Raw genomic sequence first — 272,706 nt, forward strand, 5'->3', positions numbered from 1 at the left:
TTAATATATTAAAATAATCTAACTCTAAATTAAAATGTTTAAAAAAAAAAACATAAAATCATCATTCTTTTTATTTTCCCTCAATAACCTTTTATTTTTTTTAGTGAAGAACTTGTAGTTCTTGAGACTTCTTGAATCACAAAATGAATTGTGGTTAATTAGTTTAATATGTCAACACTCCTCAAATATTGTGTTGAGAACCACTGGTCTATATACACTGAACCGAATCCGAAATGCATGTTAATGCCAGTCTCAAAGGGGGTCCGAGAGAGATAGAGAGGCAGATTTTTCCTTGAGTAGAATGTAGTCTCTTGTAAAACGGCCACAATAGGATTGAAATGCTGGAGTTTTAGCTGGTCTCATCGCTGCTCAAGAACAGCTTGTGACACTAATTTCTTTTTCTCTTTTGTTTTGTTTGGGCTGTATTGTTTACCATAGCATTACGTTGATTTGTGTCCTGTCTTTGTTTTATCTCAGTTCCCATATCTCTCCATCTGACTCCTCCCCTTTCTGGCCTCCCTCCTTTCACTTCATTTCTCATTGCTTTCTTTTCCCATAACCCCCTGCTTATCAAAAGACCCGAGACCCCCTTTCTTTCTACTTTTATTTGCTGCCTTTTTTCGCTCTTGGTTTTTTTGGTAGAGATTTAGAAGCCGACCACTTCCTGAGAACTTTCACTTTGAAGTAGTGTTCTTTTAGAAGCAGATTCCTCATTTTGGTTTGATTCCGTTATTCCACTTTCATCTAGACAAGACTTCCTCTTTCTGTTGTTTAAATCTGTCTGATTTAAACTTAGAACCACAAAATGCCCTTACTCATCCTTTTTCATTTTTTTTCTCTTCTAGTTTTCTACTTATTTTACATTGTTGTTTTATATGCGATTTATGATTTAGCCCCATCTTTAATTGATTGTCCTCCTAACGCGCTGGTTTTTGATTGGACTGGGTTCCTCGAACGCGTTCTAATGCATCGCAGGTCAGAAAGACGTGTACAGGTATATCCGAACGTCGACATCAGGGAGCTGTGATTAGGTAGAAAGAGGGTCATGTGCCTTATACAATGACTCTGAATCTCAGAGCCCACTCTCACTCTTTACCTCTCTAACCAACCCTCCAAACTCGCCCATTCACACCCCTCCCCCCTCCCCTCTGTGCTTATCCCCTCATTATCCACTCTGCTGTCTGATTGGCCTGTAAAAGCTAAGCAGACCTGAGGCCACACCCAGACACAAATTGGAAAGTCTGGAAGGCACAGCAAGGGTGAGACTTTCTGCTGGATTTCCCTCTATTTCTATTTGATGAATGTTTTTGATTGCCAGTTTTCGAACCTAAAGTAAAGAAACCCTCCGCCAGTCTCAGGTGTCGAGCATCAAGCTATTGTCAACCTGAATTTTTTTTTTTTTTTTTTTTTTTTTAAGACCCCATGAAATGCAGCAGGTTTCTTTCCTCTGTTGACACATTTCCTATTTTGGTCTGTTTGGCTGCAAGACTAGGACTGTACATTTTAAATGCGTATATATCTTCTAAAAGTGTATTTTTGTCAATGCATATAGAGCTATCACACATCACATGGAATAAAAGCCATTTTGATTATATGGGGCCTTTTTTATGAATAAAATTGAAATCAAAATATCTCTATTATTTTCGACTTTTCAAAACTGATAAACTGCACCAGAGACTGTTTGAGAGTGCAGATTTTGTACGTTTACAATGGTGTGATGCCAGACACATAATAATAATGTTATTACCATTAGTTACTGATGCATTCAACATAATGCAGTGAAGCTATTTTAACTGCTGTAATAAAATCAAAATTGCATTAAATGTCTTTGAGGGCAAAGACAATAAACTAGTGCCTAAATCCATGCCTGAATGAATCCTGATTACAGTTTAGCTCCATATGGCTCATATTTCCTTTGTGTCATTTAGTTTGTCTTTTTTCCCTCTTTCACTGTCTTTATCTCTGCAGACTTCTTCCCGTCTCTCCGTCCGACCCTCCAGTTCTGAGACTCCCAGCGCTGCAGAGCTAGTCAGTGCCATTGAGGAGCTGGTCAAAAGCAAGATGGTAAGAAGTGCACAGATGTATATGAAATGAGGCCCTATCTTACACCCGGCGCAATGCAGCGACGTGCGCGATGCGAGTGTTTTTTGCTAGTTTCAGCCTGACGCAGTCATCATTTTCACGTCCTGCGCCACGTTGTTTAAATAGCAAATGCATTTGCGCCCATTTGTGCACCCATGGGCGTGCTGGTCTCAAAACGAGGTGTGTTCTGGCGCATTGTTGGTGCGTTGCTATTTTGAGGCAACAGAAATAGACTGTGCCATTGACCAACTGAAACCTGGTCTAAAGTCAATAGCGCAATATTTTTTTTGTTATTTAAAGAGCGCGTTAGTAATGTGTGCCTATAGGCGGGTCCACAACGCGCGTACTCTCTGCTTATTAAACACACAGGGACGCACGTACAGCAGCACACAAACATGCCAGATATTAAAAATAAAAGGATTACAATGGAAAAGATTATTATTGTGTACATAAAGATATGGTGGAATCCGACTTGTCCCGTAGATGTTCTGCTTGCGCACTTTTACCTCGCGCACGAGCAGATCCGTTTTCGCTCTGGAGACGCGTTCGGTCTTTCCACTATCAATTTCCTTCATGTAAATAGCGAATCTGCCATGGCACGAGCGCAACTGGCATTTAAAGGGAATGGGAGATGAGACTCTGATTGGTTTAACGCACGTAAATCCCAAAACACACCCATTACTCATTAAGAGAATAGGGACAACCCTTTTAGACCATGCGCCTGGCGCGCCGACCATTTTTCCCGTCGTTAAACTAGCAAAAGTGGATTCGGACACGCACTAAGTGAACTTGCGCCGTGCGCTTAAAGGAGAACTCCGGTCAATTTTAACATTGAGCTCATTTTTTTGTACATTTGGAGTGCTGTCAATACAGAGAACAACGACAAAAATCGGTGTTGCTTACACCGAGTTATTCTATTTTTAAAATTTGCACCCTGTTGACTTCAATGGGGCAAGTACTAAACCTGCTTTTAGCCTCTTAACATCCTTGATGTGTAATTACAAGTGCACAGAAAATGTGAGTGATTCCTTCTGAGTGAACACGAGTGAGTCTGACTGCAGTAGATGTGAAAGAAATGTATAAAAATGATGTTATTTAAGCCAGCGCAAATACCTTTGTTTACATCCTGTTTTTCGGTTGAAGTCCAAAGTAGTCGATTGCCGAGTTCACGCGCGTGATCATAGGTATTAAACCTATGCGTGTGAACTCTGCAATCGACTACTTTGGACTTCAACCGAAAAACAGGATGTAAACAAAGGTATTTGCCCTGGCTTAAATAACATCATTTTTATACATTTCTTTCACATCTACTGCAGTCAGACTCACTCGTGTTCACTCAGAAGGAATCACTCACATGACCTGTGCACTTGTAATGACACATCAAGGATGTTAAGAGGCTAAAAGCAGGTTTAGTACTTGCCCCATTGAAGTCAACAGGGTGCAAATTTTAAAAATAGAATAACTCGGTGTAGGCAACACCGATTTTTGTCGTTGTTCTCTGTATTGACAGCACTCCAAATGTACAAAAAAATGAGCTCAATGTTAAAATTGACCGGAGTTCTCCTTTAAGACCATGCGCTTAGATCCTTAAAATAGGGCCCATGATATGATATGATATATGATATGATATAATAAAAAAATGCCACAGTGTTGTTATTATTGTTAAATATAAAACACAAATGAATATAATATAATACCACAGTGTTATTACTATTATTGTTAAATATTAAACTTATTATTAACCAGGTATTATACAAGAATTTTACTAAAAATATATAAAATAATACCACCGTGTTTTTACTATAGTTATTTAGTAAAATAACTATAGCACACCGTGTTTTAGTTATAATATTAAACTAATAACCAGGCATTATACAAGATCTTTACTAAAAAATATAACATTTCAAGTAGCTTACCCATCGTATTATTTGTCCGGTCTCATGTCCACACAGGCTCTGGAGGACCGGCCCAGCTCTTTGTCTGTGGAACAAGGGGACAGCAGCAGCCCCTCTTTCAATCCATCTGATAACTCCCTGCTCTCCTCCTCCTCTCCGATCGATGAGATAGAGGAACGCAAGACCGGCTTCCTCAAGAGACGCCAGTACGTCATCATGCTCTCTTCCCTCTCTATGTTACTGTCCTCATAATTTTCAGCGCCTGTAACACACGTCCCTTTTCTCCTTTTAGTTACATCCTGCTGGAACTGATCGAGACGGAGAGGGACTATGTGAGAGATCTCAGTTTGATCGTGGAGGTAAGTGCATACTATTCACTGGATGCTGAGATATAGACATGTGATCATGTGACTGGATGTGATGTGACGCTGTGTTGTGTGTCCGGCAGGGCTATATGACCAGGATGAGGGAAGATGGAGTACCAGATGATATGAAAGGAAAAGACAAGATTGTTTTTGGAAATATTCAGCAGATATATGACTGGCACAAAGAGTATGTATCTACTCTGTGATGTATTGTATTATGTTTTCAAATTGTATTAAAGAGGACCTATTATGCTTTTTTTCCGTCTTCGTTTAGTGTGTAGTGTTGCTGTTTAAGAATGAAATACTGTAGGTCTGCAAAGCTACAAAACACAAATTCACTCCAAAAGAAGTTATTCTTCCTGGAACGAATGAGTCACAATATTCCTCATTTAAATAATTCTTGACCAACGTATATGCAAAATAAAGGGGCGGGGCCTCGTTAAGTTAGTTTGTAGTGTGTTGAAACTCACGGTTATGGTAAGGGGCGGGACATTTCCCAAACACGCTCGAACTGGTTGACCAATCACAACACACTGATCCAGTCGACCAATCAGAGGAGGGGCTTCATAGAGACAGAAACTAAATAGAACGTTACTGACAGCTGCAACAATGTAGGGCATAATAGGTCCTTTCTTTTTTATTATAGACACTGATTGGAAAAAAGGCCAATAAAAAAGGTTTACAGCATTGTCTGATAATTTAAGCAATTTTGTGGCTGTTAATTTCAAAACTATTTTGAAGAGAGATGAAACTAACTGCAGTCTTTAATATTTCAGTTTCTTCCTGGGAGAGCTTGAGAAGTGCCTTGAGGACCCTGACCGGCTGGGCCCTCTGTTCCTCAAACATGTACGCCGCTTTTTAAGCAATCAATCAAACTTGTTCTTTTACTGTAATTTAACATTGTTCATACTCGTGAACTTGTCATGCCTTTCAGGAGCGACGGCTGCACATGTACATTGTTTACTGCCAGAACAAACCTAAATCTGAGCACATTGTCTCAGAGTATATCGACACCTATTTTGAGGTGCGTATCTTAAATCTGGATTTATAAAGCTTGGATGTCATTACATACATTATTCATTAATATAAGTATGCCACAAAATGTAAATCACATAAGACATCATGAAACACTTCCAATGTCAAACTGAATCGCCTCTCTTGCAGGATCTGAAACAGTGTCTGGGTCACAGGCTTCAGATCCCTGATCTGCTCATTAAACCTGTTCAGAGAATCATGAAGTACCAGCTGCTGCTAAAGGTTTGTCCATCTACCGCATCTCACTGCTCTAGACCTGTTGACAAATGTTAGTCTAATCATGATTCTGATGCGTTTTGTTTGTTTGTTTTCAGGATTTCCTAAAATTTTCCAAAAAACTTGGAATTGATTCAGTGGAATTGGAGGTATTTCATTTTATATTTAAACATTATTCTTTTCAATTCTGTTCTATACTGATGATGTTCTTGTGTTGTAGAAAGCGGTTGAGGTCATGTGCATTGTACCAAAAAGATGCAACGACATGATGAATGTCGGTCGACTCCAGGGATTTGATGTAAGAACTTGTTTATGTCAGTAGATTATTATCAAGAAGGTGTTTTACGTTTGAATGGATGGATTAAACTCATGTGATCGGTCTCTGACAGGGAAAGATCATCGCTCAGGGGCGTCTCCTCCTGCAGGACACCTTCATGGTGGCTGAACCGGACGGAGGCCTGCTGAACAGGATGAAGGAGAGAAGAGTCTTCCTCTTTGAACAGATTGTAATCTTCAGTGAACCTTTAGATAAAAAGAGGGGCTTCTCAATGCCTGGCTACCTGTATAAATACAGCATCAAGGTACAGGCGTCCTCATCTGTCTGTGTCTTGGGATCTAATTTTGTCATGACAAATGTGTTGAGAAGTAAAAGACTAAGTAAAAACATGATGTTTGTGTGTGTGTGTGTGTAGGTGAGCTGTCTGGGGCTGGAGGACAGTGTGGACGGAGACCCCTGTAAATTCGCACTGACCTCCAGAACGTCTAACAGCAGCAAAGAGGCCTTTATTCTGCACTCAAGCCATCCTGGAGTACGACAAGTCTGGATGCTGCAGATCAGCCAAATCCTGGAGAGCCAGCGTCATTTCCTCAATGGTACAGCAACCAGCAACACTTACGAGTATAAAAGTAGGTCTTTAGGTCGAGTCATAAATGATGTTTAACATGCATTTAATACAAACAAAACAATCAAAAAAGATCCATCCCCCTGTGATTTTAAGGGCTGAACAATTTGAAGATTTTTTTTTTATTTAAAATAATTGCTAATTTTGCTATTTTAAAATGTGATTATTGTTGTAATTATTATTATTCATAAATTAATATTGTTATATATCAGTTTGCCTATAATAGTAATGATAATTATTATTATTATTCAATAAAAAATTAAACAAAATAAGATATATATTACTATTGTATTAATACTTTCACTGTCAAATTAAAACAAAGATTAAAAAGAATCCTTTAACAATGCCATTTTAAAATTACATTACTAATAAGCTTGTCTTAATTATTTTTTATAATTTATAAACATACTGTTATTCATTGTTAATAATTTTTCATTCATAATACATTAACTTATTAACTTAAAATGTTACAAATATATTAGTATATGTAGACACTTATTATTATTGTAGGTTAATGTTAGTGTTATACGTTTTGTTCATTTTAAGGCGATGCCTAAAGCTGTAACTAATGCTAACAATTTTGATCTTCATGATAAAAAGAATTAGCACAATCTCATCCAGCCCCTTCTTGCCTGTTACACCCTGTCAGCTGTTGTGCTCGTGTGCGAACGGTTCAGTGAAGTCTCTCTCCTCACTAGATGTCTTTCCTCCTGCAGCGCTCACATCTCCCATAGACTACCAGAGGAACCATGTGGAGGGCCCTGGTGTCTCAGGCAGCAGTGTACAGGCTGGAGGGAACGGGGGTCAGGTGATGGCCCCTGGAGGAGGCGGAGGGGCCCCGGCTGGGTCGGGTTCCCGCTCTCGTCCCTCCCGTATTCCCCAGCCCTCGCGTTTGCCTCAGCCGCTCCGTCATCACTCTCCCGCCCTGGGGCCCGGAGCCCACGAGCCCGACGGCCTCGACAAAATATCAGGTATGTCCCCGAGACCTCACTCCAGGGGTCCCTCACCCTCTTGCACCACAGAGCCAGATCCAAAGGTGAAGGTTGCTGCGAGCCCTCACCCCAAACAGACGGACCCAACGGAAAGCGCTTCCAAAGAAAGCAGGGATGGAGCCTCTCCGGCCCAGATCCCTCGAGCCACGGTGGCCCCGCTAGCTCTGGTCAAACCCAGACCCGGAACGGTCTCGCCCATGGCCTCCCCGTTAGCCACCCCGGCTTTCAAAGACTCCATCCCACCCTGCAGTCCTGGGCCGAAGACGGGCGGCAGCTCCGGCTCGTTCTGGAGCTCTGTTCCCGCCTCTCCCGCCAGCAGGCCCGGCTCCTTCACCTTCCCCGGGGAAGCGTGCGACACCCTGGGACGGCAAAATCAGAACCAAAGTCACCGGCATTCCACCCACAGTAAAGACGCAGACCGCATGAGTACCTGCTCTTCTGCCAGTGAGCAATCTGTCCAGTCCACTCAGAGCAACGGGGTAAGAGACACACTCCTGCCCCGGGCCACCGCAGCGCTTCAGCTCAACTCTGCTCCTGTCTTCCCCTCATGAATGACTCTCTAACACACCTGGATTCTGTCTGATTTCTGCCTCTCCTAACCTGGTTTCTACTCTGTGGACCTCCAACAGAGCCTTTTCTCTGCATCTCAGAAATCTAACCGTTCTGCTTCTGGCCAGATACTAACTGTTTATGGAGTTGTAAAACAAGAACTAGATTTCTCCTTTTTTTTTTAAATCAAAAAATCAAAATATTAACCTCAAGCTACTTTCTTTGTGAGGTCTTTACAAGATGTTTTTCCGTCTGAGAATCAGCTTTTCTTAAGGACTAAAGGTGCAGTCACGTTTACTGTTGTTATGCAAATTTTTGCAGGTGAAATTCAGTCATTTTGATAGGAATCACCACAGTTGGGAGATTTGGCAGTGGGTTTAAGTTGATCACACTGACCAACAAAAAACTGCTTGGTTTGAAAGTGACATCTCTGTGAGCTGTGCTTCATACATCACTACACCACTGACTTTTTTTCACGTAGTTTCGCCAAAATTTAGCTAATGTGACCGCACCTTATGTTAATCTTACGTAATGAATGCTGGAAACATCAGTGTTAGTTTTGATTCTGCCTGTCATGTGACTTAGTTCAGAGTTTTAGATCTTTTTAACAGGCTACTGTAACTAACACGAGTTCTTATCTCAGTTTCTTTTCTGTTTCTTACCTTTTCTTTGACTGTTCTGGTTTACTAATGCATGTTTTCGATGCAGTGCACTTGCAAGGTTACATGTCAATCAAAAGTTGTAAATATTACTGTTGAGCATGGGAGTTATTATGGAATGTTTTGACATTATCAAACACCAAAAACATACATTGTGTTCTGGATTTACTAGCCCTCATGTTCTGTATGTGGTCAAAGAGACCTCAAGACTTGCTAGATCAAAAAACTATGAACATTGATGCATCAGGCTGAAATGAAGACGTAATCTTATGAAAACTGATTGTAAATAAAATTTCAACTTGATAATGCTTTTAATGTCCTCCCTAACAAATAGTGCATTACATCTAGAGACCCAAAAACATTTAAACATTTATAAAACATAAAAACAAGCATTATTTTCAGTTTGTGTACTTAAAATAAATTGTATTGTATTTTTGTACGGTGTTGTTTCTATGTCAAAATTGACCATAAACAAACAACATTGTTACCAGAAATAATCACTTTTCTTTTTTAGTTAAGTACATGGCTGCTCTATGATAAAACATAGGGATACAGCTTTAATAATACCCTCTTGCTTTTGATTGGTCAGTGGAACATATTACATATTACAAGGAAAAATATACAGCGTTTTTCTAAATGACACATTTAAGTGGAACATGAGGGTTAATGTGGAAATATTGTCGTTTCACACGGGTAAACGCATGTTGTACAGTACAGGGGTTTGTATTAAAGGTATTAAGTGTCTCTGGTACTAAAACCCGTGTGTGTGTGTGTGTGTGTGTGTGTGTGTGTGTGTGTCCACAGAGTGAAAGCAGCAGCAGCAGTAATATCTCCACCATGTTGGTGACTCAGGACTATGTGGCTCTGAAAGAGGATGAGATTAATGTAGGTCAAGGGGAGGTGGTGCAGATCCTGGCCTCCAATCAGCAGAACATGTTCTTGGTGTTCCGCGCCGCTACAGACCAATGCCCCGCCGCCGAGGGCTGGATCCCCGGATACGTGCTGGGACACACCTCCGCCATCATCCCCGACGCATCAGAGGGGACCATTAAGTAAGAGCTCGCCTCTAACCGTTTACATAACACATGCTGAATCTTTCATAATGCAACAAAATCAAACACAGCAGTTAACTGTTCTTTGTGTTCTAGGGGACCTATTATGCTTTGTTACGTTGTCACCTTTCTTTAGTATGTGATGTTGCTGTTTGGGCATGAAAAAGTCTGCAAATTAACAAAGCATCACAATATTCCTCATTTAAATAATCCCTTCCTACACATAAAATAAAGGGACGGGGCTTGGTTGAGTTAGTAGTCTGATGAAACTCACGGTTATGGTAAGAGCCACGACATTTCTAAAACGTTTGAAGCAGTTGACCAATCACAACAGACTGGTTCAGCCGACCAATCAGAGCACATTGTGCTTTTCGGAAGGAGGGGCTTCATAGAAACTGGAAATCAGGGCGTTATTGACAGGAGCTGCAACAATGTCAAATATGTGAAAAATAAGGTGTTTTTTGAACATTCAAGCATGAAAGTCAAAAATCAAGGGCATAATAGGTCTCATTTCATAAGTTACATTCGATATGTTATGCGACCATTATTTTTAACATAATGTGTTGCTTTCCAGTAGGAAATCATGGCATACATCCCTCCGCATTCGTAAGAAGTCAGAGAAAAGAGAGAAGGAAAATAAAAAGGAGGTCAAGCTGGAAAACGGATACAGGAAATCCAGAGAGGGACTAACCAATAAGGTCTCTGTAAAGGTAACACTAATAAAAACAAGCACAAATCTTTCTTTCTTGTCATTTTCTGGAAATCCTTCAGAAAGATGTATACTCAAAACTTTGTTCTCTATTTTGCAGCTTCTAAATCCCAATTATATCTATGATGGTAAGCTCAAAATGTCTGTTAAGTGAAATGTTCTGTTTGCTTAGAATTATAAACAGCTAATAAAGGGATGACATTTATAATGGATTGTTTTTTCTCTCCTCCCAGTTCCCCCGGAGATCCTCGTCCCCCTGAGTGACGTGACCTGTGATAAAGGGGAGTGTGTCACTCTGAGGTGTAAAGTGTGTGGCCGCCCCAAAGCCACAGTCACATGGAAGGGACCCGATCAGTCAACACTCACGAACAACGGCCACTTCAGTATAGTCTACAGGTGCGGACAAACAGGACAAAATTGTTTCCGCAAAAAAAAAAAAATTTGTCTTGCAACATTAGAGACATGAATATATTATTTTATTATTTTGGTCATATAACGATATATATATATATTGCTTTTAGGGCTGTCAAACGATTAATCGCGATTAATCGCATCCAAAATAACAGTTTGTTTTTACATAATACATGTGTGTGTACGGAGTATAATTATTTTCTATATATAAATACACACACATGCATGTATATATTTAAGAAATATTTGCATGTATATACTGTGTATATATATTTATTATTTATATAATTTATATTATATATAAATATTTTATATATAAATAACACATTTTCTTAAATATATATATATGCATGTGTGTGTATTTATATATAGAAAATAATTATACTCCGTACACACACATGTATTATGTAAAAACAAACTTTTATTTTGGATGCGATTAATCGCGATTAATCGTTTGACAGCCCTAATTGCTTTGTTTATATATCTCACTTTAATATATCTATCACTTGTTAGATTTATGTTTTAATACCTGGAAGGGACATGGTGAGGAAAAAATATATTTCAATGCTTTGCGTTCCCCCAAGACACTTTGCATTCACTCGCAAAGAACTCAACGTTTTGTGAACGTACAAATATTTTGCGTTCCCCCAAGAAACTTTGTGTGAGCTAACGCAAAAGCATTGACATATAATTTTTCCTCCTATAATTTTTCTTCCATCTCCATGTCCATTTAGGGGCCTAATATAAAGATATTAGATGTTTCTCCTGAAGGACAAAATACTGATTTTATTCTATATGATTTCATTGCAGTGATTAAACTAATCTAATGTTTTATTTTGTTCTCTCTGCACCACAGTGAGACTGGCGAGGCCACGCTGCGTATCGTAGGTGTGACCTCAGAGGATGATGGCACGTACACCTGCATCGCTACCAATGACGTAGGCAGTGTGGCATCATCAGCCAGTCTCAGAGTGTTGGGTAAGAATATGTTCCTTTTCAAACTGGCCTTGCAGAGTGTCTATCTGGAGCAGGGTTCCTCAAACTCGGTCCTGGAGGGCCGCTGTCCTGCTGAGTTTAGCTCCAACACTGATCAAACACACCTAAGCAAGCTAATCAATGTCTTCAGGATCACTAGAAACTCACAGCTAGGTGTGTTTGATCAGGGTTGGAGCTAAACTGTGCAGGACAGTGGCCCTCCAGGACCGGGTTTAAGGAACCCTGATCTGGAATTTCAGAGGTTTAGATAAGCAAGGCTCTGAACTTAACTTGACTGTCTTTCACAGGAACTACCAGCGATGGAATCCGGGTCATGTGGAAAGACAACTTTGAGTCCTTCTACACTGAGGTAGCAGAGCTGGGCAGGTGAGACGCGTGGCAATTTATACACACAATTTTGATATCAAATAGATTCATTTATAAAAACTTTGTAAGGGAATCCATTAGAAAAAACATGGTGGCACACTTTTAGAGAATATTAACACAATGCAAGTTCGTCACAAATGAAGGGTAGAGTACGGTTTTATTTTTGTCAGAAACATGCTAATATAGAGAAAGGACCGTGGCAACATCGTGATTGTGATCGTGTTGTTTCTCTCTCTTAGGGGAAGGTTCTCTGTAGTAAAACGCTGTGACCAGAGAGGGTCAAAGCGGACTGTGGCGGTCAAGTTTGTGAATAAGAAACTCATGAAGCGAGACCAGGTGACCCACGAGTTTATTGTCCTACAGAGACTCCAGCACCCTCACCTAGTCAGGCTACTGGACACCTTTGAGACCTCCAGCAGCTACGCACTGGTCCTTGAGATGTGAGAGCACACACACTTTAACATCTTTAATATTTCACACTCAGAGATGTTCCTGAGCTTCAGTGTTGTGTTCTTGCACAGGTCTGATCAGGGCCGTCTCCTGGACTATATTGTGAGCTGGGGGAACCTCACTGAGGAGAAAGTGGCCTTTTACCTCCGGGACATTTTAGAAGCTTTGCAGTACTTGCACAACTGCAGAATAGTTCATCTGGATTTAAAGGTGGGTGTCATTTTTTTGTGTGTATATATGTGTGTTTGTGTATATGTGTGTGTGTGTAGTATCATCAGTCAAAAGTTTGGAGACATTACTATTTTTTATGTTTATTACAATTTACAATTTAAAATAATGGTTTTCTATTTGAATATACTTTAACATATAATTGTGATCAAAGCTGAATTTTCAGGATCATTACTCCAGTCTTCAGTGTCACATGATCCTTCAGAAATCATTCTAATATGATGATTTATTATCACTGTTGGAAACAGTTGTGCTGCTTGATATTTTTTTGGAACCTGTGATACTTTTTTCAGGATTCATTGATGAATAAAAAAACGTTAAAAAGAACAGCAATTCAAAATAGAAATCCAACAATATAAATCTTCACTATCACTTTTTTTTTATTTAACACATCCTTGCTGAATAAAAATATTAATTTATTTCAAAATAGGAAAGAAAATAACTTAGTATCCCCCAAACTTTTGAATAGTAGTGTATATTGTTACAAAAGATTTCTATTTTAAATAATGCTTTTTTTTCTAACTTTTTATTCATCATAGAATCCTGAAAAAAAGTATCACAGGTTATTAAAAAAATATCAAGCAGCAGAACTGTTTCCAACATTGATAATAAATCATCATATTAGAATGATTTCTGAAGGATCATGTGACACTGAAGACTGGAGTAATAATGCTGAAAATTCAGCTTTGCATCGGAAATAAATTATATTTTAAAGTATATTCAAATAGAAAACCAATATTTTTAAATTGTAATAATTTTTCAAAATATATATATTTTTTTCTGTATTTTTGATCAAATAAATGCAGGCTTGATGAGCATAAGGGACTTCTTTCAAAAAACTTCAATAAAAGTCATTTTTCCAAACTTTTGACCGGTACTGTACTGTACATACGTGTGAAAATGTAGTATTTCTTATTAGCCTTTTTATGATTACTATTTTTGTATAATTTTTATGTAAAGCACTATGAATTACTACTATTAAATATGCTATATAAATAAACATGTCTTAAATAAATAATTTTATTTAACAATTAGTCATTTATATTTTATTTCTCATTTAGCATGCTAATTAAATATTAATATTAATAAAAATTGAATTTCGAAGCGATGCTAATGTCTCATTTTCTGACCAGCCTGAAAACCTGGTGGTGGAGCAGAGCGTGTCCCAGCCGATGGTGAAGCTGACAGACTTCGGCGACGCAGTGCAGCTCAACTCGACTCCTCACGTTCACCCTCTGCTGGGAAGCCCAGAGTTCGCAGCCCCCGAGCTGGTTCTCGGGGACCCCGTCTCTCTCTCCTCTGACCTGTGGGGTCTGGGGGTGGTGACGTACGTGATGCTGAGCGGGGCGTCTCCGTTCCTGGACGAGAGCGTGGAGGAGACGTGCCTCAACATCTGCCGCCTGGACTTCAGCTTCCCCGACGACTACTTCCAGGGCGTGAGCCAGGCGGCGCGGGATTTCGTGTGTCTGCTTCTCAGGACCGAACCCTCCAAGCGCCCCCCAGCTGCCGCCTGCCTGCAGGACCCCTGGCTGAGACCCGGGGGGGGCCGTCGCTCAGCCGAGTGCATCGACACCTCCAGACTCATTTCCTTCATCGATCGGCGCAAACACCAGAACGACCTGCGGCCTCTCGGAGGCATAAGAGCCTTCCTGCAAAGCAGACTTCAGCCCAGGATCTGACCCAGAATCATGATCTCATCCTCTTTCCCATGCCAATTAAGAAGACTTCAGTCCTGAGCCTATCAAAATGTGTGCTGACAACCATATCTGCCAATCAGAGCCTTCGTCAGCAGACGAGATTTAAGATTGATAGTTCTCTCCCAGTTTGCTGCTGCCTTGTTTCCAATTCAATTAAGACTTGTAAGCAGAGATTAAAACAATGGAACATAAATATAAATATATATATATATATATATATAAATATATATATAAAATATTTCTTTGATTTGCTGAGTGATCAACAAATCTACACAGGTGGACTGATATTTCGTGTAGAACAAGAGTACCTGCACAAGCGTGGTTTTTGAAGAAAGCGATGCCAATGCGATTTAGCGAGGAGAACGAGTTTTTCTCTTTGTGTTTTGAGCCAGAGAGCGAGCGGCTGTTTCTGTGCTTCTACAGTGTTCGACTCGGAACATTTCTTAACGAACCTTTAGAGAAAAACGGACACACGACACATTTTCAGGTACATCTTTCAATAAAAACCGTTACATCGACTCAGTCTGAATGAACGCAACACACAAATCGTCGAGAAGCGTTTTAAGTGGAAACTTGTTTTGGTCTCTTTGTGTAATTAGTTGCTTATTTCAACGATGATGATTGCGCCACATTTAGCTGCGGAGTTTTTACAGGCTGCGAGTTCAACCTCTTTTTTTATCTACTACGACTAGAACAAATTGTGTTGTGCAATCTGCAGATGTATGCGCCTTATTCTATACTATGTTTCTTTCTTTCTTTTTTTAAATGCAATGTCACATGGGTGGAGATACACAGCCACAGGGCGGCAGGCGTCTGAGCGGATCGGCTTCAGACACGACGACTGAATACTGTAAATGCACTCACGGTGTTTGTTTCCGGTTCTTACCACGTGCAATGTTGCAGCTTCGATGGTTTATGCAACTGTTTATGAAGACATCTGTTAAACCTTTAATAAAAACGTAGAATAGCACGTATTTGGTGCTGTTGTTTATTTAATCCGGTCTTTTTCAGTAAGTATTAAAGCCCTGTCCTCCTTACGGGGTTGTTGTCTACATGGCACTTACGCTAGTCACTTTTCTGTTGATATACATATTGGTATGCCAAAGCTCTCCATGCTTTATGAGAATTAGTTTTTCTTCTTCTTCTTCTTCTTTTCGGTCCCCTACACACATTTGACTCCTTTAAGTTATACGCTGTATAGCTGTGACTGGTTGTTTACATGAGTTTTTCATAGCTTTACAACAGTTTTTCTTCATCTATTTTCCATGTTTCACAGATTTTCCGTGCATTTTTGGAGCGTTTCTGAAATGCGCCTCCCGTTTAGACTAGGCAGTCCTTGACATTGATATGATTTCAATGCATAGCAAGATATCATGGACAAAAATGTGAAGCCTTTAAATTATGATATTTATCTCGTCATATAGATAGTTTTAATGCAGATGTAGGTCCTTTTTAGTTTTAAGGCCTCAGTTTTTGGTGACAGATTAGTCGTAAGAAGCTCTCAACAATTGAAATCGTCACTGGAATGCCGTTGGTATGCGGTCTGTAACCATTGGCCGGTTGTCCTCATTTCCAGTGATCCTCGCGTCATTCATCAGTCAACTGTTATCTTTGAGATTTTGAAGCGTATTGAAATGTTTGATTGGTGGGCAGTGACTCCTTCCCGGTAGGAAGGAGCATTGTTGATTCATCTGTATAGACCCATATAATGTCCCCTAATTTATTTGTCATTGTAAAGTTGTACAGATGCCTTTACAGCGTGGGAACTTGGACTGGATACATTTTTTTTTTAAAGTGTTTCATTGAATGTCTAATTTTAGTTCTGATCTCATTGTATTTTAATGTATGTATTATCATTTTAGACTTGTTTTATTTGGATTATTTTATACTTTTTGCATGTGTATATTTCTTTGTACAGAAACCATAAGTGTTTACGCGATATGTGCTGTAAATATTTTCAGTTTTGTCATCATTATTTTGGAATTAAACATATGGAACATTCTCATGGCTGCTGTGCTTGGTTTATTCTGTTTCGGAGTTTGTCGCACTGATTGTCAATAATGCAGATTTGTAAACACTATTTAAAGTTTTGAATGTTCAGGTTGGGAAGGGAGAACCGCTTCCATTTATATATAAATTAATTTTCTAACCACAGTGACGCGATTACTTTACCAATTGGCGATTGGCTCTTCTATTTATAAGGCGGGACTTATTCCGCCATTTTGAATATGTTTTCTCCATAGACAGTAAAAGAAATGGACACAGCGACCCCATTGGGTTCAATGGAGAAAAGTGAAGTCAATTAGAAGCACTCACTTCCTGATGGTCGAGCGTACTGCACAGACTCAAACTGAGCTTGACGACGTAGATGTGACGTGAGCAACCCGTCTGTCTTCTAGTAGCTGTGCCAAGAGAAATCTGAATTATTCCCTTCTGAAACTTGCAGAGACGGAGAGTGTGAGTAGGAGGTGTCCATGAGCTAAGAGCAGGAGCAACTTTTGCTAAGTATTCTGATGAATTATTTTGTCATTTTGCCTCCACGTCCCCCCGATTGCCCACAAGCTTCTCCTCCTGTCCATACGGTAATCTCTCTACTGTGCGACAGAGAGTCGCGTGGTTATGACGCAATCGTTAGCCTATTTTTTACAAAAACTGCTTCTATGGGGCCATAACGTAAGATACAAGGTAATGGAGCTCTTTTTTTACATTTTCGTGTTTCTTTAGAAATAAATAATGGACAAATGGAGTCTTTAAACGCCTCAGATGTAAAGTTATTCGCTGTCAAAGTGACGCCAAAATGAATGGGAGTCAATGGAATGCTAACAGCAGGTGATGGTCTGCTAATCAATGGCGGCGCCTGGGGAAGCTTCAGTTTTTTCTGAAAGAGATTACCCCCTTGGTTTTCTCCCATTCATTCGCGACGCGTGATTATATCCTCCTGGGACCCAAGAATAGACTTTTGTCCACTGTAGTGGACATTATTTTTTAGTGAATTTCTCTGACATCATACATGTCACATGACACAACCTGGGTGTCCTGTAAAGAGCACATTCAGGACTTTTCAGAGATACCAAATGTTTGGAGGTTTCATCATGAAAGCAACTACTCCTTGGTCTTTAAAAATGTCTGACATTAATTTAGTGATCAAATGTAGCATTCTTATGGAAATATGATCATATATTGTAATTATTTAAATTGGACTACTTTTCAAATTGTATTTCATAAAACAACATCTCAGGAAAATGTTAAGGGGTTTCAAATAAAAAAAAATTACTTTGTTACAGAACAGGGCGTTGATTTCAAACGGGTCCACTGTAGAGGACATCAGGACTTAAATCATGTTTATCAGGCATTTTGTGAGACACAAGTGAATATGGAAATAAATTATACATCAATATTCCTATGAAATATTAGATATTATTACTCCAATTAATACCAATTATTACACTTCTTTTTTCATTAAATGTTGCTCCAAGAACACATTAATGTGCAAATTAGATACAGTGTATAGATACATTGCATTGAATGGGAATATTAATTTATGGCCATTTTACCCACATATTGCATAAAGTAAAATGGTGTATCAATTCATTCCATTATTTCTTTCATAACATAGTTGAGAATAATCTTTATACAAATTTTGGTTGAAAAAATCCTGAAACCCCAAAATTTAATGGTGATTGAAAAAAATTCCATTGTTTTTGCCTATACATATAATTTCATGTCATTTTATTTTTTAAACAACTTAGTCCTGGCGTCCACTACAGAGGACATAGCATAACGCATGAATAAAATATTATTTTTCAAAAATGTTTTTTTACCATTTGTTTATTGTGCTCTAAACAGTGTGATGACATGGAAAAAAACTAAATTCACAAAACTTTTTTTTTCTGGGTCTCAGGAGGATATGAGTGCCGGCGTCTTTTGCTACGTCCCAATCCGTCTACTTTTTCTACGCCCTAAAAGTATATACTCTTTTTGTGAAGGAAAAAGTAGATACTTTTGAGTGTGAAGCAAAAGAGTACACAAGCTTTGGGACAAACTATCACGTCATACAATTGCGTCTTTAACGGTTGGTCTCTGTCGCATCCTATCACAGTAAACTGGCCTGTCAATCATCTTGTCACAGTTAAAATCTTCATATTTCACGTCCTACCGTATCAGAGAGAAATGCAGTAGCACGTTGATCTGCAGTCGTGGGTCTTTCATGAGGAGAACTCTAATCATATTAATGCATAATGATGCATTTAAAAGTTAATGGCCAAATCTTAATAAAACGGATCCTGAATCAACGAACAAACTGTTTTCAACTAAAAACGGATTTATGATTATGACTCCCTCACACTTTTCGATGTCTACTTACCTACAGACGCTTGTTTAAAAAAAAAAAAAGTTATGATATTACGGAGAAGAGACCATGAGGATGTAAGTGTATAGGACTTTTATTGCATCACACAGATGAACACTACAGTGGTTTGCATTGTGTACAGACAATACGAGGAACATGGTAACATTGCACAGTAGTAACCAGCGATGCATTATTTACAGACAGACTTAGATCTTAAATAACACAGTATTCATTCATAATTACAGAACTGGAAGAACGAACTGAAGAATGTGTCAAAATGAGAACGATCCAGCTTGGGCTCAAATCAGTGTTACCTATATGAACTGTAATGTAAAATCTGGCAATATTAAGACATTGAATATTCATATCCATATGATTGTCTAACCAGCTGTATATAAATGCTTTATATAAATGGGAACTTCTTGCATGACTAATAGATAACACATTTAACCGAATGCTAATGGGCAGAATTTAGCATCTGTTGCTGAATTTATACTGAGACTTCCTGAAAGTCTTCCTGTCTGTGAGAGTGTATTGCTAAATCAAATGCCTGTCATGAGGCTTTTGAATTAGTCATGTCACCATAATAATGACGTTATCATTATCAGAGTCAGCAGATGGCTTTGCTCTGGCGCATGCATGATAATATAGTCTGCTGTGTTTTATGCCCAAGCAGCAATATCTGTCTCACGCTTATTAACACACAGTAATCTCCATTTATGTGTAGGTGGATAATTGAGAAGCAAACATGCACTATGCTGTCTTGTAATATTGTAGTTTTGCCTGATTTACATACAGTAGCGAGACAGTAATTCAGCATTGTACTCAAACCCATGTTCACTTTTGCCCTCTTTTACATTTCGAAAATCTCATATTAAGATTTTTCCTTTTTTCTTTAAATACTAATGGTCATAGTAGTCAATTAAATAATTCAACAAAACAGACACAAGAACAAAAAAATAAGATTTATGTCAATGTTTGTGTACAATCTTGGTTGACAGAGTACAGTAAGACTTGAGAGAGCAGGTTCAATTTTTACACTGAATCTGTTGGTATTTTATATATATATATAATTTTTCCAGCGCAATATAGCCAACACATTGTAATCGTTTCAACCAAAGGTCTTGGTGATAAACCATTGGTTGTTTTTTCTTTTGCATATTTGACCTTGAGGTCACTATAAGCTCCAGGTTTCATGACCAAACCCACTTCCAGACAACTTAATTCTTGAGGATTAAAGGGTCATTCAAAATTGCAGTAACTGGTGGTCATTTTTTGGTCTAATAAGCATAAAAAAAACCCCATTTATTCTGGTTTGTTTTCTACGAAGCCCTGCACATGATATGCAGGAAAAATATGTATATCGTGGCCAAATTAATTAGTTTCCACAATTTACTAAAAAGAGAGAACAAATTCTTAATCCATGGCCACGGTATGTTTCCGCCACGTGATAATAAGGAAATTGTGACTTTTCTTTCATAATTTCAAGTTTATAACTCACAATTCTGACTATATTTCTCACAATTGTGAGATATAAATAAGTTATAACCCACACTTCTGTCTTCATTTCTCAAAGTTGCAATTGTGAATTAAACTGAATTGTGAGATACGGACTCGCAATTCTGAAAAAAAAGTAAAAATTGTGTGAGAAAAAAAGTCGCAATTACCTTTTTTATTTCTTTATTCCGTGGCTTCTAGTTATATTCTAAACTGAGAGTGACTAACAGTTGTTTCGAATTGTGAAGAAAGTTTTTAAGTTTAAGTTCAGCCAACTTAAAAGAATCAGATTTTGAACACATAGACTAGAGTGGTACTTCCCATCTTAAAATACTTAAAAGTAATATTTAAAAAACCTTAATGTCAATGGAATGCAGAGAACTGTCTTAAATCTAATCTAGGGAATTTTTTAGAATAAATTATTGGTCCTAAAAACCTTCTTCTTCCTCCATTCTGGTGTTCCTCCATCCCTCTATCCCTTTAGCATGATGTATGGAGTGCTGCCTTAGTGTGTGATGATTCCCAAAGGTAAGGAAAAACACAAAACATAAGACTCATCCTAATATCACTACGTTAGACATTTGAGATAGTTATATTATGATGCTGAGCGCGCGTGTGCTTGTGAAGTGTGTCTTTGGATATTGAGTCCTGAGAGCGTCTGAGACCTGTGGCTGTTTGTTATTTGAGGTCCAGCCAAGGAGTGTAACAAGCCGGTTTCCACCAATAAGACGATATTCGCCATATACACAAATTAGAGTTTTACATTCCTCCTAATAGTCACCAAAACTTTAGTGGAGATGGACAGCACTGTTTATGCATGTGGTGTGAAGAGATATTCAGAAGGCACTGGGGTTTGGTGGAAACCAGACTCTAACAAACCTGCACAAGACCTGACTGACTGGTTTACATCATACAGTGAGGCGCCAGAGAGCCCTCTGCAGATCTCCAGATCTCTACTTGCGCCGTCCGTGATGATGGTTGTGCATGTCTTCCATGGTGACTCTGCCCCACACGCCGATCACAAACGCCTCAATCTCGCACTCGTTTACACCACGAGCGATGCGGAAGTAACCGTCCTCGCCCCAGTTCTTCCCCCATGAATTTGCTCCAATCTGTGGTTAAAAACATGCAAAAAATGTGTAAAAGCTGCTGGTGAACAGAAAATAAAACATCAGCATCTCAGATGGATATCATCTCAGATGGAGATATCAGTTCTCACCCAGTATTTGTGCGTTCTGCCATTGTAGTCTCTCTCCTCTCCCCATCTGAAAAAGTGCAATAAAAATCAATGTGCTACTGTGCATTCACTGAACATTAGTATTCAAATCAACTCTCTAAGAATAGGAATCTTTTTTTGTTGTTTTTTGGAGAAAGGGAAAAGAAAATTTACACATCCAACCAAAGTTTTTTTTATTAGCCAAATTCAATCAATTTCTTAATCAGTATTTTAGTCAGTATAATATTATTACATATTTGACTGATTTTATATACAATATAATCTTTATATTAATTTATATAGTTCATTTTGTTTATTTATCTAACCGCATAAAAATTGTTTTATCTTGTTCAGCTTATGAAGAAAAATGGGATAAGAAAAATATGCTTAATTCAAGATAAATTGTCCAACTATTATATATATATATATATATTCATGTAGTATAAATCTAACAATATATGAAGAGTTCAGATGCAAAAGCCTCTAAGTGCCATCTTAAATTTTCTTCTAGAATGATCATTTTTATCAAGCTTGTATATTTAAGTTCAGTAATTTGACTTAAATGACAATTAATAGGTAATTTGCATTGCCATGTAAGTGAAATTATTGAACTTAAATATGCAAGCTTGATAAAAATGATCATTCTGGAAGAAAACTTAGAGGCTTTTGCATCTGAACTCTTCATATATATATATATATAGTGAAGTTATGTTAATTTAAGGATGCTTTCATCGGAAAACAAGTTGAGAATATTTTAGCAGCGAGGAATAATCACATCTGAGAGCTTTCAACATGAAACAAAAAAATGAATAACATTAAAAATGAAAAAAATTCTTCGAAAACCAAAATACATCCAGGAAACGGTACTGTGGACATGTTCTCCTGTTGAGATGAATTGTGTCCACTTCTCAGAGGAAGGGCGTGAGCATCAGGAAGCAGCACACACACACACCCCCACACACCCCCTTACATCTCCTCAAGTCAACAACAACCCGATGGGTTGAACCTTCACCATGCCAAGAACTTCCTCTTGCTTCTCGGTTGACCCTTCAGGATCCTTTCATCTGAGCTGAGAATATTCAGCTTTTCAATCACTACTACATGCATCAAGGGGCCTTTATTTGTATGTGGAAAGTCTGGAACAAATATAGTTTAGTCCTCATCTATTCTAAGGGAAGTTTTCCATCAGATCCGGGAACATTTCATTCTGTTCCAAAATAATCCTTATCTGCCTTCCATCCACACAGAGGGGAATCGGTATTCAGTACACTCACATAACAAACAAAATCACCTAAAAAAGCGATGTGCCCTCATATAACATGGGAGAGTTGAAGGGTCAGAACCAATGACTGTGTCTATACGCTCTTATCTCACCATGTGTTCTGTCCTTGGCTTTGGACAATAACACACATACCACTGCTTCTGACCTGTGCTGGGTTTAGGCCTCTCTGTCTGCATTGAACAATGCCATTTCCATTACACTGGACATCAATGAGCTTTCCACAAACTTTCCCAGGCCCCGGGCTTAGCCGAATGCACCGCGGTGGGATTTCCCCGTAAAAACACTGCGGCTGTCCCCCGTACGTTAACTCCACAGGCCTATACAGCGTCCTCTGAACGTCTAGAGCAGCGCGAGAACCGCAGCGTCAGCGAGTGACAGGAGGCCGGGAGAAAAGCCGGGGTTCAGACAGACTCACCGTCACCAGTGAAGCATGTCACACTCGCAGACACCAGCGGCAGGTCAGACCGGGTTACCAGACACATACCTGGAGAACATGACCTGACCCTCGGGAACTCAACTAGCACTGTCTGGGAGAGACTAAGAGCACATTCATGCACATCTAGACGCAGAGAAATGCTTCTTTTCTGTAGAGACTGCATTTAAATCCAATCAATACAAAATAAAATATTGCCCCCATGACAAAAATGTTATGTTAAAAAGTCAAATGAATGTTACTCTGAATATTTTAGATCTTTTTGATGTGAATGTTGAATGAACATGTTCTTCGTAAATCAGTAAATGATTGGTAATTGATGAGAAACCTATTCTAGTGGACTCTATTGAGGAGAGGCTAGTTGAGAATCACTGCGCAGTGCTATTAGTGTGTGTTACGTGTGACTGTGCAAAACCAGACAAAGGTTTTGAGGTGCGCGTGTCTGGAAAGGAAGGCCAGTCATCCAGGTGTTTTGTCTGCTAGCAACAAAGAAAAACATGTCTGAAAGGCCTTGATGTCTCTCTAAAAGAGTTCGTCTCAAATATTTCCCTTCAAGGCAAGTCAGTTCAGGGCCATGATGGCGAAGAATGTGGAAAGTAGAAAATAATATGGGGTTAGAAAAAACTATATATATATATGCTATTTATTTTTCTTACCCCATTGGCATATTGTTTTTAACTCTTATGCATAAATCAGCAAAATTTGGTGAGGTAAATTAAGAAAAATAAGTTGAATTCAAGATACATTTTCAAAGAAATAGGTCTTAATATTTGACTTTTTTAGCTTCTTCTGTAAATTTATCTTAATTTTAGATGTTATACTGGAATATTTACTCCTCAGAACTTTCAACTCGCACCCAAAAACAAATCATGGAAAAAATCAGTTGAGCAGCAGAAATCAGACAAAAACTTGAATATATATAATGTGTCTTAAGCTGCAATCATGCTAAAAATAGTTTTAAATTTTTTATTTTTTTATGCATTTGGCAGGCGCTTTTATCCAAAGCGACTTATATTGCATTTCAAGGTACACATTTTACATTCTTATCAGTTCCTCAGTTCTTGCTTTCCCTGGGAATTGAACCCATGACCTTGGCGTTGCAAGCGCCAACGCTCTACTGTTTAAGCTACAGGAAAGCATAATAGTTAAACTATTTCTGAATTTTTTTCCCTTTTTTTTTTTGCTACGTTGCCAAAAGCTCATTCCTCTTGCTTCCATTAGAGATGAGAAGTTCCACAATGCTGGGACTTACCCTGTTATCCTGACAGAGTGTGTTGCATGTTTGCGGTACTGTGACGGTCTGTGATAATTGACATCTGTATGTCTGTAAATTCCACTCTTGTACACAAAGAAATCCTCGTGGACCTCCATGATGGCTAGAAAGGGGAAAACAAACACAAACCCATTATGCACAGTTTTTAATTCATACAATGCAAATTACAGTAGTACAGACCTCCATAGCTCCAAGCTGATCCTTCATTCTTAACACTCAGAGTTAGGAAACACCATGGCTGCTTTCAAAGCCCAATTATGTAATATTCCTCAAGCTCACCCAAACATCTTGTTCCCTTGCAGATAAAAGTGAGATCAAAGTTGCTGCTGCTAACTGTACTGGAGTTCAAAAGAGCTCAACTTCATATGGCATAAAGGACAATTGCTTAAACTCAAGAGGGCCTGGGACAAAGCTTTTATGGGTGGGTACCTGCCGCAACCCTCTCGAGGAACGACCCTGCTGGCGTGAGAAGTAAAACCATTAAAGCTCAATCTTCTGGAAGACACTGCATTATGGGAACTACCTGCACCGCCTTACACTTTGGATTTTTCCAGACATTAGTAGGAGATCCTCAGCAGTAAACAGAGCCTAATGATAATTATGAGAACTACCTGCACCTCCTTACACTTTGGGTTTTTCCAGACATTAGTAGGAGATCATCATCAGTAAACAGCCTAATGATCACACACACTCCAGCACATTAAGATCTTTTCATCTCCTGTTTCTCAATATAAGCCAGAGGTTAGGCAGAATTTTTGGCAAGATTAGCAGTGAAATATGGCGTAAATCCAGGGTTCCCTCCTGTCTGGAACAATACAACAGAACACTGGCAAGGGATCATGGAACAGCTCTGAACAACACAAGAACACACACACACCCTCATTATATTACCCTAGGGGACTTTTCTCAAGAATTCACTGCATATATGATGAGTTTAGGCCTTTTGTCCGAACTAAGTGCTCTGTGGGCGTCTACAACGTCCATGGTGACTAATACGACATAGATTGATCGTTGCTGACTGCATTAACAGTTATTAGACATGTGCTTTTTACTATTCTTATCCTCTGGCTCACAGTATTGGACAAGCATACACACAGACACACACTTGTGGAGAAATCCATACCTTGCACGGGGCCATTATCCATAATCTCTTTCCTAATCTCATTCTCCTGTGAGTGGAAAAGCAGAATCAACATGTCAAGTGAGTTCAGTTAGTGAGAATAATGTTATGAAATTAATGTTTTAAATATGATGCTTGGGTAAAAACATCTTAATGAACACATAATAAACAGTCATCCTTCCACATATTATTACGATGAATTGTTTAATTGTTCACCGCATTCCTTGGTCACATCTGTGAACGATATACAATCGAAAACACGCCTGGAGACATGTATATATAATGAAAACTATGCATAAAGAGAGACAAATGTGTGGTAAGATACAGCTCAGGGAGAGAATACATTCAACCATGACATGACTACTAATGTAATGCCTCTCCAGACAGTTTATTCAGTTATTCTTCCCTTTGGCTTTGAGTTGAAAGTGTTTTGATTGATGAAGAAATTGAGAGCAGAAATGCACTGATGCTTTAACCATTGGTATTATGCAGGCAGAGGTTTGAGTGTTTTATTGAGAGTGTAATGTCAGAACATGTTAGATGTCATAAAACTTGTTTTCCTTTTTTTAAAGAGGACCTATTATGCTTTTTTTACATAGTCAACTTTCTTTAGTGTGTGATTTTGCAGTTTGAGCATAAAAAAAAGCTCTGCAAAGCACAAAGTCACTCAAAGAGAGTTATTCTCTATATCAGTGTCAGTGTTTCTGAACTCCCTGAAACGCCTCCATTGTAGTCTTGAGTTTTCTTCTGGGAACAAACACGTCACAATCAGTGTTAATTTCGTTGATGAATAATTTTCGTCATTATTTTCGTCAACGACATTTTTTCACAGACGAAAACGAGATGATAACTAAATAAAAACTAGTTTTGAATGACAAAAACTATGACGAAAATCTATTGACATTTTCGTCAACGAATAAAAACTAGACGAAAATGTGAGATAGTGACGATTTGGGAAGCGATCCAGTCTGATGTCCTGCATTTGTGGTAGATGCGCACAGTTGTACTGTGACGTGATCTACCCAGCGGCACACGAGTTGGCATGCGCTGCATGTCTCATAAAACGTTAAAACATGTAAACGTCTGGGAGAATGAGTAGAGCAGACATGAAGATCTGAATAAGAGTGACGACGCAAAAAAAGAGCTATATTCGGTACGGTTTTCTGTGCGCACACACCCGACCCGAAGCGTGCAGCCATTCACATAGACACCTATACAGCGCGCGAGGACTGAATTGAGCTCTCTTTCCTGTCTGAATGGACAAATACACACAAATATTATGTCTAAATGTCCGTTTTGGAGAGTATTCACGTAAATTATGTCGGTTATTTCTTAAACAGTTGTGAGTGTATCTATGTGCATGTCATTGGACATGAACCGATGTCTTAAAGTGACAGTGGGTAATAAACCTAATGTGGTCTGTGTCCTTAATATTGATCAAGCAACAAAAGAAAAAGAGAAAAGCATTCACTGCTCGTTAATAGCTTTAATAAGGATTAATTATATTTAATTCATACAAATAAATATGTCTGCTTGAAAGAATAGAGAATGATGTATGCAAGTAGTTATAAAGAATTCATATATCATTAATTGAAAAAAAAAAGACTGTTCTACTTTAGGAAAAGTGGTTTTATTTCATTTTAAGATATTTTTTAAGTTACAGTAGTTAAATCTGTATCTGTATTGCACGCTCAAACTTTAAAATCATTCATATTAGCAGGTTAATATATGTTTTCTCCGGGAGTAGGCTATATGGGTTTGGAAATTTTAGAGAAATTCTAAATAAATGCATTTAAATTGAAACCCATTATATTTTAGTCGACTAAGTCTACTGTAGATTTAGTCGACTAAAATCTTATTGTATTTCGTCGACTAAAACTAGACTAAAACTAAAACAATTCAGATGACTAAAATATGACTAAAACTAAATGGCACTTTAGTCAAAAGACTATGACTAAAACTAAATCAAAATTTGCTGTCAAAATTAACACTGGTCCCAATATTCCTCATTTAAATAATTTCTGTCCATATGCATAGTTAGTTAGCAGTGTGTTGAAACTCGCGGTTATGGTAAGGGGCGGGACAATTCCCAAACATGCTCGAAGCGGTTGACCAATCACAGCACACTAATCCATCCGACCAATCAGAGCACATTGTGCTTTTCAGAAGGAGGGGCTTCATAGAGACAGGAACTAAACAGAGTGTTACTGACAGACTGGGAAGAGAGGAGCTGCAACAATGGAGAAGATGGGAAAAAGAATGTGTTTTGAACATTCAAACATGGAAGCCTATTCTCGTAGACCCGAAAAACAAAATCAACTTTGTAAAAGGGCATAATAGGTCCTCTTTAAACCCAAAAAAAAAAAAAACACATAAAATACAAATGATTACAGTATTATGTAAGATAATAAGACTATTGTCATTTTCTGCAGTGTAGTGTCTTGATTCCAGGGGTCAGGTGACTTACATTGGAGGACAGTCTGTACGGTGGGGTCGACTGATAGACATCATTGTGGTAGCTGTGGCTGTTGGGACAGTGCGCTGTGGCCTGCCTCTTCCCCCGGCCCACCGCTCGAGTTTGCATCATACAGCGAGCCACTTCAGCGGGGGTTTGCTGGGAGAAGGGGTAACACTCCTCAGTCACTACCCTGACAGAAAAACACAGAGACAGATACTTAAACCATAAAGATTGTCTGGCATCAAATAATATAAATACTTAAGTTAGTAATAAGTTTGTGAAATGAAAATATAACATTCAATCTATTGACCTTCAAAGCCACTTTGTAATAAGGAAATGTGTTTAATTCTTCATTTAGGGGCTTTTGTCGGACAATATTTTCTGACTTATTCATCAGCATTAAGTTGATTACAATATACTATAGTCTTATGTTCACCAAGGCTATATTTATTTGATAACAAATACAGTAAAAACATGAATGTAATTTATTCCTGTGATCAAAGCTGGATTTTCAGCATCATTACTCCAGTCTTCAGTGTCACATTATCCTTCAGAAATCATTCTAATATGATGATTTGCTGCTCAAGAAACATTTCTTATTATTATCGCTGCTCCACAGCTGCTTCAATGTATAGGTAATGAGTGATTATAATCAAGATATTAATCAATATTTTTCCTTCTAAATATCAAATGAGTTGAATGACTTCTCTGGAGATTTTACTTTGTTATAGAAGTTACCAGTGTGATTACTGAAATGTTCTTTTCATGTATCCTTTAATGTCTGTATTTGATATCTGAATGCAGTGCTTGCTCATTTAGCCCGGCTTCCAGAAATGAAATAGGGACTTTTTTTGTGTTTTAGAGAAAGGTCTTCAACGTGTGATAACATATAGGGGTCACTGAAGGGGTCACCATTTCTTTGTAAAAGCCTTACTTTCCAGTCAGAATAAAGTGTTGCTCTCCTTTAGATAAAGAACGCATTATCTTGATGTTTTAACAGGACTCTCCTGTTTATAGATAGAGCCTGGCCAAATCAAACCTTGGAAAAGCTGTGTGTCGGTGTGTGTGTTAGTCTTCTTGGTTACAGGTTAAGGGACCACTGGCATTATTGGAGATTGACTGACAGTTGTCGACTGAACAGTTGTTGTTCTGGACAGGCTGGCGCTCAGCAACCCAAATCTGCGATCTGGAAGGTCACGACGTGCCTAACTTCAGGATCCGAGTGTCAGCTGCATAATCAAGATATGCTTCAGTCTATCTGTATATGTGTGGAAAATAACTATGTTTATCTATTTCTTTGCCAATCAGAAACTGCAACCTGAAGCAAAGACGTAGCTTAGACCTTGGTGAAGGGTATAACTGCTGTGTGTGTGTGTGTGTGTGTGTGTGTGTGTGTGTGTGTGTGTGTGTGTGTGTGTGTGTGTGTGTGTGTGTGTGTGTGTGTGTGTGTGTGTGTGTGTGTGTGTGTGTGTGTGTGTGTGTGTGTGTGTGTGTGTGTGTGTGTGTGTGTGTGTGTGTGTGTGTGTGTGTGTGTGTGTGTGTGTGTGTGTGTGTGTGTGAGAGAGTGTGGTGAAGGGTATAACTGCTGTGATCTTTGTAACTGTAAGCGGGGCAGCCTACGAACTCCTGTGAGAGTCTTGAAGCTGACTTCTACTGATGAAACTGCAAACTATCTTCAGTAAAACTTTTCTTCAATTTATTATAATTCTGACTCCGGGTCTTCTTTCAAACATCTGGTCCTTGGGTCCTAATCTGTTACCCCCTTACAACACCATTTGATTTGTAAGATGAACTGCTTAGATTAGATGTTGTGTGTAAAACATGCAGTGAATTACCCTCTTCTCCTCAGGTACCACCAGGCCCCGTCGATACGCCCCCCGGCGCACCCGTCCTGATGACGCTTGTCACAGGAGATCAGATTCTGAGGCGAGAGCTGAGGGGTCATGTGACCCATTGACTGAATCGAGATCCGGTCTGATGCAACAGCTAGGAGTGAATCACATATGAGCGACAGGACAGATGCCCTGCATTAGCGGTATTATATACAGCAACATACACACAACACTGTACTCTGCAGTGTTCTTCTGCTGTGGTCTGTGTCATGTTTTCTCTGACTCACCTGCAGTTGAGAAAGCCCAGGATGCATTGCAGTTCCCCTGGTCCAATGGCTCATGGATTTTCCCTGGCCATTTATGCACTGCATTGAAGTTACTTGGCAGATGATCGTTTCCATTCATATTCATCTGCAGAACATAAAGAAAGATTGAATGTTTTTTTCCCTTCACATAAAGTGTCTTTTTGTGACTTAATGGTACTATTTGGCATAGAAGACATGAATAACACAGAATTAAAGATTTCCATAAATTCATCCATGGTGTGATTATGAGTGATTTTGGTGGCATACTATAATTATTTCCATATGTGTTCTCTTTCACAGGGTCAGTGGATGGACGAGAGCCTGTCTGAGTCGCCAAAGTCCAAGGTTTACAGGAGCAAAATACTACACAGCCTTAGTGTGGTTATATAACGATGATTTGTTCATTTTGAGTGTTTTTGGAATTATCCGAAATGGAAGTTCCAGGAAATGACTTTCTTTTCTGTTCCATCAATAATAAAAAAAAGTCAAAATAAACATCCCAGTAATATACTTTATCATTACAAAGGCTCACTTCATACCTGGTTTTAATATCTGTCTCAGGAGATTCGATAACAAGTGGTCATCTGACACACATTACCATTTACATATGATATTTACAATACAGTAATATTGTGAAATATTATTAACATTTTAAATGACTTTTTTCCATTTTAAAATATAAAAAATAATAATTTAATCCTGATATCAAAGCATCATTACTCCAGGCTTAAGTGTCACATGATCCTTCAGAAATCATGCTGATACGTTGATTTGCTGCTCAAGAAACATTTCTTACTGTTATCAATGATAACAAAAATGAAAAATAATTTTTATGGAAACTATGGAAACTTTTATATGAAAAAATAAATCTTTTGTGACATTATAAATGTCTTTACTGTCACTTTTGGTAAATTGAATGCATGCTTGCTGAATATTAAGTGTAGCGTCAGTTCTAGCAGGTCACGTTAGTCAAGCTCGCATCAGCTGACTCTCAGCGGATCCACCTCTACCTATAGGAATACGACGCCTATCACTGTATACATATATAAGCTCCTTCAGTATTATCAGGAGCTATCGCGTTTCTCAGGAGCGAATTACCCTCCTCCCTCCCCAGCTCCTCCTCTCGCCAGCCAGGATTTGGCATTCTGATTCCCCCCGAATCAGACTAAAATTCTCTAATTATGTTGTAAAAAAAAAAAAAATTTATAATATCTGCAATGCATTCATGTTGGTTCTGTTCTGTTTACCCTAAGGGAGGTTATCGCTGCTCTCCCTGATCTTATCCATGCTAGGCTGTGTGGATGTGCAGGGAGTTCTATCCCAGAACCCAACCACTTTTGATCATACTTCATCGAAGCGAGGGTCTCTGAATTTATGACTTTATGCATTCATTACATCTAGTGTATTGATATAGATCAAGTACAAAAAAAAAAAGCTGAGAAAAGTCACTGTTCCTCCCAAATGTATTGGACCCTGATTACACCTCTGATTATCAATCCACTTATGATCGAACTGACCAAAACTGATGTTAATACCAGGAGGGAACAAAAACTTGCTTTACTTAAAACTTATCCCTAAACTTAAAGGGATATTTCCCCGCTGGAAAGATGAATGTGTATTTAAATTGGGTCATTTATGTAGTAGAAGTGTGAAATTATTTTAGAAGTTGGTGCCAATGTGGATGAAAGACTACAACTCCCAGAATGCACTTGGTTCGCTGCCCTGCGAGGCAACTCCCAAGCCACGCCTACCGGTTACAGAGGGCAGTATCGGAAGAAATGATACAACTAGGCTACTAGTCGACTCGAAACTGAAAAGACGGCGTTTTATCGTGAGATCCCCCTATGGGCGGGTTGAAGACATGCGGGACGAGCTCCTCCTACTGGCTGGAGTCTCTCGCCTCTGGACAAAGAGCCTCTGATGACACAAAATGACAGTTTTTGCATCATCTGAGGTTTTTCTCCAGACACACAATCCAGAAATCTCTCGTCTCAGGGGGACATGAGGGAGGGAAGCACAGTCACTCGAAAATACTACCGGGTTTCTACTGATACAAAGCTCAATGCTAATCGGTGAAGTATCCCTTTAACTTTAACTCTGTAATGCAGAGTCTTACATCTCTCAAATCTATAAGACCCCAGAATTCTTGTGTCATATTTTGCATCCCAAGGATTCACAAGTCCTGGATGAGGAATGCATTAGCACTTTGTGTGCCTCTCCCTCTTTGGTAATGCACAGCAGCTTGTTGCCGTCCTCCTACATTCCAGCCTGTGATATCGTCATGATTCTCCCTGACAACTAGCAGATATGATCCCTGGAATGCAGGTGCTTGTCAAGTGACCGCCGCTGCAGTGGTAAATCGTGGTGGTTAAAGGGCCCCTGAAGGGCCACGTCACGCAGCAACACTTGACCCGATGGGGAACGTAAGCAATCGCACTGAGCAAAGACAATACACCAACGAGAAAGTAAAGTGTGTGAGGCACTCAGTCCACTCATTAGTGTGCATGTCGAGTGGGTTTTAGGCAGATAGAGGCTTTATAAACGGCCCAGGCTCGACAGGTGGAGACGTGTTGGAGAATGTGGGATGGAGAGTAAAGAGAAAAGGGGAAGTGGAGGAGGGCTTCGGCACCACAGCGGTTTCTTCTTAAGTTGAGACGCTTTAGTTGATATCATACGGAATATCCGCTATATATATGTTACTAGTATCTGATTTTGTATATAGTTCGCTTTTGAATATAAAAATGTCTACACAATGTAGAGTACTTGCTCTGGCCCTTGTTTTGGATGATTGTTTTAAATACTCAAAAAATTTACTTGTAAAAAAAATACTTGTACAAATTGGACATGAATGCCCTCTCAAGTCGTATTTACCACTGAGAGGCTCTGGGATAATCTTGATACTATAAAAATATATAAAATATAATACAAAACAATAACCTTTTTTTCAGGCTTCTGATTGGCCAACATGACTTTACGGTTAGGGTTATATCGCCACCTGTTGGTTTGGCATGCTCTTGACAGCGCTTCCTAGCGTGTTTTGGGGTTTTCATGTGGACGGACATTTTTTTAACCCCTTAACTGTCACCGTCCCGTATACGGGACGCCTAACTTTACTTCCCTATATTACCATTTAATCCTAATCTAATTATGACAAACTATATATCGTTGGAAAGTTCTAAGACTTCTAAATAGATATTTAGGACTGTTTTTTTGTTATAAATTATGTAGGAACAGAAATAGATGAATTTATGACAAGAGTGCACCTCAAAAAATCTACATAATAACAGGAGTTCTGACCTTCGTCACAAAAAGTTGACGCACACACTTTTAATAATTGATATGTTGGTTTTTATGCTAAAATTTCATTAGAAAATATATAATCTAGTATTTGTCAATAAAAAATGATAAAATAATATTATCTTCTAAGTATAATATATATATATTATCCTCTAAAATATTGTATTATATTTTTTTATCGCTTTTTTTTATTATATTACATATTTTATTAGTTATCATAAATTAGGTATCATTTGAAAGCTTATGATCTCAGAATTCATCCTGTGAAAACTGTTTTGAAATTGGACATTGTGTTACCATAGAAACGGTACTCTAAATTATTTTATCAGGCTCCTCCCCTTTTGGGCATCCTTATGTTTCATAATTTATGATCAAAATATTTTCTAATCTTGACAAAACACATATTGTCAGAAAGGTCTGAGTCTCAAGGTTCCATATTTTGTGACAGAAGTGATATTTGGACAGAAATTTATTAATTTGTTATGGTAGAATGCATACAGTAAAATTCAATGGAATTCAATGACACCCGGTGGCTATTTTTGGTAATACGCCTAAACAAAATCTCATGGGAACTTCATTTTTTGTGATATCAACTTCAAATTTGGAACACAACTTGGTTAGATATTTGGCTTTGATTTTATAGTAATTTTTTTGTAAAACATATTTTGTAATATATATATTTTATATAAAATAAAAATATTAAATAAATTATATTTGATTTAATGTAAATTTAAACTTCCATAACTTTTTCATACTTTAATTTTTTGAAGTGCTTTCACTTCAGCAATAATCTGCTATTTTTTACCTTTAAAACAAGACCAAACTTAGGTCTATACTCCAAAGCATTCTTGAATTACAACCATTTAAGCTTGAATAGTGCATTTTAATGTCCATTCTCAAAAAGGGGGGTGACAGTTAAGGGGTTAAACCGTGCTTGTGTGGATGAGATTTTTTTTTTTTAAACGAAGGAGGAAAAACTCTGTTTATAAGAATACCCGTGTACGTGTGGACTAGGCGTTAGTCAGAGTTGTCCCACCACAGTAAAAAGGTCACAGTTATTATTGTACTATTATTGTTAAATATTAAACAGTGACCTTAGTGTTTTGTTTATTGGTACTTTGTTAACTTTGTTAAAGGGGAGATTTATTTATTTTTTGGGTCTGTTTAATTTTTGTTAAGTCTTAAGTCTTTGATTTTTGTATGGACTTTGTTTGGAAATATTTTTTTGTTCTTTTGTTGGAACAAAATAAACCTTCTTTTCATCTGTCCACTACCTGTCCAAACTGTTCTTGGTCACGACCGCCACAAGCGAGCTTTAAACTTTAAACATGGCGGAGGGGAGAACGACTGCTACTGTGTGTGACTGGTATTCTTTACATCGTCTTGTCACAAGACACAAGTAGTGCATATTTACATATGAATGTTTATTTGAAGCATATTATGCTTTATACACAACAAAAATAGCCTGTATTTGACAGAAATTCCAGAATTCTAGAAATTGAATCTAGATATTATTACAGTGAATGTTTACATGGTTGTCAATGAATGGGACACTAAATATCAGTTTGGCTTTAATAAGAATTTTCCAGAAAAATAGGCAAGAATAAAAATGGTGTCCTGTTCTTTCAGACAACAAAGCAACGAGCTCATAATCACGACTTCAGAAGTGGGAAGTACACTTCCGAATCCGATAGCACGTAAAGGCAGAATAAATACGCAGAGAGAAACTGAAAGCCTCAGTGAGCCACATCAAATAGCACACATCCAGACAGACACATCCAGGATTCATTCACTGTACCATAATGCACTGCAACCAGCTGATGCACAGTAAAGATCAAACAACAGTCTGATTTCCGAATTATTCTCTTATTCTTGCTTTGCTGATTCCTAACAGCACACTGCATTACACAGAAGACCGTTGCACAGAGCGTGAGAACGGACAATCAGAGAGCCGTCGATGGGCATAAACAGATGAATAAAGAGATTATTCTACATACTTGATTATGACTGGTCAGTCGTGGCATTCTGGGCAAGCTTCATTTCTCATTCAACTCAAATTAATGTTTATGTTCATTTATTTATTTAGTAAGTAGCCATAAAATAAATAGATATTTAACATGGCAAATCAAATACTTAATCAGCATTTTTAGCAAATTATTTTTTTTTGGCTAAAATAATAAGAGAATACATTTTGAAGTTTAATTTTCTTATCTGGCTAATCTTTTTTTTTAAGCACATACTACTGTTCAAAAGTTTCGGGTCAGTAAAAAAAAAATATTTGAAAGAAAGTATACTTTTATGCAGCAAGAACACATTAAATTGATCAAAAGCAACAGTAAGACATTTATAATATTACAAAAGATTTTTATTTTAAATAAATGCTTCATCAAACAATCCTGGAAAAAAATGTATCATGTGGTTTCCACAAAACTATGAAGCTGCTCAACTGTTTTCAACTTTGATAATAATAAGCAATCTTTCTTGAACAGAGCATATTAGAATGATTTCTGAAGGATCATGTGATACTTAAGACTGGAGTAATGATGCTGAAAATTCAGCTTTGATCACATGAAAAAATGTTAAAATGTAGTCAAATAGGAAACAGTAATAATATTTCCCAATATTACTTTTTTTACTGTATTTTTGATCAAATAAATGCAGGCATGGTGAGAAAGAGCCTTCTTTAAAAAATAAATAAAAATCTTACTGACCCAAACTTTTGATTGTGTAAACCTCACAAAATGTCTGTATATTTGTGTGTAAAACAACAATAACAAAAACCTAATTCAAGAAATAGTCTCAGAAATCAAGCAAATGTATCTTGTTTTAAGAATGTGTAGTTATTTTTAGTGGAAAATAAGACCAAGTGAACTCTTTCAGGATAACACATGACGTTTCTGCCTGACTACACATAAACCCTTTACCTAACGGTTACTTATTTACACTAATAGAAGATGTCTTGATACTGACCGGCTGCAGAAGACTCTCACCTGCATCTCATTCATGTTCATGACGGCCCGTGAGGGGCGTTGTGTGCCCAGCCGATACCGCAGACCCTCGTCCAGGGTCATACCCCAGAACTGACTGTAGTTTGCTGCCCTCCAACTGGAGAGATAACAGATAGAGAGTGAGTAGGAGAGAGGAAAATGTGTGCACTAGTTATATAAAAACACAAGTAATAACACACTAGATGGGAACCTGATGCTCACCCGCTTCTCCTGTTGATATCTTGGATCATGTCATTCTCTATCAGACAGGCGTGATCCTCACATTCCCAGCGCCCATTCTGACCACATGTACTGTGGGAGACAAATAAAAACTGTAAGTGAACAGATCTGTAAAGTTTCCATACAAATAGGCAACGTAATAAGGCCTGAAAAAAAAAAAAAAAATTTTTTTTACCAAACAGTCAGTGACTGGAAATGATCTTCATAAAATGTTTCTTGTCAATCTCAGGATGAAATAGTAAATATGATATAATTTTCTATTCATCTGATACATGGTTTACCATTTTAAGGGTCAGATTTATTAAACAGGGCTAATTAGCGTGAGACAGCAATCACATAAAAGCATTGCCGGGAGTGGAAAGTTCTGCGGCTGATCTACTGACAATGTGCAAATTAAAGAACAGCTCGTTTCTATAATGACCAACACAATTCACCAAGAGCAGCACAACTATTGAAGCACTTCAAGAGCAAAATGGGTAATACATGCTTTTTACGGCATTAAATAACGGCGCAGGTACCAGTAAATTAACTTCCACAAACAATGTTGCATGATTCATTTAAATACTCTCCTCTTGTAAATTTTCTGAAAGGGAAACTCCTATAAATGCATATTCAATAAGGTCAGCTGCAAAAATAACTCTCCACGCCTTTTCAGAGTGTCTTTAGTAAATCCTGACAGTAGTTTTTTAACAGTTTTTTAACAGTTTGTCCTGGAGCAAGTACATCTGGCCCTTAACTGATTTAAATATTACTTTTAAAATGGTTTAAAATCCTTTATTTAACAAATAAACTCTTACAACGTCATAATTTTGACATTATCTATCCAATAATCAAGAAGGTTAAGATGTCTTTGGAGGTCACAATTTTAAGTGTGGGATACAAACATGTTATGTGTTCCCTCATCCTTCCCTCGTTTATGTGGCTGTAATAAAAAAAAGTAACAAATCCTTCCCTAGTGGGTCAATTTGACCCCCTTAGGAATGAATGGAATGCGAGGAATGCTTCAGTATACATAGAAAAAAACTTCACCAAATAAAGGGTTTTATAATATCTACATGGATATCTGAATGCATCCTGCAGAGATAAACTCAAGAACTGACTTTAGGACCTCATTTGCTCCATATAGAGCTATAAAGAGGTCAGAGACACCAATGTGAGACATTTTGAGCTGGTTATGCATGTATTTGGAGAGTTATTTTGAATTTAAGTTGAAACAATGTGAAGAATGTGCTTAAATTATATAATTCATTGTATTCTAGTATTGTAATTCACAAATCTAGTCATTTAAAAGGTACAAAAAAAATTCAAAAATCTCCCAAAAAAATGCATTGAAAAATAAAAAAAAAATTTATCAACATAAACTAAATAAATACATACATTTTAGGGCTTCGGGTCATTTTGACCCGCGAGGAAGGGTTTGTTACAGGATGCAAACTGTTTAAAACATTTTATGACAAGTCATGGGACTGTATTTGTGGAAAGTGACAGTCCCTGACTTTAAAACCCCTCATTGTTCCTTCCACTGACCGTGGCGTTTCTGAGCACTGAAGTAACTTCAAGATTAACTTTTAGAATAATAAACAACATGGTGTGTTTATATAAGTGTTTTAAAACAGAGAAGGGAAATGTAGTCAGACGTCAGACCAAACCAGTGAAGTTGTTCAGACATATTCTACATTTGAGACACAAAACAAGAGGAATGAAATGAGCGAGAGTGTGTGAGAGAGAGGCCTGTGAGCCTTTTAAGGCTGCAGCTCTTGAAGAAATATCCATTTTTAGTCAGTCTGAGTGAGGAGAGGAGGTTCAATAGGCTTGACGTATGAGAGGAACATGGATTAAAAGAGGAAGAGCAGAGCTGCTGAGGCTTTACTAGAGAGTCACGAGGAGGAGAGTAGAATTAAAGTGCCCCATTATGCTGTTTTCAGATACTAACTTTCATGTAGTGTGTGAATGTAAAAGGTCTGCAAAGTTCAACAAATTTGCATAATGCCAGCCTATGGTCTTCATTGGCCTCGCCCTCAAACACTGTAGTTGTAGCATGTTGTCGACATGTCAAGAAGACGCTGTTTTCTGAGCTGCAAACCCACTATAATGCACTTCCAAAGGTTGAAGACTCGAATTGATTCGGTAAAACCGATGCCATCTTTACAGTTCGTATCACTGTGTATCAAGTGCTGAGGAAGAGCTGAAATTCAGATATGGTAATAGGCGCTTAGTTTCCAACACTGTTAGCGGTCGACCAATCACAACAGACTGGGCCATCTGACCAATCAGAGTAGAGCAGGCTCTCAGAAAGGAGGGGTTTAGAGAGACTGAATCCTTTATCGAACCGTTTCAGACACTGTGAGAAAAGAGCTGATGCTGCAATGTATATTATGAGAAAATTAAAGTGTTTTTTGACCTTGGATGCATTGTAAACCTATTGTAGGGGAAAATTAGAAGCCTTTTTAAAATAGCATAATTTTTTTTATTTGAGCATCCGTCCAACTATGCACATGAATGAAGCCTCAAATCGTGTGTGTGTCATGCAAAGGTTTGCTATTATTTTGCCTCGCAGGCAATAAAATAGTGGGAAAACATATTCCCTCAAACATATCTTTTTTTTTTATTTGAGTCAGTAGGCAATGTGCTAGCAACCACCCCGAACACCCTAGCAAAGTAGATATGGGTTTCACAATCACATTTTTTCTCAGTAAAATTCCAGTTGCACATAGCAGATTCTTTTTCTTCTTTCTGTCAGGTGACACAGATTGAAAGTCCTTGCGCTAAAGCTTCACATAGTACTTCAGATTGAGACATAAATTCACACACCAGTGCACACTTACTGGTTGAAAGTTACAAAAGGTCTTCAGAGTGCAAAGGTGTCAAGTGACCTGTTGTCAGCAGGAAGCCGAGTTTCCCATTCTGTCACGCTTCACTGTAATGCTCAAATCAGCATCTGAATCAACAAGCCTGGCGGTCTCTGACATGCCCTCCGTTACTGAGCAAACAAATTTATGTGCTTTCTCTGTGTTTACATTTCATATTAATCTCTAAAAGATGCCAGCAGGTTTAATATACGGGTTCCAGCAGGTGGCTCATATAGATACAGCATGGAAAAAAGAGTTTTAGATTGATAAAACTGTCTGCAAAAAATATATACATTTACAAGTACATCCAGTAAAAATATGTAAATCCTTAAAGCAAGATAATTTAAAGGGGTAGTTCACCCGAAAATGAAAATTCTGTCATTGGTTACTTCATCTTCGGAACACAAATTAAGATCTTTTTGATAAAATCTGAGAGATTTCTATCCCTCCATTGACAGCTACACAACTACCACTCATGCTTCAGAAAGTTCATAAATAGATCGTAAAACTAATCCATATGAATTGAGCATTTAGTCCAAATTTTCTGAAGACTCGATTGCTTTATATGATGAACAAATCAAATTTAGGCTTTTATTCACATTTAAACATAGATCAGCGAACATAAACAGAAGCTCTACCGAACCTGCTTGATGCATGAGAATGAACCTCACTGGTTCTTCCAGAAGCTCAAATGTGATGCGTAACACGAGAATGAACCTAATTGGTTCTTACAGAAGCTCAAACGTGATGCGTAACACGAGAATGAACCTCATTGGTTCTTCCAGAAGCTCAAATGTGATGCGTAACACGAGAATGAACCTCATTGGTTCTTACAGAAGCTCAAACGTGATGCGTAACACGAGAATGAACCTCATTGGTTCTTACAGAAGCTCAAACGTGATGCGTAACCCGAGAATGAACCTCATTGGTACTTACAGAAGCTCAAACGTGATGCGTAACACGAGAATGAACCTCATTGGTTCTTACAGAAGCTCAAACGTGATGCGTAACCCGAGAATGAACCTCATTGGTTCTTACAGAAGCTCAAACGTGATGCGTAACCCGAGAATGAACCTCATTGGTTCTTACAGAAGCTCAAACGTGATGCGTAACACGAGAATGAACCTCATTGGTTCTTACAGAAGCTCAAACGTGATGCGTAACCCGAGAATGAACCTCATTGGTTCTTACAGAAGCTCAAACGTGATGCGTAACCCGAGAATGAACCTCATTGGTTCTTACAGAAGCTCAAACGTGATGCGTAACACGAGAATGAACCTCATTGGTTCTTACAGAAGCTCAAACGTGATGTGTAACACGAGAATGAACCTCATTGGTTCTCACACTACAAGCGAACATGCTTGGGCTTAAGTTTACCACAACTGATGTGTGCGCTGATCAATCTTTAAATGTGAATAAAAGCCTAAATTCAATCTTAAGAATCATATAAAGCGATTGTGTCTCTTCAGAAAATTTGGACTAAACCGCTCAATTCATATGGATTTTAAGCATCAAACAAAGTGGTAGTTGCGTTGCTGTCAATGGAAGGACAGAAAACTCTCAGATTTCATCAAAAAAATCTTCATTTGTGTTCCAAAGATGAACAAAAGTCTTACAAGTTTGGAACGACATGAGGGTGAAAAATTAATGACCGAATTTTCATGTTTGAGTGAACTATCCCTCAATCATAGCATATATAGTTTTAAAACATTTCTAAAATAAACCTACAAAAGAATTGTGAGGTTGTGAGCTGCAGGTTACCTTGGATAAAAGGCTTTGGATTACTGACAAATTATAAATATTTCACGTTCCTCTCAGTAACTACAAAGATTGCAATGCTTATGGCTGTAACATTTACACTGATAGTGCCAATGGAAACTAATGGGACATTACATCCAGGTGTTTGTGAGAGAGAAAGGGCGAGAGAGATGTGGTTACGCTGCTCATCCCATCACTGACTGAAGGACAGATCCTACAGGAGCCGCTGGGTCTGCGGCCGACACACGCTAAACCTACGGCACAGTCCAGTGAGGCTTGAACTCAGGAAATCTCAGGATTACAGAGGTGAATGTGAACCAGAGGGAACAACTCAACTGGGACGGCAGCCAGTATTTCATCTATCTTTACCACCACAGGAAGCAGGAGAACGTGGAAAAGATCCTGATAAAATCAGAGCTGAAAAGAGGCGAGATAACGTGGCAATGCCAGGAGGTCTGTGGTTGGTGTGATCACAGAAAGCACCGTCACGCCAAACTACCAGAAACAAATCAACAAAAGTCTGAGTCAGATATACAAACAAAAACACATCTAGAAGCAGAACACAAAACATGAGCATTTCGGAGTACTTTTTTACATGCTGAGGCTGTGAAAAAATCCTCACATTAAAATTCCTTCATGGCAAATTTGGATTTGTTTGTCTTGTTGCCCAGAAAAACTATTAAAACATCATGGTGCAATTATTAACTAAAGATTAAATTTTAAAGTCAAAAATTATGTTTTATCAACCTGACCCTGTATGTACAGTAGTAAGTGGGAAAGCACCAGGGCATCGCAAGGATTGACGACTCCCATATTTACGTCGTAATATATACTAAAATATACAGTGTTAGGGAGTTAATGCATTACAATATTGCACTACTTTCTAAAAAAAAGTAACTAACTAATTGAAGGTAATGGGTTACGATACTTTTGCGTTACTTGTTCTCACCTGGGCTAGGCTTGCTTATTTGTGTTTCAATAACAACAAAAGCTAATTTTTTTGCAAATGTAAAGGCCCTTTCACACCAAATGTGAAATGAATAAGCCTCATGCTGAAGGAAATGCGAATTCACGTCTGTACAGTAGAGGTCAATAAATGAGAAAATAAAATAACTTGCGTTATTTATTTGAAAAAGTAACTCAGATATTTTGTTGTGAATTTAAAAGTAATGCATTATTTTGCTCGTTATACTTTTATCTGAAAAGTAATCTGATTACATAACTCAAGTTACTTGTAATGAGTTAACCCCCAACACTTATACAGAAACAGGTAAACTTCACCCCTGCCACAAACAGATATATGCAATATGTGACGACCACGTGCACACGCCACACCGAAAACAAGCAAAACTGGAGACCACATATTCCCAGAGACAATACTCATATCACTGCTGTGTGAAAAAGCTTTGGCATTGGGGTAAGGAATTCCTGCTTTTCTGTTTTGTCTAACCATCACTAGTTTCTCACAAAATATAGTGCAACAGCACTTTATGACAATGGAAGGTAAGACGCTTTTAAACCAATAAATGTTATCCATCTTAAGTCAGCTATTTTCAGTGAATGTGCAAGACTTCTGATACTTTAGCTGCTATTGGTAAATAACTAGAAAATTAAGAAAGTGCAGTAATCTTTGTATACTGTATAATTATGATAATACATTAAAATAATATGATAAGAAATGCAGTATTATGCAGCATAACAAGTTGTTTTGTCCAGATGAAATAACTGAAGCAGATGACAACATTAGCCGCGTTTCCATTACCCTTCAAATTGCGCAAATTGAAATTGCGAATTGAAAATACGTCCAATTCGAAACACGTCAATTTCGCAAAAACTCCCATTTCTCGCAAAAACGTTGTTACGCTCGCATGAGGTGGTTTTTCAGGCAATTCCAAAAAGAAATATTTCGCAAAACTGCCATGGAAACAGTTTTTGCGCATTTACAGGTCACCTGACGTAGAGGACGCGGTGTGTTTGGACAGAATACGAGACAGAGCTCTTTATTAAATTCATATAAGACAAAAGAATTACAGAAATACTGGATTCTAAACCTCAAATCAAAGACCTCGAAGCAGAAATGAGGGAGAAACACCCAGAAACACCTCATATGTGCCGCTCACAAGCATAATAAGGGTCGTTCCTTACCATTAATGCTTGGAAAACACACATACATCTCCTTCGATTAATAATAATGGCTAGTGCAGTGGCTGGGATATAGTACATAAACCTTCCAGCGTCCGTTGCCATGGTTTTTGGAATTGGAAGTTTTAGTCGCATAACATCGGTTAATGGAAACGCCGTCATTTCGCAATAGTTTTTTGTCGATATTTAGAAAAAAAAAAATCGCAAAAGTTTTGCGCAAATCTGAAACGCGCCTATTCATTACTTAAAAATAAGGTGATTTTTATTTCTTGAAAATGTGACTTCATAATTGTGATTTTACAGAAATGTTTTACTCAAAATAAAATAATTTTAATTTCACTAAGAAATTGCTAGTAAATTTCACAAATAATTACAAAAGAAATGGCAAGTGGCACATTAAATTAACCATCGAATTCTGAAGTAGAAAGACAATGATCAAATGTTGACAAATGTACTCCAATAATCTGCATTTTTCCATATTTCCAACTGTGCCTATTTTATTTTATTTTATTTTATTTTGCTTTGCATGTATGGGTAACTGACAAGCAAGTGTTTTAAATGTAAGCAGCTTGTTGACTTGTACTGGAGAGATGTGTGGAATCGTTCACCAATTATCTGTAATTTTCGCAGCAGATCTCAGCTGGAGGTTTTGTAGCACGCATGAAGAGTTCAGTCCGTCAGCGTTAGAGCGAATAACTGCCTCTTCATGCAAAACAAACATACAATCCATCCCCAATAAAAAAAACATAGTTTATTTTATTTTACAGCCAAAGCAGATTGTTTACTAATTTATATTCTGTAGCAAATAAACTTATGTTTTCCTACATATTGGTCATTAACCAAGAAGGTTTATGTGTCCACTGACTCCTCAAAGAGTGAAAGGGAATGTGCTTCGACTGTGGCTGGTGCGACGGATTAGATTCTATGAGGAGAGATAATCCTATTAGCGAGGGGTCTTATTGTAGGGAGAGAGAGACACGCGGTTAATATTATGGATGTATATGTGCTGTACATGATCCTGCGGTGTGTTTGTACTGCTCACACTGTCGGGATCACAAGGTCGCTGAAGGTGAAGCACATGTATGGATCTGCGGGAGTTTAGGAATGTGTATAATCTTTCCAGGACCCGAGGGGTCCCACTGTCCTGCCGTCCGAAGACCAGTCGAGACTGATAAACCCTGCCAACATGTGTGGTGATGCAGCCAACAATGGTCTTGGATTGAGAGATCCACAGTGCCCTTGGAAAGGCTGTGTTGTCTGTGCTATGAAAATACTAGAGAGAGAGAGAGAGAGAGAGAGAGAGAGAGAGAGAGAGAGAGAGAGAGAGAGAGAGAGAGAGAGAGAGATGCAAAGTTCAAACTCACCATAAATTACAGTTCTCTTTGTATGTTGCTCCTGAATGAAACCTTTGGCCATTCCTTTCACAAGAACCTGAAATCAACAAACAAGCATGATTATGAATCAATCTGCAGGTGATAAGAGGAAGAACAGTGGCTGACTACTACACACATACTATACATTTGGATTAAAACATTAACATTTTATGCATTTGGCAGACGCTTTTATCCAAAGTGCCTTCCATTGCATTTCAAGGTACACATTTACATTCTTATCAGTTTCTTGCTTTCCCTGGGAATCGAACCCATGACCTTGGCGTTGCAAGCGCCAACGCTCTACTGTTTGAGCTACAGGAAAGCTTTAAGAAAGATCTTTCTTTCATTTATGTCTGATGTAGACTTCAGTGCCCGGCAGAGGAATGTTTCCTTGGCTTTCCCAGAGACTCTGCTGTCGTCATGCCTTGACGAGTTTAATCAGAGGTTTCCACATTGCCTGTCTAGAAGTGGGCAGGCCATCTTTCCTCTTCTCCTAATACACCAAGTACAACTACAAACTACAGTAAGTAAGTATACACTTAAGAGGAGCGTGTGCATATGCCAGACGGCTACATCCGACTATCACCAAACAGACACGCGCATACAATCTCATTGCTAGTAAGCAAGGCCTTAACCATGTCTTGAATGTTGGCAGGGGTCTTTTATTTAAAGGAATTAACTGATTAAAGGATTGAAAGAGGTTTAAAGGAATGAAGAAAAGGGAATAAGAATTGAAAAAGAATTTCTAGGCCTAATTGTAGTTGTGAATTAGCCCTAATAAATGTAACTTTTTTTTATTTAAACACATTCATTTTTTTTTTAAGTATGCACACATTCACACTTATTTTGTGTGTCTAATATGTCGAAAACACAAAACGTTTCTTGTCTCGTCACATTAAGTTATAAATGACATGAATCAAGTAAATGATAGCATATTTTCAGTTAAAAACGGCAAGATTTGATTAAAGTTGAGTAGTTTGCATCAATGGATATTACTGTCAGTCATTTAACATTTCTATTGTGAAACTGTTTTCAGATACACTTTTAGTCAAAGCCACTTGAAGGAAAGCCTGCAAGATTAGCAACAACAAAAAAAAAAAGCGTAACGTCGCACAACTCTTAATGAAAGGCAATGACGTCAATGCTGTAATGTGATTGGTTATCAAGGCACACGTGATCCACGTTAGCCATTACACTTTCTCCAATGGTAGAGCCACAGACCCTCGTATATCCCAATAATAAGACCATCTCTGGTTTAGCTACTCACATCTTACCATACACACTTCCAGCGTTAATACGCTTTAATACACTTGTCCCTCCCAATGTCTATAGTGGTTACAACCCTGTCTTGAAGTGAAGTGTGTGATTTCTGCACCATTAGCAGCACCAAATAGAGTTACATAACAAGAAACTTTGAAAGATGGGAGGAGGGCTTGAAACTTCTGTGGAAACCGTAGACAGGGTTAATAAGTCATTCCCAAGTTTTAGGTAAATAATGGCCAAGTTGAACGAATTCGTCCCTTTGATTTAGTTAAATCATTGTCTGGGAACAAATTAATAATTCATATGAACAAATTCTTAATTTATGTCCACAATAGCTAGTTTTCCCCATAACTTTTTAATAAAACATGGTCACAATTGATCTAAAATGAGGAAACACAGGCAGATAATTCATAAATCGTGGCCGAGAATTCATAACTCATGAATCACAAATATTATATGCATGATTTACAAGAGCCAAATTTTTTAGAGGGCCCTCACAAAAGTGTAATACGTGACATTTCCTGTTTGCTTCCTTTAACAGCAAAGTTCAGGAAGACACTAGGGAAGAGTTCGGAACTGCGTGTTCTTGTTCTAATTTTACAATTCTGTGGTCCACACACAAATTGCAAACATTACTGAAAAAATCACTTGCGTTTATTTTTTGTTCATCTGTAAAATTACAGGTAGACGTTTTTTAAATGTTTAAAAGATTTAAAAGGTCACGCTTTAGCCCTAAGTTCTTCAAAGAATATAGGAAGCATGAACTATCAGATGTTATTTTAACTGTAAATGAAAGTGGCTTTTCCAGAGAAAACATTTACTGAGATTTAGCAACTCTCTCAGTCTGAGTAATGCTGAGCTGTGATCCGTGAAGTCATACCTGCCCTATAGACATGTCACATGACTGTCGCTCCTTTGGCAAACACACATACCTGTTGTGATCCCTCCCTTCCCTCCTCGTACATTACAGGCATTCTTTCTGCTGACCTCCATTCACTGCTCCCTGCCTTCCGCTCCCCGTCCTGCTCTTTTCATGGGAATGCCACTGTTCTCTTCCCATCATTAGGTTCATGACTGAATATTTAACACCTCAGTGGCACTACACTACCACAGTGAGGACCATGAAGCAAGAACAGCAGGAAAACATTAACAGGGAAGAATGTGGACTTAGTTTTCCATCATGTTTCTAGAAACTATAACTAACCTTTTCTTAACGTTGTAGACTTCAAACATTGGCTGGGGGCCAAAATTTTTCTCTTTGCATACCGATGGATTTGATTTGTGACTAATCCCCAACCACATATCCTTTCTATAGGAGAACATGATTGTATGTCTTTTGTCATGGAGGAAACTAAAACATTATTGGACTTTTAAATAAAATTTATGAAAAATATCACAAGTAGTCTGTGTGACTCACACACCATATTTCAAATCTTCAGGATACGATATGATAGCTTTGTTAGAGGAACATACTTCTAAATCTTGATATTGGCCCTAGATATGCTCATGAGAGAAGCAGCATGAACATGATGAACAAATCATTCTTTTGAGTCAAAACTCTTCAATGAATGAATTCATCTAGTTCACAGAAGTGGTGTGAATGTTTTGCTCATGAATTCGAGTTCTAGTTCTATGAAAATCGCTTTCAAAGAAAGTCAGTTCACTCAGAAGGCCATAGCCAAGAGTGACCTATGACCCGAAACTCGACTTGTGTACGGCCGTTACTGAAAGCCAGTGATTATAGTTTATAAAGTTGTAAATATGGATATTTTTCTTACAAAAATGTTTTGTTTTGCTCCAGAAGGCCTTTATTAATACCCTGGCGCCATATGGATTATTTTTATGATGCATGGATGTGCTTTTGTGGGTATAAAATCTCAGGTACCATTCACTCCTATTATAAAGTTTGGAAGAGCCAGGATATTTTTATGTATAACTTTGATTGTGTTCGGCTGAAAGAAGAAAGTCATATACACCTAGGATGGCTTGAGGGTGAGTAAATTATGGGATGATTAAAATGCCTGTGTGAACTAACCCTTTGAATTTTTTAATTAAATTAGGGGAAGTTTTTTTTTTTTACATTGATACTATATAAGTCGTGATTGACAGTTATTAGAAATATGACAAAGACTTTGCCACTATTGGCATCTTCCCAAAGCCTAAATCCGAATTAGGAAAGGCACAGAAAAGGAATTACGCATTCTACAGAGCACCTAAAGGGACACGGTTACATTACAGTAGACTACATCAGATTTCACTTATCACGTGAAGATAAGGAGTGATGACTGGGAGATAGGGAAGATAAGGAGAGATGACTCACAGGACGATGTCACTGCTCCAGGGCTCGCAAAATTTCAAAATCGCTGGTAGCCCTTCGGGCAGGCACTCTTCAGATTTTGGTAGCCCGAAATGAATTTTACTAGCCCATATAAAAAGACTACAATTTTTAATGTAGAATATTTATGAGTCAAAACAATGAATCAAAAACTTTTTCAAAACACAAATATCAACAAATATGCATCTGGTAATAACTGAACTGAAATTTGTGTGACCAGTATGGAACATGAATCAGTCTGTGTCTGTGGCTCAGCCCCCAATGAGGGTATGATAAAATAAAATAAAAGTAACTCTTTAGTTTAGGGTCTAATACTCACTATTAACTAGTTTCATTAACATGGAGATGGCAGGGCTTTTTCATCACTGAGGTCCTGAATGTGAGATATGCTAGTTAGGGGGGTTCGGGGGCTCCCCTGAGAAAATTTTGATTCCTCTGATCTACATATGTGCATTTTAAGATGTTTTGAAGGGCAAAAAAAATTGGATAACAATAGCTTTAAAACCATGTAAGTGGGCAGCTGATTATTTTTCTCTCCTTATTTTTCGCATCACACTCCAATTCTCTTTGTTTTTCTCTTGCTCTGTCTCTTCCCCTCCTAAAGCTGAGCTTTGACTGATATAGGCTTTTCATTTTTGTCTGTCAGTGAAGAAAGTTAACAAAGGGTCAACTGATAGGTTGATTTATGAATCATTTTCTCAGACACGTTAATTTACTGAAAGCTTCTAGGAAAGCTAGGTAGCCTAACTAAGTTTATTAAATTCATTCACAATATGTACACATTCATTATTGATCTTATTCTTAATACAGGGCCGTAGACAGGGCTTTATAATCAAAGAGGTCCTACATTTAAAGTTATTAGGGGGTTCAAATTTTTTATTTCTCTGATATGTCCATTTCAAGATGTTTGAAGGCCCAAAAAGGATAAGAAATAGCTTTAAAACCATGTCAGCGGGCAGTAGATGATACCTGCTCTCACTTCTTATCCACTTCCGTCTCCTCATCTTGCCCTGGTTCTTCCCCACCTAAAGCTGAACTTTTTTTAATTTACTGAAGGCTACAAATTGTATATTAATTCTCAACATGTACACATTCATTATTATTCTTGTGCCTATGATGAAAATGGCTTTGTTAATGCTAATGTCCCCTCACAATGACAGTAAACTAATTATTAGTCACATTACAGGCGTATTTTGAGTTCAAAATGGCGAAATTAGACAAAAGTATATTCATTTGCCTGATTATTTTTGTCATTTGTTTCACATTTATGACCTAAAAAAGCTGTTAAATATGAAATGTTTAGTTTAGCTACTTACATCTTATCTCGCACTTGACCGTAAACTGAAGCGAGTCGCTCTGCTCAAATTTGCGCTCACCAGCTTCTTGTGAACATAAAGCCCGCCTACTTTGATTTGATTGGTCATCTCAAATATTCTGACATTGACGAGCACCACCGACCAATGAGTGACAGACCAATGAGACTCAGATGAACACACGCACACCCTGTTCTCTCTCTTTCTGACGTGCGCGCCGCTGCGGATTGAAGATAAATAACGCGCTGAATCTGATTATAACAAGACTGAAGCGAACACTATTTCAGATAGCCCGTCGGGCAGGCCGGTTATGCATTTTGGTAGCCCGACTGGAAAACACAACGCCCCGGGACGTCGGGCAGGCGATTTTGCGAGCGCTGTGCTCCCTATACAGAGTATGCGTGATTGCAAAATGGAAAGTGAAAGTAAAAAGTGAGTGTGCATTTCAAAAGCGAATTATTGATAACGGCTCCCTGATGCCCGCAAATTATATATAATATTACCAAACTATAATTATGAGAGAACGCAAAAGCATTGAAATATATATTTTTCCTTCTATCTCTCATTTTTCATTCATCATGTCCCTTTAGGGGCTCCGTAGTATATTCGGCTTCGGGCACATCCCTAGCTCCTACCATGGGAGTAGTAACTGCTATGGGAGGATACTATACTGGAGGCTATACATAGGCGTAAGCGGTCGATAATATGCATATTTCTTTTTGAAGTTTGAAAGTCTCAGTCTCCATTCTTTGTTGCATGGAAAAGAACAAACAACACAGTCTTCTTTATGTTCTCATTCAACTTACTGGGAGGGTATGGAGGATTTGTTCCCAGGCAGTGGCTCCAGAAGTCAGGACAACAGTCGGACACGGTGCGGTTGCAGAACAGGTCACAGTAACAGATGGTGTCCAGGTACGGGACAGTGCACTGGTCGTCTCGGCCGGGGCAGCAGCCTCCTCTCCTCTGGCAGTAGGAGCCGAAGGGGTCCCGGATCCCCGTGCGGTGCAGCGGGCCGGCCAGTTCTCTCCTAGTGCGGGACTGAGTCCTCGCCGTCATTCCCTCTTCTGACAGCAGGAGGAGCGCTGCAACGGCGGCCAGCATCAAGAGCTTCAACATTGCTTATCTTCTATAAAGAAATCAATATAGCAAAACATCAGCCATTAGGGTCAACTTGCAAATCAAAATTGAATTCAAAGCAACATTACGCTCCATCATGCTGCAAAAAAACCCAACAGCAACGATATAGATATGATTAGAGCAGAAATAACATTTGAGTGAAAACAGAAATGACAGATACTGGAAACAGAGCTTTAATGGAGTGCGATTCCGAACGGCGATCATTTGTTTTCCACTTTCCTGAAACACACTGAACTCGAGGCCATGAGCCAACAATCTGCAATATAAACAACACCGATAAACAGACGTTCCTCTTGTTCTTATTTTAATAACGCACTCATCCTGCAAACACAATCACAGCACAGCGGTAGATGAGCACAGACAGAAGTTAGAAAATTATTTTCCACTTCTATTGAAACTTCTACTTGAGTTTCTGTGGGTTGATCTATATGTTGAGGTGTGCATGAGGGGTGCGGTCATGTGACTCAGGTCTCAAGTTACTGTAGACGTCCATCAGTCTTTATTTACTTGCTAAATTGTCCAGGAAAGACTCACAGCAGTGACTACTGCAATGTAAATATTGTCTTACACTAAAATTATTCTTTCCATGCAGAGCACACAGGTCATTGCCCACTAACTGCATTGTCTATATTTGATCTCACTTGAGACATTTTGTCACGTTTATAATATTTGAGCTATGCGTGAACAGATATTTGCAGCACAGTTATCATGTCAACATACTTGGCACCACCATGGATCACATACTGAGCAGTGCAGAACAAAAAAAAAATGTCTGTGGAAAATAAAAATTAACCAAAACATTACATAATCCACTTGGAGTGTTTACATTTACACAGAAATCTAGAAATGTGCTTCAAATTTGATTCAACATGTTCCAAAGCTGGATGTAATTGCTTATTTATTGTGCCAGAATAATTGATATTTTGCGTTCATGATGCTAATCCGTTAAGTTACCTGGTTCTCTTTGAAATTATTTGAGGAGAAATGAGGATTAAACTATAAAAGGCCAATGGTAGCTGCTATAACTTTACACTCTTGCTTAATCACTTTTAAGTTGTGCTTTGTATGGAAATGTCAGTTTAAGATGGATGTCACTTTAAAAACGAGTGATTTTAAAAGGAAATTGGACCAGTTTATCTTCATAAGGCAAGAAATGACACAGAAGCTGACATGGTGGAAAAATGTTACTATCAAACTAATGGAGACAAAACTTATCATTGTTACGGAAACAGCAACTTCCTGTAGTCAAAACCAAAGCAGTCGCACATACAGGGTAAGACTCTTATTAAGGCTGTCCTTTAAAAAGAAATTATATCAAATAGCACATTTTCATGTTTATTTTTACACAAAATGGGCCTCATGAGGAATATGCATATGTGTATTATACATATTATGGTAACACTTTATTTTACAGTGTCCTTGTTACACATGTTACATGTACTTACCATAGTAATAACAGTAAATTATGCATAATTACATGCAACTAACCCTCAACCAAATCCTAATCCTACCCTAACCCTATAGTAACATGTAGTTGCTTAATAGTACTCAGTACTTAAATATATGATTACACTGTAACAATGACACCTTAAATAAAGTGAAACCCATATTATTTAAGGATGGATGGATGGATGGATGGATGGATGGATGGATGGATGGATGGATGGATAGAAAACAGTAAGATCCTTCAGAAATCATTTTAATATGATAATTTGCTGCTCAATTATTATTGGTGCTTAATTATTAATAATGTCAATGCTGAAACAGTTTTTGCTTTTTTTTTTTTTGTTCAGGATTGGTTTTTTTTTCAGGATTCTTTAATAATGAAAATTTCAATGAACAGCATTTATTTGAAACAATTTGTAATACTATAAATATTACTTATTAGAATGATTTCTGAAGGATCATGTGACACTGAAGACTGGAGAAATGATGCTGAAAATTCAGTTTTTTTGATAACAGGAATAAATTAGACTTCTACATTTAATAATATAGAAAACAGTTATTTTAAATTGTAATAATATTTCACAATATTTCAGTTTTACTGTATATTTTTAATCAAATGAATGCAGCCTTGGTGAGCAAAATAGACTTCTTTAAGAAACAACTAATGGCTTTAGAGTTAAATAGCCTTTTTTTTTCTTTAAGTCATTGTTTGGGGTGTCCTTCCTCCTCTTCCTCCTCATTTAATTGATCAAAAGACTTCACTTTCACTGATCCTCCTCCCTGAGAACAATATCTTGAGATCACACATAATTGCGCTCAAGCTGCCATGTGGTCTCGGGTTAAAAAGAGGAGAGCCTTGACAAAGACGAGGAGGCGGCGAGCAAATGACAGAAAAAGCATCATTAATTACCCAATCATCCCACCGGGCACAATGTCCCCCATACAGACAAAGAACAGCCCCGGAAACAAAGTCCACTGCTGTGCAGTTTTCTGCATGACTGTGCCTTTAGCGGACCACAGCTCAGCCTCAACACTGAAACATATGGCAGCAGTGTCGCAGTGCCATTACTAAGACACTCATTGAGTGAAAGAAATGTTTGAGCCCGCTGTCATGGCGATCAGTCCAGTAAACACCAGTAATGATGCTTCGACAGTGATCTGGATATTTCAGCTTTTGAAAGCTGGCTGATGCTCGCCTGTTTCCTCACAGCGGGAGTGTAGCATGTAGAGACGTGTTGACTTCTACATCACAAACAGCCCGTAGGACGATCTGATGTGCAGCAGACAGTAAAACACAGCTACTACACTGAGAGTCTGCCGTCTGACACATCCCTTCCATCGAGACTAACATCAGTGCTTTTGATCACACCTCACATACATGTACAGGTGGTTCAACACAACAAACAGAGCAGATGAAAAATACAAATACAGGAATTATTACCTCCTCTCAGTCTCGTCTGATGGATCTTCACATTAAGTTTAACTTTAAACATCAACCTGTTAATTATTTAAATGGAGCTTAATATTTCAAAGTACACCATTATGATTGTAGAATGACACGGCATGGACTTTGAGAGCGGGTCAAGAAGCTTTCACATGCAGGATTAAATAACATTAGATAGCAGACAGAGGAGACTTTATAGAGGTTTCCATGCATATCAGAGGTGACTCAGGTTCATGAGCTGTCAAAGAGTTCAGCGCTTGAATCAGACACAACCTACTTATGATTTACACAGGGACGTCGTTAGGCCTATTTTAGGGGGGCTGAAGCTACCCCAAAATGTTCCTAAGCCCCCCTAAATTCGATTTATCAATAACCGTATCCTCATTCATATTTAGACGCAACAAATGATATATCCAGCTACAAAAAATAGCTGAAAAGTCGGAAGTTGGACAGAAGTACAAAGAGTCGCTCTCACGCATTCACCGTGAGACACACGCAATTGACACTTTTCACACGCCACACATCCATTTTCTCACGCACAGAAAAATCGCGAAGCAAAGAGGATACGGAGGCCGACAGACAGAGGTTACTTTATGATATAAAAGAATCTCAACTCTCAGATTCTGTCAATTTTATTACGAAATATAAACAATACCGTTTTGGCGTTTGTAAATGTTATGTGACAGATCCCTAGCGCACGTGAACCGATCATCTCTACAAGTTAATAGTAAAAAACACAAACACTGTTGAAAGATACAGTAGTAGGCTACAACTTACCGAAATGTATATTCCTCATACATAATATCGATCAATCAGGGGTTTTTTTATCAGCGTGAAGAGGTCAATAACATAGCTGGAGAACAATTATGTCACATTTACCTCAGGAAAGCCATTGGCAAGAAAAAAAAGAGCTATAGAGAGTATTTTGCTAAATATGTGTTCTATATTACATATTTATTATATTTTTACTTATATCATTAAATAAAGTTGTTATTATAATAAAAAAAAGCATTATATTTAATTTGAGTCATTTTTAACCTTAAATAATACTACCAGCTGATAGGGCTCTCTGTATGTTTACAGCATTAGGTGAGTTGTTTTTTTCTTGAGAAAAATTAACGCCTATCTTGAATAGGCCTACCTAATATTTATTCAAATGAGTCAATATTAAATCAAATCACATATAATTGAATTGAATCGAATCGAAATAATAAAAAAGCGCAGCTTACCAGAAATTTTACCATGCATCATAAAATTTACATATAATTTTACACTTATGCTATACTAAAGCCTGAAATAGGCACTTTTTGTGACAGCATTGTAACAGTATTCTTATGCTTGCTCTGAATATTTCTGACTAAGTTCAACAAACATTAAATTACTTATTCATAAACTTAAAAAAATAATTAATAAAATGTAGGTGTGACGGGGTTGAGACTAGGGTAACAGAGTTGAAGATGGTAACGGGGTTGAAGAGACAAATACAGCTAAACATATACATAGTTGTTTTTTACTCAAATTCACGGTAAGATTTTCTATAAACGCAAGTTACAAATACCCTGGGGGCTAAGCCCCCCCTGTCTTCCAATAGTGACGTCCCTGGATTTACATGTATTGTAATACTGGATATAGACACCAGTGTACGCTTTATTTCGATGGTCCACTTTAGACGTTCTGCTAACTATAAGTAACTTTACAACTACATATCAACTTATTCTACTAAACCTAACAGTCTACTAATACTCAGAGTTAGTTGACATGTTGTAAAGTTACTTATAGTAGAATGTCTAAGTGAACCATCGAAATAAATTGTTAGCATTATTATGCAAAAATATATGGTTTTGTACATCAAAAATTATTATTTTATGACTTTGCAATGTAAGGATCATATTAAAGTAATAAAGTATATAAACATTCAACATATATTTTTTTATAATTATAGGTTAGGCTTTCAATGCAACACTTCATTGGCTTGAAAAAGGTTCAAGACTGATGTAGAATATTCTAGATTCAATAGCAGTAGAAGTAAAATGAGTAAAAATGCTTTACATTTCATAACTTTAACTGCTTTTACTTTAAGAAACGACATCATTGGAACACGTAAAGAGAATAATGAGTGTCGTACTGTAATCGTACTGTAACTACGCACCTGTCTGACACATTAGAAAGGGAGGGAGGAGGTTACACAGAAAAGCACAGGATTTAAATAGCTGGAGAAACAAACAAAAATCCCCCACCTTGTTTAGTGAAATAAAATCCTTCTTCTGGTTGTATCCAGTGAACAAAATGTGAGCAGGTCTGTTTCAGCTACAGGTCAAAGTAGTGAACACAGTCGCACACACACTCTCTTCAGCCTCCAGTCTGGCCTCTATTCACTCTCTATATAGAGGCAGGACAAGCCCTCCGACCCAACCCTCCTGCTTTTCCCTCCTTCTTTTACTTTCTGTCCCTCTTTTTCCCTCCCACACACCCAGACACAACACACACACACACACACTGAGCTACTTCAGGTTAAACCCCTTTCCTGGAGGTTTTTGACTGCTTGTGTCACTTATCTTTCCATGCCACACTTTTCCTGTTGGTTAATACATCACAGATCATTGTGTTATTCGTCTAACACAATACAACACAATTCTTTATTTCTGTAGCTATACACAAAGCTCATTCATGTCTGAGGTACTTATTTCAATCACCACCTGCTGGTCAGTCGGACAACTACATTTACGATTCAAGCTACTAATTGATGGATTACCTCAAATAAAGTTTTCAGGAGTAAAAATAAAAAATTAAAAAGTGGAAAAAATTATTAACATAAAAAAAATATTAACATTGCTCAGAACTGAGGGAATATCTGTGTTTATAATACTCAATATCAGGAGTTGTGAGGCACATGTCCATGCTGATATATCCTGGCAACTAATCTTGGTTACACAATTTGACACTCATTTATGCAAATGTTGCAATTCACTTTACAACACGAGCTGACATGCCCTTTACAGCTTTGACAAGAGGATACATTATAGTACATGGCCTCGCTGGTCCAGATATATAATCAGCTGAAAACTTTTTTTTTCCTGTATAGTGTTCTTGCAATGTGTTTATCAGAAGTGTCTTTCCAAAATTAGACATAAAATGAATATACAGTAGCCAAAAGTGATGTCTGGAGGGGATATTTCCTTTAATGACCCTACACGTTTGATGAAACCAAAATACTGTATAAGGAAAATGTGTTATATTTTTTAAATATTTAAAAAACACTAAACTTGGTTACGGTATTTACCTGACCAAATTATTTGGCAAATAAAAGCAAAAATTAAAGCTACAGGTTTTATTATACAATGCAAAAAGTGCATAGACAAACAAAAAACTCAAAGGAAAAAGCATTGACATAATCAGTTATTAATATTTCGTTGGTTCTCTCTTGTTTTTACATGTGTTTATAATTTATCTGTATGACAGCCTGGCCAAAAATTCATTGCTTTACCACAAAAAAAAAAAAAAACACTATTATAATTAATATGTTAGATAAACTATACCATAACTTGTTTTAAACGCATCAAACATCAGTACCAACACCCCACCCCTCAAAAATGATGTCTTTGTCATGTCCTACCTCAGAGGTCGTGACCTTTCTGACTGAACTGAACAATTAAAATCATACAATGTCACAATTTCGACAATCTATTGAGCTGACGGTTACTGAATTTTGAAATATAACTCAATTTAATTTTGAAAAAAAGTTGCACATTTTGCATGCAAGATTGTTACTGCAAAATTTCTCCCCACTTTTAATTAATTTTTTTTTCTTTTCTTACATTTTTCTTAGCGTAAAGATTATTAAATTTGTGCTACCCCTAAAACAAAATATTTATTTTCAAAACTAAATATGGTTATATAAATATAGTTTTTAAATAGGTGGTCATAGGGGTGACATACATATACATACATATATAGTTTAATATGTATATGTATATTCAGTATAATGTTTAAGATGAAACTGAAAATCAAACAGCTCAAATAAAGTTTGTTTGACCTTTTGAGGATGACAAACAAAATCAGCACCCTGTTTCACTGACTATTGGCAAAAAAACATATTAATAGAAGTTTAAACACCATTTTAACAAAAGATTAAAAGAAAAACTTCCACATCACAAATTTGAATGCATGCTTCCTCTTGTGACTACTTGCATTGACCTATTGTTTGACTTGTTCATGTGAGTCATATACAGTAACCTCCTACATATTTCTGTAACATTATTACATTAAAGCTGATTGAGTTGATGAGTCAGTTTGGGAGCCCACCACATATTTACGTTTAGCCACAGATGTGAGCAACGAAGCATGTGTCCGCCCGTGCCGAGATAACCCTGAGGGTCACCACTGCTACCCTTTCATTAGCCTTATGAGCTCCATGGATGTGTGATTCAGAGACTATGCATGATGATTCACATAATACACATGACAAGTGTGTGTGGGTTTGCAAGACCTGTGTGTCGGTTTTCCATCAAGACTGAAAAATCAGTTCCCAAAAACTGCGCTGATAGTGCATGTGTCAAAGAAAGTTGGTGAAGTGTCGAACATGTGGCCCATCGTAAAGTCATTCTGGGACAATATGTCTCCTTCAGAGGAAGAAACCCACATTAGACCCTCAGAACAGATGCGATGTGTCAGCATGACAACAGGCTCTCAATGCTCCCCTTTAACAACTGCTGGTGTGTGTGTGTTTGTTGGTATGTGTAAGTGTTCGGGAGCCTGAGATCCGTAAATGAGTCAGAAATGACAGAAGCTCGTGACACGGTTTCATCTAACTCAATCTCGGATGCTTCAAAGTGTCCTGAAACTTTCTCGTGGAAATATCCAAAGGAATTTGGCTTTATTTCATGTGTCCCAATGAACACTGCACCCATCATTTTAGATCTTCATGTTCTAGATTTAAATAGAAAAGAATATGCTGTTTGTTCTCAGTGCCCGATCTTCAAAATAATACTTTCTCCAATCCCAGCTCAATGTAAGCCATCTAATAACAGGGTGAACGTGATACATGTTCCAGGATCAACATCAACAACATTCCAATCATCCGATCAGATTGAAGTTTATGTCAAGTTTAGGCTTACAACCAGGGTTAGGTGCTTCTACAACTGTGTTATTCACATTTCCCTCTGAATTTAGGGATAAGTTATGGTTGGGTTAGGTTTAGGGGTAGGGATAGGTTTAGGACTACATTTTCGGACAGGAATGTTGTTCCAGGATCAAACAAATATGTTGATATTTGACCCATAAGTACACAGTTTTTTGGTTGTTTTCCTTTGAAAGACTAAGGCTCTGGGTCGCTATCAAATCATTTCTCTCTTTGTCAGTCGATCAATCCAAAATAACAACATTGACTCAACCAATAATGTGAGTTTGGGGAGTATCCATTTGCCTGACCACTTATGGGAGTTTTTAGGGAAACCTGTTTGAAAACAGTCATTACTACCAATCCCTAATGGCACAGACTTCCCCTTTAACTATGACAAAATCACCAGAATATGCATTAGCCGAGGTTCTGCCATCACAGCTATGCTAACAACTTAATAAAAAAGCTAAACTGCAAAAAGTGCACACCTATCTCAGAGTGTCCTTTGTTCGGAGAGACATACTATTTGTGGCTTACTCATGACGTGTGGCTTTTATTACTTCAGAGTCACGACTAAGATAAGAGATTACGTATGACTCTCAGTTTCTATTTAGCTTACTACTATTCTGGGTTTTGACATTTAAAGCTGCTTCCTGAACACCCGGCCTAAAGACTTTTTGTTCCAAAATTAAACTAAACGACTGGTTTTAACATTCAGGGATTTTTTCAAACTCCTCGGAAAAAAATACCCCTTGCCAAAAAACAAACAAACAAATACTTTAGAGATGCTGCTGGAATTATATCACAATTTGGAACCAATCCTAATGGATCATACAAATGAATCCTTTTAGAATGAAATAAGATCAGACCTAAATAAATAAATAAGTGAATGAACAAAGTGTTACTGATTATAATCTTTTTTGGTTATTGTTTGATTCTTAAATGGTTCAATGTTCCTTTTGGATACTTTGTGGACAATGTGAATTTGGGTTTGAACTCCACAATTGAGAATTTCATGATTCTGGATTGACTGAGAAATCTTTTTATTAAAGAGCTGACAACGTGCTAAAGATTTACAGGAATATCTGTTCCATTTCAGCAGAAAAAAAGTGTCACATGACCTACTCTGAGTCATTTTCTCCTTAGCCCATCATTCAGCACGTCAGTCTGCAGACTTTCTTTTAATTTAACTGTCTGACTAGTTAATGTTAAGCTTTTTTACACTCTTAGCTGCACTTCTTCGTTTGTCCCTTTGTTTATAATGGTATGATTATATTTTTACACACTTTCAACAGGCCTGTACCTGCTTTCATCCCACTAGTTTGTTTTCTCAAGCTGGTTCATCGAGGGCTCTGCACTCTTGTACCCTGACTTGTCATCTTTGTCGATGGTTACTCAACATTCAAGCACACCTTCTATTGCACAACAAGAAAACAGCAAGTTGTTTTCATTTTTATGCATTGCTTCAACAAGGCTGATGATCAAAGTATTATAGTCCTGTAATTAACACATGCTGAGACATGCTGCCCTTTTCCAGCATCAGCTGTATGTGTGCAAACTCTTGCTTTATCTCGTTATTTCTGTCAGATTAACCATCCTCTCTTTCTCATTTAAAGGGATAGTTCAGTCAAAAATGTAGTTTACTCACCCATATGACATTTATGAAACTCTAAGCTGCTTTGCTGGTCGTATGACCAGTTTCACAGACAAGGCTTAAGTCTAGTCCCAGACTAAAATGCATGTTTGAGATGTTTTAACTGAAAGCAAATTGCACTGACATATCTTAAAATATGTCAGTGCCACTGTTTTGTCTCAAGATGCAAACCAGTAATGTTTTTTTCTTCTAAGGCACGTGTATAAAAGCTACTTAAATATTCTAATTTAACTAAGGCCTAATCCTGGCTTAATCTAAGCCCTGTCTGTGAAACCGGGCCTTAGTCACATAGCCTGGTCAGAATAGGCCTAGCCTACTGGCTGGTTTAAGAGGGGTTTCGGCAGTCTTCACCAGCTTGGCGTCTTAAGTAACTTTGGTTGGTTTAAAAAGGTTGTTTTCAAAAGAGCTAGTGGAAAACAGGCAAACTTCCTCATAACAGAAAATCTAATTGTGAACATTCTCCCTGCGGCTGATCCCAAAAAAAAAAAAAAAAAAAAAAAAAAAAAAATCACACAATTCGAATGCACTATAGGTGGAAACAATTCCTTTTAAGTCAACTGAAATGAGGGATGCAATCCGGAAAGCAGATCTCCCTCTGAGGGTCAAATGTCTCCCGAGGAGACCAAAGCTGAATCTCACTGACCAATAACAAATCCTCCACTTTTCAGCCAAAGCAAGCAAAGCGCAGGCCCCCGGACGACTTCTCATCTCCCTCAATGCTGCTGCTTTTACAGTCCAATCATATTAGTAATATATTTGAAGAGTTGGGGTCTCAGGTGGTCAGAGAGGTCCACAGGGACTGGCCCAACTCCTGTTGTCCATCAGCGTGTGATCAATGTCTGTCACCCCAGTCCAAACATCCCCTCCACCCTGCCCGATACACACTGTTCAGATGCTCTGACTGTGCCTGATGACTAATTCATGTGCTCAGAACTGCAAACACTAGATAAATGAGACACAAGATCAGAGAACGTACTGTATGCTGGCCTAGAGGTAATCATTAAAGGAAAATACTGGGTTTAATTCAAGTTAAGCTTAACTGCTGACTGCCACACACACACACACAAAAAACTGCAACTAGTCTGTTTTCTTATAATGAGGCACTTTTTGAAGGATGTACATTGCATTTTATATTTATATTTATTCATTTAGCAGACGTTTTTATCCAGTTGAGGAACACAAGCGATTCATCTTAAGAAGTTAATGAACACGAGAAGTGCGAGTAATACAAAGTTTCAGTCATTGTTCAAGTTTCAGATTTAAAAGCAGAAATGCAAAGCTTACAATTTTAAAAAAGCACATTTATTAAGACTTGCATTTAAAAACTGAGCTGTAAAGTAAAATTTTTATGGTCTTTTAGGCGTTCCGTTGCCATGGATCGGACATAACTTTACACAGAAAAGGTTAGTCCGTCTTGTTTACATCTTGTGTTTGAAACAGTGAGAATTTTAACATTTACTTCCATTGTAAGCGTAGCTAATATTCTTTTAAGCTGAATTAATTGTTTACGTTTTATCAAAACTTCCAGTTAAGTCATGCTTTTTAATCATATTCGTATCATATCCTTTCTCCATATTTTTTAAAACTGCTTTTGGACACTCAGTGACCTGTTTAAGTACTGAGAATCACCAAGAGGAATCAAAAGAACAAAAACAGAGAACTTTTATAAGGCCAAGATGACCCTGTGGGGGCGGATGGAAGAGTCACAGTTCTCAAATGTCAACCAATCTCATTGTAAGGGTTAATACCTATAAGGAATCATTCTATTTATATCAGGACTGCTGAAATAATAGCCGATTATAAAGAAAGAGGCAATAAATGTAACATCCCAAGCACGCTTCTGAAGAGCTCGGATGTCTCTGGCCTCATATCAGCACGTTTATCCATGTGTTCTTTTGGTTTTTCTGTTGTGTTTGTGTTTCTACACAGAGGGGAATCTTTTGATACTGGTGGATGACAGGAAGTGATGTGAAAATCTCTGTGTTCTGGACTAGTGGGTGGCTTATTGAGTTTTGTCTCAGAGCCAGAGCTGTTACAGAGAGGGAATTGTCAGTTAGGCCTATAGTTATATCTGGGACTACATTCTCCTGTGGAATAAACAGCATCAATGCTCCCTGTTTATTGTCACCATGGAGATGGAATGAAAAGTTCCAGAGAGAAAATTCTTACTTCATAGGAACAAGTTACAGAGTCATTTCAACTAAGTTAACCCCAGCCAAGTCAAAGTTCCTTTAAGGAAAGTTAGTTATTGGAGGCCATCTTGGTAACACCCATAGGCAGCTCTTTTCTGTGTATACATCATTTATCTTCTTGCACTGGGAAAGGCCAAAATCTCCCAAAACTGTTTGTATTACATTTTATTGTCTTTTTGTTTAAATCGGCAAAAAATATAACAATGGTATCATAGATTTTTTTCTTTATAGCTCAGCTAATATACAGTACCATTCAAAGTTTGGGCTCAGAAATACCTACATTAAGCAAAGATTTGAATTGATCAAAAGTGAGAGTCAAGACATTTCTAATGTCACAAACAACTTATATTTAAAGTAAATCTTCTTTACTTTTTATTCATCAAAGAATCCTAGAGAAAATGTATATTGTATATAAAAATATTAAGCAGCATAGCGATGATAAGACATGTTTATTGAGCAACAAATCAGCATATTAGAATGATTTCTGAAGGATCATGTGACACTGAAGACTGGAGTAATGATGCTGAAAATTCAGCTTTGATCACATTAGTTTAAAGTTCTTTTAAATTGTAATGATATTTCAAAATATCGTGCTTTTTTACTGTATTTTTGATTAAATAAATTCAGTCTTGGTGAGCATAAGACACTTCAATAAATATTTTTATTGGTTTAATCATTAAAAAATATCTGTTTTTAATAATGCGTAATTTAGAAACAGTAGAAGTCTTTAGTCATGATGAAATCACTGACACTATTTACTGTAAAAAGAAGGCCTATAGTTGTAAAGCAGTTTTACGACATACATGAGAGATGACAAACTGGATAAAATACCAATGAGAACTCTATACAATTTGCAGAAACACTGGTGTGGTTATGTAATTACTCTAGTCTCTTGACGTTAACTTGTTCAGAGTAAAGTACGACAGTGTGCTTTATACCACTGTCAATGCAAACACGATTAAAAATATGCTTGAAATAACTAATGAATAGACACAAAGTCAATACTGTTATAAAGCACAGGACACATCTGAAATAAGTAGGAGCACAGAAAAGAGTCTCGAATAGCAGACCATCCCAGGAAAAACGGGGCGTCTGGTCAGTCTAATCCTGACCTGCAGTTTGACAGCTGCACTGAAAGCAAGTCCAGATTTCCGCTGACAAGAAGCTCTTCATCATCAGATGATGAAGTCAAACCCATCTCAATAACCATTTCTTCCCTTGTATTTTAAAAGTGGTGGTAAAGTCACATAAGCAGTACATTCAGAAACAGTTTAATCTTAAGATGATGACAGTCCACTCTCACGCTTAGAAGAAAAGGTTCTATATAGAAACTTTTTTGGGGGGGGGTTCCCATCATGGCATCATTTTATGAATTAAACAGCTCATAAACATAATTTATCACTAGAAAAAATGGAAACAACTTGTTAAACATGAAAGTATTATGCAATAATTTAGGACATTTCTCCTTAAGGGTTCTTGGTAACACATTCGTTTAGAGTCCCATTCTCACTATTACTAGGATATTGGCTATTTAATAGTACTTATAAAGCACATATTAATGTGTTCTTCTGCATGACCACACTCTACATCCCTTAAACGTATCCAATACCTAAACTGAACAACTATGAATAAGCAGTAATAAGGAGTTTATTGAGGCCAAAGTTGTAGTTAATAGTTAGTTAATAGTGAGAATTGGACACTTATTTAAAGTGTGACCGTGTTCTTTAAAATTCTATTTAAGAACCCTAAAGTTCTATATAGAACCCTAAAGTTCTATATAGAACCCCATTGAACCTTTTTTTATAAGAGTGCATAAACCTTATGTAGCCCCGCCCCTTTTCAGCGCTGCGCTCGTTGTCTTTTGTCTTCCGGTTTGTATTTCCACAGCGATCTTACGTATTTATGAATGAACTGCCCGTTTTAAAATCTTCCCGGTCTATTTACTTTTGTTAAGACATCTGCTTTAAACATTACAATGCTCATGATAACTTTCGTTAACTCCACAATAAGTAAATCCACTTCACCAGCTAATTAGTCTTCGACAGCGATGCCATAGAAATATACAGAGCGACCGCAAAACCCGGAAGTTCAAAGACAATATTCTAAAGATGCTGTGCGCTTGTTTCTCTGGCGCATAAGGTCTATACAACTCCCATAAATCTTCACTATTGACCTTTGACCGTTTCCATGTACTTCAGTACCACTGCATGCACTTTCACTGCAACCAAGACATGTTCTTGCTGCTTTATTGCAACATCTAATTTACATACATTTACACATACATTTGGGAAATACAGCCTCAATATATTATACACTTAGTGTTGTAGATTGGTTCTCTTGGTTCTTTTGGTCTAGACCAAAAAAGAACTTACTGAACATCCAAAACAATTATGTGTGTTGGACTAAATAAGCTTGTTGTATGTGCGTACATATGATGGTATTTTAACCAGCTGAGAATTCACAAAGAGCTTATAAAATGTGTAAAGGAGTCAAAACATCACCAGGAATTCCTCCCACGCCAGTGTCGAACAGTAATGGACAACATCGTGACTATGTTGAGAAGACAGGTATGCTGGAGCATTCTGTCCTTTTTAGGGTGGCATCATGTCCTGTTTTTGGTTTTTTTAGATGTCACTGGTCCGTGTTGTCTTCGGACCGAGACCCCTTGTTTGGTGGCACCAGGGTTCAGATGGCAACGTTCACACTTATTCCAATGAATAGCACTAACAGAGCAATCACACCATCAGACTTCGTTTTAATCTAACCAAACCTGCCAAGTGTGAACACACCCTAATTCTGAATATAATACAGTGAAATTAAATGAAGGTCTACGTCAGCATGACCAATGTTGAGAACATCAACTACAAGCGCTCACCATCCACAGCCACAGACCCACCAGGACAAGTTTTCACATGACCTTCCCAGCTCAAACCTTCAGAATTCCTTAGATGTGTTATCATCAGGCTCAATGAAAAATAAAGCAACAGGGGAAAACAATAGAAAGCAGGGAGCCAAGACAAAGACACAACAATGTCAGAGTTGTGAGGTGGGAGGCAACAATTTAGTTTGATACAATCCTGGATCCCTCGTGAGAGCTTCACCACACAAGAGAGCTTATTCAGGAAAAAAATTAAAGCAGATGTTAAACAGGCATAAAGCCCATCCTAAATATAAGACTTTGGCAGCAACATTATAACAAATTTAAACGAACTACTTTTTAGATACAGTGTTAATAATAAATCAGCTTTGAGGATGACGTCTTATCAGAATGGTGTTAAAGGGGTGCTATAATGCCCCTTTTTGCAAGATGTAAAATAAGTCTCTGATGTCCGCAGAGTGTGTATGTGAACTTTTAGCTCAAAATACCCCACAGATATTTTTATATAGCATGTTAAAATTGTCCCTTTTTGAGGGTGAGCAAAAACGCGTCGTTTTGTGTGTGTCCCTTTAAATGCAAATGAGCTGCTGCTCCTGGCAAAAAGGGCGGGGCTTCAACAGCTTGTGTGTTAGCAAATCCTATCACCTCTTCTCAACATGGACACACCCCCTTTGTTGCGTGTTGCGGGGGCGGGGCTTATGTAAATTCTAGGGTTGGTGATGTCACTAACCCGATAGGAAGCTCATGTAGTCCCTTCCAGGCGTTTGTTGTAGTCCTTAAAAAATGATTTCTTTAAAAGCAAAAATCTCCCTTTGCTTTGAACTTTGAGCGTTGTAACTTTGCAGATGTTGTTTATGCTCAAACAGCAACATTACACACTAACTAAAGTTAAAAAAGTGAAATCATAATCAACCACCCCTTTAAAGGGGTGGTTCAGGATATTCGACATCGGACCTCATTTTCAAGTGAGCCTGGTTGTTATTCATCAGTGGAGACAGTTTTCAAAAAAATTCATCCAGTCCTTACTTTTGGATAGTTCGCCTATGCTAGGCTAGCGCGAGTCAACGGTGCACGTTAGCCTGCCATTAAAAACAGTTTTACCCACTCCACAGTACACCAAAAGCAAATAAATTATAACGCCAGACTATCGATGTAAATGTCTGTGTAGAGAATAATGTTAGAAATCAAAGTACTCTTGTATCTCAATTATCTGCGGCAGGTAATACACTTGCGTGATTGTTATGTGGACCGGCTCTCTCGGTTTCCTAGGTAACCAAATATAACTCCGCCGCTGCTGTAGACTGCTTATAAATACAGGGAACAAATTATAACTAATGCAATGTGATGAAAGGGTAGTTTGATTTCTAACATTATTCTCTACACAGACATTTACATCGATAGTCTGGCGTTATAATTTATTTGCTTTTGGTGTACTGTGGGGTGGGTAAAACTGTTTTTAATGGCAGGCTAACGTGCACCGTTGACTCGCGCTAGCCTAGCATAGGCAAACTATCCAAAAGTAAGCACTGGATGAATTTTTTGGAAAACTGTCTCCACTGATGAATAACAACCAGGCTCACTTGGAAATGAGGTCCGATGTCGAAAATCCTGAACCACCCCTTTAAGTAGACAAAAGGTTGATGGTCTAGGATAGGGAATGGACAGAGAGAGAGAGTTCAGAGATGTCCTGTGGGCACATACCTTCAGAAGGGGTGTCAGGGTCATGTTATTTCTCCGAGGGACCATCATCACAGCATACCTGGACCTGAGACAGCTTGACTTAGCAGGACATGTCCTAATCGTTCACTGCAAAAAAAAATAAAAAAAATATAATTCTTACTCAGTATGTTTTTATATTTCACATTCTTAAATCAAGAAACATTTACTTGAGAAGCAAGATGACATGTTAAGTCTTGTTTCTGATCATTTTTTTTTTTAAATCATCAAAATTAAGTGAGTTTGTGCTTAAAACAAGAAAAAATATGTCAGTGGGCTAAGAAAAATAATCTTGTTTTTCCTTTGAGTTAAGATTATTTTTCTGACCCCACTGACAGATACATTCAATTTTAATTTGGTGTAATTTTTTTTATTACTTTACAAGTAATGAACAATCAATTGTTCATTTGTTTAATATGTCCATTACAGTTTAGAATCATGGTCAGATATGCAGCCTATAAAATAGAAATATCAATTTAATACACCACATCTAAAGATCCTTAAAATTATTCTTAGTAAATAGTAATACAGTAAATAGTTGTGTACTGTTTTAAGTTTAACAACATTTAATGATGTTTACATGGAAGCCCATTTGCAAATTAGAAAATATATATATATATATATATATATATTTTGTAAATCATAATTATGACATTCTAAGTCATTTATGAGATGAAAAGTTGAACTTATGACATACTAAGTCTCATTTATGAGATGAAAAGTTCAATTACTCAGATAGTGCATGCAGTTGGGAAACTGATGAAATTAATGCAAACTGCAAGCAACATTAACTATTGCAATACTGTGCATATACGAGTCACCAGATGATGAATTGACAAGGTATATAAATAAAAAGAAGAAAAGAAACTGACATTTTGGCATGACCATTTTGCTTATGAGGTGGGAAAAAAAGTTTTCACTACATTTTTGCTATGACTGTGTAAAACAATCAGTATAGAGCTTCATACCCGTGTGGAGATAAGACTCAAGGCTAAGAGTTCACATTCTCCAATCTCCACTTAATAAATCTTCATTGGAAATGTAGTTGAGTTTCAGAGCATCTGACTGACAGATCAGTTCTAGTGGAAAGTTCTAGTGATCTATGAGTACATTACAGTAGATATTTGCATATTTTTTCCTTCATAAGTTTGAAACTCCTTTGATTTAAATAGCGGTAGATTCTAAACAAAGAACTAAATTTCATTTTAGGGAAATATACACCATGAAGAAAAGCTCCTGATTTGATCAACTGTCTGCCTTATGAAAATGTAATGCTTAAACTGTGTGATGAATGTACATTTTGATTTGGTCATCTTCGAAGAGGGAACACAAATGGACTGCACGTGGACATTGTGTACAAGCTCTATTGCACTATACAAAGTGTCCTGTTAATTGGAGTGAAAGGAAATCAATAGAGAGGCTCTTTAAAGTCTCCAGAGCAGATGCTCAGGCCCTCAAACCCTCAGACAACAATCAAAACTGTCATTACACACCGAGCTCCACCTGAACCCCACAGATACAAAGCACTCAGCCTTAAATGTTATTCTTTAGTGATTTCATCTGAATCAGGACAGAAAAAGGTTCTGTTTACACCTGGAATTAAGATGCGTTTTGGTCGATCGGATCACAAGTGGACGACGCTAAATAAAGGTGTAAACGGGTCTAAAACGTTTTGAGCTTTCCCACCCTTCCAGAGGTAGTTGAAAACAAGTCAGTTACTTAAAAACGCAGAATGGTCTAATATGATACCGAAAAGTAAGACTGATTACCCCTAACTAACTGCTAGTTCTAACCCACTAGTTCTTAAGTACTCTTACCATAATGGCTATGTTTATGCAATTGGCCCCAGGTGTAAACGGGTATGTGTCTCCCACGTCTACTTGTGATCCGATCGACCAAAACGCATCTTAATACCAGGTGTAAAGAGGGCCTAAGATCTGCAAAACATAGATGTGGCTAAAATATCATAATCATGATTATGAGTGGTCTATATCAATAAAATAGTGGGCTATGTTGACATGAGCCAGTGAGCAACCCTCTAGCAACCACCCAGAACCCCTGGCAACTGCATAGCAACCCCTTGGCAACACCGCAAACAGCCTAGAAACTGTAGAGGAATGTGCTAAAACCACTTATACCTCTTTAGCAACCACCAACAACAACCTAGCATCATTGCAGTGACCTTTGCACAGAGACTAATCTTCAGAAAGTGTAAATCTAGTGTTAAATACAGATATTTTCTCTTTCATTAACAGCAATGTTTCTAAGCTAATGATGGTTCACCTTGGCAAAACCTTCACGCGTTTCCCTTGACATTCACAGCAAGCTGCATTGAAGCTGTAACTGAGGATGATGGGCTGTTTGTTTAATAACACATCGTTCTCTTCATTCCCAGCCTCTCGCTTTGAGGAATGTGAGGGTTGTAAGAGAAAAAGACTCATACCAGATGTATGTTGACACCAGGAGAAGAGCTGGAAGTGCGAATGCTGACAGTGAAGAGACCGGTCTGTGCTACAGCTGGCACCTGTGGGCTCACTAATGTCTCATAACCCAAGGCCAGAGGATAAGAGCCGAATGAAGACCTCATCCACCCCCTGGACTGATGTCGGAGACTCTTTTCACTATTATCTCAGCTGAAGCTGTTCTGTCTACAGAGAAATAGTGAATTATTTTCATAGGTCCTTTAATGTGTCATGCATGTCACATTACTGATTTAAATTGCTACATTTTATTAAATTACTGTAAATTATACAAATTTAGTGAGTGGATGAGTCTGGTGAGAATCTTGTACAGAGTCGGTTATGTTTTGGAGGATGGGTCATTAGCTAGACAACATGATCACTTTACATTAGTGTTGATGTCATAGTGTAATTGCAAAATAATAACATGTAATTATTATGTGTAAAACATCTTATTAGATTATTTAAACCCCTGACCATAAAATGTGTGTGGCAGACATGAATAATAACTCAAAATTGGTTTCTTTTTTCATATAACTTTCACTTTGATGATAATAAAACATATAAAACAATATTAGAGTTGCATTGAAGGAGGAACCTGAGAGACTTGTGAGTGGACTCTTTTGACGTGGACACGTTTGTAAAAACCAAGCAAACTCTAAGATCACCCTAGCAACCTCATAGGCGAATGCGTTAATAACCACTCTCAACACCTAAACTGCATAGTAACACCCTGGCAAACATTTAACGTTACTTCACATATTTCAGTTTCTTCACAGTTGATATTACTATTTTAAAGGGATAGGCCGTTCACCCCTATAATTGACTCACCCTAGTGTTCTTTTATGGACAACAAAAGGAGAAGTTTTGTGTGTTCTGGGGGTATACGAAAGGGTTTGGTGGAAAACAAACTGAAATTTAATGTAATATTTAACAAAATTCTTGACCTTGGCCGTTGGTCTTTCTTGGCCGATATGCGCGTTCATGACAATTAGCGCCGCCGCCGCGCAGTTCTCTCTGTCTTGCCCAGAGAAAAGCACACAAGTTGTGAAAAATCAAGATTAACAAAAACAAGACATGAAATACAACACATAGAAATCCCCCCCCCCCCCCCCCCCCCCCCAAAAAAAAAGTAGGCTATCCGAGTTAAATATCACTCACCGGACCAGAAGTCTGATGATGACAGTCAGTCAGAGTGACAGTTGACAGATGTGGATGTGAACGCGATAACTTCTTGTACAACGAATATATTCACCTCAGAGAAGAAGGTTGGCCTACTTGGGTTTTATTTCATGTCGCGTTTTTGTTCATCTTTATTTCTCACAACTTGTGTGCTATTTCTGGGCGAGATGGAGTAAACTGGGTGGTGCTCGAGAAGTCTCACGAACGCGCACATCGTGCAGAGAAGACCAATATGGCCAAAGTCAAGAATTTTGTTAATAATAGGCCTACATCACGGTTTGTTTTTACATGACCATAATGTCTGTGATCTGCACACTATAAGTGGCTCTAAAAAGTATTTGGACACATATATTAAACCAAATGATAGCAAAGAAATATAGCACAAATAGGTTTCCAAGAAAACTTTTTGTAAAAAGATGTTTGTATTAAATAATAAAACAATAGATATAATGTGCAAAATAGAGACAAAAGGTAGGTACTTGGACACTGTCTACAATGTGATGAACATTTTAGACACCTGCGTGAACTTGAGAACTAGGCTATGTCTACTAAAAATGAAAAAAAAATTTTTTGCAAAAATGGTGTCCAAAGACTATAAATAGAAACATAGTAGAAATTAAATCAAGGCATTTGCAGATGGATGGGTCAGTAAAGAATAACCCACTTGAAGAGAATAACCACAGATGTATTTCACACAGCACTGTTCAACACTGCCCTCTGTTGCTGGCAAGAGACTGAAAAGTATAGAATCTGGCTAAATGATCCAGCCAGAGTATAACAGTGAAGAAATGATCATTATTACTATAAAAAAGGGGAAATAGGATGACCAGAAAGTGGTGAGCAGACTGACTAACAGAGGAACAGGCCTTAACTTGCCCAAGCCCTGCAGCTGCTCTGGTGACAGGGATCATTCCCAACTTAACTTCATTCCAAAGTTGACATCCACTATAACCTGCAGCCTCTCCAGACACGCTTCCTGATGACTAATGAGACGTAATCGGGACAAGCTGTCACTAAACAATGTGTATGCGGGTGGAAATGACATGGAAATTACACTAGTAATGACTAATAGTTTTGAGTTTGCAGTCACTGAATGTTTTTGCAGTGTGCCTGAGGGAAACATTCTTGGAAAGACAGAAAACGAATCACTCCAGATTTCCAGTGGGATGCATTTCTGGTGGATTTTGAATCTTTTCAACAAGAGCTCTTACTCAACCTTTGATTACATAACCCGTGAATAGAACTACACACACTAACATGTTAGTGTGACAAAGGCGTGACACACACATTGCGACCCTGGCCGGCACAGATGTGCAGTTGTGACCCGTTACACACTCAAGGTCAGAGAACAGAATGGTCAGCGATGATCATATCATCCCCTCTGACCCCAGCACTCCCTCTCATTCATGCATCTGCTCTACGGCCCAGAAACAGGGGTTGAGAAATACAGACATCAGAGCAGGTGGGCGCATGTCGAGCACTGAAACACACCACAGATATTTAGCCAAAAAGCAAGAGCACAGGAAATGTTTGTGGGTTGATTCCAAGAAAAACAAAACTGTGTGGGCTGCGCACAATTTTATATGTGGATATTGCTTAATGCAAGCATGTCATGTCTATGATGAACACAAAGCAACAGATTATAAGTGTACGGTAAATGATGATGAATGAATAAAAAAAAAAAGAGGTTGCTCACCTATTAAATTTACAAAATGACCTTTTTTTTTAAGCATTAAAGGCGTTAATGGAATTCGTTAAATATGATGTTCACAATTCATACATATTGATATTCAGAGCCCAGGACAAAACTTATCACTATAGCCTACTTGATATTAAAAGGATAGTTTTGTTTATGTAAATTCTGTCATTTACTCACCCTCATGTATGAGTTTCTTTCTTCTATTGAATGATAAAGAAGATATTTTAAAGAATGTTGTAACCAGACAGTTGACAGTCGCCATTGGCTTCCATAAAAAAAATACTATACACTCAGAAAAAAAAGGTACAAAAGCTGTCACTGTGGCGGTATCTTTTCAAAAAGTACACCTTTGTACCTAAAGAGTGCATTTTAGTCTCTCAAAGGTACATATTGGTACCAAAAGTGTACATATTAGTATCTAAATGGTACATATTAGAACCCTATTGAAGGGTACTGTCCCTGTGACAGCTTTTGTACCTTTTTTCTGAGAAGTCAATGGCTACAGTCTTACAGTTGCATGACAGATATTTAGCATCTGAAGCATTTGTATACAGGGAGGGTTGGATTACTGAAAGAAAGGCCCAGTCAATATTCACCAGATAGATTCATTGAGAGAATATGATGGAATATTCAATACACATAACAGGAGGGAGTGCTGGTTTCTGTCCGTATCAACACAAATGTTTTCTAAACACAATAATCCGTATTACTGACTATCTTTGGATCCATTTGTGAAAATACATGACTAGAAGAACTGTGACTTAATCAGGACTGCTAATTACATTTAAAAAGAAAATTACCACTAAAATAAAAAATGCTTGCCTATTGCTGTAATAATGCATGTCAAGAATGAATTGAAATAACTTTCAGATGATCACACATGCACCTGTGTCAGCTAACACTGGTTTAATATGACCATAATAACAGCTATCATCCCTTAAAAGAGAACAACCTTGAATCTGCTGGCAGGAGACAGAAGAACAGTGATCCTGTGGAAAATAGCTATAATTGTTGTGACCGGATAAAGTCAAAGCTTTTAATGAAGCCAATTAGTCTGTAAATGAATGACCAAGGCTCAGGAGACCGTGTGTGTGTGTGTGTGTTAGCTGGAAGAGTGTGAGAACTCTGATCGTGGCGGCATTACCGAACATTGTGTTACGCTTTAACTTTAGAGTGACCTGACAACATTGTTAATCTGATCGTTTTAAAGGGATAGTTCACTCAAAAATGAAAATTCTGTCATACTCACCCTCATGTCGTTCCAAACCCATAAGACTTTCTTTCATCTTCGAAACACAAATTATGATATTTGAATGAAATCTGAGAAACGTGTCTCTCCGTTGACAGCTTTATATGCAGCCAAGATTCAGACGATACAAAAAGTTCATCGAGATCGTAAAACTAATCCATAATGAATTGAGCGGTTTAGTCCAAATTTTCTGAAGAGACTCGATCGCTTTATATGATGAACAGATTGAATTTAGTCAGATTGAATTTAACATTTAACAATTGATCAGCGAACATAAACGGAAGCTTAACCTTGACGCGGGAGAACAAACCTCATTGGTTCTTGCGGAAGCTCAAATGCGCTGCGCAACACGAGAATGAACTTCATTGGTTTTCACATGCTGATGAATGTTTATGTTTGAATAAAAGCCTAAATTAAATCTGTTCATCATATGAAGCGATTGAGTCTCTTCAGAAAATTCGGACTAAACGCCCAATTCATATAGATTAGTTTTATGATCCCTTTATGAACTTTTTGAAGCGTCAAAGTGGTAGTTGCGTAGCTGTCAATAGAGGGACAGAAATGTGTTTCGAAGGTGAACAAAAGTCTTACGGGTTTAAAACGAAATTAGAGGGTGAGTAATTAATGACAGAATTTTCATTTTTGGCCGAACTATCCCTTTAAACATTTAAAAGAGAAGTCTTAAGTATATATATAAAAAAAACAATACAAAATAATAACAAACATTTTAAAACGTCAAAAATACTAATATAATGGACTTTTAAAAATGGCAAAATAGGCCAACTAAAAATTTTACAAATAACACTATAAATGAGCTGCGGACAAATATTAACACACTACGAGATAAACTGTTCCATCCTTTATTAAACATAGCTTGCAAGTGATAAATATTACAAAGTTATTTCCTCCAAAATTAGCTTATTTTTTTTTTTCAGTCAATGCATAATTGTTGTTAATCAACCGGCAGTAATCAAACAGCATTTTTTCATCTCCATTTTAGACAGTTAAATATCAAGGATGTGCAAAAGGTCTGGATTAATGTTCTAAATTAAAATAAAAACTTGACAAAAAGCACTTATTTTCCTTGACTAAAATCAATAATCCTTTAAGCCAATCTCCAGTACTTTTTTTTTTTTTTTTTTTTTTTTTTTTTAACTGTACACAATTTAATTAATCATAGTTTTCTTTTACAAACGGATTTCAACATATTGCCATTTGCTTTAAAATTCAAACTGGGTAAATTGCAGCTAGGTCTATTTAAAAATATATGAAAGTTCAGATGAAATTCAGAAAAGAAATGATGACCAAAAACCCTCTCTCCCACTTCAACAATAAAAAAAAAAAAAAAAAAAAAAAAGAGAGACTTGCAACAAATAAAAATCAGGGAGAGGGGGGAAAAAAAATTGCAGAGAAAAGAAAAGAAATGGAGGAGAGAAGTAAACCCCAGCGCTAGAACTCCAGAAAAGCTGATTGTCCAGTCAGAGAATTATGGACAGTGATTCCATGACATGAAACTTCAAAAAGTATATCTAAGTCACAAACCTTAGGATCAAAACTTGCATGTGTGCGAATTGTCCATTTTTTTTTTTGTCTTATGATTTAAAGGCTGAAGGCAAGAAGCATTGGAACAGTCAAAAACAAACAAGTTTTTTTTCTTCATCGTATACAACGTATACAATCTTCCATGAAAATAAAAATAAGAGCATTGTGATTTTTCCCTAGAAAAAAAAAAAAATGATATATTGAAGAAAGTTTGTACTGTAAGCAATAGAAAACAAAATTTACACAATCTCCCCTGTAGGGTTTTCTGCACCCAGTAATTTAGCTAAAGCATTAGCGTGCTTTGATTTTACATTTATGATGATCGCTTTGGATTTGGTCAGGTGAGGGCTAATACTGTCAAATGTTTTATCCAGTCCATGTTCTGTAAGACCAACACTTTGTGTGGGACATTAGAGAAAGGAACTTATTCACCAAACATCTACGTAACTTCAATGCTTGAAATCAATCGTGGAAACAAATAAAAGAGGTAACAAAAAAAAAGTAACATACGAGACTGTCCCATCATGTCTCAGTCCAAAGACTACAGAAATGGATGGATCCACCAGAACAATGAACTTTTTTTTCCTCTGCAAATACTACATACTACAAAAAACGTACAGCCGGGGAGAAAATGCATCTAAAGAGCTCATTCAAAAACAAGAGAAGTATAATCCCATACATTTTGCACATTTGTTACACAATAATACACAGTGATCACAAAACGAAATGACAAGCTTCACAATATTCATGGCTTTTTGTTTGCTTTTCTACACAATATACAACCATTTTAATTTCATTTCATTATTTTTAATTCAAGGGAGAAAAAAAGCATATGTACAATAAGTCATTATTACTTCTGACCTAGCAAATATCGTGTCATCATCTGTTCATACATTTTTTTTTTTTTGTTTGATTAAATTTGATTTTTTTTCTCCTTTTTTCTTTCTTTTATTTTTTTTTAAGAAACAGCTGAAATTAAACAACCAAACAAAAAAAAAATGGAACTTAATCGAGGAGTCAAAAAGGAAGTTAAACTTCAAAATCCAACTTTCTCGTAAATACATGAACACAGGTATATGGATGCATCTAATATAGTCTACAAGAGAGAGCAGGAGAGAGAAATGAGTTATTATAAACACCCTACGTTCATTTCAAAATAACAACAAAAAAAAAAAAAAATACAGATCATAAAATTGGAGCAAAAATAATATCAAAGACTGAACAGAATGACTAAAAGGGACTGAATTATTTTCATTGCCAGGAAAAAAAAAGAAAAAAAATGAATAAAAATGTAAACATCCTATCATCTAATATTGCACCTGAAAATTTAAATCCAAGGTAGCTTCAAAATTGTTTTGTTCAAAAGTTGCATCGTTCCACCACAAATCAGTGGCGTTATACAGGACACAGTTTAAAAAAAAACTGCAAGGATCAGTGACTATTCACATGACAGAAAGACGCATGTGCACAGATTCATTTCCATTAATTCGCCACTTCATAGCTTCGAGTTTCCTCACGGCTATTATTAAACACGACAGACCTCAAAAGTCTGATTTCCAAAAGAACCAAACGTGTCATGGTAAATGCTTAGGATCGAAAAAAAAAAGAAAAAAAAGTTAAGTGCTCAACTTCTTGTCAACAAGCAGATGTTAAACCCTTTGAAAGCCATTCGTGAAACACGGAGCACTGCCTCAATAACAGGCGCTGATGGGAGTCCCAAATCATCCTGCACGAAATCCCTAATACTGCATATCGACTAAACACTGCTTATATTGTCGCCATCGCCTCCACAAACACGCGTACCATATCTTGAAATGCATTCATTCAACGTGGGGGTCGGAAAAAAAGCAGGTCTCTCTCGAAAAGATGAAATGCTCCACAAAATCTTTCTCCCAGCTCTCTCCGAGACATCCGATGGCATCCATACCTTAAGCTGAAACATTCTTATCCTCTTTCGTTTAACCATTTTTTTCCCCACTTATTAAGAAGAAAAGTGCTCCTCCATAACGAGGCATCTCATGTGCATTGCTTTAACATGATGATTGATCCTTGTCAATGCCTTCTGTTAAAACTCACGTTAACAATCTACGCATAAACCGTTTTTTTTGTGTTTTTTTTTACCAATAATTCCACCTATTTGACATATCAATGATTATCGTCTCCCGTGGCAAGTACCTTTAAGATACACGGCCATTTCAGATGGAGACGCCGCCCGACGAAGAAAAAAAAGAAAGAGTACAAAAAAACACCCAAGCAGAAAGAAAAAGTTCATGGAGATGGAACTCTCTGGCTTCATTCTCTGCTGTGCAGTGAAACACGACGTCACCACACAAGGAGATATACGACATCACTGCATCCTGTGAAAGTGAAGGCATCGAGAGACACGGGAGAGATCCTGCTCAGTAACAGGACTCGGATTCTACAGTTTCTCCGTACATTCGACAGCAGGAGACTCATCCGTGCTAGTCCTTTTTCAGTTCGTGTGGCCTTCTCAGATCAGCACTCTGCATAAGGATCAATCTGATCAATGTACATGAGTCTGTCTCAATCTCTCTGAACCGGAAGGTTCTCGGAGGACTTTGTAGTTTTCAAACGTGTAACGCTACAAAGATTCTGCTCTCTCTCTCTCTCTGCGGGTAAGAACGCTTTAACCATTCCAACTCTGAACATATACGACGTGAGAGAGAATGAGTCTAATTTTACAAGGGCGACTGAGGGAGGAAGATTTCAAATGAACCAAAAAAGCTTGGAGATTTTTAAGAGACCCTGCAATCTGGCGTCCTCCCTCAAAAAAGAAAAACATTAGGGTAGGAACATAAAAAGATGCAAAAACCACTAAACCTACTAATAAGTGTAATAAGAGTAACTGTAACAGAAGCAACAATAATACTAATAATAATAACTGTGATAATAATAGAAGTAGCAATAACAACAGCAATAATAAGTTGAGATAACAATAAAGAGCTTTGCTATAGTAGGAAACCGAAGTTTGAGATGCACAGTCTGGTGTTTATAGTCTGACTGATTGAGCTGTTCTTATGGGTTAGTTGGGTAGGCACACGGACAGGCACTGCATGCGATGGGGTGATGGTGTGCGTGTGTATGTGTTGGGGTGGGGGGTCGGGATGTTCTGATGTAGAACAGAGGGGTGGTGGGGCGTCCGAAAGGGGCCGGGGGGGGGGGATCTGCAGTCCCGTCGGGGCTCATTTCTGCCCGGTGATGGACTGGGATATGGAGCGCGGGGGAATCATGTCGAGCAGATACTCCCGCTGACGGTCCGCTAGGCTGGATGCCTTGTGGCCCCCAATGGCTCCCGGATTTAGATAGGCAATATTCAGACCTGCGATGGAGAAGACAAAAAGAGGGGCCGGGATAAGTAAAGGGAAAAAAGTTGAGAAAAAAAAAAAAAAAAAAAAAAAAAAAAAAAAAAAAAAAGGTGCTCTAGAAATCATACACTCCCAGAATAACCATTCTCACCAAAAATAAATAATTTAACTAACTTTTTCACGTGTGATCCTATCAAACCCCAACAATCATGCCAACAAAATAAAATAATAAAATAAGGAGTAAACGTGAATTTATTTGCGCTGAAATAAAAAAGTAAATTACATTAAATTGAATAATATATTTTTTAGTGCTATTAATCGTTTAAAAAAAATTATTGCACATTTATCTGTAATTAATCTCACCAAACATTAAACTTTTTCATATATTTTTATATCATTTCACAGTTAATCTCACAGTTTCAACAAAATTAGATTTATTTTGCATATGCCTTGGGCAGGAATTATTTAAATGAGGAATATTGTGACCAGAAGAAAACTGAAGACTACAATGGAGGCGTTTCAGGGAGTTCAGAAACACTGACACTGATATAGAGAATAACTCTCTTTTGAAGTGACTTTGTTCTTTGCAGAGCTTTTTCAAGCTCAAACAGCAAAATTACACACTGAAGAAAGGTGAAAATGTAAGAAAGCATAATAGGTCCTCTTTAAGGTGTACGGTGCTTTCTTAACTGAGAAGTATCATCTTACCAGGGATATTGTAGATCTGCCTGCGGCTGTCATGCTGGGCCCGACTGCCGCCACTGGAACTGCTGCTGCCGCCACAGCGCTTGCTTGTCATACCCAGCAGCCCACTGGCCACCGAGAGCTGGGAGGCCTGGGCGAAGTTAGAGAGGACTCCTCGTGCTGAGCTGGACAGGCTCCGCTGTAGAGCGGCCTGTGGCTGGGGAGTCTGAGAGCAAATCACACAGAATCAGTGTTAAATTTCACGACACCTTTTGGTACCATTAAAGTTGCCATTTGAAGACTGGCATTCAGAATCATCAGTCATTAAAATCTGTGATTAGCTGAAAGGCCAGAATAAAACATCCATTTCAAAATCCATAAAAATGCTCTCATGAGATCCCATTATTAGTCCACACTGAGAGGGTTTACCTGTCGGAGGGCATGGTGTCGGATCATGGTTTCCGCTTTGCTCACGCTGGGCACAGTCTGGGCGGAGCTGGGAGACAGAGCGGCCTGTTGCTGCAACCTCTGCTCGATTTCCTGAAGCCAGCGTACAGTTACACAAACCACAGTTACCACACAAACCACCAGCTAGGAACGTCAGTATTAAATCAATAATAATAATAATAATAATAATGAATGAGTCTATATGAATACATATAATATTAATCAATATAAATAATAAAGACAAATAAGTAAAATGAAGAACAAAAACTATTAATGTATTATTTAAAACTTGAAGAAAATGTTACTTAATAAAGAGAAATAAATGTAGGCTGTTTGTCATTGTTTTGAATTAATTTGTTACCATTTCACTTCTGCAATTCTGCAGCATATAAGTATTATTTTAATATTATTTATATATATAAAAAATTATGTATAGCTTTCATTTATTTTTATTTCAATTTGAATACTTAAACTTAAAACAACATTTCTATTTTTTTTTTTTTAATCGAACATTTCTCAGGGTTCCCACATCTTGGTTAACTTCAAATTCAATGACCTTTTCAAGGACTTTCCAGGTCCAGTACTCTCAAATTCAAGGACTTAATGTGTGTCAAACAACAAACGTTGAGGTACCATCGAGTAGTTTCGTGAACGTCATGGCAATGTACAACACAAATACCTCACGCGGGAAACAATTAACGTAACGTGTAAATGCGCGTAACTAACGAAAATCAAGCAAGCTAGTATGCATAGGCCACGAAGTGTTGGCGAAATAACACATTAGCAGACCGAATGAAAAGTTCTTGAAAATAAACACAGACACAGGTCCTTGAAAGTGCTTGAATTTATTTTGTGCAAGAAGTTTTCTGGAAAAAAATCCATATTTTGATTTTTTTTTTTTTCAGAAAACTTCTTGCACGAAATAAATTCAAGCACTTTCAAGGATCTGTACCTATGCGTTTTTATTTTCAAAAACTTTCCAGGGCCTTGAATTTTTATATTCACAAACTTTCAAGGATTTCAAGGACCCGTGGGAACCTGCTTTATGACATTTTTAACTTTTTTCTAGTTTGTAGTGCGGTATTGAAACTTTTATTGAGAATCATCAAATTTCACTGTTACTGACTGCAGAAATGTTGACATCATGACAACTCTACTTGTCATGATACTTGTCTACTTGTTTCTGCTGTGAAATGAAACCTCAGATATCGACTGACCTGTTCTTGCTGCAGAGCCTTAACGAAAGCGTTCTTCAGCCTATTGGTGTGCTCGGCCTTCAAGGCCTTCTTCTGATTGGACGTCATGCACTGCTCACAGAGGATGCGGCCACTCTTCTCCTGCTTCCAGTGTGGGGTGAAGTCGGTCCTGCACTGGGCACAGAAGAACGGCTCCACGTGTGGCAGTGACCCCCGCATTTTACCTGATCAGTTACAAACACACAAAAGAGGAGTTTAGTGATGAACAGAATTAGACCAGCATGCAAACTGAACCGAGTGAATGTGGTTTAATAAACCACAGGTATTGTTTCATTTTTGGGTCAAGTGTGATCGGCAAATGATTCTATTTGCACAATTTTTGTAACCCTTTTGAACATTAGATCTGTGGATTAAACCATTTTGTTCTTTTAGGGTGTGTTCACACTTTTAGTCCGATTCTCTTGGTTCTCTTGGTCCGGACCAAAAAAATAAAAATGATACATTTAGTCCTGGTTCACTTAGTGTTCACAGTGCCATTTTAAAGGCCGAGACTAAAAAATGGTTGCGACGGAACTTACTGAACATCCAAAATAATGCTGCGTTCTGGACTTAATGTGCTAGTTGTATGCGCGTACATATGATGGTATTTTTATCAACATATAAAACGTGTAAAGGAATCAAAACAGCGCCAGGAATTCCTCTGTTACACACACACACACACAACGAGGATCTGCTGCAAGGAGACACGTTTCCAGCGCCTGTACTGAACTGTAATGGGCAACATTGTGACTATGGCGAGAACAACCAGGTATGCCTGGGCAATCTGTCCTTCGTAGGATCACATCTTGTGACATCATGTCCTGTTTTTGGTTTGTTTAGATGTGTTTGGTCCGTGTTGCGTTCGTATTTTAGTCAAACCGTACCAGAGTTCGATCAGAAGCCCTGAAAAGTTTAGTCTCGGTCTGTTTGTTTGATGCACTCCAGGGTTCAGATGGCAGCGTTCACGTTTATTCAAATGAACCGCACTAACAGAGCCATCAAATTCACTTTAATCGAACCCAACATGCAAAGTGTGAACACACCCTGCAATATGACTTAATGTGTATCATACTGCAATTCAAACTATATTGCGTTTCCATATTGTGCAAGGTTCAGAATCCTCCCCTATCCAACAGTTTTTGCGGTGTGGTTTCTTCCCCTCGCTCTCACCCTGACTATCAATGACGCTCTGCACCACCTCTTCCAACCCCACCATGTAGATGAACTCAGAGTTGGCAGCAGAGGGCAGAAAGTGCAGCAGGGGTGCTGGGGGTTTAGGTGGAGGGATCTCCAGCAGGGTCTTCTCCAGCTGTTTGCGCAGGGCCAGTTTAGCGGCTGCTTGGCTGCTGGCCTGGTCGTTCAGAGAAGCGACGCTGGAGGCGCTGGAAAGGGTGGACGGGCTGACGGCACCGACCCCGCTGACACCCACCCCGACGCCAGCTCCCGCTGCCTGCATGTGGGCCAGGTTCATGTAGATCGCAGAGGAGCCCGAGCGCTGCGAGACCCCCACCTGCTGGCTGGCAGCCTGCATCACACAGAGCAAAAGGGCAAATCATCAGCGACTGACACGATCCATTTTTATCAATGATTCATGCTGCGATTTGTCTGCGATCTGGGCTATTTGTTAAATATACGACATGTTCAATATGATTTTGTTGGCGATATAAAACTAAACAACACTATGAATACTGCTGTGATTTAATGCACCATTTTTATTTGGCTATTAAGTCAAGGGCCGTTCCAGTTGGTTTGTTTTATGCACCATCCAGAGGAGAAATTTTAAAAGCAAAATTTTAATCTAAGCGGCAAAAAAAAAAAATTGAGTAATTGCATTGTAGCAAATATAGCATAATAATATAGTAAAAATATACATTAGTGTAGACAAACACAAAAAAATACTGTTTGTCCTGCGTTCATAATGAAAACATGATTATTTTGTATTTAATTTAGTTAACTATTAACAAAAAAACTCACACCCTTTTAATGCAATTCATAAATATATTAATACTGAGATATATGCACACACTTTACCATTAATATTTTTTTAAAGATGGTCATCAAGGCTGCATTTATTAAATAAAATACAGTAATATTGTGAAATTGCATTACAGCTTACACCAACTGTTTTCTATGTGAATATATATATTATAAAATCGAATTTATTCCTGTGATGCAAAGCTGAATTTCATCATTTAAATTATATCAATTTTGAGAACAGTCCTGATGCTTTATATTTTTTGTGGAAACAGTGATACATTATTCAGGAATCTTTGAATAGGAAGTTCAAAAGAATTTCTTTACTGTCAACTTTTGATCAATTTAATGCATTCTTGCTAAATAAACATATTACGTAAAAATTACACCCACAACTTTTGAACGTCAGTGTATATTTAGTCAAAAGCCTGAAAATATTTTTTTTGCTATCGCACAGCCTTAGTTTATAAATTCAGTCTTTTGAAATGAGCCTGTAATAAATGATATTTAACAAAGTACAAATGTGACGCAGCAACTCCCAGAACAGATTATGACCAGATAAAACCTGAGCTGTTCACATTGTATAATTGTTTAAAAGTTCAATGTCAATAAATTGCAGGGAGAAAAACCACAAAACGAATTAGGACTAATGTGTTTGAGCTTAACGGTGCGACCGTACCTGCTGATAGCTCACTGTATTACCCAAACCGCCCGTGGAGGAGCGGCCCATGCCAGGCTTGGAGGGCATTCTCTGACCCTGAAGCTGGGCAGGATTGGGTGCAATAACCCGCTGTGACATCATCATGGGGGGCAAAGATGCATTGGCAGCAGACCTGATTACTGTGTGGCCCTAAGGGGGAAAAAACACATACAGAGCTATTAATAAATATGCAATGCACTGTATGTCCACTAGATGTCAACAGACACTGTCAGTCACATTGTTGACATCAAATGCTTTGTTTGTACTCAACAGATGGACTGTTATTAAAAATGGTTACTGGTACCAATCTATACAGTTATGCTGATCTTAAGGTGCTGCTCCCATGGCAACCAACAGCAGGCTTTAACATGTTCAGTCTAATATATATATAACGTAATGAGGAGTATTTAGTGCTTGCTTTAGAAACAAACATTAATGCATGTAGAAAAAGCTCAGATTTGGAAAAGGAATATTCTGGTGCGCATATCTCCTTTGCACGTACATGTACCTGTGCAGTGCGCAGGTTCTGAGGCTCGGACGAGTGCATGCCGGGCCGCACGGGTAGTTTCCCGAGCCCCTGAGAGCCGTGCATGGGTGACGGCTGCACTGACGACGGGGCATTCTGGACCACCGGCACCTGAAAGACATTAAGAGGTCAAAATCCATCTAGTACAAAGAGTGCCAATATAACTTACAATGTATTAGAACAGTGGTTCTCAACAGGGGGCCGGGAGCCACTAGGGGCCTCGACAAACTTCCAAGGGTAGTTATACACTTTCTAGTTCTGCCAAGCTCTAAAATATTTGCTCAGGTAGAAATTGTGAGGGGGGGGATTGTTGTGGACAATGTGGGAACCTTGAAGTCCAAAAGCTTGAGTAAATCCACTGTATTAGAGGAACTCAAGCAACATTTTTCAGTTAACGCTGCTGTGCGATTTCCACCAATTGGAAGTAGAAAAATAGGTATTGTTCGGGATTTTACTGAACGTTTAGGATTGTTAGGATTTGTTTAAGAAACAAACACTTCCCCGTATTCCATTGTTCAACAATTGTGCTGTTCCCAACTCACTGGTTGAGGCCACAGATTTTTTTTACCGTCTAGGGATATCACACAGATAAATGTGACTTCACACACCTATTTTAGGGATGTCTGACAGGTAACAGGGACATTTTACACACTGAAAGAATGATTAGCATATTCATCTTTCATGGTATTTCATCTAAGCAATTTCAAAGAATATAATACATAACCCATTTAAATGCATACGTATGCATATGTGTATATGTATATGTGTGTATATGAAGAGTTCAGATGCAAAAGCCTCTTAGTGCCATCTGAAATTTTCTTCTACAATGATAATTTTTATAAAGCTTGTATATTTAAGTTAATTAATTTCACTTAAATTACAATAGGTAATTTGCATTGCCATTTAAGTGAAATTTTTTAACTTAAATATACGAGCTTGATAAAAATGATCATTCTAGAAGAAAATTTCAGATGGCACTTAGAGGCTTCGGCATATAATATAATTTATTAATTAATTAATTAATTATATATATATAATATAATTTTTCATAATAAAAAATAAGTTGTATATATATATATATATATTTGTTGGCTACCCAACACATACACACACACACGTGTTAATCCACTGTATTTGGATCCACTGCACAGGTACACATACACACGCACGCACGCACGCACGCACGCACGCACGCACGCATGTATGTATGTATGTATGTATGTATGTATGTATGTATGTATGTATATGTACCTGTGCAGTGGATCCAAATACAGTGGATTAACACGTGTGTGTGTGTATATATGTGTGCGTGTATGTGTTGGGTAGCCAACAAAAGACATTTAAGATATATATATATATATATATATATATATATATATATATATATATATATAGACATATATATATAGACATATATATATAGACATATATATATAGACATATATATATATATATATATATAAAATAATAATTAAACCTTGCATCTCATCATAACAAATCAAAATCAATTTAGCAAATCAAAATTGCATCCTCCAGTGAGAACGTCAGGCGCGAGTGAGTGTTTATGGCCATTCCTGTATCTAGACAGACACTGAGTTGAGTAGTACAGACAAAACATCTCAATGACACGTACATGGACAAACATCACACAGAGCTGTGATATGGTATCTGTGAGGTTATGGCTACCTGTCTCACTCCGTTACCTTATTTCACCCCCGCTAGTAACTAACGTCCTTTCAACTATAGAACGATTTACCTCGGCAGTTTTTCCTGGCATTAATATAACACTCAGCTGGACACGAGGGGAGGTTATTTTGCTTGGTGTTTTTACAGTGAAGGTGAACATGCTGTACAGAGGATCTGCAGTGTACATGTGGAGTACAAATACAGGCAGATTTACAGCAGACAACACTGCGACATTCATTTCAGACAATGCTGATTTTTTGTTGTTGTTGATGCTAAAGTACTTTCTCCAATTACAGTTTAATATGAAGAGACAACTATAAGACAGACATTTGCAGGCTGATTTCACAGAAATCACACACATCAGCTGTAAAGTGGAAGTGTACAGAAAAAACAAGGATGTGAAAAGTAACAATACTTCACTCTTTATCAACATAAAAAAAATAAAATAAAAAAATAAATGAGTTATAATACTCGGTATACACACATGGTAATACTAGTACATGGGTGGCAAAATTATTATTCGTAATTAAGGCCTTTGCACACCGAGTCTGAAATTTTCATGTGTTTTTTCGTATTCGTGATTCGGTGGCTCTGAATTGTCAAAACACCATTTAAAATGCTTGTTACGGATGCAAAAAAACACCGAAAATCAAACCCGATCCGAATTTTTTTATGACGGACGAAAGTTTCGGAGGCAGTGTGCAAGCGTGATTGACATAACGTGAGGTCGTATTTATTTTTTAACGTGCTTCAGCTGATGGACATCCCCTTTCTATTTTTTACATGCTACTGCTACTCCAGACACTTTATTTAGCAGGACCATCTGAAATAATATGATCTCATTTACAGACATCATGTGTGTGACTTCATTACCATGTATTTTAGTACTTTAACTTCTGACAGTGACATCAAAGGTCTAAAAGGCCCACTGAAGTGCCTTGAAACACACAGCATTATTCAATGTGTTGACAATTTCCACTGAAACAGGAAGATGGGGTGGGACATATCAAACAGCTCCTCCCCTTTTTTTAAATAGCCAAGTGTTTAGTTTATCACAGCTCATGCGAGAGCCGTTGAGCTCGGTAAAGCCGCAGTTTCCTCCTAATCTATAACCGTTTCTCCTCCTAATCTTCTCCATATCACTTTAAAATAAAGCATTCTGTGCAGAACTCATGCATATGATCCTCTCTGTGCTGTCGCGTCTCTGGACCGGAGACTGTGAGACACTAACGTGAATCCAGACTTCATTCGCCCCAATGGAAAGCATATTTACACTGTCTGAATCGTTCCCTATGTAGTGCAGCATGTGCCATTCACCATGTAGAAAATAGGAAATGTGTGAAAAGTGACAGATTTTAGCCGTAGATTTAGTGTCTATTTATAATGTGTGTGTGTGTGTGGGGGGGGGGGGACGCTTTAGATTCTAGAGAGCATTTAATTGGACAGAAAATCTGATGAGAAACTGAAGTGCAGAGTCATCAAAATCATTGATCCATATTGGTGGAAGTGAGAGACTGTTTTGAATGCTTATTTCTTCTAAATGCAAATTTTGACATTGTTTTGGAGCACACTAGCTTATAGATCACCTTAAGGCTAACATATTCATACTAAAAGCCAAAACATTTTGATTTCATAGGGACTTTAAAGGTCAGATCTGCATGGAGAAATCTGCATACTACACTAAACAGACACAGCAGTGTGTTAGCTATGAGGCTGAAATGTTTTCCTAACTCTGAAACTGTCTCTAATCAGCCCGCCCATCTAATTAACATAGTTCAAATTCACAATTGATGATGATGATGATGATAAAGACATTGAGAACGGTTCTGACCTTTTGCACCACGTTCTCCTTCTGCATCTGACTCTGTCTCAGCTTCTTCAGGAGCACCAGCTTGGCCTCCTCCAGCCTGAGCTCCTCTCGGAGAGCTTTGATCATCTGCTGCCGCTCCTCGCCAGTCTTCCCCTGCAGAGCAAACACACACATAAGTGCTCAGCAAACATCTTCACGAGACTCACGCAAAGCTTTAATGGTGGGTAACACCCTAAAGACCTGATTCCTGCATGGATATTGTACCTTAAACAGCTCCAGGTTGGCCTGATGCTGTTTCTCCTCAGGGTGAGGCGTGCTCCGTGGGCTGGACGCCTCGTTGTCTGATAAAATGATAACGTCTGGTGACGGAGTGCGTCGCTCTCGAACCATTTCACTGGATGTCAAAAGAGATCACAGAAACAAAATCAACCATTACATTTTTTTTTTTTTTTTTTTTTAAAAGGTACACAATGTAACTTTTAGCACTCTAGCGGTTAATAAACGAAACTGCATGAGTCTTGCAGAAGAACATTGTAGCCGGAGCTACTTCTATCCGTTCATGTCTAAAATGAGTCACACAGGTACTGGGATACTCCACAGAGGTCGTCGTTTAATCAAAATAACTTTATTACTAATATAATAGTAAAAATAACACATCGGTCAAACTGTCACTCACATGAGATTGACCAATAGCATATACAGTAGTGGCCAAAAGTGATGTCCGGAGTGGATATCTGTTTTTAATGACTCTACAAGTTCGATTAAAGTTATTCTCTATATCGATGCGCATTGTTTCTGAACGCCTGGTTAAGTTAGTTAGTAGTGTGTTGAAACTCTGTTATGGTAAGGGTGTGACATTTCCTAAACACGCTTAAAACAGTTGACCAATCACAACACACTGATCCAGCTGACCAATCAGAGCTCATTGTGCTTTTCAAAAGGAGGGGCTTAATAGAGACAGTAACTAAACAAAGCGTTAATGACAGACTGGGAAGAGAGGAGCTGCAACAATATCAAATAAAATGAAAAATACATTTTTGAACATTCAAGCATAAAAACTTATTCTAATTGACCCCAAAAACAAAATCCGACTGAAATACTGCATGATAGGTCTTCTTTAAAGGACTTGCTGTGGTAAAAGGGTAACTAAAATACATGTTAATAGAGTTTATATTGCTTGTAAAAGTTGTTTTATTTACTGGTATTTTTACATTATTTCTGAATGTAATAATAAAATATGACTCCTGTGCTGATGCAAATTTTGCAAAATTTTGCAAAGTTATGTGCAAACTGATGTGGAACAGTCTCCCAAAACCTCACCTCCTTCTTGCACTCATGTCCACAGGTTCATCTACTATGTTTTCCTTCCCATTCTTGCTGGGACCTCCATGGCCCCCGACTCTCAAACTTCCGTTCATCTTTTCCTCGTAGGGCACAGCTCCCATCAGCCCCTGGCTGCCCCCAGGACCTTTGCCCTCTGCCATGGCTGCTGCAACCGCCGCCCCCTCTAAAGCAGCCAGATCCTTGCGTTTGAGGAGGGCAAGCATCTTCAGCCTCTCCATGGCCTCGTGACCCTCCATCTTCAGGCGCTTGGCCTCCCGCTCATCCGGCGCCTCCAGACCCCGCTTCAGCAGGTTCAGCCTCAACGCCTCCTCAGACATCCGCTCCATCCTGTCAGAGACACAGAGAGAGAGTATCTGTGAACACACTTGTTAAGCTTTTAATCATCCACATCCAGGTGAAAAGTTCATAATACGACCGCCCCCTAATAGTCGTAGAGAAAAGGCTTACTAAGGAGTCGGGCAGGAAATCCAAACGTTCGCTTATCATCTATCGACCTCAAATATGGCTTATAATTTGAAACATGTAAGTAACTTGGCTGCTCACTCTAACGTTTACCTGGATTAATTAGGCGCATATTTAAGTGTTTGTGCGAGAGTGGAAGCTAACGTATTAACACGCTTACTGCATGACATCGAGGGGTCGGTGCAATCACTTGCATTTTTTCCCTGATAACAGCAGAAATGACTTGAACTACTAGGTTATTTTGGTAAGAGTAATACATCATTCAAAACTGTAAAGGTCTCACAATAACAAATTGTCGTGCTTTTGTAAAATAAGGAAAACAAACAGAACGTAACTAAAGAGCGTCACAAAAATGAACTGAAACTCAGCGTATAGGCTACTTGTCTCACAGACATGAGAAATATATCTATAGAAAGCTTGAAATGTTTGAAAAAAAATGCTTGAAACTTTAATTCAAATCTAAAAGAAATACTCTCTGCTTATCTAATAAATCCATATGAAAGCTACATTTCTCTCTAAATGCAGGTCTACTAAACTGTAGAGAAGGTGAGTCATGAGTCAGCATCGTCAACTTCATTCCTGATTCTTCATAATAAATAATAAATATGTCTCCTTGTTATTTTTTCCAACACATTCATAATCATTACTTTTTTGACATTGCTTTGCTGCAAGCTTTATGCGTGACCTTGAGTGGTGGAATAGGTTATATATTATCTCTGTATATCTATATCTATATCTCTATATCTATATATACACAGTATATATATATATTATATTACACACACAGTATATATATATATATATATATATATATATATTGTTCATTATGTTCATTATGTAAAGTTCATTATGTTTTTAATATTCTCCCTAGTATATAAATAATATAAACGTGCAATTAGTCAACTAATGGCTTAAATGAACAACTACTAGTCAACTAGAAAATTCCTTAGTTGGGGCATCCCTAGTTGATAAAATAATTGAATTTTAAATAACTTGAGGCACTATTTACCAAGAAATATAAATATTAACAAGTTACCTTTTAAATAAAAATGAATGTATTTGGTTCAAGCATATATTCATTCTCGCAGCCGTATCAAGATTGTAACTGGTTATGCTAACGGTTACTGAAATTTTGGTATCGTGACAGCCCTGATCTAATCTGTATGTACAAATTCCCCTGCTAGAGACCAATGCAAATCACTTAATTATTCTTTAACAGTGAAAGAGCTGAGAGCAAGAGAGAAAGTGAGAGAGATCGACTATGACTCCTCAACACGCCCACAGACTTTACAGAGCCATTAGTCTCGTGCTGAGGCTGTGGACTACAGTGCTTGAGAACCAAGGCCTCTCCAGGCTTAATTGATAAATTACATGATCATTACATACAAATCAGTGTAACTTTCATGGTTTGACTGAGGAAATTTGCTTGGGCTGCTAGTAGAGAGGGTCTCCCTACCTCACTTTAGGAGTAATATCTGAGTTCAGACGCGCAGCTGAGCGGAGCTTTCCAAAACTCCTGCTGACAACGTCACAAAGCGGTCACTGAGAGGGGACAGACCTTCCCCACTTGTGGGATCGTATTTCTGGCACCAAATTACTGTGACGGAAGATTCAAGCCTTACCCAAGAACTATAATTAGAGACTTTTTCTCTGATGAAGGAGAGTTCTGTTTCCATTTTATATTTTTTTAAATATTTTTAAAGTGCCCCCATTATGCTATTTTAAAGGTTCCTAATTTTGTTTTGGAGGTCTCCTACAATATGTTTACATGCATTCAAGGTCAAAAACACTTTAATTTTCTCACAATATACATTACACATCACCTCATTCCCCAAAGAGTCTGAAAAAGGTCAGTTTGAAGATTCAGTCTCTCTAAACGAATGTTAACTCATTGTTACGCAGGTTTGTAACGGGAAGCAAGACTGGAATTGCTGATGACTCATTTTGGCAGTTCGAAATCGATTCTTTCTTTAAGGTGACAATAACTTTATTTGTCATGCACTTTGATCTTTAAAACTTTGCAGACCTTTTACTATACCTGAGCCTAAATTTAATCTGTTCATCATATAAAGCGACTAAGTCTCTTTAGAAAATTTGGACTAAACTGCTCAATTCATATAGATTAGTTTTATGATCTCTTTATGGACTTTTTGAAGTTGCGTAGTCAACAATGTCTCAATGTCTTACGGGTTTGGAACGACATGACGAATGACAGAATTTTCATTTTTGGGTGAACTAAGCCTTTAAAACTTGCAGCGGTATCAGAAACTATTTTTAATTCACAGAACATGGATAAGCTACAACAGGTAAACATGTCAGCAGTGTGGATGCACTTCACAGTAACCAAAAATGATGCTAGAGTAGCAAAAGGTGAAATTTGTTCGACAGAAATAACAAGAGGTGGCTTGTTACCGAAGAGCTTTACTACAACTGGTTTCATTTAGGACCTGAGAACATTAACAGAATACAGATTTTAAATTTCCCAATTACCTAAACTGAACTACGCTAACAGCTCTGTTGTCGGATAACACAGCGAGTCTGTTTTGTGAGACCAAGAGAGAAAACTGTGGTGCAGTAGATTGATAAAAAGCACAGTCTTGCTAAAGAGACAGTAAAGCCTGGGAGACATCCTCGTTGTCTCCAAAAGCGTAATTTATGGTATGATGAGAGAGATCAGGACCACAAATTCTTAAGTATACAGGTAAAACTCCAAAATCATGTCCTATATAAAAATAGTATAATACGTGTTACACATGATTAACCCAATAAACCGTGTAAACCAGCAGTGACACTCGTTTACTGAAGCACAAGATGAGCCCATCTCTACTGCTGCATTCTTACAGTCAGCCATTAACTTCCTGTTCTCCCCTCCGGACAAAAGCACAACACACCACACGGGAGCCCAACAGCCAGTCTATAACGTGACTGAATCACTCTGCGTGTGTGTGTGTGTGAGAGTGAGTACGCTCCCATGCGACGCACACGCATGCACCGCGGGGTCATGCATGCTCAAGTGCAGATTTGATTGTGTGTACACATAAGGCTCTGCCGCGCTCTGGACATGTGTCACGTACTGCAGATCTAAATGATCATGTGTGTGTTTGCTCGTCTTTATTAGTTAGGCACGCTTGGGCGGACCCTTCATGGCCAGAGGGCAGAGAGAGGCTCTCCCCCCTCCCACACGCACACACACACACACACACACACACACACGGGGAGTGTCTGGACAGTGAATGTGCAGGACTCTATGCAGGCTATTGTTTGTGCTGGAACCTCTTTATCTGTCTGATACATTTGTATTCTGCTCGTAGCTCCAGTCTAAAGGTAGAACATTATCAGGTGCTGCCGCTCGCCGAGTATTAATTCTTTGGACCCTGTATATTAGTAAGAGAGTAAACTTTACATAAAGAAAGACATGCATTAGGGCTGTGCGATTAATCAAAATTGAGTGTTTCGATTTTGGCTTCCAATGATTGTGAAAATACGATAATCGAGATAAAACGTTTATTGTGCCACATTCAATCCCTTTCCAGCATAAAAGCCCAAACTTAACGTGCAAAGCAGCAAAATCATGTAACGAGACTCACAAAATGGGAGTTATTAAAAATATGAAAGAGAACTGGTGCTGTTCGAGCAGTCCTAATACACATGTACATTTGCAGTTGAATGGGGCTGGGTAAAAAAAAAACAGTATTTTAATTTTAACGACCCTGAAGTTAAAAAAACTGATACTCTATGCCTATTTTCAGTTGCACATTTATTTTGAGCATCTCTGTACAAATACATTACTCTGAGTCGCTTCTTTATAGTAAATGAAAAACACAGTGTGACCAGTGGAGCCCGATTCCTGAAACAAATGACTCTTATGAACCAGTTCTCTTCATTAAAAGTTTAAAAAATATATATATTAAACACTGCCCCGTAAAATTTAAAGCAATTTCTTATAAACACAAGACAGACATAATGACTGACTCTACCCAAATGACCTGGAATTAAATGAAAACTAATTTAATCAAGAGCTTGTGAATGAATCAAACTGAATTCTTAATCTAATTTGGGAATCAGAATCAAATCATAGCTTAGGAATTTGAATCGAGACAAAATTGGAATCTAATGAAATCGAGAGCTTGTAAATAAGAATCAAATTGAACTTGGAAAAAAAAAAAAAAAAAAAAAAGAAGGAAATTAATAACGACAGCTTGTAAATAAATTAAAATCGAATTGAGAGCTTGAGAATCAGAATTAAATCCAAATTTGAATCTAATCAAATTGAAAGCCTATAAGTCAGAATCAAATTAAATCAAATTTAAAATCTAATTGAGAGCTTGTGAATCAGTATTGAATCTGGATATCTGTATGTCATTCTTGTATACCTAAAGTATGTAGGGGCAGCAACATAATTTTGCTGTGGGGGCAGCGACCTTTAATTTTACGTTTATGAATGAAAGGATACAGCGTGCACATAGGCCAAGTCAACATTGTTTTATAGTGTGAAGCAGACAAAATAAAAAACAGAATCTCTTCACTTCTGGAAGAAAGCACATTGTGAATGCTCGTAGTTCATCTCTGACCACCCCTCTCTGTTTGAGGTCATACAGAATTCAAACATTTTCCCCAGGACTCCTTAACTTTGATTTCAGAGCATCTGCAAGCAAGGGAGTGTGTTTAATATGATGTGCCGGAGCGAGGCTGGGATCAAAGGTGCATAGAGACACACACATCGGTCAGGAGAAAAGCAGCATGGTGCCACCCTGCCGCACTTATAGACCACATACACACACAGAGAAGGAGAGGTTCTCATCTGTGGCTTGACAGATGATGCTCTTTGTGACGTGAGCGTCACACAGGCCCTGATACAAACACAAATCAGCATTTACATCACCTAAATGCTTTTGTTTGGCTCTAATTATTATTAGTTAACATCCAGCTCCTGGAAAGATCAGTCTTACTACCCATCCATTCCTATAAGACGGGACTCATCACGGGCAGTCATGGTGACCTTGCTGAGCCATAATATTAGGAAAGAAGGCTTTAGTGTGTGTGTGTGTGTGTGTGTGTGTGTGTGTGTGTGTGTGTGTGTGTGTGTGTGTGTGTGTGTGTGTGTGTGTGTGTGTGTGTGTGTGTGTGTGTGTGTGTGTGTGTGTGTGTGTGTGTGTGTGTGTGTGTGTGTGTGTGTGTGTGTGTGTGTGAGATTAATCTGTATTCACTTAATGGACAAGTGACACCTCCACATTTCTGGTTGCTGTATATCTAAGACCTCTGTGACAAATTGACGATGGAAATAATTTGTCATGTTTATCCTATTGTTTACTATATTTATTTGCTTGGTCAGTGTTCGTTGAGGGTTTTGGTTCTTTTGGTGATGTAAGGACCTTTGAAATAACTGAAATCATTTGGCGAAGTGATATGGACATGTAATGCGGTCAAGACTGGCCTGGATCTACTTTAGCCGTGTGTTTCCATGAAAATAACAGAAACCTTAGAACGTTCATCAACCAATCAGATTTAAGCATTCAACAGCCCTGTAGTATAAGCTAAATACAACATTTGCATGTTGGTTTAATATATTCACAATATTCATCATATTTTTTAACTACAGCAAGACAGATAACTTTTTTTTTTTTCTAGACGAATCTCACAACTGTCCCAAGCTAAACCAGTTCATTTATCCACTCTGAAATGTCACTTACTGAGTTTTACCATGTTTTCCAAGTCCCCAATCTATGATTATTTTTGAAATGTAAGGGATAACATGCAGATGGTCATTATCAAAAATAAAACGTTCAAAGGTTTGGGGGTTGGTGAGAATGTTTTTTTTTATAGCCATCTCTTATGCTCACCAAGGCTATATTTATTACAATCTAAAATAACTTTTCTCCAGTCATGAGTGTCACATGGTCCTTCAGAAATCATTCTAATACCCTGAAAACTGTGATACATTTTTTCAGGATTTCATCCATTTTTTTTCTTTGATGAATAGAGCACAATAGGGCAGAATAAAAATCTTTTGCAGCTATATAAATGTATTTACGCTCACTTTTGTTTAATTTAATGCATCTTTGTTGATTGAAAGTATTGATTTCTTTAAAAAAAAACCCAGGGACAGACAAACACACACACACACACACCTCTCAACCTGAAATAAGTTTGACATCCCTGACTGATAAATTACAGGTGTTATCTCACAAACCTCAGCACCAAACGCTAAAGCTGCGCACAAGTGACCGAACAGTCACGTTCAGCTGTAGATTATATGAAACACACAGTACTGTAGTTATTCCTAAACCCAATTAAGCTCCCGAGACCCACAAGCGACTGGTCTTAAAATGCCTTATTGTAGGGACATCCCCAATTACAAATTAAATTGAGCTGTAATTGGTCCCTTGATGACTTCATCATCTCTCCATCATCCCATTATTTTACGTGTCATCATTCGCTCTCATTATTCTTCTTGCATAGTTTAATCAAACATCCACCGTTGCGTTGCATGATCGCAAATCCTAATTCTTGACATTGGCTTTATGAACACACAAATACAAACGGTTATCGCTCTTAAAAAAGTGCTAGGTTACAGTTTTGAGTGGAGGCCTTAGAGACATTGAGAAGCGAGCACATAAAACCCTGATATATAATGTCGTACCTTCACAACAAGCCACCCACTTTGCACGAATGAGTGCGTGAGAGGGAAAAAAGGGGGGAAAGAGGGTAAAGAGCGAGAAGAAAAAAAATGCGAGTGACTGAGACAGTAGAACGGAAGAGCGAGGGAGTGCGTGAGCAATAAACGCACAAGCATATACATAACCAACAATAGCACCAGCCAGCCAATCAGAAGGTCCGTGCAGTGCACGTCAGCATGACCCCCCCACCCCCCCTTTACATAATATAATGACTGTTTCAGTCAGCTGCTACAAAAACCAGACTCTCTTTACTCTGCCCACTCCTCCTTTATCCACCCCCCTTTTTGCATATCGACGCACACACACCCCAGCCACCCTCCTCCTCCTCCTCCTCCCCAGAAACCTGCACACGCGCACTCCACGACAGACTCACTGCTTTGGGCACTACGCCAGCCAACGCAGCAGCAGCAGCTCGGAGATGAAAAGAAAGAGAGCGAGAAAAAGAAAAAGACAGAGAGCGAAATGGTGTGCGAGTACACAGAGACACGGAGAAGCTCCACTCCGAATTAGATTATCCGGCGATCTCGCCCAACGACCCTCGCAACACCCTAAACCACAACTTTCAAATCTCCATTTTATTTAAATCAACCTTTTGTCCCGCTGTACAATCCCACTGATCCTTTACAAATGATCCCTGGATAGTTACTTGCTCGGGAGTTCCTGGCTAGGTAGGGAGCGGGCCTGAAAACGAGGAACAATTTGTGTGTGTGTGTGTGTGTGTGTGTGTGTGTGTGTGTGTGTGTGTGTGTGTGTGTGTGTGTGTGTGTGTGTGTGTGTGTGTGTGTGTGTGTGTGTGTGTGTGTGTGTGTGTGTGTGTGTGTGTGTGTGTGTGTGTGTGTGTGTGTGTGTGTGTGTGTGTGTGTGTGTGTGTGTGTGTGTGTGTGTGTGTGTGTGTGTGTGGTTTCACGGGCCATTCCGACACAAGACGCACTTTGTGCCCTTCAGACCCACCATTCTAATACAGCTGTGCCACACACCACAAAGCACAGCAAAAACTGACCCCTCCCTTCTCACTCTTCACCCCCCCCCCCCCCCCCCCTCTCTTTCCAAAAAAAGTATTTCTTTTTTTTCCTCCCTGCGTTGTAAAAATAAACACACACGCTCACTTTTCTGGGGGCCCCTTAAAGGTACGGACGACCACAAACTACTTTTCGGTTCTTTCTCTCTTTTTGTTGTAAATAGATTGTAATGTACACAGTGCACATTAGATCTTCGTCGGTTCAGATGGGGGGCAGAGTCGGGGGGTTAGGGAGGACGGAGGATGAAGAGGACGCGATTGAGACGGAAAAATGAAATGGAAGAAAAAAACAAGACAGCAGCAGCACTCTCCTGACACGCTACCCTGTCATAATGCCAACCCTTAATTCCCCTCTGCCCATCCCCCACCGGCACACCATTTTCTTTATGCACACGCCACTGCTGCCTGTCGATCAGATCACTGCAAGCACAAAAATGTCCTCCTCCTTCTGCCCCACACTGCAAACACCATCACACCCTGAAGCCCCCTGAACCGGTACACATGCAAACACACACACGCAAAGAGACCCTTGCCCCCCTACACAAGAGAACTGATTCAGAAAGTGCGTTAAAAATCGCCAGCTAAAAGAAGTGATGGTAATAATATGGCCGGTTGCAAGTGCACGATGGAATCCGCAGCTCATTTCACGCATGATCTGCATCATGACAATTCATTTGGCTGACGTAACCCGCTGCCCCACCTCCCAGACCAAAGCGCTGGTGGCATCGCATCCCTCACCCAGAGAGGTACAAGGTGCCTTGTCTTAAACAGCACACTAGCACTCCCCCAGGACCGGGTTGATATCTGAATGCTCAGATTCCTTCACGCAAGAGTAGCGATGCATTCTCTTAATTTCCCAAGTTTCATCCTAAGGCGCAGTACTTATCGTGGAAGACCAGGGGTTTGCACCCATCTTCGCTCCCCACTCCCATCCCCCACCCTCAGAGCCTGGCTCATCTCCCAAATCTGCCTGTTCGCATGCAGCCCCTCTGATCACCCACCCGCTCAATTGGCTAGATTAAGCCTTTACTGTTTGCAGCATCTGATGCCGAGCACGGAGACCTCAAAATGGCTGCTTTCACTAAAGGTGTGCATGCCCACCCAGATGAATAAAAAAAACAAAACAAGATGTGCCGGGCAGGAGCAGCTCTGGACGCTCGTTTCGCTCTCGGAAATATCCGTTTGGATGGAATCGCAGTTCTTTGGGGTTTAAATGTAAGGAGAGTGATTTATAGTGAAGGGCAGGCATTGACGCAGTAACCTAGTTAAAGCTGGAGCGAACGGGCTTGGCATAGGGTCATACAGGGTGAGCGCCATGAACACTTGGGAAATGGCGGCAATGGCTCATGTCTGGATGCAAACTTCATGATAACGTTGTCCGCTTTTGTCGGGGTGGCTTTTTGGCAGGAGTTAATTGATTTTAATGTGTCTGCAAGAGGTGAAACATGAATGTACTTTATGGATACAGAGGGAAGGGATAGTTAACCCAAAAATGAAGGAGAGTAAATAAAAGACGCACCAAACCTGTATGACTGACTTTCTCCTGTGGAAACACAAAAAATTTGATATTTTGAAGAAGGTTTTGTCCATAAAATGAAAGTCACTGGATTGCAAAACCCCACTGGGCCCCCAATAACATTTACTGTAAAAACGTGAATATTTTTTCCAAGTTTTGTGTTTCACAGAAGTTATACAGGTGTGGAACAACATGATGGTGAGTAAAGGATGAGCTAACTTTACATTTTTTTAGGTGTACTGCCTCTTTAAGCAGACTTCTGTTGACTTCGGTGTAGAGGAGGATGAAAATATATTTTTTTGTTGTTTATATTATTTGTGAAGAAGGGTTCGGATTTGACATTTATCATGTCAGAACTCTCGGCCCTGGATAAACACTTCATAAAGTGAATAAACATTCTCCTTACTTTCCAGAGCAACAGATAGAGAGTGTAGACGTCAAACGAAAAATACAACCATAACAAAAGCCGACTTAAATATTTAAGCTAATGTGCTCGGAAAATATAATGCTGTAAATTAAAGGCAAGGGATATGAGAATAACAAAAATCTGGCACCTTTAATCTACTATAACTCATACACTGATAACCATGATGGGAAATGATGGACGACTTGGCCGCAGTTGATTTTAAGGTGACCATATGGTGACCTTGTTTGCTGCCAAGCCTGCAAAGTGTCAAATAATTACAAACAACTTTATACGACTAAAGGCTGGAATACACACTACATGACTTAAAATCTGAACAGATTTTAAAACTCTAGGCATCATACACTTAGCGACTTTATTAATCGTTTGCTGAGAAAAACTGGGGCCAGTTGCATAAACATAGCCATTATGTGTCTTAAGTACTAGTATGACCAACTAGCGATTGGTCAAGGGATAATACTTTTTGGGATCAAATTAGACCAGTTAAACACAAGTTTTTATGTAAACTACTTAAAATCGTTATGGTCTTAAAGAACGTCTTAAAAAATGTGATGAATAACTTGTAAGACTAGTCTTAAGGGTCCGATATACTTCAAACGAAATCACAGAATGAACTGATGTGACATAATTTTGAACAAAATCAGGCCAAAAAGAAGTTCGTTTGGAGTTCGAAACACCTGCTAAACACCTCTGTACTACCATTGGTCTGTGGCGATTACGTAATAGGTAGGGGTGCGCTGAGGCTTCACCTTCTATCACGTCAAAATCTTTTCTGGTTCATTTGGCCCGTTCACTCGGTCGAGGTCAGGCGTCCGTGAGAACACACCGGAGAGCTGCTTTATAGTAGAAAATGAAGTTGCACTTCTGATGAAACGAGAGTGACAATGTTTAACATGGTAAAACTGCTTGATTTTAAGCTATCTATTGTATAAAGTGATATGTAAATAAACATGACGTGACCACTGGAGTGCGTAGAGTTCGTGCAAACATCCACATCGCTATGATCAGATGCTTTTCTTATGCTTTATTAAAAAAAAAAATTTTTTTTTTTTTATTGAGAGGAAAGCGCGCAGCACATATTTACATATTCATCTAAACGCTGCTCTCAGAAGTGTGGGCAGCGTCAGATGTTTGATAACAGTATATCATTGGTCACTTTTTCGAACTTCGTTTTACCCTTAAACGAAGAAAAAAAGAACTTTGCTGCGAGTATATCGGGGACTTTAGCAGTAGTGTTGTCAAAAGTACCGACTTCGGTATCAAGTCGATACTAAAATTTTGAAAATGTGACGCTTTGAGCGCTGTTGAGCGGAATCGTAAACGCCTCAGAATGGCTATTGTACTCGCGTGCTCATCAAATATGTCTGTGTTTGGCTACAATGATCAGCACTTCAAAAACATGTTGTAAATATACATCAATGACGCTCTTCAGCGAGCGCTTACACAGGTACACACAGGAGCAGACATATCCAATGAGCTCATGAACACAATGGCCAATCAGAGGTGGTTATGATTCCGCTCAACAGCGCCACATTTTTTACATTTCAGTACCGACTTGGTACCGAAGTCGGTACTTTTGACAACACTATTTAGCAGTTTATTCAACCGGCCCCTGGGCATCATATACTAAACCACTGACGATCACACACTACCAGACTTCATCATCGTTCCAAACACAAACTCGAGCAGAAACGGGTCAACTGCGATGCCCAAAACCTGCAGACTGGCTCTGACTTCCGGCAACCAGCATCAGCGCATTCAGACTGCAATCGGGGCAAAAACCTGAGCACAATCATGTAGTATATATACACCAAACTTAAATTTGGACAGTGTGGATTCCCAATTTTATAACTGCCGTACACCCAGGCCCTTCTGGCATGTTGCAGACCGAAATGTCAACAAGGTGACGACCCTCCATTTGCCATTAGGAGGTTTATCTTCAGCTCCTCAGCAGCTGGCTGCCACTCCGTGAACTTGCTTTCACAAGCGACAAAGCACCAGCGAGAGTGTGACCTCCCCCAGGGCACGTAAAGCAGAAATATGACTTGAGCAGCAGACCCGGGCCTCATGATCTCATGCCGCAGCCATTTCTGCAACCATGACTCCAGAGGACACGCAAAAGCAGGTGACAGCACCTGTTTGGTCAAGACCTGCCCGATTTCTCTCATTCTGCTGTCACTTTCACTCTCGCTGCTCCTTGCACCGGTATCCACCACCTGAGGATCCGAGAATGAGTTCAATAGAATAAAAACAGCTGAACAAGGTGGTGAGAAATGTGAAAAAGATGAAAATGAACAAACACAGCACACCAGACCACAAAACATGCACTCTGGACCATGGAGATGCTTTAGGGTCTAACTAGCTCACAACAGTTACTTGTCACCTTTCAAATTAGACTTCCGAGTGAGTAGGCCCTCTGATCAATATGGACTGGCAGAACACTTGGGCTTAAATGTGAGAAAGATGTCAACAGAGCAGCTCCCTAAAGCCCTCAAGAACATGAATCAAATGACTTCACAGAACACGGCCTTAGATTAGAGAAGCTTTTTTGACTTTACTGAAAGCTAGGCCGGGTTTAAGAGGGACTAACATGATTTTTTTTTTTAGGTACTTCTGGACAAACTGATCATGCGCTCATGTCAAGCCCAGATGTTCCTCTTGTGTCACTATCAAAACAAAGCTCTGTTTGTTGGAGCATCCTGACCACCACAACACAACAACATTGGCTCAACCAAAGGCGGACTTTGGGACAGGACTATTGGATTGTCTGACCAATAGTAGATGGGGAGAATGTTGGGGAAGACCATTTAAAAACGTATCTATTCAATCACGCAAATGTTCAAATAAAGTGTATTTGAAGCACATAAGTGAACCAGATCAGCAAAAGGAGGTATAGCTACCTTAAACTTAGCAGATTTCCAAATGTTGACTGGTGGTGATTGTAACAACAACAGAGAGTGATATACACAGGTTACCATGATCCGATCAATAATGCTACAGATGCTAATATTTTGGACTAGTTGACGCATGCTCCGTTTCTTCCAGCTGGATGGGTGCAGTTTTCAGGCTCTGCAATTCCACATGCGGCAAATCTGATAGACTGTAATATCAACATTAATTATTAGAACTGAAGCTTAGGGAAATTAAAGTACAGCACAGCAATAAAGTGATAAGAACTTAGAGGGCAGTATGCTATGGACCGATACAAGTACCAATGAGCATTTGAGATTAGTATCAGTGCATCTCTAAAAAATCATAACCAATGACGATGTATCCCAGAGATATAATGTTAGGCATCAATGCTCAATCAAAACATCTTGTACAATGATGATTCTGTTGATAAAGACTACTTTTAATAAAAAAAAAATGGCAAAGCATTTCACTCATCATTAATCTGACAAAAAGGAATTACAGGAAATAATCTTAAAATGAGAATACAGTCTACATTCATATCAGATTGTTGGTGTTACAGCCTCTCAGTACTAAATGGAGTTATTTTTCGCTGCTTACTGCGCTTAAAACAGTCAAATACACAAAATATTCAAGGCAATACTTGGCAAGAATTCACGTAAACGCAGTCAGTTATGTTTTAAGTGAAAGTAAACAGTTGAGAATGAAAACAGTATGTGTAACAGTATAATGGGGATCCATGTGTCAGGTCTTAAACCTGCTGCCAAATTATGAAATAATATAAAAAAAAAATATCTATATGGCAGTTTTTCCCCCATGGTACCAATGTCAAAATTGTGGCCAGTAAAAATGCTGAGTGGCTAGTAGCTTTGAAAAACCACTTGCCACAGTGAGCAAAAAATAAATAAAAAATAAAAAAATTATATTATATTATATTATATTATATTATATTATATTATATTATATTATATTATATTATATTATTTTATATTATATTATATTATATTATATTATATTATACAGTATCTAAGATTAGTGTTTAATTGGACCATTTGGACCACAGCAAAAAAAAAATTTAATTTAGAAATTTTCCAGATATTATTTCAAGGATTAGCTTTAGTACAATGAATGAAAGCCAATTAACAATTAATAAAGAATATAAATAAAAGTACAAAAAAAAAAAAAAAAAAATCTGATTTACAATATATTTTAGGAAGGGGATCCCTTCCAAAGGGATCATAAAATTCTGGGATCCTTGGCACTGAAAACACCTGGCATAAAGACCTTGTTAAACTACCATTTCAAAGCAAAATCCTGCAAATCACATTCAAGGAATCTCACTAGAGCTCTACAGCAATTGTATTCATAAGATGCTAATGAAAATCCAAGTTAAAAAAAAAGCTTGTTGACATATTTATCAGTTTAAATCATTTCTCGCATCACACGCAATCCAGCTGCAACGTGATGCAAGCGTAATTGAGATGTTGTAAGTCAGCTGTGCAGTGATGTCACAAAAGTAGGTTGCAGTGGGGGAATTTCAGGACAGGCGTATTAGCATACCGTCACCAAACGGCACGTTCCTACACTGACAGGAATTTCAAAAACACTTCTGGGAGGTTGAGTCGAGTACAGTATCTAAGCTTAATGGTTAATTCGCTAATTGGACCGTTGTCCTCACCAGCGACCTACACAATGGCTAACTATTACTGTATATTACTCAGAGAAGAGATCTGCTGGGAATATGACCAAAATTTGCATACGGCCAGTTTCTGACACTAATGAGGCCAATTAGGCGCATGGCGCCCATGGCAACAGGGTTGTAATTGGTTGGCTTGATGCATACGGGACGTATGGGTAACAGGATGTGGGTTGAGTCAATAATGTGTTTTGGAGCTGCCAGCGTATGATGCATTTGATGCGTTACCTTAATGCACCTCTGCAGATTCAGCAAGTACCTGAGGGTAAAGCAACCAGGATGAGACTGCGACAAAGCAGATTGGTAGTCGTTACCTGCAAAGCCACACAACACACCCACAGGAGGAAGACCATCCTGCACGCGCACAAAAACCCATTCACGACCATCTGCATCTCGCACGACGCACACTTTTACCAGAAGGGACGAGACCACAGCTGATATCTCCGTCCCGGCATTTGTGCACACCTAGCCAGAAATGGCGTCTCCCGCTCACTGTACTGTTCAGCCACAACACTTAAAATCTCGGTCTTCATTAAACAAGACAACAGCTCATTGTGGCCGTTGCCATGACAACAGGCCCTTCTATTTTTAAGCCGTGCCACTAATCAATTCCTGTTCTGCTGTCGCCCGAGGGAGGGAGGGGCGGTTCAGGAGGAGGGTGGGGGCAGTAGCAGGGGGCAAAGGGGAGGAAGTGTGTGGGGGAGTGAGGCTGAAGACAAAGAGACCAAATAAAGACAGCAACAAGATCTTTAAGATACCAAAAGAAGGTGGTAGACGCAACAGCGGTTAAAACAGGCCAACAGTGAGGAAATGTGCCTCGAACGCAAAACGGGTTTCCTCCTCGAATAAACCTGTGAGGAACAGTGCTAACCAGAGGCCCGAGATAGTACGCAGGTACAGAAACCACACAGATCTGCAAACACGTGCAGGAAATACAGAACGAAACTGAACTTCAACTCTCGGTCGAACCTTGAGACTCTCTGATCCAGACCGCATTGACCAGTAGGACGAGACAGGCCCGGTTCCCTTTCTGCTGCTCCTCTTCCTCAGAAATCCCCACACACTCAAACTTCAGCTCAAATACGTGGAGTGTGAGGAAAAACCCTCAACAGGAGGTTTTCTAACAGAGGCGGCGACTGTAGAGAAACGTCTGAATAAAGCTACAGGCCTATTTATACAAGATACAGACAGACTTCAAGGTTAAGGAGGAACACAATCTAATACTCATGCCAGAAGAGAGAAAATACACAAAGAGAAGAAACGTGGATGGATATTTCTATCCAAAAAGAAAAAAAAAAAGAAAAAGAAAAAAGCACTAAAGGAGATGAATCGCTCTGATATTACTAAGAGGCTGAACAGAGTATTTGAAAGATGGTCACAATATAATAACGCAAGACCATTATGAGAAAGAAACACATTACCCTTGTTTTTATGCCAGTTCAGGAAGATAATTTAATTTATACGGGAGAACAGGGCAAGTTGTCACACTTTTTGAATATTTCTCGAGGTATGCTCATTTTTAAAAGCCAATCTCTATATAGATTCTTGCCTGTAAAAAGCTATTGAATATTCCTATCGTTACTGCCCAGGATTAAAAAAAATATATATAATAATAATACTTTTCATATAAATACTCTGTGACAACATGCCCCAACAGTTGTCAAAGTGGAACATGCCATTAAACAGCCTATTAAACTAAATTTAAACAGTAAAAGATTCATGGAAAAAACTAATTAAATAAATTCAAAATACATAAAATTGAATACATTCAAATGTAAAAAGCAACCTATTAAAATATCAAACCATTGTTTTGGAATTTGATATTGATATTTAGATGAGAATGATAATTAATCATTTGTTTACATTCATAACATTCAAAATATGACAAATTACTGTACCTTTGTCCAGACAACACAAATCTGCCGTCATTATATAGTTGGCCCTTGTATGTCAGTCTGCTTTTATTATGTTCACCTACACGTTTGAAACAATTTGCATACATAACCACAGCTAAAAAAAAAAAAAAAAAAAACACACATTTGTGTAACACAACCACAACCTCCACAACCTTTTGCAACTGGAGAACGAATGAGCAAAAGTGTAGCCTAATTCTGAAGCCTGCATTATTGTGATTAAGGTAGATAATTATGCAAAAAAAAAATAAAAAAATCATCTTTCCAATAATCATATTTCAGAAGAGACGTCGTGCAGCTTGGTTTGCCTGGTTGTGCTTTTATGGGTATGAGCAATCCTTGTAGAATGCATAAATGCATAACATGTTTGTTTTAAGCATTGCCGACTGAACTGATGTCATTCTCGGTGAGAATTAGTTTCCTGCTTCTTTAAAAAGAAAAAAAAAGAAAAAAAAACTGAAAAAAAAAAAAAAACAGGGAGTTACAATATCTTTTTTTTTTTTTTTCACCCAGGGTACCCAGTGGAGTCAAAATGCGAGAGAGCCAGTCTAAGCCGGTTTGTAACCTCAGGGTATGGAATTATCTCTTAATATGTAGCCGTTAGTGGTCAGGACGTCACACGAACACAGAGAGAGAGAGAGAGAGAGAGAGAGAAAGAAAGAGAAAGACAGAACGAAAAAAGACAAAAAAGGAGGGGGCCAAAGGGGGCAGTAAGAGGAAAATGTACTTCTTATGAGACGCTGAATCTAAAACCTGGCACCTTGTCAAGACGGCTCATTGCGGAACTTCAGACCACAGGGTGGGGCATACGTTGTTTAAACAAAAAGAAAAAAAAAAAAGGGAAAATGCTGGAACGTGAGCCATCTGGAGAAAGCGAGGTAGCAAAAAGATTTTAAAATGGGGTTGAATTGGGAAGGAGGCAAGGAGGACAATCGGACGATTAAAAAAACCTGCCTTATTCAAATCAATCACATGCAAAACACTAACAAAAAAAAAGAAAAATACACCAATATCCCCTAATGCACAATCCCTGCACACTACCTTTACACACACCGACATGACCAGTGCTTTATCAAGTCGAGATAAAATCTGCGGAGGCTCCCTTCTGACGCTCAAAGTAATGGGCACACAGACACACACTCGGGGAAAACACGATTTCCACCAAGGAAACGGCCCTCTGGCAAGGCAGATAGGCCTGGAGAGATGGAGTGTGTGGAGTGTGTGCGCACAGGACCAAAACTTCAAGAAAACCCAGATTCCCCGAGTTCGCACAAGCTCCATCCTCTATACCGGCTGAAGAGAGACCAGGCTCTCAAGAATGACCCGAGAAACAAAGACCTGTGGCTGAATGGAGGGATATGGAGAAGATGCTTAAATGTGCTAAGGTTCAATTTGTTAATCTGCTAAACACAGTAATAAGACAAAGAGGCATTTGTGGAGGGATTATGGGAATTGAATCTTGCGGTTGCGCATGTACAGAGAATCAGCTATAAATCTTAACAAGGTTAAACTACCACAGGTACAGCAGCTTTCACAGATTTCCTCAAAGGTGCTGGCTGTGATGTTATATTTATACATTTTAGTAAACCGTAATAGTCAGCCTATTGATGCAACAATTTCACGCTAAAAGTGAACTTTAACCCAGTAAAGGGGTCTTAGATTGCTACCACTGTGATCAGGGATATTTAACTTTAACTAGTCTTCCCTTTTTTTGTACATTTAATATACCGTGCTGTTGTTTCCTTGTTTTTTGGACATTTGTTCATTAAAACTAAACGTTTTAAGTCCTAGATGATATGAGGTAAACATCAAGTACCAGGACAGATCAGTTAAGTAATTAGCCTACATATTGCAATATTATTAAACATTAATTCATTTTTATTTTAGTTACAGTTAATATTTTGGTTATGTATACAATAAAACATTTTATTACTGATTGTTTTTGTAATATTTCTATTTAGCTTTAATTTTGCTCATATTACAGTTTTAGTTTTAGTCATTTTAGTTCTTTAACGTATTCATTTCAGTTAGTTAAAGGAAACGTTTCTAATTTATTTAAAGTATTTCCATCTAATATACTTTATTTCAGCCTTAATTTTAATTAACGAAAACTAATTTTTAATAGTTTTTGTTTTAGTTGAGAATAACAACACTGGGACAGATACCTGAAACCAGTAGCCACAAACCCCTTAAGTCTGAAAAACATTTATGATAATGCACTTCAAGGGGTTTTTCTGACTTAAAGGAACACTCCACTTTTCTTGGAAATAGGCTCATTTTCCATCTCCCCCAGAGTTAAACAGTTGAGTTTTACCATTTTTGAGTCCATTCAGCCGATCTCCGGGTCTGGCGGTAGCACTTTTAGCATAGCTTAGCATAGATCATTGAATCCGATTAGACCGTTAGCATCTCTCTCAAAAAAATGACCAAAGAGTTTCCATATTTTTCCTACTTAAAACTTGACTCTTCTGTAGTTACATCGTGTACTAAGACCGACGGAAAATGAAAAGTTGCGATTTTCTAGGCCGATATGGCTAGGAACTATACTCTCATTCCTGCGTAATAATCAAGGAACTTTGCTGCCGTACCATGGGTGCAGCGGGCGCAATGATATTACGCAAACTTAGTGCTGGTGTCTTAGTGCACTAATTATTAGTTGTAATAATTTGGCAGGGGGTCGAAATTCGGCACAACACCGGTCACGTTGGAAGTTACCTAGCTGAGGACTATTTTCAGGCGCTTCGTAAACCGCCAGACCTGGAGTTCGGCTGAATGGATTCGAACCAACTGTTTAACTCTAGGGGAGTTGGAAAATGAGCCTATTTCCAAAAAAGTGGAGTGTTCCTTTAAAGGACAGTACACACAAAAATGAAATGAAAAATGAATGACTCTCTTTCAGTGGAACACTGTTTTAACTGCTCGTCCATACAATGAAAGTCAATGGGGTCCAATAATGCTTTCTGGACCCCATTGACTTTCATTGTATCCAAACAATTTTTTAAAGTTTTTTTTTTGTGTTCTTCAGAAGAAAGTCATACGTGTTTGGATAAACATGATGGTGAGTAGAAATAATGACAGACGTTTGTCCCATTAAGGGCTATGTTGCAACTGGACACAGGTGTTGGCTGACGTCAAAATAATAAAAGACAAAAAAGTTTATGACTGCATAGTCAAAATAAAAACAACATTTCTATGTCTACTTTAGCTTAAATAAATGATGCAACGCCATGCACAATGTCAGGTCCATCAACTTTAATAGATAAACTAGCCCCCAGGCCATGAAAACTAAGATGGTTCCACAGAGAAATGCTTCGGATGGGTTCCGCTTGCTCTTTCATCTTGCACTGAATTAATTGTTCCAGCAGTCCTTCGATCAGCTCAACCCATCACACAGCTCTCTCGCTCCTGAAACGAGTGCAGCCGGAGAACCCCGCGCTACAAGGGCCACCTATCTAGGGACTCTCCATCTATACCTCCCTCTGTAATCACAAAACGGGTCCATGCGCTTCATATTCACTCACAGCTTCCGTCTCGCTACAATGTAATACATTGCGAAATGATGAAAACAGCTTGGCCTGAATCAATACTTTTAAATTTTTCAACCAGAGCCAATACCTGGACCCACTGCAATTAATGCAGTCCACACCTCATCTTCAGAGAAATCCCACTTGACAGACGTCGAGCAAATTAACAACAATCCGGAGCTCTCGTGACGGCCGAGACTCGTGAAGCTTGAAAAACTCATCTATTTCACGATTGGGATGGTCAGACACCCTCCACGAGGGAAAAGGAGAGGAAAAAAAAAAGAAGAACAAAAACGACAACATTCTGAATCCTAAACCTAGAAACATCTTCGTCTCCAGTCGGACTCGTGCTCGCTCCTCACATACACAAATTCTTCAAGAATCAACGCAAGAGGCCCGTCATGTCATTTCTTGCTGCTGTTTATCCAGCTAAAGCATCAGGGAGGCCCTCTAATTAAACTTCACAGGAAGCCATTCATCTGGGCTGATTGTTTCTGCGTGGGGTTTAATAAGCCTTGCATGAGGCCCGCAGAACGCAGCCTCCCCATTCAGGTGTTAACAAGACCGGCGCACCAACATACATTACAGTCGACTGAAACATTCCCTCTCTGTACCTTCTCGCTGTGCCCACCTAAGATCTCACAACTAAAATGGTGGAGAATAATTAATCAGCAACTGACAGAGCAGAGCGGAAAAAGCTCAGGAGTCAAAGGTCCCTTGCTGCGCAACCGTCGACCACCAAAGGGTTTCAGATACCTCTAAAACATAGAGAGGATCATTCGGAAAACAAACAGCGATTTTTAAATGAATCGGAGACTGACATCATGCCCAGATTGGTTTACAAATCAGCTATTTTAGCTTAGCCATACAGACCTCTTCAACTTTATGAGGAAAAATCATGACAATCTGGCTGCAAGTGGATCTAATTTAAAATGGACCTTCTAAAGATTTAAAGGGATCGTTCATCGTAAAATTAAAAAATTTAAATCTATTTACCCTCCAAAGTACAACCCATTGTTATTTTAGTATTGTAGCGTATACACAAAAAATCTATATAATTCAAGGCAACATTTCTCATTTTAGTTTTTTTCATCTATTATATTTTATTTCAGCTCTATTTCAAATAACAAAAACTGATTTTAATAGTTTTGAATAACAACAACACTATTCATTCCAAACCCTGTATGACTTTCTTTCTTATGCAGAACATAAAAGATAGCTTGAACAATGTTTCAGTGTTTTTGTTTTTAGTTTGAAAGTCAATGGTGTCTAATGTTGTTTTGGACCCCATTGACTTTCATTGTGTGGAAAAAAACAGTTGAAACCATCTCTAAACTATCTTCTTTTGTTTTCTGCAGAAACAAAAAAAAAAAAGTCAAAGAGGTTTGGAGCGACATGAGGATGACAATTTTAATTTCTGGGTGAACTTATCCCTTAACCCTTCACCTTGGTAAAAAAATACATAAAAATCTACTGTATACTACCGAACATTGACACAGATTGGCATCACGTCCCAAACCAGTTTGACATGCTTTTCTTTTTGTTTGACTTCTTTCACTGATCTAGATTTATCAAATTTATTAACATCCATATCAATTAGTAGCATGTACAAGCAAACCGAACAGACTTCTCACCCTCAAAGGATTTTCACTTGGGAAGATTTTTAAATAAACTTAATGTTTCTGATTAAGGGGTAATTATGCTGATTTGTTTCTTTTCAAAACATTCATGTCTCAATTTTACATAACTATGGATCATGAAATGAGCACTGATTTGGAGTAGGGATCAATCAGACCTGCTCTAGTCAATAAAAAGGAAAGACTGACTTTTTATCAAAGACAAATAACAAGTATGAACACCACTTGCTACAAATTTAACCATAAGGAAACCATTTAGTTCGAATACTGAATGACCAGTGAATATGGATAAATCATAAACCACATAATTATTATATCGATTATTAGAATCGTATGGTGTGTTATTAAGATTTGTAACCTTGTAACTACACTTCAAACCGCAAATCAAGTACAATCAAAAACATTCCTGCGAGCATCCGATTCATTTCTCTATGACGTCAATGGGAAGGTCTGAGGTAATGATGTTGTTTATTACGATTTATCAAGCCAAAAGTCATGTGGTCATATTGTTTCCTAGACCCATAAGCCTTATCTGGGGAAAGGGCACGCAGCAGCCCCTAGCTTACCCAAGAGCAAATGAATCAAACCCTTTTGGACCTGACAGGTTGGTCTTGAGGGTCTTTTTTAAACCCACTAGCACACAAAACCAAAAATCTAGTGGACGTGGGCATCCTCTTCTCTTTTTTACCTGCTTTAAAGCAACACTACAGACACTGAAGGTGCATTGAAGGGTAGGAGATCAATGGGAGGACATGTGAGTGTCAATGCCCCATTCTTGTCTCTCAGGACTGTCGCAGTGAGGGTTCGTTTTACAAAACTAGCACAACTTTGGTCCACATCATCATATTGCACAGCCGTAAATCTCATGGCGCATGTTTACAGTGCAAGTCGTTTTGTTGTGTCTACTCAAAGCGTTTGCCAAAGGGGCACTGCTAATTCTAAACACTACCTTTTCTGACCATTCAGCAGTTCTGAAACCCAGCCAAGTCAAGTACTCTTTCTGATCCAAGAGTCAATATGCAGTTCTAAATGTGATTTCCCAATCAAACGTCTTCAATGGCATGGTCTCTTCTTCTAGATGAACTCGTGATTGCACATCTAACACAGAGTTTCCTGAATATTAGGAGTCGTGAATTTAGGTTGTCAATAGTAATTCGGCACTTAAAAGTTCAAGTTGGATAAAGCTCAGCCAAATTTGAAATCATTATCTAACCTCCTCATGTGACTTCTACAGAACACAAAAGAAGATATTTTAAAGAATGCTTAAAATGCCCATACAATGAAAATCCCATTCAGCGTTGTTTTGGACCCCATTGACTTTCATTATACAGACAAAAATTCGAAAATATCTTTTTTAAGAAGAAAGTCAAACAGATGTTTGAACGACATAAGGGTGAGCAAAGCTAATTCTTGGGTGAACTATCTCTTCAAGTATTTAGCCTTGAATCATGAACCGCTAACAACTATGCATTAGCATAGGCTTATATTTATTGTGAAAATCCAAGCGTTCAGCATGGAAATGCCAATGTTGTGCTGAAGCACCGGTACGAACATAAGATCTGGGGTGAAGCAGGTCTAAGCAGAACAGGTACTCAAACAGGTACCTCTAAACCGTGACAGATCTATGATGAAATCTACATTGATAACTTGAGCTTAGAGTCTTTGCTCAGCTCAGTGTATTCCATCTTATCATCTGGCACCGCACTTCACGGGTTTCCTTGGCTTAACAAAACCAGACAGTCACTAGCAATAAGGTGCCCATGCACCATGGAAATTAAAGAGAACAAACAGCATAAAATCCTTTCACAGGCGATGGCCATAAGCTCGGGTGCACCGACTACAGTGATGAATAGCGCAAAAAAGGTAGAAAAATAAATACCAAGCTGCCAAGTATCTTCCGCCTGAGGGGGAGGAGGGGGAACAGTCCACACAAAATGCCTTTGAGCAAAACAGTCAATAAGAACATTGTTTGGACCCCTCTTGAGGATGTAATACTAGTGGGGCGCCCCTCACAGTATGCAGCACAGCAGCCTTTAAAAAAAATAAATTAGCAGAAAACACTCCAAATGGCGCTCATTAGATGTGCTACTTGCTAAAAAAAATATTTCTCCTTCACATTTCTTTTGTTTACACAGATTACTTACATCAGACATTAGTATGATTTCACAACGGTAATTCTAAGAGAAGTGCATGTTCAGTGACTTCTGAGCAGAGCTTTCTCTCCGCACAATAAGTATAAATGGCTTTAATAACAGTGTGTGAGAGCTTTTTCTCTGTGACTTGTCAAACGGGGAAACTTTTATGTGCTGTAAAAATATCAAGGAGTACATAAGCCTTTGCGTTAGTTGCTTAAGAAATTCCTCGAACTTAAAAGGTGCACTCGGTACGTTTTTGTTTACATTTTGCTGGCTCTCATTTAGTGGCTTTAAACTTTATGCGGACACTTATTTGCGTGGATATACCCAAGCTGTCGATTTTATTTTGTGTCTTTCTCCATCATATACTATTTAGGACATACAATGGTCATTCTTGAATTCAAACTCATTCGGTTATGTCATGTCTAATATTAGAAATAGTAGTAACTCTCACTTTTTCACCAGCCTTGGTTCCGAAAGTATTTTCATATGGGGTTTTAAAGTCTTTGTTAAAAGGTTATAAGCCATGAACCAAAACCAACCCGCTACGAGGTAAATCACCACATTACAAACTTTGATTTGAAGCAAAAAAGTATTTGAAAATTGGACAAAACGGCTTTAATCACTAATCCCACAAAGTATTGCGAATGACAAACAAAATAAGAGAGAAGGATAAATATAAAACTACTGATTTAAAGATGTTGATTTTGTATATATGGAACAACATATCCTAGGTTTATTGCAAAATATAAAAGTAATATTTAAGTAGTTTGAGAGCGCAGGCAAGGTGACTATTGCATCATTCACAGTGCTTCATGGGAGTGGGCGGGCGCCAAGGAGTTCTTTTGGTGTGATTTGCATACAAAATATTAGTTAAAAAATAAGTCGAAATCATGCAGACTGATTGCTGAAAGCAAATACCATCCATTAACAAACATGTAACTCACAGCAGGTCTGTCTTTAAAGATGTACTGTTTAAGTTATCATTACAAATCAATTCCCCTATGGAGAAAATGAATGGGATTTTTACTTCTGGTGTGGTGACAAATCAGGTCCTCCTCGAAATCGGGTCTATGTTAGGACCCAAAGCAATCCCATTTGCACTCTTTAGCGCCAGATTACAATTCCTAAAAAAAGTCATGTTATGGTCAATTCTGTTTGATACAATGACCATCAATGTCTGTATTAGTTAGCTTATGTACTACTAGCATAGTATACAGATACCCGGTTAGCCTGATAGCTTAGTTTATCCACATATTTGCACTTGCCCTAAATGTATTCCCAATTATCTTCAATGTAATTACGTGTTAAATTAAGTGTTACATGTCCAATTATTTCAGTTATAAAAATAATAATGATGTTCATTTATTCACCCAACAGGCTATTATGATTTTATTTATTAACAGTTTATCAAGTGAAAGACACATTCAATTATGCACTGTAGAGTAACCCATACATGTCCTTAACCATTAACTGATAGAGCCCCGATTTTATGCGATTTGTCAGGACACCAGTATGGACTGTTGCACTTTATTGCATGACACAGCAGGTCATGTGATCTCAACATGGCAGCACCCATGATTGGGCGACCCTCTCCATGTAGAACACATTTCAAACTTTTTTTAGCAAAAGATTACTGAGTGCACGTTTAAAAGACTTTAGGGTGGTAGGAAAAATATAATTTGCCCAAATAGTGGAATTATCTGTCAAGTGCATTTTTACTTAAAATGTAAAAAAAAAAGTAAAAAGTCTCCACAAACTAACAACTGTCATGTAGATAGTAAATGCATGCATATGAAAAATTCTTGAGGGGCCAAACTCTGCCAAATCAGATTGCTAGAGTAAGCCTCTGACTATATAAAGCCTATAAAGTAAACCCTGTCTCACTTTGGACTTGTCTGCAGAGAACGAACAACAGAGCGCACATATATATATATATATCATTGATCAGAGTTTCTTTCTAAACGCCATCTCCCCCGATTATCAGTGACTCCCTGTTGGCTTCGATCAATACCTGCATTCACGCTGGAATTAGATTTCACTCTTCCGTCTGTCAAGTGTTGGGCAGCCATTTGCGTGCATATGGAGCAAGTTGAGAGAACGTCCTCACTTACGTAAATGGCTGATGCATTTTCGACATCTTTTTTTTCTAATTGTACAGGCTCACCGTACACTATCCGTGTGCCCTCGGCACAGTAGAGAGAACCCCCGCTCCACACAACAGCCCTAAAACACTCACTAAACAGCCCGTTTGAGGTGATATGGTTGGAATACGAGCGTTAGATAGATTTAGATGGTGCTGTGTGTGTGTATTGGGCTTTTTCATTGTGTCTGAGCTGCTACTGCACTACTGTAGCCACAGCCGGGAGGACGCGAGGCTTTCTCCGCCAATCTGGGTTAACCCCTAGAGACACCAGATGAAACAATGAACGCCGTTTCACACATTTAAAATGCCGCTTTGGCCAATAAACTTGTCAAAGTTGCTAGCTAAATATGACGGGCTTTTCGCGGAATCGCTCTTGAAATCGCCGCTCGATGTGCGATACGCCGCGGCGCAATCCCGAGCTCATTTTAATAGTATTAGCCAGCTACTTTGAACTGCTGCGTGTTCCACGCAAAATCCGCTATGCTATTGTCTGGCTTGCTCAGCAGACTCCCTCAAAGGCATTTTTAACCGTTAAGCCCATTCAATAACAGCATATCACGGTGGATTCGTGTGGAGGCTACGATAATAAACCATATCGCTCGCAAATTCCCCAATCCGATCCGATACCGGCTAGGCCGCGCGTGAATCCCCGGACTCACCTGACTCGCCTTTACCCTTCAGGTTCCTCTGGCTCCGGGTTCACTCTCCGATCCTGAAGCGCTGCTGTAGCTCTTCACGACCAGTCCCCGGCACCGGCAGGCAACACAAAAGCGCTGATTGGGCCTCGGCGAGCGCTCATCCCCTTGGTCTCTGCCCAGACAGACGGGTTATTGGTCGGCGGCTGTGTCGGAGACGCGCCCCTATTAAGGTGTATGTTGTTGTCTGTGTCTGGAGGGGAGGGGACAAGAAGCTCTGAAATGATGGGAACTAAATGGGTTGTTATGCGCGTCGTGTCGGCAGCACAAGGCGAGCTTACTACACTGACAGATAAATTGTGGACAGCCATATTAACTCCGTCTTCTTTCCGATCGACTGGAGCATTTTGAGGAACATTGTGGTGGGAAACCGCCGCGATTCCACACACCATTTGGACATTCTTCCAGCCGTTTCCCAAAAACTTACAGACCAACAAAACAGACTGCACTTTTTCGCAATGACAGATATGTGGTTTTAGAGGCCGCATAGGTGGACTGGAGTGAATCCTACGAAATTTCATCCTGCCATTGTGTGAAGCACCAAGGGTTAGGAAATGATTTTTTTTAACAAATTAGGCTGTTGTTCAGATCTGGATTATGTTGCAGGGACTGATATGACTAGGCTATATCTAAATGCAGCCATAAATGATAATCAATAAAAAAGCGAGTTTATGATTTTTTCTGTTTAAGCTATTTCGATGTCCATTGCAGTACATATTGGTTCTGTTCATTGAGGATCAAAATCATTGTAGACTGCGTTGTCTTGATAAGTGCATATTTGTAAACAAATCAAATAGACTATGTATGGTAGCCTATTTAATGTTGATTTTCATTGAAGATGTCCATTTCAGAACAGTGAGTGTAACATGGCAAACAAGTCCATTATATTACATATTGTTTCCGTTCATAATGTAATTATGCATAATCATACAAGAAAAATAAATGCATTTTATGCAAAAGAATTGCATTGAGGTTGTTTAACCAGGGCAAGCTTAATTATCTTACAAGTGCATTTTTACTTAAAATTATGTGAAATTCATTTAACACGACATCCTGAAAATTAGCATAATTTTGGGGGGGAAATAAGGGTCAAAATTATTGTAGACTGCTTTGTTTTGATGAGCGTATAATTGTAAAGAGATCAAATATGTATATTCTATGGTATTCAGTGTTGATTTTCATTGAATTTTAGAACAGTGAGTGTAACATGGCAAACAAAGAATGATATCTCTGCAGAAACAATTATGCATGTACATTTACTACATGGACAGTCCTTTATAGCATGTCTCATGCTCAAATATTAATGTCTCCTACAGGGCACGAACCTGCAACCTTTTGGTGAAAAGTACATTCACCACAACACATCCAAAAAAAGACAAGTTGAATGTCAATGCAATGCAATAGCCTACTTGTGTTAATTTGATAGGCAAACATTTTTGCATACAAAACATCCATTTGATCAAATTTGTCAGGAGTGGAATGAAGATAATCTGACTCAGTTCTGGTGACGACTGTGGGATTTGCAGCAGTACACTGCCAATCACAATGAACATTATTAAAAATCTGTCAAATCTTCAATAGGGTATATGACTTATCTTGCAAATGCCACTTCTTAGATTCACTTTAAAACAGTCAAACTTGTATTACTTTATAATAAATATAACAGGTACAATTAGCTATCTCGTACCACATTTAAAATAAAATGTTTGTCAGCTAAGCAACAATATGTGGTATGACAGACTGATTTAGCAATATGTGCCACTAAAATGAAAAACATCCAAGAAAAGTGACATCCACTGGAGTCTTAAGCAGAAATCAGTAGCATTCTGCAGCAAGATGCACATATTTAATTTGCTGTGCGTGTGAAAAATCTTTTACCTTTCTTTTGCTTGCTCTCATTTATTCTTATATTCGACACACTGATGGGGCAGTAGCACACACTGACTGAACAATACGATTCTCCTGACCTACTTACACATGCATGCATTGTTGCAGCCCAGAATACAGAGTGCAACAAAGGTGTGAAACTCTGAAACTAAATGTTTCACGGAGAAAAACAGTTGGTTATCGTTTGCACGTGCATATAGGGTAAAAACCATTCCCTGTGAAATCATTGTTACATGCAGCCTTTTTCTTCATCCGGGTATTGTTTACACTCAGTGTTTTGATACTGTATCTCGCTCGTCATATACTGTACGGACCGCAGCGTCTGACCCGTCAGTCGCGCGAGGAGCAGCTCTCTGCTTAACTGGAGCTGTCTTTGTGTTATTGGCAAGGAGGATTAGTGACAAATCGCAACATTTGTCCACCATAAACCAGCAAATCGTTTTAACCGATGCTGGGTTTGTATTGATGTTCACATAGAACTCTTTTATTGTTTGTCAACACTGAGGCTGAGACCTCTAGCGGCGGTTTGTGCTGTTTACGGCAGATTTACAACGCACGAGCCGAGTGAGTCACTGCAATATGGAGTGCATTAATAACTCACTACTGTCTACACCTACCACACGGGTCTGACTTACTTACTCCATGTAACATCTAAGCACTGACTCTAAATGTTTACTTCATTAAATACACGGAAAAACTATGAGGAACTGGCCTACATAAGAATGATAAACTTAAAGAGATAGCTCACCGAAAAAGAGCATTCTGTCCTCATTTACTCATCCTAATGACTTTTTTTTTCTTCTGCAGAAACACAAAAGAAGATATTTTCAATTTATTTTCATGTTTCTGTCCATATTCAGTTAAAGTCCAGTGTTAGGACACCTCTGACCTTCAGAAAGTCATACACGCTCTGAGAAAAAAATGGTACAAAAGCTGTCACTGGGATGGTACCTTTTAAAAAGTTAGTAATATTTTCACTTTTGTGTACTCTTTAGGTGCAAAGGTGTACCTTTTGAAAGGGTATACCGCCCCAGTGACAGCTTTTGTACCTTTTTTTCCTGAGAGGTTCGAAACAACATGAGGGTGAGAATATGATAATATGATGATTTTTTTGGGGGGGTGAACTATCCCTTTAAATTTAGAACACTTGGACATTCATCATTATGAACAATTAAGATTTTCCGGTTCTCCAAAAAAGGAAAGAAAAAAACATTAGTTTTCAATAGGAATTCTATGAGTCATAAGTTCAAAATAACGAAGAATCAAAGGAAGCTCCTTATCTGTGTCAACTACTTACCTCTTGTAGTCAAAAACACCAATATATGGATGCCTGTGTTTAGATATAAAACGGAACTGAAACAAAGCACAGATCGAGTGACTTATGTAAAGTCTAAGAGGTGTAAACAGTGTATGCTAAAAACATTTTGTCAAGCGCAACAGCATTATTTTGGCAGTTATTTGGAGTCAGGCGATGGCTTAACTGTGATGACTTACTGTGTTTCTCAGAACAGGTTTTATGTGTAACTCATTTCAGTGAGGAGGGCCTGTTGGATTTAAGAGTACAGATTAGTGCTAAATATTCCATGCAGTGATTCTCTGAGCTAATCCAGCATTCCCTCCACGGATTGGCCATTTGCATCATCAGCCGCTAGTCCAATGAACACTCACTTTATGAAATATCAACAAACCAGTTTTTTTAAGGTTCAGTGACTAAAGCCATATTCCATTCCAGTCTCTCTCTCTCTCTCTCTCTCTCTCTCTCTCTCTCTCTCTCTCTCTCTCTCTCTCTCTCTCTCTCTCTCTCTCTCTCTCTCTCTCTCTCTCTCTCTCTCTCTCTCTCTCTCTTTCTATTTGTATAGGGTATTGCAGTCACATGGTGTCATGTGGCAAGTGTATGAGTGCTAAGTCACATGTTAGGTACTGTAACTTCCGAACCAGATTCACATTTAAACCTGTCATCTTAAATGCTGTTTTGCTTGAGTATTCTTTCAGATTTACTGTATGCGTTCATTTGATTGTGTTGTATGTAAAAAGCCAAAGATCCTGAGATGTGTGAAGCTTTAGGCCAAATGATATTTATACTAAAATGGTGTGAACCGCCTCACTTCTTCACATCAGTGAATTCAGTCTTATAGTTTTTGCACCACTGTTACTTGTGATGTTTTCTGTAATCCCACGTTAGAAGTGTGCAGAAACACATTACGAGATGGTAAGAGCTCTATGTCGGCTTCGATATGTGGTTCATTAGAGAGTCCCAAGTTCTACCCACAATCTAACTGGACACGTCAGCAGGGGGTCTGCATTAAAGACCAAAACTAAGCAGACTAAGCGGTTTAACTCGTGATTAAAAGACTTAAAAATCATGGAGAAAACAAAAACAACAACTACTTCCATGATGCCACCAGTTCCTTAAGCTTTTAAAGGAATATTGAATAAAAGTTAAGCTCAATCGACAGCACTTGCGGCATAATGTTGAAACTTCCACTCCTTTAAAAGCAAAAAACAGTGAGGCGCTTACAATGGAAGTGAAAAGGGCCAGTCTGTAAATGTTAAAATACTCACTACTCCAGTTGTATAGAAGACATGTGTGTTAAAATGATTTTAGTCAGAGGCTGCATCCGAAACCGAATACTTCCCTACTGTGTAGAACGAAAAAGTAAGGATGTCTTAATTCAAAGTACTCATAAAAGAGTAGGTGAAAAGTACCGGATGACCCACTAACCAAGTCAAGACCAAGACCAGTGTGTGTTGAGACAAAGTCAAGACCAGAGCAACACTCATCTGAAAGATCCACATTTACTGCCTGAGATATGTCTTTTATTTAATCAGTAAATACTTGGCAAATACTAAAGTACCTGGATGACCTACTACTTCCGGTGAGACCTAATGGACACTTTGGCTGCGTCCGAAATCACTTATTTTGAATAATTATTACTTCATGACCGCTAAAATATGCTCCATAATATGAGTGTGTGTAGAATGAATGTAATCCAGACGTACATTCACCATGTTGTCATTGTCATGTGACCTATACTAGCGTCAGTTGTGTCGCTTCACTGTCATTCACAAATCCTATAAAGTAAATAGTAAAGTGTCCATCATATGCACACTTCAGAATCTCTTCGGAAGGAGGAAGTCATCCGGATATACTTTTTGTCTACTCTACTGTGAATTCGGATATGCTTCTTTTGTCACTACTGTTTTTCGCCTACTATACAGTAGGGTTGTATACGATTTCGGATGCAGCCATCGCTTTACATGAGGCCACAGGAGAACATTTGCGTCCCTTCACAGGAGAGTGAACTGATGCTGGTATGTCACATGATAAGGACAATATGGCGAATGTAGTATGGATTACATTAATAGGCCCTGTCCCAAATGGCACCCTAAACACTCGGGGTCTTCCTACAAGTTTGCACTTTTATGACGTAACGCTGCTTTAACTGTCAAAGAAGTTTGCTGTGGAGTGCGGGCTCGGTAAAAGTGCATCGAGGGCACATATCGACCGCAAAGGGGCCACTCGTGAGAAATGGGACACCCTACGCTACGGTCTCATGGACTCAACGGACACGCGCACACGGCAGCCATTGTAAGTCCACAAGACCGCAAGTGCATGTGTGCATTTAGGACAGGGCCATTCACACACTAATACTATATAGAACATACTTTATTACTTATTCAAAATAATGACCTACTCAAGAGTGTATGCAATTTCGGACCTGGTCAATGTTATTTTAGTTTTATTATTCATAGTTTGAATTAGCTTTTATTTTTATATTTTTAGTTTTCATGTCAATTTTTGTTTAAAAAAAAAATCAATTTTTTTTTTTTTTTTTTTTTTTTTTTTTTTTTTTGTAATTTAGTTATGTGCTTTTGTCATTTTATTAGTTTTTTGCTACTTAGGTTTAGTTTTTTTTTTTTTTCATTTCAGTTTTAGTTTTTATTTATTTCCAGATTATAATTTTAGTGCTTCAACTTAAACCTATTTCAGTTCATTGCCAAGGCAACATTTCTAATTTTTAAACTACTTAATTTTATTTCAGCTTTATTTCAATTAACAGAAATGTTTAATAGTTTTAGTTAACGATAATTTAGTTAATGTGATACTTTTCTTTTCTTTTTTTTAACTTACTTGAAAGATGAACCCTAAAACAACTATAACAATTATTTAAACAACTTTACAGGTAAAATAATACACACATTTCAACTGTGAACCTGATTTCACCAAGTGCAATATGTTGAACTTCCTTGTTGATCCTGGAACAACATTCCAATGGATCAACCAATCAGATTTAAAGGACAAGTTTACAGTTTATGTCAAGTTTAGGCTTACAAACTCAGGGTTAAGTGCTTCTACATCAGCGTTATTCACCTTAACAGATCAATTGTAAATGTTTTCATAAAGTTATTGGCTTCACATTTTCTACTTTTAAATCCCCCATGTTGATACTCAACATTATGCCACAAATGTTGTCGATTGAGCTTAACTCTGAACATAAATCAGTGCACATTTTGTGGGCTGCTGGTTACAGAGTATTGGTGTCTATAAGCAGGCCTACTGTATAATATGCTATATATATATCATTTCATTGTCCTTTTTAGGGAGTTAGTCTCCCACCTGGTGGTCATAATATTAAACTCCACAATTCTGAAAGATAAGACAGCAGTCTTTATGTAATTCACGCACATAAAGAGCATTGATATGGAGGGTTTTATACAATAAATGCTTCATAGAATCAGACCTCTTTCGTTGTGTTATTTTATTGGAACACTCTCATTTATAACATTAATGTTCTCTTCAGATTTGAACGCACATATACACAGATTTCTGTTTGTTGTAACGTCATGCTTTATTTATTATCACTGATGTATGATTGTTCTTCGATCAAATGTTGAGATTATTTCGCATTGCTAATTAACGTTCAGAATTAAGAGGTACAGCAGACAGGGAGTAATTAAGCTTCATGTTAATGAGTTCCAGCTCAGTAAGTTTCGAATAACATTAAGTATTAGACACAACTGGAGGAGGAGGGCTTCCGGTGTGTGAGCTGTCAATTCATTCAAAGGTCTGCTAACATTTGGATAGAGAACACTTCAAAATCTATATTCAGAATCAAATCCAGCACACGAGAGGATTAAGATATTAATACCAGTATCATCAATATCAGAAATGCGACATCAGTATTAGAGACAGCATCAAATCCGTTCTTAAACTCACAGACGGGAGATGTTATGTAAACACTCAAAGTGCATATTAAATAATCTCATGAATGTTATGCAATCTGTCAACTAAGACTGCAGTGTGCGCGTGCACACACAAACACGCGCGCGCGCGCAAACACACACGCACACACACACACGCACGCATTTTCATGTTTTATGGGGACATTCCATAGACATATTGATTTTTATACTGTACAAATTGTATATTCTATCCCCCTACACTAACCTTACCCCTAAACCCGGCACAGAAAACGTTCTGCATTTTTAATTTTTCAAAACACTTCATTTAGTACGATTTAAGCTGTTTTCCTCACGGGGAGCAAAAAAATAAATAAAAAACTCCCCATAAAGCCAACATTTACTGGTATTTCTATCCGGGTCCCCATAACGTAGGGGAATACCAGGCGCGCGCGCACGCACACACACTTGGGTGGTTAGCTAGCTTGTAATGCATACTAAGGTGAAGAGAGAGATTAAATAAAGAGGTCACTGTGTTCTAGACAACATAATCGAGATTAATCATAAAGAAAACAGTCATTTTATTTTAATACCCCATAAAGTCAAAGTGTGATAGTTATATCAAAGAGAAAAAATATGCAAATAGCAGTATATTTGAAATGAACTAATAAAAGTCAAGTCTAGTCACTTTTAATCAGCGCTTTGTACAATACAGATCGTCTCAAAGGAGCTTTACAGTGATAAACAGGAAAATAATGATTCAATGATGCAAACAGAATTCAAATCTGCTGTAAAGCAAAAAGACAGTATAAACAGTCATTGTTCAGTTGAAATAAGTTCAGTGTCGATTCATTTTGGTTTAATAACTGTGCAAAGTACATCAACTATGAAATGTGTTCAATTCAGCAATAAAGCACAGATCTTTAAATCGAAAAATTAATATAAAGAAATAAAAAATACATATACAGATTAATAGCTTTTTTAAAATTAGATATAACTTATTATGATCTGTCTCAAATATAAAATGGTTGCTTACCCACACAGACACACAATCAGTGTAAATTATTTATCCTTAAAAAAACAAAATCCACAGACAAAAATTAATTATTAAATGAATGAATATTCATTTATTCTGAGACGCTATTGGTTGTCACTGGAATCTTCCCAGCAGAGGGCAGTACAACCTAAAGTAAGATTACACACACTGGCTTTGCAAAAATGTTCCTTTATAAAAACATGTGATTAAATGTTATAAATATTTTATTTGAAAGTATACATGTGCAAAATTAATTAAAAACTAATATAATATATATATTGTTTGTTTGTTTTACGTAGAAGTTGGTATTTTTAAATGTTTTGCTGAAACTCCTTATGTCTCTGCAGCACCATGACATAAACATAACAGTTGATTTGCAGATTATATTTATATGTGACCCCATAATCAGGATTTCGCATTTCAATCTGAGGCATGAATAATAATAGACAAAATATGTGAATATTTTGCAAGTTATACATAAATCAAATCTTTCTGAATTGCATTTATTATCTGCGAGCATATCACTAGAAAAAATGTTCAATAGGGTTCTTGACTCAGTTTGAAAGAATGTTTTATGTAAAAAAAAATTCTTAAATGATTCCATAATACTTTCATTTTAACGGCTTATTTCTAAATATGTTTCACAAAATTGGCATAAAATGTAATATTAATTAATTAAAACTAAGTCCATAAAATGATGGAACCACTAAAAGGTTCAATGCATGAAGCGCCTGACTAGAACCTTTTCTTCTAAGAGTGTACTATCTTCCAGCTAAATGTATAAATGTCTCAAATGTACATGTATTTATAATTGTGAAACCTTGGACAGTCTATTAAATACAGGATTAAAGAATAAAATGAACGTCTTAGGAACTTTTTGTACCATGTCCTCCACCAAAGGAACATTGGCAAATTAAACACGCTTTACATTCACTCTGTGGCTTTTTATTATTTAATTATAATTATTAATCGACTTAATCAGCAGAGCAAAAAGAATGGAGTGAAAGCCTCAACCTGCACGACATTTAATCTTTGAACTAATTCAAAATTGGCTGTCAAAATTAGCACTGCTCTGAACCAGTTAACCTGGGAGAGATGTGACAGCAGTTCATCAACACGTTCTCTGCAATTAAAATGTCTATGAGGCAGATGCATTAAAAGGCTGTTGTGTTTGAATGCTTCCATCAACACGTGTACTACAAAAGAAGGGTGAATGCAAATGAGGTTTAAGAAAACAAATCCCTTCATAACATTTAACACGGGAAAAATAACTCTGTAACTGTTGCAATTAAACCAGCTTGGATAGCAGCCTGTCAGAGAATCCATTAATGATGTTAGAAATAAACTGTTAATGGCGAGAGACTCCTTGTTGTTAGAAAGTCACGATAAAGGTTTTTTTATTTCTGCCTCTCATAATAAGCATTTCTTTCATTTGTTTTTTACAGACAGTTTACAGTAATATGATGTTAATATTTTATTCACAGTAAAAATGATGTGTATGTGTAAAATCAAACCAAAATGAAAAGCCTGTTTTGATTCATATTCTCTGAGTGCAAGTCTGTGCACTACATTAATGTTGGAAATACTGGCAGCTGAGTATGCTGAACCTTACCGTAAAAATACATTGATGGTACAGGCTTTACAGTAAGGCATTTAAGTTACTGTGTTTTACTGTATATGCAATTTATCATGCTGAAACAAAACAGCTTGAATGTGAACATACCAAACAATCTGAGCCATTCAAACCTGTTTGTTAGTGTAAAATGTACTGATAACAATACAAGTGGTACAATGGAACGCCACATAATGACTTAAAGCTACACTGTGTCATTTTTTAAGTTGATTTTTAGCAAAAAACACTTGATGATATGTGCTCATTAATGTGTAATTACTTACAACTAATCAAGTATTCTCGTGAGCGTAGAATCTGCCATTCAGAATACATACGAGCGAGTTGCTCGAATGGCGGCAGCCATGTTGCGCCTCCATCTTGAAAATACATTAGCCAAAGAGGGACATACCTGGAAATTCAAGCTTCGCCCTTCGCGTTTTTACACTCAGTGGCGCCGTGACGAATGCGAGGGGGAGATTACTCGCGACTGCTGGCAGATTTGAAATAATACGGCCGCCGTAGGAGTTAAAACGCCCTCGGAATGGGAGGGGCTGGAAAGTAATATTCAGTTGGTAGTCATAAACAATTTCACCGCTAGATGGGAGAAAATCCTACACAGTGTAGCTTTAAAGGAACACTCCACTTTATTTTGGAAATAGGCTCATTTTACAACTCCCCCAGAGTTACACAGTTGAGTTTTACCGTTTTCGAATCCATTCAGCCGATCTCCGGGTCTGGCGGTACCACTTTTACATAGCTTAGCATAGATCATTGAATCGGACAAGACCATTAGCATCTATCTCAAAAAAATGACCAATGAGTTTCGATATTTTTCCTATTTAAAACTTGACTCTTCTGTAGTTACATCGTGTACTGAGACCGAAGGAAAATTAAAAGTTGCGATTTTCTAGGACGATATGGCTAGGAACTATACTCTCATTCCTGCGTAATAATCAAGGAACTTCACTGCCGTACCATGTGTGCAGCGGGCGCAATGATATTACGCAAACTTAGTGCCGGTGTTGTGCCGAATTTTTACCCCCCCTAGTATTGGTAGGTTTAGGATTAGTTGTGGGGGAGGGGTTAGGATCAGGGGTGGGGTTGGGATTAGGCAATCAGGTACTGACTTCTATGAGGGGGGTAATAATTTGGCAGGGGGTCGAAATTCGGCACAACACCGGTCACGTTGGAAGTTACCTAGCTGGGGACTATTTTCAGGCGCTTCGTAAAACGCCGGACCCGGAGATCGGCTGAATGGATTCGAAAATGGTAACGGGTACCATGGGTCCAGCAGGCGTAATGATATGACGCAGCGCCTGAAAATAGTCCCCAGCTCGGTAACTTCCAACGTGACCGGGACTAAGTTTGTCTAACCTATTAGACCTATTTTCAGGCGCTGCGTCATATCATTACGCCTGCTGGACCCATAGTACGGCAGCAAAGTTTCTTGATACTTTTCATTTTCCATCGGCCTTAGTACACGATGTAACTACAGAAGAGTCAAGTTTTAAATAGGAAAAATATCGAAACTCTTTGGTCATTTTTTTGAGAGAGATGCTAACGGTCTAATCCGATTCAATGATCTATGCTAAGCTATGCTAAAAGCGCTACCGCCAGACCCGGAGATCGGCTGAATGGATTCGAAAACGGTAAAACTCAACTGTTTAACTCTGGGGGAGTTGTAAAATGAGCCTATTTCCAAAAAAAGTGGAGTATCCCTTTAAGCAAAATTGGTCTCTATATAGCAATTTGAAAGACACATTAGAGAGTCGAATGTGTTTTGACCTATTAGAACTGCAACTTGCCCCCAATAAACTGTTCAATTGTTTTTGCTTATCTTGAACATTGGTAAATTGTCTCAACAGTGTGATGTATCTGTACATTTAAAATAGGCTATTTTGTGTGTATTTGTACTTAGTTATTATTTATAGCCTATATTCATTCTCCTATACAGTAAAATGGCCAAAAGTGATGTCAGACCTATAGGAAAATTGGTTTATTCAAACTTTTTATTAGATTTGTATTAAATGCATGTTGTGAAGTTGTGCCTGGAGTGTGCTGTGGCTGGTCAAGGAAGACTAGTGAGCATTTTGACAGAAGGATGAAAATCACCTGAATGTGGGATCACCTCAAAACAGCTTTTAAACACCTGGATGAGATCTATAACATCCAATTTCATCTCGAACCGTAAGCCAATGGCTAGTTGAGGCTGGATTGAGAGGCTGTGTACCAGTAAAGGAATTTTATCTGCTGCCAAAAACACACACACACACACACACACAAAAACACCTTGCATTTGCCAAAGAAAAGAAGGACTGGAGTGTGGAAGATTAGAGACGTGTTCTGCAGTCCAAGAAGTCAAAATTGAACAGCCTATAGCATTGGATGGTGTCAGGTATGTGTGTAGGAGACAGCTGAGTGGTTTAATACTAAATGCGTTGCTCCATTAAGCTCGGCAGGGGAAACATAATGGTATTGGGATGCATGTCTGCATTAGATGTTGGAATGATCTAAGTTGCTGGCACTTTGAAAATGGACCAATGGTAAATGGACCAATGGGAATCCATTCTGAACACAAGTGGATCTGTTCGGAGATCAAATGTGTATTTTCCGACACGATAGCGATCCCAAACACACAGCGAACAAAGTTGTGCGCAATGAAAGTGTTCATGCTCAGCATTTTGAAGACTTCAGTTGGCCTCCTTAGTCCCCTGACCTTAATGCCATTGAAAACCTTTGGGAAATTATATACATGAACTGTGATAAGTTATGCAAAGCTCAACTTTGGGAAGAACTTAAGGAAGGAAGGGAAAAGGTTAAGCATGACACGTGCACAAAGTTTAGTGAGTCAATGCACAGGAGAATGGCTGCTAATCAAAAACAAGGGAGAACCAACAAAATATTGTTTTAGTCAGTGAATGCTCTCTGTGAGCTTTTTGGGTTTCTATGCCTTTTTTAGCATAAAACAATAAGACCCATTTTTTTTCTGGAGTTTGCCTTTTTTGCCAAATAATGTTGTACTTTTAATACCTTAACCAAATTAGTGTATTCTTCCCATTGTAAATTTACAATTTATTTATGAATGAACCGCTCTTTTTAAAATCTTCCCGGTCTACTGACATTTGTTATGACATCCGCTTCAAACATTACAATGCTCATGATAACTTTCGTTAACTCTACAGTAAGTATCCACTACACCAGATAATTAGGGGAGCGCGGGGCACAACCTAACGCGGGGTTAGTTGTAACACGCTTGTTTTAAATACTTCCGCACATGCTTGGATGACGAAACTTTGTGTATTTACTAGTTGCCATAAAATAAGACAAATCTGATATTATTTTAATCTCCAAGATGTTATTTAACAGTTGAGATAGTTCTTTAATGCTTCGCTAACTAGCAGAAGACACTAGCAGGGTTTAAATCCCAGTTGTGCAGGCGTTACAATGTGCCCCTATTAGAAATATGCTATTATATTCTATACTTTTATTAATTTTATTGAGAAAACGTGAGAAAAAGGTGAATAAAGACTGAGTGTCAATGTTCAGAAATTACTAATTATTTGTTTGTTTTGAACTATGTTGTATAGCTGTGTTTTCATGTGTTCGTAGTCAAAACTCAAAAATGAGTTTATATTTAATTATTAAAAAGTGCCATTATTTTATATGAAAATTTTTTTAATTGTATTTTATTTAGAAAATATATTTTTTTTTTATTATTATTTTTTTTTTATTAGATCAGATAACATTTTAAGCTGCCATATGTTATGTTACAATGTGCCCCACACATGTTACAATGTACCCCACCTATGGGGCATGTTGTCACATTTCACTTCCATTCTTTCGGGGTAGGCTATATCAAGAAAAAAGTATATACTGTATTAATAAAACAAAAACACATAATTGTACTAGACATGTGGGAAATTAATGTGGGAAAAAATAAATACATCTGAACCATAAGTAGATTTACACAAACTGAGAAAGTCAAAAAGCGTTAGGTTGTGCCCCGCTCTCCCCTACTCTTCGACAGCAATGCCTTAAATTTACAGAGCAACCTCAAAAACGGAAGTTCAAAGACACAATTCTAAAAATGGCTGCGCGCTTGTTTCTCTGGCGCATAAGATCTATATCGTCCACCGTACTGTATATGGTAAGCTAAATTACACTTAAACAACTAACAGATTTTTTAGACTGTAGGATTTTTAAAATAGTTTTTGTTGTTTTCCATTAATATGACGAACATGCAACGCTGTGTGGTGACGCTGAGGATTCCTCACTGTGTGTGTTGTGTTGAGGAGGGTGCTGTGCAGTAGAGGAGTGTGTGTGTGTGTGTGTGAAGGTGAAGCAGCGCTGGCTGCTGATGCTGATGCTGTACAGACACTGATGCTCTTGGAGACTCTTCAGCACCTGGACAGCTCCGCGACTCCGTTCAAACACTCGGTTTTTGGGCAAAAAGTGCCGATAAGACAACATGTAGCTTCTTAAAAAGTGCCCTACTATCCTAAAGCGTCAAGCAATCAAACTTTTGCGCCGGGAGATCATCGTTATCACCCTGATGAGTGAATTACCGTTGACTGCGGCAAACTGTTCCCTACAGGAGTCCATGGTGCCGTCAAGCTCACGCGGGGGTCGGAGGACATTTACCCGCGTATCAACACGACATGTTATCGGACTGCTGAATGAAATGCACTTAGTTTCTCTACAGCAGCATATGTTTAATATATGAATAACTGAGGGAAATATTCAAGGATTAATCTACAAATCACACATTGCAGCAAACAGGTAAGTCTAACTCTATCACTGTTTTATTTTAGCTTAGACAAAACCTAGAATCCTAAACAACAGCATTTCTTGGCATCATAGTGCATGATAATCAATTTCAGCATGATGTCCAGAAATGCTGTCTAGGTAGACAGCTCAGGTTTGGAGACACAGACAAAAGGTCTAAGTTTGGAATTGATTTCAGGATCACTTCTGTTTTAAGAAACTGATGTAAATGCAGCAAAAACTTTTCCTGATTGAATCCTGGATGTGTATCAGGTGTTTTCATGATAGTTTTTGAGGCGAGACAAGAAAAACTGTCATTGATATAATGAAGATGAATTCTTACCGCACCAATACCTAGCATACATAGTCAATAACATCTGCTCAGGTGAAGAAGCATATGATCAAATGCTATTATACACGTGCTTTTATACACATATTTTGGCAGAATCTTCTGTACATTGCATGACTAAGCTGACTTTTGATAAAGTAAACTCCCAACCAAAATGTCCAATGTAGCCAAATGTGAGAGAATACATTTCTTTTTATTTTAAATTCACAAGCTAAAGTCTTCTTTTTGGCCACTCTGCAAATATCAGCTCACTCGCTTGTTAATTTGCCATCAAATCTTAATATTCTCATCACCGCTATCTTAATTAACTGGCTCCAAGTCATTAGTCATGTGAGCAAGAATATGAATGTAATTATGCAAATTCACATGCAAAGTTGCAGAGCTTATCATGACAATGATCTCTAAAGATTTTTTTTTGATGTGAAACGTTTTTGGTTTTCTAAACAGCATTGAACTATTATATTGTATGATGAATCCCACAAAGAAAACACCATTCACTGTGTAAAAAGAAGTAAGACATTTAAAGTCAGATAGTTTTCTGATTCTGCATTTCTAGCAGCCCTTAAGATTTGCATATTCATGACAGCACTTATGCTATATTCCAAAGAGTTATGATAGCTGACACTCTTCCTTGCATATATTTGCATAATGTTTACCAACATTAAGAGGCAGGAGTGCAAAGCCGCCATGTGGGCCGGTGTCCAGCAATCATTTAAACAGGATGACAGCGATGCCAAGGATATCCTCTATTAACAGCTCTAATTTCTATACATAATCTTATTTAATTAATCACAAAGAAAACAATATCCTTCATGAAATGGATTTTAAAAAAAATGCATATTGATTTCGCAAGAGGCAAAAATACATTTCTCCAGGTCAAGACACTTGTTAAACTTTGGAGAATATATTTCATTTTCAAGCATGAAGAACAATTGCAGTGCCAATAAGATGTATTACTGGACCCTGTGCAATTTGGTGTGAGTGTGCGGATACAGGGGAAGATGCTGCAGAGGTTGTGTTCTCTATCTATCACCTCCATGCTGTTTACCTGAGTGTACAAAAGACAGTATCACATTCAGAGCGAAGGGAAATACTGACAACAGCCATTTGTCAGCATGATAGGGCATTTATATCAGGACGAAAGCCAGCACGGGAACCCCCAAACCATTAAAGCATCCTTTGTCTTCATGATGTTATCAAGAATGTAAACTACATGTTGATTTATCTAATCACGTAATCACTCAATAAGAGATAATTAAACTCATTTTAACTCATTTAATTTAAATCAGATTTGATCATAAAGGTGTAGAGTGCCAAGTGGCCAAATAAGATAGGCAGAAGAGCATCTGTCCGATACTGTACTTGTGAATTACTCGGTTGTGAATTATCTCATTCTGCCTGGGTCTGCTGTGCATAATCTCACACAGAGCTCTGATAGTTGTGTCAGAGGTTTATATATAGACCTTTAAATAACCTCTGAGGTGTAATCTATCTCCCTGACACTTAACCAAGGTCTCCCTATTTGCCAGAAGAGATCCGGAGTGAAAAAAGGCCCCTGGCAAGAGTTTCTTATCTGTAGAGATGAGATGGCAGACGGGTGCCGTAAAAGCGGAGGATGTTTGACTGCGGGGGTGATGGACGTTTGGGTGAAAAGTCATAAGGGTGACAAATGCCTCAGTGGTGACAGTAATGTAATGGTAATCAGGGTCTCTAGGTGATGTGATCTGAATATTCATGTCTGGGTGAACATTTTGCTGAATTTTTAGAAAGGATTATTCTGTAAAGTGCACAAAGCAATGCCAATAATCTACAGTTGAGCAAAATTAAGAATTGAAGAATTGGCTGCCTTTCAATTCATGAGTGTGACTATTTATATATTTATCTGTCTGTCTGTCTGTCTGTCTGTCTGTCTGTCTGTCTGTCTGTCTGTCTGTCTGTCTATCTATCTATCTATCTAGCTAGCTATCTACAGCATCTAGTCAAACTGTGAATGATTACTTGACAATCATTCTTGGATGCATTAAATTATTCAAAAGTGACAGTAAACACATTTAAAATGTTACAAATGCATGCTTATACTTCAAACAAATGCTGTTCTTTTGAAATTTTCATTTATCAAATATCATCAAAAAGTTTTTTTTTTTTAAGTTTTGACAAAAAATATTAAGCAGCACAAATGTTTTCAACATTGATCAGAAATGTTTCATCATATTAGAATGATTCCTGAAGGATCATGTGACACTGAAGACTGGAAAAATAATGCCGAAAATTCAGCTTTACATCACAATAATACATTTCACAATAGATATTACAATAGAAAACAGGTGCTTTTAATTATAAAAATATTTCACAATATTTCTGTTTTTACTGTTTTAAATAAAGGCTTGGTGAGCATAAGATACTTTTTATTACAAAAATCTTACTGACCCCAAAATTTCAAATGGTAGTGTACTTCATTTATATACTGTACACTTTTATGGACAAATATGGAAGAACACTTAATTTCCCAGTTGAATTTCTCTGAATTTTAATTCAGTATATTCCTAATGTAATTCAAATTCCAACTTATGAATTGAAAATGAGATGCAACACAAATGTTGCCCAACCCTAATATCCACATGAGACCATGTGATACTGAAATGTTGTAGAATATTACAATAATTATGCATTTGAGTATCACAAAAATCCTTTACCGTGCAACAAAACGTCTTTTTTTCCCCCCTTTCCAGGATGTCAGTAAACGTGTCTCTCCTGTCAGCGAGTCCAAATGGCATTTGGGAAAACTCTTCTCTGCCGAATGCCTCCCTTCCTCTCTTTTTTTCTGACTGGGAAACACCCACATTCACTGTGGCCGCTCGCTTCCGTGTGGCGGCCACCCTGGTGCTCTTCGTCTTCGCAGCGATCAGTAACCTCTCAGTGCTGATCAGCGTGACCCGGGGTCGAGGACGCCGCCTGGCCTCACACCTGAGACCTCTCATCGGCAGCCTGGCCTGCGCTGACCTGGTCATGACTTTTGTGGTGATGCCACTCGACGCCATATGGAATATTACAGTGCAGTGGTATGCCGGTGACGCCATGTGCAAGCTCCTCTGCTTCCTCAAGCTCTTCGCCATGCATTCGTCAGCATTCATCCTGGTGGTGGTGAGTCTGGACAGGCATCATGCAATCCTGCACCCACTAGAAGCTCTGGATGCCGGCCGCAGGAACAAGAAGATGCTGCTGGCTGCCTGGATCCTCAGCCTCCTGCTCGCCTCGCCACAGGTACGAGAACAAGATGTTATGTTAATTGGAGTTGTCATGTGTGGGACCTGTCTTGTTATGAAGCAGCACAAAAACTGTCTCGGAGGATTTATAGATGGATGATAATGTTGTTGTTTGAAAACACAAAGGTGACGTCTTCTTTTCAGTAAAATACTTAGTCCCAATTTACAGCTTAATATGAAGAGACATCTATAATCATGTTCCTTACTCTACACTACAACCAGTTTCAGAATTCACATATGAATCCCACATGGTTAAAACAGACAAAACACAGCTTTTTATATAATTAATACAGGTATTTTAGATACAGTTTGTAGTGCCAATACACCCAATTGACATAGCTATGACAATGACTTCAAATAAGTTAATAAAATCAACTGTTGTTAAACAATCAGCTGTAAAATTTAAAGGATTAGTTCACTTTCCAAAAAATGTTTGCTGATAATTTTCTCACCCCGATCCAAGATATCCATGTCTTTCTTTCTTCAGTCGAAAATAAATTAAGGTTTTTGAGGAAACGTTCCAGGATTTTTCTACACAGAATGGACTTCAATGGCAACCAACTATACCAATGTTCAAAGAAGGTTCAAATGTCCGTCTCAATGCAGCTTCAAAGTCTCTACATGATCCCAGTCGAGAAATAAGGGTCTTATCTCGCGAAACGATCGGTCATTTTCTAAAAATAAAAAAATCTATATATACTTTTTAACCACAAATGCTCGTTGTCTACCATCTCTGAGATGTGCCACGCATTGCGTCATCACGTTGGAAAGGTCACGCGTCACGTCATCCAAGTTATTTGTCTGTGTACTCCGGTTCAAAAAGGTAGGGAAGGGCGAAACATTTCATCTCATTTTCTCCTCCAACTTCAAAATCGTCCGACATCTTTGTTTTAATTTATTATTATTATTATTATTTAAAAAAAATTTCATGACCTTTCCAACGTGATGGATTTTTTTTTTTTTAGAAAATGACCGATCGTTTCGCGAGATAAGACCCTTATTTCTCGACTGGGATCATGTAGAGACTTTGAAGCTGCATTGAGACGGACATTTTAACCTTCTTTGAACATTGGTATAGTTGGTTGCTATTGAAGTCCATTCTGTGTAGAAAAATCCTGGAATGTTTTCCTCAAAAACCTTCATTTCTTTTCGACTGAAGAAAGAAAGACATGGATATCTTGGATGACATTGGGGTGAGTAAATTATCAGCAATTTTTTTTTTTGAAAGTGAACTAATCCTTTAAAACCAGCGGTATACAGCTGTTTGATAGGTGCTTGAAGACAAAAATGTTACTATTTATTTCTATTTTTCAGTATCATTTTTCTTTATTAATGTTCATAATAATTTGTATGGTGCTTATTCATCCTTTTGACCACAAGATACACCTGAAACATGCACATGTTGAAAAGCTTTGAGTAATGGACCGTTTTATGGTCCAGTCGAGAGGAAAGCCTCTGTCCTTCAGCTTTAGCAAGGCGTTCGTAACTTGATTTCCCAGAAAAATGCAACGTATCCCAACTAGTCCAACATAACACCGATTCAATATGCAATATGAGAAGGTGGAAGTACTTGTTTATCCCACCAATGGACAAAGTGTTCTGGAAACCTGTTTGAAAACAGCTGTGTAATTCCAGTTGGAGATGTTAGTGGTGCGAAAATTACACACTTTCATCTTTGTGGAAGAAAAGTGTCACACAGCCAAACTGAGCCGAGTTTAGTTTTCTTTCTAATTAAAATGGTGGATGTCATTTGTTTTTAGGGAAATTGCACTTTCAGTCTGCCTCACACTTTTCCTTATAGCCATCTAAGCTTGAGCATTTCATTAAGCAATCCGTTGTAGCTCAAAGTGGTGCAATAACTGACCCTGGATCAGTGACTCTTCCGTGAGCACTTGCTGTATTGATTATAGATCCTATTTGTCAAGCTAGACAAGTCCCGGTGCATTTTCTGTAACCTTTAAAATGCCTGACTGAATCTTGTCGGTATGTCTTTGTTTCTCTCCACACACTTAATCCCAGTAATGTCGTTTTTAGCAGCCTGTGGAGCCTGACCACAGCCTGACCGTGGCGTTTAAAATAATTACAAGTGAGATAAAGAAGCCTGTCTGAGACAAGGTCAGTTAGGCAGCCATGGATAATGCGAAAGAGATACAACTATTAAGACGGAGTGTGTGGTGAATTGTAGATATCAATATATCTTAGCTCCTCGCTCCTCTATTCTGTTCTGAAACTTCCCCCAGAGGAAAAAAAGGGCTTCCCTCTGTCACACTGTGTGCTACCTGATAAATCGTGCTGGAGAATATAGAGATGTCACATGGACAAATAACGCTGACATGGAGCAAATGAATTTCTTTTATCTGAAAGCACAAGGGGATAACATGACAAGAATATACAATATTTGGTTCAAGTTCAACAGAGATAGCAGAATGTGTTTTCCCCCTATTCAAAATACATTTTACATCCCAAATGTAAGGGAAACCTCTACAATGCAGCAACACTAAGGAGATTTTTAACATCACAATCCAAGCAGCCATGACATGAAAATCCTTTGGCTTGCTGATTCAAAATGTGTAAAACGATAAAATGGGTATATTTGGATTCTTCGAAAGGTTTACAGTTCATATGGTTTAGATATTTGTAGAAGGCATGCTGATATTTTTATGCAGAACAATTGAAAAAGCTGTCAATATTATCAGACTTAATCAGCGGATTATAAAAAAGTGATTAGTTCACTGAAAAATAAAAATCATTCACTGTTATTCCAAACCTTTCTTTTTTCTGTGTAAAACATAAGGTGAAATTCTGAAGGCTGTGCTGGTCGATCTTTCCCATGCAATAACAACTAGCTGACTAAAGTTTGATGACAAACTTTGATGTTGGCTTGACAAAGATTTGAAAAGCTTTAAGTTTGAAGATTTTATTCAAAGAAGTCAATAAAATGTTGTAAACGTGTTTTAGAAAGTTGTTAGCATATTTTAACAAGTTGCTAACATGATTAAGATTGTTGCAGCCAAGTTTCTAGCATGAATTAGATCATTGCTAACATTTTTCTAACATGATTTAACAAGTTAATAACATGTTTCTAACATGAATTAGATAATTGCTAACATGTTGCTAGCATGCTTTAATACACTGATAACATGTTTATAGCATGTTATAACATTTTTCTACTATGATTTAACACAGTGCTAGCTAGCATGTTTCTAACATGATTAATCACATTCCTTGCATGATTTAACATGTTGCTAGCATGATTTGGCACGTTGCTCTGAGTGCTAGTTTCTAATAAGATTTATCACATTGCTAGCATGTTTTATGACCAAGTTAGGCTGTTTGAAATGAAGTTTGAGAAATAGGTTCTGTTTCAATATATTTATTGTCCCTGTGTTTTGATTTGACCTAGTCTTCTCAGTTTTTCCACCAGCTTGTTTGTTACTATGGTTCCCGATTAGCCCTCACCTGTTCATAGTTCTGTTGATTGCCATCCCTGTGTATTTAAGCCCTCAGTTTCTTCAGTGCTTTTTCTTGCGTTGATATTAATAGTGTTATGCTAGTGTGTTACTGTGTTCATTAAAATGCCTTGTGCTTTAATTTCCTCTCATCAACACTTTTCTTTATAAATTGCTTTTTATCGTTTCAGTTATTTATTTTCAGGGCAATTAAGGCTGAAGGAGTCGACTTTGTGCAGTGTGTAACACATGGAAGCTTCCAGCACCGCTGGCAGGAAACAGTCTACAACATGTTCCACTTTGTCACCCTGTATGTGTTCCCTCTACTGGTAATGAGCTTCTGCTATACTCGAATCCTTGTGGAAATCAACCGCCAGATGCCTCGTGGTAAAGGTAACTGACTTGTGCTCTCTTCTGACATGGTATCTGTCATTGATATACAGCGTAACTGCATCCAAATTCCCATAGTTTCAGATGTACTGAATTTGATGAAAAACTTGGTTCTCAACCACTGATGATGTATAGTGGCCAAAAGTGATGTCCGGCTTAGGAAATTTGACAACAAAACTATTTGAATAAAGATTATTCAAAGAAAGCATATTGCTAGTTGTGCTCAGAGTTTTCATTTGTGATAACGCAATGAAACATGCTAAATTGTGTGAATGTATTTTTTGGCCAAGCTGTCATACAAAGAAATTATAAACGCATACCAAAACAAGAGAGAACCAATAACATATGAATTACTGACTATGATGTTGTCAATGTATGCTTTTTTTCTGTGAGCTTTTTGTTTATCTATGTATTTTTTTTGTAAAGTAAAATAAAACCTTTAGCTGTAGTTTGCCCTTTTTTGCCAAATAATTTTGTCAGATAAATAGCTTAACCAAGTTTAGTGTTTTGTTCTTCCCTTATATTTAAATTATTAAACATTTGTAGGGTCATTAAAAATAAATATCCCTTCTGGACATCACTTTTGGCCACTACTGTATATTCTATCTAGGGCTTCAACTTTTAAATTACGTCAGTTTTATTACAAATGTCAATTTGAGACTTTCATGTGGTGTGATGGATCACAGTAGCAGCCTCAATTCAAACAGGAGTACAGAGTTCAAGCCATCCAACACTGCATTTTTTATTTTCTTGATGTCTTATTTATATACTGACTATATTAATTCTCGTATTACATTCTGCAAAATGTTTGTAATCTTTAGAGGCCATTTTCTCAAAAACGGACATCATTATGATTGCTTTTATCTTGAAAACAGTTTAAAAAAATAATCTTGTTTTCAAGCTTATTTCTCTGACCCCTCTGGGTTTAAGTACAAACTCACTTAATTTAGTTTTTTTTTTTTTTTTTTTTAGAATACAAGACATAATATCATAAAGTCATTTTGCTTCTGAAATAAATGTATCTTGATTTAAGATTTTTTTATTTAAAATTTTAATAGATATTTTTAATGAACATCAAGACAAAAATATGAAGCAAAACATTTTTTTACATTTTTAATTTGATGTATAAAATGATAAAGCAGGTCTGAAAGCACATGCCTCACATGTCCTCTCCTATCCTATGCTTGCTTTTGTAGGCGGAGAACCTTGTCTGAGACGCAGTGGAACCGACATAATCCCGAAGGCACGCATGAAGACCCTGAAGATGACCATCATCATTGTGGCATCATTTGTGGTGTGCTGGACGCCGTACTACCTGCTCGGCATCTGGTACTGGTTCCAGCCTCGAATGCTGCAGTTGATGCCGGAATACGTCCATCACGCCCTCTTCGTCTTCGGAAACCTCAACACGTGCTGCGATCCGGTCATCTACGGTTTCTTCACACCCTCGTTCCGAGCGGACATAGCCAGCTGCTTCTGCAGAAGGAATCACAACTCTTCTCCTAAATCATTGGACCGACTCTCCGCAAGGAAAGGGGGCGCAAGCGGAGAAGCCGAGTCGGACCTGGGAAGCGGTGACCAGCCCAGCGGACAACAAGCATAGAGGGTCAAAACACCCCAGTGAGCTAGAGTTAGGTGTGGATTTAACCCTCTGAACATGAAATATGGAGCTTTCAATCTGTGTCCAGACATCTATATATCGTCGCTGTCAGACGGAAAATCATTTCTATTGGTCGCCCTTTAAGCCTGTCTGTGGGTTTTGCAAACATTTAACCAATGAAAATGAATAAAAGGCTTTTGACTAAACCTCCGAACTTAAACTGTCAGTCAAACCTCATAACCCCACACACCTCTATCGTGAATGAAGTGCCAAACACATTTTAGAGCGTCTCTACTCGTTTGCAATGTAAGGGTAAATAAAGAACTGGTTGTTTGAATAGTACAGCATTTTCTTTTCTCAAGAAACTATATACTGTATAAAGGCTAATGTTTACATATTTGAGGAACGGAGAAGAGTGTCTTAAGCCCTATTCGGACGGTAATTGTTTCTCATGGGGTCGGAAGGTATTTTCAACATTTACAGGGGTTAGTTGGTGATTTTATTGCCATCCGAATCCAGAATGTCAGTTGTCGTAGATTTTTCTCTAAACCTAACTAAGTCCTATCTCATCTGACCTAAGTCTACCTGGGCCTATAATATTTATACTCTAGCGCGTCTACACTTCGACATCGGCTGAGTCTAATCCTATACTCTAGCGCATCTACAGATCGATGGCGGCTGAGTCTAATCCTATACCCTAGCGTGTCTACACATCGACGTCGGCTGGGTGCTAATACCTGTTCCCGTAACTAGCTTACTTCCTGCGCAGGAATAATCGACAAACAGACCTCAGCAAATGTCCTCTAAATGCTTTAATCACGGCCGGAGGATCTCTCAGAGAATCCTCCTCAAGAAGAAGCAAGGCCGGAGGATCTCAGACAAATCCCATTGAGAATCCCACCAGCTAACACGAATACAACAGTTTTTATAGAATAAGGAGGTATGGCAAAAATGCAGGTAAAGCAAACTTTTTTTCACTTTTTTTTTTGTTTAAAAAAAAAAATTACTTCATTGTTAATCACAAGGTTCAAATTTAGTCATCTGTCTAGTTTCAATTCCCATATTTGTTATTTTTACACTCACACAACCAAAGTCAAAGGGGTATGGCAAAAATACAACATCCAAAAACACAGGACAGAGTGTTTTAGTACATTGTGTTTCAAAGTGTTATCATGTTAGGCCTGAAAAAGGAAGTAAGGTTAGATGTTAGAGACATGGTTAGTTTGATATACAGTTTACTATTTTATCTATTACAAATCCACCACACAGTGTTTTTCTTTTTAAAATTACCTACTGTTTTTGACAAACACCAAGGTCGTGTGGTGATTTAATTGCCATCCGAATCCACATCTCTGAGTTTACAAGAAGAGATCACTTCAAAATTCACTGTTTAAATCATTTTTGATCACTGCCGAGCACCATATGTACGATAAATGTTGTACTTCACTGTAATATGCATGCATTTTAAAGATATACACTTTTGTTACTGAAATGCTGTAAAGTATTTACATTAACAATATTTCATCACAGCTCCACCTCAGCGAACAAAACGGAGAAAGAGAAAAAAGCACGTAAACATTTGAAACGGGCTGTTATTGTGGCAGCAATATATGAAACAATTTTTAAAAATGTAGGCTCTAAGGACAACATTAAAAATACAAACCAAGCAGCTTTGTTTTTACCTCATGTAAATAAGAGGCTGCATTAACTTGTTTATGCTAATTTAAATATTTTTAAAATAAATTATATAAATAAGACAGAAAACCATTTCAAAAATATCGTACGCGCGTCTAGCTTCCTATTTTTAAAAATATTATTGCAATAGACCTTATTCACAGCAGCGCCATCTTTGGGAATGGGAATTAATGGGAATGAAAGGGAGGCTCTGAGGGACAGACATGCATCTCTTCAATGGGCTGCACTGTTATTTAATGTGTTTTTGGATTGTTCTGCTCATGAAACACTGGAAAAATATCTTTCCAAGAAATTTCAGTTGACAAAAAACTCACGACAATATAAGCAGTGGAAAATTGTAAGTAATCTAGGAGCTTTATACAGCTTTTATACATGCCATTGGAAACACGGCAAGTCTATCCCTCACAGCCTCACTTTCATACCTGTCATGGCGCTGCTCTGAATAAGGTTTATATTATTGCAAACATATGACATTTTATTTACAGCAGACAATCATGCGACTGACCACGTGAGCAGCGCGTTCTCGGGATTACAAAACTCGCTCCTCCACCGTCAATAAATCGCCACCCGAATGCATGAGTTTTATCACTGAGGCGCCATTTATTATAACAGATGTCCACATGAGAAACAATTACCGTCCGAATAGGGTTAGTCAGCATTTGTCGTTGAGTGAGTCACAGACAATACTGTCTTAAATAGCCTGTGCAAAGTATACTTCACCTTTTACAACATGAGACTTTGAACTGAAAAAAACTGAGCGTCCACATAGCAACAATAAACTGTATAACCTGTAAGATGATGAAAATGTAATGCGATGCACTTACTGCCTCAGATGCGGGAGTTAATGACGGATAAAACACGTAGGCTGTGTCTGACATTCACTAGTCAAAAACCTCGTAACTCCATTTGAGCTTGATTTTGGTGAAATGTTAATGACAAATGCAAGTGTCTGACTATGTATAAACCACAATATCAACTTTTTATTATTTAAATAATTAAACTGTTGTCATTGTTTTTTCCATTTCCTGAAAAGTGCTAGTTTTGGACAAGGTTTCCGCCCGACAGCGACGATATGCTGCTGATGGTGTCTTGTATTTATGGTATGTGCAAATATGATGCGTTCGCTTGAATTGGGTGAATGCACTTATTGAACATGGAGCAGCAAGAGTATCACATTGTGGTTTCAAGCTTGGATCTTCTAGAAAGATGTAACAACAGGTAGGCCTACATTTGAATGTAAAATGCCAAATGGCAGCACAATATCTCAGGCAATACCTTGAATGTGAGATATTTGCCTGTCTGGAACAGGGTAATAAATATACAGTGCCTCATTAATGGACCACAAGCATAACAGCTTACGTGTTTGGAATCAGTTGACTGTGATCTCAAATTAATTATAGCTCAGAGCTAAGAGTTCAGAGACACAACCCCAGTTAAAAGCTTCTCTGACACATTGCTTCACTAACATTTCATTTCCGCTCCTGTTTAGGAATGTCAATTAATGTTTTAAAATGGCCTTAGCACATAAATCATTCATTCAAATGTTTAGGCTTGCCGTGTTTATCTGTGGATTCACCATAGACGTGTTTCACTGAATTCATTCATTCTTGTTTGCGGTTTATTGTAGTGATGATATTGCATGGCTCTCCAGAAAACTATCTTTGTAGTGTGTGCTTGTGATTAAAAATGTATGTGGATGGACTGTCCAGCCTTAAAGGAGAAGTTCACTTTTAAAATGAAAATTCTGTCATCATATACTCACCCTCATGTTGTTTCAAACCTGTATGAATTTCTTTCTTCTGCTGAACAGAAAGGAAGATAATTAGAAGATTATCAGTAACCAGACAGTTTTTGGGTCCCAATGACTTCCATAGTAGGAAAAAAAAATACTATGGAAGTCATTGGGACCCAAAAACTGTCTGGTTACTGATAATCTTCTAAATATCTTCCTTTCTGTTTAGCAGAAGAAAGAAATTCATACAGGTTTGAAACAACATGAGGGTGAGTATATGATGACAGAATTTTCATTTTAAAAGTGAACTTCTCCTTTAAAGGGATAGTTTACTCAACCCATGTTGTTGAAAACCTGTTTTTCTGAGGAACATGAATTGAGAATTTTGGAGAATCTTTACACAACTTGTTTCCATACAAGTTTATGGTGACCTACCGAGCTCAAAAAAGCTTTATGTTTTATCATTTCATATTATTCATGCCATATTCCAAGCCGTACAAAAGCCTTGAAGGCCTGACATTTTAGTCATCATTCATTCTCAAATCAAATAATTCACACATGTATTGGACATCAGTATCATCAAAAGTCGCTGGCAATAGCAAATAGGCAACATATTTGAGAGCAGGATTGCATAAATGTTTTGATTTAAAAAGGACCTGTTATGCCCTTTTACAAAGTCTTGTTTTTTGTAAAAGGGCAAGATGAATGCTTGAATGTTCAAAAAACACATTGTTTTTCAGATTTGACATTGTTGCAGCTCCTCTCTTCCCAGTCTGTCAGTAACGCTCTGTTTAGTTCCTGTCTCCATGAAGCCCCTCCTTCTGAAAAGCACAATGTGCTCTGATTGGTTGGCCGGACCAGTGTGTTGTGATTGATCAACCGCTTTGAGTGTGTTCTAGAAATGTCCCGCTTCTTACCTTAATCGTGAGATTCAACATTTCAAGTATGTCTTAGGCGGGAATTATTTAAACGAGGAATATTGTGGTGTTCGTTCCTGGAAGAAAACTCAAAACTACAATGGAGGCGTTTCAAGGAGTTCAGAAACAGTGACACTGATATGGAGAATAACTCACTTTGAGTGACTTTGTGCTTTGTAGCTTTGCAGACATTTTACATGTTCAAACAGCAGCATTACTCACTAAAGAAAAGTGAAAATGTACAAAAGCATAATGGGCGTCGGCCCCTTTAAAAGTGTATAATGGCTTACATTTTGGTTGAAGCTTGGCAGTCTATGGTCACTATGAACTGTATATGTAAAACATCTGCGTAAAGAATCAAAATTCTGATTTTGTGTTCCAAAAATAGCATGACATGAATGAGAAAATAATGAGAGAATCTTTTTTGGGTGAACACTTAAGGATCTGAATGAATGTGATTGCTGTTACAATGTGCTTCAAAGATGGTCAACAGTGTATATAGTATATATAAAGAAAAACAAAAACACCTTGTGTGTCTCTTTTTTTAAAATTGACAAAAAATCGTAAAGGCATAATAATGGTCAACTCAAAAAAAAAAAAAAAAAAAAAAAAGAAGAAAAACGGAAGGAAGGAAAAATGAAACAAGTCATCAATGGCCGTTTAGAGGTGCTTGACGAGATGGATTCATCAAGCAGGGTTCTCTGAGGAGCTGGATTGTGTCTAGACTATTTATGGAAAAATTAGGTTGTGTGTCCTTTGTGTTTTGAAGGATAATCATGGGGATTCTTGTTAAAAAACTGTGATGCTTAAAAGGGCTCAGCCATCAGATGTTGTGGGGATGATTTTACTCATAATTTATTTTTCTCATAATTCATCAAGTCATCAAACTAAATAAATATTATGAAATAACACAAATGGAAATATATGTGGAACCAAAAATACCCTAAATTATCTTATATATTAGCTTGTTTAAATTTGCCACCCTGTTTAGATTACAGCTCAGCATTTGGACGTTCTACGGCTTTTTGGCTGTTTTTGCAGTTATTCACTCTAAAAAACAATTTAATGGATTTGTAAACATCACAATATTACATTCCCTAAATTATATAGCTTCTTTAAAGTTGCCACCCTGTCTAGATTACAGCTCCGCTCACTCTGGGCATTGATTTCACCTGGGTTGCTTTTTAAACCGAAATGATGTATGCTGGGCTTGTTGACTGCTTTTTCTTCCCTATTTAGTCCAATTAACAAATACACAAAAGTACTATAAGTTTGTAGTTTGAACTGATTGCTAGTCCAATGGGGTTGATTTTTTAATTAATAAGTAGGCTTCCTTAAAAGGTTTCACAGTAGGGTTTTGGACAAAATCAGCATAAATCCTTATAATTTCATGGGTTGAATTTGAAGATTAGGTCAGCACACATTTACAGCTTGAGTCACTGATTGCCAGTTAAGGTTAGTGCACAACAGGCCAATTAGAACACTGTTAAAATGTATGTTTTCATAGATTGCATTGTCCCTTATTGATGCGAAGTAATCGCAAAAAAACAGATAAGGATTTATTATAATATTATCTAAAAACCCACTTTGCCAAGAGCATTTTCTAACACTTGTAGGGCACAGTATAATTCCACCATAAAGCACTTTAGATGCATTTAACTTAAACCTGCCTTAGTGAATTGGCCACTTAAATTCATTGAAAGTCTTTGGGATGTGCTGGAGGAGACTTTACAGAGTGCTGGACTCTTGCATTGACAATACAAGATCTTGACCATGAATGTATGCACCTCTTGATGGAAATAACATCACAACATTTAATGTCTGAACTCATGTGTGGAAATGATTATTCATGCTCCTCCCAACCATTCTTTCACAATTTAAGCCTACAATTATTACTAACTTCATATTAATATTATTCATCTTTAACAACAACTTAAGAAGTTGGTCACTATTAACAATTGCACAAAAAGGATGGGAAAATGTTCCCAGCATGCTTTTATACGGACTGTAGCCTATATAGTGTTATTTTGTGCGTTTTTGCACAAAAGTAATATAATATACATTTTGTTGGTCATCATTCAGATCTACTTACACTTTTACTTATATTTACTCAATTTATAAGGTATATTTCATTGATTTTACAGCTTTAAAATGTACTCAATGTAGAACAAATTGTTCTCTCCAATTAGGTCTATTTCTGCATGCGGTGTCACTTTATATTTTGCTAAGCATCTAATATCTAATATCTAAATCAACACAGAAAAGCAATTAACATGGAGAGAGTGCATTTTGGTTCAATTGTTTTCAGTGGAAGGTGTGAGAAAATGTATTCAGTGACAGGATAAAATAACAGGTCTGCTATTTTTAGGCAGTTTTACAGTTTTGACACTGAGAAGTGACTGCTAGTGGAGATGAACATTATTTAACACAAATGCTGTCTGCACATAAATCACTCAGTGTGATGGCCGTGTTGCAGTGTGTGAGATGTTGACAGGTCTCTCTGCAGTAAACGCACCACTACAGTAATCACATCATCTCTGCTGAGAGTCTCTTTCACACCCGTGTTGCTGTGAGAATGAAAGCGCTCACACGTCTTGGCTTTTCTCTCCTGCTGTGACTCCCTGTTGGACAAAAACAGGTGCACGTGATTCTCTGAGTGATTAGACAGTATTTAATGAACTTTAATGAGCTAAATGAAACCAGCCCTGCCAACACATGTCGTGTCTTAATTGAACTTAATGAAAACAGAACAGGACACTTGAAACAGAACACAGCCTCATCCACTAATAAAAAATGATTACATTGTGATGTATGAAGACTTTATGAGCTATATGGTAATAGAGTGTTAGCTAATTATCATGGATGCATAAATCATATGCTAAACATATGCAAACTAGTTTCCAGCAACTGTGACATAATTATTTTTTTTATTTGCTTACTAAATTAATATGTACACATATTTATGTATAGCCTATAAACTCTGTGTTTGTGTGTGTATGTTTTTTTTCAATGTATAAGAAACATTGATTTAAAAAAATATATATTTTATTTAAAGCTGAAAACCTGTCAAGAGTCAATATTTTTACAGTTATTTATAAAACATATTCTATACCTATTAGAGTATAATAAAATGGTATCACTTTACAATAAGGTTAGTTAACTACTTTAGTTAACATGAACTACGAATGAAAAACTTTTACAGCATTTATTCATCTTTGTTCATGTTAATTCTGGCATTTACTAATACATTATTAAAATCAAAAGTTGTATTTGTTAACATTAGTTAATGCACGGTGAACTAACATGAACAAACAATGAACAACATATTTTTATTAGTTAACATTAACAAATATGAATAAATACTGTAACAAATATTGCTTATTGTTAGTTCATGTTAGTTAATTAACTAATGTTAACAAATGAACATAAGTGTTACCAATAAAATAAATAATTAAAACAAACAAATAACAGAAAGAGCATTTAAAAGCTCTTGAGATCTGCTTGCTTCCTTAATCCTTAAAGCTTTACCTAGAAGAAAACTAATTTAACCGTAGAAAGAGCTCTCATGGGTGCTTGGTATAACTTTATTTTTAATCACTCTGGTGTTAAAGAATGCTCTTCTCATTCCTGTTAAATTAAAAGAACTAATAGCAATTCAGTGTTGGCGCTAGTCTGGGACTTGCTGCTGTAGCCCCAAAAATTAGCTTAGCACCGGCTCAGCCCCCCCAAGGATTTCCTAATGATTTTCCTGTTTTTTACTCTGTGTCACTTTCATTTAAAAAAGAAGTAGCCATTAAAAACCTAAAAAAGGGGGGTAATAAATGTTGTAAATGTGCTTACAAAAGTTTTAATGGGGGAGGAGTCAATTGCTCGCACTGCCTGGTAGTATCGGCTCATATTGATCGTGATCATCATATTAAGTTCCTCATCAACAACGGTCATCTTGGAAAGCTATTAAATAAGAAGAAAAAGACTGCAGACTTTTAACACATCAGAATAGTTCAGAAGATAACAGACATATCGTCCTGTAATCTGCTATTGGTGAGTAGCAACCCTGATCTTTTTGAAGATTCACTCACGTTATAAACGTCAAATAATAGGCCTATAGATTTTAATATAAATTCTTGCTCTTTGTTCGCCCTAGCGAGCCTGGTGATGAAAAAAATAAATACATAAAGAGAAAATGTTGTTTTAGATCTACAAATATAGATTAATGCGTTAAACAAGCGTCTTTGACCGTTATTGAATCTCTTCTGCTTTTTCAGTTTCTCGCGCCATGTTTTAAAACGCCTTGTCAAGTTAAAAGTTGAAAAGTTCAACTTCTGAAAAGACGTCTCGACACCCGCGCTCTTTTCCATGATTGTTTGTGTTTTAAAAGCACAAGTGCGATCCTTAATTTAGCTTACTGCCGTTTTAAAGCCCTGACATGGACATGTAGCTAAGCCTAGCTGTATGTCTAGCCTATATGGCAAGTCAAGTTTCAATAAACCGTTATTGATTCAAAGAGCCAAGGTAATATATAAAGGTGTTAAGCAAAATTGATTATGTGCTTAGTTCTGTGTACACTTTTCAATGTGACCTTAAGAAAAATGGAAAATTAAATAAATAAAATGCAATAATGCAGAGTATTGAAGTCATTGATGCAATAAATCCCCTGTGAAAATAAAATATGCCAAGTAGCCTATGCAACCAGACTTATTCAGTATACTTCAAGTGTGTTTATGATTAGTTAACTTGAAGTGTGCAATTTTGGAACTAATTTTGTACTAAGTATATTTTAGTTGTAATTAAATTGTAGTAAAGCATAACTTAAATGTATTTAGTGTACTTTTGCGTGCTAAATTGGAACAACTTCAAGCATACTTAGTATGCATTAAGTATATGCCTGTGTAGGGACTAATTACATGCTTGATTAGTGATTAAAGTGTACTTTATTTGTGTTCCAAGTACATTACCAATTCATTACCAGTGTCTTCGAAACATACAAGCAATATACCATAAGTGTATTATATTTGAGTAAAAAGCACATGCTCAGTAATACCTTTGGCTTATTCCAAATACTACAAATTGCACACTTTGTCTTCAATAACAAATGCACATTAATAAACAAATATTACTTAGCTATACCTTGTACAATATACTTTTGTATACTATAATGTATTTTGAAAGTATACTTCAATGCATTATTACAATGATCATTTCCCAACAGTTAAATATTTTAACACAGTTAAAAAAATATACCTAAAATAGATTTAAGCAAAGTGCAAATAAATACACTTTTAAAAAATAAACAGATTTTTCAATTCAAGTATTTTTTTCTAAAATATATTTTTAGAGGATATACTAATACAAATTTTTTAAAAGTGTGTTAAAAGTTGTATTGTGAAAATGGGTAAAAGCATGATGCTAATATACTTTTAATATATATACAATTTTTTTTTAGTATATTTGCAATGTACTATTGAAAAAAGGAATATATTTCAAATACAATAAAGTATACTTTTTTCATTAGGGATTGTTTATTCTTAGCAGCCCCAAGAAAAAAATCCTGGAGCCGCCACTGAATAGCATAGATCCGTTTTTAAGGCTTTGCCGAATATGTGATTAAACTAAACGATTTTAGCCATTTAAAAAAAATGGACGAGCTCCTGGCACCTTGTGTTTTTAGTCACATCTGTGTCTGGTGTAAAGATCAATAAAACAGCCTTCAACACAACCATATCTGCCTGTCCCGAGCGCCCATGGTGGAGATAGTCCTCTCCATTCATTTTAATCAATTTAAAAAATTTTTTTTTTTTAAAAATCGATTGAGATTCGGGAACCTCTCTGATTGCTGGATCTCACATCAGGTCCCAGCGGATTATAATCAATATAATACACACAATTCTACCATTATAGGCTATTTAGCGTTTCAACATAACAACCTGACTCAAAAGCTTTTTTTTTTTTGCTTTTTTTTTGCACGATGATAAATTGCATTTTAAATATTAACAAAATCATCATATATAGTCCTTATGTAGCCCTGCCCCTTTTCAGCGCTGTGCTCGCGGTGTCTTGGTTTATATTTCCACAGCATGAAGGTAAGATCTTATGGATTCATAAATGAACTCCTTTTAAAATCTTCCCATCTACTTGCATTTGTTATGACATCCGCATCAAACATTACAATGCTCATAATAACTTTCGTTAACTCTACAGCAGGGGTGCCCAATCCTACCGATCGACTGTCCTGCACAGTTCATCTCCAACCCTAATCAAACACACCTGCCTTTAATTTTCAAGTGATCCTGAAGACCTTAATTGGTTGCTTCAGGTGTGTTTGATTAGGGTTGGAGATGAACTGTGCAGGACAGTCGATCGGCAGGAGCAGGGTTGGGCACCCCTGCTCTACAGTAAGTATCTGCTTCACCAGCGGATTACTCTTCGACAGCAATGCCATAGAAATAGACGAGCTACCGCAAAAAAAGAAGTTCAAACACAAAAAGATGGCGGTTCTCTTGCACATAAGATCAATATCAGCGAAAGAGCGACTAGCGACAACAATCGTGGAAAAAATAGGCAATGAGAAAAGAGATGTGTTTTTGTTTGGTTGGTAATGTATTTGCAGTCCGTGTGTTTCTTCACAAGACACTTAACCTTTGATTAGGCTAATGAATTCATCAAGAGCACCATCACATGGAGAACAAGACTTTTCTCAGACAGAAAAAGACTGCGAGAAAAAGGCTAATGTTTTATGAATCTGAGGAACAGAGAAGAGTGCACCCACTTGCAGAAACATAAACCAGCGCCTATAAACAGAATACTCAATTCTGATTCCTGTTGCTAAAGATTTCCAATAGTCAAGGCAATAAACCATTGAAAGGCCTGACTAAGCCATTATTTTGCATTCAGAGAGCTGTAGAATCTTCACATTAGCACATCTCAAAATAAGTACCCTCAAGATATGTACTAAATTTAGTTTGCTTGAGGAAACCTATGCAGTCTCTATTAATAATTCATCGAAGTCTCTAAAAATCCCTGTGAATCTGATGACTGCAGGTCTCTTAAAATTAGAGACCTGATTAAAATCGATTAATCGATTGAGTAAAATCAATCTTTACCTTTGAATTGATCCTCATGCATATTCATTCAAGCATGTTGGGATGCAGGTAAGTGTTAAAGCTCTGGGCTACTAATAGAATAGTTGCAGGTTCAGTCCCAGTGAGGACACTCAATCACGAAGCTGCTTTATTACCATTGTGCTTCTGAGCGGGGCATTAAAGCCCCAGAGGACCGTCCCTGTAAACTGGGTACAAGATGCTTTAGATGAAATGGAATTCAACTTTTACCCAGGAATTGTTAGGTAGGCCTACCTGTACAAATGAAGGATCAACCGAAAGCGGTGAAGTTGCATTACAGTTTTTTTGCCAATTTTTTTTGTCAGATAATAACCGTAACCAAGTTTAGTGTTTTGTTCTCTCATATTTAAAATAAAAAAAATAAAAAAATAAAAAAAAGTCCTCATATTTTGATGGTTTAATCGAACTTGTAGGGTCATTAAAAACAAATATCACTTTGGGACATGCAATGACAATGCAAAAGAAAAACCCCACCTTTATTTGGTTTTGGTGTGACTTTTATCGACAGGTTTCACAAGGAGATTCACTCAAAACCATCCGTTTAGTGCCATATTATTAGATCTAGTGCTGTCGAATCTAAGCAAACCCTTTGACATGCAGTCTGTGGTTCTGTGCGTTACACATGTGTGCTGAACAACTGTTTTAACACTGTGAGATACATTTCAAGGTGTGAAAAAATAATGAGGAAAAAGTAAAACTTGCTCACTCGCAGACCCCGCAACCGGGTTTCACTGACAGTAAATACACTGCTTACAGGGATGCTGACGTGTGAAGAAGATCATCCAATCACGCATGCAACGAAAGTTGGCTGAATGGCCTGAAGTGCGCACGTTTATGACGAGATGTCTTTCCCAACGGCATCTGCCCTTCACTTCTCTGCAATACATCATTCATCGCCCCCTCTACTGTAAATCTGTCTCCAGTGAACACACTGTTCACGATTATAGCTGCAAAGCCTCAAAGAACAACGCTTTGACTTGCACAGTAAAACTCTATTTGTACAAAATAAACTTCAGCACACTTCTTTTTATAGCCATAACTTTTTTGTGCAGTGAGTGGGCAGGTTTTGGCAGTGAAGTGAAACAGCCGAAGAACTAAAGCTTCAGCTCTCAAGAGAGAGAAAGAGGTAGGCTATGTGCCTAAAATTTCAATTCAGAGTGTAAAACCATACACAATATTTGAAAGAAATGAACACTGTCTTTTATTCAGTATAAGGATTCATTAAATTGATCAAAAGCGACAGCAAAGATATCTAATGCTTCAAAAGATTAACAAGCAATTTTTTTTTTACTTTCTATTCAAAGAATACTTAATGTATCATGGTTTCCAAAAAATATTAAGCAGCAAAATCATTTTCAACACTGATGATAATAATAATAATAATAATAATAATAATAATAGTGTTTCTCGAGCAGCAAATCAGCATATTAGAATGATTTCTGAAGGATCATGTGACACTGAAGACTGGAGTAATGACATCACAAGAAATAAATTAGTTTAAAATACATAAACATAGAATAAAGTTCATTTTTTACTGTATTTTTGCACATAAATTCAGCCCTAGTGAGCATAATAGACTTTCAGAAAAATGCGTATTACGTCTATCAGCGCGTTGTGTTTCTTTACAAAGTGACCTGGCCAACTACAGAATACAGCGATTTAAGCCGTTTCTCATGGATCGTGTGAACAGGGATTTTTTTGACGTATACGCGAAGTCCGTTTTTAGTATATTGTTGTCATGTAAACGTGTGACACACACACACAGGCCATATTAGATACACCTGTTCAACTGTATATTAGATACACCTGCTCAACTGCTCGTTACAGCATCTAATCAGCCAATCACACGGCAGCAACTCAATGCATTTAGACATGTACACATGGGCTGCTCTGAAAACTTTAGGCGGCTGACTTGCCTCGCTGCCCTATCAGGCAATGACTTTGTAGGCAGCCTTTGCGTAAGAAGGCACCTCACAAAACTGATTTGGGACAGACTTCTGAGGCAGCGTAGCAGTCTAATGATGAGGAAGTAAAGCGAACACTGGATTCGGATATTCCTTGATACATCCTCTGAATGCAGCTTTTATAGGATTTCAGATGCAGCCGATCTGCTGAAGTTCAAACTTGAGCATCGAATGGGGAAGAAAGGTGATTTAAGTGACTTTGAACGTGGCATGGCTGTTTGTGCCAGACAGGCTGCTCTGAGAAACTGCTGATCCACTGGGATTTGCACACACAACTGTCTCGAGGGTTTATGGAGAATGGTCCGAAAAAGAGAAAATATGCAGCGAGTGGCAGTTCTGCGGGTGAAAATGCCTTAGTGAGGTCAGAGGAGAATGGCCAGACTGGTTTGAGCTGACCTAAAATAGTCACTAAAAGAGTCAAGTAATAACTGTTTGTGTTTCACCCCACAAAGGAGAAAAAGTTGTATAATTTAAGAAAAAAAAAAAAAGTTTATTAGCTGATTGACTGATTTATTCAATCAAAAAAATATTCGGCTTAATTTCACTCTGTGCAGTTCATTTAAATTAATGAACTGCAGTTGGGACTGCATGAATCATTTCCACAGGCATTAACAGAGTCTGGCATTAAGTTCCCAGCATGCTTTTACTGAATGAACGAGTATCAAGGAGGTTCTGAGTGTTGTTGTGCTTGACTTTGTCTGGTTTCACCAGTCTCATTTGATGCGACACAAAGCAAGAGAAAAGCGTGGCTAGAAAAGAGTACTTTACACTACAATGCTAAAAAGCAACTAAAGGCCATTTAACAAATTAGGTCAAACCTTTTATGATTGATTTACTCAATCGTGAGGTTTAGAATATTTATAGAACAAAAACAGGAAAAGAAAAAAAAGCTATTGTCATGAAATATATCATAAAAACTATGACGTAATAGCAACTCTGCAGAGCTCCAGACACCTGGGAGATTTAAGATCTGTGAGGAATATCTACTCTGGTAAACCAGACTGTGTGATTACATCCGACTGCAGTTTTTACTGTTTAACCAGGAAACATCACTACTGAGCGAGTCAACTGCACGTACTACAACACTATAGGCTTTCAACATGAGCAGACCATGTTCACCAGTCCCTGTTTGTGGAGACATGACCTTGAATACATGTAATCTGTCTTGTCTCATTTCTATGGGTCTGAAAACAGACATGCTTCAATTGCTTCTTCTGAAGAAAGCTTTCATTTGCAACAGGGAAGAAGCAATATAAGCGAGCAACTTTGAACACTAAAGATTTTCAGACTGGCAGTGAATGAAGCAGAAAAACATGTTCTTCTCAGGAGAAATGTAACCATATACACAAGAGTGAGAGGTCAAGTGCACAAAGATGAAGAGCGAATAGGAAGGAATGTCCTTACATAATCCAGCGGGATACTGACTGAACAAACACACAAACTGAAAACTTGACCAAAAAAAACTGAAGAAAGAAAGAAACCAATTCCCTACGAACAAAGTTTGACTACATTTATGATGCTTTTGTCATTTTTGTAGCCACAACTCAAGTTCGGAACAATGAAATCCTCCTTTTGTGTACCACAGACAATAAAAACATAATGACAAAAGAAAAAGTAAATGAAATTTGCTAATCATCTTATTTGAAAGACCTAATGGAGTCCTCCAAAACGAATACGCCAACAGAGTGACATTTAAAATACAGAACAAGAATGATGTTTTGATGGTGCAGAGTAAAAAGGAGTGACATTTCCCTATAAGAGAGTTACTTTAATTTAATTTAAGTTTATTTTTAAATTTACAGATATAGGAATAAAAAAAAAAACTAAAACAAACCAAATTATCAGTGATGATCAATATGACAAGTCAGGCAGAATAAAATGAACCTTAAGGCTATTCTTTGAAAGGTGCCTATTCAGTTCCCTTTCAGGAAATCTCTCCCACCTACACTGATAAGTGGGCACACAATTACTACGAATGTCACCTTGTAGGCTTGTTAGGGAGGCTTCCATGATTTGTGATCCCAATCAGCCGCCTGCTAGTCTGACAATCAGGCAAGTGTGATTATATGAAATGAAGAACAAACACAAGCACAAATGACTTAAATGAGCTCAACTATAACATTAGGAGAGAGCAATTACTCAATGCGGGAAGGAGTACACACATATTGTGATTTTATTGGAATTTTGTTGTGCATCCTGTGGCTCAAAATAACAAAAAAACAAAAACAAGATGCTATTGCATTGAGCACTATATTTAGTTTTATTTATGGGAAACACAATGTAGACAATTTATCACCCACTCAACTCATAAAAAGGGACAAGTTACAAAGCACAAAGTCCCCAAAGTTTATTCTCTATATCAGTGTTTCTGAACTCCCTGAAACGCCTCCATTGTAGTCTTGTGTTTTCTTCCGGGAACGAACACGTCACAATATTCCTCATTTAAAAAATTTCCGTCCATATGCAGAATAAAGGGACGAGGCCTGGTTGAGTTAGTTAGTAGTGTGTTGAAACTCGTGGTTATGGTAAGGGGTGGGATATTCCTCAAAAACGCTCAAATCGGTTGACCAATCACAACACACTAATCCACTAATTGTGCTTTTCAGAAGGAGGGGCTTCATAGAGACAGGAACTAAACAGAGCGTTACTGACAGACTGGGAAGAGAGGAGCTGCAACAATGGAGAATATGGGGAAAAAATGATGTCTTTTTTGAACATTAATGCATGAAAACCTATTCTAGTAACCATCCCCCCCCTGTTTTTTTTTTTGTTTTTTTTTTTTAAAGAAGATTGTATATTAGTTAACAAAACATGACCTAACAAATAATCCCTTTACAGCCATAACCATAATGTATTTATTAATTTCTACACATGTATTGATATAAATATACATTACTATAAGTTGCATTATGAACCAATATGAACAGTGGACAATTTCCATAAATATTTTATATTTATAAATAATTAATTAAAAATGATAATTATAATTAGTTTTTTTATTAAAAAAAAAGAAATGCATATATATTAACATTAATATATTTATACATTATACATGTATAATTCATAAATTAACATTAATGCATTGGATATTCTAATATTAGTGAACATGTTTACCGTACTGTAGAGAGAAACATGAACAAAGAATTAAAGTCTTGCATACTTACATTTGAGAGATTTTCCACATGTTAAACGCTTGTTACAGGCTGAGAGCAGCTCCATGATTGATGAGTGAATGAATGCACCGCCACTCTTGCTGCACATTCAGACGAGACTGACAGATTATTTACACACTGAATGGACTGCACCTGATTGATAGAAACCAAACTATATGAGAAGCGATTGGGCCTAGAACGCGTTCAGCCGGCAGCATCCGATCTAGAGGGTTTTCCACTTTCATTTTTATTCAGATCTGATCATCACTCTCCATTGATTCTGCATGTCATTATCACCATTTGTTTGCTCCTACCTCAAGAGTTTTTATGAGGTAGGTGCAAATGCAAACAATTCATGCCATCTTTTGCTCACTTTTATTCTCTATTTATTCAGTTTTCCTCTCACTTATAAGCTCTTAGGCATCAATATTTCACTATAAAATGCTCCAGTGACACATATAAAAGGCAGAATACCAAGCAATGTGTCATACAGTATTTATATAATACATGTTGGTATATGTAAAATGAATATATTTAAATATTATTAAAAAAAATCTAGAAAATTTAAATCAACAAATTTGAATAATAAATAGTATTTTAAATGATAAAAAATAAATGTAATAGAATGCATATTGTGCTACTGGATAGGGAAAGTATGATTATGGCTAATGATTATTAGCCTTGTTTTAAAGCAGATTCTAATGTCAATGCATAACATACTGAATGAATACAAATTGAAATATTCTCAAGCTAAATATTTTGAAGCTGCACAAATCACTTAACTCTGGTCATTACATTAAATAAATTATGCAATGTATCTCACAAATTTGTTTACATGCATATGATTGATAGATACACTGTCCTAAAGTTGATTGTGTGACGATGTAATTCTGTTCTCCCAGGATTTTAAGGAACGATTTAATGAAACATGGAGGCATGGGACATTAGGCAGCGTTCGGCAATTGATTTAACAGCTCTGTTCACTCAGCAGGGGTCTCAAACACAAACTACCTGGGGGCCGCTAGTCAGGTGATTTTCTCCATTGGGGGCCAGGTAAACAGTTACAACAAATACAACCACTGCAGAACAGCTGTTTTCAACATTGATAATAATTAGAAACATTTCTTGAGCAGCAAATCAGCATATTAGAACGATTTCTGAAGGATCATGTGACACTGAAGACTGGATGCTGAAATTTCAGCTTTGCATCACAAGAATAAATTACATTTTAAAATATATTAAAATAGAAAACCATTATTTCAACGTGTAATAATATTTAAATGTTTTTATGGTATTTTTGATCAAATAAATGCAGCCTTGGTGAGCATAAAAGTCAAAAACCATCCCGACCCCAAACTTTTGAACAGCAGTGTATAGGTCTCACAAGGTAAAAACTAAAAGCAATAAGTTCAAACTGAGTGAACAAGAACGTTAAGAGTCAGTCAAGAACTTTTAATGCAAACATGGCTAAATAAAGTCCCACACATGAATATCACATCACAAACAACTCTATGAGAAAGATAAATGAGTGTTTCAACTCACATGTGCTGCTTGTTGATATCCAGAGCAAATTAATTTTCATGAGAATACACTGTAAAAAAGAAAAGAAAGTGAAAACAGGGTGAGGAGGTTAAGATCAGGCGCACGACGAAGGAGATACAATAACTTTAATTCAAAACTTAAACCAGAAAACAAACAACCACAAATCACTGATAACAATATATAAGGCAAGACAGGGAAACGAGACACAGCTGGGGCAAATGAACTCAATGACAGTAACCATAGTAACTAACAAGATACAGCTGAACCAAATCAACTAATGAAGGAGGAGAAGTCCAAACACAAACAGAAACGTGACAGTCAGCTTATAACATAACCTTTTTTTTTTTTTACAATGAAATAATAACACCAAGATTCATTGTTGCATTCCTCCGGGTTTTAAGAGAAGACATAACTGCCTAAATTTGGCAGGCTAATAACTTCTTAAGAGATTTACTCACCCATATGATTTAACACAAAATACATTTCCAGAGACATTTCCTGTAAAAGTAGAAATCCTGGCGTTTGAAGAAAATTAATTATTAGATATTTTGACAGTCTCATGTTCCAGTGCAGCAATGGGTCACCAGCACTGATGACACAACAGATTTCATTTATTAATGAGCTGAAGAGAAATATCACCTGCCATTTCTGCTGAGCACAAGGTTTGAGAGAAATGCCAGCCAGAAAATGAATCAGCCTGCAGTGCCTACACTGTCAGAAGATGCATATTTTTCCCATGCGCCTTTGAAAGGCCACTAAACACATCTACAAATAATTGGATCCATAAATAGCTCCTAATACAGGCTAGGTGACGGTTGAAATTAACGCCAATGGATCACAGCACTGATTATTTTTTATATATGAAGACAAGCCCCTGGGCAACAGTGCCCTGATAACCTGCAGCTGAGAGAAACATGCAGCTTTGTGACGAATGTTAAGCAATATCACATAAACAAGACAGTGATTTTGTTACGAATATTAGCAGACTGTGATTCAGCCGTTCAGTAAAAGTCACTAGTAGCGTTTCGTTCCTAAATAAATAAGTGCGTTTGAACGAATGGGATGCGTAAATGCCAATTACTCACTCATAAAGATTGGTTTTGTTACTGAATTAGTCAGTGTGTTGAAACAAAACGACTGAATGAAAGAGTCAACAACTCATAAAGACAGCCACTTGTCGCCACCTACTGGCATATCGATGTAACTATCATGATTTTTTTCCCCCAAACCAGTTTAAGCACAAATTTTTTAGCATTGTGTGTAGGCAATCTGCACTGTGATTGATATGACCAATGAAATATTCTAGAATCTGCTGCGGGGCAAAGTTTATGTTGAACTGGTTTAGGAACAAAACAAAATAAATCATGCATGCATGTATCCCGCAGAAAGAGTCGCACAAACACAGATAAGTGGATTGGTAAACAGTGAAAGCAGCTCAGCCAATCAAATTACAGGACCAGAACTAACAGTTCTTAATGTTAAATTTATAACTATCATCTCACATTTTACATTGTATAGCCTAACTACATCTGTATCCGTATTTGAATGTTATTTCATTTGACCATGAAATATAAAACTGCATAACCATGTGTAACGCAGGTCTGCTGCATTAATCTGAGCCCATGGAGTGCCTTAAGTATCGGCTCGTGTATTTAAGAAACTAAAGAAGACTCAAGGGAACTCCGTAACCACAAATCACGGCATGTGGGAGAATCTTTAGTGGTCAGTGTACTTCAGTTTCACCTCACAGATTATATTACCCTGCTGCTGTTTAAAGCAGAGGATGTTCTCATTAGGAGAACAGCTTTATGATGTGAGATCTGTATTCCTGAGGTAAATAACCGCAGTTCAATCTACTCAAGGACAAAGCCACTTTCAGAGGAAAACATGAAGCCACACAAGCTCAGAGCTGTGTGAATCCCTGAAAGGAAAACAGTGGGCATTTCTGTACTGAGATACGGGCTTGTTTGTGCATTACAGGTTCTTTGAGCTGGCTTTGCTGATGTGAATGATGTTGCGCGTCGACTGATACAAATCCAAACAAACATGCTGGCAAACTAATGCAAATCACAACCATTTTTGGCCCTCATATACAGAATATCCATCAAATCATCATCCAGAGACTAGCAGAAATCACACATTATGTTTCCAGATGGCAATGACAGTAATCATGATAATGATCATTAATTTACTGATATTAGCTCAGTCTCTTGCCTTTTGGTTTTAATTTGTAATTAGAGGCGATTTTACTGCCAAGCACCAACTGATTTAATGCTTTATGTAACTGTAATACAGGTTTGGAATGACATGAGGATGAGCAAACGATAACAGAAGTTTAAATCTTTAGGTGAACTGTTCCTGCAGTATTACGCAAGTAAAAGAAAGTGAAGGGTGCTATGGGAGGTTAAAAACAATATATTACAATGGAAGTATGGTGAAGCTTAATCTGACGGGAGGGGAAAGAAGGTTGTGATAAACAACATGGGCGTAAACACAGAGAGAGAGAGAGTGGAGAAGGAGAGCAGATGCAAAAATAATAAATTCAACAGCTTTGTAAATAATAAAAAGGATAGACAACCACAACAGAGAGCCACATGGCACTTAAGACAGCTTACCGGAGCAGCTCGCCTCGGTCGGCTTGATCTCTGTATAAACATGAGCGTTATTACAGCACAGGCTCATTATGAAGAAGGAAGGAGAGTCTCGGGAAGACAGAGGATGAGGAAAACTGCAGGACAGAACAGACAGCAGACGATGAGAAAGGGCAAAGGATACAAAGGCAGGGAGGATTCATAGTGCACATACAGTCACATAACAGCCAAATGCTGCTGGAAATAGCATAAAGAGAATTAAATGGGAGAGTGTAAATGCACTGATGGAGGGATAAAAAAAAAAAAACAGATGGTGGAGGGTAGCATATGTCCTCTTCACACACAACACACTTCATCATCTCCAGGTCTCTGTAGTTTTTTGTTATTTCTCGTGAGGTCTTCAAACGGAGGTTTAGAGAAGCATCATTGATTTATTCTTCCGAGATGACCTTGATTTCGCTTTTATTCCGACAGCTGAAGAAGGTCAGGGTGGATCATAGGCTCGGGATGTTATTACCTGACCTGAGGTTTCCATTCTAGCAATACTGCCAAAGAAATCAAAGACATCTCCAGTGGGATGAAATTGTTCAGTATACCTACCATTTTTTTTTTGGTAACACTTCACAATAAGGTTTTAGTACTTAACTACATTAGTTCTGTCATTAATTACTCACCCTCATGTTGCTCCAAACCCGTAAAACTTTTGTTCATCTTTAGAACAGAAATGAAGATCTTTCTGATGAAATCTGAGAGCTTTATGTTCATCCATTGACAGCTACGCAACTACCCCTGAAGCTTCAAAAAGTTCATAAAGAGATCGTAAAACTAATCCATATTAATCAAGCGTTTAGTTCAAATGTTCTGAAGAGACACGATCGCTTTATATGATGAACGATTGAATTTATGCTTTTATTCACATAAACATTCATCAACTCACTCATCAGTTGTGGTAAACAGAAGCTCAAGCATGTTCACTTGATGTGTGAGAACCAATGAGGTTCATTCTCGTGTTACGCATCACGTTTGAGCTTCTGCAAGAACCAATGAGGTTCATTCTCGTGTTACGCATCATGTTTGAGCTTCTGCAAGAACCAATGAGGTTTGTTCTCACGTGTAAAGCAGGTTCGGTTGAGCTTCTGTTTATATTCACTGATCAACGTTTATATGTGAATAAAAGCCTAAATTCAATCTGTTCATCATATAAAGCGATCGAGTCTCTTCAGAAAATTTTACTAAATGCTCAATTAATATGGATTAGTGGATGGATCTCTTTATGAACTTTTTGAAGCGTCAGTGGTAGTTGTGAAGCTGTCAATGGAGGGACAGAAAGCTCTCAGATTTCACCATGAAGATCTTCATTTGTGTTCTGAAGATAAACGAAAGTCTTACGGGTTTGGAACGACATGAGGGGGAGTAATTAAAGACAGAATAGAATTTTTTGGGTGAACTATCCCTTTAACATAAAATAAGACTAATAAATGCTTTAAAAGTATTGTTCATTCTTAATGTTAATCTTAACATTTACTAATACATTCAAAAGTTGCATTTGTTAATAGTAGTTAATACACTGTGAACTAACATGAACTGTATTTTTTATTAACTAACATTAACAAAAATTAATAAATGTTGTAAAAAATATTTATTTTAGTTAATACAGAATTTTAACAAATAAGACATTATTGTAAAGTGTTACAGCTTTGGCAAATGGAAAACAAAATGTTATAAATGTTTAACAAAGTCAGGTTTGTTTCGAAATGCTAGTTGATTATCATAGATAATCATTTAATTGCTAATTTAACTGGACAAATGTCACCGCTGCCCCGTCCTTGATCCTGTTCACAAGCAGAGTGAATTTAGCGAAAGAGAAGGTGAAACAGAAGAAAGGTGTTGTTATTGATCGGGGCCGTGTAACTGTACAGTCAGCAGTTTCTCAGGAGCCGAAGAACAGCAGCTCCATTCATCAGTTCAACACCAGACAGATTAAATACAAGAACATAGCTATTGCATATGTACCTTGCAGTTTGTATAATTTGTGGTGAAGGGAAACACATACTGTAATGCACTGCGATGAGCTTTCTGAAATATAAAATAGTTGATTAATAATAATAATAATAACAATAAATATTTATTTAATAAATAATTATTGAATTAATTAATAATTATATTTAACTAATTCCTAATTAATATGTAATTACGATTTATAAATGAATACAATTAATATTAATTCTATAGAAAACAAATGTGAATTGAGTCTCCCATGTGAAATGATATTTTTGTGGGCCAGAACTGATCTTTCCATATCAGTGACGTACAGTAAGGCGTTCCCTGACCGTTGTCTTATAAGCAGCCATATAGGCAGTTTGAGACAGAGCTCCAGAAAGACAGTGACATCTGCAATGCAGGTGCGCTCATGTGTTCACTGCAATACAACAGTCACAGTTCAGAGGACTTTCTAGTCAACAGTCAGAATACTGCAGAAAATAGCACACTGTGACACTGGCATGGTTTAAGTTTGATATATCTTAATAAATACAATTGCACTCTTATAAAATTTTTAAACAATATCTCCCTCTCTCTCTCTCTTTCTCTCTCTCTCTCTCTCTCTCTCTCTTTTAAAAATCTACTTGATTTCCAAAGGAAGCTATTCCTTCACTCTTCCTCAATATCTCAATGACTGTAAAAAGCAATAAAGCAGGACACTATAGTATACTTGCATGTGTTGAACTTTCAATTCATATTTCTGTCAAGTATGAAACCATCAGGAATATATTGTAAATATATAGCACACATACACACACACACATTTTATATAGGCATACATATATGTATATATATATATATATACTGAACAAAATTATAAACGCAACACTTCTGTTTTTTCCCCCATTTTTCATGAGCTGAACTCAAAGATCTAAAACTTTTTCTATGTACACAAAAGGCCTGTTTCTCTCAAATATTGTTCATAAATTTGTCTAAATCTGTGTTAGTGAGCACTTCTCCTTTGCCGAGATAATCCATCCACCTCACAGGTGTGGCATATCAAGATGCATGATTATTGCACAGGTGTGCCTTAGGCTGGCCACCATAAAAGACCACTCTAAAATGTGCAGTTTTATCACACAGCACAATGCCACAGATGTCGCAAGTTTTGAGGGAGCGTGCAATTCGCATGCGGACTGCAGGAATGTCCACCAGAGCTGTTGCCTGTGAATTGAATGTTCATTTCTCTACCATAAGCCGCCTCCAAAGGCGTTTCAGAGAATTTGGCAGTACATCCAACCGGCCCAGGACCTCCACATCCAGCATCTTCACCTCCAAGATCGTCTGAGACCAGCCATCCGGACAGCTGCTGCAACAATCGGTTTGCATAACCAAAGAATTTCTGCACAAACTGTCAGAAACCGTCTCGGGGAAGCTCATCTGCATGCTCGTTGTCCTCATCAGGGTCTCGACCTGACTTGAGTGGGCAAATGCTCACATTCGATCCCTGTTTTCACTGTACAGGGCAGATGGCAGACAGCGTGTATGGCGTCGTGTGGGTGAGCGGTTTGCTGATGTTTGCATTGTGGATCGAGTGGCCCGTGGTGGGGTTATGGTATGGGCAGGAGTGTGTGGTGGATTTTTAATAGATAAAATAGTAAACTTTATATTAAACTAACCATGTCTCTAACATCTAACCTTACTTCCTTTTTTCAGGCCTAACATGATAACACTTTGAAACACAATGTACTAAAACGCTCTGTCCTGTGTTTCTGAATGTTGTATGTTGTGTTGCCATACCCCTTTGACTTTGGTTGTGTGAGTGTAAAAATAACAAATTTGGGAATTGAAACTAGACAGATGGCTAAATTTGAACCTTGTGATTAACAATGAAGTAATCATTAAAACAAAGTTTGCTTTACCTGGTAACAGAAGGGTTTGTCTATGAAAACCAATCAAATTGTGGGGAAATTATGTAATGCAGTGTGACATTTTTGCCATACCTCCTTATTCTATAAAAACTGTTGTATTTTTTTAGCTGGTGGGATTCTCAATGGAATTTGTCTGAGATCCTCCGGCCTTGCTTCTTCTTGGGGGAGATTCTCTGAGAACTGCTCGAGAGATCCTCCGGCCGTGATTAAAGCATTTAGAGGACATTTGCTAAGGTCTGTTTGTCAATTATTCCTGCGCAGGAAGAAAGCTAGTTAGGGATCGTCGATTGGAGACGTCCCCGGTAGACTTAGGTCAGATGAGATAGGACTTAGTTAGGTTTAGGGAAAAATCTACAAGTATGTTATGGACAACAAACACAGGTGCATTTTATTGATGGCATTTTGAATGCACAGAGATACCGTGACGAGATCCTGAGGCCCATTGTTGTGCCATTCACCCACGACCATCACCTCATGTTGCAGGAATCAGGATGATAATGCACGACCCCATTCTGCAAAGATCTGTACACAATTCCTGGAAGCTGAAAACATCCCAGTTCTTGCATGGCCAGCATACTTACCAGACATGTCAGCCATTGAGCATGTTTAGGATGCTCTGGATCGACGTATACGACAGCGTGTTCCAGGTCTTGCCAATATCCAGCAACTTCGCACAGCCATTGAAGAGGAGTGGACCAACATTCAACAGGCCACAATCAACAACCTGATCAACTCTATGTGAAGGACGTGTTGCACTGCGTGAGGCAAATGGTGGTCACACCAGATACTGATACTTGAAAGCTCATGAAAAATGGGGGCAAAAACAAAAGTGTTGCGTTTATAATTTTGTTCAGTATATTTATATATGTGTGTGTGCGTGTGCGTGTGTGTGTGTCTCTATATGCTCTGTTGCCTTGAATCAGACTCACTGTGAACATCAGAAGCCTCTGAATCTGAACACAGTCAATCAAAGTGAGCCCTAAAACATCCCTTTACATGTGTAATCAGAGCCATGGAAAAGTGCCCATTATATGCACCTTATTTATGACACATTATATTGGCTTGATATTGCATCTTAATCTCACAAAGACCTCACAGCTGCAGGAACAACTTGTGCGTCATTCAACAAAAGCATTGTGGCTGAACAGGCTTGAACAACACACCAATCACACACAGTGTTGACCTGGCAGACAGGAGAAGACACACACACACAGACACACTGATTTCCGCAAATACTGTAAGCAATTTTAAAACACAACAAAATACTGGCAGTAAAGCGCAGACAAATGTGCTTTTAATGCATGAGTCACAGAGCAAAATTATGATTTGTAGTTTCAATTCAAGATCTTGGAAATTATGAGCCTCTGCCTTTTATAATAGGTAAGAAAAAAATCTATATGGGAGTTAAATCTACCCCTAATACGTCTTTTGGCAGGGCTAAAGCATGTGGTGTGTCACATCAAGACACATCTCTAGGGTGGAGGCAGCAATGGTTTGCAGGGTGAGGTTTCCATGGCAACAGCAAAAAGGTCGACAGCTTTTGTACGTGTATATGGGTATGTATGAGCAGGTTCAAAAGCATGTGACATTATATCGCTCAGTCAGTCAGTCAGTCTTACACATGTAAGAGCAAGCAAAAGAAATATGGATGAGGAAATTAGTATTAAAAAAAAAATTGTTTTAAAAATGTGACTCTTCTGTGCCAACTTACTTAATTAAAGATGCACTGAAATTATTAAAGATGCACTGAAAGAACGGAGGATCATCACTTTAGCTGTTCCCCAAGCTTGGCTTAAGACTCCATTTATTCACAAGCAATTGATTTGTACAATTTATCAGCCCTAAAGATCTGGCATGTCCTTCAGCAATCTGCAATGTGTATCGCCCTGGGATCTGGATAAAAATTACTTTTCTGTGAGGTTTGACATTTTGAACCACTTTCACCATTATAATCTTCACTGAATAAAGACATTCCTATGATAGTTTTATTAACAACTCTAAATTCATTTATAGCTCCCAGACAGTGGCACATGATTGTTAAATGGCGATTTTCTGTGAGCTATATTACTCCGTTACAAGTAAAAGTTGTAAAGACCGATTTTTACCGAAGTAAAAGTACAGAAGTACTTATTTTTAAAAGTACTTAAGTATCAAAAGTAAAAAGTAAAAGTCAATGCATTGTTTTATTATTGTTGCATTGTTGTATGTAATACTTAAGTCCCTTATGCCTCTGAATCTATGCCAGCCTACCTTCATATCAATATCACATTTATTTCAAGAACACAGTTCCAGTAGTGGGAGTGAATATGAGATTGAATAAGTGCACTCAATAACATCCATAATGGTTTCGGACACCCAAATGGCTGTTCCCTCAAATAGTGCCCTATTTAAAATTGTTTGGCTTTTAGTATGAATATGTGACCCTTACTGTTATCTATAATCTATATTGTGCTCCAAAACAATGACAAAATTCACATTTAGAAGACCAAACCCAACGCTGAAAATTAAAATCAGGTTTATGTCAGAATCCAACGTCAGATTGACATTAATCTCCAACGTTGGACAGACGTTGTATTGTGGTTGGAAATGAAAATCGGGTTGACGTCAGAAACCAAAATCAGTCAGTTTCAGACGTCAGTCCAACCAAAATGCAACCCCTGCAACCGAAATCATCCCCTGACTGACGTTCCTGCTTTCTACTCAAGGACCTTGACAGAAATGTAATGGAGTAAAAAGTACGATATTTGTCTTTCAAATGTAGTGAAGTTAAAGTAAAAAGTTTCCAGAAAAAAGAATACTCAAGTAAAGTACAGATACTCCAAAAGTGTACACAACACCATTTTCAACTAAAACAGATTTTTTTATATTGTGTTTTGGCTGTTCATTTACACAACTACGGCAATAAGGGGGCCTGAAAACACAAATTCTTGAAAACAGGTTTCAAAGTTTTTAAAAATCGATACAGCTATCGTCTCCGTGTAAACTACAAAAACGTGAATCTGTGAAAACTGCGGCGTCATGCGCATGTGTTCAGACTAGATGCATGGTGTTTCTTTACAAAGTGACATCGCCAACTAGTGGCGTGGCAGGAATAATACAGCGTTCGTAATCGTTTTTGCGGATCCGTGAACGGGATCATTTTGACAATGTTGTCATCTGTATGTGAAAAACACAAAGGAAAAACGTTTCTGTTTTTAGTACATCGTTGTCGTGTAAACGTGCTCTTAGTTAAACCGAAGCCAAAAATTAAAACAAGGAGAACGAAATAGTAGCTACAACATGGCCACGATTTAACTAAAAACAAGAACGAATTAAAAACAAGTCTTAATTTCCTATATTTTGCTTCTCAAGTTAATGTATCTAGTTTTAACAATGATATATTATTAACCAACAAACACAAATATTGCTTAATAAAATATTTTTTTATTTATAGCTGTCTCAGGAACTAATTTAAACCCCACCAAAACTTACATTGCTTACACACTAAAACTATAAATGTAGGCTGTTACTGCTGAAGTAGAATAGGGCCTGTCTAAGAAGACGAGTGGAGTAACTCGAGGGTCGCATTTCCTTTTAATCATGAAAGGCCGTTTTCTTAATGTGACTCTATTTAGAATGGCAGCCAGCATTTCAACACATCTGAATGATAGCAGCCATTAAGCATGACTCTGTGACCTAAACTGAGATAAAGAGGTTATTTTGTGAGGGAGGTCTTGGCAGCGAGGAAGAGGAGCTCAGTCTTGTCCAGATTAAAGTGGAGGTGATGGTAAATGACAGTTGTCATTGATTCATGCTAATTAACCATAGATGAGTTTCGATTCCATTGCCAGGGCAGTATAACATGATAACAGAAACACCGAATGTCTCAGTCTGATGGCTATTGTGTCAGAGATCAATTGAAGCAATGTTTTACAGTCAACTCTGGGCTATATGTCGCTACGTCTAGTTGAGAAGTAATCACACAAACGTATTCTTGTTCTTTGTTTTTATTTGGTTTCAGGCGCTCTGGAATTTGAACAAATTAGGAAAAGCAGAGATCAGAGACTGTGCTATTACTATAGTCACCTTAAAGGAGAACTCCGGTCAATTTTAACATTGAGCTCATTTTTTTTTTACATTTGGAGTGCTGTCAATACAGAGAACAATTTTTATTCATATCTTTCACATCTACTGCAGTCAGATTCACCCGTGTTCACTCTGAAGGAATCATCTAACATGGCTGTGCACTTGTAATGACACATCAAGGATGTTAAGAGGCTAAAAGCAGGTTTAAAACTTGCCCCATTGAAGTCAACAGGGTGCAAATTTTAAAAAGAGGATAACACGGTGTAGGCAACACCGATTTTTGTCGTTGTTCTCTGTACTGACAGCACTCCAAATGTACAAAAAAATGAGCTCAATGTTAAAATTGACCGGAGTTCTCCTTTAATCAAGAGAGAGTTCAGCAATGGAATCTTAGAGCATTTTAAAGACATTCCCATCGGATGCTAGGAAATGCCAGACAGCATTATCTCTCCAAACAGGAAAGGAAATCATCAAAGCCCATTCTTCAGTATACAGTCACTATAATAATGCAATACTTGGAAGGATCTTGACATTTTTGTTTTGTGAACTAGTAAAAACCCACATGCCAATTTGAGAAATGCTGTAAAATCTGAATTGCAACATGATCAATATGAATTTATGAACTCATCTCTGGCATAGTAATTTCATTCTGCAGACAGATCAATTCAGAGGATGTGCTCTGTATATTAAGCCATTAAAGGGATAGTTCACCCAAAAATGAAACTTATGTCATTAATTACTCACCCTCATGTTTTTCCAAACCGTAATACTTTCGTTCATCTTCAGAACACAAATGAAGATCTGTTTGATGAAATCTGAGAGCTTTCTGTTCCTCCATTGACAGCTACGCAACTACCACTGTGACGCTTCAAAAAGATAGTAAACTAAACACATCATAAAAGTAATCCATGTGACCCCAGTGGTTTAACCTCAGTGTTATGAAACGACACAAGTGCTTTGTGTGCGGAAAAAAACACAATTTACCACTTTATTGTCCACGAAAGCACCACGACTCATGCATGTTATGTTGACACGAGAGCGAACGTTGTTACGTGAACATGTGATGGAGATTAATATTTTGTAAATAAAGTGGTAAATCATGTTTTTTTGCGTACACAAAGCACTCGGTTAAACCACTGGTCACATGGATTACTTTTATGATGTGTTTAGTTTACTATCTTATTGAAGCGTCATAGTAGTAGTTGCGTAGCTGTCAATGGAGGGACAGGAAGTTCTCTGATTTTATCAAAAAGATCTTCATTTCGTTGATGAACAAAAGTCTTACAGGTGTGGAACGACATGAGGGCGAGTAATTAATGACAGAATTTCATTTTTGGGTGAACTATCCCTTTAACAGTCTGTAATAGAACAAACATACACACACAAAAAAGTTTCAACAACCATCGTGCATTCATCACTTGGTCCCTCTGTTTATGGCGGCTCTGTAATTGTCCATTCTGGACACCAATCTCTGTTTATAATCTTTTTGGTTGGAGACATCACCGTCTCAAAGTGGTTAAAGCTTTTGGGTTTTCAGGTTCAAATAACTCAAAAGAAAATACACGTTAAAGCATTGTTTTTCCTCGTTGGTTCTAGCCCTTCAATTCTAGTACTATTTTTTTCTCTTTTTTTTCTAACCAGTGGGTCATAATCCAAACAGATGGCAGATTCACTCACTTAGGCCTATGTGTGCTATTTTGCAGTTTGAAACCTTTGTAAAAGTGCACTTAGCATCTGCACATTAACATAAGGGTGATTCGCACAAATTGTGTTGAGTATAAAAGCAAATAGACACTGTGAATCCCAAATCACATCTGTGCCGACCTGCTGCATTCGACCCACTGTTTTTTCCTAACAAACACTTTCACATTCTCCTTCGTCTGCTACAGAGAAATGAAAAATGAAAACAGGCGTTTATCAAAAAGCAATAACAATAATTAAAATATTAATAATAATAACATTACAAAAATGAACATCTTTCCAAACCAAGGTAGGTACCATGACAACTTTGTGAAAGAGAGTAGAAAAAAAGTTCTACAAAAAGAACCAAATATTGTGTTCAAAATATGAGTCATCTAATGTTTCCCACTATACGAATCACGCTACACAGCTACAAATCTAAAATTCTCCCAGTTTTCTTTCTCCAAATACTTCAGTTCTTTCAAATTCAACATAAGGATGGGAGTTTTAGTCTATGGAGGGGCTGTTTGAACTGCAGTGATTGTGGGTAAACGTTTCACACTCATTGTGTTCAAAAGGCCAACCTGAGGTAGAGTAGAGCGTCTTCAGGAAAGCCGTTTTAAAGGATGATACTCTTGGCTAGATCATCATAGAACATAATTTGCTTTCTTGATGCGCATCAGTGAAAAAGTCAAGTTCTTTGGTTCCATTCATATGTTACTGTATAGACATAGTTCCCATGACTCTTTTTGATAGGGCATCTTTGACCTCTACTGACCCCAGGTTTGACCTACTGTTAGCCAATCACAAAACACACATTATCATACATAAACCGTACACTCGTGTGTGTTCCTGTGCTTGTGAAGTGTTACAAAATATAAAGGTTACAAATGTTAAATATGAAAGAGGTATTTGGCATTATTATTCTACTTATTTGGCAAGTTCAACTCTATTATCATAAAGAGGACACAAACGTTCCTTTTCTTATATCAACATATAAAATCTCCTTGAAAATATATCCCATTTTCATTTGGTTATTATTTCAATGTTAAAAGGTTTTCAAACAAAAATCTGACAGTTCAATGTCAAAAGAGGGAACGTGTGGAATTTGGCTATTAAAGCTTATTATTCACTCTTAAAAATAAAGGTTCTTTATTAGCCTCGGTGAAGAACCTTAACATTCCATGGAACTTTCCCATTCCACTAAAGGTTCTTTATAGTAGGAAAAGGTTCTCTAGATTATTAAAATGTTCTTCATGCTAAGAAAATAATGGTTCTTTTAGGAACTCTTCTCTGAAAGGTTCTTTGAGGAACCAAAAATGGTTCTTCTATGGCATCGCTTTGTTTTTAAGAGTGTTGTTGCAGATATTTCTGTGAATAGGTTCGTCATTAACTAAGTGAATTTTATTGCAAGTTCCCCTTTTAACATGAACTGCAAAACCGTCAACACAATGGCGTAGGACATGGGTACAAAGACAAATGAAAACCTTAAAAAATTGTACATCTTTGGATATCATAAAGCTTGGTTTTCATATCAAAAACATTTTTGGATAATCTGCTGCCATGCCTGTTTGTTTGGGGAAGAGAGAATGCGGCGGTTTCTCAGTAAACCCAAAATCAACCATCATCTCGCAGCTCCTTCAAGCTCCCATGGCAACCGATTTGGCATCTGGAGAAAAGACCAGTTGGTTTGGCTGAAAAGAATCACTTTGGATAAACATCCTCTCGATGCCATCGCATATTCCTTGATGGGGAAAGCAAAAGTAGCCTAAGCTTTTGGTTTTAACGGGTATCCACATGGAAAGGCCCAAAAATATCCCAAGGGTCCATACTTTCCATGCAAAAACAAAACGAATCCCCCTCTCTTCCTGCTCTTTCATCATTTTCTTTGGAGTTTAGCAGCATCAGAGAGGAATCCTTCGGAATGGCTTGACAGCATCCAAATCATCATATCCAAAGCGTACGATGCATGGACGTGGAAAGAATCGTATCAAAGGTGTTTTTGAAGCAATGGTTGTGGACGATGATGAGGTAGGGAGGGGTTCCCAGACAGCTTTTGTCTGCTAAGGCAATATTTAGAGCGGCTAAGGTCACACTCTCCATGGCAGTCGACCAGATGGGCACCTGAATGCAGGTTCTGGAGGCAGATGGCACAGGCACTGGCAGTGGGAAGAGTAGCGGGTATCTGGACATTTTTTGGCTGAGGTAGGCATGCTTTATCAGCAGGGACTAAAGTTAGCCCAAAATAACATTCTGAGGTAGCTATCTTTGGAGGTATACAGCTTTTGGTGGGTATTATAAAGGATAGGAATAAGAATCCATCACCTTTATGGTTCCTCTGGGGTAGCCTGCCTCGAGGCATGTACGGTGAAACATATAACAATCAATTTATTTGAACTCACACAACCACAAGCGAAGGCAAAAGCAAGGCCACGTTATTAATCTTGGTATATATCCGAGCTAAGGCTAACAAATGGAACAAACCTCTGTTCCCTGTAATCATTTGAACTGAGAATATAGCTTGTTTTGTAAATCATGTAGTTCGTTAAATCTTATGTTCATCTTTATTTTATTACCACAGGACGCATTGCAAAGGGAAGTTTTGGTTTTAGCAGAAAGTCCTTTGGTAATAAAATACAAAGTGGTTTTGGTATCATTGTTTGTTTTGTTTTGCTTCCATTGTGTATTTATGCTCAGAAAGAGTGCCGTAAAACTATTTGCAACTTAAAAACAGTGTACAGTATCTCCCAAGGCTATTATTTGGTGTTCTTGTGCGGACACAGATCTTAAAGCAGTGAAGCTTTGGTTCTTTAGGGAGGTAGCAAAGAAATAAATGGGACAGGCTAACTTAAACTCAATTACAGTAGCAAAACTCTAAGCATTTTTGTAGATACTTTACACCCTTCAACAGTAGCAGCAGTTTAGGTGACGGCCAGGGCATGATAAATATGGATTAAAGGGGACTTTGGTGGGCAGGCTAGGCAGAGGAACCACAAAGAGCGAGATCACGGAGGCAGTGCTAGCCTGTGCCTGTGCCTGTGCCTGGCAGACTGGACGAGTGCTGCTCAATAAGAACCTGGCATTGGGTCTGGCGATCTATATTAGGAACCTGAAAAAGAGAAAAGCTTTTAGTATGATGTGCTACCTTCTTACGAAACCCTGACAATCAGAGCACAAGTTTCAATGGGAGATTTCCATTGCAGTGCACTCACTGAGACCCTGTTTACACTTGCAATTAAGATGCGATTTGGTGGATCGGATCACAAGTAGACGAGGGAGACACATTAACGTTTACACCTGGTGTTTTAATCCGTCTCTTATGCCCACTTTCAAACACTTCTGTCCTGATTTCTCAAGGGGAGGGTCTAAGGGCGGGTAAATGTATGGGTTTTTTCAAATCTTTTGATGACGACGGATAAACATTACGGAGAGCATCAGCTTTAGTTTCTGCTCTGACAGCCGCAAGACCAGCCGAACACTGTGAGTGTGTGTTAGAAATCAGGAATGGTGAGAGAATATTGTTCTTGGTGCGTTTTTCATCTTCAAACCAAACTTGGGTCTTCAGCCAAAAATGTTTAAATCCCGTCTGGCTTTAGCCTTTAGCTAAAGTTTAGCTTAGTTTACGCATTAGGTCATTAGGCGGAGAGTAGGTGGTCGTTTGTGTCTGTGTCACATTCAACCACATGAGCGTTTACACTACGAAAGCAATCCGGTCGAATGCGTTTTCAACTACATCTGGAAGTGGTTGAAAGTGGACAAGCTCAAAACGTTTTAGACCCCGTTTACTCCTGTATTTAGTGCCATCCACTTGTGATCCATTCGATCAAAACGCATCTTAATACCAGGTGTAAACCGGGAGATGCTAAAGCTAAGTATTTCTACTGATGATATAAACTCAAGAAAAGGTGTAAATGTATTTTGGCAGTAAAACAACCTTCCTGCTGATGAAACTGGTGAGTCACACGCTGTAAATATAGACAATCTGCAAAAATAGACAATCTGCTAAAGACAGCGTATTCTCAGTTATAATGCAGTGAGACGCTAGACCACAGATGACAGTCTTACCGGAGGAACTAATTCAATGCCTTGAGCAGGCCGTGTTACTCCCTCTTTTGGGATGCCATTGCTTTGAGGATGGTGTCCTCCATCTTCGCCCTGTGGCACAGACCAGCTGTCCTGAGTCCCTTTCCTACAGAGGAAACTGAGACAAAATTTAAACTCATTTATTAATGTATTTATATCAGTTATTTATTAAACAACAGAAGTGGCCAAAAGTGATGTCTGGCCAAGAAAAAAATGACATCTTCATCCTTTATTCGAATATTATTAAAAAAGTGTTAAAGATTTTGTAAGCATATTGCTAGTTGTGCTTGGAGTCAATAGTTTTATTTGTGTTAGTAAATTTAATTAATAAATTATGAACACATGCAAAAACAAGAAAGAACCAACGGAATTTTAATAACTGATTATGCTGTAGTCAATGCATGCCTTTTCCCGTGAGCTTTTTGTTTTTCTATGCTTTTTTGCATAGTAATATAAAACCTGTAGCTTTAGTTTGCCAAATAATTTTGTTAGATAAATACCTTAACCAAGTTTAGTGTTTTGTTCTTCCCTCATATTTAAAATAGTTAAAAATATATAAAATATTTTTCTTATATTTGAATGGAAATTGTAGTCATTAAAACACACACACACACACACACACACACACACACACACACACACACTCACTCTCTCTCTCTCTCTCTCTCTCTCTCTCTCTCTCTCTCTCTCTCTTTATACATATATTTAAAGACAGATAGATAGATAGATATAATTAATATTAGAATTATAGTGGTATGTATTTATTATGCTTATTTTAATATTATTATATTTTACATTTGTGAAGTGAATTAATAAGAAAATATTTGTCAAATTTGTGCATGTAGTTTCATGACATCATCTAACCAAAAGCTCCATTACCTGCGCCGGTATCCGAACATGAGGAAGAGCACGCAGAAAATGATGCAGGCCATGCCGATGTGGATGCCAATCACAATACTGCTGACCGAGCTCTCCACACCCCTGCAGTTACAGTGAGTTTCCTCTCCTGAACCACAGAACATGATCATTATACAGTGCACTTAAAAATAATGAACAAACTGAGATGTGCCAAAGCAAATGCTGCTTTACCGGCTCTGGTTTTAGCACTAGTTCCGTCCTCAGCCAGTGACACGAGCTTCTTCGAACAGTCACTCTCTCCATTGCCGTTGTAGGCCACCAGTTTGACTTCATACACAGCGCCGGGGTCTATGGGGAAAAAATGAAATCGGTCAGTATCGCACACGCTGCAAATCAATCAAAGATACACATGCATTCGTGTCTAGGTCTAACACATATACATTGAGCTGGTTTTGTTGACTTTGCAGTCACCGTAGAGCTATTGATGAGGATTGAGGTCTGGTGTAAAAAAACCTTTGTACGTGATGTCCGATCTTGCTTTCATCATCTCAATTTTCCTGAAACTCACATAATAGTACTAGGATATATTCTTAGAGGAGTGTTTGTTCTCTAGCACTATATACTTCAGAACATTTCAACTATCACTGTACAAACATAATGGCTTCTTCAGAAGTGCTGAAACAGGTAATTTAGACTGAATAGTGAAGCGAGAGAGTTTTCAGTATAAAACGTCAAAAAAAGCAGGGGTTGATGGATTCTGATGGCTTTTTTGTGCTGATTATGTGGGAAAATTCTACAGGAAGGTGTAACAAAATAAGAATCGTACATTGTACTAAAGTACAGATGACAATAAAGCTCTTGACTTGAAAAGTAGTCCTATTTATACACTTAAAACAGGTTTATTTTGTATTATTATTTTACTTTTTGATGCCAAACAACCAAAAAAAGTGGTGATCCACATTTGTCCAAAAAATATAAAGGTATATATAAATATACATTTTCAGTTATTAAAAAAAATTACACAAAGTGTATTATAAAGACATGTTGTTGTTTTTTGCTAAATTAAATAATTGCCTTTTGTTTTTGTTTTTATTGTACATTTTTTAGTTATTATTAAAACAATAATAATGTAAAATAAACTATTTTATTTATAATAAAATTGTATCTTTTTCTCCCCACTATCAGAGTAATGTTATATAAAACTGAAACACTTTCACTTTTTTTTAATCGCACTTTTCACACTAAATATAATTGCAAAACAGTTTTAAGGTTTACTCTGAAAGCCTTAAAACATGCTTTGTAATAAAAAAATTCTCAAATTTTCTGCTCTGAAAACCTCTGAAAACCTCTGAAAACCTCATATATTTAAAATTCATGAATTTAATTGCATTTGATAAGAAAACAGCAAACCGTACGGCGTCTGCAAATATATATTGCATCTATTGTAGCATCAATATAGTTTGCACAAACAGAAACTGTTATCCCTCACCGAGATGAGAGAAGATGTGAGCGTTAACATGGTATTGCAACTGAATCGGCCCCAGGATCTCTCCATGAGGAACCCTGCGGTATGACAGGCGGAAACCCTCCGTTTTCCCAGGCTTACTGGGCAGCTCCCATAGCACCTGCACTGCTGTGCTGTTTATTGCTTTGGTGAAAAATGTAGGTGGACTGGGCACTAGATGGAAGATAGAGAAAGAAAAACCATTATAATCAGCTCCGAGGAATAAAAATGTACAAGTCAGCCAAAAAAATACTTTGTGACATAACAGAATTTTTACTGTTTTGAGTGTTGTACTGCTCCTTTGTTTCTATAGGTTGTTGTTCAGGTTATTTTATAGCTCCCTTTTTATTTTTTGTTATTTTTTTTTATAAATATGCCCCTTATTGTAATCGTTTGTATTGTTTTTTTGTTCCTCTGCTAGAGTATGTATCTTGTTGTTGTGTGGTTCAATAAAATTAATAAAAAAAAAAAATTAAATTAAAAAAAAAGCACAGAGGAATAAGGAACACAGTCAAAGTTAATTCTGTTGAAGCAAAAAAACATAAGGCGGGTGGGCAAAAAAGAGGCCATGCTCGAACATCTGTGTCAAAACAGGGAAAGGACATATGTGTGGACAGCTGACGTGGCTCAGAGAAGAGACAGCAGGGAGATGGAGGAAGAGTTTGAAATTGTAGTGACCTAAGCAAAACATGAACCAAACAGTGGACAGTGTGTAGCTACATACCGCCCCCTAGTGTTGTGGACACGACAGCACTGGAGCGTTCACTGGCACCCAGAGGAGAGTAGGCCTTCAGGTAGATGGAGTAGGTGGTCGCAGGTTCAAGGTTTGTGAGGTCATGCTGAAATGTTGTCTTACTCACTGCCTCCTGTAGTTCTTTACTCTCAGGCTCTGAAAACAAAAGTGTCGTGCATTAGCCGTAGGTTGTAAGGAGTGGGGGTAATTTAAGCTCGATCTGCTGTGACGGCACAATCGTGTTGCATTGTGGTTTATGGATCTGCCTCAAAATCGAGGGGTCGAGGGTATGTCCATTTAAACTTCCTTCGCCAACTTGATGAAGTTGAATGCACTTCAAAATGAGCGCCAGAAGCACTTACCGCCATACTTGCGGATGTGCAGCACGTATCCGATGATCCCGTCTGTGATTTCAGCCGGCGGCTGTGTCCAGGAGAGCTGCAGGGTGGTTTTAGACAGAGCCGTGGCTTTCAGGTCCTGAGGGGAATCGGGCAGCTCTTTGGCCAGGGAAACAGCCAGACGAGCGCTGGCCTGGTTAGTGCCGGCAGAGTTCTCAGCGATGCACTGGTATATGGCCTCGTCCTCTGATGTGATGCGAGTCACGGCCAGGGTGCTAAAAACATTCAAAATAATTTTACAATAATCTATACTGTGAAGTTAATGTAAGATGTTGTGACCTTGTTAACATTTACAGATATTGCACGCTACGATTTGGATGAGAGAATATAAAACAGGTGAACACTGACATCTAGTGGACAGAAGTTGGTAATGACACCAGATATTTTCAAAGGTAAATGGACCCTTTTTATATTTCTGGGGTTCTCAGAAGCTTAAGTCGTCGTGCTTCGGTAAACTTCTATAGTAGTGAATGGGAGATGACTGCAGATATAACATTTTTGTATTCCCATTTGCTCCAGTAGCAAAAGAAAAAAATCCAAGACTTATCAAAAGAGGGAAAAAATAGAGAGATTTATTATGTTGGTCAGAAGAGAGAAATATGTCATATTTGATGTTTGTATTAGAAACACCATCGCAGCAGTCATTTAATGCCAAAGTAATATAACGCAAAATATAGCATTATTTTTTTTAAACATGAAAATACTAGAAATATTTACTCGATTTGCAATGTTGATTACTCATCGCAGTCTGTGAAAATGGTCCATAAAGCAGCTAAAATATTGTTTTTATATGTTCTTACTAAAAAAAAATAGAAAACAGTTAAAGAGAAAATAAAATTAGATAAACAAAAACAACAATAAATTAAAAACTACAAAAATCTAAATAGGCACCTAAACATATAAATAAAAAACGTTTTTTTGTGTGTGTAATTTGTGTGTTTATAGTATATAGGCATGTGTATTTCTGAAGGTTTTATGGCTAAGTGTAATTTTTTGTATTCCTGTTGCAATTTGTGAGTCTCCGCACTGTGTGTACCTGTTATTGTTGGTGAGTTTGACATTGTCACCAGGCGTGAGTATCTTTCCGTTCTTCAGCCAGATGATATGAGGTTCGGGAACACCCTGAGCCACACAAGTGAACACTGCACTGCCCCCTGCTGTCTTGGACACAGACTGCGGCCACTGCAGGAACTCTGGAGGAGCTGTGAGAAAGACAGGGAACAGGGTTATTATAAAAGTTAACTAGAGCTAAAACAGTGACACCTTACAATAAGGTTTCATTAGTTAACATTAGTTAACATAAACTAATAATGAACTGCACATCTACAGCATTTATTAATCTTTGTTAATTTCAACATTTACTAATACATTATTAAAATCAAATTTGTTAACATTAGTTAATGCACTGTAACATGAACAAACAATGAACAACGTGTTTTTATTAACTAACGTTAAAAAAGATTAACAAACACAATAACTAATGTATTGCTCATTGTTAGTTCTTGTTAGTGAATACATTAACTAATGTTAACAAATGATACCTTATTGTAAAGTGTTACCCAATAAAACTAAAGCCATTACTTGAAATAAAATAAATGTTAACTGAAATAAAATATTAAAAAACTTAAACTTATTTTATGTCCGCTAGCTGCCAAGAAAACATTTCTCATTTGCACTAAACTTGATGTACTAAAATAGCTAAAACTAAACTGAAATAAAAATGACTGAAAACTATATAGACATATTTAAAAAAGAAACCTAATAAACATTCCAAAAACACAACAAAATTGCTAAAACTTAAAGAAAAATAAAATATAAAAATTAAAACTATAATAGTAGCCTATCTCAATACAAAGACATTTATTTATTTATTTAATAATGTAATTAGTAACACTTTCCAATAAGGCCCATTAGTTAACTTTAGTTAATGCATTAATTAACTAAAGTATTATCATTATTATAAACATATTATAATTCAGTATTTATTAATCATTGATAATGTTAGTTAATAAAAATAAAACTGTTCATTGTTAGTTCGTTATTCAGATCCATTAAATAAAATTAACACATACAAAAAGTATTAATAAATGTTGAAATTAACATTAAGATTAATAAATGCTGTAAAAGTATTTTTCCACTCTTAGTTCATGTTAATGAATACAATTAACTAATGTTAACAAATGAACCTTATCGTAAAGTGTTACAATGTAATTAAATCAAAATCAAGACAATGATATGAATAGCTTTAAAATGCGTCTGTTTTGATCTAAAATAAAAATTAAATTTCAGTTATGAATGTGAAAATATTACACAGTGCACACAGTATGATACAGAGACAAAGCTAATTTCAAATTGTAAGACATTCATATTTTACCAGTATATGGCTCTTATAAAATGCACTCAATTCAAAAATCAGATCTTGAACTTAAACTCTAGTTTTTCTGCTCTCTGTCTTCCAGATGCGAGTTCATCGTTCCGCTTGACACCTCTTCAGTGTCCGCACAATGGCCATGCATATATGTAGAGCTCTCCAGACCCCAGGACTATGCATCTCATTGATCTACTGACACCCACCACAACCAAACACCCCCAGACCGAACCCCTTCTCCCTGGGAAGAGGGTCCGAAGTGGTCTGTGGAGGTGTGGAGGGTCATAGGTCAAAGGGAACCCTATTTCAATAGAGAGCTATTAATCAGGCACCGATCTTTAAAACAGCGAAGCTCCCCCTTCAAAAGAGGTCAACATTTTTAAAACCGTTGGACAAAAATATAGATTTGGCAGATCAATATGAGCCGCACAGAAGATGTTTAATTGGGTTTCACAGCTGATTGTTGTTTTTCATCATTGTGCCCTGAATAATATCAAAAACCGAATTAAAAATGAAAAGATTTCTTTTGAAATCTACTTCAGAATCAATTGATAAGGAAAGTAAATTCACTTAAACTGATAAGATAAATAAATCAAGAGCAAAAGTATACTTTTGAAAAGATATGGGCACCTCTAAAAAAAGAAAATAATATAAAACAAAAGAAATACAAATTAGATTAATTACTTTTTTATATAACTCTCCCTCCTTTTTATTTAATTGATTTATTTATCATTATTAGTATTTAGTAGTTTTTTATTTTATTTGATGTTTAAATGATAGTATATATTTATATATACTTAAATATATATTTAAAAAATATGTATAGTATATATATATTTTTTTTTTTTTTTTATTTAAAAAAAGAATATATATATATATATATATATATATTTATATTTTTTAAACAGGTACAAAAAAATGCAAAAAAAATGATGTTAGAATACCATAACAAGACTTCAAGCACCACTATAAAAACATAAAATTCATCATATGGGTCCTCGTAGGCCTGAAATGAAAAATGCAGCCTTTAAAAACACTTCATTGGTTCTGCTTAGACATTAGGGTCAAAGTGAGAGGTGGGAGGGGCTGGAGGGGTGTGTTTAATGAAACTATAGCAGGGCACAATAGGACAGAGGTCACTTCAGACCTCCAGACGCAATCTGAATGAACAGCGGTGTGTGTGTGTGTGTGTGTGCGTGAGGAGGGGGTGTCATTCATCAGCCACGTCATTGTGGTTCTCCTCTCTCCCAAGAAGCACTTCACACTTGAACCTGAGTAGAACTGCTGATGAATAGACATCCTTGAATAGAAATGTTTTAAACTGAGGACGGACTAAATAAAGGCCTTGAGAGGGATCCGATACATGCTGCATCTGTCCGGCTCATATACACAACTGGACAACATTTTGGAATAAAGATTATTACATTACAATTTAAAAAATAACTTTTTTCTATTTTAAAATGTGATTTATTCCTGTGATGCAAAGCTGGATTTTCAGCATCATTACTCCAGTCTTCAGTGTCACATGATCCTTCAGAAATCATTCTAATATGATGATTTGCTGCTCAATTATCAATGTTGAAAACAGTTTTTGATGCTTAATATTTTTGTGAAAACCGTGATACTTTTGATCAATTTAATGCATCCTTGCTGAATAAAAGTATTAATGTCTTCTTTTTTTTTTTAAATCGTACTTACCCTAAACTTTTGAATTGCAGCGTATCACAGTTTCCACAAAAATATTAAGCAGCAAAAACTTTTTTTCATAATAATAAAAAATATGATTTTATCCAGAAAATTGTAAATTTTAAATTGTAATAATTTTACGCAATATTACTGTTTTTACTGATTTTTTTTTTTTATGTAAAAAAAGTGACTTCAAACTTTTGACTGGTAGTGTATAATTACACTATTGTAACTTTGAGCAGTTGAGACTTATTATTAGCCCTGATTTCCAAAAATGATGGGAAATCAAAGCTACCATGCACCATGTTATTATAAACATGTTTAGCTGTGAAACTTATTCTTTTAGCAAAAGGTTTTCACATTATAACACGTGAATAAGGAATAATGAAAACCGCTCTTGTTCTATTTCCGTCAGGCTAAAGCATTTATATGGCATCTTAAAAAGACGAATTAGTATCAAACTTCTTAATTACATGTAAACGAACAATAAAAGTCAGCTATCGAGCTCACCCACACATAAAACACATGCACATGTCGATATTTTGACTGATTCAGATGGATTTATAATTTGATGACATGCAATTTCCCTTGCCTGTAAAGAGGAAGCAATCAGAGTACAATTAAACAACAGCATCAGCTTTTGGGGGTCTGTCTTTCCCTCTAACAACTAACCAGCTGCGTCTTTACAACCAGGGCCAACCGACAGCATCAGTGGCCAATCCATCTCATGTATTGATCAGTTGTTCTTTTAGCAGGTTCTCAGATCCTGACCTTGAATCTGATCAGATATTCCTCCTCATTCATTTCATTCTGTTGTGTGACTTATGCAATCAATTAATATTGTTGAACAAAATGTCTGTCTTTTGATGTGTAATACTTTCATACGCATAACAAAATGAACTAATTCTTGAGAGCAATCACTGGATTTCAAGCCACGATGTAATGACTAGCTCCATGTTCAATATGAATGGCTATTTTTGCACTTGCTATGATGTGTATGGCATACATTTTCAGGTTAACTTTAACTTAAAAAACCCTTCAGCTGAACTAGCCAACACCCTTTCATTTTGTCATATTAAAAATAACCCAGGGTGAAGACAATGGAAGGGGTTCCCTCGATACTATCATGAACTTCGTCACCCGCTGCCTGACCACCAGCTGGGACGAGAACAACTGCCCTCATAATGCTATGGAAACAGTGGGGGAGGGTCAAGAAGGACCATCGTCCGTCCTCATTTGAGGACCATCCGTTCTGCTTGCCCCGCCCTCACTGCTTCATCACCTGTCCGTCAGAGGAGACTCCGCCCCCTCCGCTGGCTCTCCAATAAGAGCTTCCTAGGCCAATGTCAAAGGTGAGAAATGAGAGGCCAGAGGTGAGAGGGGATACCTCACCCCTCCCAACACACACACACACACACACACACACTAGGAAAACTGCTCTTTGCCTGTCTATCTACCCTTTTGTTCTCTATTGTCCACATCCTGGCTCAGCATCTGTCTCAACCTTCACGGGTGTGTGAAAGTGCAGACTTCACTTCCACAATGAGCTGAGAGTCTGGAGGACAACAACCTTTCATAAATAGACCTGAACTTGAGTAGGATGTGCTGATTTTACCTTGTGACAGGCAGAGAGACGGACAGAAGTTATCAAATGTGTTCACACAACAGGACTAAAACATCCATAATCCTCTTTCTGCTTCTTCTATTGAATTTCTAAACTTGTTCATCAAGTTAAAATATGAATTCATAATACATTAACTGAATAATTAACAGTGTTAATACATTTTACAAGTTGTTGTTCATTGTCAGTTGTGTTAATGGTAACAAATTGAACCGTATTGATGGTTGAACAAATTGAAGCATTTTTGAGCAATTCCTTGACATGGAATTTCATTTCTCTTTCTCGTTACTCTAAATTTCAATTTGCATCACTGATCTAACTTACTTCACGAGGCTTTTTTTTTTCAGGATGTGTTGGGAAGGATTTTGGTTTCCATTTTGGCGAAAATAACCTAACCTAATCTCTTTGTTGCCATCTTACACAAAAAGTGGATCAATAAATGAATCAATACATTCAACATTACCTCCCCCAAATGGCTTCACTGCCAATTCTGTTGTAAAAGACTGATAGGGGTGAATATTGATTGATCAGGCTTAAGCTGGACATTTGGGTCACGGATAGAGAAAGCACACCTGGGTGCAATTCCAACAACAATTTAACAAATGAACAGATGCATAAGGACAAGAGTACAAGAGGATAATCTACATTATCTCAAGCACAGATATTCAGTGCTTTGATTATGTTTTTCTGTCTCCTGGCCATCTAAGATGTTAAAAGACATTATTATGCTTATGTTCAGATGAATAAGAAGCATAGATCTTCACAGCTACTGACTGTGTGGTATTAAATATGACTTTTGTACTTGACTCTCTCATGGATGATTTACCCATTTGTTCTCATGTTGTTTAATCCTAAAGACCCCCAGTGTGCAGCTACTTTGAAGATAGCCAATAAGAGGAGCATATATATACCTCAGGGATATATGATCAGGTTGAATGTACGGACAGTAGCAGGGTGATGGATGAGCTTTGTCATTGGGATGCTGAAGGGGGGATATCTCCTAACAGCTGACTTCATTACACAAGCTATTCCTCTCAAGCCCAGCTGGACAGCACCAGCAGGAACGTAATTACCATAATGGTAGTCAGAGTCCCACTCCATCAGACCCAGTACAGAGTGAGTGAGAAAACATAACAAAAAGGGCAGAGAGAAGGGAGTGCCTGAATATTGGCTTCTCCTGCTGTGCTGACCAGTCCGCTTACAGGGGTCATGTTCAAAACCAATTCTGCTTGACGCCTGGTCATCATAGCACTCAGCAAATACTTCAAACTTTCATTATACACACACAAAAGATCACATGCTTGCTATGTTGTGCTCAGTGAAGTGTGCAAATAATAAAATGACTGTAATAGTGGTGCTTTGTGAACTTGTGTCACAACAAATCAGGATTAAGCGGTATGGGGTCAGCTATTACTTCCCTTATGAGTCTGGACCATTTATGAAATACTGACGCTAAAACATACTTCTGTGATTTAATACACTACCGTTTTATAATAAATTATTATCAAGGATGCATTAAATTGATCAAACGTGACAGTATAGACATCTATAATGTTACAAAAGATTTCAAATCAACCCTGTTCTTTTGAACTTTCTATTCATCACAATTTGCACATTGATTTGAAGCAGCACAACTATTTTCAACATTGATAATAATAAGAATTGTTTGCCAAAATCATCATATTAGAATGATTTCTGAAGGATCATGTGACACTGACGACTTTGTAATCACGTGAATAAATGACATATTAAAATATATTAAAATAGAAAACAATTGTAAGGTAATACTTTTTTTTCCATGGTCCACTTTAAACAACTACTTATTCTACTAACCCAAACCCTAACCTATCAGTCAACTAATACTCTAATGAGAGTTAGTTGACATGTAGTTTCAGAGTTACTTATAGTTAGCAGAATAGACTTTCAAAAACATTTTACCAACCTTAAACGTTTAAACAGTAGGCACTGTAAATGATCTTTAATCTGACATAAAAAATGCCAAAATGAAGAGAAATAATAAAAAGGTTTTTAAGCCTGAGTGGAAGATGAGTAATATTTGTCACAAAATAATATATTTGGATTTCTTTTAGAAATCCAGTAAGGTTACCTTGCACGACCAGCCTGCCCAGAGCGGTACGCCTCATCCTGGTGCCGGGCCGGTTGGCAGCACACACATAGACTCCAGAATGCTGAAGGGAGACATCTGAGATCATCAGGTTCCCCGTGCCCAGCACCTGTATGCCCTCCACTCCGATCGATCGGCCATCTGATGGAAATGGATCATGAAATTAGATAAGGAAGGAAATTAATTACGAGGAGAACAGAACTAGTTTTGCATTTGGTTGATTCTATATTTTTCATTGTATTTTCATTTTACTGAGAAATGCTTGTTGTCTTATCACCAGTATTATTGTGTTTGCATTCTTTGGTTATTTTTTATCTTTCTTTGGTGGAGGCTTTAGATAAGCCATACTGGCTTTTTGCCTTCTCCGGCACATATGCATCAGTATGTCCTTGGTGTTGTATTTTCTTTTAACTTGTGCAAAAAAAAAAAAAAAAAAAAAAAAAAAACCTAATGAACCTAAGTGCGTTCACACTTGTAGTTCATTTCTCTTGGTTCTTTTGGTCTGGACCAAAAGAGAAAAAGATACATTTAGCCCTGGTTCGCTTAGCGTTCACATTGTCTAAATCTACAAAACAAAACCGTATATTTTGCGACGGAACTTTTTGAACATCCAAAACAATGCTGTGCTGGACTAAATGAACTGAACTGTAATGGACAGCATCGGGACTGTGATGAGCATTCTGTCCTTTTTAGGGTCACATCTTGTCCTGTTTTGGGTTTGTTTACATGTCTTTGGTTCGTGTTGCGTTCACATTTCAGTCGAACTGAAGAGTTCGACTGGAAGAGGACAGAGACCAACCTTTTCAGGGGTCTCAGCCCGCTTATTTGGAGTCACCAGGGTCCGGATGACAGCGTTCACACTTATTCAAATGAACCGCACTAACAGAGCAATCGCACTAAGGTTCGTTTTAATCGAACCAAACCTGCCAAATGTGAACACACCCAGTTATTCTAGGACAGTTCAAGCATGAGGATTCCTACCAAGTCTACTCCAAGACACAATCGGGCGAGGGTTTCCGGTGGCGATACACTCCAGGATGGCGGTCTGATGGACGGTAATGGTGAGGTTCTGTGGGCCGGAGAGGATGAACGGTTCCTTATAGGTGCGAGGGACACCTCCTATAGCGTAGAAGAACAAATAAAGAGATGATAATATTAGGATGACATTTGACATCATGACATATGAGGTAATCAAAGTTCTTGGTTGTGTCCTTTATCAAACCAAATGTTCAATACAAACATAATTTAGGCCTTATTTACTAAATGAACAGAGTTTAAGGTTAAGGTTATGTACATGCAATCTGGGGTGTTTGTCAGATCAAGGTTGACTACTGACCGGTTACGTTCAGATAGGCTTCATGGCTGTAGCGGGTGTTGGCGATATTGGTGGCGACACAGCGGTAGACGCCAGCGTCTGATTTCCTAACTCCTGTAATCTGCAGAATACCCATTGGGAGAAGTGTGTACCTGTGGAGAAAGAGTAACACGAATGAGCAATTGTGAGGAACAAAATAAAGAAAGACTGTTTGCTGGGACCATGTTACCTGTCATCAGAGGTTCCAAGCACAACACGGTCCTTCTCCCAAGTGATGTTGGCCTCAGGAATGCCATTGACCTGACACTGGAAACGTGCAACACCTCCCTCATCTACTGACATGGACTCTGGGTGAGTATGAAATTTAGGGAGAGCTGTGGGATGAAGAAAATGAGTGAGATACGTAATAATAATCCATATAATAAATATAAATAATAAGTAATATCAGTTGAGTGAGATATGTTCTGCTGTATATTCTTTTGAACGTTCTATTCATCGAAAGATTCCTGATAAACGTGTATCAAAATTTACACAAAAATATTAAGCAGCACAACTTAACATATAACATTAACATTATAATAATATAACATTGATAACAATAATCAGAAATGTTTCTTGAGCAGCAAATCAGCATATTAGAATGATTTCTGAAGGATCATGTGACACTGAAGAGAAAACTGGAGTAATAATGCTCAAATTCGGCTTTGCATCACAGGAATAAATTACATTTTTTAAATATCGTTAGCCTCAGCATAATTGCCTAAGGACAGTAAAGTTAGGCAGATATCACAATTTGGCCAAAAAATGACTTAGGCAATTATGCTATGGAAGTATTATTGTGAATAATACTTCACAATATTTGTTTTTACTCTATTTTTGATCAAATAGATGCCGCATGGGCAAGCATAAGAGACTTCCTTAAAAACATTTACAGAAATATACATTTAATCATATATATATATATATATATATATATTTACATAATTTTATTATATATTAAGCATAAATGTAACAAAACTGTGAGGTTTCAGGGTATATTCTCTTCATGATTTTGCGTGTCAAGTAAATGTATCCTGTTTTTAAGATATTTGTATTTAACATTTGATTATTTTCTAGATATTTCCTAAAGTAACTAAAAAGATAAACAAATTTATTTATTAAAAGATTATTTTGTGGTATAACAATTATTCTGGTATAGCATTTTAATTTACAGTCCCGTTTCGCATGTACATACTATATACGTATTGTAGTAATTATAATAACTTGGTACTAGTCCAGAACCTACCCTTTAACCTACTTTCTTGGTAAGTACACTGTAAGTACAAATACTGTAAAAAATGATTCTTACATTCACATATGTGAAGTTACCATGATAACTTGATATTGGCATCTAAAATGTTGATTTTCATTGAGGATGTAGGATGAGGGGCCAAGAGCATTGTGGTCTAAATAGCCTGGTCATTCATATAATCAATAGGTAGGGGTGTTAGAAGAAGGGCCTCCCAATGAGAGTTCATTGCCATGGTAACGTCGTACCTTCTGGGGAAGCATGTAGTGACAACTATAATTCTACAGGATTATCACCCACCCTACTGCTTTTATAGGACCAAAGGGAGAGCCAGAGGAAGATGGGAAAGGATCGAGTAAAAGCAGAGACAAGGAGTAAGTGGACATTGGTGCTGCCCCTATGTCACTGTATTTCTCACATAAACAATTAAAAGTATAGGCAAAGCATACGATTTCATATCATAGTGAATTATTTCACTAGCTAGCCTCAGTCACTCACATGCGAGCTGCACACGGGCCTTGCGGCTGACCAGCATGCCGTAGTGGTTCTGTGCCGCGCAGTAATACTCTCCAGCATCGGTCGTATCTCCATCCCGTCTCTTCTGGAAGCTGCGGATCAGGAGCGTGCCGTTGGATAGGATCTTCGCCCGGCTGCCAACTCCCGGAAGCAGCGGCGCTCCGTTCTTATGCCACGTCACCGTGATGGGACCCTCGCCTTCCACCCTGCAGTCCAGCATCAACGGCCTGTCCCGCACCGCGATCACGTCACTGGGCTGCGTAAGGAAAGCCAGCTCAGATCCATCACACAAACCTGACAGTGAGAGAGGGATGGAAGATGGGTCAGAACACAAATGAAACAAAAAAAAGGTAAAGATTGCATGTAAAATAAATGCTCAGAAATTAGATTATAATATAGTTATGTGTATTAAACGATGATATACAAGAAGAATGGTGACAGGTTTAAAAGGCACGTAATATTCAGCAATATTATCAATTTGACTGCACTGACACTAATGAATAAGATCAAAACTGAGCTGGATAATGACATTGTCTTCTGTAAAGCTGCTTTATAGTTGAATCAAAGCTGTTTCATAATTGATGAAATCTGCAACATGAACTGAACTGATCTGAGCTGAATATTGACACTATTACCTTCTGTAGTTTGCTTCATAACTAATGAACAATGCAACATTCACACTGTTATTGAAATAAATGTACACTGTAAAAAAATGTTGCTGCCTTAAATTTTTTAAGTTCAATTAACTTGGACGTTTAAGTCATTTCAAGTTAAATTACATTAAACTGACTTAAAAAAATTAGTTGAATTAACTTATAAAAAAAAGTTGAAAATTGCTTGTTTAACTTATTTTGATGAGTTAAAGCAATGTAAAAACATATGTTGTCATAACTTATTGATAATATAATTTTTCACAGTGTATAATCAACACTGAACTGTATAATGGCACTATTGTTTTTTTAGAGCTGCTTTGGAGCTTAAATTGTATTAATATTTGTACATCTGCAACATTAATACGGTTGATTTCTTGTTTATTACTGTGAAGCTGCTTTTGAAACAATATTTATTGCATAAAGCACGATAGAAATAAATGTGACTTGACTTCCATAGACATTAAAGTTAGCATCATTTTTAGCTATGAGTTTATGATATGCGTGTTTGTTGCATATTGTCTGTGATCTTTGTCACTTCAAGACTCAAACTAAAAGGAAAAATGCCTTGAAAGTGAAAGCTCTGAAATCCAAAAAAACTGCATTTGTGCCTATTTACTCAGTATCATCAAACCAAACCTGGTCATCACAATAGAGACAAACGCAATGTAGCCAGTGAAGCATAGAGAGCTGCGACAAAGCCAGAGTAGAAGGGATGGAGAATTAGGGTGAGTTATGGGGTCAAGTTAGAGGAATCTCTTTTGAATAAACCCACCCTGATGACAATAGGCCTGTGACGACACCCAAAAAAACAACTCTCGGTAACCACCAGGAGCCTTCTGCACCTCTCTCAGTCTGGACCATCTGCCCCCCACTTATACAAACCCCCACCATCCCAAACCCCCCAGCGGTCACATTTTCCTTTCAGTCTGATTCCAGGGTGACTTTCCCATGCCACTGGCTCACCCCAGTCCTCTCTCATTGTCAACTCGCTACATGGCCATTCCACACATCTTCTGTGCTTTTTATATGGAGAACTCCAGACCTAAAGCAACCTTTAATGTGACCTCTGGAGATGGCCGGTGTCTCCAGCATCTGTTATGTTAAACAGCACAAGTCTGCTCTTGAACTTGCATTAGATGAGATGTGAAGTACCTTCCTTCAGCATCTGGTAGGTGGATATTATAACCTACCCCCCCCCCCCCCCATTCAATATGCACTAAAATATACAAATTTCTGACCACTGGGTTCCTCGAACGCCACCTGCACTTGATCATGACAGCCATACCATGAATGTCAAAAGAGACTAAGAGTCTTAGTTATAGGGATAGATCAGCCAATAATAATATTTTTTTTATATATATATTAAAGTCTCAGTGTGTTTTTGGACCCCATTGGCTTTCATTGTATGGATAAAAACAGTTCCTTAAAATATGTGTGTACAGAAGAAATAAAGTCACACAGGTTTGGAATATCACAAATAATGACATAATTTTCATTTTGGGGTGAACTATCTCTTTTAAGTGCATCTAGCTGCTTATTATTTAACATATTTAGATTTATGTATGTCATTTAGAACTGTAAAAAAATAAGTGTTATGCTTATAGGGATATACAAATATTTTACATATATAGATATTGGTGTGCTAATATTGGATATTTAATTGCGCATTTTTACCTTTAGATTACCTTCACCATCACCTAATGCGTACTTAGTAAATCTTTAAAAACACTAACAATGTAATAACACTGTGAAATTTATCTTTAGCAAATATTTTTTTCATAATGTACATTATAATGCTGCGGTGACTAAATTCACTTTTAGCTTTTAAAATGACTAATTTTAGATTTAGGTTTTAGATTTTTTTTTTAGTATAGAATGAAAATAATGATCAGTTTGGTCCAGAACTATAAGAGTGTTTACTTTAGAAAAGCACTGCTGCAAAATCTGACATTAACAATGACAACATGACCATATAAGCTCAAGCGTCTCGTGGAGTCATACCTTGGATAATATCAATAATGGAGTCCATAAATATATAGAGCTATAAACTAGTCTTCCACTGAAGGGAATATCTGGGATGCTCCTTTTGCTCCCAGTTAACTCGCACACTGAGCAGATGTGGATGGGACGAGACTGTCTCTTCCTTTTTCAGTTTTATGAGGGCTAGCTTACATCTGACCCTTCCCTGGCTTACTGCACCCGAAGTGTTAATGAAATTCAGAGGTCCCAGGGGAAAGGGGGGTTATGTCACACAAGCTGGATTCAGAGATATAGAGTATAACACACGGGCCTAAGCAATAAAGGTACTGGTGCACAAAATATAATGTACATTTTTTGCTTGATACATCCAATTACAAAAAGGAAATGAGATAGCAGGGATATAAATGGACTTGATCTTAAACACTAACCATCTTAGAAAACAATAAACCATTAATATACCATTTTTGTAAGAAAGAGGTTTTATGTTTATGCCCACTATCTATGCATCTTTTCATTAGAGAAGTTTGTCATTACACCACACTATTCTAAGCTCTCCACAATGGTGAAGATGGTGCATATGTAGATCATAAAGTCTTATAGCCCTCTACAACCTGCATGAGACCCGGACAGAAGTGTGATTAAGAGCTCAAGTCTGGGGATAATTCAGATAATTCAGATGAGAGGTGGATAGAAATGGGGTTTTGGGGGGATTGTAGATGATGAGCTGAGCAGCAGGAGACCCCCACCCATCCCCACCCCTTGAGCTGTGACCTCGGTCCCTAAAGGGTCATGAGAGAGTTGGTGAAGGGTGGATGAACAACGCGGGGCCTAAGGCACACAGCCTGTGTCCAGTCACACACACAGTCCCAGCCCCCAATTCGGGCCATTGTCCCCAGACTAAGGTTGGACCTGAACTTCACAAACTATTGTTGGAGGCCAGACATTATTCTAATGTCCTTCGTTTCTAATCAGAGTCTCTGAAGGGTCAATGAGGCAAAGATCTGTAACACTCTCACCATCACTTTACCTTACTATGCATATAATATAATATAATATAATAGTGTGTATGAATGAAAATGTCCTGTATTAAAACTAAGGCTGCATTTACTTGATGAAAAATACAGTAATATTGTCAAATATTACTACAATTTAACATAACTGTTTTCTATTGTAATATATTTTAAAATGTAATTATTCCTGGGATGGTAAACCTGTATTTTCTTCAGCAGCAGCCGAACTTTGGTACTCCCCCCCCCCCCCCAATTTTATGATGATGAATAGGACATTCATTTATTTGAAGCAAAACTTTTTTGTAACATTGCAAAGGTCTTTGTTTTTGATCAATTTAATGCAATTAAGTATATATATATATTTTTTAAGTCTTACTGAACCTAAACTTTTGAATGGTATATATATATAAATCTGCACAGGTCTGTTTTATAGCTAATCTGAGGAGAAAAAAAGAGATTTGAGGGAAATAAATTGTTTAGAACTGAAAACTACAGAGCTACAAGACTCTCATATTCTAATATTTTAATGCTCATTATCATTTCTATAGCTGAGTCTCTGCTTTGTCCAGAGAAGATTTTAGCATTACTAAAACTGGCCTGCCACTTTGAAAAAGTGATATATGCCTTTGAAAGAAATTCTTAATGCATATGAACATTCACAAATTCTTCTCGCTCTCTTTTTCTCCCATTATATCCATGGCAGCAGCAGGAGATCCAACGTAAACAATGGCTGAATAACTCGGGGGAGGAATTGTAAAGGAGCTGGGTGGAGAGGGGGGATCACGCTGCTCCGGTGGGCTTCTTTTGACTCCATAATAGGAGTTAAATTCTTCCTGACTACAACAGCCACAAGCTGTCTGCACAAACACTCCTTTGTGTTGGTCATTTGAGACAAAGTTGTCTTTTGTTTAAACACTGATTGCCATTAGGTGGCATATGCCAAGTTCAAAGTCATGCAAACACACTTACATTTCCACTTAAGAGGAAACAATCCCCTGAAGTTGAACTCCACCCTCCTTATTAACCAATTAGCTTTTTTTTGTGCTCCACTTTTCTCTCTACAAGTATCTGAAGATGCTATTTTTCATACATATAATGGTACTCAACCAAATATATGTCTTTCTATTAATTAGATCGTGTCTGTAGGTCAACAGCTTTTATGAAAAAGTCTTTCTCAGACATGAAACCTTTGGGTAAAATCAATAAGCAATACGCTCCAATTGCAGGGGGAGGACACCCCATCACTATGGCCTCAGGTCTTTAATTATTGGGATAAGGACCAGAAGGGGGTCCAGGGCTTCCATTAAGCCAATCTTTTTAATGGAGCAACCAAGGGTTAAAATGTCCCTTTGCTTCAACATGTGAGTTTTAATGCCACTGTTAGTTCCTCTTTGGCTTGTTGAACCCTGATTTTCTTTAACTGAACCACCGAAACTAGTTTTAAGGCCTTATTTTGTGTTCGATTAGCCAGCACTTTGTACTACAGCTTATTACGGCAGCTTCATTACCATGAGGAAAGTGGATATTGCTTCAATTAGAGCAATGAATGTACAGACTGAAGTGGCTCTAACCTGAAGGTAACAAGTACATATGATCACTCGCATCTTCTGTGGTGATCCACTGGAGATGGGAGTTATTTTGAGTATGGATTTAAAACTCCTGTTTAATAGGAGAAACTTTGTGAAGATCAGGTCCAGACCATGATTTGCTTTAGCAGTGATAGAGCCATCGGCCACCCACTGCAGTCTGTGCCCTGTGTGTGGATTAGCTGGATGGGTGTCTTGTCAGAATTAGCTATATCCTATGTTGTCTAGGAAGATGAGGAGTCTGTGGCAGGATTATTCAGGGATGCACACACATAAACCTCCAACAGCTTTAAGGCGATTTTAAATGTATCGCTGCTTCCCATAAGGCTGGAGCAGTGTTATGGAGATCAGGGTGTTGGGGTCAAAGGGGGTGGGGAGAGGTGGCCACTTTTGTCTCCTTCGCTCCACTCGCTTTGGACCGCTCCGCTGTCCAGGAGAGGGACCCCAAAGGTTAATACGACCCAAGGTCACCGCAGCTCCTCTGTCTGTAAGGTCATCTGTTTCTCCCCCCCTCCTCCATGAGACTCCCAATCTCCTTCTGTTCAACTTTCCGACTATGTTTATTTATTATTCCACAGGAGATTTATTCTAAAGAACGCACATAACCTCATGGAAATAACATCTGGTTTGAAAATAAACTGTTTTGATCCTAAGTCAAGTCATTTAGTCTCTATATTAATATTACAGCTGAACAGATTTTTGTTTCTTATAAAAGCCTGAATATTTGAGAAGAAAAAAAGGTTTGATGCAGGATTTATATGATTGCTCTACCCTATATTTTTATATATATTATATATTTTATATATAACTATGTTTTCTTAACTTAAGAAAGATTCACTTAAAGAATAAATTAATAAGATAATCAGATCATACAAATTAACCTTTTTGCATTGTGATAAAAAAAATTCAACTTTTCTTTTTCATGTTCCTTCAACACTATATGAAAAAGTTTTTTTAACATTATTGCAAAATCGTTGTCACCATCCATTTGACTTGTCATTTCTACTCTATTTTATGGGTTTGAATTTAACCAGCAATTAAACTTTTGATACAGTGACTGGCCATAAAATTAACTCTTAGTTGAATACAAACTATTGGCTTCTGATGTTTAGTGTATATGGCTTTAAACACATTAAACTAAATACTAAGCTATATTATACTCTATTCATCAAAATTACAATTTTAATATGTTCAAATACACTGAAATTTAAAAGGTTCATATGTTCCCTAATAGGTGAGAAACACCCTGTGAATACTAATTTAACACAGAAAACAGCATAGAGCTGGAAGAAGGTGATAGTAACAGATGAAATTACTTTTATGAACTTTTAAAAGATGCTTTGTGCACCAATTGTCCTGCATTAGTATAACGAAACTCAACAACAAGAGTGTTTAATGTAGCTAAAGGCAAAACAAAGCAAGTAAATTATTAATAAATATTAATAATGTAGGCTAATATTTGAATTAGCTTCATCATTTATTAATTGAACGGTCTACTGAGGACATATATCCAAATAAGAGAAATCAGACAGTTTGCAGTTTGTAGGCTAGTCGTAGTATAGTCAGAAAAACAAGTTAGCCTATTCTTTTGATACAGAACTCAAAATATGATATTTAAATCTCCCTGGTCAAAGTATGCTTTTAAGATTTTTATTTTATTTATTTTTTAAAGAACCCACATGGAAAGCAAAGTGCACACACATAGGTGAATAGTAAACAAAATGACCAAAAAGCATAGGCTACCATATCTTTACAATGCGAAAAATAAACAAGTTTATACTCACAAGAACCAACAAACGTCAGGATGGTCAGTAAAATCCGTGGCTTCATTTTCCTGTGTAACGTTAAATCCTTTCACAAATAATGGAAACAGGTAGGCGACTTCTTTGGGGTTAAAAAGAGTTGAAAAAGTGAACAAGAAAAAAAAAATGTGCTAAATGTCTTTGTATCCGAATAAAAATCCTAAACGGAGTCAACCTAGCATAACATCATCGTTACTTTATCACACATTAAGGGCGCTCCAGCTGGGCGCTGCTGGTCACGTCCACGGCCACTGTGAGAATATCCCGCGAGCGGCTTCAGCTCAGCGGTGAGCGCGAGCTCATTCATTATTCATGAGATTGTTGAAGCTGCTGACACGCGCACGGTCACTACACGGACGTTGACACACGCGCGCTCACCGTCAGTGACAGGTGGCTCTGTGATGAGCCAATCATTAAACGAGCTGCTGTTTTTGGAGAGGTGCGTTATGACTGATATATCTGCAATAAAAAAAAAACAAAAAAAAAACATAACTTTTCCTCATGATGATCACAGTTGCATATCATCTATCTATCTATCTATCTATCTATCTATCTATCTATCTATCTATCTATCTATCTGTCTGTCTGTCTGTCTGTCTGTCTGTCTATCTATCTATCTATCTATCTATCTATCTATCTATCTATCTATCTATCTATCTATCTATCTGTCTGTCTGTCTGTCTATCTATCTAGGCCTATCTATCTATCTATCTATCTATCTATCTATCTATCTATCTATGAATAGGCCTATTATTCATTATTAAAATATTATATTATAGCTTATCTTATATAAAGTACTATATTATTTATTAAGGTAACCAATTAAAACCAATTCATTGTATTCAACAGAATTACAGAAACTTGACAGTGTTTTATGTGGCAGTGTGAACTAACCTCCTTATTTTGTTATCCTCCATTTTTAGCCTTACTATTTGAGTAAACCATTCTCACCCTGTGCGGTCAGATCCAAAGAAATCATTAAACCCAGGAAAACACCCAACACACTGATTCAATTAGCAGTGATTAGCATATGAATCAGTAAATGAATAGATCTGCATGCTAAGTAAAGTGAGTTGCCTGCCCAGGGGACCATCCTCTCTCATTATAGGCTACTAATTGATAGAAAGTATAGGCAGTGCATGAGAGAAACACCAATTATAAGAGAGACGCTGAAAGCACACTATTCAGTCACATAACAAACTCTGTTTTCATATGAAGACAATGAAATAATTCACTAAAATGGAAATCAGTAGTATATCTGTATTATGCATGTGAAAGAGCCCATTAAAATAATTTAGAGCACTTTAACAATGTTACAAGAAAGAGGTCGTGCTGTAAATTTAGCAATTCAACTTTTCTTAATTCACTGAATATTGAGTGGGGTCCAAAAATCTGAACCAACTACTCCAGTTTTGCATTTTAATACAATTATTTTCATTACAAAAAAATATTATCAGTAGGCTGAGTGATGGTTTTAATTTTTCAGTATAACTTTTCTTTGTTTTAGATGTTTTTTATTCTAAAATGCGCAGTTTATTTCCAAGTCTGTATTAGACTCCAGACTTTCATGTGGTCTCAGACTATACTGTACATTGTTTCTTTCACAATAAAATATAGTGATGGGATATAATGTCATAGAAAAATGTGACCCTGCAGGGGTCAATTTTTATAAATTGAGATTTATACATCATCTGAAAGCTGAATAAATAAGCTTTCCATTGATGTGTGGTTTGTTGGGATAGGGCCGATACAATATTTGGCCGAAATACAACTATTTGAAAATCTGGAATCTGAGGGTGCAAAAAAATCAAAACATTGAGAAAATCCCCTTTAAAGTTGTCAATTTATGTTCGCGATTCTGCTGCATTCACTCACAAAAATATTTTTTTTATATATTTACAGTAGGAAATTCACAAAATTTCTTCATGGAACATGATCTTTACTTGATTTCCTAATGATTTTTGGCATAAAAAAATAAAACATTGACCCATACAATGTATTGTTGGCTATTGCCACAAATATACCCGTGCGACTTGTGATCCAGGGTCACGAATAGCAAAAAGTGTCTTGTGTCAGAGTATGCATGTAACACCATCGGCACATCTAATTATGTAATCTAATTATGTTCAAGACACTTGAAGGACTCTAGGAACATTACTGGTCAACATTGAAGGGATAAAAGCACTCTATAAATAAAAGAATTCTGAAAAAGAGCAGCAATAGTGTTTCTGTGAACCTGGTTATATCCATCCTTCTTTAAAGGGTTGGCTGTCCTCAGCCAGGCCAGTGGAAGAGATCGGATGAGAGAGTCAGACGGGCCTCACCTACCGTTCCGCTCTCCCCTTATCCCATTAGGTGCTCTATGGCTGCCCAGTAAACCATGGATACAAGCACAGGGATAATCCACCCTAACACTTAAGAGTCTCATTCACCGCTCTCTCCATGCCTTTTATATGCCGTTAACTCTATTACACACAGGGGAAGGAGAAAGAGGGAGAGAGGAGAGGAATCTTGAGTCATATACAGGATCTGATAGACTGGTCAACAGTGCATTCTGGGTTCAACTTCATTTGCACGATTAAGGATGTCAGAGCAACTTTAGACCTGTGCTTCTGTCACTGGGAGATTTGAGGAATTTGAGAAGGATCGGCAACTATGATAGAGACAGTGAAAGACAGCAGTGAGATGATAATAAGAGTTTTATGGAGATGCAAGTGACATAAAGGAGAAAAAAAAGAGAGAGGGAAAGGGATACAGGGAGTTTTAATCTGCAGGAGAAGGATAAAGCAGGCATCTGAACACTTTTTCAAAGAATAATTTGACTGGAAAAGTAGAGAGATTAAATGGTGGGGAAAAGAGGAGGGCATTGAATCTAAAAATATCATTCATGAAATAAAAATAAATCAAATCTAAATAGCAATATATATATATATATATATATATATATATATATATATAAAATAATATAATATGACAACCGCACATAACCAAATTAATAAAAAATGAACTAAAATTAACCATTAACATTAATTCAAAATATTAATAAAACTATATTAAATCAAAACAAAAACACTGGTCACAAATCAGTGAGTTAACAATATTTATATAATAGAATAGAAAAAAGATGATTATAATGATTATAATAAAATTACAAAATATGAAAAATCTGCATTTCATTCACATCCCAAATGAGCAATTCTTTTCCTGCATGTCCACTGTTCAATTCTTTAAGCTGTCATTAAAATGAATATGAGCTTTACAAATTCAGATGACAAACTGAATTGTGGAATATAAGCACTAGATCTGAGAATCTACACATGTGATGGTTTACCAGAGAAAAGGACAAACAAACTGGGCTTGAGTTAGAGTTGGTGTGGATGATCCATCACCTTTGGGCCTATGGCCGTTAGCACTTATACTGGGGTTAATCATTTGCTAAATGATTACATCTTTACTAAGTATTAATTAGGTACAATTTGCATATTAATGCACAAAGACATTTTTGACTTCACTGTGAGGGTGAACCTGAGGTAAATCAGTCCCACACTTACTAGTAACAATATTTAAAAGCATACTCTTGGATGCATTAGTCCACTTTTTAATTGCAATACTTTATGGAATTTACAGATGGTGTTACTGTTCAAATTATATTATTAAGAGGCCGTTTTACATGACACTTTTCAACTAAAAACAGAAAAATCTGTATGCGTTTTGGCCATTTATTTGGCCGCGAATTTGTAAAAGTGGTTATTATTTATATTACGTGTTCAGTCAATTTTTCTTTACGAATTAACATCGCCACCTACTGGCCTGGCAGCATAATACAGCTTTTTTTTGTCGTTTTTATGGATCCGTGTGAACAGGACCGTTTGTACATGAAACTTTCCAAAAAATGCAAAGGAAAAATGTTTCTGTTTTTAGTTGTCATGTAAACGAACCCCAAATTCTGTCAGTCATGAAAATGCATATGCATACTGAGAAAAATCTCAATAAATTTGATTTCATATTGAAGACAAATACTGTAAAATAACAATATCACCTCTACCAGAGAGTGATAAGGCAAAATCAATATGAAAATATAATAAAACTGCATTATGAATATAATTGTGAATGATAAAACGGCAACGAAATGATAATATGAAAATTCAAAGGCAGGCGTCAACAGTCAATTACAAAAAAAGTCACAAAAATGACCCCCCAGAGAAAACACTGCAACATAAAGACTATAACATGAAAAAACAAATGGATATGATCAAATCTTTAAGCCAAGTCGGAGTTAGACAGAGTAAAAGCTTAAAAATGTTTACCATCTTAATTTTAACCATCATGACAATATGGTTAGTTAAAGAAGTTGGCCTTAAACTAGCCAAAAATATGTTCTTATATTTCCATATTATTCTGGCAAATGTCCTAATCAACTCATACATGACATCACCACATGTATCTGTACATAAACAACCTATTTCAATTCTATTGATAATTAAATATAACTAAAGCTTCATATTAAGGCACATATACCTGCTATCTAAGACATTTGTGTGCAAAAACTATTTATTAAAACATAATTTTTATGTTTGTTCCCTTTATAGGACCTTTAAGCCAATTTATAGTTTACATTCTATTTGACTCGAAGGACTATATATTTCGAGTTCCCTGGCAAAAACATTCCTTTAAAAAAGGTACTTGTCCAAATAAATGTGTCACATATGGATGTTTTTGTGCACTTTTATGACACATTCATGGCCAACCTAAGTTACTGTCCAGGCCAAATGTTTCTAGATCAAATTCCAGGATGGAGTCCGGCAGACCTGATATGTCCTGGTCCAGCCAGGATGACGGGTCTGAAAAAGGAGGAGAATTAATTGGTGAGAGAAATGAGTGAATGACAGGAGGATCTAAAATGAAATATGACAAGACATTTGCACTACAGTGTAGTCTATAAAACAACAACAAAATCACTCATATTTCATTCACAAATCCTCTAAATTATCACAACTTTGCTGAAAAATGTGTACACAATCTGTTGTCTGATTTATAGTTCATACTTTTTAAGCAAGTAATAGGTATTTTAATATAATTCTAAAAACGCCCCATTTCAAGTAGATTCACGTGTCTCTTAGCTGTGAAATTTTCACTAATTTTTATAAAGTACCTGTCTGGGAACATACATTTTTTTATGTCTTTTTTAAGCTCAACAAGGCTGCATTTATTTCATCAAAAAAATACAGTAAAAACAGTAATATTGAGAAATATTATTACAATTTAAAATAATTGTTTTTAAAACATTTATAATTTTAATTTATTCCTGTGATATCAAAGCTGAATTTTCTGCATCATTACTCCAGTTTTCAGTGTCACATGATAAATCATGCAAAGAAATCATTCTAATATGCTGATTTGCTGCTCAAGAAACATTTCTGATTATTATATTATTATCAATGTTGAAAACAGTTTTTGCTGCTTAATATTTTTGTGGAAACAATTATACCATTCAAATCCATTTGTGGCAAGATAAAAAAGAGAGAGAAATTAATACTTGTATCAATCAAGGATGCATTCACCTGATCAAAAGTGACAGTGAAGACATTTATAAATGTTATATTTCTATTTAATACATTTAATAATTGCTGTTCATTGGACTTTCTATTCATCAAGGAATCCTGAAAAAAGCATCAACATTTCCACAAAAATATTAATGTGATGGTAATAATGAAAAATGTTTTTTAAGCAGGAAATCAGCACATTAGAGTGATTTCTGAAGGATCATGTGACACTGAAGACTGGAGTAATGATGCTGAAAATTCAGCTTTGATCACAGGAATAAATTACATTTTACAATACATTCAAATCGAGAACAGTTATTTTAAAGGAGAACTCCGGTCAATTTTAACATTGAGCTCATTTTTTTGTACATTTGGAGTGCTGTCAATACAGAGAACAACGACAAAAATCGGTGTTGCCTTCACAGAGTTATTCTATTTTTAAAATTTGCACCCTGTTGACTTCAATAGGGCAAGTACTAAACCTGCTTTTAGCCTCTTAACATCCTTGATGTGTCATTACAAGTGCACAGAAAATGTGAGTGATTCCTTCTGAGTGAACACGAGTGAGTCTGACTGCAGTAGATGTGAAAGATATGAATAAAAATGATGTTATTTAAGCCAGCGCAAATACCTGTTTACATCCTGTTTTTCGGTTGAAGTCCAAAGTAGTCGATTGCCGAGTTCACGCGCATAGGTTTAGTTACCTATGATCACGCGCGTGAACTCGGCAATCGACTACTTTGGACTTCAACCGAAAACAGGATGTAAACAGGTATTTGCGCTGGCTTAAATAACATCATTTTTATTCATATCTTTCACATCTACTGCAGTCAGACTCACTCGTGTTCACTCTGAAGGAATCACTCACATGACCTGTGCACTTGTAATGACACATCAAGGATGTTAAGAGGCTAAAAGCAGGTTTAGTACTTGCCCCATTGAAGTCAACAGGGTGCAATTTTTAAAAATAGAATAACTCGGTGTAGGCAACACCGATTTTTGTAGTTGTTCTCTGTATTGACAGCACTCCAAATGTACAATAAAATGAGCTCAATGTTAAAATTGACCGGAGTTCTCCTTTAATTTGTAATAATATTTCATAATGCATTTTTTTCTCTCAGTTTGAGCCTCTTTTTTTCTCCTTCAGTGTGCGCTCCATATTCTCCTATATCATACTACATATGCATCAAATATAATGCTCAGATTTTTCTGACTATGATTTCATACTCCAAGCTTTACAGGATTAAACTGGCAGCTCATTTTTTATTCTTACCAGATAAGTTGATGTTGAACATATTTTGTGTGTCTCCAGCACTGCAGCTTTGGTTCTGCTGTGGTTGTTCGCTGCTTTCTGAAGCTTCACAGTTCAGATCTGACCCTCTACTGCCGCCTAGAGGATCCTTCTGAAGCGCTCCAAGCTGAGCGGGGAGAGAAATCTTCAAAATCAGTGGTAAATGCAGCTCAGCCACACACCATATGGCCAAGACGGTGTAAACGTCTGCAATCTAAGCTGATGATTAATGAAATAAGCAATGTACCTGCTGAGAAAGGGCCTTTGCTTGGCTAGGCGTAAGATGTAAGCCGACGTATGATTCCTGAAACAAAAAAGGTGTTTTTCATCATCTTCATTAAGTCTGGTTCACACACACTCTGATGCAAACAGGGCTCACCTTGTTCAGTTCGAAACCTTTATCCTGCAAACTTGGATTTGCTCCGTCTACTTCACTTTCTTTACAATGAGTGACTTTCAGTCCCTCTCCTTGAGTCTCGTGGACAGCGACTTTAGACTGGGGTTTTGCGTCGTCCTGCATCTGCATACAGTGTCTACGTTTCACCTGCATGTGTTGCAAGTCATGTGTGTCTGTCATATGATTCCAGTTTTTCTCCTGACCCGGAGAGGGGAAAGATGTGGATTGATGTAGATGTTGACCTTGATATTGGCCCTGTTGGCAAGGCAAATGCCACTGCTCCCCAGACATCTGATGATGCTGGAACTGTGTGTAGAGCTGATGCTGATGTTGTTGCTGCTGGGAAATGGCTTGCTGCGATACGTGTGGTTGTTGAGTCTGGGAATGATACTGTAACTGCTGTTGATATTTAGCGTGCAGCTGTGAGTGATGCTGCAGGTGCCGACTGTGTTTGTGAGTGTGATGTTGTTGCGTCTGGTTGTGTGTTTGTTGATGTTGTGGCTGGTGGTCATTTTGAATCCACTGCTCCATCTCTGGGATAGACTGATCCTGCGCCTCTGGCTGGAAATACTGCCGCATTGGCTGATGGGACAGCGGAGGAGCGGATCGGAGATGCTGACTGCAGGGATATGCTGGTGGCTTTGTCTCCTTCTGAACTTTGTTGGGGTTGAGAAGAGGAGCACCCTGTGAGAAACATTCATACAAAATATTATAAATAATAATATATGAATATTATTATAAATAAAATAATAAATGGTAAAATAAATAATTAGAACATAATAAATAATAAAATAAGAAATTGTGAACAGGAAGATGCAAGTTGCTTTGTTCTGAAACTTCTAGGTGATCCAGAGTATATCTGCACGTTTATGGTATTAAATTTAAAACCTTTTAATGCCAATTTAAAAAAAAAAAACTTCTTAAACTAAATGAAAACACTATGAGTATCTGATCAAAATATAAGTTTTATAATAAGTTTAAGTAAGTTTATAATAAGTTTTTCTAATCCATGATGTATACATATATGTATTATTTATATATATATATATATATATATATATATATATATATATATATTTTTTTTTTTTTTTTTTTTAGGGCTGTCAAACGATTAATCGCGATTAATCGCATCCAAAATAAAAGTTTGTGTTTACATAATTTATGTCTGTGTACGGAGTATAATTATTTTCCATATATAAATACACACACATGCATATATATATTTAAGAAAATGTGTTATTTATATATAAAATATTTATATATAATATAAATTATATATAATATAAATATATATACACAGTATATACATGCAAATATTTCTTAAATATATACATGCATGTGTGTGTATTTATATATAGAAAATAATTATACACCGTACACACACATGTATTATGTAAAAACAAACTTTTATTTTGGATGCGATTAATCGCGATTAATCGTTTGACAGCCCTAATATATATATATATAATGTAATTGTAATTTGTTACATGTATATAGCGCTTTTCTTTGCACTCAAAGCGCTTTACATAGAAGGGGGGAATCTCCTCAACCACCACCAATGTGCAGCATCCACCTGGATGATGCGACGGCAGCCATATTGCGCCAGAGCGCCCACCACACACCAGCTTATTGGTGGAGAGGAGACAGAGTGATGAAGCCAATGTATATATGGGGATGATTAGGATTTTGGCCTAACACAAATTTGGCCAAGACCCATACTCTTTCCAAAGACATCCTGGGATTTTTTGTGACCACAGAGAGTCAGGACCTCGGTTTAACGTCTCATCTGAAGGACGGTGCTTTTTGACAGTATAGTGTCCTCATCACTACACTGGGGTGCTAGGACCCACACAGACACAGGGTGAGCGCCCCCTACTGACCTCACTAACACCTCCTCCAGCAGCAACCTGGTTTTCCCAGAAGGTCTCCCATCCAGGTACTGACCAGTCTCAGCCCTGCTTAGCTTAAAGTGGGCAACCAGTCTTGGGCTACAGGGTGATATGGCTGCTGGCATATATACATGCAAACTGCAAGCAATAACATCATTACCGCATGGCACAAGCTGATTGGCCTCTGCTGATCCTGCAGCCAATGAGATTGCTTGCTCAACATTTAAACATAATAACCATCTCTTCCATGTCATTCTCCTAAGCTGTTGACGTAGTGTAACGGCGCAGTGCTTCTGGGTTGTACATCAGAACATAGGCTCACTATTGGCCGACGCTGGTCATGTGTGTGATGCATGTGATGCTGGCCAATAGTGAGCCTATGCTCAGAAGCGCTGCGCTGTTACACAACGTGAACTCACTCAGAGGCACACACAGAAGAAAATGAATAGTTGAATAAAGTCGTTATTTTTGTTTGTTTTTGCGCCAAGAAGTATTTTCGTCGCTTGATAAACTTAAGGTTGAGCCTGTAGTCACTTGGACTATTTTAACGATGTCTTTACTAACTTTTCTGGGCTGGCAGATATCGATTACAGAGAAGCCTATGGAGGAGTGAGACAGCTCTCAGATTTAATCAAAAATATCTTCATTTGTGTTCCGAAGATTTTTGGGTGAACTATCCCTTTAAATAGTCTGGTCTGACTGGCAGCATGTCTAGCGTGCAGAGAGACGTGCCAGTGCTGATATTTCTGAAATTTCAGATCTATAGCAGATCTAGTCTACCAAGACCAAATACATTAACACTGCCATATTCAATAACATGGTAAAACTATTTCAAGAGTTGTCATGATTAAATTATATAGATGGATGAATGGATAGATGGATAAAAGAAAATGTAAAAATTAAAGCTAATTCAATATAATATAGTACTATATAAAAAAAAAATGGTTACACTTTATTTAAAAGGTGTCATTGTTACAGTGTAATTATATATTTAAATACTGAGTAATAATAATTAACTACATGTACTTACTAAAGGGTTAGGGTAGGATAAGGTTTTGGTTGAGGGTTAATTGCATGTAATAATGCATAATTTACTCGTATCACTATGGTAAGTACATGTATCATATGTAACAAGGACACTGTAAAATAAAAAAAATGTTTAAGGACCCACAGACAGTCTGTGAGCAAGTATGATTATCAACAGTCTTCATATCTTGCCTGTGATATAGAAGACATGGTTGGAGACACTGCGGGTGAAAACTGCTTTGGATGCTGCCAGCGGGACTCTCCGCCACTGGGCACAATGAGTGGGCTGAGCTGGGCTCTCTTCCTTGATGTGGTGGCATGGGCGAGGCCAGTTACACGTGGAGAACCAGAGAGAGAGGAAGAGGAGCAAGAGGGAGAGCCGCCAATTCCACTGCTGTGACTGCAGCGGCTGGCAGACGACTGGATGGACTGGTTACTCAGAGAAGAGCTACTGAGGGAGGACTGCAGGGAGTGGTTGCTGAGCGATGAATGCAGGGAAGAATTGCTAAGGGACAGGCGCAAGGAAGCGGAGCTCAGGGAGCTGGGTAGGGAGTGGCTGCTGAGACAGGTCTGGATGTTGGGATTGCTGTGTGAAGACTGGAGCAAAGGGTTACTTAAAGATGCCTGAAGAGATGAGGACAGACCTGAAAAGACAAAACTGTGTCATTTATTTGCATCATTGTTGTTTCTCCATTGAAAAATGATCATAATGAGGGTCATAAATAACCCTCTGCAAACCTGGCAAGTTAAAGTCAGCCATAATGCCAGGGTGCATGGAGGTGTTGTTCAGGTGATCGGCACCGCTGTGGTGCTGAGAATCCTGGCCTGCAGGAAGAGGAGAAGGCAGGTGCAGGCTGGAGAGGTCTGGAAGAGAGCCACACGTACTGAGGGCCGATGGGACAGGGAGGGAAGATACCTGCTGATCAGGCAATGGGAAGTTGCTGGAGAGACAGCAAACATACACTGTTTATAGAAGAAAAACTGTGATAGCTTAATTACTAGGACTGAAAGGAACTTACTGAATTACAGGCATTTCACATTCTGATGAAGACATTGAGGGAAACTACAAAAAAAGACGCAAAGGAGATAATGAGCATTTGGTTTATCAAATAAAGTGCTTAAAGTGCCCCTGTTATGCTGTTTTAGAGGTTCCTGATTATGTTGTGGAGGTCTTGGCTTTACATGCATCAAATGTCAAAAAACATTGCGCATCACCCTAATTTCTCAAAGAGAACAGTAACGATGGCATCAGTTTTATGATATTAATTCGAGCTGGTGATGTGTATCAAAGTGGATTCGCAGCACTGAAAACAGTGTCTTCTTGACAATGACAACATGATCCAAACTCTTCCAGGCCTGTTTGAGGGTCAAAGTAGATGTTGTTCGCGGGCAGCCAATGAAGACCATAGGCTGGCATTATGCAAATTTGTTACATTGTTACGTAGGTATGTAATAGTGAGACTGGAATTACTGATGACTCATTTCAGCAGTTCAGAATCGATTCTTTTTTTTCAAGGGGACAATAACTTTAGTTTTTCATTTTGATCTTTATAACAGGGTTCCCACACCTTGGTTAACTTAAAATTCAAGGACTTTTCAAGGACTTTCCAGGTCCAATACCCTCAAATTCAAGGACTTAATGTGGGGACACATTTCAAGTGAGAGCAAGGTTACATTGTGTTCCCTTGTAAGATACATTGTTACAGTTTTGCGCGCGTGAACGTCATGGCAACCTACAACAAAGTATCTCACACGGGAAACACTTAAAGGTCCCGTATTATGCCCCTTTTTACAAGATGTAAAATAAGTCTCTGATGTCCCCAAAGTGTGTATGTGAAGTTTCAGCTCAAAATACCCAACAGATCATTTTTACAGCATGTTTAAATTGTCATTTTTTGGGGCTCAGAAAAACGCGCTGTTTTAGTGTGTGCCCTTTAAATGCAAATGAGCTGCTGCTGGACGACACAGGGGGCGGAGCTTCACGAACTCGCACTCAGTCTCTCAGGACAATTTCATCTCAATTTCATTTCAATCAATGATGATAATATCAGAAACTCTCAGTAACGGTGTTCATTTCGAGTCGGACAATAATGCCTACAGAGTCAGAGTGCTGTATAGAGATGAAACAGGTATAGTTTAGTAGTTTAATTACGGTTATTATAACGTATTTGTCATCTGCTTGTATGTATCCATTATTTATTAATATATTAATAGGCTATAGCCTACAAGTCTGCTGTCTGAATGATGATCAAACATATACTGATGAGTTTAATAAAGTTTATTGTACATCACACAAAAGATGAAGCGTCAGTTTTACTTCAGAAAATCACTGTAAGAGCTGAGTAAACACAGTAAGTTATAAGAAGTGCGCAAGTACATAAACGAATTTCGGTAGAGTTGAGGGAGCATTCCTGTGGGCGGAGGTTAGTCAAAAAACTGTTCTACTGACGTCATTAAAGAAGGAAGTAGAGGGATGTAGTCCAAACGGGCCATTCGATGTAGTCAACTTCTGTTAAATAAAATATCTCGCTTGGCATTGAACTTTGAGCTTTATAATTTTACAGATATTATTTATGCTCTAACAGCAACATTACACACTAACTAAAGTTTGAAACATGGGATCACGAAGAACGGGACCTTTAACGTAACGCGTAAATGCACGTAACTAACGATAATCAAGCAAGCTAGTATGCATAGGCCACGAAGTGTTGGCGAAATAAAACATTAGCGGACAGAAGCAAATAATATGGAATTTTTTCCAGAAAACTTCTTGCACAAAATACAATTCAAGCACTTTCAAGGACCTGTGTCTATGTGTGTTTATTTTCAAGAACTTTCCAGTGCCTTGAAATCTTTTTTTCCAGATTCACAGGATTTCAAGGACCCGTGGGAACCCTGTTATAACCTTTTACATTCATAAACAGCTTTATTACACACAGCATGAAATGTAACATTCGCATAAAAAGCATAATAGGGGCACTTTAAGAACAATTTACCAATGAGGCAGAATAAATACCTTCTTTAGTTTGGGAGATTGTGTCTCCTCTTGAATATTTTCTTCAATTAGTGGTGCAGGGTGCGCAAATCCTTGAAGAATAGGTTTCAATCAAAATAAGCAAGTAATTTAAGACACAATACTTATAATTATATAAATAATATTTTCATATCATGTTTATATCTGCAACAGTCTTATCTAAAGTGAAGTTTACTGACTGATTATACAGCCCATTACATGTTAGCCTGTACTACCGTTTTTTTTATGTTTTTTTAAAGTCTCAACAAGGCTACATTGATTTGATCAAAAAAATTGTAAAAACAATGATATTGTGCAATATTATTACAGTTTAAATTAATTGTTTGCTATTTTAATTCATTCCTGTCACTTTTGATCAATTTAATGCGTCCTTGCTGAATTAAAGTGTTCTCAAAAAAAAAAAAAAAAAAAAAAAAAAAAAAAAAAAAAAAAAATTGGAACGGTAGTCTAAGTGTATCTAACAAGATAAAGCAACTGTTAAACTCACCATGGTGTCTGGTTTGAGGGTTCAGGGTTTGGCCAGATTTGGGATGGCCATGTAATTGGGTGTTTCGCACACTGGTGTGGAGGGCAGAGTCAGAGTTGGTTCTGAGAGGATAAATAGGATTAGAGAGTTATGGGTGTAAGCAGGGTGATGTGGGAGTCAATAACATTTTCTAAGTCTTCCAGAGTTAAGCAAGTTCATCCTCAATTAGAGAGCTCAGTGGGCGTAACTAATACCATTATTGTACACACGCAAGAGCTGATCTTGGATCAGCAGTCTTCTTCCGACTTCTGTTTACCTATTTAGAGCTGTCAGAGGAAGACGGACCATCTGGCTCTTCTCAGTGGCAGAACAACTGGACCAGTTTCTGCTTGGACACAAGCAAAAGTACTTAAAAGAACTAATCAAAGTACTGGCACTAAAAGAATTCAGGGAGCTCAAACCCCATGATTGTGCACCTAAAGGTAATGTCATGATTGTGGTAGACTTCAGCACACTTTCTTCTATAACCTTACCTTCTCCAGTTGGGACCTCGAGGAGGAGAGAGGTGGGTAGAGAGATAGGGAGCGCTTTCAAACTGTGAAATGAAGTTAAGGCTTAAAACTGGCTCTTTTCAGAGCTTGCATCCTACAATGATCCATAAATTCTGCAATTGTTTATGATTACTGTATTAGTATTTTAAAAATAGTTTACAGATTATACACTAGGTTTGGGGTCGGAAAGGTTTTTTCTCTTACAGTATGCTAAAATACAGTAAAAACAGTAATATTATGAACTATAACTGTTAGTTGAAATTTCAGCATCATTACTCCAGTCTTCAGTGTCACATGATCCTTCAGAAATCATTCTAATATGATGATTTGATGCTCAAGAAATGTTTCATTTCATTTTTGCTGCTTAATATTTTTGTGGAAACTGTGATACACTACCATCCAAAAGATCAGGGAAAGATTTTTATTCTTTTTTAAAGAACTTAATACTTTTATACAGCAAGGTTGCATTATCACTATTATCATCAATGCAGAAAGAGCTGCTTAATATTTTTGTGGAAATGGCAAAACATTTTTTTCAGGATTCTTTGATGAATAAAAGGTTCAAAAGAACAGCGTTTTTTTTAAACAGAATTTCTTTGTAACATTATAAATGTCTTTATTGTCACTATATTGCTAAATGAAAGTTTAATTTCTATAAAAAATCTTAAAGAATGTTTTGAATGGTAGTGTACTTAGTGTAATACTGTGTAGCACTTAATGCAGTTAAAAGAATAACCTAAATGGAAAAAATATACAGTACTGTGCAAAAGTCTTAGGCATGTTAATACCCCCCCCCCCCAAAAAAAAAAATGGTTTTAAGTCAGTTATTTATATCTTTTGCTGTAGTGTGTCAGTAGGAAATATCAGTTTACATTTCCAAACATTCTTTTTGCCATTAATTGTAATAATCCAGTGAGATTTGTGTATGCACAAGGAGTCTGACAACAGCCGGTATGATCTGATCTCACCATCATCGAGTCCGTCTGTGATTACATGAAGAAACTGAAGAAACTGAGACAGACTAAATCCAGAAGAACTGCGGGAACGTCTCCGAGACGCTTGAAGAAACCTTCCTGCAAAGCTACAGTAGTGTGAAAAGCACTGGCACTTGTGTTAAAATGCTGTAAAGTGAGAATGCTTTCAAAAATAAAATCACAAATTTAATTTATTTATGATTTAACTTCTATTAACTAATTCAAATCAATATATGGTGTAACGACCCTTTGCGTTTAAAACGGCTTTTGTCCAGGTACACTTGCGCATAGTTTTTCAGGGAGCTTTGCAGGAAGGTTTCTTCAAGCGTCTCGGAGACGTTCCCGCAGTTCTTCTGGATTTAGTCTGTCTCAGTTTTTTCTGTTTCTTCATGTAATCACAGACGGACTCGATGATGGTGAGATCAGATCATACCGGCTGTTGTCAGACTCCTTGTGCATACACAAATCTCACTGGATTATTACAATTAATGGCAAAACGAATATTTGGAAATGTAAACTGATATTTCCTACTGACTAGGGTTGCAAAATTATGGGAATTTTCAAAGATGGAAACTTTCCATGGGAATTAATGGGAATTTAAGGGAATTAACAGGAATTTATGGGAATAAACGGGAATAAACTGGGAATTTTCAAAGTTGAGGGTTGGCTCTTCATAGGGAACTTAAATATAGTTGAGGAAAGTATATTTTAGCATTATCTTGACTAAAACAAACAGATGCCATTCAAATACACTTGAATATCCATGTCATTCCTCAATCACACGCACATAGCACACTGCTTACTGCATGGCTATTGAGACCACTCCCCCTACTGGCACTGTGCATGCCTCCATCACACGTACAGAAGCCCAAAGCACAAGACTATTGAAGGCACACATTTGAGCCTGTAGACTAAACAAAGTGAAGTAAGTTTTGATGATATTATGGGGAAATATATTTATTAAATGTTTAAATTGCAAATATCACATGCAAATGTATTCATCTAGTACATAGCAAGCTGATAAGTTAGATGCTATATAAGATAGCATAACTTTATTTACCACATAAGTAGGGCTGGGCGGTATGACGGTATATATCGTTACCGCGGAAGAAAATGTCAACCGTAACAGATTTTTTTACTCCGTGTATACCGCGACATGTAAATAAGTAGGCGTGGTTAACTCACGTGCAGCGTGCGTGAGACTGAGACACTGATATTTGTCAAAGAAACATGAAGAAAGACCAAGAGGATCCACAAAAGGAATTACGTTTTCAAAATTAACGTGATATTTTCAAGGGGAAGGCGCAGAAGTCAACTACAGCAGTGCAGCACACTGAAAGTTTAGAGAGACGCACATGCTCGCAACGGGGCTTACTTGACAACACGTTCATATATCAATATTCTAACGAATAGAAATAACCTTAAATAATGTATCTATCCGTCTCTTATGTGTACAGTTACTTTCAGAGTGGACGTGCAAGCGGTTGCCGTGGTAATGAATATTTCCAAAATTCCCCAGCTTAACTTCCCATGGAAATTTACCGGAAACTTTCCGGAAATTTACCGGAAATTTTCCGCCCCTTTGCAACCCTACTACTGACACACTACAGCAAAAGATATAAATAACTGACTTAAAACCATTTTTGGGGGGGATTAACATGCCTAAGACTTTTGCACAGTACTGTATATATTCACCATAACAATTTACATGGCTTTTCCGGTGGTGGTGAAAATTACCATTATTAAACATAACTGTTCTCTGTATGCAACCATTGTCTGTGCACATATTTATCAGTACAATCCAAAACTAAAGCAACACAATTTTTAAGATTAGAGTTGTTGCAATATTCCTTTCATATTACTATAAACATGCATCTGTAAGATTATCAGCGGTAACACTTTATTTTGATGCTCCACTTTAGACATTCTACTAACTATAAGTAACTTTGCAACTACATGTCTACTAACCCAAAACCTAACTAATATTCTAATGAGAGCTAGTTGACATGTAGTTGCAAAGTTACTAGAATGTCTAAAGTGGACCATTGAAATAAAGTGTAACTTTATCAGCCATTGTAAGCGTGGGGATACATGTCTCCGGTGCGGTCTGCTAAGAGGACTGGGCTGGACGTCTCTGTACTCCTCATCTGCCTCTAGGAGCTGCTGTGTGAGATAACTCGGGTACTGTAAATAGCAGAAAGGCAAATCAAATGCAATTCATTCAAAGAACAAGGCCTGACATTGAAAAAGAAAAATAATTTCTGCCTGTTTCTCCTTTATTTATAAGGATAATAATGATACTAAAAAATGCAATAAAAATCCCTCACCTGGCTCTCCGTGGAGCATCTTGAGATCTGATTGACATTTGGCAGCGATCCTCCATAGTACGGGACCAAGTCACTGGTTTGCCGAACTCTCTCAGCCTGAACCTGAGGAGGGAAGGAATAGATGCCCACTGGTCACAGAAGCACAACACAAATCTCTCTCTCCCCCACAGACTGCTTTACCCTCAGGGGAACCAACACCTGTTACACCATCATTTAAAAAACAGACACTGTACCTGGGATTTACAGATCCCTTTGCCTCAGTCTGCAACACTGATGTGAAACAGACCCTAGATGAGTGACTGACAAAGTGCTATTTATGTGCATTGACATAATCCACGTTGTGAACCTGCTGAATCACAAGTCTATATACAGATGGTAACCCCAAAACATCTTACTACAATTTACTTTTGATTTTAAAGGGTCTAATAATGTCTAGATTTCAGGTGAACCTTTTTTTTTTTTTTTTTTTAAACATCTGCTGTAAATAGCTACATGACCAGAACTGTTTAACACTGCTTTAACTTCATAAAACATCATCATTGAGCAACAACTACCATATTTGGTAGTTAGGTAATTAACATAAGGCTACACTAATGTTATTTATCTATTATGAATATTGCTGTCTCTTGTAAGTCATGATCAACATGTAAACACTGAGCCCGATTTTTAGCTGATTGATTCACATTATAGACGTATTGTTACATTAAAACAAGTAAAAGTACAACGAAATATGTATGTATGTGTGGACAACAATTGCATTGTCCTTATGTAATTATGTTACTTCATTGTTTGAAACTTTATAATGGATCTTATAGTCCAACAAGTAGTTTTTGACTCTAGTTTCCATCCAGTTAAAATCGTGACCAGGAGTAAAATACAAACTTTTCATTGTTTTTTAGCTGGGGGAAATGGTTTTAAACGGGTTAATATATGTACAAAGAGAACAATCCCAAACTGTATACTATAAAGTCATTTTTTTTACTTCCTTTTTAATTTCTTGTTTCTGACATCGCACTTCCTAAGAACCCCAGTAGCTTTACCTAAAGCTAGTTGTCAGGAATCAATAAAACTGAGTTTAAGCAGCCGCAATAACCTTATAACGGAGCCCAGGTCAAATATATGACAAGTGTCGTAAACACGCCTGACATGTCCTGTATCGAGTAGACTCACCCTGATGGAAGTAATGTCCATCATAACCTCTCGGAAAGCGGCTGTGTCTTCAGCCTGTCGCTGATTGTGAAGCGCGATTTTCTCGCTGAATTTCCGCGGATTGCAGGTTCCAGGCGTTGGTCCGGCTCCGGGCCCCTGCCCGTGTCCTATTTCCCCAAGCATAGCGCCTGACAGATGCATTATTTCGTCAAATAAGAGAAAGTTAGCTGGCCAGAGTTCGACAAGTGACCCAAGAAAGCAAGACTTTTGACAACGGTGAGCAATGCATTGTGGGTAACGCAGTCCTGAACGCTGTAGTAAACATCGTTGCCAAGCTCATTCGTTATCTGTGAAGTGCACACGCCCAACTACTGTCGAGGAGGGAAAAAACAACTCTGGTATTTCGGGAAACGTAGTTTATACCAATTTAACGACCACCATGTGGACAGTTTTGTTGCCAGACTTTCTGTCGCATTAAAAAAAACTTCCCAATTAAAGTAAACATTGAAATACTTGTACTTAAATACTTTTATACGGTTTAAATAATTAAAAATGAAAAAAATGAACAATATGACGTTATATTTGACATTTTAATTCGTCCCATCAAAAGTAAAAAAAATAAAAATAAAAATAAAAAGATTATTTTAATAAATTGACATTTAACGTGAAAAAAAAATGTGTGGGTCTATGGAGTCAAAAAGTTTGAAAACCAATATTTTAGATAATTTGACACAGCACTTTTACTAATAAATAAAAGATAAAAAATGATAGAAACATATGGTCACTTTGCATATCTAATACATACATACAAAAAAAAAAAAAAACATCTGCCTAAACTGATTTGTTTCTTTTTTTCTCTTCTGACAAAATTCTCAAAGGACTACAAAAAGATTCGTCTTAAAACTACAGTTCCCATGTAAACGTCATCCAGTGACGTCTCTTTGAAAGCCTGTAGATTGATTTACTTCCGTTAAGCTTAACCCACAGCGGCTGCTAACAGAAACATGTCTGATAGAAACATGGAGGAGAAAGTTGAGCAAGCTTCAAACAGTAAAAATATCTCTCTGCCAATGTCGAGGGTGCGATTAATCATGAAAAGTTCTCCCGATGTGTCCTGTATTAACCAGGACGCTCTTTTCTTGACAACAAAAGCAACGGTAATTTGGTGTGTTGTTAATCAATGGTCAGTTGGCAGGCTAACTGCCTTATTCAGGTGAAACCCTGTTTTGTATTTGGTCGCTATGAACATTTGCGACACCAGTTAACCTTCATATCATTCATATCTCTCGCATTAGTAAGAGTACTAGCGAACGACTCTTATATCATTGACTGATGTTTATATTACTGTGTGACATCTTCATACTTTATAGGAGCTTTTTGTCCAGCACTTGGCTCTGTCCTCATATAAAAACGGTTCCGGTAAAGGGACAAACACACTGTCATACAGTGATCTGGCCAGGGCAGCAGAGGAGTCAGAAACATTTCAGTTTTTAACTGGTGAGTCCTCCTGGTCATTTGTAATGATGACAAACACAATTCAAACAGTGTAAACAGTTTTGTCTCTTCTATTTTTAGATATCCTTCCTAAGAAAATCTTGGCCAGAGATTATCTGAAGTCACTGGAAGAAATGGACAAAGATGATGACAACCTGTAGTGATGAATAGCAAGTCGGAGGAAATCACTGTGAACTGGTTCTGACCACTTCCTTACACAGTGGAGAAATAAGGACATTTCACCCAAAGAGTTGTTGTTTTAGAGAGGTAACATACATGTTTTACTTACTGTAGTCTGTTTGTTTTAGCACCCACTTACACTATGCTGTTTAAAATGTTCACTAGCCGCTTCAGATTCACAGCTGAACCACTGTGAGCACAGGAAACCAGTATATGTGGTGCTGTGTCATGCATTGGTAGTGTTTTATTGCTACCTGACACCATGATTTGTATGTTTTTTGATTTTTTTTTTTTCACTCAGCTGCAACAATCCAAACATCTATACAGTCCATTCCATTCATTGTGAAATTAGACTTTGCTTATGAATGCGTCTTCTAAATAAAATGATATTTCTCAGGGTTTAGAGAGGTATATTTGATGACCACTGATGCTTTAACATTTTAACCACTTCACCGCTGATGATAAAAATACATTTGATTCATACTTGAGTCTGGACTGCAGCTGAAGATTTATCTAGTGCCCTGTATAGTTTTTAAATGCTTGAACCGTTTGATTTTGTATTTGAATAAATGCATTTGCTGATTATGTGTTCATCCTGTTTTTAATATGGCAATCAGTCATGCAAACTCAAATGAACCGTTGTGTAAATGACATTTTTCTTGATCACAGACTATTTTAGACAAATTTGGCATAACAAAATTGTACCTTACAATTTATTATTGAACAGTCTTTAGTCTGGGGGTATAAAAATAGATTTTATTTCTACTACCTAGTAACTCACTTACTTAATAGAGTGGAAGAATGAGGGGAGAAAACGTACCAAAAGAAGTACAGGATGCTGTTAGCATGCATTATATGGTCATATATGTCTTGTTTGTGTGATTAAATGTTATAATAAAACATGCATTATTAGTATTTTTTCACATGTCCGTTTAACATGGGCTTGTGTTGCTTAAATTAAATTACTGGGGTAGTAGTTTGGCCAGTCGAAGTTGCATAGTGTTCAAAGACCTCTCCAGATTGGCAAGGTGTTTCTCCAGAAGTGCTGCTACTTGCTCCCTGTTTGCAATGGAGTCTTTCGTGATTTCAATTTGCTCCTTCATACTGTGAGAGAGAGAGAGAGAGAGAGAGAGAGAGAGAGAGAGACTTGTTTCATGTGTTATAACATTTTTTAATTTATTTGATTTAGGAGAAAACAACCTGTGTTGACATTATGTAATCAACCTTCTTTCCACTATCTCCAACATCGAGTGCAACAATCAGGTTGCGGAAGCAAGGACGTTTTTTGTAAAGTTATCTCCATTGAGCAATTGATTTTTAATGATAATGACCTATATTGGCAGCAAGGTTGTTAAGTGATGGTATATTATTTTGTTGAAGCCATCAGCCTGTTTCATTATTTATACAACTTTTTTTTTTTTTACAAGAATTATGTTTAACAGTGAAATTCTCGTTGCAAAACTACATTACCCATGATTCTGCAAAGTAATCTCCCCAAATCCAAAAATCGCAACTGGTGTAATTGAGTCACTCTCAAACTACCTAATGCTAATTTGGTAACACTTTACAATAAGGTTTCATTAGTTAACATTAGTTAATACTTTAACATGAACTACCAATGAACAATGTTTATACAGCATTTATTAATCTGAATGTTAATTTCAACATTTACTAATATATTATTATAATATATATAAATAGTTTTTGAAATTTAATATTTTAGTTTAAAGGGATAGTTCACTTTGAAATTAAATTTTGGTATGTCTTAGCTTACCTCAAGGGCATCCAAGATGTAGGTGTCTTTGTTTCCGCAGTAGTGTCAATTTTGATATTTTTAGGTCAAACCGTTCTTGTCTGTCAGTCGTATAATGCAGGTCTATGGTCACTATCTGAAAGAGCATGCACAGAGAAGTCCAAATTAAACAATTCCCCATCGTAAGTACACATTGATGGCCTAAGACACGAAACGAGCGGTTTGTGTGAGAAAACGAACAGTATTTATATTGTTTTTACCTCTTGTACACAACCACGTCCAAGTGATCTGAGGGCGTGCGCGCTTTCTGGTGTGTGACGTGTGCACGCGTTCTGACATTTAGTCTGCGCATGCGCCGGAAAGTGTACAAGAGGTAAAAACGATATAAATACGGTTCGTTTTCTCACACAAACCGCTCGTTTCGTGTCTTAGGCCATCAGTGTGTACTTACGATGCTGAATTGTTTAATTTGGACTTCTCTGTGCATGCTCTTTCAGATAGTGACCATAGACCTGCATTATACGACTGACAGACAAGAACGGTTTGACCTAAAAACATCAAAATTTAAACTACTGCGGAAACAAAGACACCTACATCTTGGATGCCCTTGAGGTAAGCTAAAACATACCAAAATTTAATTTCAAAGTGAACTATCCCTTTAATTTTCGTCGGGCTTTTGCATGCAGTCTATCTGCAAAAGTTAAAATATTTCATTGCACTTGACTCAAAGCTCAAATCGGATCCTAAAAGTCTGCCTACGCTGCAAAAAAGTCTCAGACGTCGCACCAATTTGGCTGAACGTCTGATGCATATGGCACACAAAATCAGAAACTATTCTGGAGTTTCGAAGTCGTCATCTGATTGGTTGAATTCTACAGGATTTCCGTGAGACGTGTGTGTTGCGTCTCCACCTGGAAAGATGCCGTGATTTCAAACCCCCTTATGGAAAAAGCTAACCATTGTGTTTAAACTGTGACAATGAGCGCTTATCAGGATCAACTAAACCCTGGATTTTCAAAAGTATGTGAAGTATGTAAAGTTCACTGTATAGACACTTTAAAGGAACACGCCAACTTTTTGGGACTTTAGCTTATTCACAGTATCCCCCAGAGTTAGATAAGTCCATTCATACCCTTTTCATCTCCGTGCGTGCCGTAACTCTCAGAAGGCGAAGCACTGCTACTTGGGCGGAGTGATTTGCTCACAGCACTTGAGAAGCCCTGTGGTGAGGAGCAGAGAGTTCGCTCAGAGTTGGAGTAAATCACTCCGCAGAAGTAGCAGTGCTTCGCCTTCTGAGAATATAGTTCCCAGTATGTGTACGGTTAGAAGATGGCTGTGTCTCATGTGACCTTGTTATTCGTACACGCTCTGACTATACACATCACAACATGTAAATATGAAAATGTTGGCGTTATTTTGTCACTTATTGGGAGCAGTATGCTAGCTGGAGCCATTTACCTCCAGTCTTTGTGCTAAGCTAGGCTAGCGGTGGGTGCGTCAGACAGAGTTACGGCACGCACGGAGATGAAAAGGGTATGTATGGACTTATCTAACTCTGGGGGATACGGTGAATAAGCTACAGTCCCAAAAAGTCAGCGTGTTTCTTTAAAATATGTACAAGAGTTTGTTATTGTAGGGACATCGACGTTACATTTTCACACACCTAAACATGACGTGGGAAAAAAAAACGAACAGTGATTGGTTGCTTTACAGACGGCCTCTAGGTGATTCTTGGCCAATGAAAGCTGCAATGGAGTCTGCCGTCAGCCTGAAGGTCTGGCTATGTGAGACTAGTTGAAACCCCACACAGCTCCATCGGATATAAATGTCTATCGTTGATGGAGATAGTGAAAAGACGACTTTACAGTAAAATTCTGCTTAATGTTTTCAACCTCACAAATTACCATGAAAACATTCAAAACTTCAAACCTTGAGAAGGTATAATGCTCTTTCTCCTCCTTCCTCTTCTCATCCAAATCCATGAACACCTTCTGCATTGTGTCGGCAGTCTGAGTCACGACGAGATGGTCAGCCTGGACGCCCTGCACATCGTCCCTGGCCTGTTGGTCATAGGACGCCCCCCCTTCCTCGACACCACTAGATGTGGATACAGCCTGCAGTGCCGCCCTGTTCTGCAGCACGAGGAGGCGTGACTTCTCAAACTCCTCTGGTCCCGCTATATCATCCCAGCACACAGGGGAGGACGGAGGCAGCCAGAAGCGCTGAGTGCAGTTGGCCGGTCTGCCGGGCGTCTCTCTGAGAAAAGGACTATCTGCTGGAAAGCTGTTTAGGAGCTCGTGTAATCCCGAACCCCATTCCCAGTCCCGGTCCGAGCCGTCCAGCTCGAGCTCGGTCACTACGCAGCCCACTGAGTACAGCAGAAAAAGGCACCGGGACAAACACGTCCATCCCATTCTATCCTGGAGCAACCGCATACTGGTGCTATCGAACAGACGCTAAATAGCAGTGAAAAAAAGCTATTTTTGTTAACTGCCCTTAAAGAGATGAAAATTAGCCCATGATTTACTCACCCTCAAGTCATCCTAGGTGTATATGACATTCTACTTTCAGACGAATACAATCGGAGTTATATTAAAAAATGTCCTGGCCTTCCAAGCTTTATAATGGCAGGGAATGGCTGTAAATTTTTTGTAACTAGCTCCCGTCAGATGGCGAAAGAGTAACCCTTGACCTTGACGCACAACGTAATGACAGAGGATAGAGCAAAACAAAACACCAGTCACGAATTAGAAGTCTAAAACGAGAATTTTTAAAGAGAAATGTCGGAGGAGCTTGAGTTTGTTGCCCAGTCCTGTTTGTTTGAACAGCAAGAGGCGTCAAAGCTTACGGTACTCCTACGTCATACATCAAGTGTTTCTCTTTTGGCGCAAGTTGACTTGCGTAGGCCGTCTGCCGGAAGTTAGTTATTTTAGTCGATAAAGTTTTAAATATGGATATTTTTCTTACACGAACGCATCGCTTCGCTTCAGAAGGCCTTTATTAACCCCCCAGAGCCGTGTGGAGCACTTTTATCATGGATAGATGCACTTTGATGGACTTCAAAAAATATACAGCCATTCCCTGCCATTATACAGCTTGGAAGAGCCAGGATATATTTTAATATGACTCTGATTGTATTCATCTGAAAGAAGATCATATACACCTAGGATGACTTGAGGATGAGTAAATCATGGGCTAATTTTCATTTTTGGGTGAACTATCCCTTTAACTGTACCAATGTGAGCTTAGTGTATCAAACTCATATTCCAGACTTTGTAAGCACATGATGCATATACAGTTGTAATCAAAATTATTCAAATCAGGTTTATTGGCAAAATGTACAGACTTTCAGCTGTTTGCAATGAACAAATCAAACAAAAGTAATTGAGGCAATCACCAAGGCCTGGTTGAAGTAGTAGTCCTGGAAGATTCTACAGTGGCCATCACAGTCACCTGACTTGAATCCCATAGGAAAACTGTGGTGGGATTTGAAGGCAACGACTGCAGCACACAAACCCAAGGCTATTACTGAACTAGAGGCCATGCTCATGAGCAATGGGCTAAAATTTCTCAGAAACGCTGCCAGAAGCTGGTGTCTGGTTCTACATCTCGTTTGCAGCAGCTCATAACAGCAAAAGGCTGTTCTACTAAGTACTAAGGATGCTTGCCATGAAGGGGTTGGATAATTTTGAGACTGCAGAAGTCATTAAAAGTTGCTTTTTCAGTTAAATTTGGGTAAACCACTTGAAACATTTATTTATTATTTCATTTACTTTTGAATTGTTAATTGCAAACAGCTGAATGTCTGTATATTTTGCCAATAAACCTGATTTGCAATGGGGGTTGAATAATTATGACTGTAACTGTTTAAGATCTTAATACAATGCTTAACAATGAAAGAACTTTGACTGAATAAATCAATAAACTGCTATTTTTGGGGTGACACTACATCCTAGAAATAACATTTTAATTTCAATATTTTTCTCTGGCGTGGTGCATATGTGAAGGCTGAACATTTTTGATGTACATTAAACAGACATTTTTATTACAACAGAAATACCACATGTACATATCAAGACAGGAGGGCCTTCAATTGTTGTCTTGTTACAGTTGTTGTATTTTTAATGCATTGCTTTTCTTTAATATGTTATTAAAGTATCTTTAAGATAAGTTAGTTTAAAATTATTAACTAGTAACTGCTTTATTCTTTGCTGACATCTACAAAAATAAGTTGCCAGTGGCACCAAAGATACAGATCCAAAAAGGTTGATATTAGTAATGAAGTGGACGCCCCAAAATATTTATTCTTTTGGATTTTACCAAGAAACGTAATGCAAGAAAATTGTAACTTTTTGTGTGTACGGTTTAATGATAATTGCAGCCACCCAAAGGCCAAAATAATGATCGTTTTCAAATAAATTGTTGGACTTGTTGGTCAGACAAAAAAAAAGGAAAGCGGTCTAACTTAAGTATTACCATTAGGCTACGTTGAGCTGGTCTTCATGCTAAAACAAATTTTTGATTGTGCACCGAATTCACTTTTCGAGGGAATCAGCCTAGTCTTATATAGTTGCCACTGCTGTTAAACTGGGATATAAAGTATTTAAAATCCAAATAACGTTATATTACATTCATCATTTTGTTTTAATGTTCACTCTCGGGAGAGACGTAGACTTCAAGTGTAATTTAGCAAAAGACGAAATTCTAAGTTCTAAGATAAATAAAGCTAGTTTATGAATAAATATTTAATCGAACTCTGTCGCAAAATTAACATGCGTAAAGACACGTCTATGAAACGTAGAAATGCCATCGTGCATTTAAACGTTATTGTTTTAAGGAAAATTCCTTTAAAAACAGCGTTTTTGCGCTAACGTGTCTTTAAAAACTTTTGGGCTTGCAACTAGTAAAGCAAAAGCATTTGACACCGTGAAATGTTAAAAGCATTAAACATTTAACAAACTTACCTCAGACACTGTTGTAGATCAGCAGGAAGAAAAAGAGCTTGCGTGCTTCTCATAAATGAGCTATTGGAAAATCTGACTCGCTCTTCCCAGCTCCACTCAGAACTGCTCACAACTCATTTGACTAAAGTTAATTACGCGAACTAAAGGAGCCCTTTTATTTTTACAAACACAACAATATTAAACGAAAACCATAAGCGTTAATATACAAAGAGACAGAGTGAAATGGAAAGACATTAAGCTAAACGTCTTAAGATGTTCTTGCAAGGTTTTAATCAGCTGAAAGTGGCCGTGCTCAATACCTAGTGTGCTGCCTATCTAGACAGCATTTTTGGACATCATTTGCGAGCGGAATATCATGGCTTCTATAACACTTTGTAGGTATGCACTTGGTTTTGAAACACTGCCATTGTAAACTTTTTGAGGACTTCCCTGTCTGTGAACATGTTTTTTCTTTTTTTCTTTTCATGTTGAAGTTAGAAAGTTTAAAGTTGACTCTCTCAGACACTCATAAACAGCATGACTAATTTTTAACAGATATACAAGGATTGTTGTTAAAAATCCTTACTTATTTGAGCTAAACTGCACAATATACATTTTAGTTTTGGAGTGTAGTCTGAGGAGAAAAAGAAAGCACCAACTTTGGCCTCAGAACCACATTGTTTTTTGGGTTTGCAAGAATCCACACAATCTGAGTTTACTTACAGATGGTTGTATAAGCATAGAGGGGTTTTTTTTTTTTTAAAGTCCAACATTATCTCAGCAAACAGGAATGGAAAAAACTTGGCAAAAGCAGCAGAGGGATCCAGACATCAGCAGTCCAAAAACACAAAATCTGGCATATAAAACATTAAGACACATCAGTCAGAGGAAATTAAGTTTATTAAATGATGCAATACACGGTCAAGCGAAAGTGAGCTATATTAAATGATACGTTTTCACATTATGTTTTAGCAGGGTTTACAGCATATCTCAGTTTGTAATCTTGCTTGTTAAAAAAAAGCTCACACTTTACATTATCAAGAAACAACAACAAGGAGCTTAGCAGTGAATGCAAACACATGAATCAGAAATTAAAGACTTCACCATGACAGGAATGACAGCAAATTTAATTTGGCATGTTGTAAAAGGAGCAAACACAAGGTTAAATGAAAGAAATTGCTGATGTGAGAGAGGGAGGTTTGACGCCACACGGCAGTGCAAGAAAGCCTTCGAATAGAAACTTTGGTCGCTCGGCTCTTCCATGACTAGCATTGGACATGGTTTTCAAAAAATACAAAAATAAATAGAATATTCAACTAGAGTGTCCCAGAAATAATTGTTTGTAATACACTTTGAGAACTTAAATCTGAAAAAAAAATAAAAAAAAGATGATTGTCAATTAACAGAGAGCTATTTGGGGGCGGGAGAGGAAGAAATAAAGGACACTCCTACAATCTCAGGAGGTAGTTTTAATGGCAAAAACATATGGCCTGATCTGAAGTGATTTGCATGTTGTAATAGTGCATATTTTAAGGCCAGGTATTCTTCACTATGATCCATCCATAAATGCAGTTCTAAGGCTACATTAAGACACAGGTGAGGGGATTGGGGGACGAGAGGCAATAGCAGATACAGCCCTTAATGGCAATACCTGAGTCAACTGTAACTTTTGACTGCAAGCCGTCACCATCCAATAGTCACGATCAGCTGAGCTAGAGGCTTGGTGATATTGTATCACGTCACTGAAAAAATCAGTCAGAATTGCATTCGATGTGCATCACTGGTAATCTATTAAATAGCGGCTCTGGTAAATCACGTGATTCTGACGGTGCTTGCACAGCATGCGGACGTCAAACCTCCCTATAGGGGAAACTGTTCGAAAAATGAGGTTCACAAAAGAACAATAAATGAAGTTTATGCAGCATTTATCAGGCTTATGAGGTACTTCACATCTATACACTTTTTCGAAAAGACCAACAAGTCATATGGTTCCTTAGAATTCCTATTGTAGCAGAAAATACCTCGTCTTAAATAGTCTTAGTCTGTGTGCCCAATTACAACAGGGCATCCTTTAAAACTGCTTAGAAAGTGCAAAATACAAATACTGATCATTCTATGCAGCATTCACTCAAGGTTGCATGATAAATGTACAAATTATTGAATGTGGAGCCGAGTATCAAATTAAAAGGATAGTCCCTCAATCAGGGGCGGGAGAGATTTTGAAAAAGGCACACATACACGAGAAAAACACACTGGACGTTTTTAACCTCACCAAAGAAAAACAAGAAACTTGATTGATTTCCATACAACCTTTTGTACCTTAATATGTATCCCTCAAGAAACTCAAATGCCAGTGTATTTAGGATGCTAAACATCCTTAAATCAGAGTTTGAGAGACATCAAATCAAAACTGAATTCCCTTCATAAAATATAGCAAGGTAAATACGCATCAACTACAACGAACGGCACTCCAAAGTCTTACGTCGATGCTTAAATACAAATAGCTTATCGCAGACTCGTTGTGGGACTTTCATCAAACGGATCAGGATTTAATGAGTTATTGCAATACTGGATATAAAACAAGTTGTAGAATCAAGTATAATCCTAGCACTCCAAAGACAGTAAATCTCAACGATGATTGAATTGCCATTTTGACACAGGTCGACAAGCTGCTTCCATAGGAAAATCCTGTCAGTTTGCCCCGAACATACATTATGGTCATTGGACGCTTCTTGTCAAGTATGTTACCCATAATATGGCACAATGCTAGTGATGGACATGGGGATGACACTGCCACACATCAGATCAACTCAACTCAGTCGATTATCCATAAAGACCAAATCAACCACCATGTTTTGGCAATAATCTTGGCCTGAACTCTCTTTCCTAGCTATTTGTTCCAGCACCATTTCAGTCAAAATGTAAAGTGGAAAATGATGTTAATGAAGTCCTCTAAAAGCTGATGAGTATTTATCACTACATTTTAAAAAGGGAAACTTTCAGATCATATTTATTTTGGTCCCCTGCGAATTTGTTACATGCTGAAACATCCCTCATGTTGATCCACCATTACAAATTTTAAAAGTCGCTTAAAAAAAAAAAAAAAAAAAAAAAATCCTAAACACCAACAAAACTAAACACTTAATACACAGTATAGGCTTGTGTTGTTTGGTCACAATTATTGTTCTTTGTCATGAGCACATATACATATATGTATAAGGGATATTTTAATGTTAGCACCTGACACTATTGAGGTAGTTTTTCAAAGTTGGTTTAAAAAGCCAGGTCATGAAGCTCTCAATTATTCCAATAAATCAGTCTCAAGACCCTATTTTAATTATTATACATGCATGCTCATATTTGAATAAATAACATTAGCATGTAATGAACTAATGGAAGTGTGCTCTTTTTAACAGAATACTTAGAGTCCTTATTATCCCTCACAACAAGCTTCAATTTTGGTCATTTTAGACTAGTTTTAAAACTTGTTTTGAACTTAGAAGGGAGGAAGAAATCCAAAAAAGTCTGAAACACTTGTATCATGCCCCAATAAATCATCAAGCTGAATGGCAACTGACCTGTAATGAATCTGAGTTGAGGTTTAGTTTGTGCACACAATGAATTGAGGCTCAGCAAGTCTCACTGTCATGATTATGGGACCACCACAGAGTGTTTGCTGGTAAAGCAAAAGGGCTTTAAAACAGTGAGTGAATTTGGCTTATATGAACATGGGTATTATGGTATATCTCAAAAACCCTTTGGATGAAACTTCAGTTGGAAATTCTGGCAAACATACAAGCAATGCACGGCAAAAAAAACATGAAATACCTAAAAAATGCCTTATGTACACAGTTGACAGTACAGCACCACAAATGTCAGCGATACATGGATCTTTGTGCCAGTGTAAAATGTCTGCCCAAATGTTGCCACTCCATATCTGTTAATCTAGTACATCACAACCATGAATGGTGAGATAGTTCAAAATATGCATGAATAAAAGCCAAAACGATTAAATGCTGCTTTAAATGTGCATGCATAAAACAAACTGATGAAAGTAATGGGGATGTTCTTTACCAGTACGCAGGTGTATGAAGTACATTCAAACTGTTCAGTTGTATATTTATGGTTTTAGCAGGTCATAAGATAGCATCTTTGAAACTTGCCATCTTAGGAATTCAAAAAGCAATGAGAACATTAACAAAACTACCACGGTATGTAAAGAGAGGCTTACATTTCTGCTTAAAAACACTATAGTGCAAAGTTCTGATGCAAATACATTAGCTATATATCTCTATAGGTTAAAAGACCACCTCCGATCATCAAGCTGGGGGGCACAATTCTTTTGATGAGACGTTTTTATTTTTTGTCTGACACGAATAAAATCCAATTCTGAAAGTTGTTGGGGCACAAACTAAGAATCAAAGCTAAACTGACTAGTTTTATTCAACCCATAACGTGTAAAGCGAAGAGGCATGTGGACACTAACCCCACACAGAGCTGGAAAGACGCTTCGTGATCGCCAAGCAATATACAAGCTTCACTAAAGCAGCAAGTCAACACTCTAGAAATGATGACACAAGAGACATCCATTAAATGTTATTGTCATAACATCGGTAGATAATTCAAAGCTTCCAGGGAAATTGAGGCACCATTTCAATTTTCAATTAACACTGTGTGCGCCTCTTAAAATCTGAAACAGATGCTGCAGCATAGATGAACGCGATGGTCTCTACAAAACCAGCATCGTACTTCATTCATCCTTGGCCTCTATTACATTTGCATTCACAATATTTGAACGGAATTATTTTTTATCAAAAATTTGCATCAGATTCCTTATGGCATCATTAAAAAAAAGTCAGATGATTGTATAGTGAAACGGAAATAAAACTAAAAATAAAATGGTATGCCTGACAGATTTTACAGACAAAAAATTTAATTAAAATAAAACAATTTGACCCCATTTATAAAAACAGTGGCTGCTCAGAATGGAGATGAGTTTTTGCATATTGTAAGAACTCAAGACCTTCTCACGTCTGTTAACTATTAATAGATTAGTGCCAATGTGAAACAAGGCCAAGACTAGTCTAAAAATGATGGTTCTTCTCTCTAACCTTACAAATCTGTTCACCAGCATGCAAATTAGTAACACCTCTTCTGATATAGTGCAAAAACATCTCATATTTCATTGTTGAGAAATTGCATATGTTGTAGACCTTTGACTAAGGTGCTGATTTTGAAAAGGTTAAAATACTAAAAACTCAGAAACTTCTGCAAACATCTAACTTAAGCAGGTCATGAGGACGAAAAGAATGGTTTCTAACAAAAAATAAATCAGATTGTCCAGAGAAAATCTAAGTAGTAGTTTGAGAAATGATTTCACCTCATATTCCTAATGATAAATGATAAATACTATTATTCAAACCTAAAGTTGTAAAGAAAAACACACAAAAAAGCTGAGTGACACATATTCAAATGAGTACATGGATAAAGCGACAATGCGCTGCAATTGAAAAAGGACAGAAAATGATAAAACTGGAATTCACACTATATATTTATGAACATTTTTATAGCTTATGCCACACATTTAAAGCATTAAGCCATTTATTCACTGAAAGCATATATATAAATATTCTTTTGGATTCATGTCTGACTTATGAAACATCAAATGTATGACATCTGAAACTTGCAGCACTCAACTCTAGCTTTGAATACATAGCTTAACTACCATAACAAAACAATAGCAATGCTAAATAACCCAGGCTAAATGGCAGCAGGTATGGCCTCTGAACAAATATGAATAGATTTTCTGAGACATCTACCACTTTCACTTTCAGAGGGACGAAAAGACAACGTTCCCCACTCATGCAATTATGAGGAAATGACCAGTGCGGTAATGTTACCATAATACAAGTAACAGGTAACAAGAGGTAGGACATCTAGTCATTTCCACACAACTGCACCCAGATAGCGTACTTATGATCCAGATAAACACTGGAACTAGGGGGGGTCTGTGTCCATTGCTCTTCAAAGTGCATCTACTTTCACGAGTTATGAGACCAGCGCCAAACAATATCATAACTCTAATCAAGTATTTGAAGATAAATTAAAATGCCCCTTATACACAGTCTTTTGGGTTTAGAAAATGGCAAAAGGTTTCAGGGTCAAATGTCATAGATTTCACCAGATCGAAAACAAAACATACCCATTAAGCTCTCTGACCAGTCTATGATTCTTGTTTAAAAGTTGAAGTTAAACAAGATATATATATAAAAAAAATGGTAGTCTCAAGAATAAACTCTAGCACCTACAATTATAATGTCCTATTGTGCTTCAGTTATGGTAGGACATTAACTACAAGTACATAATGTAATCTTGTTCGGCTAACAGGAATAATTGAGAGCCATATAAAGAACATCCAATTGTTGATAATAAAAATAGAGTATTTTGTAAGCTAATACTGCTACAGTGGGTACAGGGTTTGCACTATTTACACTACTAAAAGTACCCAGCATGAAAACGACTACATTACAAATGTTCTAAATTCATATACACAAACATACCACTAAAATCTCTTGGTTAAGAATGCATAGTTAGAAAAAGATGGTTAAAAATTCCCAAGAATTTCAAGTTAAAATTGAAACATTATTTTGGGGAAGTGATCTTACAGTTAATTAACTAACAAGACTCACTAGATCAATCACTACACATCATGATATGCTTTAGAAGGCATAAGACTGTTTACACGAAAACAGTTTACCGACACATATACAATGTATTGCGCTTCAATTTGAACTAAGTATGGATCGATTCGCACTAAATTAATGTTCCTTTTCAGTTCAACAATAAAAAGCTAATGACCACTCGCCAACCCCGTGATTCTAACAAAAGGTTCCATAAAAAAAAAAAAAAATTATTCACACAGTTTATATCTAAAAAGAAAGAGTTTTAAAAAGGGATTGGAAATATTCTCATGGAAATGGTTATAAGCTAGAAAAAAACTAAGGTGCATTCGAAATTTGTATGAAATTTTCACTGACCTCGAGTCTCTATGAACAATGCAATTGATATCTGTATTAATCTTTAAAAGTTTCGATTGCCTGTAAAGTCAGCTGGAGTGCGACGACAGTGTTTAAACCTAGTCAGCATAGTACAGTCAAACTTCACCGTTGGAAACAGCACACAGAACCAAGCACGTACTTTCGACGTGGGGAATATTTTTGACAACGTCAAAATGAAAATTTCAGAATAGGTGCTTAAAGTGAAATGCGATCTAATTTTGATGCGAAAGAAACTTAACTCATACACCCACCGAAACGTTAGGTTGTTACGATCACATCCGACAAATCAGAGAAATGCTCACGGCAGCAGAATTTAAAGTACGTGCAAGATAATCTCAATCTAAATGCTTGGAGTCCCAAAATATTAGTACTTTACAGGTCAATTATCAATATTACAAAGATATTTCTGCACCGAGAACCCTGTCACAGGTAAACGGAGGGCGTCACTGATGAGAACCAGCCTCAAATGAGCGGCAGAGTGCCAGAAAACTGATTGTCAGAACAATTCCTACATTCTCACTTCCAAAAGCTTTCTTGATTCTGCACTCACTGTGTTCAAATTTTCTGACACAAGTACATGATAGCACTCCGTTAATCATGCCATTGGCGGACACGGACAGGTACAGTAGGTTGACTGAGCCCTGGACTAAACAATAAATGACACCATGATAAAAAAAAAAAATCATATTAGCACAAATAAATGAAACAAAACAGGATAAGTACTTTTGTCCTGAAGTCCTCTTCTGGTCAGTGCACTTGCTCTTGCTGATAAATAATTTAGCTGTGGAAACTGCATCCCCACAACCCCTTAACCTGATCTGTGTTATCCTAAACTAACCCAAATTCATTGGTTTGATGAATTTGTAAAAACTACTGTTCAACAGTCTCCATCACCAGCCTTGGCAATAGTATTGAATCAAGCCCATCCGGATGCAAATGTAACTTTCAGTGTAAAAATAGTCTGAATTTTTGGATTGACTATGTAAACATGTTAACCTCAAATCTGACATGCACAACAGATACACAACCATGCCCACCAAACTAAAGAAAAAAAAAAGAAGAAAAAAAAAAGAGATAAATTAATAAGTTACAGTTTTAAAAATCATGGATATTTAGGATGTTTGGTAATTGACTACATGGGCAATGGGAAACCTAACAGCATGGCGATTATTGTTTTTCCCCCCATTTGAAGGTTCTCATGAGGCAAACACACACACACCGTGCTGTTTTCAGGATGTGGGGCTTGTTTCTGGCTATGTTCAGGCGAAGTACATGGTGCGCAGTGTGTCCTGGTGGATCTGCACAGCTTTGGCCAGGGCTTGCTGGTCTCTGCCGTTACTCTGACCTGATGTGTGACTGCCTTCAGCACTGCCAGAAAACAGATACAACACATATAATCAGACCTAGTAAGAATGCATAATGATAATGATATAAAAATAAAAGATTAGTCACATTGAGTTGGAAGCATTAAGAATTACTTTAGCATACTGTATGGAGCAGAGATTTAAAAAAATTAAAAAAGTATACCAAACAAGGCTATCATCGCAAACGGGCAGAAAACTGGTATCTCTATAGTACCTTAGTATATATTTTTTTCCCATAAATCACTACTATTGGTCGCTTTTTACATCTCTCTGTGGGTTTTGAAAATATTTAAACAATGAAAAGCATTAAAAAGAGCTTGTGACTAAACCTAACTCCATTGGATCCTCAAACCTCATAACTCCACCCACCTCTATCGTGAATGCAGTGCTAAACACATTGTGGAGCGTCTCTGCTTGTTTGCAATTCAAGGGTACTGTATTTTCTTTACTTCAGAACCACTATATATATATAAAATATAAAATATAATGTTTTACAGATTTGAGGAGCAGGGAAGTATCTTCTAGCATTTGTAAGTGAGTCATACCACATACTGCCTTAAATTGTCTTTGCGTAGCACTTCATCTTTTATAATATGAGATTTTGGCACATTGACAGAAAAAAATTAAATAAGCGCACATAGCTACAATAAACTTTATAACCTGTAAGTTGATGAAAACAATGTGATTCTTCACCTTTCTAACAATGGACAATTGACGTGTTTGACATTTGCAGGTCAAAAATGGTCCATTTGAGCTTGATTTTGGTGAAATGTTAATAATGTAAGGTAAATCTTCTCCTACATTGGGTGTATTTCAGAGTGCGCTTAAAACTTATTTGTTTGCTTTAGCACTTGAAAATGCTTAGTAGCAGTGTATATCATATGTTTGCATTCTTTTTATGTTTTTGTTTTTATTTTATCTTTTTCTGTACAGCACTTTGCTGGTGCTGGCGCAACACTTGTGGTGTTGAAAGTGCTCTATAAATAAAGTTGAGTTGAGTATAATTCTTTTTAAGTGCTTTTTCCACTACCTGAAAAGTAGCTGTTTTAGACATACAAGGTTTCCACCAGCCTGCTCTACATGTTATCAGTTAAATAAAACAACAGCTTAGACAATGTAGTTTGACAAAAAAAAAAAAAAAAAAAAAAAGTAGATAGTTATTACTCTGCAATTAACTGCCAGTCACTCATTCAGTACCTGTCATGTTCTTTGTCAACCAAGTGGTAACGGGCACGGAATGCCACCAGGTGGGCGTAATAGGCTGGTGCAGGAATGGAGACAGAGCGGGTGCAGCGCACGTAGGTGTGGCACAGCTGGTATGTGAGGACCTGCAGCTCATCAGAGGTGAAATGGTTGTCATCCCACAGCACGTGATAGTGAGACGGCCTGCTGGTTCCCTGTGGAGAGATTCAGCAATTAACAAAACACACACTCTTAGACAAATATAATATTCGCCAACACTAACGCAAATTAACCTCTACTCTTTTAAAGTACCTGATAACTAGGAATAAAGCATTCATAAGCACTCAAATTATTTAAAAAGTCTATGAATTTGAGGAATCTTAATCGACCTCTAATTGATATTGCATTTAAAATATTCAAATGTACCTGAATTCCGGCATGACTGCAAAGATAGAAGTCAAACTCAGATGGGTGAGTAATTTTGGTGTCAACTGTGGTGCCAGCAGGGATGTTGCCACTCTTTCCGACCTTGAATACAAACAGTCAATTTGAAAGGCAAATTAAAAAAAAAAGACATTAAAAACATTAAACAATAAAAAAAAGAATTAAAAAAAAGGTTTGTGCTGTTTTACAAACAATTTGTTCAAGGTCATGTGCTTGTAGAGCAAATTATTGAAACTAATGCTTTACTTCACAAGATGTTTGCAATAACCACATTTTTATATACTTTTGTATATAAAGAATAATTCGTATACTTTGAATGAAGGGAGTTTGCTTAAAAGCACTGGTTGCAATTATACAAATTGTGCCTGTGCAATAACCAACCCGTTCATTCCTGTCCATGCAGAAGAGCCTGGTGTGGTGTCTCTTCTGCACTACTACAAAGGTGATTCCTGGTTGATAATCTTTCTCCAGCTTGATGCAGGCCTCCCGTATCGCCAGCAGTTCATGCTGTAGAACCTGCATGGTCAAAATAGGACAATGAAGATTCAATTAAATGTGTCAGCACACTTATCAAGTGTTAGCAAAAGGTGCAGGTCTGCAGCTTACTTGGTTGAACTGGCCCTCCGAGATGCCATCTCTGTAATAGATTATGCGTGTTGGTTTGAAGCGTGTGGATTTGTAGAACTGGATGAGCAGCTCTCTCACCATGGTGGCCAGATCCTGAATGATGTCCTGACGGTGCTGTTGCACCCGAACCGTGGCACAGTATCGACTTGGGTGGGCATCCATACTGCCAACAACCTAAATGCCACCAAAAAAAGATGTTAAAAGCCTTTTTAGAGACCTTTGAGGCTATATGGTCTGGCTTAAAATTGTGCACCACAAGTCAATACTGGTCACACTTGTGGTATTAGTGCTACTTGGCACTCTGCACTGTCATGTTAAGGATGTCAGGTTTCTCAGTCTTACAGCAGCAATTGAGGGTTTCTTGCCATCTCCAGCTGGTGGATGAGTTACATCTGCACCCAGAAAGATGACTGGTTGCTGAAACACCAAGGGCCTAAAGAAAAACAAAAAACAAACAGTGATAAAGGAGTGCAGAATAGTATAGTGATAAAAGTATTTTCTGCCCAAGGGAAAATTCATCCAAAAATTCAGTCATATTTTTTTTAACCCTCATGTCATTCCAAACCCAAAAGACTGTAAATCTTCAGAATTTAACATTAAGATATTTTTAATGAAACCTGAGTGGTTTCTGTCCCTCCATTGAAGGGACAGGAAACCAAAACTAATCCAAAATGGTCATGAAGAGTTCATAAAATAAATCTTGAGGAGAGGAACAATCATTTTATCTGATCCAAAAAAGTCATTAAAGTTTTGTCAAACAAATCCGAATGAATCGAGTGGTTTAATCAAAGTCTTGTGAAGAGATCATTTTATATGATGAACAATTTAATTTGGTCATGCATCATGGGCTAAAATAAGCCTCATTGGTTCACATACATCATACAAAATACACCTGTTTGAGCTTCCATGTTAACCAAATGCAATGTGCTCTATTTATGTGTCAATCACTGCTTAGATTTAAATAAAAACAAATTAAATCTGTTCATCATATAAAGTGATCGTTCCTCTTCACAAGACTTGGATTAAACCACTTCATTCATATGGATTTGTTTTACAATACTTTAATGACTTTTTTGGATCTTCTAAGTTTTGGTAACTTGGACATCCAATGGAGGGACAGAAACCACTCAGGTTTCATTAAAAATATCTTAATTTGCTTTCCAAAAAGATTAACCAAATTTTATGGGTTTGGAACAACTTGAGAGTGAGTAAATAATTTTCATTTTGGGGTGATCTATTCCTTTAAATGGATACTTCACTGCTGGAAAGATGAATGTGTATTTAAATTGGGTCATTTGTGTAGTAGAAATGTGAAATTATTTTAGAAGTTGGTGCCTTCTAGACTGAGAAAAGCCAGAAAATGTATTTTTGGCTCATGTGGATGAAAGATAACAACTCCCAGAATGCACTTGGTTCGCTGCCCTGCGAGGCCACTCCAAAGCCACGCCTACCGGTTACAGAGGGCAGTATTGGAAGAAATGATACAACTAAGCTACTAGTGACTCGAAACTGAAAAGACGCCATTTTATCGTGATATCCCTCTATGGGCGGGTTGAAAACATGCAGAACATCCTACTACTGGCTGTAGTCTCTCGCCTCTGGACAAAAAAGCCTCAGATGACACAATTTTCCTGACACACAATACAGAAATCTCTCGTCTCAGGGGCACATGAGGGAGGCAAGTACGGTCATTCGAAAATACTACCGGGTTTCTACTGACACAAAGCTTAATGCTAATCGGTGAAGTGTCCCTTTAAGTTTCATGGGAAAGCAGCCCAGTACTTAACGGACAGTCAGACAAAGACTCAGAAAAGTGCCTTAAGCATTCTAAATGTCAAAGGCTTTTGGAAAAGCTGCCCTCACCTGCCCTGTGGAAGAAGAATGTTGTTGACTCCACCCAGTTTGACATTAATCTTGAGGCAGAGGTTGGAAAGGGTCTGAGGTGTGGTCTTCTGTACATTCTTCACCTGGACACACTGCGTGGCCATGCCAAGAACAGTGTCTCCAACACGCTTCACCTCAGCTATGAGAATTACAGTGTTTAGAGGGACACAACCTAAAAAAACACTGCAAACATAAACACTGAAGAAACAGAGAGAAGTTAAATTACCATAAACAGGGGTCTTCCCGGGTAGGATAACCACCACCAACTGTAAGCCTTGGTAAGTGTACTTGAGGTGTTTGAACATGGGCTCCACACTGTCTGCTCCCTGGGCATACTTGCAAAAACATGGCTGGCCCTGAATGGGCATCCCAGCATCACGTGAGATTTTACGAAGCTGGTCAGTAAACGCCCTACAGAAAACAAACAAAGGATTAGACTAGGCAGAGGGTCTCAATCTTTTTCACTCTTCTGTCAGAGATGATATTTAAAGGCCCCCCAAGATATTTCTGATACTTTTGCTATGACAAAGCTGCTCATTTTCAAACTTTTTATTTACAGAAACAAGGTGTGGCAATATTAAAGTAATTCAAAAAAAAATTTAATTAAAAATAATGAACACAATCCTAATAACTTAATGTTCTTCGTGGTTTACACTATCAATTAATTTTTAATGATTTATCTAGTTTGTAATTAGTTTAAAAAAAATACCTACAAATAGCATTCTCTATTCAATATTATAAAGCTTGACAACATGTATACACACACTCACACATATACATATATATATATATATACACATATATACATATATATATATATATATGCGTGTGTGTGAGTGTGTATATATATATATATATATATATATATATATATATATATAGGTTTTTAACCGATTTAAGACTTTCATTTCCATGAGTTTACTAGGTCTATAAATGATTTATGTTTAAAATGTCATCATATCCAGGTTGTCCAAGATCATTAGATCCCTGGTTATTTAAATAATAAAAAAAGTCAGTTGTTAAGGGAACAATTTACAGTAGAAAAAATTATTTCAGCTTACAGTATACATCTTTATTTCTAGCTGTTTTAGCTTACATTAAACTAGAGATGCACCGATTGATCGGCTGGTGACCGGAATTGGCCGATTTTCACGTGATCGGCCGTAACCGGCGACCGGCCGGTCAGTCTGACAAATGCCGATTTTATGCCGGACAAATGCACTCGGGCGCCGCATGATTAACATCGCGCAACATCAGCATCACACGTGCACACGGAGCACATGTAGAAAACCTCGTGAATTACGTCCGTTCAGACCGCAAGCGCGTATTTTTTTTCGGCGTGCATGTTAATCAATGAGTGCTTTTACAACGGGAGCGGGAGCAGCGCGTGAGCTTCAAGTAGGAGCGTCGCGAGCAGTGAAGCGCGTGTTTCGGCGCCGAGTCTATTTGCTGCACTGCTCACGCTCAATTAAAGGGAAAGCACACTTTTGATGGAAAGTAGCCTAAATAGGGTTTCACAAAAAAAGTGCCCAAAATGCACAGAATTTGTGTGTTTTAACAAGAACTGGAGTAGGCTATGTCAGAAAAGAAAACAAAGACTGACATTTTGTACCCATTTAAACTTGTTTTACTATTCAGTTTGTACAAGTGATTGCAATAGGCCTGTGTGTGTGTGCTTTGAGAAATGTCTTTATACTGCAAGGCTATATTTATTTTATTTTTTATTTATATATTATTTTATTGCCATTCCCTGTTTTCATACAGGCGTTTCGTTTGCTAAATACATATATAAAATTATTGGATATTGAATGTGAAAAGGAAATGGTTCTTCCACAACACTGCACTTTAGATGTGTGTGAACTATGCAAATTGTAAAATGTTCTATTACAGAAAATATATAAAATAAATATTTGTGTGTGCTGTAAAGTGGTTAGAAAAAATGAAATCGGAATCGGCTAAAATCGGTATCGGCAGGTCAAACTTAAGGAAAAATCGGAAATCGGAATCGGCCCAGAAAATTGTAATCGGTGCATCTCTACATTAAACCATTTCGTTTTAAATTATTTTGTCTCATCTTGCTGCCCCAATGGAAGTGTGCCAAGGCCCCCTGGTTGAGAACCACTGACGTATGGGTTTGAACTTTCTTAAATTCAATCAAATACAAATTCCAGTCAAAGCTGACTTACTTCAGGAGGAGTTCTGTACACTGCCTCTGTGGGGCAAAGCAGGCAATAGCCCACACTTTGATCTCAATCCCTGTGTGGAACTGCTTGTTCCTCATGTCCCACACACCCTGGACTGGGGTTGCTATTGCTTTGTTCTGAAACAGCCAGAGATACATGACCAAATTAGGCAGACACGCCCCGATTGGGATTTAACCAAAAGGTCAGCGGAATAATTGTCAGGTTTAGTTGACCAGAACAGGTTCCTACCCTTCCTCCATAGAGAATCGAAGGTGCCTGAAGGACCCGACCATTGACCTCAGTCATCTCGTCTCTTACCATGACTCCAAACTCACGCACATAAGGATCAGTGTTGAAGTTGGCACTTCTCATCTGTCACAAACAAATGAAATATCTCATGCGGTGTGAATGAGATTTAGGAGACTGCAAAAGAACAGTTTGCTGATCACATACCAGTTTGCTAATCTCATCCTGACGGTCAGGCGCAGACCTGGCTGTGGCACGTATCATAGTGGAGGTCTGATTGTCTGTCAGTTTCTTTATGCATCTCTGTCCGGCTACTATGTTACAGACCTGGATTAAAAGAAAAAAGGATAATGACATTCAGATAAAGGCATCAGAGAGAAGGGGGAAAAGTAGGTGTAAGATGTGGTCTTGACCAACCTCCAGTGGAAGGTAGGTGTGTTTCTGCTCCTGACCAACTTGTAAACATGGGAGATGTGGGTATCGCAGCACCAATTTGTACTTATCCTTGAAGTACTGCGCGACAGTGCATTCAATGGTCTGACCATTCTCTTGCTGCAAGGGGAACCTTGAGACAAGCAAAATACATTTAAAAAAGCGTCACCCTTTAACAGCATCATCTCAATGAGGAATATAAATGTAATGGCATTCATACAGAAAGAGCTATATAACCATTTAATGAAAGTTTTAAAAATGTGAAAGATCTTACGTTTGATGGCTTGCTGGTCTCCTGGTCACATTACACACCCTGTACTTCCTCTTCATCTGTCCACAGTGAGTTATTTCAACCTTCAGACCTGTAAAACAAATTCAAAGCTCAGATTATAACAAAAATTACTTCCATAATAAGTCTCTGTCACCAATCACTGTAATAAATTACCTTTGATCTCCTTGGTAAACTTCACTCTCTGGGAATCTGTTAAGGGCTTCTGTTGCTCTTCGATGCTTTTAAAATCCAAAACCTCACACATGAACTCAATCACAGGTTGAGCTTTGTAAAATGCAGTGGCGGACACTAAAAAACACATTTTACATAAATATTAGCAGTGCAAAAACATTTTTAAAAAATCCAACTGCTAATGTCAGTTCACACGCACCATCAATGTTGAGCATCATTTTCCAAAGGGATGGCCGAACAGACTGATGGAAACCAAACCAAACTTCTCTTCCTCCGCCAAGGGGGTTGGAGCAGCCCTCAGACGGAGTAAAGAACGAACGTCCGACTGGGGTGTACCTGAAGACAACAATACATGGTAAAACAGCAGTGTGCATGTGCAGAAGGATGAAGCTCCCTCTAATGGGGATATATGGAACAGAGGGTCAATATAATAAAGCCATTAACCTCATAGAGGGCAAATGTCTCATGACAACGTCCAGAGCCTGAATGGTCTCAAAGGGGATGTTTGGTAGCCGCCCAGAGAGTGCTTCATGTAGAGCTTGCAGACTCACACATGACACCCACTTTATAGCTACTTTAAAGCTCCTGTCTTTTCCCTCCCCTGGAATTGTGACCTCTAGCTCCACCTAAAAGAGCAGTTTGGGACGTCAGTATGCTGTGACACTCCATAAGATATCAAAAGACCTCAATGTTGCATTTTGAGAAGGTACAGAGTAAAACATTCCAACATTAGGGTTTAAACTGTGCATGTATTCGGTACGAGTCTTTCGGTTCAGTACACAGACTTTAATAGTACATACTTTGTCTCTTCCAATGGGTAAAGGCATGGCAGTGTAGAGATTCTTCCTTCCATCATACACAGGCTTTCGATCTCCAAAGATCTGCGTCTTAAAGTGCTGGACCATGTGCTCAACAATTTCACTGCAAAAACAAAAAAACAAGTACATACAAATGTCCTGCCAAACAAACAATCAGTTCAAATTTAAAGTTTCAGTTGAAGATGTTACCGGTTAACTCTCCGTGGGCATTTCTCAGGCTTGATGTCTATGTCATAATGGTACACCTCCAACTTGGGTATTTCCATTTCAAAGAAGTTAGCCTGAAGCTTGATTGTCCTACCCATTGTGCCAAAGTCTGGCCGTTGAGGTGGTTTGAAGACATACTCTGGTGGTGGAGGAGACACAGGAGCTGCGGGAGACGTACAAAAACAGGTTTTTTCAAAGTATTTAAAAGGGAACAAAAGAAAATTAGGGAATAATTTTACAAACACTAGACTTTTTAATACACTAAAAAAAAAAAAAAAAAACACACAAACAAGCAATAAATAATGAATGATTTAGAAAAGAACCTGCAAATGGCTTCTTCACAAACAATGTACAAATTAAACAAACATTAAGTTTCCATGATTTTATTTTTATATAATTTTTTTTACCAGGTCAATTATTTCAAGCTAGTAATGTCCATTTTTAGTTCAGTGAGCAACTTTATCCCATTAATTAATCCCACACAAACATTTAGGTAAGACTACTAGAGCTCTGCTGTGCCATATAAACTCAAGCACCCCACCTTATATAACATCTTTATTTTCATATGAAAACTGGCCAACTTTAGTTTGAAACGCAATTCACTTGCTATTAACTTCTTGTTTGTTTAACTGCATTGTGTCAATGCCATAGTCGCTCTGTTGTGCTGAATATCAGCACAGTCCCTCCATGCTTACCTGTCTCGTGCCGAATTACAGCCGTGCTGATGTTCAGTACAACTACACTTTTGCAGATGTGATTGTTTAAAGGGATAGTTCACCCAAAAATGAAAACTGTCATCATTTACTCACCTTCATGTTGTTCCAAACCCGTAAGACTTTTATCTTCGAAACACAAATGAAGATATTTTAATGAAATCTGAGAGATTTCTGTCCCTCCATTGACAGCTACACAAATACCACAGTCTGTGACACTCAAAAAGTTCATAAAGAGATAATAAAACTAATACATATGAATTGAGAGGTTTAGTCCAAATTTTCTGAAGAGACATGATCACCTTATACGATGAACAGATTTAATTTAGGCTTTTATTCACATATAAACATTCATCAACTCACATTTAAACATTATTCACAAATAAACTCAAGCATGTTCACTTGACATATGAGAACCAATGAGGTTCATTCTCGTGTTACGCATCACGTTTGAGCTTCTGCACGAACCAATGTTTGTTCTCATGTGTCAAACAAATAAATAATTATATGCGAACAAAAGCCTAAATTAAATCTGTTCATCATTTAAAGCGACCGAGTCTCTTCAGAAAATTTGGACTAAACAGCTCAATTCTTATATAGATTAGTTTTACGATCTTTTTTTTTCTTCATATTTTTGGGTGAATAACCCTTTAAGTAATAAATCTAATTTAGAACATTAGTAACTAACCCAATCAGAAACTGGAAAATGAAAAATACTAAGCAATAGTCAATATTTAGAGAATTAGTGTGTTAAGACAAAGCTCTTAACAGTACATTAAGTTTCAAGACCATCATTCCTTTGGTTTAAACACTTCAAGACAACTTGGTAAACAGTACTGAAAATATATGCTAGGCTTGGCCAGCTTAGTCTGGGCTGCTTACCAGAAACATCTGACCCCGAGGACTGACACAGCTCAGCAGCTATAAAAGACATAATAACAGGTTTATTTCAAACAAACCTCTACATTGGTGGTCATGTGCAGAAACACATGTAAAACCATGAAAATGCAGCCATTTTACTTGCAAACAGGTTTTATGTGCAAAGTCAAGTAGCAAATACGCCACATTACAATTTGAATACAAGATCAAAATAAATCAGCTGATTTTAGCTAATAATATCCATCAGATTTAGGCTAGTTGATTACAAAGTCTAGCTTACAATAAAATTGGGTCACACAGGGTTTGCTGATTTGGGAAAAAACAGGTCAAGTTAATGCAACCATGTTAAACGTGAAACTTTTAATGTGCAAGAAAGAAGGTTGTGGGTATCTGAAGTCTTTGGCTGACAGATTCCCTGAAGCGTCTTATCAACCCTAAAAACACAACACGGCAGGAAGATACTAGGAGCGTGAACCCATCCCACTGGGCAACAGACCTTTTACCTTCTTATCACCAACACCACACAAGTCAAAAACCTGCCAAACACACACACATGTACAAGGACATCTTTTCAGCGGCTTTTCTCTATATCACCACCATTTCAGATGCTTCATGCATATCAGAAAGAGTCTAAGACATACAATAAAACAAACTTGTCACTACATGAAACCTAAGTGATCCCATTCGTTAACTAACAAAGAGCAATATATTTTTTCAGCATTTATTAATAAAACTGTTTACATCACTTCACAGTTCAATAACGAATGTTTAACAAATTCAACCATTGATTCAAAAGGACTATATTAGCACTATAATAAATATACCATATTTTCAATTAACATAATTGAAAAATATTAAATGCAGTAAAAGTAATGCTCATTGTTAATTTAGCTAATGCAACTATTGTTGACAAATTGAACCTTATTGTAAAGTGTTACCAAATGAGTTTGACTAAACTTAGGCTAAGACAAAGTTCTGTAATTTGAATGCCTCTTTCTTAAAATGTGTGAAAATCATTTAAGTTCTCAAGAAAAGTGATAAATATATATTAAACAAAAAAACCTTTTCTAAACTCTAATGATAATTTACATTCATAATTGAAGTTAACAGTTAATCTTCTATAAGTTAGATGAACATCTCAACTTTTCAAATATATAACAAAACGTTACAAATAGACTTGAAACATTTGGAAGCGGAATAATTAATTGTCTATGTATTGACTAGAACTTTAGTTAGGAACGTTATCTTCTTAACTGGAGAAAGTCAACCTGGTGCCAAACAACCAGCGTTCAATTCACATACAACAATTAGACTAAATCCTATAAACTACTTTTATATCTCCAGACCTAAAATAGTTACAACGTACGTCTTATTAACGTTTTAAGTTTGACGTACATAACATTTTAACCAGCTGCTGTAGATTCAAAAGCCAGCAGGTCAACAAGCTTAGCTAGCAGGCTAACAATAACAATGGGCCTACAAAACAAACCCTCGACTGAGAGGAAAAACAACACTTCATTACTATAAGCTAAAAAATAATTTGAACATCGACGTCATGTACAACCGAACGCCACTAAATTGCATATTTTATTATCATCAAAAACACCACACTTATTCAGCTAGCATCTCCTCGCTAGCACGCTCGCTAATCATAATAATACTCACCACCAGCTGCTCCAATGGGATACATTTTAAACGCTTTCTGCACCAAAATTCAATCGCAGGCCGACACTTTTTGCTCTTCTTTTGCCAGGTAACACATGCGGTAACTGGAAAGATGATTTTAATTTTAAAACAGCATCGATATAGAGGAGAAAACAGAGATTAATGAGCGCGCTGAGTTAGTGGAGCACGAGAGCTCTGAGTGGCCCCATCCCATCCCCCCATCACAGCACGAGCGCCTATTTACCCGACACTCACTCACACACACACACACTCTCGCTGCTGCAAACTAAGCTCATGGAAATAGACGTTAACCTATGCGCGAGGTATCTGAACGCTTTACGTTTTATTCAGTAGGTTTTTTCACATTTACCAAGAGTAGTAACAAAGCATTCATTAAATTTAATTTCACAACGTCCAAATAATACTGGCGCTCATGTTACGTCATTTCCGGGTTTGTTCAGAGATGATTTTAAAAATTATTTAGCTGATAATGATTTATGAATGTAAAAAGTTTTGGTTATATTTATCGTATTTAAAAAACACACTTTTTTTCCCATTCATATATGCAGCTAAATCATATATATATATATATATATATATATATATATATATATATATATATATATATATATATATATATATATATATATACTTTGTAAATGTTTTGTTTCATAGTTTGGAAACATTAAGGTTTTTTAATGTTTTTGAAAGTAGTCTCTTAATCTCACAAAAGCTGCATTTATTTGATCAAAAATACAGTAGGCCTAAAAACAGTAATAATGTGAAATATTATTACCAATTTAAATTAACTGGTTTCTGTTGTAATATATTACATGATCCTTCAGAAATCATTCTAAGATAGCCTAATCTATCATCAATGTTGAATTTTTGTTTTGTTTTTTGGAAATCATGATACACTGCCATTCAAAGGTTTGGGTAAGTAAGATTTTAAAAGAAGAAATTAATACTTTTATTTAGCAAAGGTACATTAAATTGGTCAAAACAGACAAAAGACATTAATGAATTTAATAAATATGACAAAAAAGGTATATTTATAATAAATGCTGCACTTTTTATTCATCAAAGAATCTTGGTAAAAATCACAGTTTCCACAAAAATATTAAGCACTGCAGCACAACTATTTAATATTAATAAAACTAAATCTTTCTTGAGCAGCAAATCAGCATATCAGGATTTCTGAAAGATCATGTGACACTGAAGAGAAGACTGGAGTAATGATGCTGAAAATTCAGCTTTGCATCACAGGAATAAATACAATTTTAAAATAGCCTATATATTACAACAGAAATAAGTTCATTTAAATTGTAATCATATTTCACAGTATTTTATTCACATATAAAAATTAATCAACTCACACATCAGCTGTGGTAAATGGAATCTCAAGCATGTTCACTTGACATGTGAGAACCAATGAGGTTCATTCTCCTGTTACGTATCATGTTTGAGCTTCTGCAAGAACCAATGAGGTTCATTCTTGTGCATCAAGCAGGTTCGGTTGAGCTTCTGTTTATGTTCGCTGATAAATGTTTAAATGTGAAGAAAAGCCTCAATTAAATCTGTTTATCATATAAAGCGATCGAGTCTCTTCAGAAATTTTTGACTAAATGTTCAATTCATATGGGTTAGTTTTACGATCTCTTTATGAACTTTCTGAAGTGTCAAAGTAGTAGTTTTGTAGCTGCCAATGGAGGGACAGAAATATTTTCATTTATGTTACAAAATGAACGAAAGTCTTACAGATTTGGAACGACATGAGTGTGAGTAATTAATGACAGAATTTTGAGTGAACTAACCCTTTAACCTAATCACTATTTTATTACTAGACTGACAATTTGTCATTTGTAAAATAGGTTAGATTTTTTTCTCGTCGTTCATGACTAGTCAATAAACTAGTCAATGATCTATTACAGTGGACATGCATTGTCTTGAGGAGGTTAATAGAATGTAAGGAAACTTTGACTATGACTTATTTTATTTACTTATCTCCACTTGGTGGCACCATTTCACCACTATTGCTGACTACCTTTGTCACTGTGAATGCATGCTTGACAATGCTCTTCACTAAGATTTAGGAACAACAATAATAGGACAAATTAGCAAAATAGTTTTTCGGTGATATTAGATATAATAAAATCAGTCACACCAAAGTGCTGTAATGCATTGCTGCCATAAACAAACCCGCCGCAGACACAGATGGACATCCAGTATTGTCCATTTGATTCAGTTTTTAGTGACAAATGATTGTAATCTTTAAAAAAAAAAAAAAAAAAAAAAAAAAAACATTTTATGTGTAGCAAATATGCAAATTAATATGTAGATTAAGGCAGACCAAACAGCAATAGTATAGGATTATAGAATAGCCTATACAAAACAAACAAACTAACAAACAAACAAAAAGGTTTAATATGTTGATTCGTCTGAAAGGATACAAATTAAACAAAACAATATCTGGATATGTAATTGTCTCTTCGATGAGAGTAGCCAGTTGTGTTCCAAACAAATTTAAGGGATCTGACATTTATTATGGACATTACATGGAATAGATCAACGGTCGTCTTATTTCTGCACGGTGAGCGACTTAGCCTATCAAATAATAATCAATTTCCCTTTCCATTTGTCTGTAAACATACCATAAATACCTCTATTAAGTTTTTTTGTTCTTCTGAAACTGGTTGAACGGGTTAGGGAGTAACTGCCGTCTGCTGTGCTCCTTGGCCAATGGCACTAGATCCTCCCTGCAGTGCGTAACAGCGCAATTTAGGATTTAACCAAGTCTTTGCTGCGGGGCTTAAAGCAGTCTTCAAGAGAGACGCCTGACGCTTGCACACACAATGTTAGTGTAGACTCTGTGGACCCCTATAGAGTTAGACTGCCTTTTTACGTTGTCTTATCCGAACTATGACTGGAGTATTCGACAGAAGGATTCCGAGTATTAAACCTGCAGATTTCCAAAACGCTTTTCAGCTCTCCACGATGCATCATCCATCTCAGGAATCTCCAACCCTACCGGAGTCGACAGCCACGGATTCTGGCTATTACAGCCCTGCTGGAGGAGTTCATCATGGCTATTGTTCACCGAACTCGGGCACTTATGGGAAACCTCTTAATGCCTATCAGTACCAATACCATGGAGTCAATGGATCTTCTGGAAATTACTCTGCAAAATCCTACCCTGATTACGGCTCATACTCTACAGCATATCACCAATATGCCGGAACATATAATAGGGTGCAGTCACAACCGAGCCCGCAAGGTCAGTTAGCTTACTATATTATATTTAAGCATATTATTATTGTTGTTATTATACTTAGTAATCAATAGCATGGTCGGCCATTATTATTAAGCATTATGATAGTAGAGTTGTTTCTTTTTATAAGGTCTCAATTTTGTAACCAAGTTGGACGAAACATGATTGCATTTAAGTTTCTTTAATGCTATGTGTTTAATATGGTGGGGGAAACCTGCATGCAATATGAAAATAGATTACATAGAAAATAAGAGCGCGTAAAGATTTTCTGACATATTATTCTGTTTGACTTTATGCGAGTAGCAATTTTAAAGCACTACGACACTTGACATAAATCACGGCAATAATTACCAACAATCGAGAGAGTGCGTTTTTGTCCCCGTGCATTTATCTAATTTCTGTTCACCCGTCAGAAAAAGAAACAGCCGAGCCCGAAGTGAGGATGGTCAATGGAAAACCCAAGAAAGTCCGGAAGCCCCGCACCATCTACTCCAGTTTTCAGCTCGCTGCTCTTCAGAGAAGGTTTCAGAACACGCAATACCTCGCGCTCCCAGAGAGAGCCGAGCTCGCGGCGTCGCTGGGACTCACGCAAACACAGGTTCGACAATATTTTAACATTTCTTTTATTTTATTTTTATTGCAATGTCTTTTTATGTAATTCTCAAATTGGTAGGCCTTTTTTTTATAAAGCCTATTTATATTATTTTATATATGAAGCAAGCGCATGTAAGCATAGACATAAAAAATATTTCATAGGTTGTAAAAATTGTTATCGATAGGCCTATAACAAAAAATGTATATTATTATGATGTAGGCCTAGAGGTTTGGCAGAAACACGTGCTTTATTTATTTGTCCCCAGAAACTCAAAAAAAAAGTTTTTGTTTTTGTTTCCTCAGGTGAAAATTTGGTTCCAGAACAAAAGATCAAAACTAAAGAAGATCATGAAAAACGGTGAGCTGCCTCCAGAACACAGTCCCAGCTCCAGCGACCCGATGGCGTGTAACTCCCCGCAGTCTCCCGCGGTCTGGGACTCACAGGGTCCTCAGAGACCTCACCATCAGCCGCAGAATATTAACACAGCGGCATCCACGTTTCTGGAAAGCGCCAGCGCATCTTGGTATTCCGCCGCCGGGGCGATGAATTCTCACCTTCAGGCTCCTGGCACGTTACAGCACTCGTTGGCACTCGGAGCAGGAACGTTGTACTGAAATTTGTTTATTATTTTGTTGTATATTGGACTGGTGTTAACTTTTTTTTTATTTTATTTTTTTGAGGAATATGCAATGTACCGATATGGCAGTCCTAGAAGAACGTGTATAATGTGTAAATTGTGTGCATGTAATTTATTGCATTTGGAAGAATATTAAATGTTTTAAATGGACAATGGACCCAAACACTCTGAATGGTGCCTTGAATTTTGACCTCAACGCGTACATCCGACGATGTGCCAAATCATTAAGGACAACCCCAAATAAATGTGTGTTTTTCTTTAATTATCAAACATTTTGTCTTCTTTAAGGTAAATCAAAACAGATCAACGCACCAAGCACTTTGCTTTAGAGCCCGTCTTGGGATGTTACTGTTCTGTGATTGGTAAAGGGACTTTAACTTTGCAAGCCTGAAAATAAATTTCGAGTGGAAATTATAGAGAAAACCATGATATTGTTTTAACATTTTGGGATCATGTGTTCTGGGCTGAGTCACTGTTTAATGGCGAATAAATGGAAACATTTCTATACAGTCTAATTAAAAAGAAAAGAAAAAAGGATTTGCTTCGGTCTTGGTCCACAGCTAGCCTGATACAATTAAATTAATATTCATTATTAGGCTATTATTATTATTATTCCAAACAAGTTTTAGATTGTTTTTTTACGTTAGTAGGACTGAATATTTGATCTACATCTTGATTAAACCCACCCATGACGAACGAAAAAAAATTGGTTGTTGGTCTGGCAAACAGTTTGCTCTGCCTTGCTGTCTTTGTGTTCCTTACAATTAGTACCTTTGAATTGTAGTGAGGAGGCGAAGGAACGGCGCGGAGATCTGAGGCAGTCCGCATGCCTGTGGGGGCAAACCGGCTCCAGCGACCACAACCCAGCCCTGACAGATCCTCCTCCTGGAAAAATGCTGAACATCTCATTAAAACCAGTGCTAACATTTCTACAGCTGACTGCCACGGATAAATCATGAAAAAGGCCACCAGGGCATGGTGGAGATTTCTTTGTTGACTATGATATTATTGTAGGCCTAAAACCTAAATGTAAAAAAATCGTCCCAGCGCAGTTTCATGGCTATATAGGAAAATATTTTTCTCGATGATCGCTTCAATGTTCAAAATAAACACCACGGTTCATCCTTTAAAAATATGACTTGAGACTGATGTTTCCACACACATAAAATAGCTACTGAGTTGTTTCATTGTTGGGTCAAATATGGACAAACCCAACTGTTGGTTTAAATATCTTATTATTATTATTTTATTACAAATTTAAACCTAACGGTTGGGTTTGTCCAATCCCAATTTTGGGTTGAAACATCCCGGGATTTTTTTAGCGCATAACACCCAAGGATTGGTATTTGCCATGTTTTGAACACTGAAATTTTGGTTAACAATAACTATGTTTAATTACGCATTCTGTGCTTTTTTTGCCTAAACAACAAATCAAAGTGACAAATATCTACCCAATAGAAACCTATGAAAATTGTAGAACGTATTCATATGCATTTTTTATACCCCCATATCCCCCCCCCCCCACACACACACACACACACACACTCGCTCGCGTAGCCTATGTGCGCACGCTTCAAGCTCCAAACATACACGCCATATCAACTCCAACTTTGCCTCGCTTTCTATTTCACGTACACAAACACGCTACATTCCATGCCATTATATCGAGAGGCTTGTTAAATTCCAACTCAACATTTTCCACTCAACGAATTCACTGCAAACCGTGTATAAATAATGAAAGTTAGCTTTACTGGACACCCTCAACTGTAACACTCAACAATAATTATACTTCCACCAGGATTAGCTCCATTATCATAATCTGGACATTTACAATTATCTATAATTTGCAAAGATGCGCCTGGTTCTTGATTGCAGACGGTTTTTTCCCTAGCTCACCATCTCTAAATAGTGACAGTAATAACGGCTAATTTTGCAGGCAATATATAAGAGGTGTCGGGGTGTGCAAACACTTCCACACCTGGATTTGCTTACTCAACACAAGCGGTACACAGGATCGTCCGCTTTCACAACGATATCTTTATTGAAACATTGAAACCAGAGATTTTGGTCTATGCAAGACAATGAACATAGCTACCGAAGGTAAGTGTTGTTCCATTAGCCTAGCATGTTGTTTTGTTGTTGGCTAATCTGTGTGCCGCTGATGGGTGGGTGTTGTTATGAACTGCAGTTCGGCTTGTTGGGGAAGGCAGGCTATTTCACAGGAAAACGTATGACATACGAACGCTGGGATCTATAGTAAACCGGTCATAATTTGTATTGGTGTTTTATCCCTCTCTTTTTCATTTGCGCACACACTCGAAATTATTTGCTTCTTGGTCTTTTGGTTAATTCTCATTTAGTCTTGAGGATGTCGGGATCCGGAGCTATAAGATCGTGTCTGTCCAACGCTAACAGTCTCTCAGGGGGCCTAGGAGCCTTAACTCTCACAAACATATTTTATTTTTTAATATTATGCGGAATAATTTATGATTCCTCCAAAGATTATTTAGCAGTAGAATTTTAGAGTTGAGGCAAACTCTGAATCAACATGCACCGATGCAAAATTTCTAGGCCTATTGTTGACAATTTCTATTGTAAAATTGACAACTTGACCCTAATTATTTTGCCTACTTCAATGAGCTCAATTGTTTCTGCCTTCAATTTAATAGCCTACATTGTTAGCTAACTGCGTGATTTGTATGTAGTCTACGTTTCTGAAATACATTGGACACAGTCCTCTGATAACAGATCACTCTAAATTGTAATGTACACATGCATTTTCTGTAAAGCTGCTTTAAAACGATATGTATTGTCAAAAGCGCTATACAAATTAATGTGAATTGAATTGAATACCGTTGCAAATGTTAGCTATATTTTTAAGACCTTATATGAGCAGATTACTAAAAAACCAATGACAAATGTGTTTCTGACGGTTCCTATTTCAAGATATACCTTATGTTCTTATAGGCAGAGCAAACATTTAAATGAACCATCCCAATCCGTTGATGAGGAAACCTTTTTAGAAAATCAAGCCCCATTCTCTGCGGCTGGGGCATCCACGATTTGACAGCTGCAGGGGCTTCTCGTCTCCCTATTCAACATTGTAATTTTAGATAATATCCCAAGTGTTCACTCTCCTCAGCAATTTGTACATGAATAACCGAATAATTTCATCTTTTGTTTCGTCTTTGCCACTTCAAATCCAAATAAAGATGCCTTTTAGTATTAAAAGTGGTAGAAAATTACAGGTAATTATCTTTGACGGTAAAAACGCTGTAATCAGCGGGCTACATCAAAAATTACCCTAATTATGTCTGCATTTATGAGAATGGAAAAAAAAACCCTCTCTTGGATAAAACCCATAAATTGTCCCAAATATCTCCTTCATATTGAACGAGACTGCAGCTGGATGCTTTGTTCAGGATCGATCCTGTGGCGAAAGGCATTCAGCGTCTCGCAGATCAAGGCAGAGAGAAAGGGGGAAAACATTTTGTCAATACCTTAATAATTGAGCTAGAGAATGACAAGATGGACAAGATGCAGCTCTATTCTGTAGGAAAAACACTTTGAGAAACCACCATCTCGGGTAAGCCATTTTGTTATTCCTTCATATCTTTCCAGCATTAGAAAAACGCCTTAATGTGGAGGTGATTGTTTTCAAATGACTGTGTAAGTTGGGTCTTTTTTGTTTATATATTTTTTTTTATAGAGAAATGGTTTCAAATTCAGATTATTTCAATAATCAATTTCAAAATAGATTTTTAAAAGCCTGTCTTTCATAATATCTCCTAAAAAAAAATGGGGGAAAAAAGGCACGACACGTTACTTGAAGTCATGGTTTACTCCATTTATGACAAAACATAAAAAGTTTTTAACAACTAAAATCGGACAATATATTTACAATCAAGTTGCTTTCGTTTGCATGATCAAAAACATAAACGCAGGAGGATTGAGTTCGTTTTCAAATGCGACTCAAGCGCGTGACAAAACGTTTTGCTTCCTGGTGATGATTGTGTTTGATTACAGCCAAACGTGAGAACAGATTTTTAATCAATCCGTTTTATTTGCTACTGACATTTAGTTCCATTGTCGAGCTTCGCCACACCACATGTCTTCATCCTTCAAAAGAAATCGTCCCCTTAATAGTCTAGAATAGGTCTCTATTAGGGATGTTAAACGGTGAACTGGGCGAAGACAAGAAGTCAACGTCAAGGCCTCTGGCCTAAAACAGGGCTAGTTGCCTATCTCTGCATGGCGTCCTGATGAGGCGAAGAGTACCAGTGTGAGTAACCGGGCATGTAGCTGTTAGCAGACATGTTTACTCCTTTAGAGGAGGCTGAGACGTCCCAGATGGGAGGAATGGCTGGAGAGCGCGGGGACAGGGCGATGGAGCCGGGCAAAGGGTCAATCTCGTGAGGGTTACCACCTTGTTTCAACAACTTCTTGAACTTGGACCTTTTGTTTTGAAACCATATCTTTACCTGAAAAGAAAGACAAATATAAAAAAATGGGTTATATCGTATTTAAAGTGAAGTAGGTGTCTAATTTAGTTAACATGATATATATATATTTTGTCATCATCTTCTTAAACATATAGGTCCACCTTTATTAATTACAAAAATCAGTTATAATACTCGACCAAAATGAAAAGCATAAATCACTATTAAATTCAATGGAGTCCACATTCCACCTGAGATATAGTCTAATACCCAACAAAAATGAAAAGCACAATTCACTATTAAATGTAAATGAGTCCACATCTCACCTGTGTCTGTGTGAGCCCGAGAGAGGCAGCCAGTTCCGCGCGCTCTGGTAACGCCAGGTATTGAGTCTGCTGGAACCGGTGATTTAATGCCTGGAGCTGCAAACTGGAATAAATCGTCCTTGGTTTTCTGATCTTTTTGCCTTTTCCGTTGAAACGTATTTCTCCATTTTCAATCACTGTTGTTTTCTGCTGTTCTGAAAAGGGTGAATATTGTGGAATGATTCCCGCACATAAACATTTATAAGAATTTTAAATGTGATTTTTTTTTGGACAAACACATATTTGTAACGTTCTTTCAAGCATTATATAGCATAATTACTTTGTCTGTCATATTTAGGAAATAGCATGAAGTGACATGTCGAGACTGAGACAATTAGATGCTAATTATAATTTGTAATGGTGGGTAGAATCACTGGCGGAACGCAATAAATCATTTTGAGAACACCGTTATTGCTGACATACGGCGGACAAAACTGGGCGAGAACAAAGGGGAACTGGTACGGTGTTTTAGATGAGAACTGTGAATGTAATATTTTATCGACATACGGCTTTCCTCGTATAGTTCAACAATGAAAACAGAGCTGGATCTTTACGCATGTAAATACGCTTACCTGTGGCGTCTAACCTGGTCTGTGCTCCGCTGGCGTTACTGTAGGACGGCAGGTACGGACTGTGGTGGGGATGGCTTACATAGGAGTAAGGTAGCGACCTGTTATAAGAGTTTGAGCCGGAGTACGGAGAGCTGTCGTGCTGATGATGATGATGATGATGAGACCCGGAATGGAGACAGTGGAGCGGATAATGGCTGGCGGCCATTGACGGGGAGCTCTGTTGTGAGTGCGATTGCTGTCCAAACTCCATGAAAGCAGATTTTGACGAGTCTTGAGCCTCCAGACCGTCAGCCATCGTAGTCATGGTCATCATCAAATTTTCTGCTTTAAGAGCACTTACCCCCTATCTCTGAAGTCCAAATGAGTCCTTTCGTTGTGTTCGTTTCTTTCTCTCCTTGGTTAGGGGATATTGCGTTATTACCTCCACAATTTATCCTTTTTTGTCCTGTAATTCTCACGCGGTATGGTGGAAGGTGGGCTTGAGTAAAGGCAGAGATTTTAAGGTGGATTCTGTTAAATTTGAGTCCTTGCTTCCAGACTTGATGCAGCCACTACAAGTAAAATGGTTTGTCTCCAAAGGGCAGCGCCTTCCGATTGGTCATTCAACCTAACGTCATCAGTTCTCTGCTTTAGCTGAGACTTCACAGTGAGTTAACCTACCTTAACAGCTCCCACCGTAGCCATAACCATGTGGAGAATAATAATGCTGGGATATCCCTCTGATATTCACAAAATTCCCACTCAGATACGACTCCAGAGACAATGTCGCGCTCTACTATCGAAGTAATTAATCGCGTGGTTCGTAACCACAGCTCGAGGTGCCAAATATCGCTTAGCCTACAAACTGCAAGAACACCGAATCGTTTTATAGGATATAGCGAATATATCGCCATATGTACGACTAAAACGTCATTTTATATGGACGTTGATGTCTCAATGCATTTACAAAACAGCAGAAACCACAACAGTAAAATAATAATATAGGCTAAATACAAACACAGAACAATACAACAATAATTAAGGAGATTTACAGTAGCCAATGGAATAAAAAATATAAGCCATGCATATTAAGTGAAAATATGCGGTGTCAAAAGAATAGTCTATAAAAGCAATAGTTGTAACTTGTAAGCCCTCTTCAGAGAGGATTCACGTGAACTATAAACACGCCAGATATGGTCTGGTTTAATTAAGCCACAGTCACTGAAAGGCCCGGGTTAGTGACAGCCTTTCCTCGTATAGTAATCACGAGCCAGTCACAGTTGAAAATATATGCAAATTACGAGTGCAGTTTGTGGTTTGGCAAATCGCGATCGCATTATAAACCACGATGTAAATATACCCTACAACTGCAAGGCTTTCTTCATTCTCATTTCACTCAATTTTTATTTTATAGACAACGAGTTTCCTCATGATATGGCATACATTTATTTTAAATGGTAATGAAAAAGCAATTACGGTCGCAATCAGTTATATCCAAATCCTCTTTGATTATCCGTTGCACTGTATTCAGACTGGAGCTATAAAATTAAGAACAATTCGTCTGTAATGATTATGGACCTTGTTTATTTTGGGAGGTGGATTAAAAGTGGATATAGCATAAATTATCCGCTAATTATACACCAGTGTCGCCTCAATTATCCTCTTATCAAAAATGGTAGCCCTAAATGCAGCATTTAGTTTCAATTTTCTCCCTTTCTGTAACAAGAACTGCGTACCTTGCTATTATTACCAGGGATGTTATTTACTTTGCCGGATTTAAGAGTGCACAAGCGGCGTAGATAACCATTTTCCATGGTGGACTGAACTTGGGAGAGACAGAAAGGCATCTGGTCGCTCTGAACGCTTGTGGATTTCTTCTTATAGTCAAGATATCAAACATTTCGAGTTCAAATGAATTGTGCATGCAGGTAAGAGGAAACCTGGAGAATTTGTTTGAACAATTTCCTCAATGTGTGAATGTTTTTGTTTCTTTTGAATTTTATAAAAAGCTGTGTCATAATTTGCTTAAATGCAATTGAGCTAATATTAGTGATCAGGAATTTGATTGATTATTGCTGCTGCATGATCAGTTTGAAAATGTTTGAAACCAGATACACAGCCATGGCATGGTACAAACATCTTCCAATTATGCTTTCTTGCTGGCATTGTAAGTGCTTAATTGATCGAGAATTCATGGTTTGGGACCTTTAAAATTACTTCCTTTTATAAAACCTGCGTTGACACTTTATATTTGACAGTTAAGGACATAATATTTCCAGGGACTGATAAAATCATTTGATACAAGTTGACAAAATTCTACAACAGGCCAGTGGATTTGTTTCAGCGTATCTTGACCACAAGACGCGTATTTCAATTAAAACTCAATAGCCTCAATTTACAAGCTGTTGAATGATCGTAAATGGTGTTGTGTTTCTACATAAATTGTATTCCAATAGCTAAAATGAAAAATTGCGCAGGAATAGAAAAATTCAAAGTATGAGTGCCTTTTAGGAGATAACCGTTTTGATAGTTAAAATTGACGCTTAAAAAATAAATGACCTATTTTGTTGGACAAAATGATATATATTTGTATTATAATGGAGTCTACTTTCACTAAAACCAAACTGATTAGTAGCGAACACACTTACAAAAAAAAAATCTTTAAATAAAAATGTGTTAATTGTGTTATATTTTTTAAATAACTTTTTTTTTTTTTTTTGTATTTTTATTACTGAGAATATTAAAGCAAAGCATACATGTAAAACCATATGCAACATATTACAAATCTGTCAAAAAGAAAAAGAAAGAGAGGGGTCTGTGTGGACATGCCTGCGCTCGAGTGCATCCATGCAGCCCTATCTGAGCTTTAACAAAACTACTTTGAAATGGATTCGCCTTCATTCCGTAGAGCGCACGACCTTCTTGTCACTGGTCCGAACAGACATGTTGACCGGCTCGGATTGTAGAGCGTTTCCAGTCCAGCAGAGGCGGCTGATCGTGCTCTCTCTGCCGAACACACACACACAGACACACGCAGGCGTCGACGGATCCGTCGAGCAGAGGAAGTGGCGAGGCAAAGCGAACGCAGACGATAGCACGCGCAGCTGTCGGTATTCTGCGCGAGATCACTACAATAGAAATCAGGAGAACAAATATCACCAGACCCCTCCCTGCCATTTAGGTCATATTTAAGCACGCATTTTATTCCAGGACTGTTTCACTAAATATTTAACTGTATAAATAAAGTTAGTAAGGCTAAAAATAAAAAAAGACAGAGACCCTTACTGAAAATATAGTATCGGTTTCATATTAAATATGCATTAATTCGATTCAAACTATAGGTCAAACATGTAAAATATTAAAAAATAGTCACTTGCTCATTATTAATGTTTAAAAATTTATATGATGGTATAAACACTGACCACAAAGCAAGATTTCGCCTATCGAAATATAGACCCACTTAAGACTTGCTGTGTTTTTGAGCTGTTAGGCTAATTCTCCTGCATATAGATTAGCTACCCATTCTTGCTAAAAGCTCCACCTGTGGGTTGATGAATGTAGCCTAACTTCACACTAACAGTGGTCACGGTTTGGTGACCATGCTTAAAGAGCATAATTGTCCCTTTTTTTATAGCATGAGCAAATTAAAATGAGAGAGGCCTATAATGTCATATAGCGTGTCTCTGTTGTACATTGGGATGAAACGTCAAATGCACAAAGAACTTCGCTTATCTCTAGGAAATAAGAACATAAGGCTGTGTAGTACACAGACCTGAAAGGATACTTCAATGTTCAATGCAAAATTGCAGCTAACACAGAGGTTGCCTCTTATGAACATTAATTTTCAGTTCATAAATGAACGTGGCTCTGCTGAAAAATCTTTTATCTTTTGAGAATGTTGTACAATTGAGAACAGTGGGATTTTTCGGGGTTCTTTTTCGACTTAATAGAAGACATTATTAGCTCTGACAGCACACGGCTCAGGTCTTGGGGAGAGGATTTTCTAGAGAGATGACAGACAGGAAGGCCAGCAATCACAGGCTTTTTTATCCGAATGTACTGTTCGATGCCGTTTATCCCTGATGATAGAAAATTGCTCTGTTGCCAGGACGCGGCTGCTGAAATAGAGGGCAAGAGCAACATTTCCATTTTCCAGTTTGAAAGCCATTGAAATGAATTAGTAAAATGAAAAAAGAAAAAAAAAAATCCCGCGGTAAACAAAGAGGGGCAAACAAAGATACACTTTATTTCCTTGCGCCAAGCACCCTTTCATTTTGTAAAATTTCGTTAGCTGCTTTTCTTAGGCTTTGAATTCAAAACTGAATTCAAAATAATACGCTCCTGATGTGCACCAGATATAATTACACATTTTCAATAGATTCTAAATCTAAAGCAAAGTGCAATTTGTTCCTGTTTGCATATCACTGCAACATTTGTTCACATATTACTGTTTACAATATCACTCAATACATTTTGCACATTCATTAAATCCGTACAAAATAATAAAATAAAATCGCACTACATACAAGATTAATCATTTTGACAAGTGGCTTGTCATTCGCCTCGTATTGATCATATTTCTTAACGTGTAATCCACAAAGTCTCGGGGAGGGGTTTGTCAGAATATTACTTGTTATGACAGTTTGAAAACACACCCAACGAATAGTGGGTTTACGTGTCATGACAGACATATGCTTTATTGTTATTTGGGTGTGCAGTGGCCGACCACAACATTCGGTAAACAACCGCGCGGAAAAGATGCCTGAATAACCAACACTCCTTGTCCAGATATTTCCCAGGTGAAAAAAAAGCCAAGTTTACTAGACTACCTACAAGAAAAACATATAATCATAATTTTGATAAGCAACAGCACAAGTTGTCATTGCTCCCCGAAACGGGGAAACCCGTAAATATGAACAGCAGGAGATCAGTCATTTTCACGCGTGACAGTAGCCTGTAAATGTTAAACTGATAACTACGATAAACAACGAAATGATAATGGTGGGAATAGCCTAGCCTACTAATAAAAAAATAAAAAAAACATGTTTGGTCTATAGGCTATGTTGGTTTATTATTCTAATATCGAATTTATGCCATTGCATTTACAAAATAATTCCAAAATATATCTAAGCACGTTATAAATCAACGCTATAGAATTAAAAATGGACTGCGTAAGAAAATCATTTATCAGAACATCATACACTTTGTTTATTCACATCCACTGATTTCTCTTTGATCTCTAAAAGCGGGTGAAATCAATGGCTATATTAATATTTAGGTGAAACGGAGGTCCTGTAGGCTTGGAAGGATAGTATTTTGCATATTAATCTTTGCATGTGCAGGTGGCTTATACCCCGACGATGTGTGCTTGTATTAAAGTAAAACATTTTACCCATGCAGTTACATGTGCATTACCTTGAATGCCTGTCCGCTTTGTCTGAACATAGCTCATGTCCTGCAGTACATTTGCCTGAGCTATTTATCAACCCATAGTCATTATTTATAATCATTGCTATTAGCTGGCTCTGATAGATTTTGATCTTTGATTGAAGCTGGTCCACCTAATCTGATTGGAGGGACCATGGTTGCGGTTTCTTTGTGTGTTAATCATGTATCCATACAACACAACATTGCAATTGTATTTACTTAATTGTGTGCTGATATTTTGATTTTTCTTTTTGGAAATACAGCTGAGAATTGCAGTGAAAACAATAACAAACAAAAAATATTCTAAAAGGTAATATTAATAACAAGTCGATATTTATTCAAATAATGCTGTAGCTCATGGAGTTTTGTGGTGGTATTTGGTGGGATGATGTTGCGTGTGATTTAAGTAGTTTCCCTGATCTGAATTTCCTGAGGTCAGGTGAGGAAGTGGCACAAACAATGAAGCACGGACAATAATTGTTTGCCTGAAACTCAAGAACAGTGAGTTTGATGAGGCGTAAAAACAGCAGAGAAAAAAAGTCACACCTGGAGAACCGCCTTGTGCCACATTCATTCTCTTGCCAAGGTTCACATGAAAACCAGTCTGCAGGAGCTGCACGCCTTTCTCAAGCTCCTGTTCAGGGCTAAATAGAGCAAAAATACAAAGACTGCCTGAAACTACAAACTTCCACATTCTAGCTGATGAAGAACATTTGAAACTCGCTCACAAAAGGTTCTGCGGGAGATATGAAGACTGCAGAGTTACACCAATGAAGCTGTGAAGCCATGAATGGCTGGTCGCCAAAAATGAATGCTTAAAAACACAAGCTGTTTAATTTAGCCATATTAGTAAAGGTGGTAGATTACTGAAATATTTGCAGAGAATTAAACTCCAAGTATGAAATAGCATAAGTGAGGATTTATGTATTCTATTAAGCACATTCAAGTGTATAAAAACATTAGTCTCAGGATTTGTCTAGGTTTTTGCATAGTAATGATGAATTAATGGCTGTAAGGTTAATGGAAGACACAACATCTCTTCCATTTATTTCAGATTTAATGCTTTGAAGGCACTAAAGGTGATCAATTATTTTTGGTGTAGATTGAAAAAAAAGATTTTTTTTAGAATAAATAAACAAATCTTATCTAATAAATGAGAAGGCCTTTCTGATTTTTTCATAAGCATGCCAGTAAACCATCTCTTGGCCTTTTGTGCAGTATTAACCACACAAGTGTAAAAACACAGGCAGAATCAAAGAAAAACAAATAATAGTGTGTAAATTCAATCTGAATTTATTCATAAGATCATTTGAACAAATGTGGTTAAGCTCATAACAAGCTTGTTAATGCGGTGCAAAACAAATCCCCTTCAGCATTTATTTTCATAAACTTTAACAACCATTTCAGTTGAAGGGTTTTAGGCTTTTCCCATTTTATCAAAACACACGCCAGCAATCACAGTGATAACTGCTCTTGGAAATGCATTAAACCATAGAGCTCATTCAATCAATGCAAGGAGAGGGTGTTCAAAAGAATGCTGAAAATAAATCTACAGGATGATCGTATATGAGAGGCAAAAGTAAAGAAGCTTTCCGCACTGAAATAACAGATGCAGGTATGTTTTTATAGTGCTGAAAATCATCTCCATATAGAGCAGCGAAGATGAAGGACAGTGGGAACGTTGTTCGTGTTTGGATCCGGATCAAAATGGATCTGATCACACCAGACTTGGACATGTGGGGCGGTTTGAATGGCATGGCAGGGGTGGTGAGCTGTCAATCTTAAGCTCTCATGCTCGCCTCAACCGCTTTCCTTCTTTTCCAAAAGCCAGCAGACCAGCGTAGGAAGAAGGCGAGCGTTTGTGGAGTCCAAAACCCTTGACTATTCAAGCAAAACCAGCATCGTTTGATGTGTCACAGCTGGCCTTCAATAAACATTTCTTTCAGAGTAAAAAAACTAAGCTTTAAATTATGATATATTTAAAATAACTGAGGATTTGATAACAATGATTGCATTGTACGCGAGCCACTCTTTTGGTTTTGTTTCAGCAGCATCTCCTCACTGCGTAATCAGGTGGGTGTGCAAACGCTCTTCCTAAATAACAATGGAAACCTGGATGAAACAATGTTATTGTTTTGTTTGACACGTCCGCTTTAGAATTCTATTGACTGAATATGAAGGACCTCATCCTCTCCTCTCCTCTCCTCTCCTCTCCTCTCCTCTCCTCTCCTCTCCTCTCCTCTCCTCTCCTCTCCTCTCTTTCTACAGCTGCAGTGAGTGAGATATGACCAGAGAATTGGCCTCTGGGAGAGCAGCAAGCCATCCTGGTGCTATTAGGCTCGTGGCTAATAATAGGTGTTTCAGTCCGGGGGAAGATCAATCAGGGGGAATCATGGGGAATGTTCTGAGGAGCGCTTTTACACATCTGTCCAGATGGATGAAATTACACTTGTCTGTTTTTAGTTGCATTACTCCCAAATTGGCTGTCTACTTTTTTCTCTCTTTCTCTCACTCTCCCCTCATTCATGTGTCAGTGGTCTACTAAAAGGATTCAGCGCTAAACTCCCTGTCATTTTGGTCTTTCCTCGCTCGCTCTGCCCTCTCTGCTCAGTCACCTTATTTACGTTCTTGCATTCAATAAGCTGGACGTTAAAAATGGACAAATTAGGAAAAAAAATAACACTTTTGGATAATTTGTGGTAAATTTGATCACATTTATATCATGAACAATAAAAAAGTCAATGAAAGCTGAGCGATACTACTTGATGCAGTTGCTGAAAATTATATTCAACAAAAGGTTTTATACAATATACAAATTACAAATTGGGTTCCTTAAGCCTGAAACCAAATAAATCAATAAAAAATTAATATATGTTTTGACTTTTTAATCTGACAATAAGCAGTTGAGGATTTAAACCAAAAAACGTTGTGAGGTAAAATGGATAAATATTAGTATATATAATATAGTCCCCCTGTAGTCAATAATTGTATCCCTTAAAACTCATCTTTGATCACCAAAATTACATATTTAAAAGTTTTTTCCTTGGGGAAAAAAACCCCTTCATGCCTTAAAATAGCTTGAATGCAACTACACCCTTGCCTTAGGTTCTATTAATATGCAAATTAGCCCCGCCTCCACTCACTCACAGCAGCTTAGAGATCCACTGGTTGACGAGATTGGTTACAAGGTAGTTTGTGAGTCAGAAACACCAGTGATTTTAAAGTGTGTTTTTGAGACTGTCTTTGGTTCACAGCAGTTTTAAAGAAAAAATACTCAGCAATGGTGTCGACTTATGAATTTGAACATGGTTTGTCTTAAAGCATATTTAAAACACCACAAAGCCATATAAACGACATCAAAAGCTTGATTTTTCCCACTTTAAGATTTCAAGTTTTCTAAGATAGTTCACTAATCATGCCAAAATGAAATATTTTTCAAGTTATGAGGTAAAAATGAAAAAATATTTAAGATTTCTAGTTTAATAATCACACCATTATATAAATTGTCAAATTCTTGGTTTTAAAAAAGCAAAAATTGGGGAAATATTTGAGATTTCTAGTTCAATAATCGCTCCGTTATACAAAAGGTGGTAACACTTTATTTTTGCAGTATCCTTGTTACACGTTACATTTAGGATAGGAATAACTATAAATTTAGCATAATTACATCCAACTAACATTAAACCAAACCCTAATCCTAACCCTATAGTAAGTACATGTAGTTAATTAATGTTACTCAATTACACTGTAGCAAGGACACCTTAAAATAAAGTGTAACCCAAAAGTTTAAATTTCCTTTATGCCGACAACATAATTTTCAATTACAAATGTTGTATTAAAGAAGAAATTTCCCCTGGTGTTCTCAGTCATTTGGACCCCCACTGTTTTTCTCATCAGCTCTGCTATCTCTATCATTTAAAACATATAATTACACCCATTTGCACTGTGCAGCTGCACTCACAAATCCCCAACTTTCCCACCCAAAACAATGATATTTGCAGTACTCGTAGTAAATCGAAAGAAAAGTAAAACCACCGTAGCCAGTGCTCACTCGAGTACAGATACTCTAAAAGCAATGCTTTCGGACCCCTATCCCTATGAAACAGAGATTGCAAGAGAAAGGACACATGAGAAGGTGTGAAACTGAGGCATTGAAATCCTGACCTGCAGTAACCCTTGAATAGGTGAGTGCAGCTGAGGAGGTAACCACATGCTGGACAGCCCGCTTGCCATGCAGCACCGGCAGTTATCCAGCACAATGTGTCAATCAGAGAGTGGGGCATAGAGACTGAGAGGGGTCATTTACAGACTACCAAACAGCTGTATGCATCTGCGCTTCTCAACCACGACGGCTGACATCTCGAAATTTCTGATACTTGAAAGTGGCTGTCTGGCAAGTTGAATTGAATTAGCCTTTTTCAGATTACGCCCTCCTGAGTTCTTAAACGGACCGTTGTCACTCCGATCAAAACTCCCGAGACTGATTTGCTTGCGGCGTGAATTTGTACAAGCATCTCTGCCGTAGTCACAATGGGCTCACGCACACAATACGGGGAAATTACCTCTCAAGAAAGACACAGCGGGATGCTTTTTATCAGAGAAAATGAATACTGTACGTCATTGTTGATTCTAAGCCTGCAGAGAACCTGATTTGAGATGTTCTCCTGTTTTTGATTGCCCAACATTGAGAGATATTTCAAGCACTGAGCAAGCTGTCTGAGAAGAAAGACGCAAGCTCGATGACCAGAGGAAGAAAATCAAGGCTCCCCAATGTGTTACTCCTGGCAACGGGGGGGGGGAAATTAGCATTGACATATAAGCGAGGCCACGGAAAGGCCTCTGGGTATTTTACGGCTTGAAAAGTGACAATCAAAGTGGATGTAAAGACATCCTCCCTGTTCTATTTATATTGAAATCAGCTTCTTTTATATTTCCAGAAGGAAGAGCGGCGAACTTATAATGTATGTATTTTGTTCATTTCACCGTCGTGCCTGTGATGCCGGTGCTCTCATGTTTGCCCCCCGCTGCGGTAAACAGAATGTGACTCTCATAGCGGATGCATTTCAGGCCACTCACAACACGCTAGTGAGGCTGACATGGCCTCCCTCATTTTCCACCACAAAATTCAGCTCTCGCGATTGCCAACACATAATGATAGCATCTTCCAGAGTCACTGAGGTGTACCACTGACGCGCCAATATTCTCTCTGTCATATTGCAGGAAATTCAGCGCGACTACCCAGGAGTTCCTGCCGTCCACATGCATCAGAAGTTGTTTTGTTAATCGAAATACAGGGCGGATTGCGTGATCCGAGGCACGGAGCGGCTCACCGTTTCCTCGCATTACAAGACGGCCTTACCAGCGAGGAGGAATATGCATGAATAAATTAAAAGGTAATGAGGACGCTGTCAGGAGAGGGTCGTTCAGGGCAGAGCTTGGCGTTGGAGAGCTTTCAGAGCATTACGTGATGGACTTGTCATCTCGGCACGAGAAGCAAAGAGGGGTGGAGTTCAACGGCGTGGACAACAGCATCTCACTGCCCAATGTTTTGTATTTTCACTGCTAAATTAAACAATATGAAATATGAATTCTGTCTCTTCCTCAAGTATGAATGAAAACACTGACTTTGTGAATATGTTTAAAGGGATAGTTCACCCAAAAAGGAACATTTTGTCAATGCTTCTTGTTCCAAATCCTGTATGAGTTTCTTCTGCAGAACACGAAAGAAGATATTTTGAAGAATGTTGGTAACCAGACAGTTGACGATTCCAGAGTAGGAAAAAATGCTATGGAAGTCAATGCGTGCCATCAACTGTCTGGTTACCAACATTCTTCAAAATACCTTCTTTCGTGTTCAAGAAACTGGAACAACATGAGGGTGAGTAAACAAAATTGTAATTTTTGGGTGAACTATCCCTTTAAAGACAGACAAAGAAGGACACAAGGATAAATTATCATTCTCAATCATTTTTAGAATGTTCACACCTCTTGATCAAGGCAGCGTGGAATCGCATAATGGAATGTCATGGCAACAACACCTGGCAACAGTTTATCCAAGTCCTCCTCATGCCCCTCCCCCCAAAACCGAGAGCGCTGGAACATTATTTCTGTGAGACAGAAAGCCCTATGAACAAATAATGGGTGAGCGCCAGTTTAAATAAAGTATGGTTTATGACTTGTGGTCAGGACCGTCTCTCTTTTTTAAAAAGTGTGCTGTGTAAAAACAGCTGCCAACATTTTTTTCTCCATACGGTTATAATACAAAGTCGTTTTTTTCCCCCTCCTCACAGTGAGAGATTCAGTCAATAAAAGAACCGGCAGTAGACCAGTAGTCTGCAGCCACAGGAGAATGGAACAAACCACACACGCCAAAACAAACTGGTGCTCCCTTCGCGATTTTTCAGTTCGGGCATTTTAAATAAAACATTTACAGTCCTTCTGCGCAGGGTTTTGCGACTTGCCCTGTTTTGCTTTCGACATCAACAAAAAGACTAGAGGGATTCATTTCCTTCACCTACAAAATAAAAAGCTATTCGTATCCCATTGGATTTCTGAAATATATTTGAGGCAAGGTCCAGGTGTTTTGGTCTAATTCACAAACAATCAGGCTGTTGGGGATCAGACCAATTACCCAAATGAATTGTACAATACCGAGAAACAGACACAGCAATTTTCTACTTCCATTTCTATGTGCCACTGCAATTATAGATCATCAGAAACTGTCATTAAGTAACACTAGGCTTGTATTAAGACCATACAGACTCTAGTCACTGTCTTGCAACTACAAAAAGAAGGCGTCCATTAACATGGTTTGCTTAGTAATAGTCACTGGCCTTTAAAACGATGATGACGACAACGAGAAAAAGCAACACTGGATTTTTTTTTGTATGAATCAACAAAACCAGCTATCAAACACTTGGAGCTGGGGATTATTGGGCTGGACAAAATTACAGTCAAACAAATGCTCAATGTATGGAAACAGCTACAGTCACACAGTTGTACATGTTAAGCCATTGCAGCTCTGAGAAAGTGAGAACTGTGCTAATTCATTTTAAAGTGAGACACACTAATAAGTAAGGTTTCATAAATCATATTTTAGACCCTATTGGGAATTGAGTTTTATGGATATCTTTTAAGGTTGGTGACCAACACAGCAAAGCACTTAAGAAGAATTCATTTTTCCAGCACTCAAATGTCTCCACTGAGTTATGCAGCCATTCCCAATTCCCAAGTCCTCATGCTGAATTAAAACCGATTTAGGTGGGAGAATTAAAGCGGGAGCTAAAAAGGAGCTGAGGTGCATTATACACCAGCTCGTAAAAGTTGAGAAAAGTCAGTCATTTTAATACACACCAATCAAGCTGTTGAGTGACTTACTGTATGTGAAGTTTTTACCGTGATGACATCTCTCTGTGCAAACAGACAACCTGGAGTGCGACTATGCACATTAACTCAGCAGACAGACGGCGCAGTTTACTTAAGCACCACTAAAACTGCACAAAAAAAGACACATGTACACAACTACTCATATTTAAGATGACTTAAATCAAGGTTATCCATCAAAAACTGACATGTGAGTTAAGACAGAATGTACACTGCTAAACAGGAGCTGAGACAATGCAGATGCCAAGACACAATGAACAGGCGTCCTTCCTGCATACAGAAGTTCCTACAAAACTGCATCTGAAACAAATAACAATATACAGGGCTCAACAATAAAACTTTTTTTTGCTAACCATTCAATTAATGTTAACAACTAGACCTCCCTCGCCATATAGTGAGGAAACAGCCAAAAAAAAAAAAAAATTTTTTTTAAAAACAATAAATAAATAAATACATATATATATATATATATATATATATATATGTATATGTATGTATGTATGTATGAAGAGTTCAGATGCAAAAGCCTCTAAGTGCCATCTGAAATTTTCTTCTAGAATGATCATTTTTATCAAGCTTGTATAATTAAGTTCAGTAGTTTCACTTAAATGACAATTAATAGGTCATTTTCATTGCTATTTAAGTGAAATTACTGACCGTAAATATATGAGCTTGTTAAAAATGATCATTCAAGAAGAAAATTTCAGATGGCACTTAGAGGCTTTTGCATCTGAACTCTTCATTTTATATATATATATATATATATATATATATATATATATATATATATATATATATATATATATATATATATATTTTTTTTTTTTTTTTTTTTTTTTTTCATTTATAAACATGCAAAATTATAAAGAAATACATATATTTAATATTTATTTTTCAAAAAAGTATTCTGTATTATACATTTTTCACACACATTTCACACCGGTTTTCATCCAATTTTAAGTTCTCTTTACAAAGAAAATTGATAATAAAAGCTGTAAATAAGTTATCATAATTATACAGGAAAAATAATGTTTTGCTATGTATGCCATCATTTTTACGGAAATTGTAATTTGTCCATCATTTTAATCCATTATTTGTAATGCTACCAAGACTAACACAGTGTGTTCTTGTGATCACAACAAAACTAGAAAGATACAAGCCAAAGATTATATATAGAAAGACGGTGCACTCATATTACAATAATTTACTATATTACTATTAAATGGGAGAAAGTGCAATATGGTGGAATAAGTCCCGCCTTCTCAATAAAAGATCCAATCGCCAATTAGTAAAGTCAACGCATCATTGCAGCAGCCTCTGTGATGTTCTCTTAGGACTGCACATGTGCATTGGCTGCTCCAGCCTAAAAAAAAACGCCATTTTTTTCATGATTTGACCGTTTAGAAACAAAATTTATGAGACAACTGTTGTCAGATTTAATTGGTGACTTCAAATATGACATTTATTCGTAAGCTTGCTGAACAGGTTTGGAGAATTTGAAGTTTCCCCATTCAAAGAGATAGGAGCTGTACTTTCTTTAAATAGCTGCCCTGAGAGGCGTTTCAAAGATGGTCGCCGAGTGAAATTACTTGCCTTAAAGGGACTTACTTAGTAGGCGATCAGAATTCGCAACCATACAATCACAGACAACCAAATGTTTAGGTTTACAAAGCATAAAAATGATTTTAAAAAGACATGAAAAACATTTAGTACTAGCCTAATATGCCAAGTGACAGTTCCATCAACTGTCCTGAAATTCTCACTCCATGAATTGGGGCAGAATTTAATGAATAACATTAAGCCTGGAAACTGTTCAGTGACAAATTGTTTAAAGACTTCTCAGCGGTTCTGTGTTTATCTGGCTGGGTCTTAAGTGGTCTTATGAAAATAACAGTAGTGGCCGGTCTGAGCCACATATGTAGCAGGTAAGTCTGGCATCAGTACTGCAATGTATCTGATCCCTGGTGAAAGTTTCTGATGAAGTGCTTAAAGAGGTAGATGGCGAGAGTGCATTAATATTGCTTCTTTGACCTTCGTTTAAGCTAGCTGTTAGGCTGTGAAAGACGATAAACTCCCTAAAGAGGGGCTGACTGTGCATGTCAGATAGAGGACTGTCAGGGTTAAAGTCTGTCTTCAGACACTGAGAGGAGGCTGTAACGGAGCCGGGCCAAAGGCTGCAGGAGCCAGGAGCTCCTGCCAGGACTGTGTGGTAGAAAGCCGTTAATGAGCATTGTAAAGCTCTTAAACATAATGATCTGGACTTCTCTCCCAGTGCTAATGTCTATCACATGCCCAAAGCCGACCGGCACTGCACATGTCCAGGATGAGACTGGAGGATGGAAACAGTGGACAAGAAGACAAGAAGTGCTGCTTGGTATTAAAGGGTTAGTTCACCCAAAAATGAAAACATTGTCATCAATTACTCACCCTCATGTTGTCCAAACCCGTAAGACTTTCGCTCATCTTCGAAACACAAATCAAGACATTTTAATGAAATCTGAGAGCTTTCTGTCTCTCCATTGACAGCTACGCAACTACCACTGACGCTTCGAAAAGAGTTCGTAAAACGAATCCAGTTTAGTCTGCTCATTTATTCTGGTTATTTTAAATTCTGGTTAGTTTAAATTCTAAAGCTGAATGATATTATTTTGAATGAATGCATAGTTCGTGATTTTTGTAAAAAAAAAAAAAAAAGTAAAAAATAATAATAAATATCATTTACCTTGAAAATGTATTAAAATATTTGAAAACATTGAAAATAATGATTAAGATATACACACACACATGTATTCAAGGTAAGTAAAATATGTTTCTTTTCTTTTCTTTTACTTCACACTGCATTAAATTAAACATTTTTTGAAAATGGTGTAAATTATTTTATTTATTAGTTTTTTTATTAAACCATCATTAATACAAAGAGCACATTTCTAAGAACATGGCACATTTTCCCTTCTCTTTAATGGACACTCTTATTTGTCATTGACTGATTAATCAATTTTGTGTAAAACTCATATACTTCAAAAAATAAATATGGGGCGGTGAGCTTCTTTTGTCACTCTAATGCATAATCCACAGCATTAGAGCAATGCAAAATTGGGATTTATTGGCTCTCAGCTGAAAATCAAACAACCTGACACTTGCATAAGCATCTAAAATAGCCTAATAAATTATCACACATTAGCGAAAGCTCCCAGTACAGCGCGTTTCCTGTTAGAGGAAGGCTGAATGGCAAACACTACGGGACAAACACCACTCTGTCCTCTTGATTATATCAAATAAATACTTACAACACATGATGGAGGAGGAAAACTCTTTTGTGTGAACACTTTTGGCCATGAATCAGAGCGCTGACATTTTAAGGCCCCACTGTTGGTTCTGCCGCTGACTTGCTTTCACACAGTTTGTTGCAGAGGCTCAACACGTGTTCGTGACAAACGGCACTAGAAGAGCACTAATAAATATCTCACGCTTTATTCCTGCTTTGAGGTACACCAATTAACCGTGTGCTGCACGCTCTCCACGATGACATACGTCCCGAAGAGAGCCAAAAAAAACACGGCTGCGGGAACACAAGAAGGGAGGTGGAGAGTGTGTGTTAGAAAAGTACAGGTTTTTAAGCACACTGCATCTGCATTACGGTCTGAGTTGAATCTCCCACAGGGGTGTTCATTGAAAACCTTGGCCTGAGGCACGAGAGAGAGGGTCTGCTTCTCTACATCATGCTGAAGGACACTAGACAGAGCACCTGTGGCGGGAAACTTATCTCACATGTGCAGCCCTGGCAGGGCATCCGTCAACAGGACCAGAGCAGCGTTGAGTTGATCTATTAACATTAACAATTGGCCCCTGCCGTGTAGTGAGGAAACAGGCAATAAGTTAGCATGGAGGCTCTGGTTCTGAGTGGCCTTCACAGGGCATCTTAATCAAACCCTTAGACCCCAAACATACTCTGTGCAAAAACGCGGTAACACTTTACTTCAATAGTCCACTTTAGACATTCTACTAACTATAAGTAACTTACATGTCCACTAGCAGTCATTAGAGTATTAGTAGACTGTCTGCTTAATATCTGCTAACACTATTTTGATGCTTTAGACATTCTACTGACTAGAAGTAACTTTGTTACATGTCAACTTATTCTACTAACCCTAACCTAACAGTCTACTAATACTCTAATGAGAGTTTGTTGACATGTAGCTGCAAATGAATGAAAGTTAGTAGACATATATTTGCAAAGTTACTTATAGTTAGTAGAATGTCTAAAGTGGACAATCGGAATAAAGCATAACCAGAAACGCCTCTAACTAACTATGCAACACAAGCATTTTGTATTCCGAAATGTGTCAGGCCACACATCACAATACAAGGAGAACTATAGTAGAAGTTAATGTAAATTGTCTGTCTGTACATCTATATATGGAGCCCCTAAAAGGAGCTGGTGATGGAAAAAAAAAAGAGAAGGGTGGAAAAATTATATTTAAGTGCTGTCAAATCAATTAATCACGATTAATTGCATCTCACATAAAAGTTTGTATATATATATATAGTATTGTGCAAAAGTCTTAGGCATGTTAATACCCCCCCCCCCCCCCCCCCCCAAAAAAATGGTTTTAAGTCAGTTATTTATATCTTTTGCTGTAGTGTGTCAGTAGGAAATATCAGTTTACATTTCCAAACATTCTTTTTGCCATTAATTGTAATAATCCAGTGAGATTTCTGTATGCACAAGGAGTCTGACAACAGCCGGTATGATCTGATCTCACCATCATCGAGTCCGTCTGTGATTACATGAAGAAACTGAGACAGACTAAATCCAGAAGAACTGCGGGAACGTCTCCGAGACGCTTGAAGAAACCTTCCTGCAAAGCTCCCTGAAAAACTATGCGCAAGTGTACCTGGACAAAAGCCGTTTTAAACGCAAAGGGTCGTTACACCATATATTGATTTGAATTAGTTAATAGAAGTTAAATCATAAATAAATTCAATTTGTGATTTTATTTTTGAAAGCATTCTCACTTTACAGCATTTTAACACAAGTGCCAGTGCTTTTCACAGTACTGTAGCTTTGCAGGAAGGTTTCTTCAAGCATCTCGGAGACGTTCCCGCAGTTCTTCTGGATTTAGTCTGTCTCAGTTTCTTCTGTTTCTTCATGTAATCACAGACGGACTCGATGATGGTGAGATCAGATCAGACCAGCTGTTGTCAGACTCCTTGTGCATACACAAATCTCACTGGATTATTACAATTAATGGCAAAAAGAATGTTTGGAAATGTAAACTGATATTTCTTACTGACACACTACAACAAAAGATATAAATAACTGACTTAAAACCATTTTTTTGGGGGGGGGGGGGGGATTAACATGCCTAAGACTTTTGCACAGTACTGTATATATATATATATATATATATATATATATATATATATATATATATATATATATATATATATATATATATATATATATATATATATATATATACACACACACACACACACACACACACACACATATACACTGTATATTTACATAGTTTCTTGTTTGTATAGTTCTTCATACTGATAGTAGCCTATTTAAATCACTGGAGGATGCAAATTCTCCACTGACTGCACGTGCATAAATTTGAATTCTGTTAAACTTTCATCACCAATTTGTCACCACAAATAGCTGATTCTCACTGCAAATTACTGACTTTTTTCACTTTTCTTCTGCAAATTGCAGTCAGGGTTAACTGATCGCACTTTGTCACCAAGTTACTGCACTGTTGGTCGCGAGTAGGCGTCTCAACCGCTGGTTTCCTAGTAACGTTGTGCTGCACCTCCAGCAATACTTACCGAACGCCTGACCTCAAATTGCACTCCTGCTAAAAATAAAATTGCATTGATAAAGAGTTATTGCTAATATGAACATGGAGAGGAAACTATTTCTTTATAGATTGCTCCTATGCATTATGCAGCAACGAGAATCAAGGCATGCTCAATGCTTTTTGATGTTCTTCCATGCATCACTTTTTGTGTGCGTCTCTGTATGTGCGCAGTCATGCAGAATAGAAAAATTCCTCACAAACAAGATGAACGTTTCCTCCATCGTCTATACACTCGACCACAACATTTGACATTAGGCGGATCACATGAGCTTCACTGTCTTCTCAACCATCAGTAGTTCATCGTGTCACTGCTCATTTACATAAAGATGAACTCTGCTCTCATTTGCATAAAGTTGAGCTTTGTCAGGGTGTCTGGCACACCCACATCAAATCACCAACTCTTACTGAAACCGGATGACTTTAGTTTGACTTTGCAAATTGTGGTTAAAGTGAATGTAACTTCAGTGGTGACAGGAAACATACTTGTCTCTGGAATCTTGTCGAACCTTGCTCGATTCAGATATGACGTCGGAAGCCACTTTTCTATGTTGAATAAAACCTTTATAAAATCTTATCAACACAAATATGTTTTGCTTTATAAAATCTTATCAACACAAATACACACTATGGTATTTTTCTTGAAAATACACTGTAACGGTGTCACTACAATAACACCTGAACCACACAACGCACTCCAATCAATCTTTTTCAGCATTTGATTTTTGCTTTATCAAAGGCAGAAAAAAAAAGTAATGATTGGTGCTGGCTGAATGTGAACATGCCTGCCGTGTAGGAGCAGTGAGAGTGCTGGAGCTGAAGGCATGATAGAAGACAATGGATGAAAGGAGCTGTCAGAGCGAACAGGAGAAGAAAAGAGAGAAGTGCCATGGGAGCGAAGCAGAGAGATGAGATGACAAAGCTGGGAGGTGACAGAGGAGGAGGAAGAGGAGGAGGAGGCGAGAGGGCGAGGAGGACACTAGGTGAATATGAGAGCCTTCGGAGAACAGACGCCATCTCGCTCTTGACCTCTCTCTCAGTTTGAGGAGTCCAAGATCTGAAAATGACATCAGATAGGGGAAGTTTGACTCTCTTTCATGTGCCTCTCTCTTTCATTACGCCTGCACCACTCTCTCTCTGCATGAATGGACAATACATTTAAAACACCAGAGACACTACCTTCTGAACACTTACATATCAGACGTCTGCTGTTCTGCCTAGAAGGCAAGATTCTATCTATCATTTTATAGGTCTATCTACATATCTACCTACCTTTCTTTCATCTATCCGTCTATCTGTCAATTTGTCCATTAATCTACCTTTCAGGCAGACAGACAGACAGAGAGATAGATCATTCTGTCTATCCACATATTTCTATCTATCCATCTATAGATAGATAGATAGATAGATAGATAGATAGATAGATAGATAGATAGATAGATAGATA

General features: G+C 37.6%; 11 protein-coding genes across 21 annotated transcripts in view; 4 read left to right on the top strand and 7 right to left on the bottom strand.

Annotated features, from left to right (window-relative positions):
- trioa (trio Rho guanine nucleotide exchange factor a) overlaps positions 1-14,795 on the top strand; it is a 113,312-nt gene extending 98,517 nt beyond the window's left edge. For 2 of the 4 annotated variants that reach the window (XM_079878204.1, XM_079878205.1), the window contains 21 exons: positions 1,969-2,064; positions 4,035-4,183; positions 4,270-4,336; positions 4,426-4,529; positions 5,119-5,188; positions 5,277-5,366; positions 5,507-5,599; positions 5,692-5,742; positions 5,814-5,891; positions 5,983-6,174; positions 6,286-6,466; positions 7,212-7,966; positions 9,500-9,747; positions 10,322-10,457; positions 10,557-10,584; positions 10,690-10,852; positions 11,724-11,845; positions 12,151-12,229; positions 12,469-12,669; positions 12,751-12,889; positions 14,041-14,795. In XM_079878204.1, coding sequence (XP_079734330.1) covers positions 1,969-2,064; positions 4,035-4,183; positions 4,270-4,336; positions 4,426-4,529; positions 5,119-5,188; positions 5,277-5,366; positions 5,507-5,599; positions 5,692-5,742; positions 5,814-5,891; positions 5,983-6,174; positions 6,286-6,466; positions 7,212-7,966; positions 9,500-9,747; positions 10,322-10,457; positions 10,557-10,584; positions 10,690-10,852; positions 11,724-11,845; positions 12,151-12,229; positions 12,469-12,669; positions 12,751-12,889; positions 14,041-14,586 — 3,588 coding nt within the window. In that variant the 3' untranslated portion in view covers positions 14,587-14,795. Of the gene's footprint in view, positions 1-1,968; positions 2,065-4,034; positions 4,184-4,269; positions 4,337-4,425; positions 4,530-5,118; positions 5,189-5,276; positions 5,367-5,506; positions 5,600-5,691; positions 5,743-5,813; positions 5,892-5,982; positions 6,175-6,285; positions 6,467-7,211; positions 7,967-9,499; positions 9,748-10,321; positions 10,585-10,689; positions 10,853-11,723; positions 11,846-12,150; positions 12,230-12,468; positions 12,670-12,750; positions 12,890-14,040 lie in introns of all 4 variants that reach the window. The other 2 variants (XM_079878203.1, XM_079878206.1) reach the window with 1 other exon arrangement.
- Positions 14,796-20,266: 5,471 nt separating this feature from the next.
- Positions 20,267-56,337, bottom strand: tinagl1 (tubulointerstitial nephritis antigen-like 1). Its single transcript, XM_079878207.1, has 12 exons — positions 56,190-56,337; positions 50,732-51,051; positions 45,006-45,072; positions 36,875-36,964; positions 36,656-36,770; positions 30,351-30,474; positions 30,067-30,217; positions 28,241-28,421; positions 25,777-25,822; positions 24,633-24,756; positions 21,669-21,714; positions 20,267-21,561 (listed from the first exon to the last, which is right to left on the bottom strand). Exons 2-12 carry the CDS (start codon positions 51,039-51,041, stop codon positions 21,403-21,405), a joined length of 1,413 nt encoding a protein of 470 aa, XP_079734333.1. The 5' UTR covers positions 51,042-51,051; positions 56,190-56,337; the 3' UTR covers positions 20,267-21,402.
- Positions 56,338-77,970: 21,633 nt separating this feature from the next.
- Positions 77,971-116,315, bottom strand: gatad2b (GATA zinc finger domain containing 2B). 3 transcript variants are annotated; one of them, XM_079878738.1, is made up of 11 exons: positions 116,089-116,315; positions 89,348-89,698; positions 88,292-88,421; positions 88,049-88,180; positions 84,514-84,642; positions 83,985-84,155; positions 82,502-82,856; positions 81,314-81,516; positions 80,079-80,189; positions 79,674-79,875; positions 77,971-78,979 (listed from the first exon to the last, which is right to left on the bottom strand). In XM_079878738.1, exons 2-11 carry the CDS (start codon positions 89,695-89,697, stop codon positions 78,843-78,845), a joined length of 1,920 nt encoding a protein of 639 aa, XP_079734864.1. In that variant the 5' UTR covers position 89,698; positions 116,089-116,315; the 3' UTR covers positions 77,971-78,842. The 3 variants fall into 3 exon arrangements, with proteins under 3 accessions (XP_079734864.1, XP_079734862.1, XP_079734863.1); XM_079878736.1 differs by having other exon boundaries at positions 84,508-84,642; XM_079878737.1 differs by lacking the exon at positions 116,089-116,315 and adding an exon at positions 115,298-115,316 and having other exon boundaries at positions 84,508-84,642.
- A 12,649-nt stretch (positions 116,316-128,964) lies between these two features.
- gnrhr1 (gonadotropin releasing hormone receptor 1) lies at positions 128,965-140,485 on the top strand. Of its 4 annotated transcripts, none has more exons than XM_079880067.1 (5): positions 128,965-129,021; positions 130,435-130,619; positions 133,683-134,214; positions 137,857-138,058; positions 139,252-140,485. In XM_079880067.1, the coding sequence occupies exons 3-5, from the start codon at positions 133,684-133,686 to the stop codon at positions 139,656-139,658; spliced, it is 1,140 nt and encodes a 379-aa protein (XP_079736193.1). In that variant the 5' UTR covers positions 128,965-129,021; positions 130,435-130,619; position 133,683; the 3' UTR covers positions 139,659-140,485. The 4 variants fall into 4 exon arrangements, with proteins under 4 accessions (XP_079736193.1, XP_079736191.1, XP_079736192.1 ...); XM_079880065.1 differs by lacking the exon at positions 128,965-129,021 and adding an exon at positions 129,921-129,987 and having other exon boundaries at positions 130,177-130,619; XM_079880066.1 differs by lacking the exon at positions 128,965-129,021 and adding an exon at positions 129,921-129,987.
- A 30,644-nt stretch (positions 140,486-171,129) lies between these two features.
- On the bottom strand, positions 171,130-195,820 carry LOC307163200 (immunoglobulin superfamily DCC subclass member 3). The gene is made up of 14 exons (XM_079879176.1): positions 195,531-195,820; positions 188,500-188,811; positions 186,943-187,087; positions 186,735-186,865; positions 186,380-186,517; positions 185,381-185,539; positions 178,635-178,800; positions 177,563-177,813; positions 177,192-177,356; positions 176,453-176,641; positions 175,195-175,311; positions 174,985-175,111; positions 174,088-174,223; positions 171,130-173,131 (listed from the first exon to the last, which is right to left on the bottom strand). The coding sequence occupies exons 1-14, from the start codon at positions 195,574-195,576 to the stop codon at positions 173,042-173,044; spliced, it is 2,172 nt and encodes a 723-aa protein (XP_079735302.1). The 5' UTR covers positions 195,577-195,820; the 3' UTR covers positions 171,130-173,041.
- A 3,307-nt stretch (positions 195,821-199,127) lies between these two features.
- Positions 199,128-214,555, bottom strand: crtc2 (CREB regulated transcription coactivator 2). The gene is made up of 14 exons (XM_079877880.1): positions 214,217-214,555; positions 213,047-213,148; positions 212,811-212,903; positions 209,728-209,789; positions 209,511-209,579; positions 209,216-209,316; positions 208,711-208,781; positions 206,714-206,757; positions 206,433-206,635; positions 205,887-206,338; positions 202,762-203,463; positions 202,630-202,686; positions 202,365-202,509; positions 199,128-200,389 (listed from the first exon to the last, which is right to left on the bottom strand). The coding sequence occupies exons 1-14, from the start codon at positions 214,394-214,396 to the stop codon at positions 200,286-200,288; spliced, it is 2,385 nt and encodes a 794-aa protein (XP_079734006.1). The 5' UTR covers positions 214,397-214,555; the 3' UTR covers positions 199,128-200,285.
- A 583-nt stretch (positions 214,556-215,138) lies between these two features.
- chrac1 (chromatin accessibility complex subunit 1) lies at positions 215,139-216,745 on the top strand. Its single transcript, XM_079879283.1, has 3 exons — positions 215,139-215,352; positions 215,566-215,692; positions 215,771-216,745. The coding sequence occupies exons 1-3, from the start codon at positions 215,200-215,202 to the stop codon at positions 215,848-215,850; spliced, it is 360 nt and encodes a 119-aa protein (XP_079735409.1). The 5' UTR covers positions 215,139-215,199; the 3' UTR covers positions 215,851-216,745.
- A 67-nt stretch (positions 216,746-216,812) lies between these two features.
- Positions 216,813-222,962, bottom strand: LOC307163261 (uncharacterized protein). 2 transcript variants are annotated; one of them, XM_079879282.1, is made up of 3 exons: positions 222,587-222,962; positions 219,552-220,042; positions 216,813-216,973 (listed from the first exon to the last, which is right to left on the bottom strand). In XM_079879282.1, the coding sequence occupies exons 2-3, from the start codon at positions 220,034-220,036 to the stop codon at positions 216,832-216,834; spliced, it is 627 nt and encodes a 208-aa protein (XP_079735408.1). In that variant the 5' UTR covers positions 220,037-220,042; positions 222,587-222,962; the 3' UTR covers positions 216,813-216,831. The 2 variants fall into 2 exon arrangements, with proteins under 2 accessions (XP_079735408.1, XP_079735407.1); XM_079879281.1 differs by having other exon boundaries at positions 219,552-220,078.
- A 5,137-nt stretch (positions 222,963-228,099) lies between these two features.
- Positions 228,100-242,947, bottom strand: ago2 (argonaute RISC catalytic component 2). Of its 2 annotated transcripts, XM_079879284.1 has the most exons (21): positions 242,731-242,947; positions 241,069-241,107; positions 240,283-240,315; positions 239,456-239,636; positions 239,249-239,369; positions 238,893-239,074; positions 238,648-238,784; positions 238,431-238,565; positions 238,260-238,347; positions 237,971-238,118; positions 237,761-237,880; positions 237,557-237,679; positions 237,311-237,444; positions 235,351-235,535; positions 235,104-235,263; positions 233,583-233,673; positions 233,220-233,414; positions 232,995-233,129; positions 232,596-232,697; positions 232,185-232,384; positions 228,100-230,991 (listed from the first exon to the last, which is right to left on the bottom strand). In XM_079879284.1, the coding sequence occupies exons 1-21, from the start codon at positions 242,753-242,755 to the stop codon at positions 230,883-230,885; spliced, it is 2,643 nt and encodes an 880-aa protein (XP_079735410.1). In that variant the 5' UTR covers positions 242,756-242,947; the 3' UTR covers positions 228,100-230,882. The 2 variants fall into 2 exon arrangements, with proteins under 2 accessions (XP_079735410.1, XP_079735411.1); XM_079879285.1 differs by lacking the exon at positions 240,283-240,315 and having other exon boundaries at positions 242,731-242,946.
- A 2,487-nt stretch (positions 242,948-245,434) lies between these two features.
- dlx5a (distal-less homeobox 5a) lies at positions 245,435-247,313 on the top strand. Its single transcript, XM_079880036.1, has 3 exons — positions 245,435-246,004; positions 246,412-246,596; positions 246,896-247,313. Exons 1-3 carry the CDS (start codon positions 245,650-245,652, stop codon positions 247,205-247,207), a joined length of 852 nt encoding a protein of 283 aa, XP_079736162.1. The 5' UTR covers positions 245,435-245,649; the 3' UTR covers positions 247,208-247,313.
- A 3,745-nt stretch (positions 247,314-251,058) lies between these two features.
- dlx6a (distal-less homeobox 6a) lies at positions 251,059-253,350 on the bottom strand. Its single transcript, XM_079879058.1, has 3 exons — positions 252,607-253,350; positions 251,996-252,189; positions 251,059-251,711 (listed from the first exon to the last, which is right to left on the bottom strand). Exons 1-3 carry the CDS (start codon positions 252,917-252,919, stop codon positions 251,472-251,474), a joined length of 747 nt encoding a protein of 248 aa, XP_079735184.1. The 5' UTR covers positions 252,920-253,350; the 3' UTR covers positions 251,059-251,471.
- Positions 253,351-272,706: the final 19,356 nt, after the last annotated feature.

This window comes from Squalius cephalus (assembly GCF_949319135.1).
Source record: "Squalius cephalus genome assembly, chromosome: 8".
Lineage (NCBI taxonomy): Eukaryota > Metazoa > Chordata > Actinopteri > Cypriniformes > Leuciscidae > Squalius > Squalius cephalus.

What these genes read in the sequence shown, in the direction of transcription:
- tinagl1 (XM_079878207.1), bottom strand. Translation starts at nt 51,041, where the DNA reads ATGTTGAAGCTCTTGATGCTGGCCGCCGTTGCAGCGCTCCTCCTGCTG. An exon ending in TGAACATGAATGAGATGCAG is followed by an intron (nt 30,475 to 36,655) that starts GTGAGAGTCTTC and finishes TATGTTCTGCAG; the next exon opens with ATGAATATGAATGGAAACGA. An exon ending in GGATAATGGCCCCGTGCAAG is followed by an intron (nt 24,757 to 25,776) that starts GTATGGATTTCT and finishes TCCCCTTTCTAG; the next exon opens with CCATCATGGAGGTCCACGAG.
- gatad2b (XM_079878736.1), bottom strand. Translation starts at nt 89,697, where the DNA reads ATGGAGCGGATGTCTGAGGAGGCGTTGAGGCTGAACCTGCTGAAGCGG. An exon ending in GAGCGTCATTGATAGTCAGG is followed by an intron (nt 81,517 to 82,501) that starts GTGAGAGCGAGG and finishes GTAACTGATCAG; the next exon opens with GTAAAATGCGGGGGTCACTG. An exon ending in GCAGATCTACAATATCCCTG is followed by an intron (nt 78,980 to 79,673) that starts GTAAGATGATAC and finishes TCTCCATCGCAG; the next exon opens with GTCTGAATATTGCCTATCTA.
- gnrhr1 (XM_079880067.1), top strand. Translation starts at nt 133,684, where the DNA reads ATGTCAGTAAACGTGTCTCTCCTGTCAGCGAGTCCAAATGGCATTTGG. An exon ending in TCCTGCTCGCCTCGCCACAG is followed by an intron (nt 134,215 to 137,856) that starts GTACGAGAACAA and finishes TTATCGTTTCAG; the next exon opens with TTATTTATTTTCAGGGCAAT. An exon ending in CCAGATGCCTCGTGGTAAAG is followed by an intron (nt 138,059 to 139,251) that starts GTAACTGACTTG and finishes TTGCTTTTGTAG; the next exon opens with GCGGAGAACCTTGTCTGAGA.
- LOC307163200 (XM_079879176.1), bottom strand. Translation starts at nt 195,576, where the DNA reads ATGAAGCCACGGATTTTACTGACCATCCTGACGTTTGTTGGTTCTT. An exon ending in CTTGGAACCTCTGATGACAG is followed by an intron (nt 186,866 to 186,942) that starts GTAACATGGTCC and finishes CTTTCTCCACAG; the next exon opens with GTACACACTTCTCCCAATGG. An exon ending in GCATTGAATTAGTTCCTCCG is followed by an intron (nt 173,132 to 174,087) that starts GTAAGACTGTCA and finishes TCTCTTTTTCAG; the next exon opens with GTTCCTAATATAGATCGCCA.
- crtc2 (XM_079877880.1), bottom strand. Translation starts at nt 214,396, where the DNA reads ATGCATCTGTCAGGCGCTATGCTTGGGGAAATAGGACACGGGCAGGGG. An exon ending in GATGCTCCACGGAGAGCCAG is followed by an intron (nt 212,904 to 213,046) that starts GTGAGGGATTTT and finishes TGCTATTTACAG; the next exon opens with TACCCGAGTTATCTCACACA. An exon ending in CCATGTCTTCTATATCACAG is followed by an intron (nt 203,464 to 205,886) that starts GCAAGATATGAA and finishes TGTTTCTCACAG; the next exon opens with GGTGCTCCTCTTCTCAACCC.
- chrac1 (XM_079879283.1), top strand. Translation starts at nt 215,200, where the DNA reads ATGTCTGATAGAAACATGGAGGAGAAAGTTGAGCAAGCTTCAAACAGT. An exon ending in TCTTGACAACAAAAGCAACG is followed by an intron (nt 215,353 to 215,565) that starts GTAATTTGGTGT and finishes CATACTTTATAG; the next exon opens with GAGCTTTTTGTCCAGCACTT. An exon ending in AACATTTCAGTTTTTAACTG is followed by an intron (nt 215,693 to 215,770) that starts GTGAGTCCTCCT and finishes TTCTATTTTTAG; the next exon opens with ATATCCTTCCTAAGAAAATC.
- LOC307163261 (XM_079879281.1), bottom strand. Translation starts at nt 220,057, where the DNA reads ATGCGGTTGCTCCAGGATAGAATGGGATGGACGTGTTTGTCCCGGTGC. An exon ending in GAGCATTATACCTTCTCAAG is followed by an intron (nt 216,974 to 219,551) that starts GTTTGAAGTTTT and finishes TCTCTCTCACAG; the next exon opens with TATGAAGGAGCAAATTGAAA.
- ago2 (XM_079879284.1), bottom strand. Translation starts at nt 242,755, where the DNA reads ATGTATCCCATTGGAGCAGCTGGTG. An exon ending in ATTCTTCTTCCACAGGGCAG is followed by an intron (nt 233,674 to 235,103) that starts GTGAGGGCAGCT and finishes GTTTTTCTTTAG; the next exon opens with GCCCTTGGTGTTTCAGCAAC. An exon ending in GCATGGACAGGAATGAACGG is followed by an intron (nt 232,698 to 232,994) that starts GTTGGTTATTGC and finishes TTTGTATTCAAG; the next exon opens with GTCGGAAAGAGTGGCAACAT.
- dlx5a (XM_079880036.1), top strand. Translation starts at nt 245,650, where the DNA reads ATGACTGGAGTATTCGACAGAAGGATTCCGAGTATTAAACCTGCAGAT. An exon ending in GTCACAACCGAGCCCGCAAG is followed by an intron (nt 246,005 to 246,411) that starts GTCAGTTAGCTT and finishes TTCACCCGTCAG; the next exon opens with AAAAAGAAACAGCCGAGCCC. An exon ending in TGGGACTCACGCAAACACAG is followed by an intron (nt 246,597 to 246,895) that starts GTTCGACAATAT and finishes TTGTTTCCTCAG; the next exon opens with GTGAAAATTTGGTTCCAGAA.
- dlx6a (XM_079879058.1), bottom strand. Translation starts at nt 252,919, where the DNA reads ATGATGACCATGACTACGATGGCTGACGGTCTGGAGGCTCAAGACTCG. An exon ending in GACCAGGTTAGACGCCACAG is followed by an intron (nt 252,190 to 252,606) that starts GTAAGCGTATTT and finishes CACCCTTTTCAG; the next exon opens with AACAGCAGAAAACAACAGTG. An exon ending in TCGGGCTCACACAGACACAG is followed by an intron (nt 251,712 to 251,995) that starts GTGAGATGTGGA and finishes CTTTCTTTTCAG; the next exon opens with GTAAAGATATGGTTTCAAAA.